Below are 288,358 nucleotides of genomic sequence, written 5' to 3' on the forward strand. Positions count from 1 at the left end.
TAGAAAAGAGAGAGTCCATAGCTTCTGTTACACCAAGTTTTCTGAGTTTATGGAAATGCTGAGAAATTGAGATTATTTGCAATGCAGTCTTTTGTGTTAGAAGTAATGGTTCTACCATATGTGTAACAAGGAGTTAAATTTGCAGCTTTAGCTATATGGAGTATACACGAGACTAGATAATGATCTGAGATATCTTCACTCAGCTGCAGAATTTCAACACTGTTAACATCAATTCCATGTGACAGTAATAAATCTAAAGCATTATTATGATAATGAGTAGGTCCTGACACATGCAACACTATTTAAATTGCTTGAAAATACTATATTCATAGTTTCTATCCTAACACAAAGTTAATTAGTACTCTTGGATACACAGACCAATTACTAAAGATCTGGAATAATATTTTTTCTTTAGTGTTTGAACTGATAGTTCTAGTCTGGTATCAGACCAGTTTTGCTTTGGGGCTGAGTGACCTTGGCTAAACAATGATGTCACTGGGGATGACCATCCAAGTGCAATGGATGATTTCCAAGGTAGTAAATTCCGGAAATTGCTCTCTGATGACATTACATGTAAATCATGGAAATGTGTTAAACAGCAGACATGCCTATTTGATTCCCTTTAAATGTGTAAATACTTTGATTCCAACAAAACATTTCTTGTAAAATTACACATGGCTTTCAGGTATTATTGCTTTATTTGCTCTTACAGAAATTAGCAGGAAGAATCTGGTTTCATATATTTGTAGCCTATACTATTAATTTAACCAATAAATTACTTTTGTAATCTGTTTACACACAATATCATACTCAGATTATGTTGTGAAAAAAACTGTTTATAAAAAATCTCGAAACATCAAATGCTTGAAAAATAAATCAGTGCATTTAAAAAACAAACACAGGCTTAAAAGACAAACATTTTCATTCAGACTGTTTTGATACTTTTTGAACAAACGAGTTTTAAGGAATATTTGTTGAAATAGTCTACATGCAACTAAACTGGTTTGGACTTCAACAAAAACACAAACAAATGCTTTGTTTTGTCAAAAACAATTTTCACCATATTAAAGGGCTTATATGATGGAATCTAAATTTTTACTTTCTCTTTGGAGTGTTACAAGCTCTTGGTGCATAAAGAAGTCACAAAGACTAAAGTCTCAAATCCAAAGAGATATTCTTTATCAAAATTAAGACTCGGCCACGCCCCCCTAAAACAGCTCATGCTAACACGCCCCACATGTCTATGTCACTATGTGGAAATATTTATGTAATGCCGCCCAAATGTTCACGTGAAGAAAGAAGGCGTGCTTTCAGCAACACAGAAAGTGTTGAAGCAGTCATGTCAGGGAGATATGTGTGTGTATCTAGGAGAAAGAAAGCACTTTATTTGGTCTTCTGAGAGTAGATGCGTTTAGGAATCTTTAAGATTACTTACAACAGAACAGCAACACATTTTATGGACGACAGTTTCGTGAACCTAGAAGAGGGGGTAATTCTGACTTTGCTACAACAATCTGGTGCTTCTGAATCAGCCACTGTAAGTATGTTTTGTTATTAGTTTAAGTATTTGCTATTGAATGTTCAAATGCGGAGTTTTGTGCATCACGTTTGTGTGTGTGTGTGTGTGTGTGTGTGAGAGAGAGAGAGAGAGAGAGCACATCACAGTGGAGTCAGCAGTTTTAACCGTACGTGGCTTGTGTTTTGCAAACACATACGAGCTTCATCACTGTGTCTGTCACACCACTCTGGTAAAACTAAGGACATTAGTGTTTGCATTCATTTTTTTATACATTTCAGATGAGCACTCAAGGTGTTCAGCCAATCACAATGCACTGGGTCAGTTGGCCAATCAGAGCAGACTGCACTTGTCAGAAGGAGGGACTTTGTAGAAAACGACACGTCTGAGAGAGGCGGGGCATAGAGGACCTACATTAATGTGCAGTATTTGAAAAATAATGTGTTTTTTGAACACTAAAGCATGTAAACATATCCTGTTACACCAAATACACAAAATAATGATCTTTAAAAAAGCATCAAATGACCCCTTTAATTCCTGTTTGTGATGCTGACCAGCAAAACAAAGCTGGTTTGACTAACATTGTCTTTCCACTGCAGCTAGTTGACTTTTTGTGAAGCTAATGAAGCAGCAATTCATGAGTTTTTACTTGATTTAATGAAAATGATTCACTCGCTCTCACATCATTACTAACGGCTGGAGCATGGCAGGTAGGTTGTGAGCTCTAAAATAGTTTCTTTGTGATTTCGTTTGCCTCACATAACTAACGGTAACAATTAGGTTTCTACTGAAAATGACACTTAATCAGGAAATAACATAACATTCAAAAAACTGTTTTCAAAATGATTAAGGAACAATCAAATAAATACTGACACAAAGTAGTATTTAGATGGCATGCATAACACTGTGTAGATCGTGTTTGTTTTGCTGGTGTTTTCAGCAGGGTGGTGTATCCATATTATGCATTATATTTTTTGAGCAGATCACTCTGCCAGTGTCTCTTGCGGTCTGGGAAAAGTTTTGGGATGCGTATTTTCCTGAAATCATCAATGCATTTCTTTAGCTCTTCCTCCATCAGCTTCCTCTCCTCTTCTTCTGGGTCTTTGCTCAGCGGTCCACCGTTCTCCCTGGTGATGATGGAGGTGGTGATGGAGGCGGTGGTGTTGCTGGGCATGGGTCGGGGCAGTGTCTTCAAAGGCAAAGTGGTGGGTCGTGCTGGACTACATGCGGGCAGTGGAGGGGGGCTTGGTTCGCGGGGCAAAGGCAGTTCAGGGCTGTCCAGGGGTGAAAGGGGTGGAGGGAGAGGCGGAAGGGGGTCTGAAAGAGATTCATCGTCCAGGTCAAGGGCAATGTTTGTGTCATCCTGGCTACAGACGTTAGAAGTATGTGGGTTGTATATGGTCTCCTCTGCTGCTCTGTCGATATCTGGATCACTGAAGCAGGGGGACATGGGTGCTTTGCCTCCTGTCATTAGAAAAAAAAAAGGCAAAATATATTAGCGACACCACAGATTGCTGGGAGAGTGTGTGCTGCAAAATATTCTATTGCAGAGCAGTTGAGTTTATTACTTTCATTCATAATTATATTAAACAGAATTCAACCAATTAAAAGAAGTTTAAGAAATAATAATAAATACTCATCATCCCAATATGAGTGTGTATCATTAGCTTTAAAATATATTAAAATAATTGGAATATTTGTAATCATGCAATAGGAAAATAATGCAAATCTAGAGCGTTTAGTGTACAGAAAGCAGGCTACAAATAATATTGATAGTTCACTTTAGATATTCTGTTGACTGCAAGTACCTTTGCAACTATAAACCAACTAACTCTCATTAGAGTATTAGTTGACCGTTAGATTAAGGCTGGGGTTAGGGCTATAGGGGTAGAAACTAAGGTGCACTCCCTAGAAGTGCACAACCCCCTTCATCTGATTTCAGTTTGGAGTCAATGGCACCAGTTCTTTCAGTTCATCTGGGTTCTGTCGCAGTAGCCCAACTGTGTGGTGATGTTTTATGTGTTTATTTGTATGGGTTTTGCTTGGTTTTGGTCCTACAGAGGTTAGTGAGCATTAGATTTAGAGTTTGGGTGGGGTTGGGTGGTTGTTTTTGAGTTTTGTTAGGATTAGACAGTAGGGGTGTAACGATACATGTATTTGTCCTGAACTGTCACATTATGGTTGTCATGATTCAGCTCATGCAGTCATTCGATGCATACAGTCAGTCATTGGCGATCGATCCAAAATTAAGCGCTTGCTAACCGCTTATGTTAGGAAAGAGTAGAAGAAGAGGCAATCTACACACAAACTTTTTTAGTTTAATTTGATCTCTATTCCAGAATGGCACACAAACTGCAGAAAATGCTGTATAACTACTGTTCCATAAGCGCCACCTGCTGTCAGTTTCATTCAGTCCGTCTGACGTTTTTGTTTTGTGCAGGTGTCATATGTAGCAGTTCTGTTTTTGCTTTAAATCCTGAAATGATAACAATCAAAAACAACAGTTTTTGATTGTTACTTATAGTAACAAAGTATAAGTGCAAAGTTACTTATAGTTAGCACAATGTATAAAGTGTACTATCAAAATAAAGTGTTACCAAAAAGCATGTTAAAAGCAGACCACATCACAGACTTAAAGCAAACTTTACTCAAATCCTTCCCTGACAAATTCACTGTAGTGTATCAAACCACATAAACCAGCCAATACATCTATTGTGGCTGGTGTTTGGGACAGGGTAAACAGGTCCTACTCTTCCTGTGGAGGCCACAGGGACTTCACACAGAATAACCAATCACATCCCTATTTCTGTTTGTATTTTCAAAGCAATGTCTTTGCTTTGAAAATGGATTTGGACACTAAAGTCACTCTCAAAAATGTCTGGAGGTTATTGTATTAGATAAAATATGAAAGCAAATGTCATCTGGGCTTTTCTCAGAACTGACATCACTTTTCTGAATCATTTACTTGTAATCATCTGTTGTTTTGATGAGTTTAAGTGGATGTTTGAAGACAGTTTTCCTCAACTTCACACAGACATTCATCACATTAACATCACCAACACAAAGTGATGAAACTCTTTGTCTTGATTATAATATTATACCTTTTGTTTTTATCATTTAATTTTATATCATGTATTCACTTGTTGCTTGTGCTACTTCCTTTAAAATGAATGATACTTGCTTCAGTATTTTTTTATTTCCCTAAAGTTAAGTGCCCCACCGACACATACAATTCAAATTCTTCACTGCTCATGTCATTCACAGTAGCTGCGTTTCCATTACAGATTTGCTGATGTTATGTTATGTTGTTGTTATGTTATGTTATGTTTTTGTTATGTTATGTTATGATATGTTATGTTGTTGTTATGCTATGCTATGTTATGTATGTTATGTTATGTATGTTATATGTTATGATATGTTGTTGTTATGTTATGTTATGTTATGTAATGTTATGTATGTTATGTTATGTTGTTATGTTATGTTATGTTATGATATGTTATGTTGTTGTTATGATATGTTGTTGTTATGTTGTTATGTTACATTATGTTGTTGTTATGCTTTGTTGTTGTTATGATATGTTATGTATGTTATGTTATCATATGTTATGTTATGTATGTTATGTTATGATATGTTGTTGTTATGTTATGTTGTTATGTTATGTTATGATATGTTATGATATGATATATGTTATGTTATGTTGTTGTTATGTTATGTTGTTATGATATGTTATGTTGTTATGTTATGATATATGTTATGTTATGATATGTTATGTTGATGTTATGTTATCATATGTTATGATATGTCATGTTGTTATGTTATGTTGTTATGTTATGTTATGATATGATATATGTTATGTTATGTAATGATATGTTATGTTGTTGTTATGTTGTTGTTATGTTATGTTATCATATGTTATGATATGTTATGTTATGATATGTTATGTTGTTGTTATGTTATGTTATCATATGTTATGATATGTCATGTTATGTTGTTATGTTATGATGTTACGCTCCTGAAACGTGTCGTTGCTGTAAACATGAGCATTGACTAGATTGTGCAAAATCTATGCAAAATTGACATTTCCAATCGGCGTATTTTCAATTCACAATTTCAGTTTGAAGGGCAATGATGATTGTTTTCACAAGTCTGAAACAAATAACCCAAAACCTAAACCTTAGCCTCAGTGTAGTATTGTTTTTTGTTGTTGTTGTTTTTTTCATATTTTAAATGTTATAAATATATGTTGTTAATATAAATATATGTTGTAAACAGTGAAGCTCAATGAAATATATTTTTTAAATTAACAATATATTTAGTTTTATACTGCACATTTACTCTCATATAACAAAATATATTTCACGAGTTCACACTTACCGTACATATGATCAAATTGCACAAATAGTGTCACAGAGAAAAATTAATTACATTTAAAAAAAAAGTGATCTGGTATTTATAAGTTTGTCTGGTATTGTTTGTGTATCACACACTGTTTTGTTTTGTTGGCTTCTTCTATTTTGTGCTATTTAAAAAATCTGTACAGTTTCCTCGGGACCTAAAGTTTACAATATATTTATATTCATATATTTGAACATACAGCACTGTGCAAAAGTCTTAGGCCCCTAGTATTTTCACCAACAGTAAACGGTTTTAAGTCAGTTATTTCTAAGTTTTGCTGTAGTATGTCAGTAGGAAATATGAGTTTACATTTCCAAACATCATTTTTGACATTAAATGTAATAATCCAGTGATATTTTAGTATGCACAAGGAGTCTGACAGCAGCCAGTGCTCCACACAGAGATCTGATCATCATTCAGTCTGTCTGGAATAAGACAGACTCAATCCAGAAGAACTGTGGCAATGACTCCAAGATGCTTCAAGAAACCTGCAAGAAGCTCTGCAAATTTCTTGAAGCATTTTGGAGACATTTCCACAGTTCTTCTGGATTGAGTCTGTCTCAGTTTGTTCTGTTTCTTCATGTTATCTCAGATATATATACACCCCCCCCCCCCCCACACACACACACACACACACACTATAGTATGGTACATCCTGATTGATAGCATTACTGTGTGTCTTAATGTAATCCATCCTGAATTTCATGCATCCATGCTGGGTGGTGTTTATATGGGAGTGAGGATACGGGATTTGCCTGGAAGACTTCCCGGATTACAAGCGGCCAAATCTGTTTTGTGTCCCCTGATGTCTGTTTATATCAGTGTTGCAAACTGTGAGAAAATGATCAGCTGTGTACAGCGTTGAGAAAATGCTCCTGGCTTTCACTTGTGTTCGAGCTCTGGCATCATTTCATCTGCTTCAAATCACACACAATATCTCCCTCTTTCAGCCACGGGCTCATCGGCTCCGAAACCTGCTTACATAACTGAGAACAAGAACCTGCACATTCCAGTGCTATCTGTCCGCTGTCCAGTGTGTGTGTGTGTGTGTGTGTGCAAAACATAGTGTCCATATAACGTGGGATGGTGTGTTTTTGTGAGATTTCAAAGTGTGGGAGAGAAAATCTGCAAGCAGCTCTCATGACTTTCTCTGAATCTCCTTAATGGAGGAATAAACATAGTGAACGTTTCTTCACTCAATGTAAAGACATGTTCTTAAACATACAATTTTTCAGTCACATGACAGACACATTTGGGGAGGGGGGGTTCATTGTGGCTGTGTTTGCACAGTACAAACTTCAATTATAGAGGTAAACTAGCTGTGTACTCAAAGTTTGCTACTGTTACACTGAAGCTGGCATTATTGCACCTAGCATGACCAAATAATGATTAGATCCAAAAATTACCATTGTTACGCAAAAGCTGACACACAGTTGCATCAGCCAATCATCAGCAGGAAAGGGAACTCTGTACAGAAGGATCTATAAGTGGGTTTAGACATCTCTTCCTCAGTTCATTCACATGCAGTCCATCTGTTGTCAGTTGCACATTTTTACAGCACCATAATCAGCTTCAATGTGTTATGAGAACAAGTGTGTGTGTGTGTGTGTGTGTGCGCGCGCAGCCATGAATGTGAAAAATCATCAATCACAATCATGTTCATCAAACAACAGCTCAGTTCAAGATGTTATTTAACATTCAAAGAAAGGTTCATTTCTAGACAGAGTTAACACAGAATCATTTACCCTTCAGTTGTCTCAAAACGCACCATTTACAGAAAAATCCACCCACAGACATTTCTGTACACACAGTTTAAAATGACTTAAATTAATTACTTTAAATAGGAATAAGGAGTAGCTTGGACTCTTCTCCTGTAATGGTTTAACTTTCTACACAGAGGGCATTTTCAGGAAAGAAAGATCTTGTTGAAAATCATCAAACTCCAATTTTAATTGTGTATTATAGTTCTTCATAGATTAATATAAATAAAAACTTGTTTTTTTATGCAAAATAAATATCTCCAATATCTTTTTATTTCCACAGGAGGCAGTATGAATGCAGTGAACATGCTTTTATGAAAATGTTAAAACATTTACAAATTTTTATAATGTTTTAACATTTTATAAAAGCAATAATGATGTCGATGCTGTGCCTTACAGTGAATATAGTCACCCTGAAGGGATGTTGTATAATTTGCCTTAAAATGCATTATATTTTGCAATTTTGCACGACTCTCACAGAGTATAAATGGAAATGTCTAAGATTGAACTGCATTACTGCATTATTTATTTATAAATATTTTTTACAAATTGTGGAATGAGCCAACATTATTTTCTGTATCTATAAACAGAGTCAGTAGAACATTTTAAACAGACATGCATTAAAATATCAATATTTTTTATTGAATTTTACAAATGATTACAGACCGCCTGTTCAAGTTGGTTGTATGCTAGTGATCTCGTATATGACAGAAGGGCAAACGGTAAGTGACTGTCAGTGCTGGCGCAGAGCCTGTGATCTGGCCTTGAGTGGGCTGTGAGATGCTTCTCAAAGAGATAAAAGCATAGCGTCTCTATGGTTACGGCTCATAATGGCTTTATGATGTAGTCACATCTCCTCCAGAGGCCACTTTAATGGCTGTGGATCTCAAATGGACTAATCTCAATATTTGTTCACCTTACGTAAATAGAGTTGATCTATCCTAAATTAACATTTCATAACCCCTAGATATTCATGATGTATTTTTGGTGCAACCAAAAAGTGAAAGAAAGCCAAAAAATTGCAATCTTGGGGTTTCAAGGTTGCAAGATGTCATCACTTCAAATAGATATTTTTAGATAATTAAGATAATACATTGAGAGGGTCATGTCCTCATGGGTACACCATGTTGACACCTCATGATTGGACATGTAAACTACAAAGCAGCATGGAAGTAACAAGATGGAAGAAACCAGAACATATAGTAATTTAAAAGCAAAAAAATCACAATCACAAAATGAACAGCTCTTGTCAAAGCTAATAGCCTCTTGGGCAGCGCTTCGACACATGGCATGCTTGACCTCTGGGTGACCCAAGATTGAGCCTCGGGGTCCTTTCCAATCCCATCCCTCTACACGTCACTACAGATGATTTATTGGTTAAACATATCACTGTACTTCTCCATCCGTGCGATTCTCATCTCCATTCCTTCGAGTGTTTCTGAACAATGCAGACGCGAGCTGTAATTAATCCCACTGTGTCAATATTTGTCTTTAGACTCTCTTTGAACTTTCTCCCAGAGTCTCTTGTTTATCTGCAGTGACAGCTGCCTGTACCATGACGGATTCTGAACGCATTACACACACGCCAGTCCCAATCCCAAAGTGCACGTCTCCTCAAGTCACACCGCATCTCAGTCAGAGGTATGCGCCCATCCTTGTAAATCTCTTTGGGTCAGGTTGCTGAGGATAGAGTCTTTTAGAGATTATTGACTGTTAAAGGGGGGATTAAACACTCAAGGCTCCAGATGGTGGAGGTGATTCCCAGCACATTTGCTTCTAGTTGGCTCAGCGGTGATGCTGTCCTCACTTCAGCCTCTTTAATAGGTTCACTCAACTCAGAGAACACCAGTTCATTGGCCGATGATGCAAGCCCCGCCCACCAAGGTACTGCCTCGCCAGCTCCACAGAAGGACCTTCCCACACCGTCACTACTCAGATTTCTGTTCTTTGGGAAGATGGTTTATCTGCCCATACTTCAGAGGAGCCTTGGGTTATTATGGGATATCATGTTTCAACTACACATGTTGACTCGAGTTTTATTTTTCTTCAGAAAGCACTTCTCCTTTGGCTTACATGCCAAGAGTAAACTGAAGGTGGACTGAGAGGAACCATGCAGCTCAGATAGAAGCACAGCTGACCAAAGCTTCTTGGCCAGCCCCATTTGCCTTAAATGACAGGCTTTCTCCAATATGCACTGGTCTCTGTTGTACTTGACTCACAGTGACAGACTCCTCCCAATGAAGTGCCAAGAAATGGGGTTGTTTCCATTGTAACAGGGTTTGGTTCTGGGATCTTGTGTCTCTCCTCAAGAGTCACTGGGAGATCCCATGCAAAGCTTTCCCAGGATCGGGGCATTTAGTGGTGTCCCCAGCCAGAAATGTGGAAACTGTTGGTTCAGTCTTTAAAAAATAATTTTAAATAGATCTGGTCCCCAGCTGCTCTTGAGATATACAATATCTTAAGATATTGTTCCCTCTTGGGCTTTATCTATAACCACAGAAGTTTCTCCAATCCAACTAGACTCGAGTCAGACTTGGATTTATTTCTGATTTACAAGATGGTCATGTTTATGGCCTTCACATCCCTTAAGAGGGTTGATGATTTACAGGTCTTTTTGTGCCCATCCTATGTGGATTTTGCTCTCAGGTTGTGGAGTTTCTCCTTAATACTTAGTTTTTTCCAGTAAGGATATTATGAATTTATGTTGTCTGAACAAGCCCGTAGCATATGATCAGCTGTTAGTTTGTTGTTTTGATGGCCGCCACAGGGGTGCATTGAGTAAAGGATGCAGTTTCTCTTGCTTATGAAACATGTTTGTTAATTAGCTCACTCTACCAGAAGTGTTGCTTCTTCACAGGCTTTATCTAAGGATGCATCCTTTGGAGGAAATGTGTGTGGAGGCAGGCAGGCTTCTTCAAACATTTTTGTCTGATTTTATAATCTGGGCATGAACTACTGGTTCCCAGGTTTCATCTGTCTAATCAGGTGTCAGTGCATATCATATAGCATCAGTAGTGTTGAGTGAACCAAAGAAAGGGAACGGTTCCCGTAGGATGAAACAAGCCACTTTATAGCTCTGCCATATGTCTCATTCTCTACTCCGTGACCCTAGGTTGAGTATATAATCAAGACGTTTCAGTCTTGTGCATGTTTCACCTAAAATTGTTTAAAATGCTATTTTCAGCTACTTTAGTGTTTGTTTTTTCTTTTCTTTTTAATGCTTCAGTCTGAAGCAGAGTTCAAATCCACCTACGTCCTTCTGCCTCCACAGCTCTTCTTTCATTGTATGCTATTTGGCTGTAAACTGTGGTATTTTTGCTTCATCATTCGGAGTATGTACTATCTGCTAAATTGTACGACTGTGTCTCAGCAGGCAAAGACACCAGCCTCACTGTATTATTTAAGTATATGTCAAATACTTTGCATAGATCAATGGATGCAAGAGATCCAAAGAATGTGAGGTGCTTTAAAAGCAATTTATTTAGACACAAGCAACAGGAGGAATGCATCATATTATGATATTATAGAGTTTGTTATAATATAATAATAATAATGACTGGGAACATGCAAATATTGCAAAATGCAAACTATAAATTGTTAGGATTGCTTTGTGAGACTCCACATGAAGTGTAACCCAGGACTTCCTTGTTCCTAGTTTGGAAAAACCCTTTCACACCAAATATACTATGAAATAAATGGATAACAAAAGAGATTTTTTTGACACGCAGTAACAGAGACGGGAACGAACAGGAATGCCAATGCAATTTTTATCATATTGTGAAGTCAAAAGTTTGTAATGACATCAAATAAGAATCTTCTTAGCATCAGCTACAAACCAAAAACGATTCAGTTGCACTGAGAAAAGAAAGAACATCTCAGTTTGAGTATGATGTTATTAGATTCTTATTTGAATCCATTAGGTTCCCAATGGATTGTTGGTTGCAAGTTATGACAGATGCTGTAATAGCAATCTTTGCATTCCTTCAGGATATTTGGAACAGAAGCTCAAAATAATTTTGAAAGAAGTGTCCATAATGAATTAATACAAACTGAATGCAGCATTTCTGGTACTTTTTTCTCTAGAGAAGCACATTTTTATTTTTTATAAACTGAACTTCATTTAAACCAGAAATAATACCATGAAATAAAAAGCAGTTCAGGGGCAAGAGAGGTCTCGTCTGCCTCTCGTTCTCAGCAGACATGTTTTAAGCCCCTCGCTGCCTCTTTAAATTAGCAAAGCTGATCAATAGAGACACCATCACCACGTCCACACATCAAGAGCTGTGTGCCTTCAATCAAAGGTATAAATGATTTCAGTGAATCAACTGGAAAAATCCAAGAACCGCTCACTGAAAAATCGTATTATGTTTACTGGGGGGATATATGAGAGCCTGTGATGAGCCTGAGTTTGACTCCCTGGAGTTCACAGACTGCAGTGCTGCTTAACACTGAGCCTGGACCCTATAAATAACATTGGCACACGATGCAACAATTATACTGCAGGCCAGGGTGAAGGATCGACACGTACACGGTCACAAATCACAGCAACATTTAGCTATAACACAGAGCTTAGATGCGCTTTAGAGATACAAGTCAACATGAAATGGCATTTGCAACCAATTTTGGATGGGAACATTACGGGTCGCCGTGATTTTGCCAAGTAAGACTTGGATCAATCCTGGTTGAACATTTTTGTCCAAAAAAATAGACTACCTATAATTTATTACTAAAATTAGTGGGAAATGATAGCTGAATAACAAGGCTGTAGAAGCACCTAACCCTGTTTTTAAGCCTAAAACAGATATTTCCATAAAGTTATATCTCAATTCTGATTGGCTGATTGAAATGTTGATCCAGGAACATGTTGTACTTGGTGAATTCAATACTCGCCGAACATTATGGAGCGCTGAAACACTCACATGTGCATGTTTCATTCACACTGACCCCAATAGACACTAGCTAAAGTCAATAAAAAGAAGAAACATCGTGACTGATGTTGTTATTTGCTGAGCTGAATAGATATTTCAATGTTTTTCCCTGGTTCCTCACAGGAGCTGCTCAGTGTGCCAGCACAATCTTAATTAAACAGATTAGACACGGCGACACAAAGGCTGTTGGGTAATCTGCTTCGACTGAGCTGGTTACAGGTTTGTCCTGGTTTTCATTCTGGTCTTGCCTATGTTCACGCTTTGAAGTCTTCGTGGAGCGAAATGAAAGAGAGAGATCGGGAAGCAGCGTGAAAACAGAGGATTCAGGGGAGAAGAGACAACATGTGACAGTTTTAATAATCTGATCCCATTTTCTCTTTAACTTTCTCTGAGCAACGCAGATCTACCAAATATCAGTATAACAAATAAATGCAGCTAGAAACAGAACAAACATAGATCTATTTTATTAAACCTTAAGCTGTTTCTGACTTTTATTACTCTTAATCTTTAAACTGGTCTTCAGTAGAGAGATTTCTGTGATGAATGAGGCACTGCTTACTGCATTAACAGCATTATCTGTTGCCTTCATTTAATCATTGATTTTACAGGAAATGTGTTCGTATGACATTTGGGTCTGTTTGGATAATATGCAAATGGAGTACAACCATTCGTTTTATATTTAGGACAGAATACATGTTGGATAATTATGTTTTTATTCATGCTTTCATAAAGACACTTTGAGGCTAGCATTTCACGTTAAACAACGCCCGCAAGTAACCTTTAAAAGACTATCGGGAAATTAAGATTTTTAATTTCTTAAGGGATTAAGTTAATTTCTGATTGACATCAAATAAATCACTGGCTGATATGCATTATCCCACATCACATCTCATAACTAAACTCTATTGGGAGATACTCTATTCTGCCTGTGTTTCAGTTCATACAGATGCGTTTGTAGGATACACCTGCTCTAAAATCACTAACTCGGTGTGGAAAAAACAAAGGCATTACATTTAATTCAGAAGGAAATATCGACTTAATCACAAAATAACTAATAATCAAAAACATATGGTGTTCCATAACTTGCTTAAACATCACTGAATGCATTTAAATAATCACTTTAAATATCATTTAAATGTATAATTAAATGAGAAAAAATTAAACAACTCAAAAAACATCAATACAATCTACACTAATGGTAAGCAACTGAAATATCGGATTCATAATAAACAACGAGATGCATGTGGACGTGCAAATAAAACTTGTGTATTCTCACACACACACGTGGGAAAAACACTGAACGCTTAATAATAATAAAACAGCATACTTTCAAGTCTTACACCGTTCTGTGGCTAATTAATCCAAATCCTGCCTTGACACTATTCATTAGACGTCTAATGCTAAGGATTCAATGTAAAACAGCTTTTCCAGTGGAAATATTCTGCATTATTTCATCTTCTGCTCTCACAGTGACTGTTGTGTGGTGATCTGTATAGTTTATAACCTTTGAAAGCCTCAAAGTGTTACACACCATAAACACGACCAGGGGTGCATCTCCCAAAAGCATAGTAGCTAGCTAAGTTAGCAACTTTGTTGGTTGCAATACAATTTCCCATTGCCAACAGGTTAGCATCTATGGTTTTGGGACACGCACCCCAGCTCACAATCTTTCTAATATGTCCAATCTGAGTGACAGAAGAGAAGCCCTTTCGAATGGCTCAAGCCTAGTTTAGCAGTTCGTCTCCAGCTTCTAGCTGGACAACACACGTCCACAATCACTCAGGAGCTGAGAGAAGGGGGAGATCAGGGCTCGTCTGAAGGGAGGGAAGGTCTGGAGCGAGGCATGAAGGGCTCTGATGAGGGAAGGACGTGATCTAGAAGCGTCTACATGATCTCTGGCTCGGGAGGCAGGGGTTAAGATCACTCACGGTAGAATACGTATTCGGTGTAGTTGGCCCAGATCTTGTCGTCAGTCTGCTCGTGAGCGAAGGCGCAGGTCCCTGTGGAGTTACAGGCCACCATGTGGAAGCCGGCGTCCGCCAACCGGTCGAAAGCCTGCTCCAGGAAAGTAAACTTTAGGTAATAGCGCGCCGTGTAGCGCTCTGGAGGGCGATCGGGGTCGCGGCTCTCGTTCAGCGTTTCCCCGAAAACCTCCTTAGCGAGAGAGGTCTTCCCACACACCATGATCCGAGCCACGCGTCTGAACTTGGCGTCTGTTTGGCTGTCCCGGCCGAGCGTGTAGGAGCCCCGGTAGCCGATGGTGATGAAGCCGGAGCACTTCCCGTCGCTGGAGCAGGGAGCGGCCCCGAGGCTGCGGGCGACGTCGGCCCCGGGCGAGGGGTCCTCGGGGTCGCTCTGACAGCCCTCGTCCCCTAGAGAGCTCTGTTTGGTGAGCTTGGGGGCCAGCAGCTTCACCAGCTCGGGGAGGTGGAAGAACTCGGCCTCTCGCTGCAGACGGCCTCGCTCGGGGAAGTGCTCCGGGAGCACCAGCTGACCGTCTCGCATGTAGTCCAGAATATACCGGAACAGGAATCCGTCTCGGTCCACGAAGAAACGACCTTTGGTGTCGCGTGCCAGGCTGCTGGTGCTCTTCTGACTGAACATCTCCCACAGGAGCGAGTCCGGCACGCTGGTCAGAGTCGAGACGCGCGTGATGTACACCTGACCCCCCACGTTCAGCTCAATGATTTCAGGGAAGGACACGTCTTCGACTGGAAGGCTAACAGCATTGGCATTTAAAGCCATGTTTCAGATACAAGACAAATACTTGATGAAAGAACCGAAACTTTAAAAAGTAGGAAAAAAACTCACACTTTGTACGCTAATGTAAGTGTTGTTTAGATATCAATAATGTAATGTCAGATATATTCCAATGAACTCACAACACGTCTCCATTTCAACATCACAGTCAAAACACAATTTATGCATAATAATAATCCGTCAGCAAAGGGTTTTAAATCACGTGTGTTTGCGCACGCGGCTCAGAAACGCTCACCGATGTCAAACGCTGCGTGGAGTTATCAGATGATGTCCCTTTCATTTGTCCATGTCCATACTCGAAGCTCTTAAACATGCAGACAAGGTCTGATTCACAGACAGCTATTATGAAGCACACAGAACAAGCACGGAGGGAAATGCATCTAAAGAGCCGCCTGTTGAGAAAACGTCAGTAAAATGTCCTCTGAAGAGACAGATGTAAATAACAAAGCGTCGTGAAGCTGAGCCTCTTGCGCGTTCTCTCGCTGCGCGCACCGCGACCGGACCATAATATTCCCTCGAGCCGGCCACGCCCCTACACCGCGACGTCACCAGTGCTGACTCCGCCCCCCCCCCCCCCCCCCCCCCCCGCTGTCTTGGCGTCATCCGCAAATATGATGAAAACAGTTGATTAATAACCAAAAAGTCTTACACTTTATTGTCTCTCAAACGAATCATAATACATAATAACACATTTTGAGGGATTTCATAAAACTTTATTAACTGGGTGATTTATGCATGAAGGATAACTACATATGTAGGCCTTCTTATTATTTTTATTACTAAAACAGTTTTTTTTTTAAATTGTCAATCGCATTGTTTATTCATTGTTATTAATATTATTATTGCTGTCACAAATATGACTCAGTTTGGGGGTGTTTGTTCACATTATTTAACGTTTCTATCATTAATGATCTAAACAACATTCAGATTGTTAAATCTAGAAGGTATCAATAAAACACACACGACGGAATTAAATTGAATGTCACACTGACATCTAGTGGATAAGAAGCTCTGACCAGATGTTTCTTTGGTAACTAATACTTCGAAATGAATCAGATGGATGCATAGAATTATGACTCTTCACTGGTAACTGGATATTTTTTTTGTATTAAATTAATTTAACAATGCAAACACGAAATGCAATCAAACTGAAGAAGATGAAGCGTTGCTTCTCCGTGCAGAAGTTAGGAACTCTGGCTTTAATCCATTGCACTCTTCAGAGTTCAGCGTCAGCATTTTTCCATTTTTTGTTCAGTCTCTATACTGGAAAGGGTTCTTGGTAAAAGCCATTGAAGCTTGAATCTAACCTTGAAGACTCTTTTGTTCCACTGAATGAAAGCAAGTTACAGTACAAGGACATTTGAGATTTATTTCCCATTTCATCAGAAATGCTGAGTTGACATTGCACTCAAGAGTTTTTCCCTACGATGAAAATTAGACATGTTGAAGCAGTTGTGCATATTTTTAAAAACATTTGTTTGTGATAAACAGTGTTGGGTTGGTAGTAAGTATTACACATCATCTGGAGTATGTGATCAAAGCCCAAAAATAAGTGCTTGTAATTGGATCTGATTACATTTTCAAATGCTCATAATCAGATTACAGTTACTGTTTCATTGGTTACATGATTAACATATATTATTCACACAATAATAGAAAATGTATTGTTTCACCCTATTTCTACTTTTTTTCTTTCTTAAATTACCTTAAAACTTCTACTGCTTATATATAGTACATTATGGAACTGTGTGCACACACTCACACAAACACACACACACACACACACACACACACAGAGAGAGAGAGAGACAGACTTGAATTACATAGAAACGATTCATTTAATTTTTTATGTCATATACTGTATATGTAAGCCTATAAACGTATGCACACAATGAACAATGAATGATAAGGATTACACGTCAAATCAAAAAAAAAAAAAAAAAGAATTGGAGTTCCGCAACCTTGCATATCTAATCAACTACTGACAAAAACACATTTTCATTGAAACATTCAACATATCTGATTGAATTTCACCTGAGCTTTGACAATTTTAAGTAATATCTCAATAATTAAACCATAATTACATGATTACAGTTCTGGGATGTGGGTAAAAACAAGTATTTCTACTTTTACTGTTTAAGTGCTTTATTTTGACTGTTTGTATTTTAAAATGAGTTAATTAATTAAATATGTTAAATTTATGAAATTTATGATTAATTATCATTTTTTTGTATCAACCCTCTGCAGGTTATTCATGAACCCCAGATAGGAAACCTTGTGAAATCTAATGTTTAATACACTTCATGATGTTGATAAGAACATTTTTTTTTTTAATTATGTTTTCTCATCAGTTAGGTCAAAAGTAATCCAATAATCTGAGAGATGATGTTATAAAAACTAATTTGTAAGCAGTATGAGGTAATCTAGTACATCATAAGAAGATCTGGGGTTTGTTGTGTGCAGCTTATGTGCTACAACAAAATATCAAAATATCTTCAGACACCAATGACATTAGTCTTTAGGTAGATAGATAGAGAGAGAGAGAGAGAGAGAGAGAGAGAGAGAGTTTGTTAACCACCAATCAATCGCAGAGGAAGAAGTGACGTCAGTCCGCAGCTTGGCGCGGGTGTGTGACGTCACACGCGTCACGTTCAGAATCACTATGGCGGAAAGGTAGTGGCGGCTCACACTTTACCGGTAATATCATCATCGGATATCAGATCTCTGAACGATTCACCATTCTCCGGTTCCGGCTCTCGCGCACACATCCCACTTCCTCGTGCACTCTCTCTGATCTTCGCGGAAACATGCCTAATATCAAGATTTTCAGCGGCAGCTCCCACCAGGATCTGTCTCAGAAGATCGCGGACCGTCTCGGACTTGAGTTAGGAAAAGTGGTGACGAAAAAGTTCAGCAATCAAGAGACGTGGTGAGTTTCTGGAAATTGCCTCAACGTTTTTTTTTTTTTTTTTATGTGGCTGCTTTAACTTGTCGAAGCGCCTTTTTCTCGAGGGCCGCTAGGAGTTGTAGTTCAGATGGCGCCTACCAGCGCTCCACGTGCGTTTGTGTAAACTACAACTCCCAGAAATCTGTGCGTCCGCACGCCAGGCGATGCGATGTCTATTTGCTTTAGTGTGAACCTTCATTTTTGTCTAATATTGCCATTTAATGTAATTTAAGCACTAATGTAGGAATGGGCATACATTAAAGAGTGCAGTGACCCCGAATCATTCACTATCGGTTGGCGGTGTGATCCCTGAAGAAAGAGTTTTTTTTATGTCATGGCTTACTGTCGGTCTCTTACAAAAGCAAATGCAGTGGTTTTGTTTCAGTAACGCTTTCATATGGCAAAAGTACAGACTAAAGATGCCACTCAGTGGTTACAATATTCAGTTCGAGTTTTATTTACACTTTACTCCAAGATTACATGATTGTATTACAGTGTGACGTCATGATGCACTGTGTTTGTGTTTGTCTTCTGCAGCGTGGAGATCGGAGAGAGTGTGCGTGGAGAGGATGTGTACATAGTCCAGAGCGGCTGTGGAGAAATCAATGATAACCTGATGGAGCTTCTGATTATGATAAATGCCTGCAAGATTGCATCGGCCTGCCGAGTCACAGCGGTCATCCCCTGCTTCCCTTACGCCCGGCAGGACAAGAAGGACAAGGTGGGACGAAGGCTATAATACAATGAAATCTGTGCCATTGCCTGCCAGTGAAAGTTACATGAGGAATTGTTAGAATGCTGTTGATGGGAAGTCGGTTGTGTGTGTCACTGTAATAAATCTTTGTTCTTTCACTCAATGTGTTTGGTCTTCTGCTTTGTTTTCTGCAGAGTCGTGCACCTATTTCTGCCAAATTGGTGGCAAATATGCTGTCGGTGTCTGGAGCTGACCACATCATAACCATGGATCTGCATGCATCTCAGATACAGGTGGGCTTTATAGCACTCAGGAGGATTTAGTGACCGAACACACACTCACAAATGTGTTTAAGAAATAGAAACATGATGCCCATGTTGTTTCTGTTGACTTCGGTGTAGAGTGAGAATAATGGAAAATAAAGCAGTCATATTAGGGATGCACTGATATAAAAAACTTTGGCGAATACAGATAACCGATAATTATTTATATTTGAAAGCCGATAACGGATATTTTGGCCAATAAATCTAAATCCAAATTACAACCCAGTCATGTGTAAAGAATCAAAATGCATTGATATAAAAAAAAAAAAAACATAGATAACAAAAAAACCCCTACATTTCTAAGCTAATACCGATATGGTTGCCGATATATCATGCATACATATTATTATTATTATTATTATTATTATTATTATTATTATTCAGCAATCATAAATGCCTACATTAACATTTGCATGCATGCATTTGCTGGACACTCTTCATCCAAGGCAGCTTGCATTGCACTGAGAGGATATGTTTGATCAGTCAGCTGGGAATCAAACCCATGACCGTGGTGGTGCTGGTGCCACGTTCTGCTCTTTCAGCTGCAGGAAAACCATTCTTGGAAATGCATCAAAGGTCAAAATTACAGATCAGTGATTTTGCTTTCCTTCTTTTAGGGATTCTTTGACATTCCAGTGGACAACTTATATGCAGAGCCTGCCGTTCTGAAGTGGATCAAGGAGAACATCCCCGAGTGGAAGACCTGCACCATCGTGTCTCCTGACGCTGGAGGAGCCAAGAGGTGTGTGTGTCTGTGTGTGTGTGTGTCTGTCTGTGTGTGTGTGTAGAGGCTGATCCCTGACCTGTGTTTCTCCATCGACAGGGTCACCTCCATTGCAGACCGGCTCAATGTTGACTTCGCCCTCATTCACAAAGAAAGGAAGAAGGCCAACGAGGTGGACCGCATGGTTCTGGTGGGAGACGTGAAGGACCGCGTGGCCATATTAGTGGATGATATGGCAGACACCTGCGGCACCGTCTGCCACGCTGTTGATAAGTGAGGAGCTGATGACCTTGATAACACACACACACACACACACACACACTGAGTGCTTCACCAACTGTAACACTGCATGTGTGTGTTCAGGTTAATCTCCGCAGGAGCGGTTAAAGTGTATGCCATCCTCACCCATGGCATCTTCTCCGGTCCAGCCATTTCACGCATCAACAACGCCTGCTTCGAGGCTGTAGTGGTGACCAACACCATCCCTCAGGAGGAGAAGATGAAGCACTGTCCCAAAATACAGGTGTGTCTGGAAATACTGAATCAGCACGGTGCTCTTTCTTTCATCAAAACATAGATTATAGGTCAATAATTGTTATCAGGGCTTATTTGCTACATCAATCTATAACACTAGAGATCGACCGATATTTTCCCTGATATTTAAGCATTTTATTATAATCTGATATCGGTTTTGTAATATCGGATTCACCGATAATCGGTGTCATCTTGTGGGGGTTTTGAGAATTGTGTGCAGGATCGCCATTGCAGTACATCTGAGAGGAGACGAGACAACAACAGTGATTTACTGTAGTTAGTAAACTTTATTTAACATAACAGCCAGTCAGTTATTTACTTTATAAGTGTTAATAAATATCGGTTCAGAAAATCGGTTATCGGCACATAAACATGCAAATAATTGTTATCGGTTATTTAAAAAATATAAATATCGGTCGATCATTATATAACATTTGCAAATGCATGAAATATTAGATCAAATTAGCGCAGAATCTCCTTTGCTTTGGTGTCTGTGTTCACGTCAAGAATTAGCCCAAAACACAATAAGAAGTAAATCAGATGTACCCTGTGACACAGACAGTCCTGTAACGAAGAGGTGTTCTGGCTGTGTCTTGTGTTTTGGGCTTGTGTCATGCAGGTTTTCTCTGTGCTTCACTGATCTCCGCAGGTCATCGATATTTCCATGATCCTGGCCGAGGCCATCCGCAGGACGCACAACGGCGAGTCCGTGTCGTATCTGTTCAGCCACGTTCCTCTGTGAGGTCTTCTCCCGAACGAGGCTCATACACTCATACATCTCTGTTACACTCGTGACTGTGGAAGAGCCAGTCACAACCTCATCTATTTATTCGCATCCATCTGTATCAGTTCCTGTGCTTTGAGAAAAGTAAAGTCACGTGATGAATGAAGCGGTGGAGAAATGACTTGGAAATCATTTTTGAAGAAAACAGGTGGACACGCTTTCTCCTGAATTGTAAGACGTAGATTTAAGCGGTTTTTAGCTCGTGTCCTTCGCAGGCTGCAGCTCAACGGTAGATTCTTAACAAAACATTGGTTTTATTTCATTTTCCTGGTTTTGCTTTTCAATTATGTTTTTAATAACTCTTTGTAAATGAACATTTCTTTGAATAAAAAAAAATCATTTTGGTGACATTACGCCATTCATATCTCTCTCCTGTGTACCGATTTCATTGATCTCTTTAAACCACACGTGTCCCTGGAGCACAAAAGCAGTCTCTGGGGTATATCTGTAGAAATGGACAACAATACACTGTATGGGTCAAAAATATAAAAATATTATTTTTGATTAGTAATATGAACTTAATCTGATCAACTTTAAAGATGATTTTCTCAATATTTAGATTGTTTTGCTCCCTCAGATTCCAGATTTCCAAATAGTTGTATCTCACAAACCACACATTAACCCGTTTCGGATTAATTATACATATCGATTTAAAAAAAATGACACTTATGACTGGTTTTGTGCTCCATATTTATATTTCAGAGTACTAGTCTACATTTATTGTTCATATGTTCCGATTTTAAATGCATTCTCCCCTGAAGAGAATTGAATAATTGGAAAACAACGTTGATTTTGTTAATCTGGTGAGGAAGTGATCTGTGGAAGTGAATCCACACAAACCATAAATAGATCCAGAAGTGAGTAACTAAGAATGGCTGGTGTGCAAGGTTATCAAGAACATTGTAAAGAGATTTAACTGAAAAAATAAATAAAAATGTATATATGTGTGTCATATACATATGTAGATGTATATATATAATTAAAACCATTCCGCTAATTATGTTATATACTTATGTTATAATTATGTTATATATGTCTATAAATATAAAACAATAGAATTATCCGAATGCCGGAAGCAGCGCGTCGCGTCGCGTCACAGGAGCGTCGCGTCAGGAGCCGGTGGGGCGTCAAGAGCGCTACAGCGAATAACGGAATAATCTTTAGTCTGATAATAGAGACTAATATCTATTATATTTCAGATTCTATATTCGTTTTTCATCAGCTCGGGTCTGTGGTAATAACGCATGTTTGTCAGTCAGAAGACGCTCAGGTACATGGCTTTTTTGTTTGTCCTTTCGAGTCACTTTGGGTTTTCAGTCGATGCAAGACAGTTAATCTGTTTTTTTCTTGTTACAGGGAAAAATATAACAGCGACATTTCCAAAGGTAAGCCTGTATGATGAGGGCTGGCTGTTGTTTACTCTGATCGATCGATAATAACATTATCAGGGCGGGTGCGATTGTTAAAACCTCATAATTTTACTTTAAATGAAAAACAGCCTCTGAACATAAAGATATATTTCTTACGATCACTACTACTACAGTTGGGAAGATCATATATCGGTAAAAACAGACAAACATGGTCGGACTCGATGTCTCTTTTTGTAAACAGTGCGTCTTTATAAACAGTTATTATTCTGTGTTTTATGTTAAAAGCCGCAAATCTTATTGTCTCTCTGTTTTATCTGTGACCGGAATCTGTTTTCAACATCATAAAGATTTATATATATATATATATATATATTAAAAAAATAAATTAAGATAACATTTAATGAGCTTTTGGAGATCACAGATTTCTTTGCAAACTGATTATGTTAAACTAAACTTTATTTAATAAACTAGAATGACCTTATATGCATTTTAGTGCTACTTGCATCTATTAAATCATTTCGTCTGGTGACATTATCGTGCAGCTTGCGAGCATCAGCAGGATGTGGTGTGTATTGATTGTGATGAGCTGCTGGAGAAAAATACATGGGTTTCATAGTTAGGATTCAGAATGCCTTCTTATAGCGCCACCTAGTGTCGGATGGATGCATGTTTGTGCGCTGAGATGATGATGAGCAGTTTGGGGACCATCCTGCTAAATGTGGGGTCCCTTCATTTAATGTTGAGTGAAGGAATAAGCTACAGATGTAGGAAAATGACTTAGTCCTCTCTTAGACTCTCACAGACATTACAGCCACTGAACACCTGCCTTCTTCCATCTCTATTTACAATTATTATGGGCCATTTGACGGCTTTCAGAAATAATTAATAAGTTACAAATTAACATGCAAAAAAACGGTTTATCCAACAGACAATGCAAAACAAAGATTTTCTTATAAAACCACTGCTCTGCTGATTTGGCGAGGCATGAGTACGCTGTTTTCTGTGAAAGCACTTATGCTCTTATGTTATAATGAGCATTAATGTATGTTGACTCTCAGCTCCTCACAGGATCAGAGATGGGAAGCGGTTCGCGTCAGGAGCCTGCAGACTCTGTGGTCTGGTTTCACAGCTACTTGCACGGAGGGACGTCGAGCCTCATCTCCACGCTGACCACCCTCGTCACCTTCCCTCTGTACAAGACCGTGTTTCGCCAGCAGCTGCACAGCACTTTGGTGCGAGAAGCGGTGTCCCAGCTGCGCAGGGAGGGTCCGCTCAAACTGTACCGCGGTGTGGCACCTCCTTTACTGATGAGGTCGCTGAACGGCACGCTCCTGTTCGGCCTCCAGGACACCCTCCTGCAGCAGCTGTCTCTCCGGGACACCAGTGCTGTTCCCAGGACGGCCCTCCCTGCTCTGGCAGGTTTGGGGGCAGGTGTGCTGGAGGCCGTGCTCTTTACTCCATTCGAGCGCGTGCAGAACGTCCTGCAGAACAGCAGGAACGACGCTAGCCTTCCCACATTAAGAAGCATACTGCACAGACTTGCCTCAAAGCCGCCGGCATCCGGCTACTACACCGCCTTCCTGCCTGTGCTCGTGCGTAATGCCTTAGGGAGCAGCCTGTACTTTGGGCTGAAGGACCCCATGTGTGAGACTCTCCGGGCTTGTGGCTGTTCCTCTGTCGCGTCCTCCTTCATCACTGGTGTGCTGAACTCAATGGTGATCAGTCTGCCGCTGTACCCTCTCTCTGTGCTGGTGGCTAACATGCAGGCCCAGGTGGACGGAGGCGGAGGGGTCAGGAGCAGCTGGAAGAGGCTTTGGGCGGCCCGGCAGCGCAGGCTGGTGCTTCTCTACCGTGGAGGATCGCTGGTCATCTTCCGCTCCTGCATCACCTGGGGAATCACCACTGCCATCTACGACCAGCTCAAGAAGCGCTCCAGAAGCTCAGGTTAACACGCGATGCTGTTTATAACGGGGATGTGATTCACTGCTGGTGTATTCACTGGTGCGATGATGATGCATGAGTTGACAAGAATACTGTAGATGTCAAGGAATGAAACTGTACAGTTGCTCAGTTCTATTAAAATGCCAAACGATCCACATGCAATTAAGGGAAATGCCTGTTTTGCTTCTTAGTCCACTACAAACACCGTCTGTCTGCAGGAGAGCCTGTGCAAGCTTAACTACAATTAGTTTGAAGCTGTTATTGTCTTTAATAAATAAATAACTATAAAATGTCATCAGCCTCAGGCCATCATCCGAGATCTCCTGTTTGGAGAAATGCAGCATTGCATCAGTGTCTCATCATTGGATGCTCTGCAGTGAATGGGTGCCGTCAGCTGATAAAAACAACACAATGATCCACAGCACTCCAGTCCATCAGTGAACATCTGGAGAAGACAACAGATGAAACACACCCATAATCGAGATGTTTTCATCAGCTGTTTGGACTCTCATTCTGACGGCACCCATTCACTGCAGAGCATCCACTGATGAGACACTGATGCAGTGCTACATTTCTACAAACCTGATGAAGAAACACACTCACCCTGATCTTGGATGACCTGAGAGGGAGCACATTCTCAGCAAATGTTCATTTAAACTTAATCGGTATCCTTTTGAAAATCTGTGAGTTTTTCCACTTTTTATGTAGATGAAATTAAGTTTTGATCTATTATAATTCAAACTAAATTTAAAGCAGGTCTTGTAAAAGTCCTGTTGTAGCAGTAATTATCTGTGGCTGATGGGCTCTTAAGTGATTTAAAGTTAAAGGCTTCTCTGTCTTTGAATCAGCAGTCATTTAGGATTGTGCATCAGCGTCTGAAGAGGTTCATAGCCACACGATGGCGCTGCTGATAGATTCACATTCTCTCTCTCTCAGTAAGTAGAAAATCAGCATCAGATGCATTATCATGAGTCGAGGTGTCTAGAAACACACATTCACTGTTTTAACTATAGCAGTCGTTTTCATTTATAAGAGTTTTCTCTCTTAACGTTATTTCACTGCGCTGCAGGTTTGTCCAATCACAATGCAGAATCGCTGCGCGTTTATCCAATCAGAATACAGTGGTGAGGGTCTGAGCCAATCAGAGCGCGCGCGGTTGTGCAGTGATGTGCAGTATTTAAAGCGGCCGCGCAGCTTCAGCGCACAGAGCTCGAGTCTATCAGATCCAGTGTACTACAGTCCCGAGCAGCGCCAGGTGAGGCACAATTATCTGCTTTTAATCTGATTAAAAAAATAGATTCTACTACACCATTTCATATAAATATATATAATTTCGATACTATTCACGCAATCTAAATAAAGACGAACGTGTTTCTATGAAAGTGTGCAGGCACATTATACAATGGCAAACATGAGACATATATGTTTATATTTTCATATAGATTTAATGGGTATAGTAATAAGGAGGGAAAACGTCAAGGCAGGACAGCATATGCATACCTGTCAATGCAGTATGCGTAGTGTGTGTGTGTGTGTGTGTGTGTGTGTGTGTGCGTCTGGGGTTGCGCAATCTTTTATTAATTCTTATGGCGCATTGAAACGCTATGCACAGTCAGAAAAACAACGCAACTGTATTTTTCTCTCTGTATAACTCTTTTGGAACGTTTGGAATCTTTGAAGTATCCGTCAGTGTTACATAATCCCAGAGATTTGGCGCGAGTCACTTTGGGTGTGGTGAAGATCTAAAACCATGAGCACAGAGCACTTCTGCTTTATTTACTCGTGTGTGTCCTTGTGAGATTGATCTGATATTCTTTACCACTTACACTGATACTGATGTGATGTGTCATCTGTGAGCCAACATACTGAGATTTGCTGAACTGATATGTTTTCAGAGTCCCATTGTGTTCACTGAATATCACATATCTCTCTTTTTACAGAGATCTATTACGTTTTAAGTAAAAAGTGAATATGATTTGGCCCTTAAAACTAGCTAAGTAATGAATGACCTGAATAAAACTGTTAATTTAGATATTTTTTAATTGCCTAAAACCAAAGACAATGTGGCAACACGTAGTAGGCGTACTTTGATAATAAATATTATGATAGGAGCTGCACAGAGTGATTTTGTAAAATGACTCTTCCTGCTGTTGTATCTGTGAAGCTCCAGCGCACTCATAGTTTCTGCAAATATGTAAAAAGATAAAGAAAACAGCCCATTTCAGGAGAGTGTAATGTGATTTGATTGTAACACACACCTGAGGACGGCAGACGTGTCCAAACACACTCTCCAAACTTCATCTCACACCTCTGAGGAAACGGCTGTTGGTTTGTTAAACGCCCTTCTGCTTTTCAAGTGTGGTAAGACCACGACTGAGATGCTGTTGCTCTGCCAGCGCAGTTTGAGACAGATTCAAGCAGCAGACAGATACTGTCCACAGACATGTTTAGTTTGACCACAGCATTACATATCAATAGTTTCAATGATTCAATGAAGAAGGCTTCGATTCAGGAACCGTCGGTTGTAAAGGATTAATTAGGAAGATATAAAGCAGTCACTGACACTCTTCACACTTTCTCACAGACTCTCCAACATGAGCGATAACCCTGTGAAAGAAGAAGTGCAGACGTTTGACAAGAGATGTCTGAAGAAGACCAACACTGCGGAGAAGAACTCTCTGCCCACTAAAGAAGGTGAGCGGGTTTGACAACCTCTCCCTCATCACTGAGTGATCTTGAGCTGATCTCACAGCAGAGCAAACATGACACACACACACACACACACACACACACACACACACACACACACACACACACACACACTCTTACACACTCACACACACACACACACACTCACTCTTACACACTCACACACACACACATTCACTCACTCACTCATTCACTCACTCACACACACACACACACGTTTGTTTTTGTGTAAAGTGTGTTCATCCCATAGGTGTAATGGTTTTTATTCTGTAGAAACTGTATATTCTATGTCCCTTCACCAACCCTACACCTAACCCTAACCCTCACAGGAAACTTTCTGCATTTTTACTTTCTCAAAAAAACTCATTCTGTATGATTTATAAGTGTTTTGAAAAATGGGGACATGGGTTATGTCCTCATAAGTCACCCTCTCCTTGTAATACCTGTGTCATACACATGTCATTACACACACACACACACACACACACACACACACTCACACAAACACACACTCACACACACACACACACTCACTAACACACACACACACACTCACTAGCACACACACACAAACACACTCTCACACACACACACATGCACACATACTCACTCACTTTTACACACTCACTCACTCTCTCACACACACAAACACACACACACACACTCTAACACACACACACACACTCACTCACTCACTCTTACACACTCACACAAACACACACACACACTCACTAACACACACACTCACTAGCACACACACACTCTCACACACACACACACACACTCACTAACACACACACTCACTAGCACACACACACTCTCACACACACACACACACTCACTCACTTTTACACACTCACACACTCTCTCACACACACACACACACACACACACACTCACTCACTAACACACACACACACACACACACACACGCTCTCTCACACACACACACACACACACACACGTTTGCTTTCTTCAAACATTTTCTTTAATGTTTATATATTTAGCTGGGTTATTATAGTTAACTTAAATTATACCATATAAAAATATATGTTGCTACTTGAAATATTAAACATTAAATGAAATAGAATTACATATAAAAAAAGGTATTTTTCATTTTAACTTTATGCACTAAAATAACTAAAACTGAAATATAAAAACTATATTAAACATATATAAAAAACTACTAAAATGACTAAAAAGCAACATAATTACTAAAACTTAAATTAAACATAAAATACAAAAATAAAAGCAGCTTCATATTATGAATAAAAACTGTAACACAACTGCCTTCTGGACCCTGACAGTAAAGAGACTCCAGACTAGCTCAGATCCGACTCTCAGCTACAACACATCAGAATAACTGTTAAAGATGTATTTTTCATGTGAACCCGTTTCTGTGTTTTGTTGCCGCAGACTCTTGAGTTTTTGTTTTTAATGTTGTCTGTAATTATTCTATTGTTTTATAATATCGTGCAGCTCTGTGGTCAACACTGTTGCATTAATATGTGCTCTATAAATAGAGTTGAATTGGAAACATTCAAATTGTTCCCCCAGTTTTTGTGTGTGTGTTTGAGTAAGTTGTCGTTTGTTTCTCTCGTTCAGTGGAAGTGATTCTGTAGGCTGTATTTACATCTCCATTTGCATCTACAGTTTCCTCAAAGCACATAATAAAGAAAGGAAACAAACAGGAAGAGATCAGGATGCGCTGGGGCTGTAATGATAATGTAATTCTCTCGTCCTGCTTGCACAGATATCGAGGAGGAGAAGAAGGCTGGAGACGGGGCCAAATGAACAGAAGCGGTGCCAGCTCTCCTCCGGGACGTCTGCTCCACTGCTGCATTAATCAAATCATTCTTCTGGCATTTTTAAAACGGTGTGAACTGCAGAATCATGTGTGTGATGGGGACTGTGGATATTCTCCATCTCTTCATCGTGTGGGGTTTGGAGAGGAGATGGATGATGATGATGATGATGATGATGAGCACAGTTCATGATTAGCTCACGGCTGCCCACATCAATCTGGTGCCATCTGCGCTCGTTATTCTCTAATTAACATGTCAGAGGATATTTTTGTTTAATAAATGATAATAAAAACTTTTCAAGTGTGTCCAAATGTTTTAACACTTTAGCTTTATGAAATGAATGGTTTCCACAGAAGTATTGTGCAGCACAACTGTTTTCAACATTGATAATAATCAGAAAAGACACTGAAGACATAGTAGTCCACTCTAAACCTTCGAGAAAAGTTACTTTGCAACTGCACGTCAACTAACTGTGATTAGCAGAATGAGATGACATGAACTTGCACAATTACTTATAGTCGGCAGATTGTCTAAAGCAAACAGTCAAGTATTGTTCCCACTTTATCTCTTTATAAAGCACCACACCTTCACGACTGAACTCCTGAGAGTCGGTCCTCAGACGCGGTTGTAAAAACCAATCTTGCTCAAGATCTAGAGGTCGTTACCTAACTCAGTTTATAATGAGTTCATGTTATTTGTAGGTCTAGAAAGACAGGAATGCATGCTCTGGTTGATTATAAGGTGGCAACATATTGCAGCCCGCAGGCGAAAGATAACACAACACTAATCTGCATATTCAAATGTTGTATACAAATACTCCCTCTACAAGAATGCAAGAAACCACACGTGTGTCTGTGAAGCAGAGCAAACAAACTAAAAACAAAACCCATGGAGAATGAGTGAAAGGTAACTTTGATAAACCAGCGGACAGGAATGTGTTGGACAGACATGTGTGTTCACGTCTGAAGAGAGCTGTCTTATTAGAGACCGATAAAAGAGGAGACTGAGCAGATGTTTGTGCGAGAGAGCATTTGATTGTAAATATATATTAAATCCATTATAAATAACCAAAACGTTTTTTACTGAATTCTTATGTGCACAGAAGCTGCTGTGAAATGATACTGGTTGCCATGCAGTAGATATGCTGGTCTCTATTTGACTTTGGTCTTTTCTGTAACCTGTAATTCCTGCATTCACTTAAAATGGTGTAAAACAGGTTTGTTTACAGCAATAGTTCGCCTGATATTCAGGTAATACTACAGGGACACAAGAAGTGGTTGAACGTTAACACTGAGAGGTGTGTTTAAAACATTAGCCAAGCTTCGAACAATAGCAGTGATGCTTGATTTAGCAAACACAAATATCTGAAACAAGAATCTAGTGGGGGGAATAAAAAACTATCCCATGGGGACATTTTGTGGCCACACACAAAGACACACACACACACATATACACACACACCCCTGATTGCATCAGAGAACAATAGGTTACTTGAGTAACCCCGGTTCTCTGATAGCATTAAAGGTACAATTTGTAAGATATTTGCAGTAAAATATCCAAGCACCACTAGGGTAGTGTTATATATATTTTTTTCCAGCTAATTACTAACAATCTCTCTTATGTTTTCAACTACTTGTAAATCATGAGAAAATTCCCATTCTAAATAGTGACACAGGCAGTTTAGTCGCATGTCAATGAGGTTAGTTACCCTTCGTTAAAACATTTACTGACTTAGAAACCACATGTGTGAAACAACAGTGTGGAGGACAAATGCAGAAGTACATTTACATTTATTCATTTAGCTGACGCTTTTATCCCAAGCGACTTACAATTGCTATATATGTCAGAGGTCACACGCCTCTGGGGCAACTAGAGGTTAAGTGTCTTGCTCAGGGACACATTGGTGACTCACAGTGGATTCGAACCCGGGTCTCTCACACCACAGATGTGTGTCTTATCCACTGCGCTAACACTACATACTGACTGTACATCTACATACTGAGTTTCACGCCCAGCATCCTGAGGAAACCCTCTCCACGACCTCGAGGTAGACACCCATGACGCCGGAGAGTAAGGCCCGCTGGCGTGTACCCTGGAGGAGGGGTAGTGTCAGGAATCAGGCAGAACCGTTCCCAGCCAATCATCAGCTCTCACACTCCCCTGAATTCTAATCACCAGCTCCTGATCTCCATTACCCCGGCACTACAAGACCCTCACAATCGACCTTATCTTGTCTCCAACTCACCGCCTCTTCTCGAAAGAGCACCAGCCTAACGTATACTCACATTTGGCACTTAACCTGTGTGTCTTTGTTCCCTTGTCTCCAGAACTCTCGAGGCACTTCCCATGATTTGAATGCTCCTACGTACCTCGTTACCTCCTGAGTGCTCACGTAATTCTCTGACATTGTTCTCCCACTGCAAAAGGAAAGAGACAAGTGTTGATATTCACGTATTGTGTGGCTTTGACGTTCCGACACAGATCGAACTCACCGGGTTTCCACGAACACAAACTCCACAGCTCCCGCACCAAGATTTCCCTGACTCACCTTTCACGAACATTGTAAATAAAGCACTGTGTTGAATTCACTAACCTGAGCCTCTGTGTGATATCCTGACAACATATGGACTAAATAAGATTATGTATTTTGTACCCTTTCACTGTTTTGCTTTGACATTATGATGTTTTAATTATTGAAAATAATCTGTTCTGTTACACCTTAAATCATTCTACCTGCTCAGTTAAGAGTTATATTCATGTTGAATTATCAAATAAATATTGTTAATTATTTAAATCTAAGGCAGTGTTCTTGTGCTCTGAAGAAAGATCAACACTGATAAGAGATGATGGATTAACTCCACGAGGGTGAAATGTTGAACTCTGAGTTAACACATCCTTGTACACACTACATAAAACATAAAAGTAACTAAATTAACACAATTTAATTATGTTATTTAAAAAGAAAAATAATACTGTAGACTTTAGTTAATAAGGGTTTGATTGATCTTTGTGGATACCGTAGCTGCTCACTTGGCGGAGCAATGGAACACAGAAGACAGACGAAAGCATGAAGCACATTGAGGAAGAGAAGATGGTGACTTTGTCAGGTATGTTTTAACACCAGAGTGCATAAATCAGACTTGTTTTTCATAAGACATGGATATCTCAATATCTCTTAATCATATAGCAAACTGTTAATCACTTCTATTTACACACTATTTCACTCCAACCATGGGCAAGACCTGCTAGAATATTCAATTTCATTTCTTCATGCATAAAACTTCCTCATCTGAAAAGCTGTATATCAGATCATGTGAACATATTAGCTTCTCTAACTACAATAAAGCCTCACCCATCACATTTCCTAGAAAAAATCTTATAGATTTTAACTCTACATAGTCTGTAATCTATTTATATCTTATCGATATAGCCCTCACTAAACCAAATCCAGCCCAGATTTAAAGTAATAAATGAGTCAAGCTCTAACTTGTCAATGAACATCTTTTCCCTTCATTAAGATGTACAATAGGCTGGACTGATACCTATTAAAGCAGATTCAGAATCTAATTTTAACAGAAGAAGAAGAAGAAGAAAAAAACCTACTGTGAGACCAGTACTAAATAAAAATGAGTGGTTTCAGAAGTGATCATTAAAAGTGCAGCACCTGTGCTCCAGAAGGAGGGATGTAAGTCCTTCTGTGTGGATCGTCAGTCAGTTGATCTCCTCATGCTGTTGTGTTGGACTGTGAGCCACTGGTGGCACTCAAAGGCCTGGAGTTGTTGTCTGTGGCTTCTGTTGTTTCTCTGCCACTTTTGATGAATCTTTCCACAATTCTGCATGATAGAGTGCTCTCTTAGTCTTTAGGAAAAGTCTTAAGTGAAAAGTTTTCCTTCAGTCATTCTGTCTCCATGATTACTCAGAAGGGTCCACTTTCTCGTTCATGAGCAGAGAAGGCCCACTGGTCACTTCCTCTCCTCTCTGCTCATGTCTCTGCTCTCTCACACCCTTGAGCAGACTACAGTCAGTTTGCTCCCATTAGTCAAGGTGGCTGCTGGGTAACATCTAAAACTTGAACACTCCGAAAACAGCAGTCTTCCTAACTGAACAGGAGGTTATTGTACCAATTACCTCTTTCCAGATGCTCCTTCTGAGAATCCAATAAAAAGAAAATATTTTTTGAAATGTATGAAGAGTATGAAGATGAAAAGTATTATCATGTACAGCACTCAAAACTTAGTTGTGTCTCCTTTTGTCTGAATGACTGCAGCAATGCGGCGTGGGATGGAGTGGATCAGTCTGTGGCACTGCTCAGGTGTTATGAGAGACCAGGTGTCTCTGATAGTGGCCTTCAGCTCTTCTGCATTCTTGGGTCTGGCATATCACATCTTCCTCTTCACAATACCCCATAGATTTTCTTTGAGGTTAAGGTCAGAGGAGTTTGCTGGCCATTTAAGAACAGGGGTACCATGGTCCTTCGACCAGGTACTAGAAGCTTTGGCACTGTGTGCATGTGCCAAGTCCTGATGGAAAATGAAATCTGCATCTCCATAAAGTTGGTCAGCAGCAGGAAGCATGAAGTGCTCTAAAACTTCCTGGTACACGGCTGTGCTGACCTTGGACCTCAGAAAACACAGTGGACCAACACCAGCAGATGACATGGCACCGCAAACCATCACTGTCTGTGGAAACTACAATGTACTTCAAGCAACGTGGATTGTGTTCCTCTCCTCTCTTCCTCCAGACTCTGGGACCCTCATATCCAAAGGAAATGCAAAATTTTATTTCCTCAGAGAACATAACTTTGGACCAATCAGCAGCAGTTCAGTCCTTTTTGAAGCGAGACGCTTCTGACGCTGACTGTTGTTCAAGAGTGGCTTGACACTAGGGCTGGGTGATTTTATCGATTCTGCGATATAAATCGATATTTTTTTTCCAAAGAAAGTATCGATTTTTTAGCCGCGAGTATCGATACATATGTCCCATTCAAATTCCCCGTGTTTACCCCCGTTGGCGTTGCAGGAAGAGTGATTTTGGTCAGCCAGCCGCTAGTGTTGCTGTAGAGCAAGTTACCCGTACTAAGTTTACACAGACTACCTCTTCCTGTTTACGAAGTCAGAGCGAGGATATTCAGAGAATGGCGGCGAATATAAATCCGGCACCCGCCTGCTTCAAAGCAGATGTGTGGGAGCACTTTGGTTTTAAAAAAAAGAAGGAAAGCAACGACTTGGATAAAAGCGTCGCGGTTTGTAAGCTATGTGGCACTAATGTAAAATATTCCGGCAATGCCACAAATTTACGATCGCACTTAAAACGTCACCACCTGGAAAAGTTTAAGCTTACGGGGGACCCAAAGCAGCATCGGCCGCGTGACCCAAAACAGACTACGCTGGACATTGATGGCGGTTGTTCCCACAAGTTTCCATCTGCTTCACCACGGTCGCAGAAAATTACAGAGTCCATTGCCTACTTTATTTGTCAGGATTTGAGACCGTATTCAGTGGTGGAAAACCCAGATGGAGCCCCGCTATCCTATTCCAACCCGCGAACACCTCACCAAGGTTTGCATTCCCGGGCTGTACTCTCAGACAAGGGCACACGTTAAAGCTTCCCTGGCCAGTGCGGAGAGAGTTGCCCTGACGTGCGACGGCTGGACCTCGCGCACAACTGAAGCATATGTCACCATCACGGCCCACTTTATCAACGAGGAATGGGAGCTCGTTACGTATGTTTTACAAACCAGGGACATGCCCGAGAGCCACACCGGACACAACCTGGCAGAACATCTGACAAAGGCCGTCGCGGAGTGGGGAATCAAAGAAAAGGATCCAGTAATCGTCACTGACAATGCGTCAAATATGACAATCGCAGCTGAGGAGGCAGCATTCACCCTTCATGTCAAATGTTATGCACATACACTAAATCTAGCTGCACAACGTGCCCTCAAAATCACAGCAGTTGCACGCCTGCTGGGAAGGGTGCGACGCATTGTGAGTTTCTTCAGACGGAGCACCACAGCCAGCCACATGCTGAAAGAGAAACAGAGGCTTCTATGACTACCAGAGCACAAGTTGATGACGGATGTAGTTACCAGGTTAGTGTGTGGATAGTTTTCTATTTATTTATTACTTATTAATTTATTAATTACATTATTATTTAATTTGTTTAGTCTTTTATGTAAAGCATCCATGCTGTCTGTAAATAAAATATAAATAAAGTATATTTCTTTTATTTAACTACAGATGGAATAGTGCGCATGATATGCTGGAAAGATTCCTGGAGCAACAACCGGCAATCTGCGCAACCCTGCTCTCGAGTTAAGTCAGGAAGACCGAGAGGACGAGGCCAAGGAGCAGATGACCCGCTACAAGGAGGCAGATCTCTTGGAAGTGAAAGAAGATCCACTGGTCTGGTGGAAGGAGCACCAGTATCAGTATCCACTCTTGTCACAACATGCTAAAAGGTACCTCTGTATCCCTGGCACTAGTGTTTCCTCTGAGAGGGTCTTTTCCACTGCCGGAGATATCATCACTGCTCAGAGAAGTGCACTTCTTCCAGAGCATGTGGATCAACTTATTTTCCTGAACAAAAATCTGAAGACAATGTAGATCACTTGGACTGCAGTTATGTGGAGAAAGGAGTTTGTTTAGTGTTCACTTAAGGCCTTAAGCTACTTTGCTAAGATGGGTAAAACATTTTTCAACTTGAATTATTGTCTGGCTGCCATGGTTTATTTTTTTCTGCTGGCTAGACTGGCTACCTCACATACGTGTAGGCTTACAGGCCTTAAAATACTCAGCTTAAGTTTTAAGTTAAATGTTCTTACTAGTGACATTTAGTAGCCATGGTCCTACTATGTTTACTTACCTGACGGCTAGACTGTTCAGAACAGGCGACTTGCACTTTAACTCCATTGTTAATTGCTAATTGCAATCTTGCACTTTATTTACTTTTCAAAGGCTTGTAAGCTACAGTTTGCACTGTTTCAATAAATACTTTTCTCAACACATCTTTGATTAATTTTGTCCAGCATTTATTTTGCAAGCTGTCTGATGTTTTTTGAGTTTTCATTTCAATTAATTAAATCCAAGTAAATGAAACGCTCACAAGATGTCAACAAAATCACTCTGTGCCCTTTAAATCTATCAGAAAATTATGTAAAAGTATCAAATTATATAGAATCGTATCGAATCGCATCGTCTGAATATCGTGATATATATTGTATTGTGAGCTGAATATCGGATATCGCATCGTATCGTGAGATTAGTGTATCACTACAGCCCTACTTGACACAAGGAATGCGAAGCTGAAACCCGTGTCTTGCAGACGTCTGTGTGTAGTGGTTCTTGAAGCACTGACTCCAGCTGCAGTCCACTCTTTGTGAATCTCCCCCACATTTTTGAATAGGTTTTGTTTCACAATCCTCTCCAGGGTGCGGTTATCCCTATTGCTTGTACACTTTTATCTACCCCATCTTTTCCTTCCCTTCTCCTCTCTATTAATGTGCTTGGACACAGAGCTCTGTGAACAGCCAGCCTCTTTTGCAATGATCTTTCGTGTCTTGCTCTCCTTGTGCAAGGTGTCAATGGTCATCTTTTGGACAACTGTCAAGTCAGCAGTCTTCCCCATGATTGTGTATTCTACAGAACTAGACTGAGAGACAATTTAAAGGCTTTGCAGGTGTTTTGAGTTAATTAGCTGATTACAGTGTGACACCAGGTGTCTTCAATATTCAACCTTTTCACAATATTCTAATTTTCTGAGATACTGAATTGGTTATTTTCCTTAGTTGACAGTTATAATCATCAAAATTTAAAGAAATAAACATTTGAAATATATCAGTATGTGTGTAATGAATGAATATAGTATACAAGTTTCCCTTTTTAAATGGAATTAGTGAAATAAATCAACTTTTTGATGATATTGTAATTATATGACCAGCACCTGTAATTGATCTCAATTGTGTTCTTAAAAATACTCTTAATCAACTAGGAGCAAACACAGAATCCGTCGACTTAAATGAGTTCACCCCGGAACAAACATCCCAAATTTCAAAAAAGCTAATGTCTCCAAAACATTTTTTCCTTGATTGCCACAGAGTTCTTTTTAAAATGATGCCATTGGTGTTCCTCTGGGCCTTGGCGGTCAGCACCCTCTTCCCTAAAACTTTTCCACAGGGTAGGGCTGGAACTTCTAAATTACCCGGAACAATTGTACCAGGAAACCCGCCACAGACCAGTTTATTTCTGAGTATCCACCGATCTAAATAGTGTGAAGATGACGCAAATAGTCTAGTTACTTAGGTCTGCGTGCATTTCCCAATACAAGGTATGCAAATTTTGGCATCCTCGGGAGTTAGGACTTTGCGCGTTCGTCTCAGGAGTGTGATCTCCCGCGGACGGGAAGTCCGGTAATTCTGCATACAGCAGCATGCTTGAAAACATCAGTCAACTCGCCTTGGCTATTGCCATTTTCCTCTCTGTATATTTACAATAAAACGAAATAGGATATCAAATACCACTGCCTCTTTTCGTTTTCATTTAAACATATTAATACCCGCAGAAATTTAGTTCAGGGAAGGGTGTATATAGCCTACATTACAATGAAATTAAATATTATATCAAACAGTTTTAAAATATCAATAGATTAATTGAATAAAGACCAAGGATTACCTGTTAGATTTACCCAAAACAAATTATATTTTATGTTCAAACACTAATTAGACATGAGTGCTGTAACATGAGCACTGAGCTCCTGCTGATCGTGTGGAGCTGACTGTCTCCGAAATCGGTGAAAAACATTTTTAAATACACGCTATCTTTATAAATAGACTACAGATTTGAGTTTTGAACAACTACATTGTCATCTGAAATACTTTTAAACAACATTTCATGACACAATAATAACAGTTATATTTTGAAAATTATCAGAATTAATGTTGGTTGAAATCACAATGCTGTGTGATACTCAACCAATCAGCATGTTTACCGCCCAATCCTGCCCTTTTCTGTACCTTTCAAAAAGTAATACCTCGCCAAAAAATTTAAATTATGTCATTAATAACTCACCCTCATGTCGTTCCAAACCAGTTTAAGATATTTTAGATTTAGTCCGAGAGCTCTCAGTCCCTCCATTGAAGCTGTGTGTACAGTATACTGTCCATGTCCAGAAAGGTAAGAAAAACATCATCAAAGTAGTCCATGTGACATCAGAGGGTCAGTTAGAATATTTTGAAGCAGTGAAAATACATTTTGGTCCAAAAATAGCAAAAACTACGACTTTATTCAGCATTGTCTTCTCTTCCGTCTGTTGTGAGAGAGAGTTCAAAACAAATCAGTTTTTGATATCCGGTTCACGAACGAATCATTCAATGTGACCGGATCTTTTTGAAACAGTTCACCAAATCAAACTGAATCATTTTAAACGGTTCGCATCTCTAATACGCATTAATCCACAAATGACTTAAGCTGTTAACTTGTTTAATGTGGCTGACACTCCCTCTGAGTTCAAACAAACCAACATCCCGGAGTAATTCATGTACTCAAACAGTACACTGACTGAACTGCTGTGAAGATGAACACGGAGCTGAGCCAGATAACGAACAAAACCATTGACTAATTCTCAAGGTTTTTTCTGTCATTCAATGTTTCTGACAAAAACTTTTTTTATTAAAAAAAAAAAAAAAAATACAGATTTTTAATATAACAATAATGATATGAATTCTAATAATAAGAACTAAAAAACACACCAAGCATTATTAAGGATTAATGAGCTGCTGGATTCATGAATATTCATCAGGTTTTGTGCGTTCGCTTGAACCGATTTGCTGAAATTAAAACAGGGACGGTAATAGGTGAGCGGCAGCCAATGAGATTGCCGTTAGCGCAATAACTCCACCCACTACCGGAAAACCCGGCTGTTCCTAAAAGCTGAAGACTTCCATAGAAACCCTGTTATTTTGACAGGAAAATATAACAAAAGATATTGTTTAAATGTTTAAGTGTCAATTCACTCACTCTAACACTCAGTCTCTGCGTGTGTGTGAGAGAAAGCGACGGCGATTTGTGCCGGTACATCAAATACAGGTGCACTGCGGAGATGAACTGAGAAATAACACAGATCGCTTGACGGAGAGTGAAACTCTGAAGCCCTCAGTCAAAGTCAGAGAGTTGCGAGTGAAAATATATCTGTGCTAAACTTATACTTAGCCTCCATCTCACACACTGGCAAGCCCGAAGCCCAAAGTGGCCAGTTGGAGTCACTGTGTTACCTGTTTTTTTTTATTTTTTTAATGGTTTTAATGTCAAGCCCTGGTTATAGAGTAGCTATGTACAATAGCATTTTCATGAATGTGTTTTTGTTTGTATCCTTGTACTTTGACAGCCAAATGAAGTACAGAAACCAGATGGTCAGGTTTAGTGGTAGAGACTCACATGTACTGTTATCAGAATATCACTCAGAATGAACTGTTGTATATAAATAAACATGAGACATTAAAAATGTTGGTGTTGTTCTTGTTATGCACATAATATGAGGGGTGATTATGTAATGTTTAGTGGAAATGTTTTTGGTTTCATATGAGTATATGTATTCAACTAACAATACACACTTGAAGACTCAAGACAAGCCCATTTTTTCCCCCTTGTGTGTGTGTGTGTATGTGTGTGTGTGTGTGTAATGAATAGCCAGAAGTGTAATTAGGAAGCTGCAGGGTGCAGCAAGGAAGTTCCTTCAATTTTTGGTTTGATGTTGTTGTTGTTGTTTTGCTGGATGTCCTGACCTGTTATAGATTTATGATGGTGTTTTACCCTATAAACCTGCTGTGACATATTTCATACACAAATTTCAAAGGTCTCTTAATAATCGTTACAATCAATACCTTTGCTAAAAATCCAGTTGTTCACAATCTACTGCGTGCCTTCTGCCATCTGTTAGTTTGTACATTTTTATCAAGTAAAAGGCCTTTCAGTGTAATTCAGCTGCTGCTTCTCGTGTCAGATCTTGTCTGATTGTGATCAAGTAAAGGTCAGAATAAGGTCAGTAATATCTCCAGATGAACTCTTACTGGTCTGAAGCAGCTCAGCTTTACTTGATTCTCCATCAATCATGTTTTAGAGTCTCCGATCTGATCCTCAGGATCTTTTGAGAGGCGTTTGTTTCCAGAAGCGTTACTTTCACTGTTCCTCAGCGGAGGAATGATCTTCACAAGCCTCCAGAACATCTCACATCTTCTGAGGAGCCTTGATTTCTTCAGCTCTCCATCTCTGTGTTATATGTGTGGATCATTTACATCTCATCTCACTGAGACACATCACTGAACATATAGAGCAAACAAGCATAAACATCTCACTGATTTACATTCCAAGCTGCAGAATTTCATCTCAATTTATGACCATATAAATATCAGCATCTGCATATTTTGCTAATTCTCAAAACTTGTGTCGAATATGAGCTCCATGTTATCCTACTATATGCACAATTAAAGCCTGTTGTGTCTATTGTTTCATATGTCAGGCTTCACAGTTTTAATAAATAAAAGTCTCCATTAAGGCTGATAATAACATGAATATGACGTGGATTCATTGTAATTTTTGTTTAATGTCTTTTAAACTAAAACCATGTTTTACTCAGTGTGAATGAATGCCTGCATTTAGCCATTCCACTGACCGTGGCAATACATTTGATACAGTTCACAAACTCACATTTATGTTAGACCTGTGTATGCAATACATTAAATATTCTGCATGCATAGAATACAAAAATCCGAAAGTGCCCTCTATTTTCAAATTGCAAGACAACCGAGTAAGGTCACGTGAGAAAACGTCTTAGTTTATTGTTGCGTAACAATGCTGCCTGTTTCACATTCTATTAAAGACGCAACCACTAGAATGCATTGTACTCTATGCAGTACTGACTACACTAGGTTTTTATTGTGAACAAAAACATTTATTTCGGTCTACAGTACATCAACTGAACACAACACAGTTTGTGTCCTGCCTCCGTCTACTGGACAGAGCGCGTTACTGCAGTCATGCGAGGAAGCAGGCGGAGCTACATTTCTATATATGGTCCTTGGCATCACTTCCGAGGGCGGGGCCTCGCTTTCGATTGGCTCAACTGGTGTCCATCACCTCGGGTCGATAGCAAACGAGCTAACTAGCTCCACACAGCCAAAACACAGTGCGGAGGCAGACCCGCGGTTTATTTATTTTAATATATTTATTTATTTATTTTATTATTTTTAAATATTAAAACATTAAATCGGTTGTTTGCAGAGACTGGGACGAAAGAGGAGGTATGTTGGTTATTGTGTGAGTACTAAGTTAATTGGAAACAGTGCAGTTTAACGTTACACGCTACCGGAGAGATAGAAACATTAGCTTAATGTAGATGCAAATATATACAGCAGCCCTTCTGTGTTATTTAACATGAATTGGATTACAATTTTAGTATTGTTTAAGGTTTACAGTGTAATTAACTTTATGAAAAGTTTATTTTTTATTTTTTTTTACTATAAGGAGGTACTTGCTAGTTTAATCAGTCCGCGTTTGTTTGCTGCTTTATTTCTTCGGCTAACTTGTGTGCCATTGCTGTTATGAACATTTTGCTAGCAGATAACATTAACCTTATATAAACTAGTTTATCAGATTTAGCTCTCTGTGTAACGTAAACAGAGCTACTTTTAACCTTTATTGAGCATCTCTACAGTAACTTGAGTTAATAAAACAATAGTTATATGTCATTCCATTCCGCAGTAACGATTACAAATAATGATTACAAATAATAATGTTTGAACTAGAGCAAAACCTTTCATTATTTATCTTTTTTTAAATGTAATAATTATTTGTAGTTTATTAACTAGATTACATTTCTGTTGTAGATTACTCATGAATTCAAATCCATTAACTGGAGGCCTATAAATAAAAGCATAAAAATAATAAACAAAATGAACTGTAAAAAGGAAATCAGGTGTAGTGCTTTGAGAGATGCATAGAGATATGTTGATGAATGTTGTTGTTTGTTGTAGTTTGATTCCTGACACTCACACTGTGTTATTGTAGGAGAATGGTGGTCCCTGATGGAGTGAGTGCCCTTCAGCCGGCGGACAGAGGTGATGCAGACGAGGTGATGTCCAGCTCAGAGCCAGAGTTCGGACCCCATCTGACCGCGGTGGAGCTGGAGGAGGTGCGTAAGCTTCAGGAGCTGGTGCGCCGTCTGGAGGTCCAGAATCAAGCGCTTCGCTCCAGGGGCAGCAGACTCGTGCTGGGGGCCGCCAGCAACAGCAACCTGTCCACCGGAGCCAACATCAGTAACCTGCACGACGGCATGGACACTTCTCCCGGAGCAGAGGATGCTGGGAAGCGGGCGCTGTCGCCTCCAGCGGGCTGCAGTAGCAGCGAGGACATGTCTCCAGTGCCTGAGACCTCCAGGCCGGAGGATGAGGATGAGGAGGAGAGGACCAGATTCCTGAGCTCGCCGGGTGCTTCAGCCTCCGAACACACGCTGGACCGCTTCGAGCCCAGTCTGTCTCCTGAGATGTGTGATTCTGAGACGCTGGGAGCGAGGGATGCGGGTATGGACCAGTCCGCCCTGGACGAGGTGGATGAGCTTGATTTAGAGACGTGTGCTCAGGCCGAGGACGAAGACCGCTGGTGGGTGTATTCTTCTTTTTATTATAATCTCACATTGCACTAAAAAAGTAGAACAGACATATTTACAGAATCCATTATATTTTAACTCATTCTTCAAATAAAAACAGCACAATGGGTTTTGTGCATGTTGTGAGTCGATGGCTAGGTGTCGTTATGGGATTGTGCTCTTATATTTAAGGCTGGAAATCCTGATTGCAGCAGTTCACTCCGGATCGCCCAGGAAAAGCACACGAATTTGTGAGAAATCCAGGTTAATAAAAACACAACGTCCCTTACAATTGGCCCAAATCAAAAGAGCCCCTTCTCTAGGATATTCTGTCCTCTAGGTTGTTTTAGATGCCCATTTCATCATTTACCCAATGCAAATCATGTCTCAGATGTCAGGAAAACCTCAGCTGATTTGCATGATTTGTTCAGTTCATCCTGTGTTTTATGAGCTGGCGGTACATCAGAGATAATGAGACTGTGTTGTCATTCTGGTTGAAAATCAGCATTTCAGGGGGATCTTAATATTAATAAACTAATAAATTGGATTATTTGGCTACACGCTTTTATTTTTAGTCCATTCAGCATTGATTTAATTAATAAAGCATTCCCAAAAGCAGTCAATAATAAGGAACGGCTAATCTCTGTAATTTCCAGTAGAGTAATGGGGCAGCGGTTTGGCGTCGCAGCAGTTAGCCGCTATGTATGTCCATGTCTGTAGCGTGTTTGCTAGCAGTGCTGGGGACGTATGTCTGGTGCTAAGCAGCTTTATGCTTCATGTGATCCGTGCTGAAACAGATGATCGTTATGAACCGGATGGTGAGCAGAGCAGCTTTTAATAGGATCTGTTATATAAAGCCTCGGTGTTTTGTTTCGGTTGGGATATTTGTACATTGTCTCTCATTTCTCAGGTAAATGTGAAGTAAAGGAAATATAAATACAGCTTTTAAGATGCTTTATGGGGTTTAGGCCTGGTCAGTCTCTCACCTTCGGTTGAGGCGGCATAAACTCTGTAGTGCTGTTATTAGGATTACTCTGTGTTTGGGAAACCTGTTAAAACACAGTCATTATTTCTGTACTTCCATTCGGGTTTTCTAGTGGTCCAGAAGTGGAAGTAGCTACCATCTTGTGTTCTCGAGCTTTCTGACTTCACAACCGTGAAAGAGACGTGCGAGCGGTCCAGTCTCAGTTATTTTGTTCTGCTCTGAAGGAACTGAAAGCTTGTTGTGTCTGTGTCGGAGAGAATGGACTGTATTGACACAGCTGCTCATGATGCATGGATGCTTCACAAATAAACATCAAGCATCTGTTCCAGTCGACACCGTCTGCCCCACACACAAGACCGTTTGATTTCACTTCTGTCTACATTCGAGCAGCAATCATGTAGAGGAACGGGACGTTTCTTCAGGCGTCTGTATTTGTGGAAAAGTGATCTTATATTGATGTAGTCCCATTTCTCCTCCAGAACTGTTCATCTGATTGGTTTCAATTCCAGGTCGTTCTGTGAATGTGTCCTGGTTTTCTCTCTGTAGGTTGTACGTTTCACCGAAGAAGCAGGTTGTGGCTGAGCAGGGGCCCGAATCTCCTCTGAAATGGTGTCGGAAGTTCCTCGATCATCCCAGTCCAGAGACCGAAGTCGCCTGTCGGACGCTCATCCACCGGCTAGACCAAAGTACGGACACATGAACACATTCATGTGTAATAGCAACAGTATTTTATGGTGATGTTCTTTGTATACACTTGAATACAGAATGACCATATTATTTAGGTTACAGCGCTTTGACTCACCACTAAACAAAAGAAAGATGATCTTTCACTGCCACTATTGTGCCACTCTTTTCCAGGGAAATATTGTCCTGTGACAGGTTCTGCTTTTCCTGTTTTTCTGTAGCGTCTGTCACACCGTCAATCTGCACTTCAAGTGATGAAACTGGAATAGTGATATCTTTTCCGTATGGTGACATAATCTCAAACTAATTATTAAAAAAGAAAAAAAAACATATATATACATTGATTCTGTGCTTCAAGAGTTGATTGGATGTTGAGATATGGGCTCTGGAGAGAGATGAACATGAGCTTTAGTTAATTTATTTAATTTCATAAAAAAGGGACAGTGTACGTTAATCAACATTCGTGAATGTAAATGTACCCAAATTAGCCCAAAGGCTAGTTTTCATTGGAAACATTGTTATTAGGAGGAAAACAAGATCACCCCTCGGCTCTTAATGCATCGTGTTTCCTTCTGGAGCATCAGTGAATGTTTGAATCTTGTGTAATAGTTGTGTTTGAGTGCCTCAAATGTCCTCAGTGTGAAAAGATGAATCTCAAAATCATAAAGTCACTGCTGGAAAGGGTTCAAATATGCAAAAGATGCTGGAAAAGTGAAGAGTTCCCAAACTTTCACATGCCACTGTAGCCACCCAAAAATGACAATTCACTCATCATTTACTCACTCTCATGTTGCTAAAATGCCTCTCGCTGATTCTTTCTTCTGTGGGACATGTAAGAAGATATTTTGAAGAAATGTTTTTGCCCTCATAATAAAAGTCGGAGTTTGAAACAATGCTGGAAGCGACTGACTCTCACTGTGAGGGTGAAAAACAAACCGAATACTGAGACATTTTTCACAGGATCTTGTTTTGAGGTTTCAGACTGCAGGAGGGAGAGCACAGTGTGATCTGGGTGGTTGACTTGCACTGATTTTGTGTGTGTTTTGTAGCGTCCAGATGGAAGAACGTGTACAGCAGCTCGTCTCAGTCCAGTGAGGCTGGCGTCTCCACGTCCTCGTCTGCTGGGTACCTCAAATCAACTAACAAAACACTACTAACCTCTGGCAGCTCAGGTATGGCATGACCCCGGTCACTGCGCTTCACACACACACACACACACACACACACACACACACACTGCTGTGGACGGAGCTGGTGTGTACAGTACACATCGAGCAGGTGACAGGATCAGGTTTCATGCATGAGGTGTCTCTGGCTGGCACACTCTTCATCTGTGTGTGTTGTGTGTGTAAAAACCTGTTTGGTCATGAGTAACACCTCTGCATGAGTTTCTGCTGTATAACGATCCTCGATAGCAGCTAGAAGTGATGTTTAATTGCTTCGCTGCATAAGTGGAACTCACTTGATGTACTTTGGGAAGAGATTTGAAGAACATCCACTTTTGGATGCCAACTGTTTATAATAATCTGACCTTTTAAATCGGAATAATTTTCAAATAAATGAACTATTTTGATAACTGATTCATCTGTATATTTATTCATTTCTATATATGGTGTTTTCCCGATGTATTTGTCTGTGGGAATGTGCTGTTCACAGTTTGAGAGTGAAGTGACCGGTTAATGTGTTCTGCAGCTAACTGGTGATCAGATTTGTTGAAGATCCTGTGTTCTCCTCAGGTTTACTGAGTGTGTTTTGGGTCGTTCCCAGGTCTCACGGGCGTTCCCCCTGCGCTCAGCTCTCAGTCGTCTGTGGACAGTGAGGTAAGCACCTCGGATGACTCCATCTCTATGGGCTACAAGCTGCAGGACCTGACGGATGTCCAGATAATGGCTCGTCTGCAGGAGGAGAGTGAGTGTCCTTCAGCTGGGGAAATGCAAATAGACGCGGGATATGGAAATGCTGTCTGTTCTTGAATGTCCTTTGTTCGTTTCAAACTCTCTGACAAAGGTTCGGACAAACTGTGCACTTTTGGAGATTAACCGAGTCTGTTGTGTAACTATTACACAGCAGCTGAGAGTGAAAGCACAAAGGTTTTATTATTCGACCAACCATAGGAATTTAAAAAGACTTATGTGGTTTGACCCTCTTTACTTTCTAAATACCTGTTCCTCAGCTTAGTTTAGTTTTTGTTATGGAAGACATTAGTGTTGAGTACAGCTTTCTGTGTGCGCTGCTGTTTCTGTGAAGAGAACTTGTGCTAAACTACACCTGTCTGGGTGTTGTTCAGGTCTCCGTCAGGACTACGCCTCGACCTCGGCCTCGCGCCGCAGCTCCTCGTCCTCCCTGCAGTCTCTGCGTCGAGGCACCTACAGCGATCAGGAGCTGGACTCCTACAGTCTGGAGGACGAGGAGGACGAGTGCTGCTCTCTGACACACAGCTCGTCCAGCCGCCTGGCCTCTCCACGCACACGTGTGTCCCGCCGCTCCCTGCAGGGCCCGGGGCCCAAGAGCGAGGGTAGGACTCGCTGCCTCACTCACTCAGTGTCCATCAGACATCAAACCAGGGATCTGTGCTAGACGTGATCTGACTGCGATGAACTAAATACATGAACAAAGGATCCTTTAAAGGGGTCACGAAATACATTTTCAGATCTTTGCGTTATGTTTCTGGAAGTTAGCTAATCACATTTTGCCTTCAAGACGTTCCATTATTAGTAAACTATATTTTACTAGAAAATAAAGTGCATTAAAACACAACAAACAAACCTTAAAAAATTTTTAACGCACTTTGGTTTCAGTTATTTATTAGTTATTCATGTATATATTTATAATGCATTTTACAGGAGCACTTTATTTTACAGTTCTGTTCCTCACTTACATACTATGTACTTATTATAGTAATTACAATAACTATGTAATAACTAGGTACTAACCCTGAACCTACCCCTAAACCTAACCCTACCCCATGTAGTTACCATGTATTACCAGAACTGTCTTAGATAAATACACTGTAAGTACACTATAAGTACATGTTACTACACGCACTGTAAAATAAAGTGCAACCCATTTTACATAAAGGTTTGAAGTGTTAAAACACAACACAAGAGATTTCTGTCCCTCCATTGGAAGTCCAGGTAATTAAATTTTATCCGGGTAATTTTTCACATCTAAACAATTTGTAAGGTTGGATCTGTAAGGTTTTTTTTAATGAATCTTTGCAAATTGGATTTCCTGATAATATTATCAAGTTTCACGATGAATGTGTCTAAAGTAAGCAAGCCTGAAGAGAGGGGGCGGAGTCAGCAGAGCTCATTAACATTTAAAGGAGCATGCTACAAAACGGCTTGCTCTGAAAAGAGCTGTTTTTGACAGGGTAAAAATTTGTTTTTTACACTACCATTGAGAAATCTACCCAAACTATGTTACAGACTTTTCTAAGACCCTAAAGAATCATATTGACTTGTGGAAAAGTTGATATTTACCAAGATGTTGGATCTGGCAGCAGAGCACTGTTACTAATGTCACACATGAAAAGATGTTCATAAAGAGTCAGGATGAAGTGCACCTCAGGGAAATCCCTGCATGCAATCCTTCTGTGTTGCTGTGTGTGTGTTAAGAGGCCGTGTGTGTGTGGTTTCAGAGGAGCTCAGGCACAGCATGCCTAACCTGACCCCGCGCAGCAGCCTGCGGTCTCTGGAGGCCCTCAGAAACAGCCGTAGCATGGAGGCTAACTTACAGAGCTCAGGCCAACGCACGTCCCGTCTGCCCCAGACCCCCACAGGTGTGTACCCCGCTCCTCCACCCTCAGTGTGTGTGTGTGTGTGTGTGTGTGTGTGATCACTCCCTCAGTCTACACCATTGTTGAACTGACAATACGCTGCTGGCTCAGTTTCTCCTCCCGTCCCATCCATTGTCTCTCACAGCGTTAGTCTCTCCTTTAAACCTGTTCTTCCTGTAGTGGGAGCTGGAGCCACTCTCGCATCTCTTCTGTAGAGCCCCGAGGTGAAGATGTGTTTTTGTTGGCTCACACACATCATGGATATCATAGAGGCAGGAGAATGTAATGTCAGTGTCCTTCAAGGACATCATCTTCAGTCGTCAAGTGACTGGACATACTTCTGAAAATCCAGAGTTGTGAACATGACGCTTTCTTCTTCTGTCAGGTGGTTTGGCTTTGTTTCAAGTCAGACTGTTGAAATATTTTATTGAAATATAGAGAATTATGTTATGAATTATGAGCATCAAATGAACTGCTTTGTCATGATTAGGTCATTATGTTGATGGATTCCTGGGATATCTCTCACACATGTTCTTCTGAACTGATTTTGTGGTCGTTCTGCGCTTGGATTTAAGATAAACTGCAAAACAGGGATGCATTTAGGAATATTTTGTATGCATAAGTACATTTCAGAAACCATCGTCGTTCTCTTTATAAACGAGGCTCTAGGTTTCTGCTCGTCTGGGCAGAATAATGGCTTCTGGTTCTCTGTCACTTACAGTTATGGAGCTAAACTCCCGCTACTTTAGGGGTTTCCTGAAAGCTTCTAGGTTTTTTTGGTGTGAACAAAAATGGTAAAATCTAGACTGTGGAGTAAAATGGCTCCTCCTGTGTATTTTCAGTATTGATGGGTGTTTGTTGCTCGTGTAGGTGTATCATCTGCGAGGATGAGGGCCGAGGGCCAGTCCCCTCTCTATCTGCGGGCTCCTATGAAAGCGCTGAGTCCCGTGAGCTCTATGTCTGCGGTGCGACAGCAGGCCAAAGGGCCAGCGAGTGCCCAGCGAGGCATGAGGAGGGTGCAGTCGCCAGGTCCCACCAATGGGGCGTCCAGCTCTGCTGCTGTCGCCCGTCAGACTTCAGGAAGAGGCCTGACACCCGCTTCACCTTCCTCCAGAGGCAGACTTCCACAGACGCCCAGGAGGTGAGTCACAATCAGCCAAATACACCGCTGTCGTAGCCTCAGTGAAAGCTCTTTGGTATTGAGGTTACCGTTTCTCCACAGCAGATCTCTGGGAACGACCAAACCGTGTGCTCCCATCACCGATGAATCCTGGAAAGATGGATGTTACTGAAGCGGTTTCCCTCGCGGTGCTGATAAAGACATGGCAGAGAAAAATACTAAAACAGGAATCAGTGCTGAGAGGAACGATGTTTGCATTCAAAGACTACAGCAAATCGATTTTCAAATATCAATATACTTTTATTTTCTTGAGAATGGGGATGTATGAAAAAAGTACGAGAACTTGAATAGTGAAAAAGGTTTGATGTCTCGTAGTACATGTAGTTTTTGTGAAACAATGTGTGGAATTTAATTCCTAAATGCTGTGGTGTAACCTGCTGTTGGTTTTGCATGTTCATCTATTTTAGAAATGAAGGATATATATGATTTTTATTTGTGGAAATAATTGAGAATTTTTAATTTGATGAAGGAATCTGATTCTGTAAAGCAAGACGTTTGTCCGTTTTGTACGGTCAAGAGAAAACAGCAATATTGAAAGACCGTTTTCACAAAAAATTGACCTCAGAGAAGAAGAAAACACTTGTCATTATTATTATTATTTTTTTTAACTGAGATCACATCATTGTGCCAAGGTGCATTACTACTGCAACACTGTTCCTCCTTAATTCAGAGTGTTACTTCACTTTCAGGAAGTTTCAATATGCATTTTGATGCCTGTTTAGTCTAGGTGTACTGAGCCAGTGAAATTTGAAATATCTGAGTATGCAATGACAATGGGGTGCCTCAGAAAATCAATAAATCAATTTCAGCAATAAACCAGGCGTTTTATTCATTGCAGGGTTCTTTCTTTGCTTTGCAAGTTACAGTAACACCTTACAAAACTACCCGAAATACATTTGCAGTACATGTGTTTTGTTTGAACGTGCAACTTTCATTCAGAGCACAATGTTATCGTATGAGATGACGTAAAGCACGTTCACTCTGCCTCTCCCACCGCTGTTGTCAACGAACATTCTGATTGGCTGAGCCTTAGGAACGAGTAGTCTGATTGGCTGACGCAGCGAATCGAGCAGCGTGATTGGCTCAGGCCTGGAAAAGTACGTTTGGGATCCTCAATGTACAGGCCGCAGTAGCGCTACCGTTGGAAAATTAACAATAATAAACTACGACAGATTCGAGGGGATTCGAAACTCTTCAACGCTCCGAAGGCAGTCGCGGAGTAGGTAAAGCGTTTTGGTTTTGTGCGGCGTGTCTGTAAAATGCTCGCCGTCGGCCCAGTCGGCCTTGTGTTGCGCTCAAGCGCGGGGAAGCGCCCAGTGCGCGCTCCTGCTAGCGGGAACATGCGTAAAACGAGTCCATACAGCGATTGTTAGGCGCGTTTGTCTCTCAAACCAGTCATGTACGAAGTAAATGCACAACATGCGTCTGGGCTTTGCCCTTTTGTTGTATTCCGGGTTGTGTTGTATTAATTTTCGTGCTGGCACATTCGCTAGCTAATGCTATTAGCCATTTAGCATGTAGTGTAATGGCGGAGGATACGATGGTGCAGCAACGCGCAAGCCTTTAACTGCGTGTGAACTGATTTCTTCGGCTATATTAAAGTGGAGTTTACAACGTAATATTGTATTTTGTATATGTTGTGAAATTATATTGAATCTATGCAACGATAGTAACTTTGTTTTTATAAACTCTGTTACTCACAGACCAGTTAAATGCTCAGTTACGAAGCCTACTATGGTGAAGGCTGGCGTCATGAATATAAATAAGGTCGTGCTAGCGTTGCGTGGGTTGTTAAGGCACGTAACGTAATTAATATTCATGAGTCGAACCTTTGTCGTAGTAGGATTCGTAAGTGCGTCCTTCGACTAGTTTACGTCATCAGTCATAACTGACTCTGACATCGATTTCTCAGACACTGCAACCATTAAAAAAATAAAAATACGTCACAGTTCGTCTTTTCGGGGACTCCAAACTTATTTTTAAATAGGTATATGACGTCACGTTGGAAACCCTCTCATAATATTGTTATATTTCTCAAGTTGTTATTACTCAAGTATTAACCGTATATAATTATGACCAACCACCTTACTCTTATTAACGTATTTGTTTATTTTACTGCATTTATACATAACGTTTATTAAAAATGCATTATTGTAATGGTAAGATTTCATGTTGACACAAACTTTCTAAATGTCAATCTGCCTCACTTTTATGCATGCATTTATAAACTACAGAGTTCACTGTTGCAGCTTGCTTGTATGCATTGATCTGTGTTTTAGGATTAAATTTTTCTCCACTTTTTATACTCATCATATACTCATATAAATCTCACTAAGGTAGTCTCTTCATTAAAATATTATAAACACCATATCTCTGTTTCTTCCAGACACTTTCCTCCCAGATGCCAGGTTCACAGATTAGCTTAATGTTTGCGACGCTTCTACATGAAGGGATCTACTGTCAGATGTGAAGGTTTGTTCAATTACAATACAAGCGTTTGCTCTGTAGCCACATAACTAACATGAACAGAAGAGAAATAAATATGATGGATTATCAACAGATTGATTCAGTCTGTTGGGTTTTTCCCCTCCATATCATGTGTTTAATATCTACATCAGACGGTTTCCCACCGCAGTGCTTGATTTGTGTTAATTCTCTTGTACAGTGTTGTGGACCGCTCACAGATAATGGATCAAGGTGGAGGGATCCTGGAGCTTCACAAGGATTTAACAATGCCCCATACAATGATAATGCCAGATTTTGGTAAGGAATGGAGTCAATTAAATAGTCGATATTCGTTCAGTTTTAGGTAATCACATTAAATATGAGTTTTTATTTATTTACTTAAACAATGAAAGTTTTTAACTTCAAATGGCTGCCAATGGACAATGCACAGTTTGTATTTCAAAACATTCAAAACATGTGAAAAGAATTAAATTAGCGAGTGGAAATGTCTGAGACGATGAGACCCTCTGCTGCCATCTACTGGTCATCGTGGGAATGTCAGGTCAAAGTGTTTGTTTTCCAGCAGGTGACAGAAATCTTCCACTTAAGCGTGGCACGTTTTGAAAATGAGAAATGATCTTCATTAAAGTGATTTTAATGTAGAGTTATAATAATAAAGTGTTTGTCACCTTTTTCATCCCTGACAAGTTTGCATCTCGTGCTTGTACCGTGATGAACACATTCAGAGTTGCAGGACTAGTTTTGAGTTGATAAAATCACTCCGATCCAGCTCTGTTGGTACCATGATGCTGATCATCAGCTCTCTCTGTTTGATCCTGAGTCTGAGCACGTGCTCATTAATGTGTGACATCATCGGCGAACAGCCAATCACAGGCCTCAGAACAGAGCCAGTGAGAGTCACCTCTCACGAGAGACAAAGTGAGATTCAGAACTATTTGCTGAAGGTCAAGAGATTTGAAGAATATGATGAATATAAGTGCATTTACTCTGAAGAATGAAAGAGCACAAATAAAAGATATGATCTTGTTGTATCAGTGCAGTCACAATTGAAACTTGTGAAGCCGTATATAGAGTTGATAATATATAGTGTTTTCTTAAAACATTTTTAAAGTTTATTCTATTCATTCTACTGCTTATGTGCATTACATACGACCTGCATATAAATATTCCTTTAAAATAAATGCTTAATAATAATTGTTAAACTAAAATTGAATGTGTGTAATGGAGTAATAACAACAATATAAATCATATAAAATAATTCTAAGTGATTAGCATTAAAGCCAGTTGGACATTATTTATTTATTATTATTATTATTATTAGAAAGTGCAGAAGAACAGCATTTATCTGAAATATAAATCTTTTTTAAGATTAAAAGTCTTTATCATCACTTTCGATCAATTTAAAGCATCCTTGCTAAATCATTTCTATTATTTAATTTAATTAATTTCTATAATTATTTCCAAAAATAAAAAATGCAGAATGCACATATTTGTTTTTCTAAAACACACCTCTACAGTCAGTTATTCTGCTCTGAAATGTGTGTTCTGTGTCGGAATGTCTGGTTTTGTTTTGTTCTGTGTGACTCCGCCCACTGACAGTTCACCCCACAGTGAGTCTGGTTTACAGATCGCAGAAAAAAGCCTCTGTGTCCATCTAAAGATCACTGATCAAAGGCATATTAAAATGTGAATAAATCAACTCATAAACATACAAAGTAAATCTCGTTCATGTTGCATATCTTCAGTCTGGCAACCCGAGGAAGAGTCGAGTCTGAGGAGGATAGGTGTGAGCTCAGGGGCACCTGCACCAGAAAAATAAATTAATAAATAAACTGAATGTTCGATCAGATTTGAACCGCTCATTTGCATGGCACATCAATATCACGTCACCATGTGTGTCAATAACTGCTCGGCACTCAACAACACTTATTATAGAATCAGACAGGAAAATCTGATATTGTTACAAAATGTTCTTTTATTTTTATTTTTTTATTAGCCTGAAATCGTAATAATCTAAATATATACATTTATATAAAACAGCCGCATTTATTAAAAAAAGTATTTTATTTAGAAGTAGAAGACAAAATTTTCAGAATTTGGACTGCAGTACCCATTTCAACCACTAGCTCTCAATATTACACACTGCACCTTTAAAGTTCTGGCTACCTTTACTGTAAGGTTGTATTATTCACACCAGGTAAGTCCACTAGTTCACTTACTTTGGTTCGGAACAAATACAATGTTGATTTTTTATTTTTTGTTTTGTTTGGTGTGATTCAATTTCACACTGCCTTTTTTGCAAGTGAACCAGAAACTAAACAAAACCACACGTGTGCTTAAGGTCCTCCATTCATTGTTTTATCCATTCAAGCGCACCAAGAGTTTGATGGGATACCCCAATCTTTATTTTGATGCAGCCCTTTGTGTAGTTGCAGGGATGGGAGGCCTGGCCCACATCGACGGCGAGCACATCGTGGTGTCTGTGCCGGAGGCCGTGATGGTGACGGACGAGGGCATCATGCTGGAGACGGAGGTGGTGGAGGGACCGGACATCTGTCACGAGGACGTCATCACCACCGAGGGCGTGATCATGGCCGAGTCCATCCAAGAGGCTGACCTGATGGAGGAGACGGTGCCGGATCAGGTGTTTGTGGCTGAGCTCATGTCTCCTCACGACCAGAGCCCGCTGGACCACGAGCTGGTGACCGCAGACGAGGATGTGAAGAGCCCTTCGGAGGACTACCTCATGATCTCCCGTGAGTGTGCAGTGTGTGACGGAGGCATTGATCGCATCCACAGCAGTTTAATGTGTGGCTTGTTTGCAGTGGATGAGGTCGGGGAAAAGCTGGACATCGGAGACGCGCCTTTAAAGATCAGCACAGACGTGGTCCAGGACGACGACGACGGCTCCAAAGAGGACGAGTTCGGCTCCGAGGTCATTAAAGTCTACATCTTTAAGGCAGACGGAGATGAAGATGTGGAGATAGGTAAGAAACACATTTCATATCTTTACTCGTGCGATCACAGTTACTGATGCTCGTGAGGGATGCTTGAGTCACGATCTCACACGATTACGTGTCTCTGTGTGGTGTGTGTTGTAGGCAGCACCGAGGTGGTGGAGGAGAGTGATTTCCCCAACGGACACGCAGCACTGGAGCCGGCCGCCTCAGGAAGACCGACCAGAGAGAAGATGCTCTACATGGCTGTGAAGGACACCAGCCAAGGACACGAGGACATCAGTGAGATCTCCGGCTATCTTTAAGAAGAGTTAGATGTGTTTGAGCGAGTCAGAGGTGTGTGTAATGTTTGTTCTCTGTCCTGAATGTAGACTGCTCAGAGATGACTGACCAGGTGTATATGGAGGTCATCGTTGGGGAGGAAGAAGCTCCTGTCATCACTGAAGCACAGCTGGAGGACGCACCGCTCAACAAGACCTTCGTTCCCGCCGCCTGGGCCACTGCTTATGGTCTTTCACTTTATTAACAGATTGAAATAGCTTTATGTGAATACATACTAGCATCATACTGTAGTGTGGGTCTGTACGTATGACTATATTCAAGCCATATGATAGCTCTGAGGACAGAATTCAGGTTAAGTTTAAGATCAAATTTATAGCGTGCACATGTCCAGTCCAAACACCTTTCCCTGTCATGCTTCCCCACAGGAAGCAGTGTAGAGAGTAAGAACAGTGCGGTCACTCCGTTCCTCCAGATCACCGACAGCATCAGCACAAGCAGAGCACTCAAACAGAAGATCAAGAAGAAGAGGAGAGGGGAGACGCGCCAGTCTCACACAGGTATGATCCGCTGCTAACATGTTCACAGGAACTCAACCGGAGCACATGTTTTCCTGAGTTCATCAGTGTGTGCGATTTCAAAAAAGAGAACAATATTTTGTCTTCCGAATATTTCATCCTTCACAGTGTCAGCTGCACTATATATATTTTTTTTCACCTGACAAAACACTTTTTTAGCATTGCAAGTCATGCAAACTTTATAAAAAGTTGACAGACGTTAAAGCGACCCAAGTTATGCTGTACATCGCTGTTAATCGTCTTTAGCACAGTTCTCCTTTTCATGCATTTTTAAGCTTTGCCAGTTTAAAATGTAAAGTGATCTTAAACTGTTCAATCACAATAAGATGCATCAGCACAGTCATGATCACCTTGCTTTCATCTCGTTATCAGCTAGAAGACTCTAACCTTGTTTTCATGCTGTGAGAAACTGCACTTTCAAACTTTGTCTTATGATGCATTTCAGAATCCTAGGTTATGTTAAATAAAATTCCTAAATAAAATAAAAAAGATGTAATTTTGCATGTAATAGAGCAATAATAGCAAATGATAACGAGGGATTGAGAAAAAATAGTCACTCACTCTGAAAGTACGCTACAGGAGCAAACTGGTGTCTGTTTCCTGCATGTTCTCTTTCTCTGTTTCAGCTGTGATCATCGGTCCAGACGGCCAGCCCCTGACCGTCTACCCCTGTCACATCTGCGGCAAGAAGTTCAAATCACGCGGCTTCCTGAAGCGCCACATGAAGAATCACCCGGACCACATGTTCAAGAAGAAGTACCAGTGCACCGACTGCGACTTCACCACCAACAAGAAGGTGAGTTTCCACAACCACCTGGAGAGCCACAAGCTGATCATCAAGAGCGAGAAGATCCCGGAGTACACCGAGTACACGCGGCGCTACCACGAGGCCAGCCCGCTCAGCTCCAACAAGCTCATCCTGCGAGACAAGGAGCCCAAGCTGCACAAGTGCAAGTACTGCGAGTACGAGACGGCGGAGCAGGGGCTCCTCAACCGACACCTGCTGGCTGTGCACAGCAAGAACTTCGCTCACGTCTGCGTCGAGTGCGCCAAGGGCTTCCGGCACCCGTCGGAGCTCAAGAAGCACATGCGGACGCACACGGGCGAGAAGCCCTACCACTGCGAGCACTGCGACTTCCAGTGTGCAGACCAGTCCAATCTAAAGACTCACATAAAGAGCAAACACGGCACTGACCTGCCCTTCAAGTGCGGCCACTGCCCGCAGGCCTTCGCCGACGACCAGGAGCTCCAGAGGCACACGGACATCTTCCAGGGCCATAAGACTCACCAGTGTCCACACTGCGAACACAAGAGCACCAACTCCAGCGACCTGAAGCGGCACGTCATCTCGGTGCACACCAAAGACTTCCCGCACAAGTGCGACGTCTGCGAGAAGGGCTTCCACAGACCCTCCGAACTGAAGAAGCACGCAGAAACGCACAAGGGGAATAAGGTGCACCAGTGCAGGCACTGCGAGTTTAAGACGTCAGACCCGTTCGCGCTCAGCCGCCACATTCTGTCCGTTCACACCAAGGACTTGCCGTTTAAGTGCAAGCGGTGCAAGCGCGGATTCAGGCATCAGAACGAACTGAAGAAGCACATGAAGACGCACAGCGGCCGCAAGGTGTATCAGTGCCAATACTGCGAGTACAACACTACGGACGCTTCGGGATTCAAACGGCACGTCATATCCATCCACACTAAAGACTATCCGCACCGGTGTGACTACTGCAAGAAGGGTTTCAGACGGCCGTCGGAAAAGAACCAACACATACTGCGCCATCACAAAGAAACCCTGCTCTAACGCTCTTTCTTTCATCCCCAATCGTGTCATTCTCAGCCCTCTTATTTAATATTCTGCTTAAGCGTAAAGAAACATCAATCCCAGCTGAGGTGGGTAGAAGCGGCTAACAGTACGGTCTCGGTCACAAAACATTCACTTAGGGTCTCAGATGCCTTTATTTTTATACCCACTTTACAGAAATGCTCAAAGGAGTAGTTCACCCAAAAATTTACTTTCCAGACATCTTCTCTAGAGATACGATAGCAGAAATTTGGCAGAAAGTGACCAGTGGCTGTCAGGCTTCAAAAAGGATGAAAGGTGTCAGAAAAGTAGACCCTTTTGTGCACTTTACGGTTCATACGGAGAGTTCTGTATGTGTGCTTGCAGCAGTGTTTTTGTGCCCCAAAATGAGTAAATAATGAGTTTTGTTGTATGGGTCAGAGCATCAGTACCGCAGGATAGACGCCACACTGTATTTCACAAAGCAAGGTTAAGCGTGGAGTCTTTATAATGGCGTGTGCTGTGTAAATCTAACTCGCGTGTCATGTCTGAACTGCTCAGTGATGTTTCTGCTCTACTCATCAGCTTTAGCTGAAGTCTATCAGGACAAACATGTTCCAGTTTCCCTCTGCAGTCATTAAATCAGAGATTACCAGCTAGTATGTCCAGGTTTTACTCTACCTTTTACCGTTTTGTACCCATCATGATCAGATCTGTTTTTCCAGGATTTCAGCCCTCCTCAGCTTTGTGAATACCACTACAAAATGAAATGTTTGTGTAAATGAAACGGTAACAACACGGCGACACGTGCACATACTGCCAATTATCTCTCGAGTCATGCCTTACGTCTCTTGTTTTTGCACTGAATTCAGTAAGTATGAATCATTTGTGGATATTTTTAACAAGTCTCAGTTATTCTATGATAGATGTATACATTAACAAATGCAAATCACGTTATAATGTTTATAATGTCACTTTAGAGTTATTTATTTCATCCTAAAGCAGAAGCCATGCTTCATCTCTTGATATCTGTCTCTGTTGACTTCTGATGAGAGTTTGGGGGGGGCGCTACTTCCTGTCAATCATGTTTTTGTCAGTAATGCTCACTCTAACGTCGTCATGTGTAAAAACCTTCGTCTTAAGCTCCGACTCAGAAGAAAACCTGTTTTAAAACATCGTAATGAAATAGAAAGAGTGGCTGATTTGCAGCTGCTTTAAAAGGTTTAGTTCACAATAATTGAGTTTCTCTAAATCCATCAGGCGTTCGCTTGGCAGCCGTCTAGACAGCGCTGTGTTTGTTACAGTTGTGTCATGCTACATGGAAAATTTAACTCATGCATTTCACTTATTTTCTGATGGATGGACTACTGGTAAGAAGGAAACAAAATATTTTCTTTTAAGAAATGGTTTCACACTCAGGTATTCTTCCCTTGACGTTTAGCAGATCTTAGCACTTTTCAGATGTAAGAAATTAACAGTCTAAATAAATAATTCAAGGAAAATCATTTTAATCTGCTTATAAATGTTGTATTATGCCATTAAAGTGGATAGTTACATGTGCTGTATGCTGTTGTTCTGACTGTGTGACGCTTTCTCAATCCCAGAATGCTTCTAGTGCACTGTAATGTTCCCACCACAGATGTTCACTGTGTGAACGGCATGACATCCAGTAGATTTAAGAAGGAACCCGTTTAACTACACGGTTTCTGTGGGTCTTAAAAGAGTCTTAAAATGTCTCCATTCACCTTTCCTTCAAATGAATTAAAAATTGTAGTTGAAAACCTTTATTTAAATGTTATTAAACGCATTAAATGTCACATGCACTGCACAAGAATATCTTCCTCAGTATTTTTATCTTGTTTTCCAATACAAATATCTAAACATACTTAAACTAAGATCGATTTACTTGAGATGCCAATTGAACATGAGAGATCTAGTTAACAGAAAGTGTTTAAAACAAGAACAGACGAGGTATGACAGTGAATTGAGCTCATATTTCTGAGCCCATTACTAGATCTTTGTTCTTGTTTTAATCACTTTCTCATGAAACAAGACTTGTCCTCTGTATTTAGCTTCTCAAGTACATGCATCTTAAGATATTTGCACTGGAAAACAGAAAAAGATCTTTCTATATTCTAGTGGTTTGGAGCAGAGCTATTCATGCCTTTTTCTATTTTTCTACTATTATTATATTTTTAATAGAATTTTTCAAACTTGCATTGCTGCAAGACATTAATTAATTAACTTTGAGTGCTATTGTTTCATACAATTCAAAGCAATTTACTTGAAAGCATTTTAGGTAACACTTTATTTTAAGGTGTCCTTGTTACACATTACATGTACTTATTAATAACAATTCATTATGCATAATTACATGCAAGTACCCTAATCCTAATTAAAATAAAGTGTAACCACATTTTATATAGTGGACTTAAGTACATGTGGTTACATTGTATCTACATTTAAAGAACATTCATGGAATTAACAGCAAACGTCAATCTCACAAGAGTTTCTTTAAAGCGATGTATCAATATTTATTTATTTGATTCTAAGCAGAAAGTACCTGACAAGAAGTGATTCCCTCTGAAGTGTGCCGGCAGAATAATAAAGAAATTAAGCAAATATCAAAACATTCCCTGTCACTAATGCTTCTAACTACACTCTAATTTGATGTCTATTTAATGTTTATCGACTAAAAGTTACAAAATCCAGGTCTTGAACTGTGCATTGTACTGATAAAAGAAGTCAAAGTCTCCAAACCCTATTTTAGATGAATCAGACAGCTCATAAGATTTCATTTGACCTCCAGAGGTGGCTAAACAGTGTTTTCTGAATAGTAAGCACCTTTCAGAAAAAGAAAATAATACGTAAAATACGTTTAAAGTATGTGCCTTCCCGGAGCTCGACAATGAAAAAAGTTATGCATCAAAATAAACGACTGTATTTAGGTGTGGTGCACCTGCCGCTCTTATATATATTGCTGTGCATGTTCTTGAAGTGTCATCAGCTCCAGAATCGATAGGCTTTTTTAAAAACTACATTGAAATCCTAATTCACCTTTACACTTTTGGGGGATCCTGTACCAGTCACAAAACTGCTACTGAGATCAAACAAGGCAAACAAATCACTTTCAGATGCATTTTCCAGATTGTAAATTGATTAACTAACTAACATAGTTGAGAAATATAAATTATTATATTATTAATAACCCATTCAATTAAAAAACATTTTATTTCTTGAATCAGATAACTTGAATGTAAAGAGTTAGATAAAGCTTTTATCCTTTGTCCACTAACCTAACTGATGTATTTTAACAGGGAATGTATTTCATGTAAAATGTGGTTCTACATTTTAGTACATATGAATGTTTGCAGACACAAAAACATACAATAATTACGTATTGACAGCATCTAAATCATAATTAATTTACATACAGTCATGCATGTTTATGAATCCTTTGAATACTTAAAATAATTTATTATAAATTCAGTAGAATCAATTGATTAATTTCTTGAAAATAAAAATATTAATTGTTTTATGTGCTGTCAGTACATTCATATTTCAGCATCTATAAAAAAAACAAAGTAGTACCTTTTTGTACCTGTAAATATTACATACAAATGTCTACATATAAACAGTGTTAATGTTAATGGTTCATGCAAACATTAAAATGTTATTAATAGTAAAGAAATGTTTGTGAATGAAGTGAATTGATACACTTTTATGTTTAATGTATATGTAAACATTGAAGGACACTTGTTATTATTAGTTAATTAGTAAAAAAAACACTTATTTACTCCTATAACCATTAACAACTCTACGAATGCTTTATAATACTTATATGAATAACAAATGATTAAAAACACAATCTAACTCTTTACATATGAGCTGATTAAAAATAACATTTTGTTAATTGTTGTAAATGAAGAACTCACTATATGTATTTAGCCTGTTAATTAATTAGCAATGTAGCGATACATCTATGAATTAACGATGATGGTTTGCAAGTTATATAATGCTTTGTTACTGTATATTTTTAATGAAGTGTCACTCATTATGAATTCGATTAGTTGGTCTCATAGCCAAAACTAAGATGAAAATGTTACTTTTAATATTCTTTATTGCTTTAAACATGACCTTACACACAAAAAGACCACAGTGAAGCAAAAACACTGACAAGAACATAAAGAAGAAAGAAATATGAACATACACAACAAAAGAAGAACCACAGTAACAAATCTCATTTTGGCAATGCAACTAGTCTTTGACAGAAAGTATGTCTGAAAAAGAAAAAGTATAAACATGAGGATATAGTTTATTGTAACATATTTTATAAAAATAATCATGTTACATGCTATATTACACTCTAAAATATAGTTACTATTTGTCTCTGGCACATATTACTATAAATCATAAGATACATGTGATTTGTCTTTAAAAAAAGTTATTTTGATAAATATTTGCAATGTTAGTTATTCTCAAAATGATTTGAAGCTTCACAAATATCACATGTTCTTTACAATAATCATAATTTATTTTTATATGGAAATATTGCAAAACACTAGATTGTATCTGTATTTTCACTGATCTTTTAATGATATAAATGCATCCAAATCTGGAATTAAACAGTCTTTGAGTTGCTGGCTTTACAGAGCCCACTTTATCCAATTCTATTTTAAAATAGAGGTAACATGCAAGACACCAAAACAGTGAGAAGTTAACTATTTAAATGTCACAGTAGTAGAGCCTTACATGGATTATTAAACCATCATTTACCCATTTATTTCCTAGATTGGAAGTGGAGACAGAAAAGTTTTCAGACAGAAGACAGCAGTTGGTTTTATTAAAATACATATAAAACTATTCTGTGTGTGTGTACTGGGATGGGGTTATGTTCTCAAGAGTGCACAACGGATGACATCACATGAAAAAAAAATATAATAAAGTTTTCTACATTTAAGACGTTTCAAATTATAGAATAGAAGAAAAACAATGCAATATTCAAAAAATACTGTGAAACATTGGTTATTTGTGCACTTATATAGGCTTTACATGGAAACAGAATGGTTATGTACACAAGCATTAGCTTAGTGATTGCACTAAATTATGCAGATAGCATGAGTTTAGCCCACTCCTCCAATACAGAAAATTATGCCACTACATGTATGAGGTATGGGTCTGGATGCGTTTGTAGGGGTGAGAGCAAGAAACTATTTATTGTGCGTTAGCAAACAGAAGCGTTTTTTATTTTTATTTTTATTTTTTATCTTGGTCTCAGCTCAACCGTTGTTTCCTTTCAATTAATATTTCAGTGAATTTAAGTCTGCTACATTGTCTGCCCTGGGCAGGTGTTTCCTTCCACTATCTTGTTAGTGGGCTCTTGTGTTCATAAATATTCATTAAAGTTCCAGTTCAGACGCTTTCAGAGGTACAAATCCAGACATGGTGAATGCGATATTGTGAAAAAGGAGTATTTCATGTCACAACAAACAAAATGTAAAAACAAACACAATACCAAATAACCAGTTCTCTCTCTACCTAATGTACAAAATCTGTTACCATGTTATTCTCTGCGATATACATATATATATATATCCACCCTCAGGTCATGTGTTTTAGATCTATGATTTATAATCTATTTTTAGTTCTACAATGTCTCAACAGTAATTGCAATAATGATAATATGTATATTTTTTCGTAATACTTTAAATAAACCATTTTTAGGACACATAAAAACCCCACCAGCCCTTCCCAAGACAGTCACTTTGCTGTTTAAATATAGGAACAACTAAATATACAAAACTAAGTCCATTTCACAGTACCCTTTCTCTAAGAACATGAGAGTGAACAGCCCTATTGATCATCTAGAATGCACAGGATCAGCTGTATGTTTTCTCACTTCTGTGCACATATAATGTTAAAGATCCTTGGTAGGTACTTTCATAAACAAAAAACAGTATATAGTTATGCGGTTATGGAATTTAACAGGTGGCCAACAGAAATGCAAGTCAAAATGTAAACCGATGTATGATCTAAAGAGATTCCTGCCAGAGTGTCCACTAGCTGTCTTTCCTTCCTTCCCCACAATCTCATGCATGAATGAGTCATTACTTGCTGGGCAAGGTTTTGATGGAGCGATTAAGAGAGCCCATGTTGATGGATGTGTGGAGTTGAGGACTTGCACTCTTATTGGGGAGGCTACTAGAATGTCCCATTGCCTCTTCAGCAGCACGAAGAAGAAGGGTGTAGTTGACAGCTACCTCCTCAACCTTAAGTAAAAGCTGAAGTTTTTGAGTTTCAGATCGCACCCCCCTGACCAGCCGAATGAATGTTTGAGTAAGGTTGCACAGCACCTGGAAGCTAGCTGTGACAGCACTTAACATTCGTGAGGGACTTTTCTCAACACTTGCCACACGTCTACATGATGCCCTGAACTCTTTAAAATGAACTGCAAGTTCTTGCTTGTACTCTGCCAGTTTTGCAGGAGGGATACGAGGTTCACCCTCGATTTGGGGACTGTTGGCACACTGCCTTAAAATTGAGAGCAGCTCATTGGCATCAAGTTGTGCATTTAGGAATCCATCAGGTAGTGAGAATGTTTTGTCCTGCAAGGATTGTACCCTTTCCAGGCTAATTTCCAGATTCCCACAGGCCCGCAGATCAATCCTCTGTGTTTGTGGCTCCTCTTCTTCTTCCTCCTCCTCCCCACTGCAATCCTCTGCATTGAGTACCTGAAGTGTTTTGCTGACTACTGGCATTGCCCTTGAGTCTAGGTGCATTCCGGGCAAAACCTGCAGGGGTATGGAATAAGACAGTTCATCTTTTTCACTACTCTCATCAGCAGCTTCACATTTGCGGTAACAGAAGCAGAAGGAACAGCATTTTTCTCTGTCCTCAGTATCCTCACTTGGCAATCCTAAAACCTCAGCGGTACCCTCACGACTTTCCTGAAGCAGCTCCTCTCCCTGAATAAAAAATATCCCCTTCTTCTTTGCATCCCCATCTTTAGTATGTACAGGCTCCACCGGAGTTGGAAGTCTAAGTCCAGTGGCCCTGACTCTTTCCATTTCTTTCTCAAGGCTCTTTGCTTTTGTAGTTTTAACCTCAGCATACAGGGGGGTGCTGTCATTATTGTCTATCTCCCCTATGCTATATCTCCTTTGTAGCTTTTTGTACTGTGGTGCACCCATGCATTCTGAATGGGTAGCGCAAGTAGGCAAACACAATGTAGGTGTATCTCTGGGTTCCTTTGACTCTAGGCTTGTGGAGCGGATTCGAGTGGTTTTGATTTCCAGAGTCTGAGGTTTACGTAATTCTCCTTGAGCATGTGGAGACTTTGGAATTGCTGGGGGTGTTTTGGAGACTGCCCTCTCTCTTCCTCTCTGGTCCGCTGCAGAACCAACAGCTGTATCCGGGAGGCGCATTCCACGGCACATTCTCTTGCAATCACAGCTGCGACGCTGTTCTCGTGAGATCCCAGGAACTTTCTGTACAGGACTTGTGCGCAACTGGCAGGCACATGGGGTAAATGAGGGAACAGGTGAGGATCCCTGTGGTATGAATTCTCCTTGGGATGTTTTAGGTTTTAGAAGCTCCTCCAGGAACTCTAGCTCATACTGCCTGACCTTTTGAAGTTGAGCACGCCGCTCATCTGTCTCTCTGCGCAAACGTGCTGGAAAAGTGGCTGAAATTAAGTTCCTAAAACTCAGGAAGGGAGTACTACGTTGATATTTGACTTTGTTATTTGCCTGGTTCTTGTACTCAGCTCCTGGGATAGTTGCACCCTTTTCCGCACAACTTAGGACAAGTGTTGTGTCTACCAGAACAGGCAAACTTTTAGCAGATTTCTGTGGTTCCACAGGGGCTTTACTCTGGGAGTTCTCTGCTTTTGCCTCTGACATCTCTTTCCGTTCTACTTTAACAGGCATAACTGGTGAGTACTTGGTAGGAGGCAGGGTGCTAGGCTTAGCCAAGCTTGCATCAGATGTCTTTGCTGTGTTCTCTTTGTTGTTAGCTAACTGAAGTCCTTTGGCACGGAGACGCTCATCATCTGTGGGCGATGATGTGTGAAATACAACAACTTTTTGGGCCTGTGGATCTTTCAGACGCACCTGTGGGCCAGGCTCTGGTCGTACCGGACAGGTGCAGAACAAGTCAGCAGCTGGCAGAAGGCCCTTGGAACTTGAAGGCTTAGTGGTCTCACTTGAGGCATTCTCGGCATCTTGGCACATATTTGTTGGACAAATCTTAGCAGATGCAGTTCTATCCACAGGTAAGAGAACAGGTAAGGCTATACTGGTAGTTTCTAGGTTGACTGTACCAGAATCTTTTTCCTGGACACCTTCTGAGGTAATGGAGCTTGTTTTCTCTTCATTAGCTTGAGGCAACTGATCCGTATCGATTTTGGGAGCAGTCTCTTGCTCTGATGCTTTCAGTTCCTCAGATGTCTGCGGTTCAGACTTTTCCAAGCACTCTTTGACAGGGCCTTTTTCATTTTTTCCTATATCCTTCTCACTTTTTGTTTCATGGATCTTCCCCTGCACCACAGAGTTATCAGAGGGGCTGATTCCTTGATTGGAGCATACTTTCAAGGGCACAGTCTTACTTAAGATCACAGGCTTTGGTGGACACCCGCCACGGATCTGACTCATTGAAAAAGCCCCCCTACCAATTGCTTGTGTGGTACAGCCAGGGATTGTCAAAGGGAAGTCTCGCCGACTGAAAAGTCGCTCTTTGTTGATGTGGTGGGCCAGTAGATAGGCCTGGTTCTGATGCTGCTTCATGGCGGACACCATCTCAGACACATCAGTTAGCTCTGATGAATTTGTCTCATGTCCGGAGTCTAGGGACGATTCGGGGGTTATGGCAGCAAGCACAATCAACCCTGTAAGGGAACAGAAAGAAAACAACCATGCTCTTAAGAAATAACATAAGATCACTTCAGGCAAGCAAAATTATAAGGACAAAATGCATGTTCTAATCTAATTTTAACAATTCCTAAAGTGTTAAGATCCTGTTTGTTATTGTGTTGGTATGCAGTAGGTAACACTGCATTGATACTTGTTTTGGGACCTTGATATAATATTAAGTGTACACACAAATAATTTTTAGTGAGTATCTCTGATTTTACAGTTTCTTTTGACTTTCTAAAGATTAATTTACTTATAGACATGTAAAGAACCAGCACTTTTAATAGTACATATGTCCACCTGCTGTCTGTGGTGTCTGCTGGTGATGGTGTGGGTAGTCCTCCGATGCAGCTAGTGCTTCCAGCGCCTGGAGGGTGGACACTAATGCATCGTCTAACTCCTGAGCATGGTCTTGAACCGTCCTAGTGGTCACATTATCAATCAGTGTAACAGGAACGTCCTCTCGACCCCCTGCCACAGCAGCAGAGGCTCTGATTCCTTTCCGACTCTTTTTCGGGTCGTCTTCATCAGAACTGTTATCGCGAAACCCCGGAGGTGGTGCTGCTATGGCAGGAGGGGGAGGCTGCAGTTTTCCTCCTCTGTCATCCATCTCCTCATCTTCCTCATTCCCAGGTAGCGGTAAGGCAATGAGATCAACAACCCCTCCTTCACGGGTAGCACATGCATTTGTGCACTGCTGCAAAACGAGCCTTCCCGTCTCCCCAGTGTCTGTTAAACCTTTAGCTTGGAGTTTTGCTTTGCAGGAGTCACAGAAAATCTTCTGTGAAGGCTCCATTGTTTTCGCTCTGTTCCTGAAGCTTGAGCTGTCATCAACGGGACGGTCACTTTCAGCCACAGACTCACTGCTCTTTAGAGTCGGGTCAGACTTTGTGCGTGAACGACACTGTACCTGCGAGATAAGGTTCTCATTAATGTCAAGCTCCTGTTCAGCTTGTATCTGAAGCTCTTGCAGCTGTTGTTGCTCTTTTAAATGGATGTGACACAGGCCAAGGTGCTGAGATATGGGTGATGCCGATGTCTTCTGTGTTGGCTCTCTACACGACCCCTCTCTCTCTTCTCGCCGACTCCCACTTGGCACTGTAGCACCGGAGCGGTATTGGGCATGGGAGCTTCTGGAATCTAAATGACAGAACTGTCTGAGTGGTTGAACGAGTAGAAAAGATGATGGATGGGAATGAGTCCAGATGGCAAAGGTGAGTCTGTTGAATTGAGTTCTCAGAGATGGAAAAGAGCCTTGTGGGATGTGATGACATGCTGTGATCTTTCTCTTTGGCAGACCACAGGCGATGCAAACATCCAATACATGCTTTAGTAACATGACGCAAAATATACTCAACTTCCAGAAATATGAATATAGCTTGATTAACATTTCAGTTACACCTGCATAAGCTGATTCAAGATGAGGATGGAGAGCTCAAGAAGATGGAGGGATCACTCATTTCACTCACATTTTTACATACATTTTATTTTTAAATGTCCCAAATTGCATATTCAATGCAACATATTTTAGTTCAGCTAGTCAGTGAAAGATGGAAAGCAAAGCAAATGCACTGTCAGAAAATTACATGCAGTAGCTTTGTTTTATTTTGAATGAAATTGCAACAATAACAATAAGATTTCTAACATACCTGCCTTGATCGTATAAGGCTGACCAGGTATCCTGCTGTAGATTGTCCTTTTAGGGTCCACAAATAGCTTGTAATACCCAGAGATCAAACAGGCAAAGTTTGATGCATCTGGCCACTCCATTAATAAGACCAAGGGCTACATTAATTAGTATGGAAACAGATATTAGTATAGTATTGCATTTTAGAACATTATATATTGCAATGCTGTTTTAGAGTATTTTCCACACCTTTGCCTCCACAATAACAACCTCCACCCGGGCTACTCCATGATGCTCCCTGAAGAGCTGGACCTTGGCCACGCGGCTGAACTCTGCTAAGACAGTTGTTAGGTTGTTCTTCAGGTCAATCACATGACTGATACCGTGTCTCGGCCCAACCAACAATGTAGTGGCTGACTGCTTCTCATCCTTTCAATAGAAAAAGATATTAATGAGAAACCGAATAATCTGAAGTTTGAAAGGTAAGTTTGTAATTTTGTAAAACTATGAAAATCAATGCAAAAGTGTCTTGATTATTGTTTGAGAAGATTCTCAGATTCATGTTACCAAGCCAACTGTGTGGAACAAGAAGCCTCCAAATGGTGGAAGGTCATTTAAGACACGCATGTACTGTAGTTTCCCTTGAAGAGGAGAAACCTGCATAAAAACATGGGTAAAGAGAAAATAAAACTGTGCAAGTGCACAGAGTGTGGCATTCAGGCCAGCAGAGGGCAATGCTTTGCTGCTAAAAGGTTTGCTATGTATATCAATGAGAAGTATGAGCAATTAAATGCACTCTTTTTTGCATACCTCTATTTCAACAATACACATATAAACTATGCTCTTAGGGCATAAAATTAACACATCAATACAAAAATCGTTCTGACTTAGACTGAAGAGATAAATGGTTTATTTGCTGCACGTTTCTGCACGTTAACTCTAAAACACAACACAATGCACTGTGAAAGTCAGGTAAAACATCAGTCCTTGTGTTTTTAGTGTATATTTGCTACAAAATATTCATGGTAACCCAGATGTACCTTGTTGCCTGCTGGTGGAGGATGCTGATATGTCTTCAACAGCTGTGAGAGAGTCTTGCAGATGTTTTTCTCCTTGACGGTTGGCAACAGCGTCAAAGGTAGGAAAGGTTCCAAACCCCATTCTTTCCTAAAGATAATGGTACAAAATGTGTCTTCAAAGCATGCAACTAGCTACAAGACCTTATAGTGCTTTTTGATCAGAATCAGAAATACATTATTAATCCCCTGTTAATAATAATAATAATAATGTCTCTTTTGAAAAAGGTTATGCTGAAGGCATGTTCAGCAAAAAAAACACAAGGGCAGCACTGGGCAACTTAACATTTTTAAAACACTCATTAACATCCATTGTTGCATTTAAAATCAGTTTAGTGCACTGAATTTTCAAAGATCCACCTTGTGAATGGATCTTAAGTTATAATGTAATATTTAAATAATGGTGATGATGAGGTTCAATAAAATTTCCACTCTTCAGACAAAGACTTACTCAACGTGCTTCAGAGAAATCTTCTGATTGGGTCTCGCGATCGACACAGTGATGTAGATGTGAAGGGCTGCCAACCTAAGCGTGACATCAGACTTCCAGTCCATCCCAAATCTCTCTTTAATGACGTCATTGCGGCACTGTGGGAATTTGCAACAAATAACACATCAAGAGGCTACATATTAATATAGACCACTCCTGGGAGCATTCGTTTCTTATGTGAATATTCCTGACTGAATCCACCTGTATGTAGAGGTACTCAAATGCAGCGGGGTCTCTCCTCAATAAGTCAGCAGGGTCTTTTGGGAAGAAGCAAATACGGAAAAGACACTTCATTCCCTGGAAGTAGGTCCTGTGAACTACCTGAAAATACAGAATAAAATACACCTTTGAAATAAAACACTAATAAACATTCCAGTACTAAATTGGCACATTGCATTAAGTGGTGAACTGCTAGCATTCATTCCAAATTAAATCTATTATCCTGTAATTCAGGTTCTTATTGAAAGAACAGTCACACCGTTCCATTACAGTATATTCATATACAATGACGTCCATTAGTCTGAGACCACACTGAAAAGAAAATCTGTGATTGAAAATCTAATTTAAACTAGTGAACATTTATGATTTGGAATAACTGAATTTAATTCAAAATGTCATTTCTGTTGCTAATCAAATAACTGAATTAGTGACTGAGCATTTCAAATGCCTTGGACAGATGGTCAGATGTACCTGCTTCCATTGAGGCACGATGCTTTTGGAATATTTTCCAATCATGATGGATAACATTGGCATCAGGCATAAATACTATCACCCAAACGTGAAAATTCTGTTATTAATTACTAACCCTTATGCCCTTCCAAACCCGTAAATCCTTCATGACATTGTTTAAATAGAACTTGTGACATCAGTGGTTCAACCGTAATGTTATGAAGCTACAATAATACTTTTTGTGCACAAAGAAAACAAAATTATTTTATTCATCAGTTTCTTCTCTTCCATGTCACTCTCTGTAGCCATATATCCATATTGCATTTCTGGGCCTTGTTTGTGGTAGTTGTGTTGCTGCCTGTGCAAAAAGCTCTCGAATTTCATCAAAAATATCTTAATTTGTGTTCTTAAGATGAACAAAGGTCTTACAGGTTTTCATTTTGGGGTGAACTATCCCTTTAATGTTGTTTGTAGCAACTCGTCATAGAAAGCTGGTGTGAAGTACGTTGTGCTCCACATTGAAGGCTGCTTTTAAACCGTTTGAACTGTAGAGAGGAGGAAAAGCATCAGATGGTGTTTTTTGGGTGGCGTTTACTCACATGAGACAGTGGCTGGCTTTCCTGGAGCAGATGCAGCCTCTGATTCTGGGCCAGTCCACCAGACTCCAGCACCAAAGCGAAATGCTCGATGTAGCGTAGAGAGAGGCGATCCTGCAGCGATGATATCACATCCTGTGGCAAATGGGAAAATAATTCTTGAAATCTGTAGTAACTAATGGTTGTGGTTTTTAGTTCCTAAAGCATGAATTATGCTGTATTACAAGCAGTTATAATTATCTCAGATATTACAGTGCAAAGCAACAGCATTGGCAGAGTGTAAACTACAGGAGGACAGTAAAACACTGAAATCAACACTCTTAGTCACCCGACCCTGAAGTCGTAGCCTAATGGTTAGAAAGTTGGACTCGTAATCCAAAGGTTGTGAGTTTGAGACTTGGGCCGGCAGGAATTGTAGGTGGGGGCAGTGAATGTACAGCTCTCTCCAGCTTCTGCACCATGACTGAGGTGCCCTTGAGCAAGACACTGACCCTGTATGTGTTTTCCTATATGGCACCTAAACTCTGGAATAACCTACCTAACATTGTTTGGGAGGCAGACAGATTACAGAACCATCTCTTTAACCTGGTTTACACGTAACATACTAATATGCTTTTAATATCCAAATCCGTTAAAGGATTTTTAGGCTGCATTAATTAGGTAAACCGGAACCGGAAACACTTCCCTTAACACCCGATGTACTTGCTACATCATTAGAAGAATGGCATCTACGTTAATATTTGTCTGTTTCTCTCTTATTCCGAGGTCACTGCAGTCACCCGGATCCAGTACGTATCCAGACCAGATGGTGGATCAGCACCTAGAAAGGACCTCTACTGCCCTGAAAGACAGCGGAGACCAGGACAACTAGAGCCCCAGATACAGATCCCCTGTAAAGACCTTGTCTCAGAGGAGCACCAGGACAAGACCACAGGAAACAGATGATTCTTCTGCACAATCTGACTTTGCTGCAGTCTGGAATTGAACTACTGGTTTCGTCTGGTCAGAGGAGAACTGGCCCCCAACTGAGCCTGGTTTCTCCCAAGGTTTTTTTCTCCATTCTGTCATCGATGGAGTTTCGGTTCCTTGCCGCTGTCGCCTCTGGCTTGCTTAGTTGGGGTCACTTCATCTACAGCGATATCATTGACTTGATTGCAAATAAATGCACAGACACTATTTAACTGAACAGAGATGATATCACTGAATTCACTGATGAACTGCTTTTAACTGTCATTTTGCATTATTGAGACACTGTTTTCCAAATGAATGTTGTTCAGTTGCTTTGACGCAATGTATTTTGTTTAAAGTGCTATATAAATAAAGGTGACTTGACTTCACAGTGTGTGTGTGTGTGTGTGCACTTTGGATGGGTTAAATAAAGAGCACAAATTCTGAGTATGGGTCACCAAACATGGCTGTGTGTCATGTCAATTTGACTTTTTTTTTTTTTTACTTCAGAAATGGATGACAAATATTTATTGAGGTTTCCATGTGACCAAAGGAAATACTGTGTTCAAACACTCTGTATTGAAGCACCAATGCGTGCTTGTGTGGAGCCTTATTGGGTTTGATGACAGTAACTCTAGCTATAGGTGATAGATAGATTACTACGCTGTGTTCTATCAGCGGGATTGAGATAATCTGCTTGATGATACTGACCAATGGCTGAAGATATCATTTTAGGACAGATTGTGAGAAAAGTTAACCACGCCGTGATCCGACAGATGCAGGAGAGGTAAAAGCTCACTAGTTTTTTTTGGCCTGAAACCAACAAACCTCAACTACACATCTACACCTCCAAAAAAGTATAGAGCCTTTGAAAGCTATAATTGAATAAAAACTGTATTGCATTTCTTACAGTTGATCATAGTTCTTGGAATTATTATTTTATTTTTTTAAAATCTGGTGTAACGTAAGATTAGCTGTACAAAAGAAAGTTCTTACCCTTTTTACCTTTAGCTTTCAGAAAGAAAAATAGAATGTTGGCTCATGAAGCTACATTACTATATTCTGTAACACTTTAGAACGATGGTCTGAGTGCAGGAAATACTACAGGACAAATGAACAGTAATACAATAACACTTGAGCTACTAATATTAATACTGAAACAGGATTATCTAATCAGGAAGTAGTGGCAAATTTAGGACTATTAATAGTTAATCAATAATTTTTGAATGAGAGAAGCATCATTAAGAACTACTAATTAACTATGAAATAATGGTCCAGATCACTAGTAGCTCCTGCACAGTGACTAGGTAACACTTGAATCGTAAGGTTGTAAAGTGAGAATAATCTCATTTAAAAATGAGGATTTATTGTCCATAAATTGTTTTGAAAGAATCTTTTACTTAAGAAAGCATTCAAAACAAAAGCTTTAATATTCTTAGAATTTCTCACAAGCAGTTCTTTGGATGAAATCACATCTTTGCAATAGAAAGTGATGTGTGTGCAAGCACCAAATGTCCTCATTTTGACTGCTTTACAGAGGTCCCAAAGGATCTATTCTAGATCCAATCTTATTTAAACTTCATATGAATGATTTGCCTAATGCATATCCAAATGTCAATATTCAAATGTATGCAGATGTATTTGTACCTCATGCAAATTACATTCAAGAAGCATCCTTCAGTCTCACATCTGCATTCATACATGTTGAGAATGACTTACTAAATCTGCTTTATTATAGAATATTGAAAAAAAGAAGTGTGTATGAGAGTTACAAAACAACCAGTTGTGTAGACAAATTCTATTGTGTTTCTAAAAGGGGAGGAGCTTGATATTGTAAATGTAAATATATATTAAATATATAATAAATGAATTAATTGTGTTGTATACGCAGTAAGGGAGTTTTTTACATTTTACACTTTTTAGAGCCATCTTAAACAGTGACTCAAAAGTAAACCAGATCTGTGATCTTTGCCCCCCCCCCCCCCCTTTTTATTTGCGTATAGTGTAATGTTAATGTTACGTTTTTTTTTATTTGTCATTGTGTTTCTCTTTCCTGTGTAGGGACTACATATGTAAATTAGAAATGTTTCTATAATATAGCATGTTCATTTAAATACTTTGTCCCTATTTAACAAAAAGGTCCAGTTCTCTATAACTATTAAGTAAGATTAATGCTGCAATAAACTCCTAATTTGCTGCTTGTAAATAGTTAATAAGGTAGTTGTTAAGTTTAGCTATGGGTTAGATTAAGGGATCTAAAATATGGTCATGCAGAATAAGGCTATAAGAACACGTGCTCATAAAAAGCCAGTATACTATTAATATGCATGCTAAATAATAGTGAGAACTGATCATTAATTAGTATTACTGGGAAGAGTTTTCCCAATACACTCACCCTAACAGTGGTGCGGCTGTCAAATGTAAAGGATTTGATCTGTCCATTTTCAAGAAACACCTTCAACACATTTGGTATTAGAAGCAACGAGTCGTCCTTAAGCATGGTCTGAAAGAAACAGGAGAGAAAATAGTAAGTGAACCTTGAATGAGATATTAGAAAAGACTCAATAGGATAATACAGAGAACCAATAAGAAAATCTAATATCTTCAAAGTGACAAAGAAAGAATGTAAAACACATGAGAGGACTTTAACTGTATGGAAAACCTGAAAGGAAAAACATTAACTACAAAACAATGGTTAAAGGGAAGATCTTTCTTTCTAACTTAAGAGCAATAGTATAAATGAATTGGAAATATTACCAAAACTATTTTCTAGTCATAAAGAGTACAAAATTAAGCAGAAGTCATATCACATTCATTACATATCAGCATATATACATGCAGATCAGCTGGACACAAACATTGGATTCAATTGCAGCATATATTTGGAGCTAAGAGAGGAACTCTTCAAGGCATCTACATTATTTCCAATAAGAAAAATTAAAGGTGCACTAAGTAATTTTTTGTGTGTTGAACTAGCTCGTGCATTTTCCTGGTTCAATGCCTATGGTGTCATTGTTGAAACCCTGTTGCTGGCCAGATCCAATCCAAAACCATCGATCCTCATTAAACTGAAACAGTCTGCTGTCTTTGAAACAATCTGTCTCTCCTTCTCTCTAAACTGGACATTACTAGAAGTACACTGTACTATTTTGAGCCTAATCTAATGGCAGATCCTTCAAAGTGGAGTGCCTCAAGTTTCAGTGCTTGGCCCCTTCCTCTTCAGAGAATTAGGAAAATCAGACCCTACATGCACAGTTCTTGCACAGACTCTAGTAATCTCAAGACCGGACTACTGCAATGCTCTATTGGCCAATAATACAGTGCACAGCAGTTTGTCTGGTTTTCAACCAAAATGGTCCATGTTACGTACTGCCACCTCTTTTGGGCTTTCGACTCTTGAAATAGTTAACCATGGGTCATGCTAAACCCCAGGTAAACTGAATCCTAGGTTATCTTGCATCACGTTTCACACTGCTTATACTTTACCCAGGGTTAAAACTTAATCATGGATATTCATAAGCTATATTTATATTCCTATATACCCCGGGTTAACGTCTGCAACACTATGCTGTGGATGTTTTATGAGTCTGTGGTGTCTAGTGTCATTTTCTATGCGGTAGTCTGTTGGGGAATTAGTATGAAGGTGGCGGACAGAAATAAACTGGACAAATTAATTAGGAGGGCTGGGTTTATACTTGACGTGGAGCTGGACCCTGTTCATGTTGTGGCTGAGAGAGGGATGTTGTCAAAACTTAAGTCAATCATGGACAATACTTCTCACCCACTACATAGTGTGCTGGCCTATCAGAGTAGCACATTCAGCAAGAGACTGATCACTTTCAAGTGTTCCACTGAGCGCCTCAGAAGATCCTTTATACCTGTGACCATTAGGCAGTATAACTCCTCTCTATAAGACATTTATGAGTAATGCATGTTCAATTTCTCTTGTGCAATGCAAATTTCAATTCATGTGCAATAAGGGATTTTAATATGCAGTACAATTTATTATTATTATTATTGCTTATTTATTAATACTAGTGTGGAATATATACTATATAACTATTGTACTTAATTATTATTATCACACTGGACTTATTGTACACAACATTTATTATGTTATTGCACCTAATCAATTTTATATTTGATCTAAACTACCATTTTTATTGGAATAGTCATACATTATTATTTGTGTCTTATTAATTTTTAATTTATCTATGTGTATAAATTTATCAAATTTTTTTCTTGTTTTCTTTTTCTTCTTTCTTTATTTTTGAGAGCAATTGTAACATTTAAAGCAATTTCCCCCTGGGATTAATAAAGTTATTTGACTTGACTTGACTTGACTTAAAGTCCTTATTTGCATATTTGTGGTGTCAGTGTCACTGATTGGACGAACACAGCACAGATCCTGTTTGCATGGCTCTTCTCACAGCAGTTATCCTGTCATTTAAAAAATGTCGCCATGTACGCCCTCCTTGGCTGTTTTAAGCCTCCTGAGACTAACAAAGGCAAGAAAAAGACAAAAGGACAAAGGAAAGACAACACGGAGCAAGTTATATAAATATTTCTTTGAATTTATTTTAAGTGTGGAGAGATTAGTGTTTGTTTATAGCCCCATCTTGGAAATTAAGGGTCGCTTCCAAAAGTCATCACTAGTAGTGTTTCTTTGCTAACAGCACATTTACTGACAGTGACTGGATATGCCACTTTTGAATGGCACAAACAACTTTCATGTACTTAGAAAATGCTTTTGAGAGACCACATTGTGGAAATCAACACTTCTCTGAAAGATGCTATTGATGCTTACAGAATGAAGAGTACGGGACCATCGCTCAACTCATTAGAGTCAGGATTCCACCATTTGCTCTGTGGTTCATCAGGTATACTACTTCTATCATCTGCTAAACTTATCGTTGTTTGACATTTCTTACTTCTTCCCTCAATTGTTGAACTATTAACATAACTCGTGAATCCTCTTACTGACGTGACATGAGCCATGCTGCCATATTTCTGATTGGTTCTCTGTCACTAAGTATCAAAAGGAGTGCTAGCCTAAATCTTCTAAATCACATGTGTGAAATGTTCCTGAACGTTCTGGGGTTAAAAGCAGTGTTTAGAAGGGTGATAACCTGGGGTCAAGCACAGTGTGAAAGCCCTTAGCTGTCTATACGACACTCAAGGCTCTGATGCCTATATTCAGAACCGTCCAGGTGTAAATGTGAATAAATGTTACTATACATCTTTCTGAAACAACCAATGACAATGACTTTGGATGTTCTCCTTACACCCGGTACAGAAGATACTGCACAGTAAAAGATTAATGGCATTTAGATGCCTGTAAGTTATATAAATTATTTTATTTTGTCATGGAAAAAAAGTGTTCAAAAATGACTTAGTGCACCTTGAAGTGGATGAAAACCTTGAACATAATTTTGTATCAAGAATGAGAGGTCATTACTTTTAGATAACATCCTTATCTCCGAATCATATTGATTTGTGGCCGGTTCCACATTATATTTGGAGTAAGTGTCATAACTTTCTATCACCTGATCGATTGATCTTCCACCGAGTGTCATCAATAAAATTATTTATTGTAATCAAATGCTGAGAATAAATGAGTTCTGATGCATCCATTAACTTTCTATATGAATGTTTTGGTACATTTGGCAAGTGTTTTACCCAAAGTCCCTTTAGGCTTGCTTTGTGGAGACATGTGCAAAGTGCTATTACACTTTATACACAAATACAGAATGGGAACAAATAAGCAAACGTCAATTTGGCATGTCAGTTGGGATCATGTTATGACAGGCGGAGAAGTGAGCAGGTTGCCTAACTCTATTTCGTACATTCAGCACAATCCCAATCAACTGCACGTTTGCAACGGCGTGAGATGATGTGATATGAATAATAAGTCCCACGTTGGCATTTGTCTTTTAGCCTAACGCCTTTAATAAATCGTAGCAGCTTATTTACTCTGTGCTGACAGGCAGGTTTTAATGAAGAAAGCCCCGCTGGCCCCTGCTGTTCACACAAGATGGATTGACATGATTAGAGCAGGCTCAGGTGAGGGTGGTTTGATCTTTACCGATTTTGGCCCTCTAGGCCTGATCAGCAAGTTTCTTCTTCCAGGAGAGCTGCACACCCCTCCCATCGGTCCGCTTTATTAAATTGGTGCGACCAGCACCCAAGGGTGTAGTGTTGACTCTTCCTTGCTCATAAGGCAGATATCAAACTGTATGGGACATAATCCATGGACATTGACATTAACATGGGTGCCATCGACCCATGTTCACCAAGAGGAGATGGCAGCTGTAGAGCTAATGAAAAGCTACGAATGAATGAATGTCTAGGAACAACATTTAAGGTCATGGGGAGGCTGTGCCTTTCTCTAGATGGGATGCTACCTTATTCAATTTGCACTAAGTGAATTCTGAAACGCTTCAAAGGAAGCTGACGCTGAGTTCCTCCATGTAGCTCTGTTTCCTAAACACCTCAAACAGAAGCAGAGGGAATTACTCAAAGCGCCTGCTCTAAGAATTTCCCTTTTCAATAGCCATATGCAGAAATAAAAGTCAGTCTATAGTAAATCCAAATAAATCTCAGCAAACAAACTAGGACTCATATTCTATTCAGAGAAAGAACATCTGTCAATATCTGCCCGGCTGACTTCAATGCAAATCTACTCTACGCACATGAAACAGAGAAACTCTAGAGCTCTTTCATTCCAACCAAATCAAGCCAAGTCAATTCAAAGCCATGTGTTTTCATGTATGTGCTTTAATACAGTCTGAGTTCAAAGATGGTGAAGGAAGACGAAACCACATCAGAAGCGCACATATTTTGGATTAATCCTTTTAGCTTTTCGAAACGTTGGACCACATCTAGAAAGCACCATCAGAGAGGGATTTACGTGTGGGCCCTCTGGGTAACATCTGATGAAATGAGATGAGCCGGAGATGTTGAGACTTCAATATTGAAAGTCTGAAATGACAGCCATGTAGCACTCCTAGTAGCAGACACTAATGATTGACACTTTGTAAATACTAACGAATATTAGCATGAACAGACTGTGAACAGTCACGTCACAAAATACCTTGAGTCCATTCAACAAACTCAAATCTTACAGTCCACACAAGTCAAATCAGGAGCTATTGAGTCTATCCGGAGTCTCATTACAGCACTTAAAGACAGCTGTGTTAGCACACATATGACTGGGGTGTGATGTGAGCAAGAGACAGCAGCACATACTGAGTCTGGGTCGCTGATGGACACTTGCTCAGAAAAGCGCACTTTGGGGGGATTGGTTCGCAGACGAGCTTTCTTGGCTGCACTTATGAAGGCAGACTTAGGTGACTAAGGAAGCAAAAAGAAAGACAAAGGGAGGGTATGAAGAAAGAAAGAAAGAAAGAAAGAAAGAGAAACAGACAGGAAAAAGGTTAAGACTTGTTTCATTTAGAGTAATACCTTTCTCCTGTTCCTAAAACTATTCTAAATATTATCTGCAAATAATTCATAATATCTTATGCAGTTTTGCTTCTCAAGTAAAATGATCTTCTTTTATGCACACTTATATATTTTTACTTGAAGACAAGACAGTGCAGTGCACTTCAATGCAGCAGAAACATTTTGTGTTGTTTCGACAAAAAGTGTTAGAAATAGCATGCAAATGGTAATTTTACCTTTGATTAATTTGCATAAAATATTGAATGTGTTTACTGTATATGCTAAATATTCTCTGACAGAACTGGTAGCAACTGATTTTAAGAATTCTGGATTATGTAATGAGATTCCAAAAATTAAGTACTCTTAATTACAGTATATTACATTTTATAATGCTCAATCAGATTACAGCTACTTTTTTATGATTACATAATTACATATTATTCATGTAATAGCAGTAAATTATATATTGAAACATGAAATTGGTTGAAAAATGCAGCTCTCAAGCAATTAGGCCATGTATGAAACTAATGATTATTCAAGTTACTAAAGATTGTTGATGTATAGCTGTGAAATACTATATCTTCATCACATCCAGTGATTTTTAGTTACTGTTGATTCTGGAAGTCTGGACAAAGTTTTTCACACCTGGAATACCTAAGGTGTGTAATTTACATGTTTGTTAATTTAGTTATTATTATTTTATTTTCATGTTTACAGATCAGTGGCAGTTAATGTTCACATTGACATACAAGTAAACAAATAACACATTTCTATTTTTAGTGTTCAAGTGTCTAAATAATGTATATTATTTTAAATATTTATGATTTAATTAATTATTAGCTTTTTATTAACTCAGAAACTCACTGGAATTCTTACATTAAGCCCAGTTTGGGAAACCCTGCTTAATGTAATGTTTAATGCATGATATTTATATAAATGAATTAAATGTACTTAGAATGGAAGTACAGCTGGAGTTGTATATACAGAGGATCACTTTCTTCTATTAACAGCTATAGGTTGTACACTGCAAGCTCAGTAGCAACCAAGGTCAAAGTTGAAATTGTTTAGCACTGTTACAGATTGACCTGCTTGAAATGTGAGAAGTGTTAATGTTCAACTGAGCTCAGTGCATTGGGGAACGTTGACACAAATCATGCATGACATTTTCACTCCTGAGCTTTAGTCTCAATATACTACATTAAGTTATGATGTATGTGTAGTATTTATGTAACATTGGCACAATGCAAATGTGTATTTTTGTACATGAAGCTGAACCTGAATTTCAAATTCCAGTAAAAATGTACACACCGAATTGAAATTGGCATAGTAGTTTGACTTTAACACTGAAATTTAATGTAATTTCGATGGGATGAAGCATAATGTCCTTAACTACCTGTTGTGGTTGCAGCACAGTGAGAACAATCGAGTCCTTGCACCGCCTGCAGAAGAAAAATACATTTTGGCAAAGGAGCTGCAGAATTCAAAAAGTGTGTCTTATCTGAAATGAATTCTCTTATCTGATGGAGACACATGGAATAGAAATACATAAAGCACAGTCATGCGTCCAGACAAGGCCCTTCCCTCTGGTGACAGTAAAGGGTGTTACCTTACAAGGTCTATGACTTTCTCCCGGGGCGCGTCGCTCACAAGTTCCTGGTGGATAGCAAGGATCTGATCTCCGGGGTAAAGCTTGCCGTTTGAGGGTCCGTCTGTAAGGGAGGAGTCTGTAAACTTGTGTTGTTCTTGATTAGTTAAATCCCACTGACATTGTTTTCTTGTCCTACAGTGGATCTTGAAAAGTACGTGAATTCCCATTTGATTATAGAGTCATCTCAAATCTGAAGGCTCAAAAGTTCTTAAAAAAAGATGAAGCTGACTGGCTGGCACACCAGAGACAGGGGACAAGAGACATCTGCCCTATAGCTCCAGACAGAGACACATGTCTTACCTTCAGAGACAGAGCGTACAACGACAGGCCGTTCGCTGCCGGCAATGAACCCAAAGCCGTGGCTTGGATGGCGTTGGATGCAGACCTGTCGAGCTGAGCCAGGAGTCAGGCTACCACTGTCCATACCATCCTGACTGTCCTCTAACACCACAGAGCTACCAGATAAGACAACAAAGGTCTTAAGTATCCATAAAATGAAACCTCATTTCTATGTAGACACAAATGACAAATATATATTCCAACTAAACTGGCTTTGTATTGTGCATGATTTGTACACCTATCCCTACATTAGGTTTGCAATATCTAACAAGAACTGGCAATTACATTCACACAGACAGTCTGTATCTCGTATAACAGCAGGCCATTAAAAAAACATCAATGCTTTGTGCCATTTTTTGATTCAGTGTTGTATAGATGAGGTGCTTTCCTTGTGGGAAGATAAGGTAATGGCTCTTTTATGTTTCCCATTGTTATCATTTGACATGAATTGATTATTAATGACTGCACCTGTCATATTCCTCTGTGTGCCCATCCTGGACCCAGGCCATCCCCTGAAAGGACAGAACTGGACCTTGTGAACCACTTCTGAGGGTTGGCTCTGTTTTGTACACATTCACCTGGGTAGACAAAGATGATGAGAAGGTGAGCTGTAATTTATAGGAGGTAACACCTTTTTTAATCGTTTCTTTCTTTCTTTCTTTCTATGATTCACACTTTTTATTTTCCTTCAATTCATGAGTTCACGCTTACATATAATTAGCTGAGGTATGGTATGCGTATTTGGCGTGCTGTCTGGGGAAGGGCTCCGAGCTCGGGAATGGCCCGAACCGAGAGTAACCCCCCCACTTCCACGTCTATTATAAAGTGAACTTGAAGTGAGGAGATGGGGTGGAGGAGGGATGCTGATTGACCGTCAATGGATAGTGGTGATTCATCGATGTTTATACTGTGGGATCGATTACTTGATTGCGGTCCACCTGTGTTGATTAGGCTGACGTGCTCCTCCCGAATCTTGTTACGATAACATCATTAGGCAACACAGTACACTCCTTTTTAAAATAGAGGGTATTGTGAAAGCCCCTCCCACTAGACTACAAATACCACATATGTCAGTCACAGTTATGCAGATTGCTAGAACAAATCTAAGAAAAAAGAAAAAATACAGGTTTTTATATAAAAAAAGGAAAGATAATGAAAAAATACAATATAAATGTTTATGTTGCATCTTACCACCTGGTTATTACCCTGTATGCTCAGTCAATCATGTTTCCATGTTTACTAGTTAGCTATAAAACATTATTATTATTTTTTCTACCACCTTCACCATTTCTATAAACCGTTCTTGAAAAGACAGCATTCTGTTGAACACCAAACTCTCATAATAATTTGTCTCCCTTCCCTACTAATCTCAACATTAGTGAGTGAAAAAGATGGATCGCCTAGGATATAAATACTTGGGCAAAATGAAAAGCAGCATATTGATACTTGAATTTGAATATAATCACGAGCCACAGACCAAAAATCCTGTATTTTCTGCACCATCAATTTTCAGATCTCTCATCCTCAAGAAGTGGTTTATCTAGCCTGCTATCGTGTTTCAATGACGATCATCTAGTATATATTTTATTTCCTCAGGGGGGAAGATGATGGTGTTCAGGAAGTGAGGAAGAAGATTCACATGAGATTTGCTTTAAGTGTTTGGGTGTGCAGGATTCAAGAGCCACACTTGATGGCACCTCCAACTGCATGCACTGTGATGATTTAAAGATGAAAGGTTTAGTCTTGCTTATTTTCAAGGACGTAAATTGCCACATGGAGTAGGTTCCTGGGGATCCGATGTAGAGCTGGAAGCTAAGAAGAGTGTGCGGACAACCCCAACATCCAGCCCCCATCCTCCGCTGGACCATAGCCTTCCGTGGCTAATGTTAACGGGTTGATTGCTGTTTCACATGCTGTTGAGAAGCTGAAGCTGAACTGGACCAGTGTATAGACTTCACAGGCCATTGTCATTCTTTCAAATCCTCCATTTGGAGATCTTGAGGTTCTGGAAGCAGCCATTCTCAGCCTGATTACTTTTGCCATGCTACTTTCAATCATGCTACATGTGACTTCACCACCATTCTGGGTCTAATGAAGCAGGGTTATTCAGAGATGGCAGCTCTGAAAGAGATTGGTGCCATAAGTGAATATGAAACTGGGGCATACATTGATGGATTCCAAACTGCAAAGCAGCATGTTTCCGGCAACTTATTCCTCACAGAAAGGTTGAGGTCTGCTGCCTTACTGATAGCACATGAGCAACCTCATAGGGTCATCAATAAAACCTGTAATTAAGACCTCCTCAGGAAGACCATCCCTGATTTGCCTTTCTCCTCACTTAAAGTTAAACTTTCGCACCTGACATATCTCTTTGTCTTTTTGGCAGATTAATGTCAAACTTATTGCCTCCTGCCAAATTCGTCTGTCAAGTCACCTTTATTTATATATCGCTTTAAACAAAACAGATTGTGTTTTGATTGTGGGGCCAGTTCTCCTCTGACCAGACGAAACCAGCAGTTCAATTCCAGGCTGCAGCAAAGTCAGATTGTGCAGAAGAATCATCTGTTTCCTGTGGTCTTGTCCTGGTCTTAAGTCAAGTCTTAGACAGTGTTCTAGGTTATTACATGATGAGTTTTTAGGTCCTATAATTAGCACCTCTGTTTTTTCAGAATTTAGCAGTAAGAAATTATAATTACTGTTTTTTATGTCGACTGTGCATTCCGTTAGTTTTTCAAATTGGTATGTTTTGCCGGGCCTCAAAGAAATATAGAGTTTTGTATCATCAGCATAACAGTGAAAGCTAACACTGTGTTTTATGATGATATCTCCCAAGGGAAACATACTGTGTAGTGAGTACTGAGCCTTGAGGTACTCCTTACTGCACTTGTGATTGATATGATACTTCTCAATCACTGCTACAAACTGATGCCGGTCATATAAGTATGATTTATGCCAACAAAGTTTTCTAGTCTATGCAAAAGAATGCAGTGCTAAGATTAAATAGCACTGATAAAAAGATACAACTACGATCAGATGATAAGAGAAGGTCATTTGTTACTCTAAGGAGAGCAGTCTCAATACTAGGGCTGAACGATTAATTGTTGTTTCAAGTCGAACACATCTAAGCACAGTCTTTAGAGAAAGTATCAAGTCCGCATGCTACAGTGTTGCCAAGTTTACGGTTTGGGGAACCCCTTCATAAAATGTGTATTTTACCCCCTGGAATACCGGTGGACAACCCTCGAAATGTGATTGGGCTGGTTTTGAGCAGCAATTGGGCAGATTTTGTTGTAAGAAACCTGGCAACCTTTTGAAAGCGTGTATATAATATGAATGATCGTACTTCAAAACAGTACACTGAAATTCTGAAATTACTCAAGCAGTGTTACAGTGCATTTCATTACTGAAGACTTTGACTTTAAAATAATAAATATAATAAGGCAATATATATATTCTTATTTATTTAAAGTCTTTCTAAAGCAGTGGTTCTCAAAGGGCCAACGGGCCATCAGCAGAAAAAGATAATAATAACAATATATATAATATATAAAATATATAAAACAGTAAACAGCCAAAGGATCTAACTTAGAATGGGAGATGGATCGGTTTGTGAAAGGGAAGATAAAAGCCTTAAATGATGTCGCACAGACCCAGGCAGATGCTGGTCAGTCAAAAGCTAAATGCAGAATATATAATGAAGCATATCTTGCCCTCGGCTTCACTCACTGTGTCTATAGTCTACCAGATGATACAGTGCCGCAACAGCTCTACTGTACACTGGACACAACAAAGCAACCATTGCAAATCATTTAACTTTTTGGCAGTAGGCCATGAATAGAACAAGGCATCAGTTTGATGTCAGGTTTTGTTGCCCACGCCGCATCCAGTGTAGACAGCATCACTGGGTGCCACTGTATTTTGCCATGGCTCGCGTATGGTGTAGATAAGGTGTTTAATGTCGTTGGTGAGGAGGAAAGCCTGTGTGTGTCCTATGACTTAGCAGACAGCATGAAACCCACAATAAACAACAACAAAGATAATAATAATAATAATAATAATAACAGTTATTTTCTCAATGCTATTTTTTAAAGTAATGCAGGTGTTTTTCCCTGTAGGTTTTTTAAATTAAAAAAACATAAATTTTTCCTAATATTTAGACCAAAAAAAGTTTGAGAACCACTGGTCTAAAGTTAACAGACAGTGTTAATAAAGTCCAGTCCACATGTTTACATATGTTTATTACAGTGAATTTGAATTACCTAAAGTGGTAAAGCAACAGATGTGTTTTTATATTTCTACAATATTTTACAGTTTGTGTGATTTGTATGTTAATGTTTACACCAGGCTTATTTGTCAGAGCTTTATGTTGTCATAATTATTACATGCTTATAAGGTTGGAAGTTCAACTACTGTGATTGTAGTTTAATACAAATGTCATGCATATCAATTCATGCATCAGCTAATTTCATCGTATCATAGGCCTGGCCTACAGAAAATAACATTTCGGTTTAATCTGTCTAATATTGTGTTGGTCACACTATACAATGATTTTTAGCTTGTCTTTGGTGAATAATACAGAACATAAAGGCAGTTGTAATATTGGAAAAAAAACTAGATTATTTTCCAAAATCATTCAGCCCTACTCAGTACTATGATACAGTCAAAATCCTGACTGGAAATCCTCACAAATACAGTACCATTTTTCTCTAAGAAGGAATATAATTGTGAGGATACCACCTTTTCTAGTATCTTGGACAGAAAAGGGACATTTGAGATTGGTCTATAATTAACTAGTTCTTTGGGGTCAAGTTGTGGTTTTCTGAGGAGAGGCTATGTCTATAGTGCACTCTCTGATGCGATACTGTAGCTGACGGCTGAATGGTTGCAATTTTATCTCTAATCTTAGAAGTAAAATAGTTCATAAAGTCATTACTGCTGTGCTGTTGAGTAATGTTAACACTTGTTGATGCTTTATTTTTCATTAATTTAGCCACAGTATTGAATAAATACCTGGGGTTATGTTTATTTTCTACTAAAAGAGACTAAAAGTAATCAAATCTAGGAGTTTTTAATGCTTTTCTGTAGGATATGCTACTTTCCCACCAGGCAATACGAAATACCTCTAGTTTTGTTTTCCTCCAGCTGCGCGCCATTTTTCGGGCTGCTCTCTTTAGGGTGCGAGTATGCTCATTATACCATGGTGTCAGACCAAGGTTAGAGTCCATAGCTTCTGTTACATCATCAAGTTGTTCTGAGGTTTTGGATATGCTAAGGAATTGGGATACATCAGGAAGATTGCTTACAATCCAGTCTTTTGAGGAAGAAGTGATGGATCTACCATACTTTAGTTTTAGCTATATGTTTGCTCAAAACTAAATAATGATCTGAGATATCATCGCTTTGCATAATTTCAACACCATCAACTTCAATTTCATGTGACAATATTGAATCTAGAGTGTGATTTCAACAAAAAGTAGGTCCAGAGATGTGTTGTCTAACCCTAATATAGTTCAGAATGTCTATAAATGCTGATCCCAATGCATCTTTTTCATTATCAACCTCAATATTAAAATCACTATCATTATCATTAACACTTGTTTCTCTGGATAATGTTATATGAAGCACCATTACTTTAACCTCTTCGAGTTATACTTGAAGCCTGCCCTCTGAGAAATACTAAAAACATTTTTATAAATTGAAGCAACACCTCCCCCTTTACCTTTTGGACGTGGTTCATGTTTATAACAGTAATATTGCGGGGGTCTGCAATATTCTTTCATTAACGCTATGACTTCATTAAAATCTGATGATTGATTGCATGCCATGCCTTTTGAAGTGCAAATAATGTGGTGTCTCAGAGGGCAGCATAAGTGAGTGAAGTGGGGCCAAGTACAGTGACCCATACTCAGAATTTATGCTTTGCACTTAACCCATCCAAGTGCACACACACACACAATTGGGAATTTGGTGCCTCGTTTAAGGTTCTCACCTCAGTTGTGGTAATAAGGGGTTTATAGAGAGCACTGGTTATCCACTCCCCCACCGACAATTCCAGCCAGACTTAATCCTGCAACCTTCGGGGTTAAAAGTCCAACTCTCTAACTATTAGGCCACGACTGCCATCATCCCCTGAATTGGTTTGTTTCTAGATAGACTGGCTTCAGACAATCATCACACTTGGTCATCTGCTACTGACACACCATCTCGTTATCTACTCATAGTACCAGGGTTACATACATAACCAGTGTTTTATAGTACACTTGAAATTCTTTAATTTCAAAGGATCAAGGATTTCTTAAAACATAAGAAAAGAAGCTGTTCTGTATTTGTACTCTTTCTAAATTTTAAAATTCTGTTTTAAATTAAATTAAATAAATAAATCAACCAACCAGCCAACCAACATGAACTAGTTATTTCAGATAATAATTTATTCACTCTTTAGCATAGATTCCATATGCCATTGACTTGTATGTAGATTTCTGAAGCTCACACCAATTCATACTGCAAATTTAATTAACTTCTTTAATAACTTATTTAATAACTTATTTGTTTCATCCTGCTCAGTCTTTAATCTTAGCTGTTATTGTACATTAAAAGTAATGCATACATTTCTTTATTAAAGTAATGCTGTATATAAAAGACTTGGATTGTGAACAGAGCCATTGTGGAATATTCTAAGATGCATTATGCAAAAAAAAAAAAAAAACACTTAAACTCTTAGAACCAGTGTGCACTTGTATCAGAGTGAATCACCCATGGCCACGCTGATGGACGGTGAAATAACAGATTTCAGCCAAGACTCTTTTTATTCTGTGCAGTGGATTTACCAAGTGTAAGAAAGAAAAAGACAAACCGGGACAAAGAAAATAAATAAAAATGGATAGGTCTTCTAAGGAATGCTAATATTGCAGAGCAGAGACTGCTGACGGCTGGCTGTGAATGTGACACAACAAAGTGACAATCTTCAGTCATCAAGTTCCTCCCGGCAGTTTCTGAAGGTCATGGCTATATCAGCTTGTTTATTCACCCCAGACTCTTTCTAGCACTTTCTTTCTTCTGTATGTTTAAAACACTTTAGGCTGCTGTGGAAATCTATTTTTGAGGCAGCAGTAACCTTAAAATCACCCAGCATGCGTTTTAGGAAAGATGCACTCTGGACGGGTCTTGATGCGTCACAAAGGTTTACTTTCCATCAGGTGACTGCCATGATGCATGTGAATGACTGTGAAAACCTTTGGCTTCTAATATGGATGTAGGAGAGATGTTGAGCTTCACCAAGAGGCATCCTATGGCATCCTGCAGACATCAGCACCACAACCACAAAGTTCACAAAGGTTTAGTCTGTTTAGTATGAACAATAGTGATAATAATGCATGTCTTACTACTAATTATGTTTGGTATGCGTATCAATTTACATAAAAATTTTATTTGGTCTAGAAACTTTAGTTTTTGCTTAAAGGGGTGGTTTATTGTTGTGTTTTATGTTTTTTTAGGGTTGATTGTGTTTATGGGGTGCAAAAAAAAAAATCATTATTTTCACATAATTTAGCTTCCACACCAATCTGTCCCTTCTCTGACAAATGCCTCGATTTATTTCCTGTTATTATAAAGACCCTCCCTCAGAAATATGCGATGGGCTGAGATTGGTCAGCTGGCTCAGTGTGTTGTGATTGGCTAAAGTGATAGGCTCCGGTTGTATTGTAAACAATGACGTCCTCTGTATTGCTTATCAGTTTGAGCCCGACTGAGATGCAGAGAATATTAATGAAAGGAACGCGCAGTACCTTTACAAGCATGGCTCTTAATGGTATGTTTGTTTGTTGTTGTCTCATACTTTTAGATATGCTGTTGTTTGTAAATGCTACTGCTTCTGTTAGCTTTTAATATACGGTTTTATTCTGATTAAAGGTTTAATACAGTAATACTGTATGCGTGTCCATGTATAACGCTTCTCATTGCTTTGTGAAACTAAGTGTATAAATGGAACAGTTTGTTGGAGCTGATCTGATGATCTGAACGAGGGAAGGAGAGAGAGAGAGAGATGCAGAGCAGGACTCGAGGAACAGGATTTGACAAACGCCGCTTTAGAATATTGGTTTTGAAATTTGTGAATCCATTAGAATCGCTAGAAGACAGAATTCATATATGCACAGATTTTTATGTGCACCCCTAGCTTTCTCTTCCTCTTCTCTAAAGCAGCAGAACATGGCCTTGCCAACTTTTTTGCATGTTCCTGGGGGCGGGGTTTATCTGGGTTCCTGACGTAACAGACCTGGGAAGAAGCTTGATGTAGTCCATTTTTGTAGGCATTAAACTGCCAGAAGTTTAGATGATATCACCGTTTGCATTGAACTTTCAGCGCTGCAACTTTGCAGATATTGTTCACGCTCAAACAGCAACATTACACATTAACTAAAGTTAAAAAAGTGAAATTGCAATCAATCACCAGTTTAAAGGTTTAATGTTTATTTTTTCAGTTTCAGTTATGTTTAACTGAAATATATGTATTATCTTTGCTTCTGGTGTTTCTCATAAAATAATAAGTCATTGTTCAGATTTCTGATTTACATGCAATAAGTTGCCAAATATATTACAATTACTACAGCGTACAGACACTTGATTTCTGACAGATTCATCAGTTATAATTAAGGTGTACAACACTATGATGATATTAGTGAGACGACCATTATATTGCCATTATCAGTTAGATTTAAATCAAATAAATCTGCATCAGAGGAGGATACACAAAACAAGAGAAAAGGACCTAGAAGAGAGGACACATGCAAACAAAACAATGCTTCAGCGTTGGGCCAACCTTTTCAGCAATGGAGACAGAGTGATACTGTCAAGAAATGCATCCCAAGGGCATGACTAGCTGAAGTGTTGCCATGGATACAGCAGAAGCCAGCTGATGAAAAGTGAGGTATATGAAGGCTTCACTCAAGCTGTCATCACAGAGACCACACGCATCGTCTTCACCGTCTTCCTCCCAGAGTCTAACTCCACTGCTGGGCTAAAATGATTTAGCATACAGACGGCAAAAAAGTATGAAGGATTCTGGCATTTGAAAGCAGTACATGTCTTCCTGTGTCTGCATCTGACAGGATTTCTTTTTTTTTTTTTTTCATTAAAATTCTCAGCAAGGATAGAACTCTGATCTACTTTTACTCTTTTCTACCATCTCTTTTCTTGTTAACCCACCTTGGTTTGTTTTTATTTTAAAGGGGTCATATGTTGCTTTTTTAAAGATCATTATTTTGTATATTTGGTGTAATAGAATATGCTGTCATGCTTTAATGTTCAAAAACACATTCTTTTTCAAATACTGTACATTACTGTAGGTCCTGTATGCCCCGCCTCCCTCAAACGTGTAGTTTTCTACAAAGTCAGAATTACCCCCTCTTCTAGGTTCACGAAAAGGTCGTCCATAAAATGTATTGCTGTTCTGTTGTAAGTAATCTTAAAGATTCCTAAACGCATCTACTATCAGAAGACCAAATAAAGTGCTTTCTTTCTCCTAGATACACACATATCTCCCTGAGATGACTGCTTCAACAATGTGTTACTGAAACCAGTCCTTCTTTATTTGCGTGAACATTTGGCTGTATGTCACATCACTTTCATTATTATTTACTCTTTAAGAACAATCATATTGACTGTATGTAATGTAACCTTGTACTATAATATTCAAATTAAAGCAATTATTGCAGCATTTGGTCCCATGCATTTTGAATGTAACATGCTTAGTGCAAAACGTTTTTCCAGAGAATGTCATGCGTTCTGAATCAATTTTTGAATAATGTACCACATTAGGGTTAAGAGTCCTGTGTGTACGTCTCCGTTTACTGGGCATTTGCAGTAATTTCTCTTCAATGTGCTATATAATTTACCCATGCTGATGCAGTTTTAACCCAATAGAGAGCTGTCTACTCACAATGTGCTATATAATTTACCCATGCTGATGCAGTTTTAACCCAATAGAGAGCTGTCTACTCAATAGGAACGGCGGAAGAGGCCATTCTTACCACAAAAGGTCATGATTCAGCTGTCTAAAAGCAACATTTGAAGCCCATCTGCTGCTTTGAAATTAATAGTCCCACTTCAAGTTGTATAACTGAAGTAATTTTACTATCTAGTATTTGTCCTTTCTGAATAGATTTTCAACTGGAGCTCAAGCAGAGCCCTACTGGCATGTACCCATTTCTCTTTCAGTTTGTGAGTTTCAAAATAGTGTTGCAATGGCCGACAAAATGGCTTCAAAAGAATATGAAGCAATACCTTGAGTCAATATTTACAGTTCATGGAGCCATGCCCAGATGTGCCTCTGTAAGCAATCCATAAATTCTACAATGCATTATGAGTGTGTTATTGACATATCATTTTTTTTATTAAGCTTTCTTGTCCCCTCATCATAAGGATCATGTGGCCTGTTAAGGGCATGTACGAAATCACTTTTCTTAAACATAACACATTTTCTGGATGTTGCTATCGCATGCCATCGTCTTCATGTACACTTTCAAAATAGGCTAAGAACTGTGTTTCTGATTCACATTATTTTTTAATACATCAGTAAATAAAGACATTGAATAAACACTTATCTCACATTGGTCTTCAAAACATGAACAATCTAAACTGTTACTTTAATATATTACTGTAAATAATATATTTCATCAATATGGACATGACATCCATAAAATTATTTACTAGGGCTGTGAATCTTTAGCAAGGCAGCGATTCGATTACGATTCATAGGTTTTCGATTCGATTCAAGAACGATTTTTGCAAATTTAAAACGATTCGATTCGATTCAAAATTAAATTAGATTAGATTCGATTATAACGATTCGATTCTGCATTCTTTAAGTGCATTCACGAGATTATTTAAATGCTTCTACTAAATTCTTTAAAGGCTTAGTCAGGGGGCAAATTACAGTAACATTTATGGTTAGAGAACCATAGGTTAGAAAAAAAACAAAAAACTTTTGTCCATTGTTAAATTCTAGTTTAATACATGGCATACGTAAAAATATATGTAAGCCATGTTTTTAAAAAAGAGCTTAAAGAGTATTATGTATAAGATAACATTTTGTCACACCGGGGGCGTAGCCATAATTTCAGAAGTGACAGAAATGTCAAATACAAGAATTTTGTGTATGTAGCCTATATAATAATAATAATAATAATAATAATAATAATAGTAATAATAATAATAATAATTATTATTATTATTAGTTTGCTACAAGGAATTATCTTCTTTTTTAATTACTTTTAATTAGCTGTAATAAATCAAATACACTGCTGGACAATAATCAATCATTTGTAATCGATATTTTTTTCCTAATGGCAATTTTATGATTGTTTTATATACTAGGCTACATTTAATTAGCAATTATTTAAATTTTCTGCACAGAATAAGGTAGAAAATATACTTTATAGTTTCTGTACTGTATGTGAGCAAGATCGCTTCTCTTTCAGTGTGAAAACGTCTTCATCTCTATTTAACTCTCCATCAGCGAATGATTCTGAGAGAAAACGCGCCAGATGTCTGTTTGCTAATGAAACAAACGCTACTTTCATGCATTTGATTATCAGATAAATCTTGCGCTCTTATTTCAAGGTCGTTGTTAATGCTGTGGTTAATTTTAAAAGTTTCCTTCGTATATTTGGTTCATCTGCATTGTTTAAACACATTCATCATTCAATGGATCTGTGCGTATGATTTAGACACTTACATTTCTGCTCCTTCCATGCAATAAATACAGCTGTCGACGGCTCCGGTAACTCCGTCGGTAAGATGCAGAGAGCCATTGACAAACTACAGAAAAGTAAAACTACTTCACGTTAGCATGGCCACGAGTCCTATAGATCACACGTGAGCTGCGTCAGAGACGAACGGAGTGCGAGCGCAATCCTGTGACAGTCTCATCAGGCGGTAAACAGTGGAGCGCGTGAAGGACAGATAAGAGGCACGATTCACGAACATTCTTCAATGTCTCCATTAATTCGTGCATGTAGTAATTTAATGTGTATACATTTTGAAAGCATTGAATGCTATAGAAATCGCAATTCATTCGATTCTTAGCATTTTGAATCGATTACTGTCCAAGATCGGCGATTCACGATTCAAAAATCATGTTTCAAGATCGATGCATATGAATCGACAGGGTTTGTAATCGATGCATCGAGAAAACGAGTAAATCGTTACACCCCTATTATATACATAGCTATACTTTTGGCTTGTGTTTTGAAAATAGAAAACATAGACCTCTGCATGAATATTTACAAAATACCTGCATTTAATTACATCTGCAATTCATTTTCTCTTTGCAATTTACATCTATAACTCCACTGTTGACCCTGACCTTTAATTCCTGCTGTGTTTTGCAATACAACACAAAAAAAGTACATGTACTAAACAATTTTCGTAAACATAGCAGTGAATGTATTCCTGTAGTTTAAACAGCCGAGCATGGCGCTAGCAACTCAAAGCTCATGGGTTCAATACTCAGCGAAAAGCCTGAACTGATCAAAAGTGTCTGCCAAATGCATGAATGTAAATGTGTTAAATTGCATCTTTTATGTAGAATTCACTTTTGTATTCCTTCTGAGCATAATTATGTGTCCGCAGTGTGTGTACACATCCACCCTATTGTGGTAAAAATTCATACACTCTGTTATTTCCCCCATAATTCAGAATTGGTGTCTCAAAATGAGCCATTCGGGAATGTACTCCAAAGTGATGTCACTTTGAATAGGCCCCGCCCATGACTGGTAACTAGGTTTGTAATGGTACATGTATTCGTCCCGAACTGTCTCTGTATGGATGTCATGTTTCGGTTCAGGCAGTCAGACAAAGTCATAGGGGACTGATCCAGAAAGGGTTGCTAACCGCTAACCTTCAAAACAGGAAAAAGCAAAAGAAAAGATGATCTATTCACCAACCCAAAACAAGAATGGCAAGTCTGGATGCCATGCAAGAGCTCGAAGAATCGCCTGCTTGTTTTAAATTAGCAGTGTTGGAAAGTTTGGGGTTTTAGAGATGCACTGGTTGAGAGGCTATAAATCCTAACCAGTTTTTAGTTTTATTTTGACCAATCTCTATTCCAGAATTGCCCACAAACTACATAGCCATCATTTCCCAAAGTTAGATTTTGCTTTATTTTTATTTTATTTTCCTATTTGGTGCCTAAACTCTGGAAGAACCTACCTAACATTGTTCGGGAGGCAGACACACTCTTGCAGTTTAAATCTAGATTAAAGACCCATCTCTTTAACCTGGCTTACACATAACATACTAATATGCTTTTAATATCCAAATCCATTAAAGGATTTTTAGGCTGCATTAATTAGGTAAACCTGAACCGGGAACACTTCCCATAACACCCTATGTACTTGCTACATCATTAGAAGAATGGCATCTACGCTAATATTTGTCTGTTTCTCTCTTATTCCGAGGTCACCGTGGCCACCAGATCCAGTCTGTGTCCAGATCAGAGGGTCACTGCAGTCGCCCGGATCCAGTCTGTATCCAGACCAGATGGTGGATCAGCACCTAGAAAGGACCTCTACTGCCCAGAAAGACAGCGGAGACCAGGACAACTAGAGCCCAGATACAGATCCCCTGTAAAGACCTTGTCTCAGAGGAGCACCAGGACAAGACCACAGGAAACAGATGATTCTTCTGCACAATCTGACTTTGCTGCAGCCTGGAATTGAACTACCGGTTTCGTCTGGTCAGAGGAGAACTGACCCCCAACTGAGCCTGGTTTCTCCCAAGGTTTTTTTCTCCATTCTGTCACCGATGAAGTTTTGATTCCTTGCTGCTGTCGCCTCTGGCGTTGGCGTTGACTTGATTGCAAATAAATGCACAGACACTATTTAACTGAACAGAGATGACATCACTGAATTCAATGATGAACTGCCTTTATCTATCATTTTGCATTATTGACACACTGTTTTCCTAATGAATGTTGTTCAGTTGCTTTGACGCAATGTATTTTGTTTAAAAGCGCTATATAAATAAAGGTGACATGACATGACTTGAATTTAAATCTAGAAATTATACAATCTAATTAAAATCACAAACAACTGCTCATGCTACATGCAAGCACTACTGTCTATTCAAAATAAATGAAAAAATTAATTTCCTGTTGTACCAAACTCGTATCGAACTGTGACCACAAAACCAAGGTATGTACAGAATCATGACTTCTGTGTACCATTACATCCCGACTGGTAACAATCGATGCCTTACTAGCTTGGCAGTGAGTGATTTTCTGTTTTGCACAGGCAGCAGTAGGTATATTGTAGGTACAGGTCCTCCTCAAAAAATGTGCATATTGTGATAAAAGTTCATTATTTTTCATAATGTAATGATAAAAATTTAACTTTCATATATTTTAGATTCATTGCACACCAACTGACATATTTCAGGTCTTTTATTGTTTTAATACTGATGATTTTGGCATACAGCTCATGAAAACCCAAAATTCCTATCTCAAAAACTTAGCATATTTCATCCGACCAATAAAAGAAAAGTGTTTTTAATACAAAAAAAAGTCAACCTTCAAATAATAATGATCAGTAATGCACTCAATACTTGGTGGGGAATCCTTTTGCAGAAATGACTGCTTCAGTGCAGCGTGGCATGGAGGCAATCAGCCTGTGGCACTGCTGAGGTGTTATGGAGGCCCAGGATGCTTCGATAGCGGCCTTAAGCTCATCCAGAGTGTTGGGTCTTGCGTCTCTCAACTTTCTCTTCACAATATCCCACAGATTCTCTATGGGGTTCAGGTCAGGAGAGTTGGTAGCCAATTGAGCACAGTAATACCATGGTCAGTAAACCATTTACCAGTGGTTTTGGCACTGTGAGCAGGTGCCAGGTCGTGCTGAAAAATGAAATCTTCATCTCCATAAAGCTTTTCAGCAGATGGAAGCATGAAGTGCTCCAAAATCTCCTGATAACTAGCTGCATTGACCCTGCCCTTGATAAAACACAGTGGACCAACACCAGCAGCTGACATGGCACCCCAGACCATCACTGACTGTGGGTACTTGACACTGGACTTCAGGCATTTTGGCATTTCCTTCTCCCCAGTCTTCCTCCAGACTCTAGCACCTTGATTTCCGAATGACATGCAAAATTGGCTTTCATCCGAAAAAAGTACTTTGGAGCACTGAGCAACAGTCCAGTGCTGCTTCTCTGTAGCCCATTTCCTGCACACACCTGTGCACGGTGGCTCTGGATGTTTCTACTCCAGACTCAGTCCACTGCTTCTGCAGGTCCCCCAAGGTCTGGAATCGGTCCTTCTCCACAATCTTCCTCAGGGTCCGTTCACCTCTTCTCGTTGTGCAGCATTTTTTGCCACACTTTTTTCTTCCCACAGACTTCCCACTGAGGTGCCTTGATACAGCACTCTGGGAACAGCCTATTCGTTCAGAAATTTCTTTCTGTGTTTTACCGTCTCGCTTGAGGGTGTCAATGATGGCCTTCTGGACAGCAGTCAGGTCAGCAGTCTTACCCATGATTGCGGTTTTGAGTAATGTACCAGGCTGGGAGTTTTTAAAAGCCTCAGGAATCTTTTGCAGGTGTTTAAAGTTAATTAGTTGATTCAGATGATTAGGTTAATAGCTCGTTTAGAGAACCTTTTCATGATATGCTAATTTTTTGAGATAGGAATTTTGGGTTTTCATGAGCTGTATGCCAAAATCATCAGTATTAAAACAATAAAAGACCTGAAATATTTCAGTTGGTGTGCAATGAATCTAAAATATATGAAAGTTAAATTTTTAGCATTACATTATGGAAAATAATGAACTTTTATCACAATATGCAAATTTTTTGAGAAGGACGTGTATATTACACTGCTGCCGCACAGATCTAATACACACATGCAATTTCTTTCCCAGCTGTTTTCGCACACAGACATAACCGACTGTTTTTGTGTTATTAGCATAAACTTGTGTGTATTTGACAGCGCATAAAAGTTATTGTTATTCCATAAGAAACTTTAGGTGTACTACCTCCACCAACTGGACTGGAGCGTGGAACACTAATAAGAAGTGAAAAAAAGAAGACATTCTCCCTTCTAATCTTATTTTTTTTTATACATTTTTTGTTCTGAATTTTCTTTCAAAAGGCTTTGCATACTTAACGTTTCTATGCCCATTCTGCTGAATATTGTACAGATGTCTGCCTTTGCCTTCACAGTTCCATGCCTTCATGATTTTAATCCACTTGCAAGGTTTGTTGGTGCTGCATAAGAGTCAAATTACTACTAATCTTGGTTTTACATCCTCTACCCACTGAAGTGCTACCATCATGGCACTTAATTCTACTGCATACACTGATGTGATCAGTTATACTTTTCTTAACACTGTTTTGAAACTTAGGGACATTTACTGCAGCAGCTGTTCTACCAGAGACAGGATCTATATTATCACTAGAGTATACGGTAAAACAGTAATATTGACGCTAGAGGGTGCCATGTGCGTAGGATGTTGACGAAATGTCAAAAGTGTCAGTATATGACGCCTTGGCATGAGAATGGCCTGGGTATGGCTCGGCGTGGTACGGCTCAGTCCGGCACAGCACGACTTGGCTCAGTTTGTGTTTCCACTGTAGTTTAGTACTGCTTTAGAGTAGGCGGGATTATTCACATGTGGTTATAGTTGCGCCGACTCATGAAAAACGTTTTCATTCAGTGTCATCCCATCAAGCTCTCGTGGGATCGGCTCCTCTGATATCAACGGAGGAACATCTGTACTTCCTCAACAGACAACAAAATAACCTTTTTTGGTTGTTAAAAAAGGTGCGCTCATTCAAAACTGTTGCATTCGATCCTTCGCTGGCTGTGCTGATTTAAATCTAGCGGTTCGTGTTTCAAGTTCATTGATGCAGGTAGTGACGATTCTCTCTGTCCAATCCCTGATCAGCAGAGTTTACACGTCAGGTTTTGGTAACAGTGCAGTTCACTTGGAACCTCAACCGAAGTGGTGCTAAAAAAAGTACCAGCTACTGTACCCAGTGGAAAACCCCCCAAAGGTGAACCGTACCGAGCCATGCAATGCAGTGGAAAAGCACCATGTGTAAAAAGGGGCATGATACGTTCTCTTTAAAGACACTTAAAATAAAGAGAAACCAAAGTTGCTTGCTATAAATAGACTTAGACTTGTTTAAAAAAACCAAAAAACCTTAATTTTGATCTTGCCTCTATACTCTAGTGTACTTTAGTGTAATACATGGCTTTTGATCTTCCTCATGAGTGTAAGATAAAAGCTTCTGCTAAATGACTAGATGCATTTTTCATAGATGTAGACAAAAACTTTTGACACAACTGTAGACCTCACTGGAATGATGTACACAATTAAAATTTTTCTTGATTATTTAATTGTAATCTTGATTTTTGTCTAATCAGTTCTGCAGTCCTAGCTCATCTCCTAGTTGATATGGTGTCAGGTTATATAATTTGTGATTTAAGAGCACCAATCATGTTCTGCAGTCATCTCAATCTAGATTATATTACAGCAATGAAAGGCTACTATTTAATCAACCTTGTGTACATATGCATTATTCGTTCATTATTCATGTCATACTGCAAACTTATTCAGCTGAGAGTCTTACAGCTGTATTGTGACATTGAGAGACAAAAGATTGAAGAGGCAACAAAAACAGGGATATTTATCCTTCCACATGTTTTGAATGTATTACTTTCAGTTCTTATAATCTCTGTTAATAAAACAATGAGTTGAATCAGGTGTTCTTGATAAAGCAGACATGAAGAAATGTGCCAAACTCAACCTCGGTTGGTCACCAAAACAACAATGGACCTGTCCAGATGGACAGTGTCTTTCTTGCTCAGAGATGAAGTGATCCATCTGTTAGTAAGACTGCAATGGGTCCAAAAGAGTAAAGCACTCCCTGTCCACGGGGAAGATTATTATGTCTGCAGAGGTACTGGGTGATACACAGCAATTTTATTTCATAAAGCAGTGAAAAGCAATCGTGAAATGTTTATCTCAGGGTCAAATGGATTTTAGCCTTTAAAATAAATTGCTGGCAGCAGCTGGGAACAGCACTGTCTCCTTTAACCAGCATCCATGATGTATAAGAATATTCACCAACTCCTGACAGAGCATCTTTCCATGCGGAATAGAGAGATTAGAGGTTATGCAGCCTCTTCTTATGAATATAACAGGACTTTAGGATTTTTCCAGCACTATAAGGAAAAAGTGTCAGGCTGTCTTGTGTCTGCAAACCATACAGGTCTTTATTAATGCTCAATACAATATTTATTTGAATAGGTAAATTCTGGACATTCATTTTGAGGTCAAAGTAAAAAGAAAAGGACAGTTCAAAAGTTTGGGATCAGTATTTTTAAAGGCTGCATTTATTTGATCAAAAGTACTGAAAAAAAAAACTGTAAAATTGTGTAATATTATAGCATTTTCTATTGTAAAATACATTAAAAAATATTTGATAAAACAATGTGATCAAAGCTGAATTTTCAGCATCATTAGTACAGTCTTCAGTTTCACATGATACTTCAGAAATCGTTCAAAACAAAAACAACAACAACAAAAAACAAAACAACATTTATTCAAAATAGATATCTTTTGTAAGTTTCACTTTTCTAGAATTTTTTAAAATATATTATATCAGTCCATATCCTTGCTGAATAAAAGTATAAATTTATCTCTCTCTATCTCTCGCTCAAAAAAAACAAACAAAAAATCTTTCGAATGGTTGTATACGCTCACCTAAAGGATTATTAGGAACACCTGTTCAATTTCTCATTAATGCAATTATCTAATCAGCCAATCACAAGGCAGTTGCTTCAATGCATTTATGGGTGTGATCCTGGTCAAGACAATCTCCTGAACTCCAAACTGAATGACAGAATGGGAAAGAAAGGTGCTTTAAGCAATTTTGAGCGTGGCATGGTTGTTGGTGCAAGACGGGCCGGTCTGAGTATTTCACAATCTGCTCAGTTACTGGGATTTTCACGCTCAACCATTTCTAGGGTTTACAAAGAATAGTGTGAAAAGGGAAAAACATCCAGTATGCGGCCGTCCTGTGGTCAGAGGAGAATGGGCCGACTGATTCAAGCTGATAGAAGAGCAACTTTGACTGAAATAACCACTCGTTACAACCGAGGTATGCAGCAAAGCATTGGTGAAGCCACAACACACACAACCTTGAGACAAATGGGCTACAACAGCAGAAGACCCCACCGGGTACCACTCATCTCCACTACAAATAGGAAAAAGAGGCTACAATTTGCATGAGCTCACCAAAATTGGACAGTTGAAGACTGGAACAATGTTTCCTGGTCTGATCAGTCTTGATTTCTGTTGAGACATTCAGATGGTAGAGTCAGAGTTTGGCATAAACAGAATGAGAACATGGATCCATCATGCCTTGTTACCACTGTGCAGGCTGCTGGTGGTGGTGTAATGGGGGATGTGTTCTTGGCACACTTTAGGCCCCTTAGTGCCAATTGGGCCAACCTGAGCATTGTTTCTGACCATGTCCATCCCTTTATGACCACCATGTCCCCATCCTCTGATGGCTACTTCCAGCAGGATAATGCAGCGTGTCACAAAGCTTGAATCATTTCAAATTGGTTTCTTGAACATGACAATGAGTTCACTGTACTAAAATAGCCCCCACAGTCACCAGATCTCAACCCAATAGAGCATATTTGGGATGTGGTGGAACGGGGGCTTCGTGCCCTGGATGTGCATCCAACAAATCTCCATCAACTGCAAGATGCGATCCTATCAATATGGGGCCAACATTTCTAAAGAATGCTTTCAGCACCTTGTTGAATCAATGCCATGTAGAATTAAGGCAGTTCTGAAGATGAACGGGGGTCAAACACAGTATTAGTATGGTGTTCCTAATAATCCTTTAGGTGAGTGTATGTTGTTACATGAATATGTCAATCTTGAGTCTAAAAGCATTCACAGCATGATCAATCCTATCAGCTCCTGAGCATGATCACAAATGTGATATTAATTTTATACAGTACAACTGTTTAACAAACAATACATTAATAGTAAGTTATGTTGTATGGATATTTTTGTTTTGCAAATAAAATTGTTTCAAACAAAGCCAAAGCATCTGTGCTTCTCAGAGCGACACTGTGTGTTTAATTTCCGAATGAATCATTATTTGAATGAATAGTTCAATGATCAATTCATAAAGACAGCCACTTGCTTCTTTTCTACATGAATCAACTATTGTTTGAATATATTATGCAACGAATCACTCATTAAGACAGACTTTCTTTGCTCTATTGGTGGTTTTAGGTATTTATCCATGACAGGCCTAAACCAGCCATAAATATGAAGCAAAATACAATGAAAAAGGATAACCTAAAACGTGTTACATATAAAATAATATATTTATATTTATGCATTTGACAGACAGTTTTATCCAAGCTACTTACAGTGCATTCAGGCTATACATTTACATTTTACGAGTATGTGTGTTCCCTGGGAATTGAATTGCCACAGGAACTCAGCAAATAATAGGTTTTATTCAAGTATTTATTTATTTATGCCTGCACAGCTACTTTTAAGGATTCAGTCAGGTGGAAATAACTCTTTAAGGTAGTAATTTCATTTATTAATGCAGTTCCATGCTGACTTAGAAAAGCAGTGTAGATTTGATGGTCTACACAAAGTGGGCAGACAAGATCATTAGAGATCCTTGTTGAGCTTGATCAACATTTCTTCAGAACATAGCCCTGAAATAAGAGATTTGAACCATTATAACAAAACCAAGCCGACATGTGTGCAGTTTCTTGCTTTAGGCATTGTTTTTCATCAATAACTGCCCAATTACAGACGCACACACACACTGGACATGCAACCAGCACCACTGATCCAAGAATGTAGTTCTGTAACATATTTATCTCTGTAGGTTGTGTTCCAAAGGCCTAGTCAGGATGACTAAAACAAAAAAAAATAGTGCAAAATCCAAACTAACTAATGAAACTGCCATTAAGAGTTGATTGGCAATGACTTTCCAGACGACAAATGCTTCCAGAAACACATTAGCATGATGGACTATGCATTTGTCAAAGAGAATGAAGGTTTCATCTGGAACAAACAGAAGAGGAGGGTTATTTGCCTGGATGTAGGCGGCAGGGGAAAATGAAGAATGAGACACAGTAAAGTGCTGAGGGTGGATGGAGATGTGAGCGATGGAAATTTGCACAGATTCAGCAGCACTGGCAGATGTGAGTGGAAAATTTCCTTGAGCAAAAGCTCTCAGACCAGGAGCCATACTGATGCTCTCAGCCCTCATAATAGCGTGTACTGCAGCCAGAGACGTTCTGTGGTTTGAGAGTGATTTTGAAGTGTCATTTCTCCGTCAGTGTTCATGATGTAGGGAGGATTCTCCTGTCAGCGGCTCTGGCTGATGACTGGCAGCAGGCCATGCTTTGACAATCAACAGGAGAACACGGTTTACACCCTGATTGAGCTATAAGTGACAGAGTGAGTCAAAGTTGAAGTCATTAGTATAAAAGAGTCCAGTGAGGCTTCAGTCTGTCAGGAAACAGTGTGTGTGGATTGTGAAAACACAGCTCATCTCTTGCTCACTTCTGGTGTGACATGACTCGGCTCGGCACGGCATGGTTGGCATTTCCACTGCAGTTTAGTATCTCTTTAGAAAATGGGTGGAATGATTCACATTTCTTTATAGTTGCGCTTCCTCTACTACCACAACTCAAAAAAAAAAAAGACAGGAACGTCTGTACTTTTGCAACAGACAACAAAAAGTTTTGGTTGATAAAAAAAAACTGTTATGTTCGATCCTTCGCTGGTTGTGCTGTTTTAAATAGCGGTTCTTTTGTGTTTGTGTTGCAAGTTCATTGATGCAGATAGTGACGATTCTCTCTGTCCAATCCGTGCTCAGCACTGAACACATCACATTTTCGTAACAGTACGGTTCACTTGGAACCTCGACCGAAGTGGTACTAAAAAAGTAACAGGTACTGTACCCAGTGCACTGTAAAACCTGACAAGTCACAGTAACTCAAACCGTTTGAGTAAACAGATTGCCTTTACTTAAACCATGTAAGTTTTAAAACTTTGCAATTATGTAATCAAGTGATTAATTAAGTGCTGATCTGTCTTAGATTATTATTTTTTGGGACGTTGCAAGCGCAAGGTTGGAGGTTCGATTCCCCGGGAACACATGATGTGTAAAAATGTATAGCCTGAATGCACTGTAAGTCACTTTGGATAAAAGCGCCTGCTAAATGCATAAATTTAATTTTAATTTTTTAAAATTTTTTAAGAAAATGCTTTCTGCTTGATGCTCAGGTTTTGCCTTCTGAACTTTTCGGTATTTCCGTTGAGACGGCGATTTGAGAATTTCAGGGAGACGAAGCACGCTCTGCTGCTTTCAGATCCTTCGTTCCACAAAGGTCCAGGTCTGAGCCCAAACAACATAGGGGTCCTGGCCTGTCTCGATCTGAGGATCCAAGACGAGCACAGAAGGCTAGTGTTGCAACTCGCGCTTCTCCCCCACCTGCGGGCAGGGGTTAGAGGAATCGTGGGTCACGAGGATGTAAGCAGAACCTAAGGGGTGTGAACTAGATGAGGCAGCGTTCTCGTCTGAATCGGAGTGATACTGAGGTATCTACTCGTTCCCTTTGGGGATTTTTAACCCTCTGGAGTCTAAGAGGTTATCAGGAGAAAATAGTCTCATAACGTGTAATGCGTTAATCGACTTCAGAGGGTTAACTTCTGCTCTTATCCTCCCCTTCCTAATTCCCCTGTAACCACCAGTTCTCCACCTGATCGAGGTTAGGTGGAAACTTCTCGCATAACAGTCTCCTATACTGGACCTATAATGTTTTTATGGCTCTATGTCCATAGCAACCACCTGACTGATGGTCCAGACTAAAAGGAGGCATCCCTTGAGCGGGGCTCCGACGTCGGAGGGTGGGTGAGTAAATGTAACCCTCTCTGTATATACTTAGTGTATTTAATTGCAGGTGGTTACGTGTCTACTAATAAACTCTGTGAGTTTCCTTTGTAGTGCTCAGTTACAGTGTTTACTAAACACTCGCCAGCACCAGCCATCCGGCTTCATGTTCCGGTATTAGGGGTCTGAGATCACAGGTTTCTGAGGGAGCCTCCTTGATCATCAGGCCTGGCACAGCACTGCAGGGAATTTCATGGATGTCCAGCCAGGTCACCCTGAGGGGTCTCCTGGCCGCTTAGTGGTGCTGTCGCATCTAGTGGGAAGTGGAGGTGGCAGTTACAGAAGTCTTCCCCAGTCAGATGTTCCCCTCGCCCCAGGGTTTGTTAAATTGAGCTTGCCTCTCCCGTGAGATTCAACACCTCTGCAATGCTAAGGAAACTTTAAGTACACACTCTAAGCTTTGTGTACTTTCTCAAAACCACATGGTGGTCAGTGTGCATGAGAACATTTTGCGCACTTTCTAAAAATCTACAAGTGGTAAGTTTGCACGCAAGACTCTGCAAACTTTCTGAAATCTTGTACGATAAGGGTTACGCGCTCCGCTTCATTCCATTTCTTGAGATGATTAGACCTTGGTTCCTTGGGCTCCATCCAGCCAGTGTGTATTTGTTAATACACCTCAAGCATCACTTCCCTCAACATGAGGGGCTATTTGGGTGATTCTCGTGGTAGTTAAGCAGTGCTCCCCTTTTTCCAAAAAAGGGTCACCTATGAGCGCACTACTCTGAGCCCGGAGTTCTCCTCTCGCATGAGTTGGAGTTCTCTGTTTTTTCCCCAGAGTGCTCCAGTATTGTTTCCATAGATTGAGTTCATGACTCTCAATCATACTGTTTTGAAATACACTATTCCATCTATGGCCTGCTCTATCAGAGTGCCACGAGAGCCCCTCCTTATCCATGCTATGGTAAGTGTGCACGTGAAGTCTTTGCACACTTTCTGAAATCCACACTGTGGTAAGTTCACACACTAGTACTCTGCGTTCTTTCTAAAATCCTATATGGTGAGGGCTTTGCGCGGTTGCTTCATGCCCTTTCTTGAGTTGGTAAAAGCCCTGTTCATCTTGGGCGCCACTCCACCTATGTATCCTCGGATACCTATCTAAACAGGGTGTTGCTACTAGAGAACTGTCGAGACGGCTCTTTCAGCAAGCTTATGCATAAGCTAGCGGTAGCCCCTGTGTGACAGGCAAGACTTGGTACGAATGCTAGGTTCTTAGCCGTATCCCTTTAAAGGAATCTTTCCTGATTCCAAGTCTTCAGCTTTACCCTGGGCCAAGGCCCTAACAATAAAGTTGGGTATGTAGCTTAGTCCTTTTGGGCGTAAGGGGCACTGTCACACACAGCCGTCTAAACGTCCCAGGGGCAACTCCGTTGGAAATGATAGAGTTGGTACTTAGTGCTCGCTATGATTCTGGCCTGCACTCCCCTCAGCATGGCGGCGTGGGTATACTGTTCCCCAAAGCGCCCCCTAAAGGACGCAATTCGAAGTTCCCTCGAAAGGGAACTGTCTCAGGTTACGTATGTAACTATAGTTCCCTGAGTAGGTAACGAGACACTGCATCCTCTAGCGCTCTGCCATGCTTCGGATGCAAGCTTCAGATGAAGAAGATAATGAAGTGCTCTCCTGGTGCTGATTTATAATCACACCGGTAGTGACGTCAGAGGCTGTCGCCGGCCAACAAGTTGGTGTTTTTTCATTGTATGCTTCAGACACGGGTCACGACGAGGTGTTCCCCAAAGCGCCCCCTACAGGACGCAGTGTCTCGTTCCCTACTCAGGGAACTATGGTTACATACGTAACCTGAGACAGTTTATAGATAATCATACTAATAAAAGTTATAACCAGAAATAAGTTTTGTAATGCACAGTATTACAATTGTTGTTATGATTATTTATGAGATGAAACAACACATTATACGTTGAATATAAGCATTTGCATTCATTATAATGCCTTAAGAATACGCTTATAATGTGTTAGAAATATGGGCTTCATAGAAAGTGTTACCATTTGTTTATTTATTTTTTAATATCAATTTGTGTTCATTTGAAGAAAGAAAATCTATAAATATCTGGGACCGCATGAGGGTAAGTACAGTGAGAGAGTTTTAATTAATAGATGTTAATAAATGATCATCTTGACGAGAGCGTATTTCTGAAAGTCTGATTACACAAACTTAAACAAAAGCTAAACAAACATATTCATTTTTAAAGGAGTTTCGTGGTTTAATTGGCTTGGTTGCTATTGAGTGAAGAAGGGAGTGTGTGAACCCTGATGGTCTGCGAGACATTTCTGGGAGCTGTGATCTTATACACCTTCAGGTGGGCGGCAAACACTCACTGCGTTGCATAAGGTGCTCAACACACAATACACTTCTAATATTCAACATAAATCAGAATTCTCTCCATTTACTGTCAGCACACAGTTACACACTCCTGATCTAGATGTGCATGATTCATTAGTGCATCTCATTCCTATATATATAAAAAGGGTGGCAGCTTTTCTTCAAAATATAATAATGCGTAATAATAGGGTGAATTCAGGTTAATTGGAACAGATGACTGTGAAGAAATATCCCAGTTATCCTGAAGTCAGCTCTAGCTCACTCCACCTCCGCTGGCTTTCTCACATAGGGACACTTTCACAATAAAATCAGCTGTGCAATTGATAAAAGTAATGCTTTTGCCTTTGATTAATTGATTAATTGATTGATTGTTCATTAACAATCTGGGTTTTGTAACAGAAAATATCTGAAAGAGTCCATTTTAATTAGAATTTGAACTATTTGTATCAGTACTTGTCAGTATTGAAACACATAAACAAATTTGTCTGCCATATTGGTTTAACATTTTCAGCCAGATTTATTGCAGTTTCTTACTGGGACTGAAGGATGCATATAATGTGCAATTCATTGTAACACTGTATTATTTATATGTGCATCTAATAAGAAATAGCGCAACACAATGGTTTCCTTTGGGCTGGAGTCTTGCCACCGACTGTCTGACTTAATGTTGCACCAAGGGTGATGGATGCTCTTTTCAGCTGCCTTATCTGGCCGTGTGTTTTCTGGCCGTGTGTTGAGAATATCAAGTGCCTGGGCCACCAGTGTGCAATTATCTGGCAGGCTGAGCAGGCTGGCTTGCAGGGGTTTCAGCCTCTTTCTGTGCACACACACACACACACACACACACACACTAATGAGTGTGCAGCACAAGGCACTCTAACCCCGCCTTCTGAAAGAAGCTCTGTCCCTGCATTTCATTAGCGCTTTTATCTCAGTAAACAGCGAAGTGTGGGGAAATCAAAACTACTTGATCTTTTGAAAAACACAGTGGAGGAACCAAGATCCCCGAGGTGAAGTTTGAGAGCATCTATCAATGCTGACCACGCAGGGTATTGGTTTCATGCTGCACTGCTAATCATATTTGCAGAAAAGAAAAATGTATCTATGTATATCCTGTTGAATGTTTAAGTGTTTCACATTCACAGTTTAACCCCCGGCTGTGAGAATGAATTACATCTCTTTAAAAGAGCTTTTAAAAATCTCCTAACAGAAGGCTGTTGTATAGTCTGGATTAGACTCATTAAAATAAAATAATACATCTACACTACACAACATGAATACAGATGGAGATGTGCATCTCTTCACAAGATCTGTTCAGTAGTAATTACTCCTCTCTCATAGTTTAGACATCTTTACAAAGCTCCCCAGTGATTATTACATAAAGGTTTTCTGTAGCAGCAGAAGCTCTGTACGTTTCTCCAGGGCTTATACTACAGAAACACAGCAAGTTAACAAGACAATCAGTGACACATCAGCAATAGTCTGAAAGATAAAGAGAAAACTTCACCTAGTTAGGGCAGTGGGGATGGAGTTTTGTGTGGGAGGCCACGTGAGTAATTTGTCAGAGCTACTTATTATCAGCTCCCCCTGCCATGTTCAATCCCAGAGTATATATACACTGTTTATAGAACGCTATTTCTAACACTTAATGATCTCGGATCAATACTGTAGGTGGTCTCGCCTATGGGTCTCACAGACACGAAAGAGAAATACACTGGAGTGAACAGAGTGAGAATGTGAAGAGACCTGGTGCAAAATACAGGCCAAAGTCACGTGAGATATATTCATGTGCAGTGGAAATGGATGGAGTAAATAAAACCTATTTTACTTTTGGGCACATCTGAACTGAAACAAGCTTGGGAAGACATTATAAGTGATTTATAAGTGTGTCCATGTTTGGGAACACTTTAGAATACTGTTCCATCATTAATGAATAGCTACACATATGATCATTCTAGTAACTAATATTAACTAACAAGAAAGTTATAGTGTTGTAATAGGTTCACTATTAGATAATCAGTCACTACTATTTTTATTGTTAAATAAATTCAGATCTCTATACCTAAATCCCTATATCTAGGTTTCTAAATCCTACCACATTCCTAAACCTAACAACTACCTAACTAACTAATAATAAGCAGAAAATTAGAAGTGTATTGGGGGAAAACTCTTTCTCTATTCTAAAGTGTTAATGAGTTGAGTGCAGGGAGGGCTTTATTGTCCCAAAGCAGCATGCATTTAATAATTTTAATGAAAAATGATAATTTACACTCATGCTATTATTGCATGCTGTTTTATAATGCACTGCAATAGCGAGGTGAAGATATATACAGCTATTTGCAACAAGTAGTATAATCAGCATCTAACTACTATTATTGCAAATAAATTACTCCAATTTTTACATAGTGTAACTAGAATCTATCACTATTTGCCCTTAGTGTAAATAGCATATCGCAAAAAAAAAAAAAAAAAAAAAAAGGAAAAGAAAATACTGCTATTTTTACTTGGTGTAAATAGTATCTATTGCTAAGAAAATATTCTATTTTCAGTGCAAATAGCCACTGCATATGTTTTGGATAGTAACAACTCAAGTGTTAGTGCACTCTTCTAAAATAATTATTTGGATGGGTATTCCACTGGAAGAAATTAGTATTCAGAAACTTACAAAAACCTCACAAGTTTACAATGAATTGAGTCATTCCTGGGGAGTTATCATGTTATTCACTTTAGAATACTGATTCTTAGATCAAAAACACTTTGTTTGTTTGTCTTAAATACATGTTATGCACTATATTTCTCAATATATCCTTGTTTTTTTATTTTAAAATCAATACCTGAAGTGAAGCATGATGGGAAAAGTGCAACAAAAGCTTGAGAAAGAGCATGCAGTAGACTTGGGTTTCTTTAGTAATTCTGTCTCAAGCAGATTGATGTAAATAGCCTTCACCATCAGGAAGGGCTGTTTGTACTTGGTGTGAACAAAAACTCTTATTATTATAAGCATTGTAAAGAAATATTTAAAAACATGAAATTGATGAAAATTCAATGGAATATTGTCAAATGGAACATGGATTTACATTATACTCAAAAAATCATCTTCATCTCACTCGGTTTACTTTCTGTTTCTGTAATTTTCCATCTCACTCTGTTTCCTTATTACATGTTTTATGCTAAACACTTTGATTAACTTTTAATTTAGTTTCTAGCACAAGATATGTTCTGATTATACTGGATACATGCACTTCTTCTAAATGTGAAGAATCTGTGGAATTGTTTCTCCTCTGTGATTCATACTTCATGGATCTATCTTTATCTTGGTGATTCACATTTCACATTAATTTCTCAAAACCCCTTCTACTCAGAAACAACAGACTCTTCATTCATCAAGCAACTGTGGATCTCCTGCTATTGCCACGTGCACGTCACACCATATGTTCAGCATAGCTTCATCCGTCAGCAGTGAGGGATCATTCACATGTGATGAATGCAGGCTGATGGAGAAGATCACGGAGCTGGAGACACACATCACAACGCTAGCTGCAGTTAGTGAGGATAAAAAGCAGTCAGTTATTGTCTCGAATGCGATTATGAGTGACTAGTCATGCACCGACTGGAAAGCCTTTCACTTTTGTTTCACTTTCAAAAGCGCTTTGGTTATTATTACATTTCACAAATATTATATAGAACCATTTTTCACTTAGAAATTGCTAGTAATGTCTATAAATAACTACAAAGAAACAGATTTAAATAAACATTAAATTCTTTAAAAAAAATTTTTTATTGTTAATGTATAATAAACCACAATAATTATTTTATTTACTGCCTTAAAAAAATGACATGACACAATGGAGATTATATTATATGGAGCATTAAAATATATAGTGGCTCAAGTGGTAGAGCATTGCGTTAGCATCACAAGGTTGTGGGTTCGATTCCCAGGGAACACATGTTAGGTAAAAAATGTTGCATAACAGTGCCTGCTAAATGCATAAATTATTATATAATTGTACCTTCTTATCTCACAATTCTGACTTTTTTTCCTCATAATTGTGAGATATAAATGCACAATTGCAAGTTATAAAGTCAAAATGGCTAGATATAACCTTGCAAGACAAAAAGTAACAATTACCGTCTTTTTTGTTTTGTATTTTAATTCTGTGGCAGAAACTGTGCTCAAATTTAGTGTCTCAGGGATGTTGATGGAATAATAAAGTTGTAACGTGTGTATATGAAATAACTGAACAATGCTATGTAAATTTTTTTTTATGAAATTGATAAGACAAGGCAATTAATTAATTAATGCAATTTGAAAGGTAACCTATTCAAATTTATCTTGACTAAGCAACTGTAAAGTGAAAGTGATGTGACATACAGCCAAGTATGGTGACCCATACTCAGAATTCATGCTCTGCATTTAACACACACACACACACTCACACACACACACTTCATTTATGCTGCAGTACCCGTGGAGCAGTTGGGGGTTCGGTGTCTTGCTCAAGGGCACCTCACCCACAACCCTAAACGACTTTCCCCACAATAAGCATTAGTAGCTTTCATGAAAGATTTGCATGCTGAGACTAAGATTGTCTTTTCAGGCATGATGGTCTTGGTGGGAGCCTTAACATCTCTTTTAATTAAGAAACCTAGATTTACTGTAATTCATGGCAACTAGACAAAACATGCCCTCGAAATTCACATTCCTGCAGAGTTTAGCTCCAACCCGGATCAAACTCACTTTACTGTTGCTTCCTATTAATCCTGAAGAGCTCGATTAGCTTGTTCAGGTGTGTTTGAGTGTCCTGATGGAGCTGAAGTCTGTAGGTAAGAGGATCTCGAGGGCCAGAGTTCTCCACCTCTGCTGTAAAGACTACACTATAAATGTAGTCAGCATAGATGCAGAGAACTGTGTTCCCCAACCCTGTACCTGGACACTATTTGGATGTATTCCTTGTGTGACCCATCTGTTGCAGAGTCTCCACTAATAAGCGATGAGTTGAGTCAGGTGTGTTTGATTAGGAAGAGATGGAAATATGTAGAGTTGGCGTACCTCCAGGAACAGGGTTGGGAAACAGTGGGAAACAGTGGGAAACAGTGGGCTAAAGCGCACAACACTGGTAGCAATGTTCAGTAAATCGACAAGTCATCATATATATTCGAATGAAAATATTTCTTGATGTCCATAAAGTGTTCAGTAATTCTCATGTTTCTATGGGAAGTGGAGCCGGCATGTTTCTGGGTTCATGGATCACACAACTGGGTTAAATCTCCCTCCGAATTCATGAGGTTTATCACTGAGGTGCCATGCCAATTTATTTTTACAGACGTTCACATGAAAAACAATTACTGAATAGGTTCAAGTCAAATATGTTTGCACAGTGCTTCACATTACACATCATTTCAAAGCGGTTTACTGAAAGTTATCATGATATTTCTAAAATGCCTTAGTGCTTTAACCAATGTTAGGGCTGGATGATATAACAGTGACATAAGTGATCCTCTGGATTTATATCTAGCTATAATTTATCTGGCTGTCTAATATAAAGCATCAAGGTTTTGCTTGATATATTTCCTTGACATAGAAATCGGGTACAAATGCATGTAAATAAACCTGATTCCTGGAAACATCTCAATGTTCTTAGACCAGTGGTTCTTTGGTAAGTTATACTGATCACTGTCGAGTCACACTGTTTGTTTTACTCCTGTTTTCGCAGTTTCTGTACCTACAGTCTTTTCTTCATGTAATTTGTGAGCTTATCTCTATTTATGACAATAACATATTTAATCTAAATCTATAAATGTAAAGCATTCTGCTTAATTCTAGAGTATGTGCTGCTGCCTGCATGCTTAGATGTGCATTTTTAACTACAGATAAGTGTGTGGCAAGGTTCATACATCAGGCACTGTCTAATTGAAGATAACCTCATTTATTTTACATGTATGTGTTGCAGATGTTTTTGTTTTTCCTGCGTTGAATGCCTTCCTCCAGGGTTTCAAAGTAGTGGGGATATGTTACACCCTCAAATCTGTGTCAGGATTGCTCTGCCTGATCATTATTATTGCTTGCAAAATTAAAGATACAAGCAGTGCCATGTATGAGCAGTAAAGACATCTCTGTCAGAATTACAGCGCATATAATGGTTTGGCATGCATACCAAATTGTAGTGTGTCCGTTTTATGGTTTCGTGTGGATGCAGATACTTGAGATGAGGAAAAAAAAATCTCTAAGATCCAATTCTCGCTATCAACAAACCATCAACTACGACTTTTGCCTCAATAAACTACTAATTTTCTGCTTATTAACCTTTCCCCACCATTGACGAGTTATCTCGTCTTTTAGAAGACAACGCTTCCCCACCAAAGACAAGTTTTTATGGCTTTTTGTGTTTTCACTGTTATACAGTCGGGGGCGATATTACACATTTTCCGAATGAGACCAAAACCTCCCGAACAAAAAAAATTATAAAGTAGAGGCTCTGATCTTTATTTTGGTGTATTGCATATTTCAAATATTCATACAGCAAAATATACTTGAAGCCATCAACATTTTGTGAAAATCATCAAAATCGCTTGATGTGGCTGGCAACTGTTTTCAAAAGTGCTGGCGGGAAAGGAGTTTTGTAAGGTAGTTGTTAAGTTTAGGTATGGGGTCAGATTAATTTTTATTTATTTTGTTGCCCTTTAGAAGCTACATAAGATTCCCAGAAGACAAAATACATATGATTTACCCTAATCATTAGAAAGACTGTAGAAAGTGTAGAGCAGATCCAATATGACCACATTCAAGTGTCACAGTCCCTTTTCTTTACACACATATGAGGGAACTCTACAATACAGAACATACTGCAGGTTTCATACCTCAAAGCAATTCCTCAGTTTAAAATATGAGACTTTGTACAGTATTTTGTCCTTCTTATAAGCTCAGGTTTGAAATCGCCCTATTCATGAATGTTACAATCTTCCTATTCATGGTCCTTAATATGCAAACGTGAAAATAAAGGAGCCATGCTACTAACAACTAATTTCTGTCTTTCAGTCACCAGAGTGATGTTGTTGTTGAGGAATATCATCCAACATGGTTCTGTCCCTGGATGTAGACAAACCACACCTCCAAAAACTGTGAATGTCATCCCAAAAGATAATTATAATTGCACGGCTAGAACCACTGTATTAGAAATGCATTAGAACTATTAGAAATGGATGGCTAAAGTTAATTTTTAATGATGTGTCTGAGAGATTTAACAAGAATGTTTTTGTTTGTTCTGCTCATTTCACAAAATAAACTTTTCTTAATTATTCTCTTGCTGCTGGCTTTATTTAAATATCTTCATTATTATGAAAGCGGAGTCATTGAAAGCTACGGCAGTGTCCTTGGAGGCAATTGTTGTGGCTGAACTGATTCAATTTAATCTTTCAGCACTAGAGATCGGGGCTTCCTTGGCTCTTCATTTAAAAGAAGTCTAGAGTTTAAGGACAATTTGCAAGTTCTTGAACCCATTAAATATATTTTGGATTCAGTTATCACTATCTATCTATTCATTCCAGTAATTATGCTTGAAAAGGTCTCAGCAATGTTCAAGTGTCCTATCTCCATCCAAGTGTTGACCATTTCATCTTTAAGTATTTTGGACTCAATGAAGAATTGCAGAAGTTTGATAATGGCCCAGTTCTTATGCATCAATGGACAAACCTTTTAGACACCATAACAATGGGTCAATGAAGGATTAACCCTTCACTGTCTGAACATGGATGCATAAGCCTCCTTTGTTCTTGGCGGAAAAGCACCTGATCGTTGAACTGGTCATATCACCTGCAGAAGGAATTGGTTATCCTGACTCTAAGATTTCACAACACTGCCATCGATTTCTTGACCTTTTCCAGCAGAGAAAAACTGCTTGTGGCCTTATCCTCATTCGATAGAGGTTTCTGGGCCAGTTGTTGGTCTTTGGACAATTTGCTTTGAATCCAAGCATAACTTTTTCAGGACATGCTCTCAAGTCAAAAATGTGTTGCTGTCCATTGCAACAAGGCATCAGCTAATGATGACTCATCACTTACAAGCCAGTCCTGGGAAGACCTCCTTGTTATGCGAGTAAAGTTTGCAATATGCTGCTAAAACTTCTGAAAGCAGGAATGCAACAGGCCATAAGAAAAGTGTCAAATCAATCAAGTGTTTCATTAAACAAGTGTTTTACTGTGGAACAACACAAAGTGGGAAGATTCTGCCTTAAAGTCGCACTGGAGGTTCTTCAGACATTCCCGAGAATGTCAGTTTGGACAGAAATGATTCACTGTCAATAATGTCAATGCTTGGTATAATAAACATGAGATTTTATTGTCTTCAGTCAGGTTGGGATGTGCATCAGGCACTTGGTGACTGGTATTGTCACGGTTTTACGCTGCCTGAAGGAATACGGAGTCGAGGATAAACAGAATAAGGCTTTTAATATATCCAACACAGGGGATATCCAACATGGAGCACAGAGGTAGACACACGTAAGTAGCAAGTGGCAAATGAAGACCCGACCAAACAGAACTGAAAGGACAAGGCTTAAGTACAAAGGATAATGGGGAAACACAGGTGGATGGAATAACTAAATTAACAGGGACATGGAACACATGAGGAATAGAATTGACACACCTGGGAACTAATCAAACTAAACACGGAAGACAGAAACTGGGTCACTGGGGCAAAAACACTAAATGAGTCCAGGTGTGTGACAGTACTCCCCCCTCCCGGTAGGTGCGTCCTCGCACCGTAGAAACAACAGAGGGAGGCGTGGGTGGGAACTTGGGAGGTGGAGAGGGGAGGGGGCCAGCAGACAGGGACCACAGAAGGAGGAGCCAGGGAGGAGACGACGGAGGGAGGAGCCAGGGAGGAGACAGGAGCAGGAGGAGCCAGATGGTCCACCAGAGACCAGCCAGGACGGAGATCCAAGGTGGAGTCGACGGCGGGAGGAGCCATGGTGAAGGAAGGGTCGACGACACCAGGGGGCCGACAGGCGGAGACTGCACCGGTGGGTGAGGAGCCCAAGATGGAGCAGCACAGCCGCAGAGCCAGGGGGACGTCGAGGTTCCGGAGGGCCTAGGTGGAGCAGAAGGCTCAGGCGACCAAGGCGGAGGCAGGGTCCTGGCAGACCGATGTGGAGCCGGAGCGACCGAGGATGGAGGTGGAACCGGAGGGAAGGAGGAGCCTGACAGAGCCGGAGGGATGGAGTGACGAGGTGGAACCAGAGGAGTGGAGTCCCGAGGCTGCGGATGGTCGACGACTGACCAAGGTGGAGCCGGAGGGACGAGGGAGCCCGGTGGAGCAGGTGGGATGACAGGCCACGGTGGAGACGAGGGAGCTAAGAGCCAAGGCGGAGCCGCTGGGTCGAAGGACCGAGGAGGAGTCCAGGGCTCGGAGGCTGGAGGCGGAGACAGGGCCTTAACACGCCAAGGCGGAGCTGGAGACTGGCAGTCCAGCGGCGAACCACCGCGCCCCGATGGCGCAGACTGAGGTTGAGCTGCGGGACTGGCTGGCACCAGCAGGGATGACGAGGAACTGGCTGGTCTAGGAGGAGGAGAGAGGAGAAGGATGGGAGGAAGGACAGGAGGATCAGGACTGGACGGAACCAGCGAAAGAGGAGTAGAGGGACCAGCAGGTTTGGGAGGAGGCGGGAGAGGGAGGCTGGGAGGGAATACAGGAAACACAGAAGATTCAGAGCTGGGCGGAACCAGCGGAGACACAGAAAATTCAGAGCTGGGCGGAACCAGCGGAGACACAGAAGATTTAGAGCTGGGCGGAACCAGCGGAGACACAGAAGATTCAGAGCTGGGCGGAACCAGCGGAGACACAGGAAACTCAGGGCTGGGCGGAACCAGCGGAGAAACAGGAAACTCAGGGCTGGGCGGAACCAGCGGAGACACAGGAAACTCAGGGCTGGGCAGAACCAGCGGAGAAACAGAAAATTCAGGGCTGGGCGGAACCAGCGGAGAAACAGAAAACTCAGGGCTGGGCGGAACCAGCGGAGAAACAGAAGATTCAGAGCTGGGCAGAACCAGCGGAGATACAGGAAACTCAGGGCTGGGCGGAACCAGCGGAGAAACAGAAAACTCAGGGCTGGGCGGAACCAGCGGAGAAACAGAAAACTCAGGGCTGGGCGGAACCAGCGGAGAAACAGAAAACTCAGGGCTGGGCGGAACCAGCGGAAATGGAGCAGAGGAAATGACTGGAGGAGGTAGGAGTGGGAGACTGAGAGGGTATACAGGGGAATCAGGGCTGGACGGAACCAGCGGGGAAACAGGAATATTAGGGATTACCTCCGTAGACCAGTCCATCAGATCCAGAACTTGCTCCATATGACTTTCAGAGACTGCATATAGCTCACCCTCAGTTGCAGGAGTGTGGGCAGGGCTTTCCTCCACGCCCTCGATCTCCACGAGGACTCCCACGATGCACAGTGTTGCCGGCTCACACACCTGGTCAGTCGCGCTCTCGAGATCCGGCTCCCTGTCAGTGGATGGCTCGGACTCTGCGGCTGCGGTGGGCTCTGGCTCCGTGCGGCGTGATGGTGGCTGGCTGGTCTCTGGGTCGGGAGTGGGGCTGGCGAGGTCCTCTATGGGGCAGACGGTGAGAGGTGACCCATTTCTCGCCAGAGTCCACTCCACGAATGCGGCGAAATCCTCTCGAGGACCATCTTCGGACGACAACGCTCTGCATTTGGAGTTCAGGCTGGTGTTGTAGAAGGTGCAGAGCGCGTTGTCCGGGTAGCTGGTGGCATTAGCTAATAGAATAAACTGTCTGGTATGGTCCTCGAGAGAACGTCCTTCCTGCTTCAGCAGAAGGATGAGGAATTCGGGACGATAGAGGGGATCCATAGAAACACTACAAAACAAAAAGACTTTGAAAACACAAAAACAAAACAGAGGGAAAAAACACGCAGTTTTCTATTTTCTTTTTCTGGTCGGGTCTTCTGTGACGGTTTTACGCTGCCTGAAGGAATACGGAGTCGAGGATAAACAGAATAAGGCTTTTAATATATCCAACACAGGGGATATCCAACATGGAGCACAGAGGTAGACACACGTAAGTAGCAAGTGGCAAATGAAGACCCGACCAAACAGAACTGAAAGGACAAGGCTTAAGTACAAAGGATAATGGGGAAACACAGGTGGATGGAATAACTAAATTAACAGGGACATGGAACACATGAGGAATAGAATTGACACACCTGGGAACTAATCAAACTAAACACGGAAGACAGAAACTGGGTCACTGGGGCAAAAACACTAAATGAGTCCAGGTGTGTGACAGGTATCCTCTGGCAGCTTATTGTCTAGATTACAATATTGAACATATTTTGAATGTAAATGATGTATTTTGGGGTGAACTAAAGATTTTCAGAAATTTTGGGCCCTTTTTTATCTAAGCACATGGTCTAAAGAGGTGCACTTAGTCTGTGTTCGAATACACTTTTGCTAGTTAAATATTGGGACAAATGGTTGGCCCAACTGGCGCAATGTCTAAATAGGTTTTCCCTATTCTCTTAGTGAGTAATGGGTGTGTTCTGGGCATAACGTGCAATAAACCAATCAGAGTCTCATCTCCTATTCCCTTTAAAAGCCACCTGTGCTAGTGCCATGGCAGATTCGCTATTTACATGGAAGAATTTCCAAGCGGAAAAACTGAACGCTTCTCTAGTGAGGGATCGGATCTGATACATGCAATGACTATCCATTATGACATGTAGGCATTTTTATATGTACACAATAATTATCTTTTACATTTTACTACTTAATTTTTCATTTTAAAAAATGTTCCCTTTGTGTGTAATAAGTTTGGGCACCCCTTGCAGAATCTGTGAAAACATGAGTAATTTTCAAAAAATAAGAGAGATCATACTAAATGCATGTTATATATTTAGTACTGTCCTGAGTAAGATACTAACATTTAGTCCACAAGAAATGTTAAAAGATATTAACATTTAGTCCACAAGACAAAAAAATGCTGAAATTATTAAAATAACCCCCTCAAAAGTTTGGGCTTAGTACTGTGTTCTGTTACCTGATGATCCTCGACTGTCTTTCTGTTTTGTGATGGTTGTGCATGAGTCCCTTGTTTGTTCTGAACAGTTAAACTGAGCATTGTTCTTCAGAAAAATCTTTAAGCTCCTGCAGATTCTTCAGTTTTCCAGCATCTTTGCATATTTGAACCCTTTCCAGCAGTGACTTTATGATTTTGAGATACATCTTTTCAGACTGAGGATATTTGAGGGACTCAAACACAACTATTTAAAAAGATTCAAACATTCACTGATGCTCCAGAAGGAAACAAGATGCATTAAGAGCTGGGGGTGAAAACTTTTGAACACAATGAAGATGGCCAAATTTGTCTTATTTTGTTGAAATATATATATTTTTCCATTTAGTTCTGCCCTTCGTAAGCAACAGAAGATACTTGTATGTTTCCCGGTACACAAATTAAGTACAATTTACATTGATCTTCAAATTCCAAAAGTTTTCACCCCCCAGCTCTTAATGCATCTTGTTTCCTTCTGGAGCATCAGTGAATGTTTGAATCTTTTTAAATAGTTGTGTTTGAGTCCCTCAAATGTCCTCAGTCTTAAAAGATGCATCTCAAAATCATAAAGTCACTGCTGGAAAGGGTTCAAATATGCAAAGATGCTGGAAAACTGAAGAATCTGCAGGACCTTAAAGATGTTTCTGAAGAACGCTGCTCAGTTTAACTGTTCAGAACAAACAAGGGACTCATGCACAACCATCACAAAACAGAAAGACAGTCGAGGATCTTCAGGTAACAGAACACAGTATTAAGAACCAAGGGTTCCCAAACTTTTGAGTGGGGTTATTTTAATAATTTCAGCATTTTTTTATAGTCTAGCACATATATATATATAGTGCTAGACTTCAGATCAGGCTTTAGCTGGTCAATGGCACAGTCTATTTCAGCATGCCCATGGGTGCACAAATGGGCACAAATGCATTTGCTATTTAAACAACGTGGCACAGGACACAAAACTGATAACAGTTTCGGGCTGAAACCAGCAAAAACCGAGACTCAAACCGGCGACCTTCTGTTAACTAGTCCGGCTCTCTAACCATTAGGTCACAGCTGCCCCTATTCTGCCCCTATGTATGTTTCCTAAAAGCATCCTTAGCCAACTATGGTCACAAGTTCCAGTACAAACATAGTTCAACAGTTCAGAGTTTCCCGTAACCATATCAAATCAGCATTCACAAACATCAACACAGACTTAGGTGGTTGGAACTTCAGCCCTCGATCAGGGGTTAGAAACAGTTTACTGACGGTAAGTATAATGAATATCTTTTAAAAAACAAATTATAACCCTTCTTTTAATTCACCACCTCAGCTTAGGCATGCACACAAATTTTACTACTATTACTATTGTCACTTTATCATAATTATTATAATTACTGTTATTTTTTTATTGATATTACTGTTGCCGTCATCGCAAAATATTGTCATCATCACCATCTTTAGCATTACTATTGTTATTATTATTATTATTATTATTAATGTTATTATATTATTATTGATATTACTATTGCTGTCAATACAAAATATTATCATCATAACCATATTCAGTATTACTATTGTTATTATTATTATTACTACTGTTATTACTGTTACTATTATTATTGATATAAATGTTATTATTATTATTATTATTATTATTATTATTATTATTATTATTATTATTATTATTGATATTACTATTTACGTCAACACAAAATATTATCATCACCATCTTTTAGCATTAGTATCACTATTTTTATTACAATTATTATCAATATTATCTATTATTATTATTGATATTACTATTACCGTCAACACAACTCATTATCAGCACCATCTTTAGTATCACTATTGTTATTATTATTACCGTTGCCGTCATCACAAAATATTATTATCATTATTATTATACATGCTATTACTATTTAAATACTTCAACTATTACCCATCTGTCATTTCTGCTTATTTTTCATTGCAGTTACTATCATTGCTGTTTTAATGTTGATGTTGTGTTTTGTGTTCACCCTATGCTTTATGTTTTTGCACTCTTAACAAACAAAAAGAAATGGACTTCAGTAAATTATACTCTTGGGCACAGTAAGCGAGCTAACATGCAATACAAACTCTATCGTCCCACATCCCTGTTTAGCTCTAACTTCCTTAGGTACTAATTAAGTCCTTGTTTGTTTCTATAGTTATTAATAATCTCTGTTTGTCTCTCTTACTGTGTATAAGTACTTCTCGTTTTGTTCTTTTCCCAGCCCGTTATCGTCTTTCAATAATAATTGATTGCGCTACAATTACTCCTACAATCTATTGTGTTTCTTCTTCTCTTATTAAAATGAACTTCTCAGTTGTTCACTTGGATACTCAATACCTCGGTCACACTTTATTTTAGGGTCCAATTCTCACTATTAACTAACCATTAACTATGACTTTTGCCTCAATGAACTTCTTATTTGCTGCTTATTAATAGTTTATAAGGTAGTTGTTAAGTTTAGGGTATTGGGTAGGATTATGGATGTCATGCATTATATGTACTTTATAAGCACTATACTTATTGTTCTTATTAGTGTGGACCGTATACTAAAGTGTTACCAATACTTCCAAGCTGTACGGTCAAATCAACTCCAGTTCTGACACTCCAGACTCCAGACTGTCTTTTCTATTGTAAGTTCATGCCTCTTAAGTAAAAAACTCCTGTCAACGCAAGGCATATCAGAACCACTGCTGCTGAATGTGTTCTGTTTCTCTCAGTACTGTGTCAGATCAAGGTATTCGGTTTATATTTCAGCTAAGTCTGTTAACTGCAGAACCTGACCGATCACGAGCATTTACCTTCTATCTGTCCTGGACAGGAAGACAAACTCTTGTGAGCCATTTTTCTCTCCATACATCAAGTCCATGACAGTGTCTCCTTGATAAAATGAACTCTTTATAAAAGGCATAGAGGGCTTCCTGGAGGGCCACCGTTTTGCAGATTTGAGTTCTGGTCTGTTCTGACTGTTCAGTCTGTTCTGGTCTGGTCATAAGTCAGCCAGGGTAATATTTTTGTCTACTGCCTTACTGACTCCTTGAACGCACTCAGGATGATGAACTTTGACAGTTTCATGTACCACTGACTACATTACTGCCATGTGGGACTGTGTCAGAGCTTGTTGTTGTCATCTCTGTCATGGGTTCCTTTTTTCCTCCGTTCCCAGGACTTCTAGTAACACTAGCTTATGTTACCTGCAGCTGAATGAACACTCATGCATTGTGAGCAGTGGACTTCTGAAACCAGTAACAGGGTGGAAGCACAGTGATGGTGTGGTTTGACTGGATCCTGTAGTTAGGTGTGGGTTCTGTTTGCTGGGGTAGACAGGTGTGGATGGGGCTTACGGAACTAAGATGTAATGCTTTCTACAGACTGTGTGTAACGACAGATAAGAGAGGAGGAAGCAATTGCAGGCAATCAGATGTAGTTTATTGATAAAGGGTGTCCAGAGTGTTGGCAATGGCAAGGAAGGTCTACGGTGGCGTGAGAAGAGCGGGATGGTGAAGTCAGCGGTGCAGGTGAAGGTGGTCAATGGTTGGAACCAGGAACAGACCGGAACACTGACACGCGGACGACAACACGAATCCAAACCAGCACACAAACACGGAAGACGATAATCCAGCTAGTGCATGGAGACATAAGAGAGGATCTGACAACAGAGAGAGAGCGAGGTGAGTATAAGTAGCAGAGGTATGATGACGATCAGCTGGAGCGAGACAATCAACACCCAGGTGATGACAATCAACTAAACGAGCACATGGAAACAACGTAAGTACAAAAACAATAACAAAACATGACACGGAGGAAACACTGGATTTCCTACCGTGACACTGTGTGATTTCAGCAATCTTATAAGATCATTACAAATCACATTTGTGCAACACCGATCAAATAAACTTGGGTAGAACATGTACATAGACGAGCCTGTCCTCCAACAAAAAACGACCATATAGGTCGTTTGTGCAAGCATTCATTACGACCTATATTTACGTTTTAAAGTTAAGCGCCCTCTAGCGGGCGTAAAAATAATGACAGTATCGCGTTGCGTCTATCGTCATGAATTGACGTATAATGTCATTACCAATCAAAAAGCATGTTTATTTAAATGCAATGTGTGGGCTTTTTACACCGATCTCACAGTATTTCCTACATATTTTACTACTGTAGGTGGCTTATTTGTTCGAATGACCAAACCTAACCCCAACCCTAAACCTAACCCTCACAGAAATCATGCTAAATTATGATTTATTGAGCATATACATTTCCGTCCACGTCCGTTCCCTGGGATTGCATGATTACATATCAAGGTGTAACGCAATAATCTACTAACTGAGCTACATGAAATGCAAACCAGAGGGCAAATAAAAGAGTACAAAACATTAATATGAAAATGACCTTTTGCCGATAGAGGCGCAATTGTAGTATACGCTCTGATGGGTCGTATTTCAGGGATATGGACAAACGACCTATATGAGCGTATTGGTTGGAGGACAGGTTGACGTAGACGTGTGATAATGAAATAGAGCAAGAAAATTATCGTGGGGTGTCTTTGATTTTGATTGTATCTCATTGGTTCTCTTTCATCTGGGACAGCCCAAAATTGTGCAATGTATATAGGGCATTAAAGTATTCATCAATGTTTACAGCCAAAAGTCAGGACTTCAGTTCATGACTTCAAGAAGGACTCGGTGATACAACAAGAAAATGACCTAATGCATCACCAATGATCAACCAAATAAAAAAATCAACCAAAGAATGACTGAAAACTGTCTTTTCCGGAGACTTAACCTTAAGCCAATTCAGAAGCTGTGGCATTCCTTAAGCTAGCTGTACCATCAAGACAACCCTCAAATATTGATTCCCTGAAACAGATTTGGAGGGGTGGACCAAAATTGATAAGCAGCTACAGAAAACATTTAGTGGAGGTTTTGCTGCTAAATGAGTTTCTAAATATAGAATCATTTTGAAGGGTATAGTTCGTATCTCATAGAAAATTGGAAATCAAACAGCTTTTCTAATCAATATTTCAAAGGTAAATTGTTGTTTAAATCTATAGCTGTGAAATATTCAGTGCATCGGTGCTATGTGAAAGATCCCAGCCGTGTGTACAGCAAATACTGCCGTGTGAATGACTCATGCTGCTTGGTGCACCATAAATCATTCCTGTTCATTCTTGAAGGTACACTGCACATTATAGCATTGATGATGTGTCAGTTTAAAGCAAGTGGCATAAAATCAATTCAGCTATTCAACATGCATGAAATGTTCCCAGGTCTATACGAATATGTGCTGGAGTGTGTTATGGCATGATATAAAATGGAAACATTTCCTTACAATGACCCATAGCCTATGTATAAGATCAATTAAAACATGAATTTATTTATTATGTATGGTTATGTTTAAAGGGATAGTGTACCCAGAATGAAAAATCATTTACTCAACCTCATTCTAAAACATATGACTCTTTCATTTATTTATTTCTTTTTTTTTTTTTTTTTGGATGACGATGTGTTGATTATGTATTTTTTGGATGATTTTGTTAACCTATAGGGGGATCTTGATTGTTACTAGAATAATTTGTAACTGTTTATGATGTGATGCTAATTACGTATTCCCAATGAGCTTAATTATTTGCAGATGGAGCTCTGTTAATTGGTCATGTGTTTATCTTAAAAGAGATGAATTTGAACATTTGTATACTCCTGATGAAAGTCTTGTGACCGAAACGTTGTTTTTTTTTTAAAGAAGATTGTCATATGTCACGAGGGTAAGTAAATTAAGTCAGACTTGTCATTTTTGGGAGAACTGTCTCTTTCAGGATTTGGATATGATATATTTCTCCAGACAGGAGGAAGGTTATAGTACTGTCTGTGATTCTGTTGTCTCCATGAGTTGTTCATTAGTCTGTGACTGTGAGGATAATTAATGACTCTGGTTGTGGAGAGTGTAAATGATGTTTATCAGCTCGACTTCTCCTCCCCTTCATTTGTATACGCATTTCCTCGCTAGAACTAGAGCTCCGCTGGAGCAGGATGTTTAAATCACATAAGATGAGTTAAGTGAACATGATCTGAATTCCCAGAGGACATTATCAAGCCTCCATTCAACTATTTGCTGAAGTCATTCTCAAAATGTGCATTCATCCATCATACCTTTCTTTGGATTCATTTATTTTATCAGTCGTCTGGTTAAGTATAGATTTGTGATATTATTCTGTTTGCATGATATCATTCAGATTGACAGGGTCTAGCCACATATGCTTTCATTACTTTAGATAGGCAACTGATGCATACAATATCAACATAAACTCTTGAGAGGAACACATTTTTACAAGTCCTTTTAAGCTCATTATATATAAGCTGATTTTATTGCACGCATAATAAATGAGATTAATTAACGCCATCACATTTATTGAACACAGTTAATGCACTGACCTCTTTGTTTCAGACAGCACACAAAAACACGAGTCAATAAAACACATTAATGTTACACTATTAAACTGTCATGCAATTAATATAATTCATACTTATTACGCTTTAATGATAACTATATGCCACTATGCAGAGTGCAGATTTATTATCAGCTGTTTGGACTCTCATTATGACGGCACCCATTCACTGCAGAGCATCCACTGATGAGACACTGATGCAGTGCTGCATTTCTACAAACCTGATGAAGAAACACACTCACCCTAATCAGGGGTAGCCTGAGAATGAGGACATTTTCAAAAAATTATAATTTTTGGGTGAACTATTCCTTTAAGGGCCCCAATGCCCCTGAAACTTTGGAGGAGAAATCAATAACACTCTCTAGGAGAACAATTATACCGGACAGGATTGTCTGGGTTTGGACAAAAACTGATTCTCGCTGCATCACCGCATTGTCACACACTAGTAAATTCGTCTTCAATATGAGAGAGTAGGGTTATGAAAAGCCTGTATTTAAATCAATTTTAACTGCATACACAATGTTGAGACAGTCATTTATATTTTTAAAGCTTCTTTTCCAGACGCTCAGCATTTCTGATGGAAAGTGATATCTGCAGAAATTAGCAGCAGACTGGCCAGAAAGGATGAACAGAACACATTTTACGAGCTTGGCTTAAGAACAGCTAGTTGTTAATTAAGAAATAACATGAGCGATCACCCCCATCCTCTCAACCCTGCACTGTTCTCCTGAAAAGCTTATTTCATGCCTCACTGAACACCTCCATCTCAGTGTCACTCCTTCTCATAGACAGAGCCCATTACAATTGGCATTTGTGTTTATGCACTGCTTTCTCAGGAAGACGCTGACATTAGAATGGTAATTCTGAGGAACTATAAGGACCTCGGTTTGACCTTCGCATCCCTGGAGTATTTGGGAATCTTTCTTTTGTGAACTCGTTTTCTTATTTCTACCAGGAAACTCCCATCATTATGGATTATATGAATAATGACATCAATATATTATTCCAAGTTTGTCCGGTTGCCATATCTTGTATGAAACGCATCTCACACAATCAACAGATCATAAAAGCTGGACGTAGGAATTTAACAACTTATCACAAAACAGCATCGACAATTCCCACGTTTCATGAAAAGTGTGTCACACTGATTTTATTATCGGACATAGTGGGAAAAATGACATAATGCAGCACAATAAATATCAATCAGGCTAAAGTTAGCATTTTGGAATGGAATGTTTAATTTATGCGGCTAACTAAATTAAAGAAATAATCAGATGAAAAACTCAGTATGGTTTCAATATCATGTTGTTCAAAGTTTTTGAAACTCAAAAGAAGAAACACTTCACAAAAGAATTCTACACCAGACGTGTCAAACATACGGCCCACAAAAGGTTCTTTTGAAAATTAAATAAAGTGTATTCGCTACAATATCTTATTTTTAATTTAAAGGACAGTTACACGCTGTAGTTGTTTTTTATCTACTATAATATGGCAATTGCTGTTTTAACGATGTTATGTAACTCACCATGTAAAAAACTAACAGAAACAAGTACAGTATGTCATGATATAAGCAATATCACATGATCAAAAGTGTTGTTTTGCTGAATATCAGCACAATGGGAGTGATTTTATACAAGAGTTCAGCAAACAAGCTGTCAGCATTGAGTTACATTTTAGACACAGTGCTGTCTGGTTTTGCTCTGTTTAGCCAACAAAAACAGGTTTGAACAAAGCAGGGGTAGAACATAAGAGCTCTCCGAGCAGCACAATGTCTGAGATTTGTTGCCTCGCTGCATTATCAGCAATGACTTTCCAGGCAGTGTTTGCACACAAAAGCACCTCATGAAACTGATTTCGGACAAGATTCTGAGGACGAGTAATGGTTTAACAATCTACAGCAAAATAAAACAAGCTTTGGTAATAACGAAACAGTTATTGTATTACTATAGTACTGATTTATCACTAGAAATAACATAAAAAGTGCAAAAACTGATGACCCAACTCAACTTTCAGATGCTTTTCTTTTTTTTAATTTTTTTATTTTTTTATTTTTTAATTTTTTTAGCTCAACCACCATGGAATGCTATGCACTGGATTATGGGATATCTAAGGTAGTGAAGGATACATCAATGCTGCCTTCAGAAATGGATCAGATGTAGGTATCTCAGGAGACAGGAAGTGATAGTCACTTGCTTCATTTCTACATTAATCAGGCATTTTGAACAAATGTTTTGAATGAATGAGCAGTTTAAGTTTCATATTATTTATCCACGACAAGCTTAAACCAACCAAGATACTATCTCACTTGGAAAAATATGGTTTAATTATTGTAAAAAAATAAATAAAAAAAGTTTTCCTAGTTTTCTTGTAAATTATAGTGTAGTATATATGGTTAATATTAATGCAATTGTGAGCAAACTAAGGTTTAACAGAAGGTAATTAGGCCTGAAGGAGGTGACATTTTATCCAATTTGGCCCTCAACCAATAATGAATTTGACCTATGACCTACACAGTGCTTTTTCCATTCACTGACAGTTCCAGCATGTCTCTAAAGCACCGAAATAAACTCACCTTTTATTTATTATTTCCCGGACGGTTTTCCGGCAGGTGAGATATTCATGTGCAGACAGGCAGCTGGAGAAGGGGTTTGAGGTGGGCATATAGCATAGGAAACTGCTTGGAAAAAGTTATTTGCTAAAATACAAATCCTTTTCAGTGAGATGAACGTGCAGAAGTTTAAACTGCGGTGAAAGAGTGATAAGTAATAAGGGAGAAAATGACAGCACCGCAGGCTACTCAGAGCTGCCTGTATCTCTCGTCTACAGCAGGACCTGTGGCTTACCTGAGACAGCCTGACACATTTATGTGCATTTAAATCTTCAGCGCTTTTTTGACTTCATCAAAATCACAAGATTATATACATTTTTACTTCGAGTGAAAATATAATAAAAACAGCCCAGGTGTCATTGTTTAACAAATAATAATAATAATAATAATTATCTGGAAAATAATAATTTACTTTCTTCATCTATAGTCGATATAATTTTGTCATAAGTCTCCTGCCATATATCATTGAATTCTGATATGTCATGTTCCTGATATCTGAGCTTATTTGACGCTGAATCCTCCCCTTACCAGTTAAAATGCTTGTGTAGCTGCTGCCCTTCACACTCTGTCCTTATTTCTCATCCTAACACTCTCCAAATCACAAACTAAAATGCAACCAGACCTGCCACTATCACTGATATACATCTACTGAGTCTGACAAACAGCAGCTGTACTGACATGCAACTTCAATATATATATATATAAACAACTACAGCAAAACAAAGATTTAGCAAATGCCCCTGTATGTATTTGTGTTCACGCTGAGTGGAGCATCAAAGGTTTCTTTTTACAATGTGTTTTGGAGCGTTGAGCAATGCAACATATCGGCTGATTTTATGATTGGTTTTATGTTTGTTTTATCTCTCTTGTCTTACCATGCATTTCCCTCTAGGTGTGATAATGATTTGACCCTTCCTCTCTCACGCTGCAGTTTTCCACAAGTTCATCAAACAACCGCAGTAAGAATATTTCATCAAGCACGGTGAGTAATGGCTTCTCCTACAATTGTTATTTGCACCTCTTGCCACATGTACAGTTTATCTATCTCTGTCGCTGATGAGGGATTCACATGTGATAAATGCAGGGAAACAGTTAGGCTGACAGAGAAGATTTCAGAATTAGAGACACGCATCCAAACTTTAATTGAGGACAGTAAGAATGTTAGGGCTCTAGATATGGCTTTGGATGCGTCTAGCTCAGGGACTCCTGTACATTGTCCGGTTCCAGCAGAGCCCCTGCAGCAGGGCAACCGGGTGACGGTGAGGCAGCGTAGTCGTGGGTCAAAACACCGCTCTTCTGTTCCGATCAAAACATTAAACAGGTTCTCCCCACTCAGTGATGCACCCACTGAGAAACCTGATGAAAGTGCTCTAGTTATTGGCGATTCTATTGTACGGAACGTGAATATAGAGACACCAGCCACCATAGTCAAATGTTTACCGGGAGCCAGAGCGCCTGACATCTTGGCAAATTTAAAAGTGCTGGCTAATGCTAAACGTAAATACAGTAAGATTGTTATTCATGCCGGCGCTAATGATGTTCGACTTCGCCAGTCGGAGATCACTAAAAATAACTTTAAAGAGGTGTGTGAACTTGCAAGCACGATGTCAGACACTGTAATATGCTCTGGTCCCCTCCCTGCTTACCGTGGTGATGAGATGCATAGCAGATTGTCATCACTCAATGGCTGGATGTCTAAGTGGTGCCCACAGAATAACATAGGTTATATAGACAATTGGACGAGCTTTTGGGGCAGACCTGACCTGTTTAAAAGAGATGGTCTTCATCCCTCCTGGGGTGGCGCCACTCTTCTCTCTAGAAATATGGCAAATAGTCTTAGTGTTTATACTTGACTAACTGGGGCCCAGGTCAGGAAGCAGACAGACTGGCTAAACCGACCGTCTGCTAGCTGCCTCCCGTCACAGAGGTCAGTTAATTCTCAGCACATAGAGACTCTTTCACCTAGATATCACACTATAGAGACTGTGTCTGTTCCACGAACTAGAAAATACAAAAAACGTCCAAACCAAGTTAAGGTTAACAATTTAATTGAGGTTCAACAAATAAAAAACAAATGCAATATGGATAAACAAATGATAAAGATTGGCTTATTGAATATCAGATCCATTTCTACGAAAACACTTTTTGTAAATAATATGATAACTGATCATAATATAGATGTGCTCTGCTTGACAGAAACCTGGCTAAAACCTGATGATTACATTATTTTAAATGAGTCCACCCCCCAAGATTATTGTTATAAACACGAGCCGCGTCTAAAAGGCAAAGGGGGAGGTGTTGCTTCAATTTATAATAACGTTTTCAGGATTTCTCAGAGGGCAGGCTTCAAGTATAACTCGTTTGAAGTAATGGTGCTTCATATAACATTATCCAGAGAAACCAATGTTAATGATAAATCCCCTGTTATGTTTGTACTGGCTACTGTATACAGGCCACCAGGGCACCATACAGACTTTATTAAAGAGTTTGGTGATTTTACATCCGAGTTAGTTCTGGCTGCAGATAAAGTCTTAATAGTTGGTGATTTTAATATCCATGTCGATAATGAAAAAGATGTATTGGGATCAGCATTTATAGACATTCTGAACTCTATTGGTGTTAGACAACACGTTTCAGGACCTACTCATTGTCGAAATCATACTCTAGATTTAATACTGTCACATGGAATTGATGTTGATAGTGTTGAAATTATTCAGCCAAGTGATGATATCTCAGATCATTATTTAGTTCTGTGTAAACTTCATATAGCCAAAATTGTAAATTCTACTTCTTGTTACAAGTATCGAAGAACCATCACTTCTACCACAAAAGACAGCTTTTTAAGTTATCTTCCTGATGTATCCGAATTCCTTAGCATATCCAAAACCTCAGAACAACTTGATGATGTAACAGAAACTATGGACTCTCTCTTTTCTAGCACTTTAAATACAGTTGCTCCTTTACGCTTAAGAAAGGTTAAGGAAAACAGTTTGACACCATGGTATAATGAGCATACTCGCACCCTAAAGAGAGCAGCCCGAAAAATGGAGCGCAGCTGGAGGAAAACAAAACTAGAGGTATTTCGTATTGCTTGGCGGGAAAGTAGCATATCCTACCGAAAAGCATTAAAAACTGCTAGATCTGATTACTTTTCTTCTCTTTTAGAAGAAAACAAACATAACCCCAGGTAGTTATTCAATACAGTGGCTAAATTAACGAAAAATAAAGCCTCAACAAGTGTTGACATTTCCCAACACCACAGCAGTAATGACTTTATGAACTACTTTACTTCTAAAATCGATACTATTAGAGATAAAATTGCAACCATTCAGCCGTCAGCTACAGTTTCACATCAGACAGTGCACTATAGACCCCCTGAGGAACAGTTCCACTCATTCTCTACTATAGGAGAGGAAGAATTGTATAAACTTGTTAAATCATCTAAACTTACAACATGTATGTTAGACCCTATACCATCTAAGCTCTTAAAAGAGGTGCTTCCAGAAGTCATAGGTCCTCTTCTGACTATTATTAATTCCTCATTGTTATTAGGACATGTCCCCAAAACCTTCAAACTGGCTGTTATTAAGCCTCTCATAAAAAAGCCACAACTTGACCCCAGAGAACTAGTTAATTATAGACCAATCTCGAATCTCCCTTTTCTGTCCAAGATACTAGAAAAGGTGGTATCCTCACAATTATATTCCTTCTTAGAGAAAAATGGTATATGTGAGGATTTCCAGTCAGGATTTAGACCGTATCATATTACTGAAACTGCTCTCCTTAGAGTTACAAATGATCTGCTCTTATCATCTGATCGTGGGTGTATCTCTCTATTAGTTTTATTGGATCTTAGTGCTGCGTTTGACACAATTGACCACAACATTCTTTTGCATAGACTTGAACACTTTGTTGGCATCAGTGGAAGTGCATTAGCATGGTTTAAATCGTACTTATATGACCGCCATCAGTTCGTAGCAGTGAATGAAGATGTATCATATCGATCACAAGTGCAGTATGGAGTACCTCAAGGCTCAGTTCTAGGGCCGCTACTCTTCACGCTTTATATGTTACCCTTGGGAGATATCATCAGGAAACATGGTGTTAGCTTTCACTGTTATGCTGATGATACGCAGCTCTATATTTCCTCGCAGCCCGGTGAAACACACCAATTTGAAAAACTAATGGAATGCATAGTCGATATAAAAAATTGGATGACGAGTAATTTCTTACTGCTAAATTCAGAAAAAACAGAGGTGTTAATCATAGGGCCTAAAAACTCTACTTGTAATAACCTAGAACACTGTCTAAGACTTGATGGTTGCTCTGTCAATTCTTCGTCATCAGTTAGGAACCTAGGTGTGCTACTTGATCGCAATCTTTCCTTAGAAAGCCACGTTTCTAGCATTTGTAAAACTGCATTTTTCCATCTCAAAAATATATCTAAATTACGGCCTATGCTCTCAATGTCAAATGCAGAAATGTTAATCCATGCATTTATGACTTCAAGGTTAGACTACTGTAATGCTTTATTGGGTGGTTGTTCTGCACGCTTGGTAAACAAACTACAGCTAGTCCAAAATGCAGCAGCAAGAGTTCTTACTAGAACCAGGAAGTATGACCATATTAGCCCGGTCCTGTCCACACTGCACTGGCTCCCTATCAAACATCGTATAGATTTTAAAATATTGCTTATTACTTATAAAGCCCTGAATGGTTTAGCACCTCAGTATTTGAATGAGCTCCTTTTACATTATACTCCTCTACGTCCGCTACGTTCTCAAAACTCAGGCAATTTGATAATACCTAGAATATCAAAATCAACTGCGGGCGGCAGATCCTTTTCCTATTTGGCGCCTAAACTCTGGAATAACCTACCTAACATTGTTCGGGAGGCAGACACACTCTTGCAGTTTAAATCTAGATTAAAGACCCATCTCTTTAACCTGGCATACACATAACATACTAATATGCTTTTAATATCCAAATCCGTTAAAGGATTTTTAGGCTGCATTAATTAGGTAAACTGGAACCGGAACACTTCACATAACACCGTACTTTCTACATCATTAGAAGAATGGCATCTACGCTAATATTTGTCTGTTTCTCTCTTGTTCCGAGGTCACCGTGGCCACCAGATCCAGTCTGTGTCCAGATCAGAGGGTCACTGCAGTCACCCGGATCCAGTACGTATCCAGACCAGATGGTGGATCAGCACCTAGAAAGGACCTCTACTGACCTGAAAGACAGCGGAGACCAGGACAACTAGAGCCCCAGATACAGATCCCCTGTAAAGACCTTGTCTCAGAGGACCACCAGGACAAGACCACAGGAAACAGATGATTCTTCTGCACAATCTGACTTTGCTGCAGTCTGGAATTGAACTACTGGTTTCGTCTGGTCAGAGGAGAACTGGCCCCCCAACTGAGCCTGGTTTCTCCCAAGGTTTTTTTCTCCATTCTGTCACCGATGGAGTTTCGGTTCCTTGCCGCTGTCGCCTCTGGCTTGCTTAGTTGGGGTCACTTCATCTACAGCGATATCGTTGACTTGATTGCAAATTAAAACAGACACTATTTCAACTGAACAGAGATGACATCAATGAATTCAATGATGAACTGCCTTTAACTATCATTTTGCATTATTGAGACACTGTTTTCCAAATGAATGTTGTTCAGTGCTTTGGCGCAATGTATGTTGTTTAAAGCACTATATAAATAAAGGTGATTGATTGATTGATTGATTGACCCTTCACTTCTGTTGTCTGTTTTTGAATATAATTGTTTAAATAACATCAATGCCAGCCTGTCAGTGTCTATTTCTGAGGCCACAGTAATAGACTTTAGAAAGCGGGCCGTGTTTTCTCATGTCAGTCTTCTGTCAGCCAGACAGTGAGACGGATCAGAATCACAGCAGACAGCTTGGACTCCCCAGGCAAGAGATCGAGAGACAGAGAGAGAGAGAGAGAGAGAGAGAGAGCAAACTCAAGAGTGTGTTCTTAAAACCATTCACTCATACTTATGCAGCCTGCCCATTATAAGCCTGCTCTAAGTCAGCATCTTTACTAGATTGGATCAGATGATTGAAAATACAGCCACAACATAAATAATGAATTCATTATCATCTATGGGTGAAACACAGTAATTAGTCTCATCTAGCAAATGATCCACTGTGACGGATATGTCTCATTAGTGGCTCGGGTGTGAGTGTGTGTTCTGTCTAAGCCGATCACACCTCAGACAATGTTTGTGAAGACAGGCATTTGAAGAAACCCAAATGAGTTAGTGCCAGCGTGTGAGGGTATGTCAGAAGGGATTTAAACACTGTCAGCGGTGGTTTTCAAAGTACGACATCACTCAGACCATAAAACTAACACTTCGTTTCCAAAGACATGGCATTTTTTTATAGCATTTTTTATGACATTTTTAGAGATCAATCAAAGATGACAACTTATTAGCATTTAGCTTTTATATAAGTAGCAACTTATCATTTTGGGTTAATTACACATATTAGCATAGCCTGAGTCAGATCTAATGTTATTGCATTAGGAAATAAAATATGAAACCAAGTGCCATTTACTTGAAAAATAACAAGCACACTTTGGTAAGCTTCAAATGATAAAGCTAGATATAGATAGGCCTATGGTTAGAGTATCGTGACATGTTGTTGTTCTGAAAAGTTAATGAAACATAAGTTATTATGAGTTGATCCAGGAACACCATCTACTTGGCAAAACACAATCATTGCCTCCTACAAGATGTTCGCCAACATCTCCAGCAAAAGCCTAATATTGCCTAGCAATGTATTTTTTGCCAGCCTCTTTGTGTTGAGAAGAACCAAGCCATTTCACTTGGTGGGCATCTCAGTAACACCCCTGCACAGATATTTCCTTAGTCTTGAAAGGTGAAAGAGCAAAATATCCAACACACAGTTTGTCATGATGACATTTCAACATAACCCAAAAATCTTACAAGCTTCAATTCCTGAAATCACATTAAAAGCTATTTTTAAAGGCTGGTCTAGGTAAAAAGCATGCACTTAATAAAGTGAAACTATAGCCTGAATTAAAATATAAGACTGGACGTCCATTTCTACAGCTATGATATTGAGCAGAGAGACTTTCCTTGTCACTGTCTCTGAAAGGAACAAAGGGTCTCTGTTGTGCAAATACGATACCCAGCATTTGTTTTTGAGGTAAGATGCAGTCTCTGAGAGTCGTACCATTCATCTAAAACCTCTTTGAAAAGGTATGCTAGTGGGACTGTAGTCTTCAGGGAATAGAAAGCACATGGAGGAGTTGTTTCACACCAAATATTTTGTTCTCCAAGCTGATGATAAAAAATTGGTTGGAATTTAAAAGGTGAATTGCATCTTTGAGACATAAACGTCCGATAGCTTTTTTGACAGTCATGACATAGTATTTATGTTCCTGATCAAATGAAATAAAAATTTAATTATTAAATACAGATCATCTTATTGGGACCCACTTTATATTAAGTGGCCTTAACTACTATGTACTTACATTTTAATTAATAATTTAGTACAATGTACTTGTTGTGTACATACTTGTTTTTACATTGTACTTATATTTTTTAAAAAAAAACCTACATGTAATTACATCTGTATTTAATTTCTGTAATTACATTTATAATTACACTGTTGACCCATACTTTACACCTTATCCCACCCTTAAACTTACCCATACCTCCAACCCTTTCCCTTACCTTACCCCATCCCACCTCAATAGCAGCAAAAGTGTTTTACAATACAATATGAACACAATAAGTACATTGTACTTAATTTTTTATGTAAGTACATAGTAGTTAAGGCCACCTAATATAAAGTGGGACCTGTTATTGTATCCTAAGCATGAACCTTTACTCTCTCAGTTCTACATTTTTAGCAAAATGAACTCCCAGCAGTGAAGTAACGCTGCATGACATCATAGCCCAAGCCATCACTGTTCCATGTGGTGCTTTGACCTGAGCTATAAATAGAGTTCATGAGTATCACTCAGTAAAGTTCAGATTAAATAGTCTTGCTTCTGCGTGGCAAAGCATGCTAAATTCATGAGCTCTAATGCACTGGTTTCGATCACACGCGTGACTCATTTTTAATGCACTCAGAGAATGAGAAGAGGAGGAGGAGGAGGAGGAGTGGGCAGCTCAGTGTAGTTTTAGGAGACTTTTAGCTGAAGAATTTAGTTTAAGGCATGAGGGGACACTACCTAAAGGCAGCAGAAGAGGACGTTGGCAAAAGGAAGTCACTTTACATGCCATGTTTTTTTTTTTTTATGTTCTACTGGGGAATTTCTCTGCCTGTTATCAGACAGTCCTTCTCTTGTTACTCCTGATACAACAGGACAGAAATTAAACTTCTAAAGCTGGTTTCAGAAAACATTTTGGAGACTGGATTTCATTTCTATTGATGCTTTGTTGTGGACTAAAGCTATTTTGTGGGCTAATGCATCTGTACTGTCACAGTTTTGCAGAATAATATGCTGTTGTCTAAAATGTTTGGTTTTCAAGAACTGTTATGATGTATTGTATTGTCACTTGTTAATTTTACTAATGCGGTTGTATTTGTGCCATTGCTCCAGTGTTTCTTTATGGTAATCCTGGCAGTGACAATTTATTTCTTTACTTAATGTAAGCAACTGGAAGTGTCAGCTAAGTAACTCTGTCTCACTAGGTAATATCTACCGATCTCACTCAGTACCACCAGTAGGCGCCATCTTTAACCCAAGGTTTATGTGACATCTGCTTTTTTTTTTTTTTTTTTTTGGATGTGCATGCAATGTCTATGACTTACAATGATTCTAGACGAGGTGCTGTGGATAGCTGGTCTGTTTCAGAGTCCGAGATCCTCAATAACTCTGCATAGGTAGAGAGCCACTGCAAAAATAAAACATAAAATCAGTTAAAATCATGCCTAGGCCATGTATATGCAATAATCTTAATTATTTTTTTTCTAACTGGGTATTTGACACTCTCAGTTCAGTTCATGAGGCTGAATCAGGCGAGCCAAACAAGGGAGAAAACATGCAGAGCATTGGGTCTGGGACTGGAGTTGAGAACCACTGCTTTGAGAGATGTCATGTGAAAATGATGGATGTAAATACAGACTTACTTTAACAAGTTACATCAATCAGACCACAGAAATTGAATTTGTCCTAATCACATAAGCTTGTGTGCTGAAGAACACCTATGAGCCTCTTATTGACACTGATGGAAACTGACCTGATGAACACTGGCATGTGTATTTCAGGAATAAAGTATGAGAAGCTGTGCTGTATTGTGAATACGGACATGGCTAAAGGACATTGTTACGCACACACACACACACACACACACACACACACACACACACACACACACACACACACACACACACACACACAGATCACAGCACAGCACAGCATGAGGCTTCTTTAGAAACATAATTAAATGTTTAACTCAATGAACACACAATAAACAGAAAACTTTGAAATATTATTTGCACAAACACACACTCACTCTCTCTCTCTCTCTCTCTCTCTCTCTCTCTCTCACACACACACACACACACTTAGTAGGCGAAAAATATATATATTATACAAATCAGTTGAAATACATTTCTTTTAAATTTCTTCTTGTCCAGTACCTCAAATGTAGAAACCATCTAGAAAAGCTAAGGAAGCTGCTGAAAAAGGTATTACCTCACACACTTTTAAATTAATAACTCTCTACAGTTTAAATTTCATTGATAATTCCTGTGCAATGTTCACAAAAACATCCAACAGTCACGTTATTTTACAGCAGTGAATGACACATTTCCAGAGGTGGGTAGTACTTTAGCATTTACATGAGAAACTTTTTTAGAAATGTTCATGCAATACGTTAAGAAACATGTAGTTTATTCTAAGTGTGATGTCTCTTCGTTTTCTCGGGGTATGAGCAATGCCACATTCGCTAATGAATCATGCTGCATCCTTGTTTGTCTACCTATTCTACACCCTAAACCCATGTACTCTTTTGGTGAAGAGTGTGTAGTAGAAGAGTAGGCAAGCTTTGGGACAAACTATCAAGTCATATAATTGCGTCTTTAACGGACCGCTCTGACAAGTAGTTACACGCACCGTGTCACTGTAAACTGGCCTGTCAGTCATTTTGTCACAGTTAACATCCTCCATATTTCATTTAATTTAACTTCCTACCATATTGGAGAGAAAAGAAGTTGCATGTCGATCTCTGTTGATCTCTGATCATATTTTTTTACATAATGATGCATTTAAAAATTAATGGCCAAACCAGGGAAGGCCCAAGCCTTTTTTGGGGTCCTAAGCAGAATTTTACATGGGGGCACTCAGTCTCCCCCAATAAAAGTCAATGCTTGATTGTTTGCACATTATAAATCTAATACACCCATTATCAATTTCATTTGTTGTAGCTGTGTTGCTTACATTATACCAATGTCTGCCTGGAATGTTTTTGCCCTTCTATGATTTTTCATTTTATCTAGGAAACCCACAAGAGTGGCCCGGTGTTAATTTGCACTTTAACATTCAAAGTCTTAGAGTACAAAGTGGCATACTTTATGGTGTACTGAAAATCAGCTAAATAAACCAGTGAGCGGGCACTATAACTAACGGATGGAGTCGGTGTCAATATTCATGTCATTTCAATCTTATTTTCCTTGATCCTACTGAAAAATAAGCCATAGAACACAGAGGAAAACTGTCACTCTGTAACTGTCACAAACATGTCCATTGTCCACATAATGTAAAATCATTCCCAAGAGCCCCAATCCCTAAATACTGCTGCTAGTACTTTTTTAAAGTTCCAGAAGTTTCGGAGGCGGGACTTGGGCGCTAAACATGCTGATTGGTTCAGATCATTTTCAAAATATTACTGTTATTATGTCATGAAATCTAATTTTAAAAGTATTTCAGGTGAGAACGTAGTTGTTTAAAACTCAAATCTGATGTCTATTTATAAATACAGTGCCTATTTAAAAGTGTGTTTCACTGATTTCGGAGACGGTGAGCTCCACACGATCAGTTCTCATGCAGTCTCACCTCGGCTAGACCTTCTGATGTCCAACCAAGGATGCAAGTCCAAAATCTGCATACTATTTTTTTTGTATTGATAAATGTGCACAGACCTCCGTCACCAGTCTATTTGTCTAACCTTCCAGATACTTTAGACCGTGGTGGAAACGCAGAAAGCAACGGGTCTGGGGGGGAAAAGTTCCTGGTACAAATGTTCTGGGTAATTTCGGTGGAAACGTGGCACTATTTCACCTCCTCAGTGGTGGGGTTCCATTTTGGGCCTGCTGGGAGTTTTAGTCTCCTGGACCTGAGGAGACTGTGGCTCCACGTCCGGGCTCAGATGTCTCCGCTTCACCTCATCCTGCAGTCCAGAGCACTGAGGCTGCACTCCTCCCACCCCAAATTCCGTCATGGATCATCACCCATTCATCATTGCAGTGCTCCCTTGGTCAGTTGGCTCCACCTGAGTTGGACTTCGACACACCTCTGCTGTGGACTTGCGGGCTGTATAGCCCTCCAACCCTTTTTCTACGGACCACCTCGCCTCCTTCCTCGTTTGTGGCCGCCTGGATCCTCTGCATCGCTTCACCTCCTTGACTCTCTGTCTGTGTCATGGGCTCCACCTTCATCGTCGTTGCCTCCGGTAGTCCACATGGCTGGTGTGTGTTCCCATTATGCCTTGGCTCCTCCCTCCAGCACCACCACTATGAAGTGCAGTCTTGGCTGGGGCCTGGGTCTCCACCTATCCTCTCCTGCTCAAGGCTCTTTCCTGGTCATCTGCTTCACCTGCACCTCCCTGGATTTTGTTTGGCGTCCTCCTCTCAGTTGTCCGCCCTCCTCCCGAACATCCTCCTGCATCTTTTCTTTGTCATACCTTCACCATCCATTTGCCATATCCTCATCTTCCTCGCTGCCTGATCTTTCTCCTGGGGCGATATGTCACATGTCATTCAGCTGGACTTTGTTTTCCTCACGCAGCGTCCCCCTGCATTGAGTTAATTGTCTCATTTTGTTCAGGTGTGTGTAGTTAATTATTCCTGTTTGGTCTGTGTATTTAAGTTCCTGTGTATTCAGTTCTAGTTTGTTCATAATGTCTACGTTAATGCTACCTGTGTGTTGGATTAAAGACTTAAATCAATTTAATTGTCGTGGATTTATTGTTAGCACTATAGCAGTGACACACACAGCAACATGCATGGCATAAAAACTAATTATTAGTGATGTTGGAGATGGGATAGAAACAAAAGCCAGACAAATTATGAGACACACATTAGTTAAATTATCCTAATGAAGAAATCTATGTGCAAGTCAAACTATTATGCAAATGCACACCATGCAGACATGACAAGGTCTGGAAAAAAAGAAAATAAATAACACACTTAACAGTGACAATAAATAAGTAAGAAAAACATAAGACAATAGAAGTCAGACGCGAGGAAAATACACGGTATTATTTGCACACAGTAAAGTTTGTTCTTCTGGTTTCAGTTTTCTGTTCCAGACACTGAAGGTTGTTTGTACTCTCCTGTCTCATTCTCTAAGAAGGCTTTAAGTGTGACCTTAATGTGGACGTTTGGTCTTTTAAGTTTATTCTGCCACAGCATCTTTGTAAACCTAATTCCCTAGTTTTCCCTATTTCTGAACCATCACCACACATGCATAAGCCAGCTGCCTCAGCAATACTTCATTGAAATCTTATAATGAGAAAACATCACATATGCTGAGAGTGTACTGTATATTTGCACATCATTAAAGTGTAGAATCTCTGGAACTACTCAATTCATTCATTAAGACATATCTTACTGATAGGAGTGACACAACATGCCGGGTACTCACGCTCTAATAAGAGACGCTTCTTTCACATCTTTCCTCTAATGTGACATTGCAAACTTCAAAGATGTGGGTTTTTTTTATGCTTGAAATCAGACAGAGATGAAGTACCGCACTGATGCCATAGCCATACTAATTAATACGACAGCATCAACAGTCCTGCTACCCGAAAAATGAAGCAGATATTTAAGGGATTTCGAGGGCACTGTGATCACAGTGTGGTCATGTTAAGTGTTTGGATTGAGATGGAGGACTAGTTTAGTGTTCCCAGGGCAAAACTGGAGACATTGATTGTTTGGACCTTTATGCTCATGGGCACAAAAACTGAAACCTGAACAACAAGAAGGAAGAATATAGTCATATTTATTTTCTATGAACAGTTTGTCTCTGAACCAGTGAAATGTGGCAGAAACATCTCCTCCTGTAAATGGCAGCCAACGGGATTGCTTGCTTCACATTTCAATAGACTGGTTCAGTGTTCAGTGTGAGCTAGTCCTGCAGTTTACTTGTCTGATATATGAGTTATGCCTATTTGTACAGCAGCAGCATCATGTCTTACATGATTACAGCAGCAATCTGTGTATCGATTATAAAAACATTTATTGAAACTCTTGAAATCTGCCAACCGCTACCACAAAAGCTTGTAGCGACCTGTTAGCAATGCAAGCTAACGCAACTGCCAAATTCAAATGAAATATTTTCAGAATAAATAACCAGTGGGCAAATATTGCAAACCATTATGCTTAATAAATCGAGTGAAGCAGAAATTGTGATAACAATTAAACAAATTTGAGTCATTTCAATAACACTATTGTCTTTCAGAGATTCCTGTTATTTTCCTGTTTTTCACTGTGAAGCTGCTTTGACTCAATATTGTGACTTGACCTGACTTGACTAACAGCAGCATGCCATCAGATCTAGTCTGTTAACACCAAATACTGTACTTTAAAGACCATCATATCTGTTAACATGCTGAATGGTTGCCAGGTATTTCCTAAACTACAAGAAGGACAAAATTCAGGGCAGTTGTCAGGAAAGCCATTAGGTGGCAGTGTCCTCTTAAACGACATACTGATATATACTGAAATATCCAAATTTTCATGTTGATGAACAGTGAACATGAAAATAAACAATAAGAGCAATTTATTTCCTCATGTTCGACTGACACGCATACCAACAAACCAATGAGAACATGCAACAATGATGACCATTCATAGCAATAGACAGCAGGCATCTGCTCACCCGAACCCCTCCAAAACAGGTACAGATTTGCAGAAAATTATAACAATATCTAAAATAATAAATGATTTACAGGCAGTGGCATGCAGTATATATTCCCAACATTTTATTAAGTAAGGCTTATGTTACACCTTAGATGACAAGGAAATTTAAGTAATGTTAATATTAATAAGCCAGTCCTTAGACAGAGATAGATAGATAGATGCCGATGTACTTGCAAACATGCATTCTTCCATTACTGTGTTCAAGAGAGGTTATTACAGTTACTGTCTGTGCCATTAAATTGAATGTGATATTTTTCAGGTAGCTAGCTACTGTATACACTATAGATAACTTGCTCAGCAGATTCTCCTCAAACTGTTGCTGTTCGATAACAGTAGATGACCAGACATATACACTATACTATTATCTATGATACACCTACACGGAGATCACATCTGCCCTCTGACACATTTTGGGACACAACCAATGTACAAATGAGCTTGGGCAGCTGGAAGCATCTGTACACTATGTTTTGGCCTGACAATACAGCAGACAGATGAAAACACTGACACATTATGTAATGCAAAGAGAAAGCATGTCATTAAAGTAACGACTACTATGTATTGTTGATCTGCACTTAAAGGGTTAGTTCACCCAAAAATCAAAATTATGTCATTAATAACTCACCCTTATGTCATTCCAAACCCTTGAGACCTCCTTTTATCTTCTGAACACAGTTTAAGATATTTTAGATTTAGTCCGAGAGCTCTCAGTCCCTCCATTGAAGCTGTGTGTACGGTCTACTGTCCATGTCCAGAAAGGTAAGAAAAACATCATCAAAGTAGTCCATGTGACATCGAAAATACATTTTGGTCCAAAAATAGCAAAAATGATGACTTTATTCAGCATTGTCTTCTCTACCGTGTCTTTTGTGGGAGAGAGTTCAAATCAAAGCAGTTCGTGATATCCGGTTCTATATCTTCTTGAACCAGTTCACCAAATCGAACTGAATCATTTGAAACGGTTCTCATCTCCAATAAGCATTAATCCACAAATGACTTAAGCTGTTAACTTTTTTAATGTGGCTAATATCCCAGAGTAATTCATTTACTCAAACAGTACACTTGACTGAACTGCTGTGATGAACACCGAGCCGAGCCAGATAACGAACAATAGACTGATTCGTTCACGAGTGAAGAACCGGTTGCTTCGGTTTTCGGATCACCAGTAGTTCTTTCGGACAGTTCGATTCAATAAACCGGTTGAAGAAAATGGTTCACCGGTTCTTTTGTGCTCGACGTAATGACATCATTGGCGATGATTGCCCTTGATTCAAGCCTTAGGTTTACCTGGGCTCACAACACTAGCACAGAATCAGTTCAGAATCAATCACCAAAAGAATCAGTTCAGTTCAGACGCTCTGTGTGTCGGTTTGCGTAACACTGAATCACACATGCGCAGTATCATCAGCTCCTGGGTTCTCGAATTGGATACATCTGACAGAAACGGTTCTTGACTCGAGAACGAGTCAATCTTTTGTTCATTATCTGGCTCGACTCATATGAGTGTTCATCTTCAGTTCTCTCTTGGACATGGACAGTAGACCGTACACACAGCTTCAATGGAGGAACAAAAAGCTCTCAGACTAAATCTAAAATATCTTAAACTGTTCCAAAGATGAATGGAGGTGATACGGTTTGGAACGACATGAGGGTGAGTTATTAATGACATTTTAATATATAGGTGAACTAACCCTTTAAACATAGGGGTATGCAAATCAGCTAACAGGTTTGATAAGCAGTCAACGTGCAAGATAACAGAAATCTGTTGTTACATTTGTACTTCTGTGACTCGGTCTCTAGATGCGTAGATGCATAATCGCATAATCACACAAACATAAAGGGGGATCAAAGCCATAATCAGGTCTTTGTTTCAGGAAATGCAATATTCAGTATTTTAAAAACAATTTTTGGATTTCATGCAGTCAAAAGTGTCTTGAATGAATAACTTCCCATTTTTCTGTAACATACTGTAACTGTAACATATCTATATATTCTAAGGACAATCTCTCTTTGTTTCAGACAATATGTATTGTTAAGGTTCTAAGAAAACAATCATAAAATCAGGCCGTATCTCATTTTCTAAGTATTTTCTTATCTTTGACATCTATTGATATTTCGAGTTGTGACTGAACTAATTAAACCAGAAGGCTGCGTGTCCCATCAAGTCTGCAGGCATTGTCTGTTCTTTGACGTTTCTGTTTAAAGATGCATTGGTCAGATGAAGCATTGCTGATAAAAGCACTTCAGAAAAGAGCTGCCGCACACATAAAATCTGAACAAGAGCATCTGTCAGATCTCTGCAGCACTGGCCTGTCACACAGCCCAAGCCTTTACACCAGGAATCCTGGAATATGTCAATGTCTGAGCCCTCTTCTAGCAAGCAGCAAGTGCAAATAATTTTAAATTCACTTTATTCTTTCTTTCTTTTTCCTCAACAGCCTTACCAAGTGTGACTAAGGATATTTGTAAACCACTCAGTAATTGTACCTTGTTTCTGAATGTAAATGTTATGTTCTGGGAATGTGTAGTTTACTTAAGTACTATTGAAATTAAATACTTGCATTCTTACTAAATGTTCAACAGAGGAAAACCAAAACAAACATGTGTGAACAGCATGTAAAGAAACTATATTTGAAGGACTCACCTCACATGAAACACATCAGTGTTCAAGTTAATGCTGAAAGAGTTCTGTTCTGTAATGTCAGTGTGTCATGCAAAGAAAAGGGATTCATTAAAACTGTAGTCATTCATAGGCAGATCGATATATTCAAATATACTTTACAATCAATTTATCATAACAGTATGCTTTCCTAACTGCTGTTTTCTCAGCGCTGTAATTTTTGTTGTGTGTTTATTTTGTTATTGAGAAGTGTGCAGCACATATTTAAGTAATCATAAGTGACGTCACTCTCATCAGTGTCAGGATATATCCTTAAACGGTATATATCTGATAAAGTGTTTCCAACATTTTGGTTCACTGCCATTTCAGTAAATAATAATAATAATGATTTCATTAACCACTTAATTGATTTATGAGATAAACCATCAGGCGTTATTGTTATTATTGTTATTATTGACTTTTACTATTTTATTATATTTTAAATATTCAGTAGGGCAGTGAGATATTATTTATGAATCAGATTTGCTTAGAAAGGGGATGGTTTATTGTACTTTTAATTAGGCACTTATCTTAAAGTCAACATGAAATGGCATTCAAACACCATTTTCCTTGTTTAATGTGACATATTTCCACATCAGGATCAGGCTAGCATGCTAGCAACAAGTGTCATGGAGTCTATTCCCAGGGAAACACATACTGTTTAATGTACACCTTAAATGCACTTTAAAGCATCTGTCAAATGCATAAATATGAATTTACTCATTTAGAAAAAAAATCTATAGGTTGACTGAATCCAATGTGTAACGATTGGATCATAAAAAAATCCCATTCTATAAAAGAACAAAGCCAGAGCTAAATGCATTTACAGTGAACCACGGCTGCTATCACCCACTTGTAAGGAAGCATCCAATATTAATCACAGAATTCAGATATTAAATCAATGTGTCTGACAGCTGGTTAACAATTTAACAATAGCCTGTGTGGTGTAGGAGACATCTGACAAAAAAGAAAGCTGTTTCACAGGCGGAACAAGTTATATTGTCATCACACCCTACAGTATATGTAGAGTAGGGCACCAATTACAGTCCAAGAGGGGCATCTGTAAATGTGTGAAGATTGTGTGAAAACATTTAGTTTTTCTTTGAAATAATATGAACTGATTAACTGTGCACACTGCACCAGTGTTGGAAAGAGTAGATCAAAAATTTATTGTGCAAAAAATAAAATAAAAAAAATAATCCTTAACCTTACCTTATTCTCAGTGCAATCATCACCATTTAAAACATAATGTCTGCTATTTCATTTTTTTTTTTTGAAAATATTTAAAATCAGGTGTGAGGCCACTGAGCCAGAACATGTTATTGTTGCACATAAAATATTATTGTTCAGAACAGTGCAAAGAATTCAAAAACCATTAGAGATTCATACGAGAGGTCAGCATCACACACCATGTAAGTAAGTAAGTAAGTAAGTAAGTAAAGTTTATTTATATAGCACATTTATCACAACAAAGCTGACCAAAGAGCTGAACATAGTCAAAGATAAACAGAAAATAAAAAGAAAAAAACAGATTATACAGTAAAACAATGGAACATAGATAAAATTCAATTTAAAATGCCTGGGAATAAAGATATGTTTTCAACTTCATTTTAAAAGTTGTGATAGATGGTGCAAGGCGAATGTCCAGTGGAACTTGGTTCCAGAGACGAGGGGCTGCAATAGAAAAAGCCCCATCACCCTTCGTTTTTAAGCGTGAACGAGGGACAACTAAAAGAGCTCTATCAGAAGATATTAGAGATCTGGAGGATGAAACAGGAATAAGATGATCTGAGAGATAAGATGGGGCTTGACCATTAAGAACTTTAAAAACAAACAACACAATTTTAAAATGAATTCTAAAATAGACAGGAAGCCAATGAAGACAGGCTAAAACTGGTGTAATATAATCTGTTTTCTTTGCCCCGGTCAACAGCCTTGCAGCAGCACTGTGTACCATCTGCAAGCGTGCAATGGATGACTGAGGAAGACCCAAATATAATGAATGACAGTAGTCAAGGCGGGAGGTAATAAAAGCATGAATGGCTTTCTCCAGGTCATTAAAAGTTAAAAATGATTTCAGTCTCGAGATGATCTGTAACTGATAAAAACAGTGTTTTTGACAACTGTATTAATTTGTTTAGTTAATGGAGTCCAGAATGACACCAAGATTTCTGACCTGGGAGGAGACTGAGGGGAAATGCTTGCCAAGCTCATTGATGAGACCATTTCTCAACTTAGGGGGGGCAAAGACAATTACTTCCGTTTTATTTTCATTAAGTCTAAGAAAGCTATTGGAAAGCCATTTCTTGATATCTCCTAGGCAGGCCAATAAGAGTTGAATGGTATCACCAGCTTTCAATGGTACGTACAGCTGGGTATCATCAGCATACAAATGAAATGAAACATTGTTTCTCCTAATAATGTCTCCCAAAGGTCGCATATATAAATTAAAAAGGAGTGGCCCTAAAATGGATCCTTGAGGCACTCCACAGATAATAGGAGCAACAGATGAAGAAAACTTACCTAACTCAACAGAAAAAGACCTGTCTCTAAGATATAAATTAAACCACTGCAAAGCAATACCCCAAATACCAAACAAATTTTCTAACCGGCAGAGAAGAATATCATGAGATGAGATGGGTTAAAAAGAGTGATTAAAGAAAACCAATATCTACCTTTTACACAGCTACATTTCTCAAACTGTTATGCTGATAATTTAATCTGTAAGGAAAAAATTGCATTGAACAGGGAAATATTTCCAGGGAAACTTTTTCAAAAGAAGACACACACACACACACACACACGTCTCTTTGCAGGGCCATGGCGTTCTCGGTAATAAGCTGCTCTATAAGCAGCATCTACAACTGAATGGAATAAAAAATATATATTTTTTTTTTTGCATGAGTGCACTTGCTAAATGAAGGCCGAGACCGATTACTCACTCTATCCAATCACATTAATGGATAAAAATACAATTATATATAAAACAAAAATCAAATGACCACAAATGGAGGGAAAATAGTGGAGTAAAAGTATACATCACTTAAAATGTACTTGAGTAAAAGTACATAATATTTAAACTACTCAAAGTAAAGATTCTGATAAAAAAAAACGTCTTAATTACAGTAAATTTACACCTCATGTTGACTTTAACCCATGATAAATCCTACAGAGCGGCGATCTTGAAGTGAATGCACAACGACTCTCAGAATATGACGCCTAATAATCACCTGAGGTGTCCAAGTTGAAACCCGCTGAGGTTGCCCAGTGCACTTATGTTTTGCATCAGTAAGCTAACCTTATTTTAATGAGCACTTTCAATGAGCTCAAGGAGTTCCGGAAAGGTTCTCTAAGGAGGTGAAGACACTGAGATTAACTGTTTCAAGTCCTTTTACAACAGAGCGTAAAAGAGAAAATCAAATGCACATAGCTGTTAACTCACTTCTACTCTGATCTCCACCATGAACCCAGTAATGCTATTCTTAGAGCCATACAACCAGCCTGTGGCTTTCAGAGCTGCTCTGTAGAAAGAGAATGAAACTTTAATGTCAAACAGAGGATGTAGAAGAAAATCAAATCTGCTCAAGTCCTTAGGCTGTTCCATGGCTTTCAGTTTGAGTTTTCTTCTGAAGGATCAGCCAAGGCATAAAATTTCCATTCCAAACCACCTGCTGAGAGCTTGAGAAGAATCATCTTCACATAAAACTAACATTCATCAAATTCACACAAAACTGATGACAATCCTGAAAAATCTAATCCAAGAACGAAGCAGTAAATTCTTAAATACTTAAACATCAAATAGTCCCTTCAAGTCTACTACCTGGTCTAGTATATACTTTAAAATCTTTTTTAAAGAGCAGGTCATATGGGTTTTCAAATATATATATATTGCTACGTGGCAAACAAGTTACCAGTAGGTTCAGTAGATTCTCAGAAAACAAATGAGACCCAGCATTCATGATATGCACGCTCTTAAGGCTGTGCAATTGGGCAATTAGTTGAATTAGTTGAAAGGGGTGTGTTCAAAAAAATAGCAGTGTGGCATTCAATCACTGAGGTCATCAATTTTGTGAAGAAACAGGTGTGAATCAGGTGGCCCCTATTTAAGGATGAAGCCAACACTTGTTGAACATGCATTTGAAAGCTGAGGAAAATGGGTCGTTCAAGACATTGTTCAGAAGAACAGCGTACTTTGATTAAAAAGTTGATTAGAGAGGGGAAAACCTATAAAGAGGTGCAAAAAATGATAGGCTGTTCAGCTAAAATGATCTCCAATGCCTTAAAATGGAGAGCAAAACCAGAGAGACGTGGAAGAAAACGGAAGACAACCATCAAAATGGATAGAAGAATAACCAGAATGGCAAAGGCTCAGCCAATGATCACCTCCAGGATGATCAAAGACAGTCTGGAGTTACCTGTAAGTACTGTGACAGTTAGAAGATGTCTCTGTGAAGCTAATCTATTTTCAAGAATCCCCCGCAAAGTCCCTCTGTTAAAAAAAAAGGCATGTGCAGAAGAGGTTACAATTTGCCAAAGAACACATCAACTGGCCTAAAGAGAAATGGAGGAACATTTTGTGGACTGATGAGAGTAAAATTGTTCTTTTTGGGTCCAAGGGCCACAGGCAGTTTGTGAGACGACCCCCAAACTCTGAATTCAAGCCACAGTACACAGTGAAGACAGTGAAGCATGGAGGTGCAAGCATCATGATATGGGCATGTTTCTCCTACTATGGTGTTGGGCCTATTTATCGCATACCAGGGATCATGGATCAGTTTGCATATGTTAAAATACTTGAAGAGGTCATGTTGCCCAATGCTGAAGAGGACATGCCCTTGAAATGGTTGTTTCAACAAGACAATGACCCAAAACACACTAGTAAACGGGCAAAGTCTTGGTTCCAAACCAACAAAATTAATGTTATGGAGTGGCCAGCCCAATCTCCAGACCTTAATCCAACTGAGAACTTGTGGGGTGATATCAAAAATGCTGTTTCTGAAGCAAAACCAAGAAATGTGAATGAATTGTGGAATGTTGTTAAAGAATCATGGAGTGGAATAACAGCTGAGAGGTGCCACAAGTTGGTTGACTCCATGCCACACAGATGTCAAGCAGTTTTAAAAAACTGTGGTCATACAACTAAATATTAGTTTAGTGATTCACAGGATTGCTAAATCCCAGAAAAAAAAAATGTTTGTACAAAATAGTTTTGAGTTTGTACAGTCAAAGGTAGACACTGCTATTTTTTTGAACACACCCCTTTCAACTAATTGCCCAATTGCACAGCCTTAAGAGCGTGCATATCATGAATGCTGGGTCTTGTTTGTTTTCTGACAATCTACTGAACCTACTGGTAACTTGTTTGCCACGTAGCAATAAAAAATATACTAAAAACCTTGATTATTCTGGTTAGTCACATTGTACTGCTATTATTTTGAACAATACTGTAGCTGTCCTTCAGTGTAAACAGTCTGCAAAGTTATTAATCAAAAAAAAAGTGCATGATACATAAAGATTCTCTCAAAAGAACGAGTCGACTCTGAACTGTCTTAACAAGCCGTCTTATTTTATAATCTTCTGCCTGTTACCTACTGTTTTTTCACAAGGTAAGACATTTACACAATCCCTGCCTGCCTGCAATATATGAACTCTCTAACCTGCCCACAAACACTCTACTATTTATTGTGTTTGCATCATGTTGAGAAGACGTTGTGTTTTCAGCCTCACTGGGCATTCTAGCACTGCTCCCACGTGCATGTCAATTAAGTAAATAATAATGATAATGAATGCTTTGAAACTGCTGTCACATCACGTAAAGTACCACATACATATTAAACCTAACACTGAGAATCATCCTGATCAAGTCGTGCTTGTGATGTGTTTCAGGTTGAGCGACTGCATCGGTATCATCCTCGGACTCTGGCTCAAATTGATAAGATAATATTGATGCCAGTTTTTTAACCTTATTATAGCATTTTTGTTTAAAAGGAACCCCCCGGAGCAAAACATTTTTATGGTAATGGGAGTTTGTTTACAACCAGGCGGCAGGGAAGTCGACCGGAAGTTGAAGTCGGCCGGGTGCCGCCATCTTGTAGCAGAACTTCACTTGCGTTAGCATTCCCATTGACTCCAATTCATTTTGGCGTCACTTTGACAGCGAATAACTTTACATCTGAGGCGTTTAAAGACTCCATTTGTCCATTATTTATTTCTAAAGATACACGACAATGTATAAAGGGCTCCATTACCTTCTATGCTACATTATGGCCCCGTAGAAACAGTTTTTGTAAAAATAGGCTAAGGATTGCATCATAACCTCTCGACGCTCTGTCGCATTACCGTACAGACAGGAAGAGAAGCTCGCAGGCAATTAACTTAATATGGCGTACTGGCGTTACATTTTAAAATACTATACAAAATAATTAATCAGAATACTTACTCCTGCTCAATCACGCCAAAGAACTCCCCGCTCAAGCTCGCCGTCTCTGCAAGATTAACGATGGCAGTTTGCACGCACAGCTACTAGAAGATTTACATCTGTCAGACAGGTTGCTGACGTCTTCAAGTTTAGTTTGAGTCTGCGCGTCAGAAACGGAAGTGCTAAAAAAACGCTAAAAATGGGCTTCACTTGTCTCAATTGAGTTCCAATGGGGTCGCTCTGTCCATTTCTTTTACTGTCTATGTTTCCAACACGCACTGTATGCGGCAAGACCAATCACAACAGACTTCACCAGCTGACCAATCAATACAGAGTAAGCTTAGGGAAGGGAGGGGTTTACAGACTTTAAGCTCAGAACGGCTTTAAAGGGGGGGGGGGGGGTGAAATGCTATTTCATGCATACTGAGTTTTTTACACTGTTAAAGAGTTGGATTCCCATGCTAAACATGGACAAAGTTTCAAAAATTATGTTGTACGTTTGAAGGAGTATTTTTGTTCCAAAAAAACCTCTTCCGGTTTGTCACAAGTTTCGGAAAGTTTTTTTCGAGTATGGCTCTGTGTGACGTTAGATGGAGCGGAATTTCCTTATATGGGTCCTACGGGCACGTCTGCCGGAAGAGCGCGCGCTCCCGTATAGCAGAGCACTGAGAGCACAACAGACTTCACTGATCAGAGCGAGAGCGTCGTGAAATGTCACAAAAGAAGTGTGTTTTTGGTTGCCAGGGCAAGACAACCCTGCACAGATTACCAAAAGAGAAACAGCATTAAGGGACCAGTGGATTGGAGTTTATTTTTACAGAGCATCAACGGAGTTGTGCAAGTGTTTGTGTTTGTTCCCTGCATTTCGAAGATGCTTGTTTTACAAACAAGGCCCAGTTTGACGCTGGATTTGCACATCGTTTATTTCTTAAGGATAATGCAGTCCCAACGGAAAAGGGTCACGATCGTGTGTTGGAACCGCAGGCGGTGAGTAAAACTGCTTCAAATATCTCTGTGTTGTTAACTTAGCTATCGGCGCGTAAGCACATCAAGTAAACAACATGCGATGTTGTCATCAAACTGCACTTTTCACATGTACAGCTTAAAAAAAAAAAAAAAAAAGACGACATAAAGTGGAACTTAGTCATTTTCCAAAACCGCTAAGCAAATATATACAGTTTCAGGATCTAATTCTGGATCATAAATACGCTGAATCTGACTGTTAGCCATGGTTTGTTTTGGATGTTTTTTTCTTCATGGTAATGTCACTCACAGCTTCCAGACGCTCTCAACGCAAAAGTTTACTCGCACTCGTGATTCTTTAGCTCCGCCCACACGTCACGCCTCCAGGTGCTCGTGTTTTTCCGGGGAAAAAATGGTACAGACTATCTTTCTCTTATAAATATAATAAAACTAAAGATTTTTGGAGTTATAAAGGATGCAGTACTACTCTATAGGTACTCAAGATTAACAGGATATTGAGTGAAAATGAGCATTTCACCCCCCCTTTAAACTAATTGTTTTGAAATCATTGGAAGATGATTCTAATATTAAATGTATATTCTGAGAAAATTACAACAAAAATATTAGGACACTTTAAAATACCATATGACCTGCTCTTTAAAAAATAAGACACATCACGATGCATGCACAAGCTTTCCCTGAATGTAAACATGCATACTGTACGTTGCACCTTGTTTATGTTCAGGGCACATTGTGTCATGGTACTCTCCAAAATGGTGGAAGACGGTAAACCAAATCAAAATGATTGAATAAAGTAGTTTTTTTTTCTTGCGCACAAATAGTAGTCTCGTAGCTTTGCAAAATTGAAGTTTAGCCGCTGATTTCACATGAACTATTCTACCGATGTCTCTACTACATTTCTGGGTCTGGGAACTCTTTACTTGCACTGCTGTCTATGCAGGGTCAGTAAGCACTTTTTTAAAGTGACATTTCTTTTTAATTTACAAGAAAATATCAGTTATTTTTTCAAGTAAGTAATGCAAGTTACATTGTTTTCTGTTTACTGACTGACAGCTCTCCTGTCCCCATGTTAAGCAAAATCAGGAGTGAGTGCAGAGGCATTGTGTGTGCTGTTGGAAACATGATGTTACTGTAGACTAAGACTAAATGTGAACATGCATTTACTCATCTCACTTGCACAAAAACAGATTCAGTACTCCTCAAAATTAATAAAATGGTGAAATGCAAACTCAGAATATGACGCAAACCTGCATTAATTAAAAATGAACAAAAACACACAAATATCCTTTGTATTTAATCCCATTGCTTTAACCAGTGTCTTTTCTGCGGATTTTCCATGATCCAATTCAACCATACCAATAAGCAAAAATTACTTCACATAAACATGACATTTGTATTTCTTTTCTTTATTGCTGAAGAGTGTTGAACTACTTTTTGTGTGTTACGCAAAGGTTATGTCAAGTCACCTTTATTTGTATAGCCCTTTATACAATACTGGTTGTGTCAAAGCAGCTTTGGAGTCAAACATGAAAATAATTAGTCAGTGATGCAAGAATACAATAACATTGTTCAGCTAAAGTCAGTCCATTGATGATTCAGAGATGTCATCATCCAGTTCAGTTCTCTTCCAATAGTGGCTGTGCAATGTAACATTACTGTCCATTAAATCTAAGTAAGTAATGTGATTGGTTACTTGTTTTAGCGGGTGAGTCAATGTTATTGTAACACTGTGGAGCAAGGGCTGGTTGGCAGTGAAGTGGATCCAGTTGCAGGATGTTTATTGAAAACAAAGCAACAAACAAATGAAGAAAACACAGGGATAAATGACTAAAAATGAGGGTCTGTCTTAGTCACTATCAGAGAAAGAGTAACGTTAACTTGGATCACATGTGCCTTGATAACCAATCACGTTACAGTGATGTCATTGAAGCTGAATCCCTCCTGTTGTAAAAATGCTGTGACTTCTCTTATAAAAATATTTTTTTTTGTGTAAACTCTATAATAGTTCAAAATCATTGTTTAGCATAAAACATGTTGAAGATTAACCGATTCAATTCATTAAATGATAAGTTGCTTCGAAACCTTTGAAATATATTTTTCAAAACAGTGGTTCTGAGTGCGTATCAATATGCCAAAGTCACGTGATTTCAATAAAAGAGCCTTTGTTTCTTTTCAAAATTTCAATAGTAAGCTTTAGAGGGGCGATCTCTGTGAGCCCATGAATCACGGAAATTCACTGAAATCGCCCTCCAGCAGCAAAATAATAAATAAACGTCTCTGATCTCGGATCAGTTTTATGAATTTGTAGACATTGTAACGAGACATTGGTGTAATTAAAACTAAGTAGTAGTCTCTTACTGGCCTGTCTCAACAAGCTCTACATAAAACACACAAAACAAGCGTTTGCAGATTAATAATAATTATTTTAAAGACATATTATACAGGCACTTTATTTTTAATGGTATTTTATTACTTTGATTGCATTTAACTGATTATACCTTCGAGAAAGCGCTTGCATTGGGTTTGTAAAAGCAGTTTTTTGCATGGTTTGACATTTGTTTTGTTGCATTTACACTATTTTGACCAGTAAGCTTAACCAAAATGTGGTGTTTCGAGTGCTTCGAAACAGTGAATCATTTTGCGAAGCAATTGGTTCAGTTGATTCCACTCTTCGAAATGTTTTGTTTTCTCCATCACTAAGAATCAGCCATTACGCTTTTTTTGACTAAAGGTTGCAAGCTTGCCTTCCAGTGCCTTTGACAAAGTACTACACAGGAAGTGAACACAGGGAACTATAAAGACTAATAACACACTTCATAATAAAAGTCCAAAGACAAATGCAAGGAATCTACACACATTAAAACGGTAATACATTACTTTTATAAATAACCTTGCCCAACACTGTCATGTGTGCAGTGTGAACAGGAAATGTGGTCATGTCAATGTCTTTAAGACCATTCACCACAATTTAATTCATGTGAAAAAACAAACAAATAAACAAACAAAAAACCTGGTTCAAGCACTTCAAAATAGATGGGTGAAGTTTAAGCAGCCAATCACTGAAATAATCAAGAAAAAATGTTTTAATGAATGTTTAAATTAGTAACTGTATAAAAATAATCTACATATCAGCTGGCAACTTCATTTGTCTTTATCGAGGGATTCAACTGGCCTGATAATAGGTATGTTACAGTACAGGGACATTTCACTGGTGAGCCCTGAGGGCCCTTCACCAAAATATATGCAATAGCAAATAATTTGATCTTTTGAATAGGAGACCCGTTGCTTGATAGTTTAGCTTTCCGCTCTGAGGTGGAAGCCTGATCGCATGACTCATTGAACAGAAGCAGACATCGCCGGTCCTTCTGCAACCCAGCAGTTAATTAGCTTTTGGTTATCAGCTATCAGACTGGCTTTCATGGATGCCAGAGGTGTAAATCAGAGAGATTGCGTTAAATTTACCACAAATGATTCACAGCAGAAGCACCCTGGGGAAATCTCATCTGACAGAGTAATTACCCTCATCACTGACGTCCTGTATGGTGCAGGTGTGTGAAGGACTGAGATATGACCTTCCGCTTTCCCCTTCCAGATGTTCAAAACTCATGGTGACACTCAGAGGCTTTTAAGACTTCAATCCATTAAACCAGGGGCATTTCTAAGGGTACAAAGCCCCCATATGTTGATACTCCTTTGTTGATACTATTATGGATAAATGGACATTATATGTCTAATTTACCAGTTGCACACATAATACATAGCTATTGTTTCTTTCCTACAATTGATCGTAGGTACATATCCACCTCATCCAGGATTCTACTTTGTTTCCCAAGTTGCCCATCACTATCTCACTGCAAACAGTGGGCCTCACTCATGAAACGGTCACATATTCAAATAAATTAGACCTTCCCGGACTTCCCGGACTAACATCAGTTGTTTTTATCACTGCTCTTGTGTGTCCTTTGGTTTGAGTTCTCATGGTAACCATCGGATGTGTAATGCTGCACAAAGACCCACTGACAGTAGAAGAACTTTCCACAAAACATACATCTATTTTGTTTATTTATTTCTTTTTATGCATCATTTTATTGACAGACAGGTGGATAATGTTAAGTCAGATTTCTCAGAAAGGTAATATCATACCCCTCATCTACAAGCTGAATGACTTGATGAAACAATGTCTGTAGCATGAATGCACTGGGTGAGTTACAACCCGGAGTGTCAAAACATTATTGAGTAAATTGCCATTGGGCGGAGTCACACAGACCAAAACAAAAACAGACATTCCGACATGGCTGAGGAGTCGTTATCTTTGACGAGTTATCTTTGTTATTGGGCGCACCAGAAAACACGTCAGCAGCATCTTGAACTCTCTCACAACAGACCCGGAAGAGAAGACGATGCTGAATAAAGTCGTAGTTTTTGCTATTTTTGGACCAAAATGTATTTTCGATCCTTAAAATGCTTTCAATGCTCAGTGTTTTTGATTTGAATGGTCATTGTTTAACTAATACTGCATTTATTTGTTAGTTCTACTGACAGTTATTTGTAATGTAATGTTTAAATATTGTGTGCACATGCCTGGGACTGCAGATAGAAATTAGCATTTGCTAACTCTGGTACGAAACATCTCTTCGTAAGTTTAATGTATTTTGTACATTGTCCCTGACAAATAAACTGAATACAACGGACCCTCTGATGTCACATGGAATACTTTGATGATGTTTTTCTTACCTTTCTGGACATGGACAGTAGACCGTACACACAGCTTCAACCAGGGATGGACTGGGACTAAAAAACGGCCCTGTACTTTGACTAGGCCCGGCCCAAAGCAATCGGCGCGTGTAAACTCGACAACAACAACGCCTGGCATGAGTGTCACAAGACTTTACTTGTGGCTCATGATACCATACCATCCAAATTATAGCAATAGCACTGACGGTGACTAGATGTTGAGCTGGAGTGGGTGTCTTTCTCTGCTCTTGGTCTAAGCTCAACCTGAATAAACAACGATGGAATTGATTTTTTTTTTCAACAGGTTTTATTCCAAGATGGCAAGGAATAGATTATATAATATGCTGTTATAACATTATATTTTACAATATATACCATGCTGTCTTAAAATGAAATCTTAATTTATGCAGTTATTAATTAATTAATCTTACTGCACAGATAATAACACCATATCTAAATGAAAATACACCATTACAAATTTAACTTCTGTATTCAAAATAATCAGAGTTTGTAAGCACTGTAACTGTAATGTTACCAACATTTTTAAAAGTAAAAGCACAACATATTTCTTAATATTAGCTACTGCATGTGACATTTTACAGCTAAAATGTTGAAGTTTAGCTGTTTTAACTACTGTGATCATTAAAAATGTAGCAACCTGAATATCACTTCTTAACATCATCATCATCGCAAGTACCTCTCTTTCTCCTCTCATGTTCCATGCATGGATCTGGATCTGCCTGTGGAACCAGCTCATCTTTCTGTCCCTCATTATCATCACTGGTGGCATGTTGCTGCATAGCTGTCTGGCTCACTTCACTGCTGCTAATATTTAACTTCGAGGTGCTGCTGCTGGAAAATATTGCTATATATTTCAGTTAGTTTGGGAAATTTAGCGGCTTCAGTATCTAAAATCCACTTTTTTTTCTCTCGCCTTCTCAGCCCCACCCTTTTTTTTCCATTTTTTTTTACCCCCGGCCGCGTTATGCATATTGTTTGTTTGTTTCTATGCTTCTTCTATCTAACGTTAAAGGTCCTATGACATGAAAATTTCACTTTCTGAGGTTTTTTAAGATTAATATGAGTTCCCCTAGCCTGTATATGGTCCCCAAGTTTCTAGAAATTTGAATTGGTGTAAATCGAGATTTTTCTATCTTTCTCTGCCTTTGAGAAAATGGAAGCTCAAACGGGCTGATCTTGAATCTCCTCATTGTGACGTTGCAACGAGAATTGTTACCTCCCCTTTCTCTGGTTTGCCCGCCCAAATATTTACATATAATTCAGCACAGGCGTTACAAACAGACTTTTATGATATGGATTCGACGGCACTGGCACAAACAGTGAGTAACAGTGTTCATTAATGCCTGATCTGTGATCAGTGATTTCTGATGGGTAGCTGATCATTCAAGTTCACACAGACTTTATTTCTAAATCGTTTAATACTGTTTATGCATCAGTGAATCAAGACAGTGACTAAACGATCAACTTCGCGTTGTTTCTCTTAGTAGCATGAAACAAATCTGTTATTTAAATTGTGATTTAACTACAGAGAGCGATCAAAGAAAGCTCGCTTTTTTCCGGAGCTGTTACACATCGCGAGTATATCTGCACACTTGCCCAAACTGCCGTTACAATGAATGACGCTGCTATGCTGCACAACGGAGCTCTTACTGTATTCATGTGTTTGCTGTTAGCTGTGGTGAAAGCATTTTGTGAGATAACGTGTTGCAATAATCACTGCAGATCACTGCATCCACGCGATAAACAGACTCTGTCTACTCAATGCTCATCACTGCAGCCTTTCATGTGATGGGGAAAAGATCTAACATTTTTTTATATAATCCACACTTCCACGATTCGTTAATCTCGACAGCTGTAATAGTAAAAAAAAAAAAAAAAAAAAAAAAAAAAATAATAATAATAATAAAAAGAAATATATATATATATATATATATATATATATATATATATAACGTTATATTTGAGAGGGGTTCCACATGAACGCATTTCGAATGCAAAGATGTCAGCCAATCACAACAGTTGTGGTTTACTCGAGTCTCACAGCAGACACGCCCATTCAAACCAGAGGGCTAATATCAGGATCTAAAAATGTTTTTTATTTCTAAATTTTAAATGTAAAAATCATACTAACAATATAAGTACACCTAAGAGAACTTTAAAAAGCATTTAAAGATAAGGAAATGATCCATGTCATGGGACCTTTAACGTAATTTCTTCCTACTCTTCCACTTCTTATTCTTACTTGGCGGCCACGGCCAGTGCAGCAGGCCTACAACTTAAAGGTGTATTACTGCCACCTACAGTACTGGAGTGTAAAACAGATTAGCGGGGGTAGAAAAAACAGGTGATGATGACTGCGTGCGTGGCTGGTGGTGGGCCGGCCCGCCAGCCATCCTGGAGTACCGGCCGTTCTGTGATTCTCCAGATCACACAGATGGCCAGTCCGCCCCTGGCTTCAACGGAGGGACTGAGAGCTCTCGGACTAAATCTAAAATATCTTAAATTGCGTTCTGAAGATGAACGAGGTCTCACAGGCTTGGAACGACATGAGGGCAAGTTATTAATTACATAATTTTGATTTTTGGCTGAACTAACCCTTTAAGTACATAAAAAATTACATACATTACATTGTGATGCTTGCCTTAGCAAACTAATGGAAAAACAACACATAAAATAAATAAATAAATAACGGCACCTTGATCTGAGATAATGGCATATTGTATTTCTTTTAGTTTTTTTTTTTTTTTAACTTTTACTTGTATTTAGATGCCTGTCTTCCAGAGTGACTCTCAGGATGCAAAGTGCAGAAATTCTCTCAGGACTTAATCTGCAGTTTTCGCCTTGAATTTTATTATATTAATGTTAATCTTAAATATAATGATCCGGTGAATATATATTTTATTCTATTTTTTGACTTGTGTTTCATTTCTGGTGGCTTATAAGGGGAAATAAATACTTCAATATAAAATTACAATTGTGAGGGGGGTAACAATCAGTTTAGCTCTATCACTTAAGTGGAATCAGATAGCATTTTCACTCAAAGCTCATTATCCTCATCTCCTAGAGCAAGCTGCCTGCTATGAATGTTTTGATTACCTAAGGGCCAAGAGTTATTATTGCACATCCTTAACCACTAGACTATTACAACCTCTAACATTAACACCAAGGCCTGTTTATTAATATATTTACTTCCAATTGTGTTGGAAAAATGCAGCTTCCTGAATTTATTTAAGAATTTATTTAAATTCGCTTAGAAAAAAAGCTGTTTTGTCTCAACACATTCAGATATTTTCTTTGACTTATTTTTATGATTTTTTATCAGTGCACTTGAAGTGCATTTGTAACCATTAGTGTCACGACAAAATATCATAATTTCAAATCATCCATTTATTAAATAATTTGGTCACCTAAACATAGGGTTTCTATAAAACTGAAAGATAATCCTGAACCAGTGACAAAAATGTATTTATCAAAAGAAAAACAAATTGAAATTCGAAAAACCAGACAAATGAACAAGATCCATTTTTTCACTGTAGAAGTGGAAAAGAAGCTGTTTACGCATACTGTTTAATGCATCTCATACACATACTGTTTATATGCCATGAATCCATTTGCTTTGCTTTTTACATAAATAGTGTTATGAGAATAAAAGTTTTAAATATAAAATTAATATAGAACTTTGAATGATACTTTAAATATGTAATATGTCTTTAGCTGGGGCAACACTTGGGGTGGTCTAAAGGGGCTGAAGCCCCGAATATTTTCATTCAAGCCCCGAATGTTTTTCCTGTGTACTTAACGAATCATCACATCAGTTTTCATGCAGATTAAAATAATTTCTATTAGTAACGAAGATTTGCTTTCTACACATCCAACACTTGCATGGACATTAACTCTTGGCAAGAGCCGTCCACTGAGGCTCATGCTTCTTAAGCCCCTTTCACACTGCACGTCGGACCCGTGTGTGAAAGCAACCACGTCCTGGGATTGATTCCCGCATTGAACCCGGATCGGGGACCTAGTAACATTGCCAGATTCAACCCGGGAGGAGCGCTGTGTGAACAAAGACCAGATCTAGTTCCGTGTCGAAGTGATGTGAAGTGACGCGCGTTACCGGCTGTTTTGAAGTAAGATCAACGTTCGCGAAAAAATATGTGCAAACTGTAATGAAGCAGAGATCAGTTAGTTCCTTACTTTCCACGCTGACGCAGAGATCGTTTGCTTGCTTCAGTGAAAGTATAACGTGCCAAATGTTTTCGACTCGTACATTACACGTCACGCGCTGATGTCACGTGTCGTTACGGGATCTTCAAGGGTTGTGTGTGAAAGCACGCACATATACCGGGTCATCACTGGCAGTGTGAAAGTGCCAAATCTAGCGACCCGGGAACAATTGCCGGAACACTTTACCCCTGTATTTGCCGGAATGGCAGTGTGAAAGGGGCTTTATTGACATGTAAACTGGCCATCCGGACATTAAAGGTTACAGCAGCTGCTTCAGGTTTCTGTAACTTGGTATATAACTTATTGCGGTAATACAGATTTTGTTATTTTTTAATTTAGGTTATTTGTTACTGAACACTGTCATATGTAGTTATTTAATCATATAATTATATACTGTTGTGCCTACCTAGGACACGAGCATTTAGAGCAGGGTTCCTCAAATCTTGTCCTGGAGGGCCAGTGCACTGCAGAGTTCAGCTCCAACCCTGATCACACTCACCTACCTGTGATTTTCTAATGATCCCAAAGACCCTGATTAGCTTGCTCAGGTGTGTTTGATTAGGTTTAGAGCTAACCTCTGCAGAAAACACAAAAAACATAAAAAAAAAGTAGTCTGCTAAAACTACTCTTTGTGAAGCGGTGAAGGATCTGTTGATGTTCGGCGAGGCAGTGCAGGGAGGATAACTTTTACACTCTCTGAAATCTCAATACATCCATGAAGGTCAAAGCTCTCATTCAGTGATACTATCTCTTTTTTTGTTAATCAATAAAGCTATCAATAAACAGTAATTATCAGTTCAACAAGTTTTAGTTACTTCTTTTGTTAGGGAGCCTGAGCAGGTATTGTTTTCATGCAGCTGTAGGCTGTCCCTTTTATTATCTGACAAGTTATCTGTGATTACTGAGGTGAGGCACCATTTCTTAAAGTGCTTTGACAGAACTAGCAGCTATTCCTGATAGCAAGCCAGTCAACTGCAAAAGCCCTTTCCTCCCCAGGAAAGTTGATCATTAGAATGATCAACAAAGTTACTAGCATGTCTCTAGCATGATTCTATCATGATTAACAAGTGACTGCTAGTGTTGTTGCTAGTGTTTTTCCAGTATGATTAGAAAGTGACTACCATGTTGCTAGCATGACTAGCAAGTGACTGGCATGTTGCTATAGCATTACTAAAAAGTGACTAGCATGTCATTATCATGGTTATTAAGTAACTAGCATGTCATTATCATGTTTCTAGAATGATAAGCAAATGTTGCTAGAATGACTAGCAAGTGACTAGAATGTTACTGGCCTGTCGCTAAGATGTTCTCAGCATGATCAACAACAAGTGACTTTCATGTTGCTAGCATGATTAGCAAGTGAAAAGTACTTTGTTTACATGTTTCTAATATGTTGCTAACATGATTAATAAGTTACTAGAATGTTGTTAGCATGATTAACATGTAACCGATATGCTGTTATCATTATTAGCAAGTGAGTAGCATGTTGCTAGCATGACTACCAAGTGACTAGCTTGTCATTAACATGATTAGCAAATGCCTAGCATTTCACTAGCGTGTTTCCAGCATGATTAGCAAAATACTAGCATGTTGCTATCATAATTAGCATGTTACTAGCATGTTGCTAGCACGATTAACAAGTTACTAGCATGTCGTTAGTATGTTTCTAACCTGATTAACAAGTTCCTAGAATGTTGTTTATATGTTTCTATGCTAATGCTACTAAAATCTGTTGATTCAGTTAAAAAAAAAAAAAAAAAAACTGCTAAAACCAGTTGAAAGTGAAAGGGAAAGTGACGTGACATACTCAAAATTCGTGCTCTGCATTTAACCCATCCAAAGTGCACACACACAGCAGTGAACACACACACACACACACACACACACACACACACACACACACACACACACACACACACACACACACACATACACACACACACAGTTACTTGTTTCACTAAAAAAAAACACAGCTAAAACCCAGCTAAGACCAGAGTGACAGTGGCCAAAACCACTTTGAAACCAGCTTGAGAGACCAGCCAGAACAACCAATCAGCTTAGGCTGGTTTTAGCTGTATTCTCAGTAGAGGGTTTTTAAGCTTTACTATGGCAGTAGACCGCTTAAATGCACCATAAGTTTTATTGTGTAAAAGTTTTGTGATTTGTTTTCTCCACATTTTATGATGTTTCTGCCATGCGATAAAATTCTTTAAATTATTTTTTTCCCCACATCAATGGGGAAATCCTTCTAAGCAAAAACAGAATTGTCACAACTTTGTAAATTCATAAAAAAAAAAAAATAATAATAAGCACATTGCATAAGTATTCATCCCCTTAACTAAATATTTAGCTGAAGCACCTTTACATTCTCAAGTCTTTTTTGTTTGATGCGACAAGCTTTGCTCACCAGGGTTTGGCTATTATCTGCCATTCTTCTCCTCATCTCTTCACCTCTCAAGCTCTGTCAGGTTGGATGGGGGCAGATGCACATTTTCAGGTTTCTCCAGAAATATTTGATTGGGTTAAAGCTCAGGCAGTGGCTGGGCCACTCAAGGACATTCACAGAGTTGTCTATAAGCTACTCTTGCTGTGTGCTTAGGGTCACTGTCCTGTTAGAAGGTGAACCTTCTGCCTAATCTGAGCTTCTGAATGCTCTGGACTGAGTTTTCATCAAGGCTATCTCTATATTTTGGTGCATTAAGCATTCCTTCTACTGAGTCTCTCAGTCACTGCTGTTAAAAAATAGCCCCACAGCATGAGGCCACTACCAGCCCACTTTGCTTTTGGGACGCTACTCTGCAGGTGATGAGCAGAGCTGGTTTGCTTCAAACATGATGCTTAGAATTGAGGTTCACCAGACCAGATAATCTTGTTTCTCAGAGTCTGGGGGTACATTGGGTGCAATTTATCGTAAATTCCTAGCATGTGTCATGTGTCTTCACCGAGGAGAGGATTGAGTTTGGCCACACTGCCACAATGACCAGAATGGTGTTGCAGTGATGTTTGTCCTTCTGTAGATTTCTCCTATATCCACATATGATCATGGAGCTCATGTAGAGTGACTTTCGGGTTCTTGTTCACCACACTAAACAAAACCCTTCTCCATCAGTTGCTCAGTTTGGCCAGGAGGCAAGCTCTAGGAAGAGTCCTGGTTGTTTCAAACTTCTTCCATCAATGGTAACAGAGACTACATGCTTCTGTGACCCTTCAATGAAGCAGATTTTTTTTAACTATTCCACAGATGTATCTGAGCTCCACAGGCAGTTATTTTGACCTCAGTGCTAGGTTTTTACTCCGAAATGCATTATCAGCTATTAGACCTTTTATTAAGATGTGTTTGCCATCGCAAACCATACCCATTCAATTGAATTTGGTTAACTTCACTCGAAGTGTAGTAACATCTAAAAGCAATATGAATGCTCCTGAGCTAAATTTCAACTGTCCCAGATAAGGTTATGAATACATATACATTGGAATCATTTCATTTTTTTTTTTTTTTTTTTTTTTATAAATTTGCTAAGATGTTTCTTTGCAAATATTCTTTTCTTTTTTTCTTCACAATTATGGTGTATGCAGTGTAGAATGTTGGGGAAAAAATTAACTTATTTAAAGCACTTTAATGTAAGGCAGCAACACAACAAAACTAAAAAAATGAAGGGGTATGAATACACTCGCAAGAAACTGTAATAACCCTGAATGCAGCACAGTGTCACCTCACAGCACAATCTAATAATCATGAAACACTGATTACTGTTCATTTCAATGAGAAACAAGTGCTGTAGAACACTGCATTCTCGGTTTCCCATTCAGCTTTTTCTCCTGAATGTGCCTCTCCATTTGTAAACTGCAGCACATCTTCATCTATCACTGTGATTAAAGCGCAGTAACACTATGCAAAATGGCGTCTTCTGCGACTTGAGTAGCTGTAAATTAAAGGAGGCTGTAGGTCAGCTGTAGTGAGGAGGAGGGAGGTTTTCGCCTCCTCAGCATTTCTCTTTAACGTCACACTTCACATTCTGTGCCTCTCCTGCTTGAGGCTGTAAATGCTGTAAAGGTTATTGGCTGTAGTCAACACGACCCAATGGCTTCAAAATAAATGCCAAAGTCAGCAAAAAATCACAAATCCAATGAGAGACTATCAACCGCACAGCTGCATTTTTATAAATATTTTATACTAAAAATTGGTGTATATATATATATATATATATATATATATATATATATATATATATATATATATATATATATAAAGAAGACCTGCAGGTACAATTGTCACAAACTAAATTTATTCAATGACAAATAATCCATAGTAATGCCATTTCATTATCACAATAGATGCTCATTGCAGTAAATATAACCTTAGATTATTGTTTAAAGGTAAAGCCACACCTTGTCAAATCATAAACTGATATGATTTGCTGACAACCATTAAAGATCATCGTACCATAATGAAAAGCTTAAAAGCTTTCCCTGGGCCCTTCATAAGCAGTGCTGTTATGGCTTGCAAGTCTGGAACAACATCCACAGAACAGACAGGGATCACATGACAGCTAACAGGAGTTCAGCAGCAGAAAATACCAGAAAACAGAAGAATACTCAATAAGATTGGTAACAGTAAGACATTATTATCTACAACAAACAGATGAACAAATAGAGTGTAAAGAACAACTGGGTACAGGTGAACATAATAATTGAACATAATTCTAAGGTGAGTAGCGGAGCGGTACAGGCAGGTGAGGAAACATGACAAACACATGAAAATGGAAAACATAGAACAGAGATCCTTCTTATTGTTATTTTTATTATTATTATTATGCAGTTAAATTTTATTAAAATATCTTGCTAAATGAAAAGTATTTGTGTATGGTTAAGTATTTCTTTCTTAATTTTTATGCATTTTATTATACTGTATTATACTCTAATAAAATTATATCTTGTTTTATGTAATATATCACTCAAGAACAGCCTTTAACATCATATCTTAATATGTATACATAATTTAAAGAGTAAATATTTTATCTCAACTACAACTACAATTTTGCACTAATAGTATGGTAGTTTCTCGTGACAATGTTCATGTTAACTTTAAACCGAACACATTAGTTTAAACCGGTGTTATCAAAACTTCAGACCAGAAGGAAATACAGTTACTGATCATATGACAGTTTATAGTTCGAGAAGCATATTAGGAACAGACTTTCTGTCACACTACTCTGTTAACAAATGCATGAAGATAATTTAATCCAACACACAGGGTAACACTGACGAAACTGAACAAAGGAAACACAAACAGAACTGAATTTCCAAATTGTGACACTTATGTTGTAATAAAATGGTAATTAAATAAAGCAATAAGCTCCACTAAGCTGTGGTTTACAGTGACTGAAGAACAGCTAAGGGGCTGTTCTGAAAAATCACTGTAAACTACAGCTTCACTGAGCTGTTTACACAGTGGTTACCACACACACCAGACAAAGTTTCATAAAATAAACACACAGAAACAAAAGTTTAATAATTTATTAATAAAAAATATATTTCTACCACCAAGCAATATGTCGTCAATAGTGTTTAGCAGAATGAATCCCTTGAATCAGCAAAACATAGGCTATATATTAATTCTAAGAATGGGTTTGCATTCTCTTGGAGACTGGTCTTACCATGCTACCTTGAAAGAACAAACTCAGATGGACGTAAAGACATGGAATTCATCTTTATGAGAATGTGCTGTGACCATGTTGCTCTGTTCCAGCACATTATAAGTAGCGGAATAGCACCAATGCACAATAAACACATAACTTTGCAAACACAAGTCATGAAAATTTTAACTTACATTATTATTAGGGCTGCTCCGATCACGATCGGCCGATCGTTAATGCGGATCTCGTCAGTAAAGCTGGTTCTCTAATCAGCGGTAAATTCTCTCAGGTGCGTGATTTCACATAGAGCAGCTGTTACTACACAGAGCCGTTGTTAACTGAGAAGATGCGCAAATAAACACATATAAAAATAAAATTTCTTTCTTTCTTTCTTTATTTTTATGTATAATTGTCAGACTTTGTAATGTGTTTTGTGTGTTTTGTTCCCCACGTGCTCCATGTCCTGGTTTTCCCCTGTGTTCCTCTTTGGCCATATTTGGTCTTTCCTGTTCCTGTTCCTGTTCCTATTTAGTTCTGTTTGTTTCACCTGTGTCCCATTTATCCCCTCGTCTGCTCCTTGATTAGTCCCTTGATTTAAACCTGGTGTGTTTCCATGTCTAGCGTGCGGTCTTAAATGTTGATCCCTGTTCCTACCTGTGTTCCAAGTTCCTATGTAGTAAATAAAGACTGTTCATGGTGAAGTCTCCTAGGTCTTCTTCGCTCCTCACTCCAAAACAGTAGGCAACACTGTGACAGAAGACAGCACCAAAACAGAAAACAGTGCCCCTTCTCCCCATTTTGTTTTTGTTTTCCTGTTTTTTTTCTCCCAGTGGCCATGGAAATAGCCATGGTTGCTTCACCGCCTTAGCCAGCTGAGATCTCCCCTTTTTCTAGTATGCCTGGGAATTCTGCAGGCTCCCCGCCCGATGGCATTGGATGACACTATCATCTTTTCTCTGTTCTGGCTCGGGGCCAACTACCAACACCACGTAGACCTGGTCCCGAGCCAGAACCAGCCCACCGACAGTTCCCCAGGCCATTCCCCAGTCAAGCCCACCGGCCAACACAACAAGTCTGCCAGCCATTTCCGAGCCCAGAATGGTTTAGTACCTCAGTATTTGAACGAGCTCTTGTTACATTATAGTCCTCCTTGTCCGCTGCATTCTTAAAACTCAAGCAATTTGATAATACTGCAAATATCAAAATCAACTGCGGGCAAAGATCCTTTTCTAATTAAGGGCTTAAACTCTGGAATAACCTACCTTACATTGTTCGAGAGTCAGACACACTCTTGCAGTTTAAACCTAGATTAAAGACCTAAATCTTTAATCTGGCTGACAAGTAACACACTAACACACTTCTAATATACAAATCTTTTTAAGTATTTTTAGGCTGCATTAATTAGGTAAACCGCAACCGGGATCACTTCCCAAAACCCATGATGTACTTGCTATCAATATAAGAATGGCATCTACGCTAATATTAGTTTGTTTCTTTCTTATTCCGAGGTCATTGTATCCACCAGATCCAGTACGTATCCAGACCAGATGGTGGATCAGCACCTAGAAAGGACCTCTACATCCCTGAAAGACAGTGGAGACCAGGACAACTAGAGCCCCAGATACAGATCCCCTGTAAAGACCTTGTCTCAGAGGACCACCAGGACAAGACCACAGGAAACAGATGATTCTTGCAGCCTGGAATTAAACTACTGGTTTCGTCTGGTCAGAGGAGAACTGACCCCCAAACTGAGCCTGGTTTCTCTCAAGGTTTTTTCTCCATTCTGTCACCGATGGAGTTTTGGTTCCTTGACGCTGTCGCCTCTGGCTTGCTTAGTTGGGGACACTTCATTTACAGCAATATCGTTGACTTGATTGTAAATGATTGCACAGATACTATTTAAACTGAGCTGAATGATGACATCACTGAATTCAACGATGAACTGCCTTTAACTGTCATTTTGCATTATTGACACATTTTCCTAATGAATGTTGTTCAGTTGTTTTGACACAATCTTTTTTGTTTAAAGCGCTATATTAATAAAGCAGACTTGACTTGACTCCTGTTACCGAGTTTAGCCCATGGAGGGCCCCTTTTTCCTTGTTTAGCCTATGGAGGGCTTCTGTTCCTTAGTTTAGACCAGGGAGGGCTCCTGTTCCCGAGTTTAGCCCAAGAAGGGCTCCAGTTCCTAAATTAAGCCCGGAGAGGGTCACAGTCCCTATGTCTGGCCCATGGAAGGCCTCGGAGGGGTGTGGGTGTAGCATGGCTCTAGCCGAAGAGGCTGGGGCTGTGGCCTCGGAGGCTGCTCCACCATGGCTCCCGAGCCGCCTGCCCTGCCATGGCCTACTTGTCTGCCTGCTCCACTATGGCCTCCTGGACTGTCTACTCGGTCATGGCCTCCTGAGTTCCCTGCTCGCCATGGTGCCCCGAATTTCCTGATCCACCATGGGTCCCGTAATAAGTACTGCCCTGGAGGCCTGCCATCCCGAGTAGGCCTGTCCTGAAGGGCCTTCTATACGCATTCCCGACCTCGCCATTGGATGTTGTCTGGCATTGCATGTGCCTTCGGGGAGGGGGGAATAATGTCTGTTCCCCATGTGCTCCATGTCCTGGTTTTCCCCTTGTTCCTCTATGCCCATATTTGGTCCTTCATGATTCTGTCCCCATTTAGTTCTATATGTTCCAGCTGTGTCCCATTCATCCCCTCGTCTGTTCCTTGATTAGTCCCATGATTTAAGCCCAGTGTGTTTCCATGTCTAGCATGCTGTCTTAAACATCAATCACCATTCTTACGTGTGTTCCTAGTTCCTATTTGGTAAATAAAGTTCATGGTGAGATCTCATACGTCTCCTTCACTCCTCGCTTCGACACAGTAGGCAAGTCCATGGCTCTTGTCCACTCTTGTTTTTGGGAGGTGTTCATTTGCTCTGCCACAATTCTTTAGGATCGATATTTTCACATTCTGAAGGCTTCAAGTGCCAGTAAAACCAAGTAAAAATGCATATGCTTTTCCAAACAGCTGTAATTTTTGCTGCATTGCATGTAGGCGTTCTGCACATGCGCAGTGTGTAACACAGGACACTATAACAGGAAGAAGCTCCAGCGTATCAACCACCAAAGTCATCTCTGTTTATCGAGCTTGGCATGAATGTATTTGAGAATAACTAGGGTAAAACCTTAAGCATCTTCGGTGTTTTCGTTGCGGCGCTCGCCGCTGTTTTTTACTATCTTGAGAATTCAGAGATCGACGAGACTTTCCTAACCTGAATAATTTGTCACACTTCGCATGCGTGAAATGCGCAAAAAAATTTGACGTAATTAATAACAAACAACTAATTAACATCGTTAACGCGCTATTTTTGACAGCCCTAATTTTTATCTTACTGTATATTTGTGTACATGTGAGTATGTATATCTAATGTTATCTGCAGTGTAAGATAAAGTTACTTTTCAAAAGTAATACATTACAATACTGCATTACTCCATAAAAAAGTAACTACTGTATTTGCATTAATTATATTTTTATGAAAGTAATGCATTAAATTACTTTTGTGTTTAGTTTTCTTACCTGGGCTGGGCTTGCTTGTTTATTTTTCATATATATTTATTTATTTATTTATTTTGTGTAAATTCAGTCATTATTTTATCTTGTGGACTACAGTATGTATCTATGATCCCTACTATTTTGCTATAATGGTTAACATCTTGCACATTCTGCAAGGGGAATGTAAACTTTGATAGAAATGCATTTTCCTGTTCATTATTGTGAAGCTGCTATGGAACATTCTGTATTGTATGAAATGCTGTGTACATAGATGTGACGACTGGAATGAATGACCTTCATATTCATTGCTCTCCATTTCTCATCGCTGATGACGAACATTTGGTAGCTGGCAATGTTTCATCACAAGCACATGGCGCCTAGCAGACTGATGCTGTATCGAGGGATGGTAGCCCGCATCAGGAGGGAGACACCAGCAGCTTGTAGGGGTGATAGGTGTTAGAAGAAAGATTAAACCTGCCTCTGAAGTTTCAGCCACACAAAGACAACTTCATTACCAGATGCTGGCAGTCGCGCTGGGCTTTGAAGTGAAGGGGACCATTAGAGATTCAAAAAAAAAAAAAAAAAAAACAGACATCAGGAGCTCAGGAATTCTGATGCACGTCAAACGGTAACAGGCAAAACTAAAAATAGCACCTAGATTGATGTTATAGACAGCCTTTGTTTATTTAGGAAGAGCAGATATGGTTTTTGAATTGAAATATTGTCAATTAATGACTTTGGTCTTGACAGAGAGAGATAAATACTAAACAGATTTTATGATATCTTCTAAAAATACTGTGATAGTTTTTGACTGAAATAATCGTCTGTGTCCCATGGGGCCACACGTCTCCCTGGCTGAGATATAATTTAATGATTAAGGTTAAAAGCATGTGGCATTGGGATAGTAACTGCTCAGCTTCTGATTAATTACACCTAAATCTGCACAGCAATGCCGTTACTACATTTCAGTCTGTGCTGCCAGTGAACTCTTTCATAAATTACAATCAGTTTACAGATTTCGATGGATTGTTTGGTCCAAGTTGTAGGTTTAGAAGGGTAACAGCAAAGGCATCCCACTTCCCTGTAATATTGAAATATTTGTCCCTAGAGGATCTGCTTCCAAAACTTAAGATGCATGCATGCGCTCTTGCATCTGTCTGCTGTGGATCCATTGCAATTGATGCAAAGATTGTTAGCTGGTCTCTGAAGGCAATATATGTGATGATAAGCAGCTATGAGAAACGTTCTGTACTGTAGTAGTGTGTAGGGAATTAAACATCATTATTAGTGGTTAGGATGGATAGGTTAGATACAGAGCTGGGTAGATTTCTAACAAATTGTAGTCTGTTATTGATTACATATTACATGATGAAAACTGTGGTTAGTAACAAACGTGGTTACTCATTTTAGGTATTGTATTCTGACTACTTTTTAGATTACTTTTGGGTTCCTTTTCCTATCAATCTTGTTTTAATCTTACCATTTAATGTATAAAATTGATACAAATTGTAGTGTAGTGACAGATGCAAATTTATGCAAATTATTTTTTTTTTTATATCTTTTTTGCACTCTATCAACAGACAGAAATACCCTGATGTTATAAGTGATGAGTGCAGTCATACAGTCGGAAAATCCTGAAAATCATGCATTTGAGACATGTTAGCAGATGTAAATGTCAATTTCTCAGCTGGTCACATGAAACAGAATTACCCTAGAGAGGAAACATTAGCAGCTAAAAACCGGGCCAAGGCTCAGTCAGAGTAATACTTAAATTCTGCTCTTGACTCTATCTGTTGGAGAAGAAATGCACCTTTAATGCTGTTGACACAAGGTGTGACCCTGCAGCACTTGGATTAATTACACAGTGAGGGACTAGAGTTGTGCTCTCATTTTTCAGAAATCCCTGCATTAATTATGGCCTATACGTTTTCTTAGGCATTGATCACTGGAGCTACTTTGTGGACTTGCTAATGAAAGCATGGAGTTGGTGTTCTGAAATGGCTCACTGAGCACCTCACACCACCAATTCATTCCCAACAGCAGCCCAGCATTACCAAATGTACTGCCTCTGTCTGTGCTGCAGTTAGAGGCGACACATTGAGACAGAAGGTCTTTATAGCAGCATGAAATCTATGAAAAGACTCTCAGCTAAGAATCTGAGCTCAAAGCTCAAATGCAACTGAGAGCGGTTTGGACACCTAATTGTATCAAAATTTTTGATCCAATGAATAAATCATTCAGTACTTACTGAATGCAGCAAGAAAGCAAATGTCAGCGGTATGTGTTAATTTAGCATATGGAATATGGTGAACACATGCTTCTGATGGCTCAGATGGTAATGTTTGCATTGTGTGATGGAGCTAATCTTCGCAGATATTTGCAAATATATCTGCTAGGCCTTGTGATGTCTTTGGTGTAATGCAGGGAATAACTCTGTGAGCTCCAAATTCCTCAAAAGAGAGCAGTGCAAAAACCCATGATAATCTAGTAACACAGAGCTTTAAAAAGCAAAAAGAAGGGATACAGTATAGCTGTCACCTATTGGTTTCACAACCCCGACCAGGGTTCATCAAAACTCTCAACAATCAATTAATGGATTTCATGTTTGACTGAAAGAAATATGCTTTTTACTTCATGAGAACGGTACGAAAATTTGGTAAACGTTTACCACTTACAATGCACACACACACACACACACACACACAATTTATTTACAATTTATGATTTGAAAAAGGTTAAAAAAAAGAAAAAAAAAGAAGTCACGTTTGTACTGTTCACAATCCAATATAACCACAGGGAATGAATTCAATTCAATTCAAGTAAATTTGAATAGCGCTTTTTACGATACAAATCACTGCCAAGCAACTTAACAGAAAATTAAGTTTCTACGATATTTAGTAGTTGCTTATCAGTGGTGACTGTCAGTTTATGTGCATATGGCAGAAAGGTCGGAACAAATCTAAAAGACATAATGAAACAGACGATGATGCGCCACACCGTGTTCCCCCACTGATGGAAACAGAGAAGCACCAAATTTCAATCTCCTCCTCAATGAAAAGTGATAACGGTACCCTTTCAACAGACACTTCTAATTCTTTGGCCTGTGAAGGTGAGTTTGTAACAGATACACTCAGGTTCTGAGTCTCTGGTCCGTGAGGAAATAGTTCAGAGTCTTAGTGCAGTAAGATGCAGCACGTCTTGAGTCTCCATCCTAGAGAGACAAAGTGGATTGACCAAGGTCTGAGTCTCTTTTCCAGAGAGGCAGAAGACATACAGACATTAACAACAAGGTTAAGCTCCTGGTGAGCAAAACTTCACTTCAAGCAGGGGCATTGCCTCCTCAAAATATTGGATGAGAAGAAAAAAAAAAAAACACAAATAAAAAAATACCAATATAAAAAAAATATAGCATTATAAAATGTATACTAATAGCAATTACATTTCTATCCATCTCAAAACATATTAAGTGCATAGTAACGATGAGGAAAAGACAAACAATAACAGCATTACAGAAATGTTGTTATTGTTTGTCTAGTATTAACGAACTAATATTAACATCTAATATTAATATCTAATATTAACGAACATGAAACTCACAACAATAACATTTCTGACACATTTGGCTACGTCCACACAAAGCCAGAGCATTCCCTATCCTACTCCCTCCCTCTAATCACAAGTACTTGAGTTTTGGAATCTGATTACGTAATCCAGATTATGTACATGTAATCTGTTACTACCCAGCTCTGGGGACACCTGTAGTTGTCCATGTGAGGTCCGTCACGCTCTCGTGATGGAACAAAATGCAGCGGTAAATTAGCAGAATACAACGTTCTCGAAAATCCTCGTTTATACGACTTTGCGCCCTTTCTAGATACTTGTTTGATGTTTAAATTTGGTCTTGGTTCTCCTAATTCTTTATTTCTACAACAAATGAATGGTATTTCTTTCAATGACACGATATAATTAATCTGCGCTGAGGTAACATTCACCGTGATGTCGATCAAGTTCAGTTTACAAAAGGCATAGCTGTCCCCATTTCTCTTTTTTTTCACATTTGATAAAGTTATTAAAGTAGGTTTTCATTTTTTCTTGTTGTTCAAATTCAAAATAGTTTTTAAGTATTATTGGATGTCACTGTTCCCACCAGTCGTTGCTCAAGTTAAGGTTACGCACGATGATGAAAGCACGTTAGGGCGAGCCCTCCCGGAACTCATTGAGATTGCATTGCAGTGCCTGCTGTTCGCAAAAAAAGATCTTTAAATGGAAGTCTATGAGAGCACTCGGAGTGATTCTCATGGTGCGTTCAAGTCCTCCTGGGAAGTTCGTACGCACGAGGTGGGAAGTCGTGCTTATGACGGCATGTGCGTTCAAGTCACTTTAGTCGGAGCATGATGGCGGAGTACTTTCTCTTAATTAAAAACACAAAAATACAGCAATGTTCTTATACTCTTGTTGTAGAAAATAAAGAACAAAGAAATGTGCATTAGGTATACTTCATTTTTTTATGTTTTAAATTAATTTATGAAGCCGCTGCCAACTTTATTGTTACAATTTGCATTGTTATATTATAATGCCATCATATTATGCATCATCGATTAACTTACTGCGCTGTAAATAGATAAGCCTGACAATATCACAGCTAAATACCTTTAAGTATTGTATATTCCGCCATGTTAATCACTGACACGCCCCCAACTCGTACAGATCGGGGCTTAAAGAAAATCCCGAGCTCCCCACTGGTATCTACAATATTCTGGTGGTGTTCATGTGCATTCAAATCTTAAATACTATCTATACGAGATGACTTGAGATGACCATATCAGTTTGACAGAAATTGCCCAAAAAGGGGTGGTACTACACAAAACGCGATTCGACGCTGATTGAACTATTTAGAGGCAGGACAAACAGTCTACAATTGGTAAAGCTAGCGTAACACTGTGGTTGAATGTAAAAAACAAAAAACAAATCCCTCCCTCTCCTTTGGTGGGGAGTCGCCCAATCGCCCTAATGAAAAAAAAACGCCACTGCACAAATCTGTCAAAGATCACCTCTGATCTACATGGGACGGAAATGCATTGGCAGCACGCATGCATTTACTTATGCAGCAGTTATTCATATACCACTCACAGTGCAACACAACCAGGCTCTACATGCACAGCATCATTTTCTTTCAGGACAAATTTCTTTCTATGCAAATGAAGTGTATTATATAATGCAGCAGATTCACAAAGGTCAGTGCAATTTTACTAGCTTGTGGAAAGTGGTATATTGAAGAATTCTTCTTATGTACATTTTATAGCGACTGCAGCAGTAACTTTAGACTTTTTTTTTCATGCACAAACTGCAATCAACAATTTTGTGAGCATGTTTGCAGCATTACCTGATATGTATAATTAATTTAGCAAATCATGAGCAAATAGGCAGTGGTATCATGGCACAAGCCATTTGAACCCTACCTATTACATACATACTGTATCAGACATGCACAATTCAGTGCACAAAACACATGTTCAGTGTAGCCCATGGGGTGCAGACATTCAAAGGAAGATTAATCTCAATCACTTTTACAAAGCTTGCATCACTCATACATTTTCAAATAAACTCCACATTTGTGTGTCTGCCCACCACTGTCACACAATCACTCCCAGCTGCGGCACTGGATTTAGACTCTGAGTGCTTTGAAGGGACAAAGATGAGATGACTACAGAGCTCTACCTGAACCACCGTGCTCAGTGCTATTGTTGCAGGCACAATTAGATTAAGAGAAGCCATGGGAGGCGCCGCTGAATTCATAGGGTAATGGTTTTGTATAGCGCCACTCTCTATACGCTGTAGCTATCTATCACAGATAGCAGAGGTCTCTGGATGTACACAGGTCTGGGATGGGACCAGCCTTTCAGTCAGCATGTCTTTGACTCATCGACCTGCAATTTATCTCCAAAAGCAAGCATGCTTAATATATATGACACTTAATGACATTCACAGCTGATTGCCAATTAATCTATGCCCCTAGGTTCAACACACGAGCCATTTCACAGATGAAAATCATTTGCAATTATTGTATTCTTGTGCATTTCTTGGAGTGTTTCAACTATACTATTTGTCTCTGAATTGCTTTCTCTGAGATTTTCTGGCAATTTGCATAGCTATACAGAGTAAATTGTAACATTGTTTTTTAAGAACATAGAGTTGTGAGTCTCAGCCATATTAAACTTACAGAAAGCTCAGAAATATATGTAATTACGTAACTGTAAATGAAAACATAGCAAACACCTCCTGATATTAACCTCTTATGTGTCTAGCTTTTGTTTGTACAAGTATGTGGCTCTAATCCTCCAGAATATGGAAACTTTGATATAAAACATATTTCAATCTCCAATTAAACATTTCCAAACATTGTGCACTTATAAAATAAAGATAACAAACAAGGTGTGCTGTCTGCAGAATTTGTCTGCGCTGGTCATTAAAATGAACTGTAACTCAGTGAATACTCAAGTTTTATCATAATTCACCCCAGAAGGATGACGTGGATTATCTCAGGATTTGAGATTTGGATTTCCTCAGACAAAAAGAATGAAGCACTTTATTTAGCAGAGATCATAAACATGAGTAAGTCTCTTTTTATTTATTTATACACTTGTACTAGTTTTCACATAACGTGTGAACATTTTACTAGTTAGACTTTTTCCAAAACTTTATTCCTGACTAAGTGTATAATCAAGTTAAACATTATGAAGTTTCAATAACAATATACAATACAAAATATACACTACTATACCATTCAAAAAAATTTGATGTCAATAATATAAATGTAACAAAATACAGATAACTGTAACAAATGTAACAAACAATGCTGTTTTTTCAATTTATTCCCCCTAAAAAAACTTAAAAATATTCTCAGCTCTTTTCAACATTAATAATAATAATAATAATAATAATAATAATAATAATAATAAAAATACATTTATTATATATATATATATATATATATATATTATATATATATATATATATTTTTTTTTTTTTGTAGAAAATCTGATTGTTAAAAGGATTTCTGAAGGAATGTGTGACTGGAGTATTGATGCAAAAATTTCAGTTTGAAAGTCAGCTTTGATTGTTCCTGATAAACTTTTTAACTGCACTCGCAAGTGGATATTAAATTATGTTTATGCAGTGGTGCTCTGTTTCTAAGGGCCGGATTTACTAAACAGGGAAAATGATTTATTATGGCACAAGATGTTAGTAAATCTGGCACTAAATGATTCTGCTAAACTTAATCAGGCGAGTCACTGATTTGATTAATAAAGACAGGGGATGAATCTGAAATTGCACACTTCCTTACTATATACAGTAGTAGGCAAAAAATACTATTTGACAAGACCAGTACTGTATGTCCAAATTCACAGCTGTATATATATATATATTTATGTATTCATAAAACTGTAGGTGAAAAGCAGCCAGATGACTCACTTCTTCCGGTGAATACTTTACGATGGCTTGAGGTCAAATATTTTTATATTTGTGAATAGCAGTGAATTCGGTAGATTCAGTATACTGTATTTTATATGTAAAACAAAAATGTGTAATCTCATAACATAATGCATGCATGCCACCTCTGAGAGGCATGAAGCGATCTGTGTAAATAGGCTACATCTAAACATCAAATATACGGTAGCTTCTGTGCAACTTCTGCAGTGCAAAGGTTTATTTTGTACATTATTCTAATTTAATTTACTTTTCAAATACATCAAAACAAAAAACTATTAAAGTGATGAATTCTCAGTGCAAGCATCTGTCACGTGGAGGGTATGGATGAACTCAAGCGCAGACAGGAATCACTACACACAGGGTTTATTATAGGGAAAAAGGGGAAAACAAAACCCACGAGGGGGAAAACCACGACTAGGGCAAAGACAGACAATTTAACAAGACTAGGAACACACAATAAACAAAAGACTCTTAACACAGGAACTCTAACTACAAGTAAACAATCACAGGTAATACAACGTCTCTACAATGTGTAACAAGGACAGGAAAGTGAACACAAGGGGATAGAAATAGGGAGACTAATCATAACATAACAGGTGACACAGGTAAAGCAATAATGACAAAACTAGGATAATAGGGGGCGGGGCAAGGAAACGAGACAACACAAACACAAGGCCCAACGACCAAGCCATGTGCTTGCACACTAAACACGGGTCTGTCATGATCCTGCCTCAAGACTAGAGAAAAATCAAGGACACGAGGGCAGAATCATGACATCATAATGTCTGAAAAAAAAAAAAAAAAAAAACAGTGCCAGTTTTAGTGTTTAGTGATAAAGAAATGAGAATCACTAACCATGATAATTTATGTATCAATGCAATCATAAATGCACATTGTTCTAGAAGGAAGCATCATCCCCTACCTTTTAAACAGCTACATTTTCTCAAATTATTATGCTGATTAATTGCATTAAACAGGGGAAAATTTCCAGGGAAAGTTCTCCAAAATCTGGACTTTAACCTTAACATATTAGGGGAAGATTCTGATAACCATGTAACAACCACAAATGTAGCAAAAATAGTATAGTAAAAGTACAGATATATTACTTAAAATTTACTCGAGTAAAAGTACACAAATTTAAACTACTCAAAAAAGAAAAAAATCTGATTAAAAAACTACTTAATAACAGTAACGTGAGTATTTGAAAATTAGTTTCTTCACACTCCTGTTATGAGCATGCATATTACTAGCATGTTGGCTGTTTATTAGTAGTTATAAAGCACATATTAATGTCTTATTCTGTTTGACCATATTTTAGATCCCTAACCCTAACCCTTACTTATACTTAACATCTACCATACTAAATATTAATTAGCATCAAATTAGGAGTTTGTTCAGAGAAATCTTAGTTGATAGTGAATATGTGTTCCTTATTATAAGCTGTTACTGATGCATTTTATAAGGTTTTATGCATATTCTCATATAGCAATGATGCCAAATTAATTTTTTTATGTATTTATTTTCACACCGTGGAAGTCTGTGGCTTCAGTTATACATATCTTGTTTTGTGTTCAGCACAAAGAAGAAAGAATGACAGAATTTTCAATTTTGGGTGAACTGTCCCTTTAAATGTCAATGTTCAAATGAATGAACTTAAAAACGATCAACTTGCAAAGTGTACAATTTTAACAAAAGATTTCGTAACATTTTTAAACATGCTCTGGACTCATTAAACCCACTGACTTTACACTTAATTAGTACTATGTTAATTAGTGGCTAAGTAAATAATTAGCTATGTAAGACAGTTGTGTTTTGAGAGTTGAATCAACTTCTTCATATAGAGTGCAGCTGCTATGGAAGTAAAAATCCCATTGTGTATATATATATATATTGTAACTATAACGTATAAACCTTTCACAGTGAATACTGGAGATTGACCAATCAGAGAAGTCGCTGTTACCATGGAAATGAGAGCTGTAGCATTAGAGCTGAGCAGTGACCAATCGGACAGAATGCAGTCCGTCTCTGACCCTCTCAAACAGCTCATATATCTGCATTTATGTGCCTGTTTTGTAATAAACTAATGTCAAATATATTGACATTTAATTTACTGCAGTTTTTGATTCAATTACATCATTTGCATGGCTGGAGTTTTTTTATTTCATAATTAACTAAGACCATTTCAGAATGCATTTTTTTTCTATTCATGTCATTACAATGATCTATTTATTAACTGATACAGCTGCTCAAACGGATACCTGTTTCATTACCCTTAATGCTTAGTTTTATGGAAACTTATCAACATTATATTCTATTTGTAGTTCATGAAAGTTTGAGGATTTAAAACTTTCTATTGACATCAATTACTGTGGAACTGTAAACTAATGGATTTCATTATTAACTGGATGCGATATTTCTTTATCAGACATGGTTTCTATGCTCCTAAATCCAGAAGACAGAGTTGATAGAAATACAGAAATGCAGTTATCAATCAATCATTTATTTATGTATGTATTTATTTATTGATTGTCAGATAGCCAGGCAAGGAATACAGTTGACGTTTTACTGAATTGTAGTTTTTTTTTTTTTTTTTTTTTTTTTTTTTATAATTACAGTATGTTTTGTTTTTATTCCAATAAACCTATTTTTGGGAACAATTTATTTGATATAGTATCATTTTTACACATATTAATTATTATAGTATTAATAACCACAAATTATGCATAGTTGCATGCAATAACCCTAAAATAAGCATGAATCCTAACCCTTAGGTACAATTTGTGTATTATTTTGTTCTAATAATAATATTTAATGATTGTAGTTGTAATAAAAAGCTATTGGTATTGTGCATGTGTGTGTGTGTGTGTGTGTGGTTGTGTGTGTGTGATAAAGTAAAGTTTTTGGTATTTAAAGATCAATGAGTTAGTTAAAACCATAATTCTGCAAGATCAAGGTTTCTTTAAAGATATGGATCAATGTTGTGATTGTGAACACATAACCGCCTCTGTCAGTTTTCTGAAATTAGTGGCAAAGTGATTCTAAGTAACTGCGCTTTATAAAAGACATTATGAGCAGGTTTGTATTAATGTTTGTTGCTTTTTGTTTTTGTGATTTCCAGACACATTTATCAGAGCTGGTTTGTGGCTTTTTTTTGTTTTTACCCATAGAGAGAGAATGAATGGGAATGATAGTTGTGTAGATGTGTGCGCTCACTCTGTTTCACTTGCATCTGCACAACAGCAGTGTTGCCAGAACGCTAATCTTATTAATGGTATGGTTTCCCTCTGTTCATCATTGTGAGAAATGTGCACTGCTCTGATAAATGTGTTAGCAGAAGCTGATTCTGATGGGTGAAGCAGTCCTCTTGCTACTATAGCTAATCTTGACTGACGTGTGTGTGTCAGGTTGTGATTTAGTGTTTTAGGTGGGCATGCAGGTTATTTTTGACTAAAATCAGCCGTGTATGTTTGGTGTGAAGTGATGGTTTAATAGCAACCAATCTACACTTTATCTTTTCCTGAAATCTCAACAAGTGTAAAATTGTTTTGTTGACAAGTGGAAAATATGCTTACTCTGAGGTAATGTCTCTGGACTTTTTGTTTGGATCGTTTGAAGCAGGGCCGAATTATCTATACCAAACGAGGCCGATGTACTGTTGCTGTTAGTAGGTAATTCTTACATTCAACATTAACAGCAAGTCAAAAGGGACAAGCTGTCAACTGTGTAGGCTAGCATATGCACTTTAGATGTGTATATATGCTTGTGCCCCATCCATGCAATCTACGCATGTCATTGAATGAAGTTTTTTATTATTATTATATATTTTTTTTTAATACAGAACATTGAAACTGCTCAAGTAATTTCAGTGGTAGGCTATGATGCACCTTTGTGTAATAACTCCTCATAACTCGCAAACTCGCTTTTCTGCAACAGACTTCAGATGCTTATTGTCAAGGGCTTGACATTAACTTTTTTGCTCACTATCCAATGTGGCTAGTGGTTTTCCAAAGTTACTAGCCACACAGCATTTTTACTAGCCACATTTTTGTTGTTGTGAAATTACCTGATAAAAGTTGACTGTTTACTTCAAATAAAACTATGTATTAAGATAAAGACATAAAAAGTACCTATATTATTGCATAATAAAAGTGGTGCATGGATGTAGAACACTTATACAAAAAAAAAAAAAACTAAACTGAAAAAAAAAAAACCTTTAGCATTAGAAACACTGTCTATTTAAATAACAGAATCAGACTCAGTTCAGTTCGGCATATGAAAATATATCTGTGCTAAATTTATACTTAGCCTCCAACTCACAAAAGTGGAAAACGTTGATCAGAAACATACATTTACACACAAACTGAACACCGACTGCAACTTTCAGACGCCATCTTTATTTATTTACTTAACTCTCACAGAATGTAACGCACAGGATTGTGGGATATCAAAGGCAGTGAAGGATACATCTATGCCACCTTCAAAAATCGTAAAGATGAAGGCATCTCAGGATACAGGAAGTGAAGCTTACACTGAATTCGGATGTGCCTTGTGCCTTGTGTCCTCTGAAGGCAGCATTTCTCGGATGCAGTCACTGTGTTACCCGCCACGAGCAAAATCCACCCGCATTTGGCGTGTTGGCAGGTGTTAATGTCAAGCCCTGCCCCCAACACTGATTGTTATTGATTTGATTTCAGGTGTCAGGTTATCCTGATTTTATTGTTTGCTTGAGTTACTCCTGTTCTTTCCAGGTCTCGTCTAGGTCTAGAGATCTTGTAGCTGTTTTCTCTATGTGGATTACCTGACTGTGGATTTATTAACGCTTGCCTTTCACCTTCACCATCTTGTCTGTATGTTACAACACAAGGGACGGCCTCTTACACTGTGCTGCATCATTGCTATTCTGTGTAATAATCAAAAAGACTGACTGCTGTATTGTATGCAGTGGTGCCCCCGGAAAATTTGAACAGGGGTGGTCAGATGAGGCCACAGTAAATTTTGGGGTGGCACATTAAAATAAAGAAAATATATATATATATATACATTTGCAATATGAACAAAAAGTTATATCTCTGTGATTTCTGGGATTTTATTGATAACGATAATTAGACTATTTTGCTGACTGTTATTGTGCTGATGTCTTATTTCTAATTGTGCTGACAGCTTTTTTTTTTTTTTTACCTTTACACCATTGTTTCTAAATGTGTGCACCATCTTTTAGGTCAAATACTTGCATTTGGGCTGTCACCAAGCAAATGCAATCAGTATCAACAAAATTGTTCTTTGCAATGCAGAGAAAACAGAAGCTGCACCTGAAGTGTCCTTTAGATGTTTTAACACACTGTTTAATGCAGCTCTGTGGAACATGGAATACTTTAACCTGCAGTTACAAATGGATAAATAAATAATGTTTTGATATTTTAAAGATAGAACATTGAAAACTGATGTTTGAAATTATTTAAAAAGTAAAACTGTGGCTGCACGTTTTTTTTCACTTCTTAAATTATTGTGAATTTACATACTGCATTTAGATTAATAGTACCCACTGCAAATCATCCTAGTGGTGGCTGTGGGGGCGCCCTGATTGTATGTATGTATGTTTGTATGTAGCAGTTTATGTGGAAAAGTTTGGACTTTTACAAGTTGTCATTATTGGTCATTTTCATTTCATTATGTAATTGGATGACATTTGAAAACACTTTGCACAGACCTTTGGTGAACCTAATCCTGATGTGTCCAATTCTTTCCTGCTTTGAAAGCTTTTCTATGTGGGTTGTAAAGACACAAATAGGTGTTTTTTTCATTTCCAGCTAATGTCAGCTCTAGCACAGAATTTGAGTCATGCTTCAAAGTAGTAATTTAAAGCTGTAATGTAGCTAACAGTCTGTAAGGTTTGTTCTCCGAGGGGGCCGGCTGGCATGGATTTTTTAAAAACCTTATTTTCCAAGGTTTCTCTTCTCATATTAAACTAAGACTCTAATGCTCTAAAGTTCTCAAGCTAAAAAAAAGTCTAAATAGTCTAAAATACAAATTTTATCACAAGATCACCAGTGAATATTGCTTTAAAATACTTCATTTATGAAGATTTGATCATATGGACAACTTCTGTTGTCATATTTAAAAGAGCTTTTCAAAAAAGTGTCCCTTTGTTTTCCACAACAAATTATCACCATATGGGTTTGAAACAGCATGAATATGGAAATTCATTTGAATGGCTGAACTAATTGATAAATCATTCACTATTTGAATCAGATTAAATAACCCAGATTACGTGTAATCAGTTACTGCCCAGCACTGAGAGTGTTTGAGAGAGTGGTAAAACTAACCATCGATTGAGTTCATTAAACCGGTTTATTCATTTCAATAAGCCAGCCTTGATGATTTGTCTCTTGATGACTCAGTAATCCAGATGCAGATGCAGAAAAGAACAGATTGGAAGAACATGCACTCTGGTCCTAAGGAGTACTTCATTATATTTCAGTGGTCTTTTCATTTGTGATGCATTCCTTTTATGATGACTGTTCATTGTAATTGTACGGAAACCATCTGTAATGCATATTTCTGCTGTGTTTCATAGAAGTATCTTTAGGCTGAACTATTCAGAAAACAGACTGTGCTGTAGAAATGATGCAAACAGTAAAGCAGCAAATAAATGGAAATGCATGCAGCCGGCTAGCATGAGCTCCCATACATCATTATGCATGCTTTATGCAATGTCATGCAATGCTTTCCCCAGTGGTCCGGGGAGTTTTGTGGCTCCCAATACAAACACGAAATGGCATCGGTGGAAAAGGTTGGTGCAATCAATCAAGTCGGTCCTCGAGTCAGCCTCACCGCACGCCGCACACATCTGATTGTCCGTCTCCAAGATGGAGGCGCTGCAGAAATCTTGAGTATTTACGAGCAGATGTCAAGTTTTGATGGCAAGCATCATGTATACGACATTATTAAAGCATGCGCTTCATCTTATTCATGCAAACCTATCATTTATTTTCATGCTGCCTCCAGTATGAACTCGACGTATAGCTAACATGTATATATACGTCACGTGTCTGCTGTAATCTGCTTAATGTCATTACTCTAACTGGTGTACTCAGTCAAATGAAGGACCAGCAGAAAATGCTGCTTGCATGCTTTGAGCTGAACATTTGCCCGCTGGAATACATGAACTTTATCAGCACTTCTGTTTTTAGACCCAGAGCTCACAGTGATACGGTTTTCACACATAAAAAAAACAGGTATTTTTAAACATGTATCTATTGAGCAGATTCAAAACAGAAAACACTGAAATGTTGCTTTTTCAACAGATTTTTCTCATTAGTATTCGTATTTTATTTCTAACAAACATCTACTCACGTTTGCACAAACAATAAAACATACACTATCGACGTAAAGACAGCATCTAAATAAGCAATAAAGTGTGCTGTATTGTGAATAAATCATGGCTGAAGGCTATTGCTAGGCACTACGTGGCTTATTGCTTTTATAAAACAGTTATTCCATATACCTAGTAAGGTTTCACAGAATAAAACCGAGCAAATAAAGTGCAATGATCTTAATAAAAACAGTATTCTTCCACCAAACAATGTAGTTCCTCATAAACAGTTGTGGTTCCAACAAAGTGGTTGCCGAGTAACACACAGAAGTAAACAAAGAAGTATGTTTGTATGTTTGAGTCATTCACAACAGCTTTGAACGCGGCTCAGCCAATCAGAATCAAGGACCGGAACTATCTGCTTTAATAAAAGAGTTTCTTTGACAGCAAAATTAATGACTTATCATGTAATATTTATTTTGTTTGCTGTTGGATATAAATATAATATCAGTGTACTGTGACAAAACAACAAAAAGTAACATAAAATGATCATAAATGTAATCCATTTCATTAATTTGCTGTACTTCAAATTTCCTGAATCCACATGATTGCTTCTTGTGAGGAACAGATTAAAGAAGTCTTTATTAACAGTCTCCATCCTCAGTAATCATCAAATCTTACACTTGACAGTTTCTTTAGACCGAAGAACGAAGCACAAATGTTTAAACCAGTAAGGTTTCCATCATGCACCAGGAACAATTTGTTCAGCACGCGGAGCACAGGCTGTTCAGAGTGATCGCCAAAGATTCACTGGGTACTGAACTCTGTCAAAAACACCTCTTTAGATTCTGTCGGGTTGGAATAAATATCTTTATAAAGCTCTTCTTGAGCTTTAATTTAAGTGTGCAGCCCTTCATTGTCTGAACTGTTGGACTACTCTATCCAGTAAACATTATGATTTACACACTCGACATTAAATGGCAGATGGCAGGGATACTGCTTAATTGGCTTCAGTTGTCACATAGATTGAAGACACAGCCTAAAATGCTCCCATACACACTCTATGCACACACACACACACACACACACACACACACAATTCAGACACAATCACTATAAAATCAGATATATACACATATGGCTGGCTGTGGCAGTAAAACATGCAAATGTCTCGAGCCGAGACTGACACTGATTGAAAAGGGCTCATGCAGTGTCAATTAATTGTCTAATCAGCTTTATAGCTCTTGCTGTTATTTTTACACATCTTCAAGGAATGCAATTTGCAATCTATTTCCTTCTAAAATGCTGTATTTCTGCATTGGAGTGCACTCTTGGCTCTGATGAGATGTCTGTGATGTGGAGCTGATCTATTTACAGATTTATTGAAACAGAAGAGTCTTCAGTAACAAATGCGAGCATATATAAAATCAGACTCAAAATAAATACAAATTCCATGAACTACCAAAGAAAAAAAAATGGAGTATGCAACTTATGCACTGCAACTCAAAGGGGCACAAAACTCCTCTGGTACCATGCTCAGTGAAATAAAGCTGCCCTTTCCTGCCCTGACATGCCCCTGGCATTCTGTTTGGAGATGACTACTCACAGGTTTCCAAAGAACAGAGCTCAGTCAGAGTCAACCGCATATTCATTTTGATAGGAACAAAACTGTGGGCTGTGAGGGATGAAGTACAGTTCATTTAAGAATTTGCAGTACTGAGTGTCAAACATTCACTTGACAAAACAATGAAAACCTATGTTTCAACAAATCTCGAGTGGACGAGTTGTGAACATTAAAAATGATATAAGACAGGCCAACATATCATATATACCTATAGACCTTATTTTCATGTGTGTTGAATAAAAATGGCATCTCAGAGTCTGTACTATTGGATGGTCTACAGTAGTGTCTCATTTGGAGGCCTCGTTACTGCCTTGAAGAGTGGACTAAATCGAAGTATTTTTGACTGAAAACACAGATTTTAACTTAATCATTTCAGGGTTATTCTGAAAAAAAAAAAAAAAAATATGCATATAATATACTGCATATATGACCAATAATTTGTGTACAAAGAGTTGTTCACTCACATGCAGCAGTGGCCAAAAGTGATATATGAAGGGGCATTTGCACAATATTTGCAACTCTTTCCCAGAAATTGGCTTTTTTTATGGCTTTCTGTGATTTCACTGTTATACAGTAGGAGACACTATTACACATCTTTTGAAAGAGCACAGAATACCCAAGAATCAATAAGCATACCACAAATGAGACCACTGAAATGTGGCGCACATGCAAAGACTTTACCCTCTTCAAACACACCTACACTACACAATATGCTTAGAAAATCTCTATCAGCATGATTTCAGATACAAGATATTCAAAGTCAATTTTACGCCAGACATCACTTTTGCCCACTACTCTATGGAACAGTAACAATTTGTTGCATTACATTTGTTAGATTCTCATCAAAGGATTTAAGCTTTAATTTGTATCTAGTTGGGTAAATGTAATATTTGTTCCACCACAGATATTTAATAAATAATATGAGGTGTACCAACCAACCCACACTGTAAAAATGATATGATCAATAAGTAAACAAACAGTTTTTACATTACTATAACTTTATGTTATATTCTTCAACTTGATTTATAAGTTGGTTTAAGGAAGGGATAATGTACATCCAGCAAAAATAACCCCAAGAGGGCGATGTATCACCCTGAAGGGGGTTATTCTGCGATAACAACCGGCGGGATGTACATTATCCCGCTTATTACACGACTTCTTGTCACATAAGTAACTATTTAGACACAAAATGTTGATTTGAGTTTAAATATTCAAACTAGACGGACATTAAAGGGAAACCACATAAACAATTATAGCGATAAAAGATACTGATTTAAGACAAAGCTTTTTTTAAATCTTACTAGTTTGTTAGTTATTTCATAATCCATTACAGTGAACAAAACAAGTGTGGCTGTGTTTGTATGAAACAAGCGAGTCAACGATACCAGAATGATATAATGAAATGTACACCATTTTGAATATTGGCTAAAAAAACTTAAAAGCTTCCACCAAAAGAAAACGGTATCTAGAAAGCATATAGCGCCAAATTCAGTTACCCGGATGAACCTGTGTTATCAGCTTTTACCGGTTGTTATTGAGCGATGTGATGGCTGACCAATCAGAAACAAGTATTCCACAGGGCCGTGTTATAATGCAATTAAAATTTAAATGGCAAGTTGATTAAACGTAAATGTTTAAGGCAGCAACTGAATTTAATTTATTAAGTTGAAACAGGTAGACACTTTTACACTGCAGCCATCCCTGTGAAATGTATATTCAGCAGAATACAGTGTAGGGTGAGACTGGATCATATGCATACACACATTATTTTCATTAGAACAACATGCACTGATGATTCATGGCCAGTGAGATTAGGCACATTTGTAAAAAAAAAACAACAACAAAAAAAAAACCTGTAAATACAATCAAGTTTGCGTGAATTGGCTGATCCAGAGTGAGCTCTTGCGGTGCTGTATTTATAGCATGAGGAGCGTGAGAGCGGTAGTGTTGATGTAGCAGTGCACTTTGACCATGCTAAGAGCTATTCTGTTCCAGCTCCATGAGTAGGTGGACTCTCATCCACAGCTCCCTCTCTTTCTCTCCGTCTGCACACAGGATCTTTGTTTTCATTTATTCTGCCATGAGTTACAAAAGGTTTCCATGGGAACTAAATGGAGATCACAAAAAAAGCTATGGTTAAGGCCGTGCATGGACTGTGATGTGGTGATAGCCGAGGGCTTGACTGCATCATTATTAGCGGTGGTAGATGATTGATGCACATATAATGAACCAACCACAAGACACCTGCTTCAGATAATTCCCTGTCCTGCTGATTATAAATTCATACAAATTTGGACACAAACTGCTTCCCCCCACCAAAATTTTCATTTTACAAAAACATGTATGAATTACATTTAATCAAAATGTCCCATTACTGTAATGATAATAATAATAATAACAACAACAACAACAACTATACTACTACTACTACTACTACTACTAATGCTAGATCATTTGATCTTTAAAATTTTGTATACATTAAAGTTTGTATCACTTACAACTTTACATTTTTGATATACAGTATGAAAATATTTTGGGTGTCCACATCAAATAAAATTTACAAAAGGGGAACAAAACTGTATTTTAAGGACCAATTCTCACTACAGTGTTTAAACATTTTAGTTTTTCACTAACCATGCATTAACGCTGTTTTCTTAAAAACACAAACATGTACTGTACACTCATGTAGCACAGTTTGTATTCAGACATTCACTATTAATATGTTTTTAAGATAGGGCATGTCAAGACTTCTCCAGGGCCCTAAAACCCCCTCAGAGGGTTAACTAATGGTTTATTAGCATGCATATCACTAGCATATTAGTACATATAAAGCACATATTAATGCCATAATCTCCATGACAATATTTCCGCCCCATACCTTAACTTAACTACCTTACTAACTAATAATCAGTAGCAAATTAAGAGTTTACTGATGGAAAAATCATAACTACTAGTGAGAACTGTTCCCAAAACTTTTGCATTTTGGTTACGCTCTGGAATAGGGAATGCATATTCTCTAATTAATTAATTACTTGATTGGTTGATTGATTGATTAAGTGTTTTCCCTCATTAACTGCTAAATTGCTACTTACTAAAAGTTATGTAGTTGTTAAATATGGCCATGCAGAACTAATTAATGTGCTAACTAATATGTGCTTTATAAGTTTTAATAAACAGCAAGTATGCTAGTAGCATGCATGCTAATAAACGGTAAGTTAATAGTAATAATTGGTCCTTAAAATAAAGTGTTACCTAGATTTGGTTAAATATAAATAGAAAGCATATGAAATGCAAGTAAAGTGTTTACTTTAAACAGACTGTTCCATCATCATTATAAAAAAGTGTTCATAACAAATTTGACTATATCTTAAATGATTAAACACTTGTTGATGAGTAAAGCCTATTGTTTTGAAGGATAGTGGCAGAGACCGGTAAATATTTAAAATTAATTCATTAGTATGTGGTACTGCATTGTGATCATTAAATAATGTCTTTTAATGTCATAGAATGAGTATTTTTCTAAATAGGACAGGATTCTTCGATATATAAAATATTGTTACACACTGAATGGCATTTTAGATGAAACAGGGCACATTCAAATGTACAAGAAAATAAAAATAAAAGCTGTTTAAAACTTGTTTTTCCTTTTCATTCAAACATTTGCATTTAATATATGTAAACCAACAAAACAATAAAATGGTCCTGATACACAAATAAATGAATGAATGAATGATAGTGGTCTCTAAATTGACTTTTTGATGGCTAATCGCAGATGCCACGGTGGTTAATTGGTGAAATGTTCACAGTTTTTATAATAGCCTTTTGTGTCACTGCACTTGAGCTCTCAGCTCGGTCTACTGCATTCACATCAACTCTAGCAATCAACATATGACTATTGATATAATATTCTGTTTATATACACATGCTACGCTAAAAAGAGAGGGGTTTTGGTACAACGTCTTGCTAAAATGTTAGTTTTGACCTTCCAAGGAGGATCAAGTTTTCAAATTATAAGCTAGTTCTTTTTGCCAGAATATCATCAGAATTGTTTTAAATTAAAAATGTACTTCACGGTGTTGTACTCAAGATCTGACTCATTCTCTAGAACATTTTGAGTCCAGGTCCAAATCAAATGTTCATTTCCTTGGTCTTGTCATGGACTGGATCCGGGTTGACTCATACTGACTTATATTGGTTCTGGAGTATACAACACTGTGGATATGTTTTAAAGTCTGTGATGGCTCACGCATGTTGACTGCTCTGTGTTATTGTGTCTCTAGACCAGAGCACACTGCAAAGATTTGCTAGACACTGACACTAAACCAAGATCCATTCACTCCAAAGGAAAGTATATTTACACTGTCTGAATCATACAGACCTGCCTCTGATCTCGGTCTTGAATCTGACTCAACCTACTCAGGTCTCGGCCCGAACTCAGACTTACAATGAGCTGGTCTCCACTACCACTAACACTGGTACTTTATGTTATACGATCTAACTGAAACATTGGTTTACAATAATACATTTTATAGGGAAAAGTAAATAAAACATATGCACGATGAGTTTTACAAAATAGATTGTTTAGTTATCCATGTAAAATTAGATCATTCAGTTCTGTGTTCAGAAAGAGGACTCCAAGTCTCCAGAAGCCTGTTTGTCTAACACCCTTTATTAATAAATAACATCAGTCCTTTGACTCCTTTAGCACCTACAGCTGAAAGGCTTGAGTCATGTTTCTAATTTTAACCCAGCCTTTGACCTCCTTTGTGTCATGTAGGACCCAATAAAGACTCAGAACGTGCCCAGATTGCCAAACCAGCAAGACCCTTCTGAAGAAGAAGTTACATACAAAGTCTTACTGTCATCCTATCATCTTGTAAGTTGTGTTAGTGCTAATGCACATCGTTTTGTATGATCAGGAAAAAACAACAACAAAGAAAAGAAAAAAACGGATCCAACCTGCATTAAGTGGCAAGAATAAGTGTGAATTATTTCATGGCTGATAATGAAGAGATCATTATGAAAAATTAAAACACATTTACACAGCAAAAGGAAATAGCACTGGTGTCACAAAAGCTTGAGGAAAATAGTGACATACAATATTTAAAATATCTGTCAATGTAAGTGAATTTATCTAGATTTATAACAAGAAAATATAGGCCTATTAAACCAAACATTGATTTAAAATATTAAAGAGTAAATTATAGAGTTTTAAAGTTTTCAAGTCAATAAAATATTAAAATAAAATATTAAAGTTTTTATTTCAATCAAAAAAGATGAAAATAATCTAATTACTATTATTAGGTGTTAAACTAGCTAGCAGCATTTAAAGGCTAAGTACAAAAATATAATTCAAAGAGGAGAATGTTTATAATTGCAGAACACTTACAAAAAAAGAAAAGAAAATAGAAAGGAAGGAAGGAAGAAAATGCACACACACACACACACACACACACACAGTACATACACACCAACAACACAAATTAATAATACATTTTAATGTACCCCAATCCAAACCTACACTACAGGGTTGAGGGGATGCTGGAGACTGGAAAAATGGCCAGTTCATATTTTTTTTATATGTAGCTTAAAATTAAGAAGAAGAAAAAAAAAACAAAGACGACACTCCATCAGATGAAAGTCTGAAATGATTTCTCTGTGCAGTGTGTTTTAATCTGAAGCATCTGAGAAACGTCAAGTGACGTTGATTGATTTAATATGGTTCTGGAGAGTTTCTATGGGATAAAGACTGGTAAAAGCAGACATACTTTTGTTCCATTACAAAATTATCAAAACTAATGTAAAAACTTCCTTGGAGTAGCCAGCTAAACTGAATTAGTAGAACAGACCCCAGATCTTTATTTCACCCAGAATGTATTTATTTTGCAATAATGACTGTAAATTTGTTTACTTAGTTCACAGTTTTTCACAAATAAATAAGTGGACGTGGAATATTGACGTGAGCTGAAATTATGTGAAAATACTTTTTATTATCATTAGAGAGTACCAAGTAAAACAAGAGACATTGTTCCTATGTCAAGGATCAAACTGGACAGTGATAAAGTTGTTTGGTATTGTATGAAGTATTATAAAGTACTATGTTAATAACATACTACATGATGATCTTTTAATATAACGGTAAACATCAAAGTACCATGCTACTATAATTAAATCCCAATACTGTCCCTTTGTACACTTCCCACCTGCTGTTTGTCCCTTTAAAGCAGGTGACATGGCCATTGTACAGTTTGCTGTTCAGCAGTGTGATGTATGTTGCGCAGTTCAAGTCACCTCTAAATGAAACATATCTATGCAGGTTCAATCTCGGAAATGCAGTGTGGTGCTTCCTTGTGCTGTCATAAACTTTTATCGGGTTGTGTCGAACTGAAAATTGCACTGGTTTGGAGTATGCATTTGCATGCATATGAGCTGCTGTGTCTGACTCTGGATGCAAGCCAACCATTGTGTTAAAGAGACACTGAATATCATATAACTGTTAATTCCTCAGGAGACCACATGACCGCTTTAATCTTTTCAAATTAGATTGCACTGGACATGTGAGTAAACGTGGAGCAGAACAGTGGGCTTGACAGCAAATCAGGCACTGAATATAAAGGACATGATGATGCAGTTTTCAAAGCTGTTGGGTCCTCTAGCAAATCATGCATTTAATGGTTAAAGAAAATTAAAAAGAAAACTAAAATCACTTAGTCATACCTTCCTATCCATTCTCAACATTCGCAAAACAAGATTTCTACTCTTCACTAAACATGTCAATAATCAATGCCAGGGATCAACATTTCCCCTACAGTAAAATACTGCAACTCACCCAGTTACAAATAGCATCAAAAATCAAGCATCATTATTATTAATAATTATGTAAAAAGGCATGCAAATGTAAGCACAGCTGATTTTGTGTACTGAATGTGGTTATTTTCCTCATTTGCACAGATTGGGTGCATGTAAATTGTGAGCTGAAGTACTATACATTATAGACATGTGTGAATCAATCACCGTCACTAAACATATAGCTGAGAGACCTCTCACCCCCACCCACAAAGGCTTTCACAGATCCCCAGCCCACTGCAAATTAAACATCACTTCTGCCAATAGTGCATTTAATGCGTGCTAACTCAATATTCCAGTTTTATTGATGCAAGACATGCTCAAGTGAAAGGTGAAATCCACTTGTCAAAGCCGCCAGATGATGTTGTTTACAGCCTTTGGTCGGCATATTCAGAGTTCATTGACAGATTTGTGAGTTTTAATTATGATTATGCAAGAGGAAGACTATGGCTCGCATTACTGTTCATTTGAGAATAAAGTAGATGTGATTGCTTGAGGCATCGTTCCTTTTTTTTACTGTCTGCTTTGCCACACACACTGAATTTTAATGAGGATCTTTCCAAGCATCCCCAAGGCATGAGTTTGTTTCATATCTCTTTCATATTTTCAAACTTCGTTGGAACCACACTTTCCCTCAAACATCCCAATCTGACAACAATGTATACAGTTTCCCCTAGAAAGAAAAGCAAAAAAAAAAGAAAAAAAAAAAAAAAAAGAATGACAGCTCGCATTATTCCCAGTGGAGGATTACATTGATCCCTTCAGAGGGTAAATCTGTTGAATTAGATTAGGCACCTTACCTATGTTTGAAGCATGCAGCAGCCGCTTGCAGCCCAACCAATCATGCCCTCCTATTTGGGCAGCTCAAGCACTTGCTGGCAGTTGCACAAGTGGAGGTTCACAGAAAGCTCTTTCCCGTTCACCCAGGTCATTGTAGCTGGCCCTGGTGTCTTCTTGAGCAGACGGGGGGATGGGCGGCTGCTCGGACCTCTTACATCTCTGGTGGATCCCTGTGGTGTGCGTTCGCTCTCAGCGACTGCTGGGTGCAACTTTCCCTCGTATTCTCCACCTCGCTGGGTTTGCATGCATTTCTCTTCCTTTTGTGAGATCCAACGAGTGTGACTGAGATGCAGGGAGGGATAGAGTGTGAATGCAGGAGAGGAGGAGAGAAAGGGTGGGAGAGAGAAAGAGAGAGGGAGGCGCAGGAGAGAGATGCTTCATTTATTGGCATAAATCAGGAGGGGAGAGAAGAGGAGGGTCTGTGGTGAGACTACAGTACATGTCAGTCACGTCCACATTAGAGTGTTAGTGCACATCCCAAGAGAGGCTCTCTGGACATGTGCGATTATGGGTAATGTTGCTTTGATATTACTGCATGCTGGGTTTCCCTGTCTGTCTTTGTGCCATGACACTGATTATACAAAAAAATTCATATATACGTGCCAAGACCAGACGATCAATCACATATACGAGCATGCAGGGAATGCACTGAGGCAAAGAGGCTGCATGCGTTGCCCCAGGAGGAAATTTACATTAAAGACTTCCGCAGGGAATATGGGACGGATGTGAGCTATCCTGCGGGCTGCTCTTTGAAAACCTTCTGGGAGATGGCAGAAGGAACACTGGATTGCTAATCAAATAACCAAGCAAAGTATCATTTGCTAAATACTCAAACCAGTGTAAGATTACGGAGTGAAGATGCTCTCTCAGTGAGGCTATCTGGAATTTCCCATTTGCCCGGGACCTTGAAGCCAACGTTAAATGGCATTCTCATGCCATTTTACTTACGGAATGTGACGTTTTTATGAGTTTAATGTGTATTGAATGAGACAGGGATTGATTTTATCCATTGACAATTGATTGGATTGTTAATAACACTGAGCTACGGAGGTTTACTACTCTCCAGAAAAACACCACCAGCATCTTTTGAGGAAGCCTTTTGATCGGGACATGGAAGCTGGAGGTCAAGTTCACCCATCAGTGTTGATTTCTCTTTCTAAAGCATTTTCTTGTGTCATAGAGTTATTTGCAGCCCAGTCTCATGGTCGGATAGCTTCAGATACTACACAAATTAAAGTTGCTTCGACATGGCACTCATGTTTCGTGTACAAGACCTATCTGCATTAGAAGTACAGTGCTGTACCTGGTGATGTACAGAGAATGTTTTTACTACAGCGTCTACACAACCTAGGTGATGCCAGCTGAAATAGAAAATCATCAATAAATGTACTTTCTTTGGAATAAGATACAAAAAGGAAACACAAACAAAAAGATAAGGAATGTGCTTTTCAAAAAAAAAAAAGTTCTGTTTTGATTTCATGTGATTGTAAGGGTGTGACACTCAAGGAATACATAAACGTGTATGCAGGAGAAATAAGAAAGTGTGAAAATACAAGACAGGATACATTTACAGAGAGCATGTGTCAGGATACAAAGCAGCTTGCCCAACTTTGTGAACAAATAGGTTCCCTTGTCAATCAGCCTCTCAGGTTGGGCCAAGCTAATACTTCTAGAGCAGTGTTGATTTAAACAGTGAGCTCATTGTCATGTTCAAGAAACCAGTTTGAGATGATTTGAGCTTTGTGACATTGTGCGGTATCTTGTTGTAAGTAGCCATCACAAGATGGGTTCACTGTGGTCATAAAGACATGGACATGGTTTGCAACAATACTCATGAAGGCTGTGATGTGTAAGTCATGCTCAATTAAAGCTAAGCGGCCCAAATTATGTCAACAAAATCCCCCCCCCCCCCCCCCCCCACACACACACACCAAGAGCATTTATTGACATGTTACATTTGAAATCAACAGCTGGGTTTCTTCTTTTTAGAATGTATGAAGCTCAAGTAAAAACATATAGTACATCTGCTTATCTCTTAGCACGAGAAAACAACAGTTTTTTGACAGCGCAAGGGGCCGTGACCTCAAAATTAAAGGTAAATACTGCAACATGACACCAACAGGGGTAACTCATAATTCAATTGTTAAGGGAGTTGTGCAGTGATGCACAGAACCGTTGGGTGAAGTGGTCACAGCAGTTTATCGTGAGTAAAACTCAGCTGTTGACCAGTCAAAATCAAGGACAGGAACTAACCATTTTATATTAATATTTACAGCTCCTAAGTTGATAGAACAGGCTGTGGGAATGATTATGTGAAAATGTACACTAGTATGCAGTGCGACAGACATTAAATTAAATGTTTACACCTCTTTTGCTATTGTAGCTGTAGGCTGCAGACCCCTGTGTCTTACCGTATCACAAAGTGTTTATTTCTTTGACCATCTACTTACCCAGTACCTTTTCATTTCCCTGTAGGTGGCACCTGAACTAAGACAGCACCCCTGTCCTCAGCACGACTCCTTTTCCCAGTCTTCGGTGGAAAATACCTTAATGTTCAGTGGTGTGATTTAGCACATCTGATGAAGGTGTCAAACATCTTGCAGTGTTCCAGTGTTAAAGATGGGGTAGCAAGCCAATTGCTCACTCTGACAACATCATTTATTTTATTTTATTTTTTTCCACCCCCTGGTCACCAACCATCTGGATTCAACTGCAGTTTGCACTTCAGGTGTGCATGACACCCTGATCTGAATGCTTCGCAGGGCATCCTCCCATCTGAACACGACTGTCAGGAAAGTGTATTTTTTTATGGCTTTTCCAGCACCTTCCAATACTTGTAACTATGGAAACAAATGGACAATCGCCTGATACCTGGGACCTCTGGTGGGGGAATTGTGAATCTCTGTTATTATCTTATTTTTATTTTCCTCCCTCTGCAAGTGACTGATTGAATGATTGATTGGTTTAGTCATTTTGGAGCACATCACAAGTAAATATGGGCTGGATCAGAGCATTATGTCAAGGACTTCCTTTCTATTGTCATGGGAATAATGCTAAAAATAGCCTGCTGATTCCAGCCAGTCAAAGCTCAGAGAGCAGATAGCCATGCAACAGAAACAAGGACTGGAGGTCTTGAGATCATAAACAGAAGAATATTACAATATGTAAAAATGTTAATGAAGAATTATAGAGCACATTTTAAACATTCATGGCTTGAACAAATCACTTTAATATTCTTATTTTCCAGATAATATTTTAATAATTAGTTTTGCTAATATAAAGGACATCAATAATAATAATAATAATAACATATATATTCTGTATGTGCTATATACATATAGCATTGTTTCTGGCATGTCATCTGCAGCCCTAGTATCACTGAAAGTCATTTGCTTTGTATAAATGCTTTTATAGGGAAGTTGTGGCCTAGTGGTTAGAGAGTTTGACTCCTAACCCTAGGGTTGTGGGTTTTACTCTTGGGCTGGCAATACCAGGACTGAGGTGCCCTTGAGCAAGGCACTGAACCACCAACTGCTCCCCGGGCGCCGCAGCATAAATGATGCCCACTGCTCCGTGTGTGTGTGTGTGTGTGCGCGTACTTTGGATGGGTAGAATGCATAGCACAAATTCTGAGTATGGGTCACTACACTTGGCTGTATGTCACTTTCACTTAAAAAAGAAAAACATATACTGCTACAACTGGATTTGTTTTGATTGACATTTTCACTCTCGAATGCATCTAAAGGGAACAACTGACACTGAGAAGAAAGATGGGAAATTATGTATTTCTTTACATGTATTGCATTAAAATAAAGTAACAAGAGTAATGTCACCCAGTGTAATGCAGTAAAAGGTTTTTATTTTTTTCATTAGAAATGTAGTCAAATTAAAGTAAAAGTACCAGTCTCACAAATTGAATCAAGTAGCGGAGTAAATGTCATTCGTTTCTCACCTCTGAAATAAGAAAAAAGCTAAAGTCAATGCATATCCATACATATTTAGCTTTTAAAGTTATTATTATTATTATTTTATAAAGGTATAGTGTTTTTTTGTTGTTGTTGTTGGACATGATTGGTTGTTTTACAATTTTACGTTTAAACGGTTGTAAAAGGCTGCAAAACATTCATCAGGCTTTGGGACACAAAATATTAAGAATGAATCCCAAAAATCCATAATTTCCAGCATAACAAACAATCTTCAAATCAGCATTCGATCAAGGTCCTGGTATTTTACATTACATCTCCCAATTTGCTGCAGGCTAATCTTCATACCTAATGCATAACAAAAGCTCCTCAAACAGATTCTCTCAGATGTTCCGGAGCTTTCTATGCCTCATGAAACATCTCTCCTTGGGGAAGTCGAAAGGGAACTACTCCAAAACATCAAAAATCAGCTTTGCTTTTACGCTGCTCATGTGATGTTGATGTTTTTCTAGGATTTAATCCCAGTGGCTATTTTATTTTATTTTTTTGCATCGTCAGATTTTTGACTGTTGTTATTATGCTTTTCTGAACAGCAGCAGCCCAAACGATGTATCAGGAGCTGGCAATCTCCCTTTGTTTATATTTCTAATGAAATGGCTGTCCTTGCAGGATGCCTGTGCATGGAAACTTTATTAGTGATCTGCATGCTGACTGGGACCAGCGGTGTTTGTGTTATCAGGACAGGCATCTGGATAAAGCATTCAGCCAATCTCTTCAGAAAACATGTGGAGATAACTGTCCTAACTGATGAAAGTTTGGAAAATGAAGATATATTTGGTTCAAAAGTTCATTGTTGATTTTTGTGCCTAGATGCAAACTGACTGACAACGTTTTGCACTGCTGTGATCTTTCTAAGCTGCATTAACGTCTTGGGTGAAATGGCATATTTTAATACAATTTGTGAACTTATTATTATACAGGATTCAATGTTTGCACAGAATTTGCACAATATAAAATATATTTATCTCAGAAAAAAATAACAAAACAGTTGTCACTGTGACAAAACCGTTATCTTAAGTCACTTATTAATCATTAATGTCACTTATTTAGATTTTTTTATACTTATTATTTATATTATTAATCAATATATCAGGTTGCATTTTACTGATTGCTCTCTTAATTAAAATTCACATCAATATTAGTTTCATAGTTTTATCACCAGATTCTGACAGACAGTAGCAAATTGATTTCGGATAACTCAGTAACTATTAATTAACAATAGATAAAGTGGCAGCAACAAATATCTCATTGTTTCAGTTTCTCCAGAGTTTTTTTTCTTTTGTCATTTCAAACCTGATGATTACATTATTTATAAATTAATCTATCCCCCAAGATTACTGTTATAAACATGAGCCACGTCCAAAAGGTAAAGGGGGAGGTGTTGCTTCAATTTATAACAATGTTTTCAGGATTTCTCAGAGGGCAGGCTTCAAGTATAACTCGTCTGAAGTAATGGTGCTTCATATAACATTATCCAGAGAAACAAATGTTAATGATAAATTGTGATGTTTGTACTGGCTACTGTATTTAGGCCACCAGGGAATCATACATACTTTTTTATAGAGTTTTAAAAACTGATTTTACATCCGAGTTAGTGCTGGCTGCAGATAAAGTTTAAATTGTTGGTGATTTTAATATTCATGTTGATATTGAAAAAGATGCATTGGGATCAGCATTTATAGACATTCTGAACTCTATTGGGGTTAGACTACTCATGTCGAAATAATACTCTAGATTTAATACTGTCACATGGAATTGATGTTGATGGTGATGAAATTATGCAGCCAAGCGATGATATCTCAGATCATTGTTTAGATTTGTGCAAACTTCATATACCTAAAACTGTAAATTCTATGTCTTGTTACAAGTATGGTAGAACCATCAATTCTACCACAAAAGACTGCTTTGTAAGTAATCTTCCTGATGTATCCCAATTCCTTAGCATATCCAAAACCTCAAGAACAACTTGATGATGTAACAGAAACTATGGACTCCCTTTATTCTAGCATTTTAAATACAGTTGCTCCTTTATGCTTAATTAAGGAAGGTTAAGGAAAACAGTCTGACACGATGGTATAATGAGCATACTCGCACCCTAAAGAGAGCAACCTGGAAAATGGAGTGCAGCTGGAGGAAAACAAAACTAGAGGTATTTTGTATTGCTTGTTGCGAATTACCTATCCTACAGAAAAGCATTAAAAACTGCTAGATCTGATTACTTTTCATCTCTTTTAGAAGAAAACAAACATTACCCAAGGTATTTATTCAATACTGTGGATAAATTAACAAAAAATAAAGCATCAACAAGTGTTGACATTTCCCAACATTAGATTCGATTAGATTAGATTCAACGTTATTCTCATTATGCAGAGAACAAGTACAGAGCTAATGAAATGCAGTTAGCATCTAACCAGAAGTGCAAGTATATAGTGTTTTATATACATACAAGTGCAGAGTAAGTGAAGCTATGATATACAGAATGTACAGTGGAGTTGCTATATACAGTATTGATCAGAGTATATACAGAATATAAATAGGAATGCAAATGTACGGATAGTTCTTCAGACATTTGCCGCTGGCTCTGATGTCTCTTAAATGGTTCAACATAATGTTTTGGGTAAATCTAACAGGTAATCTTTGGTCTTTATTCAATTACTCTATTTTTTCCGAGCAAGATCCTTTTTATTCCTGTTTCTGCAAAAGTATGAAGAAGTATCATAAAGCGACAATGACTTTGTCCTCCATTGTTGTTTCGGATTTTCTCTCTGCTTACTACGTTGTCAATCATATTGAAAGATGTCTTTTTTTTTGTCTTCCCATCTGGTTCCACCACCTTACTTTTGTGCTGAAGACCCAAGTACAACTCCAGATCTTGGCATTCTCTGTATTATTTTCTGCCTGTGGAATAAATTTAGTACCAGAGATTTGTATCATAGAGAGGGCAAGGATTTAGCATCAATCCAACCCTACAGTCCAACCTCAACAATAATAATAATAATAATAAAAGTGTTATTTTTTATTATTAGAAGATGCTTTGACATTTGTTTTTCATTCATTTCTGTTAGACCAAATAAAAAAAGGATATAATCATTATTTGGAAGTAGAGTTAGCTGTGCTGTGCCCTCATGGCCATTAATCTTGTCAAACAGTAGACTTGCGTTCTGAATTTTAATACATACATTATTTTAGGACTTTATATTCAGCAAAGCTCAAGTCTATGTCACATTTCTCACAAATAAATTGATTTTATGTCCACTTTGTCCATAAATTCCACTACAGTTGTCTAATATAATGATATGTTGTCAAAGGCAATAGGAGAAAATGTCTGAAGGCATGTTTTTATTTTCTTTTCTTTTTTCTAAAATTAATTACAGAAGTGTTTTATCTTAAAGGATATAATTTTTGTTTCAATTCGATTCACAATTAAATTTGATTTGATTTGATTATAACGATTCGATTCTGCATTCTTCAATTGCATTCACAGGATTATTTAAATGCTTCCCCTATATTCTTTAAATGCTTATTCCGGGGGCAAATTACACAGCAGCCTTTATGGTTAGAGAACCATAGGTTAGAGAAAAAAACAAGAAAAAAAAAACGTATCCATTGTTAGATGATAGTTTAATGAAGCTATGGCATGACATGGCATACGTAAAAATATATGTGTAATGATAAAAAACCTTCATAGTCACGTGAAGAAGGAGGCGGGAACCAGCGAACATTCAAATGAGACTTCAATAAACAAATAAACACAACACAGTGCGACAGCCCCTCACGGACGACTGCCGCGCATAAACAAAACCAAAACCCAAAATAAAATCCAGGCCTGGTCCTCTCTTGTCCTTCACTGTTGTAACTCCTCTTTTGTATCCTTCTGGAGCTCCTCTGTGGGACTCCAGACCGGTGAGTGGCGCAGGTTTCTATCATTTCCAATTACTCCACCGACCTCTACCGGTTCCCACGGCTCTCGGCCCCGCCGCACTCATCACAATATGTAAGACAATATTTATTTTTATTTTATTTTTTTATTGGTTTTAATTTGCTGTAATAAATCAAATACACTGCTGGACTATAATCAATCATTTTTAATCTATATATTTTTATCCTAATGGCAATTTTATGATTATTTTATATACTACATTTAAATAGCAATTATTTCAATTTTCTGCACAGAATAAGTTAGAAATATACTTTAGTTTCTGTACTGTAAAAAATGATATGTCAGTTAGCACTGCATTCATAAATTGTATTTATTTATTGTTTTTTTTCTTAACGTTTCTTCAGTTCATTCTGCTTTTTATTCAGTTTAGCTGCAGAAAAAGCTTGTCACGTCTATGAGAGCAAGATCTTCTCTTTCATTGTGAAAATGTCATTATCTCATTTTCGCAAAATAAAATGCTATAGAAGCTATTTAACTTTTCCTCTCCATCAGTGAATGATGTTTCTGAGAGAAAACTCACCCGTAACTTTCATGGATCTGATTATAAAATAAACCTCACACTATTATTTTAAGGATGTTGTTAAAGCTGTGGCTATTTTAAGTTTCCTTTGTACATTTGGTTAATTGTTAAAACACATTTATCATTCAATGGAACTGTGCATATGATTTATACACTTACATTTCTGCTCTGTCCATTGCCATTGAAAAACTACAAAAAAATAAAACTACTTCACTTTAGTATTACTGGCCATGAGTCCTTAGGAGAAATCACACATCAGTTGCGTCAGAGATGCAGAGTAATAGTGGAGTGCGTGAAGGAGAGATAAGAGGCACGAAAACTGTTCAAGGTTTCCATTAATCCGTGCTTGTAGTAATTTAATGTGTATATATTTTGAAAGCATTGAATCGCTATAGAAATTGCTATTCATTCGATTCTTAGTGTTTTATATTGATTACTGTCAGAGACGACAATTCACAATTCAAATATCATGTTTCAAGATCGATGCATATGCATCGACTGGGTTTGTAATTGATGCATCGATAACACGAGTGAATCGTTACACCCCTACTTGTTTGCAGTCCTGGAATTTTATCTTCTCGGGTTGCTTGACTGTAACCCTGTTCCCTAAAAAAGCAGGAACGAGATGCTGCATTTCATTAATGCTGATAAAAATTCTTCGTTTGACTGGGTCTGAAGCATGTGCGGCAAACTCGCCAAGAATTCGGATTAAATAACTTCAGTCTGTGATGTCATCAGCATGCATGCACCTGAAAGGTTATAAACGGCAACGAAATGGACACATCTTCAGGTTATACCTTTATCTGAAGAGACACCCAGGCATGCCTACAGTGAGGTAATTACATTTACATTTACATTTAATCATTTAGAAGACGCTTTTATCCAAAGTGACTTACAAATGAGAACAATAGAAGCAATCAGACCAACAAGAGAACAACAACAGTATACAAGTGACATGACAAGTCTTAGTTAGTCAAGCACAGAACATATAGCCAGGTTGGTGTTTTTTTTTTTTTTTTTCAAGAATGTGATAGACAAGAAAAAGAAAAGGTAGGTACTAGTATTAGTTGGTTAAGTGCTGGCAAAAAAGATGAGTCTTTAGATGTTTTTTGAAAATAAGTAAAGACTCTGTAAGCTGTTTGAATTGAGATTGGGAGGTCATTCCACCAGCTGGGCACAGTCCAGGAAAAGGTCAGAGAGAGTGATTTTGAACCTCTATGGGATGGCACCACAAGGCGTTGTTCACTTGGAGGGCACATAAGATTGAACTAGTGAGTTTAGGTATGTTGGTGTCATGCCAGTGGTCATCTTGTAGGCAAGCATCAGTACCTTGAATTTGATGCAAGTGGATACTGGTAGCCAGTGTAACCGGATGAGGAGAGAAGTAAAGTGAGCTTTTTTTGGCTCATTGAAGACATCCCTCACATCTGCATTCTGGATCAGTTGCAGAGGCTTGATAGTACATGCATGAAGGCCCGTCAGGAGAGCATTACAAAAGTCCAATCTGGAGAGAACAAGAGCTTGGACAAGAAGTTGGGTGGCTTGCTCTGACGGGAAGGGTCTAATCTTTCTAATGTTGTTGTTAAGGCAAATCTGCAGGACTGGGTCATTGTAGCAATATGGTCTGTGAAGTTTAACTGATGATCCATCACAACTCATGATGAAACAATGGGTTAGCTGGAACCACCAGCAGTTCTGTCTTAGTAAGGTTGAGCTGAAGGTGATGGTCATTCACCCAGATAGAAATGTCACTCAGACAGGCTGAAATGCGAGCAACTACTGTTGGGTCATCTGGTTGGAATGAGAAGTAGAGTTGAGTGTCATCAGCTTAGCAGTGATAGGCAAAACCTTGCTTCTGAATAACAGATCCTAATGATGTCATGTAGATGGAGAAGAGAAGTGGTCCAAGTACTAAGCCTTGAGGAACCCCAGTAGCAAGTTGTTGTGACTTAGTAACTTCACCCCTCCAAGACACCCTGAAGGATCTATCAAAGTGGTAGGACTTAAACCACAGGAGTGCGGTTCCAGAGATGCCCATTTTTCTGAGGGTGGACAGGAGAATCTGGTGATTAACAGTGTTAAAAGGAGCAGACAGATCCAGCAAGATGAGTACTGAGGATTTGAAGCTGCTCTTGCCAGTCGCAGGGCTCCAGTAACCAAGAGCAGGGCAGTCTCAGTTGAGTGGTTGTCCAGGAGGCTGTTCTGTACAAGAAACACAGAAAGCTGGTTGATCACAGCTCACTCAAGTGTCTTTGCAATGAATGGAAGAATTGTCTTTAGTTTTCTAGAAGTGCTGGATTTAGCAGTGGGCTTACCCGAGCCGGCTTAAATGCTGAGGGAAATGTTCCAAAGTGAAGAGAGGAGTTGATAATGTGAGTAAGTGAACGTATGACTGAAGAGGAAATCACTTGAAGGAGGTGACTGTAGGATGTTGATTCAAGGAATTTTGAGCTTGGAGTAGCATGGACATACAAATTATAGAATCTGATAAAAGTGTGTGGGGAGGACCAGCCTGTTGCATCACACACCTGCTGCAAGGGGACGCCTCTTGCTAGAGCCTTAGAGCAGTGGTTCTCAAACCTGTCCTGGAGTACCCCCAACCCTGTCTCCCTCAACTCATCTGCTCATTAGTGGAAACTGCAAGACCTGAAGTGGGAGTGTCAGCTATTGGGAGAGATACAAAATGTGCAGTGCTGGGGGTACTTTATGGGCCCTAACTCTTAGAGGCGAAGCTTGGCTGTACACCTCACAGGTTAGGGCAATTACACCCCTTGTAAAGGTACAAAGCCCCTGGCATGTAACTCATATCTGCCTCTGGGGATTGGCCCTTGGATGAAATCCACTGGTTCTGAGCCACAACTGAAACAGTCTCACCATGGATGCAGCTGCCAGCCTTCTGAAAGTAATGGACAGTAACCTAGCCTAGTCCGACAGCTGCGCCCACATCGTGATCTAATCTCATACAACCCTCCAATACATTGTCCACTGGGCAGGAAAGAGAACGCTTTTCTTGACATTGAGTGTCAACCCCAGAGATGAATGAGGACAACATCCCAATCTCAAAGTGAAAGCTCTTGAGACTGGGCCAAAATCAGCCAGTCGTCTATGTAATTTAACCCTCTGGAGTCGATCCACGCATATACGTGTGTTGAGGCATCTTCTCCTGATAATCCCCGAAAATATGATATGAGCAATACATCAATCAAATCTTTAAAGGCTCTACTTTTATGTGTAACCACACAAAATAACAACAAAACTTTGTGCATTTATAAAATAAAGAAAACAAACAAGGTGCGCTGTCTGCAGCCTTGATCTGCAGTGATGTTCATTTAGAAAGGTGTCATTAAAATGAACTGTATCTCAGTAAGACATAATTCACCCTGAGAAGGTGCACTGAGGATTACCTCAGGATTTGAGTTTTGGATTTCCTCAGAAAAAAAAATGAAACGCTTAATCCAGCAGAGATCATAAACATGGGTAAGTCTCTTTTTTATTATTTATATACTTGTATTAGGTTTCACATAACGTGTACACATTTACCTAGTTAGACTTTTTCCAACCGATAATTCCTGACTAAAGGTGTAATCAAGTGAAACATTATGAAGTTTCATTTACATCTTATAAATGTTCTACTGTACTACTAGTATCAGTTACCATCAAAATAATGTTAATAATGTAGTTTATCATTTAGTTTATTTAAGAACACATAAACAATATACCCTTTGGAAATGCTAGTTGTGTGATGTTCATATATATATATTTCAACATGTCACAATACCAGTCAATACCAGTTTGCTAAAGCAGTAATATTATTCAATATTTGTACTATTTAAGATAACTGCTTTCTATTTTAATATATATAACAATGTAATTTATTCCTGTGATCAAAGCTAAATTTCATATTAGAAGGATTTCTGTAGGATCGTGTGACTGGAGTAATGATGCTAAAAATTCAGCTTTGAAAGTCAGCTTTGATTGTTCCTAATAAACTGTTTAACTGCACTTGCAAGTGAATCTCAAATTATTTTGTGGGATAATTAAATATATTCAAAATAAACTACAAACATAAAAACATATACATTTATATTGTCCTCGCATTCTTTCTTGTAACTCTTCCCTCTTAGTCACACACTTGACTGAAAGGCTCATTATGGAGCTCATTAGGCAGGTCTTCTCAGGTGTAATCATAATAATATTCATTATAGTTGATGCCTACTCGCATATGCCCTATACAAACAAAAAGTGTCTTCGAAAATTTAAATCAATATATTGTTTTCTGTGATTAAGTAAACAAGATGATTTTCACATCATTTTGAAGCAAAAATTGTAGGCTACAAGCTCCAGGTTTGACAATCTTGTAAACAAATATTCTATATGTGTTTTATGATTTAATTTCAGTGACTTAAAAATTTTAGTTTTTCACTAACCACGCATGAACATTGTTTTCTCAAAAACAAAATCATGTACATACATGCTATTTACATATTACTGTAGCCCAGTTGTTCTGAATAGACTGTTTTCATATTTAGCCATATATAAGTTTAGAAGCTGAAAAAAGCACAAAAGTCAGGGTATGTCAGAACTTCTCCAGGCTCCCAACACCCCCTAGCCATCAGAAAGTTAAGATGCAGATTTCCTGGAGTCACAACGGAGCCAGTGCTGTATCCATACATTTGGTGTATGTACGGATGACAAGGCTAAGCTGAATGGAAGAATGCGATACTAGTAAGCTCCGTCCTCTAAAGTGAGTATCAGGAACTTCCTGTCATGTGGCAAAATTTCTTTATGAAAGTATGCATCCTTGAGATTGATTGTCACTAACCAATCCCTGGACTGGATCTGAGAAACAATAATTTTGACTGTCAGCATTTTGAACCTGTATGTTCTGAGGTAACGGTTTGACCCACAAAAATCCAAAATTAGCCACAGCTCCCCATCTTTTTTGGGAACCCAAAAATACCGGCTGTAGTAGCCTGATACTCTGTCTGGGAGGAAACATGTTACAGTATTGAGAGTGAGGAGTTGTCGTCATAGTACAGAGCACCTCCCCTCGATATCACAGTCTCCGCCATGTTGGCAGGATCCCGGCGACAAATCATGATTGTTTACATGTGTTTTTAACTCTGTAGTAGTGGAGGTTTTCGCGATTCCGCACTGTTTTACCATCCCTGGAAGTCACTGCTGCGTTAAAAAAACTGCTCCAATACCTCACACGATACATATGGAAAACATAGGAACAATGAAATACAGGTATTTTGGATGCCTGAGAGCTTCTCCAAATACCGCTGTTTTTGCGCTTGGTGTGAGCTTGTTCCTTTCTTTCGCCTCATCTTTTTGCATTGCATTGTTTTACTTTCTTCCTTTTCTTTTTCATATTCATAGATCCGTCTCTGTTCCGCCGATATAATAAATGCGGATAAAGAGCTCTGGAATGTTTAGTCGGACCACTGTGAAGTTCTGAAGGCATCGTCCCTGGCAACCGATAGCCTATCTTCCCATCATGGCCGACCGGCCCAGACCCCGCTCAAATCAACCCAAATTGGCACATGACTCCTCACTCTCAATATGGCACCATTTTCCCCATTGAGCTTGCAATTCCTGCAAGAACAAATGTGCTTGTTCCAGTTTTGGAGACCACACCATTGAAACACAGAAGACAATACACAAACTGTATCCTGTAGCCTTTAACTCCAGTTCTTTTGAGCCTAGGAGAGATATTTAGAATTAACTTCCACACTACCAGTTTTCTGAAAGGGTCACTAGTTTTGACACTACACTTTGCTAAGGGGATGTTAGATGTTTGGTATCCTGAAACGTGGCAGGACATGAAAGAACATGTCAAATTCTGTTGGAGACCGCTGCCCTGGAAGATTGTACAGCAATCCCCTGAGGGTCCTGGGAAGGAGCCCCTACTCTTTGTTGGAAATTTTTGCTCCAATCCCAGAGGGTAACACCCCCACAGTCCTGAGGCTCACCACCACTCTCAGAACTTCTTCTTAGATGAGGTGATGTCTTATGTCCAGCCTTTTACTGCTGAGAATGGTGAGCCTCTCTAACCCTAACCCTAACCCTATGAAGGTGCTCATGACTCACCACGCTAGATGTGTACGGTGGGGGAGAAACTTATCAGAAGCTTCTGCATGTGTCTTGGCCTCCTTGAACCTAATGACAACCATACTGATGAATTCACCAAATTGGCTGGAAGGTGACATGGAGGCATAAAAAAAAAAAAAAAAAAAAAAAAAAAACACTAGACAATAGCTGGGTTTTACCTTGCTTTTATGCACATTTAAAAAGTATCACATCAGAATTGAGTGATGGAAATGCAGAATTTTGAACAAAAATGCCTTAATTCACAAAAACATTTTTACGCTTGCTTAAGGTTGTTTTTTACTTTTGCAGAAAAGGGTTAATGTGTATAATAGGAGATGGAAATGCATTTTGCGAATATATTCCTATATTCCTCTGACTTAACATAATTTTACTACTTTTCATAATGTCCACCTGCTGGTTGTTTTGGCCTGCTGGGTAATTCCTTCTAATATCGATGGCATAGTTACAATAGATATACCAATGTTTACAGCTGCTCACAAAGCCGACACATGCTCTAAACAGCTGACCAATAAGAGCAGACTAGTTTTTTGAAAGGTTAGGCTTTAAAAAAAATGATTGAGTTGGGCAGGTCATTCCACCAGGAGGGAACATTTAATTAAAAAGTCTGTAAAAGTAAATGTGCTTCATTGGGATGGCACATTCAAGTGACATTAACTTGCAGAACGCAAGCTTTTAGAGGTCACATAAGTCTGAAGTAATGAATTTAGGTAAAGGAGTGAAGAACCAGTGGTCGTTGTGTAGGAAAACATAAATGCCTTGAATTTTATGCGAGCAGCTATTGGTAGCCAGGACAAATTCATAAAAGGTGTGACGTGTATTCTTTTCGGCTCATTAAAAAAATGAATCTTGCTGCCATGTTCTGGATTAATTGTAAAGTTTTGATAGAATTGGCTGGAAGAAATGCCAAGAGGGCATTGCAATAGTCCAGCCTGGACAGAACAAAAGCTTGAACAAGGAGTTGTGCAGCATGTTCCGAAACAAAGGTTCTGACCTTCTTGATGTTGAATAAAGCAAATCTGCATGAGTTTTAGCAATATGGTCTGAGAAAGTTAGCTAATCATCAATCATAACTCCAATGTTTTTGGCTGTTTTTGAAGGAGTTATGGTTGATGTTCCTAACTGGATGGTGAAATTGTGATGAAACGAATGGTTTGCTGGAACAATATATATATATATATATTAGTCGTGGGCCATTATCAGCGTTAATGTGCTGCGTAAAACGTGAGACTCTTATCATCCTCTTGTTCATCTTCAGTTCTCTCTTCACAGCAGTTCAGTCAGTGTACTGTTTGAGGATTACTCCGGGATATTGGTTTGTTTGAAGAGCAGAGCCGCAGCTCCCTTCGGATGCAGTGGGAGTCCCTCCATCAGTCGCGTCTCTTTGCATTCTCAGCATCGGACTAGGGCTCCTCTTCCGGTGCAGCAGACCTACGGCTCCCTTCGGTTGTAGTGTGAAGTTATGTTGCATGCTCAACGGGGGCTAGGGATATCCCTCCCGATGAGGTACAGCCACTGGCTCCCTTCGGTTGCATTAGGAGCCCTTGATCCGACGTGCCAAACCGCGGCTCGAATCTCATTGCCTATTCAGCATCTGACGGGGCTCTCCCTTCCGGTGCAGCAGACCCATGGCTCCCTTTGGTCGCAGTTTGAACCCCCCATCCGAGTTATGTCACATGTTCATTCTTGGCCAGGGATCTCCCTCCCAATGGGGTACAGCCGCTGGCTCCCTTTGGTAGCAAGTGAGAGCCCTCCATCAGATGCATCAAACTGCCTCGTACTCAGCAGCAAGAGAGACTCTCCCTTCCGGTTATTTGGGTTCGGGCTATGCTCCAGGCCTGGACCCCTCCCCCAGGACAGCATGCCAAAATATGCCTACTATTTGCTTTCAGATTAGATGTAAGGGTGAACTCGTGAAATGGTTTTTTTTTTAACATAGTTCGGGAGGAGAGCAGTCAGATAATCATCCAATTTGCCACAGGTGCACCTTGTTTAGGTAATCATCTTAACTAGCACACAAGAGTATATATATCCAGTCTTCCTACCACCTGTCCCACAACAGTTTTTCGGCATCCCTCCTCCACCCCAACTCCTCACTTCCAACGTATTTATCCCAAATTAGGGATAGGGGGAGTTATTTGGGGCCGGAGCATAGACCGAACCCCTCCCCCAGGACAGCACACTAAAATATGCCTAATATTTGCTTTCAGATTAGATGTAAGGGTGAACTTGTGAAACCCTGTTTCTAAACTCATATCCTACATCAAAATTCTGAAAGCACTAAATGGCACAGAGAGTGAAACATTATGTGTAGTTATTTTTTTTTCTTTTTTATTAAATATTATCTTGTATTGAGTAATAATAAATCATTAGTGTATCATGAGACATATATTAGAGTAAGAGTAGAGTAAAGGGATTTGTGATTTTTTTTTTGTAATTGATTTATAGAAGTGGCAAATGGATAATTCATGTTATTTTTAATAAATAGAAATAAATATAGAACAGATTAAACAGATTGCCAATAGATAATTATATTAATACATGTTTTGTCTATATTCTAAATTGTCTAAAATATATATATTAATATATATTTTGTCTATAATTTATTTACATTTAAATTTATTTTTAATTAATATTAGTTGGTTAGTTAAATAATTTGAAATTAAATAAATTTGAGGGGGTGACTTGATGTATAATCAATAGCAATAATAATACATACATATATATATATATATATATATATTTGTTTCTTTTCGTCTGGTTCCTCAAATTTTTTTAAGGATATGAGTGTGAGCATGTCTCCTGTCTTGTTTTAGATGTAAGATTATAGTGGTTTTGGGTACTGATATAGCTGAGATAGGTGGATTATGATTGATTGGGTAATTACAGTAGCTGAGATAATGTAGTCACACTGTGAAAATCTTAATAGGAGAATGAAGCATTATACTGTAAAGAGAAGCCCATGGAGATTCATCAGTGCAGTAACTCAGGCCTGATCTGTCTGTTCGGAGCAACCTGTTCTCTTTTTGACAGGTACATTCAGAATCATAATAATTACTCTTGGAGCCATGAACTCAGTAAGTAACATGTAAATGGAACTTAAAGGCTTTCACTGAGTAAGAGCTTGTCAGAGCAGGTTTTGAAATTCAATAAACATAGTGTGTTCAAAAGGGATAATGGCTCTGTCTTTCATGGATAACCTTTAATGGAAGAGCATCCTCTGAAAAAGGGCCCCGTTTGTGTTTGAGAGAATGCTCATCTGTCCCCTTTCCTGTGGTAAACTGAAATATGATCGCTAAAATGTCACGCAAGAACAAGATGAGCTTGAACTAACTGATATTTATAAGTGCCTGTTCTGCAGTTACATGACAGACAAGGTCCAAAATTAAATAGAAAATGTTTTGTGGAACACTTGCTAAAGCACACAAAAAACAACCTTTTACACTGTTTTGATTAAAACCCCTTTTTTTCCAATGATAACAGTATTATTAGGCTGATATATGACTAACACCGTTGCCATTGGTCATTGTGTCTCCTGCAGTGTCATACACAAGTTCAACTCCATCTCTCAGTAAACACTGCCTCTCATAAAGACTTCATGCCTTCTTTTTTCTTACATAATACATTAGTTTCAACTCAATGTCATATCAGTTTATTTTTTAAGCAGGGTCATCAGTAGTGCATGCCATGGGATGGTGACTGATTTCATCTATATTTCATTATATTCATGTGGGAACTGTCCTGTCGGACAACCGGAGCAAAACACACACACACACGCGCACACACACACACACAAACATTCATAACAAGCCCCCACCCACCCCATTTTAAGTTCTTATTTTCCAGTTAAAGGTTAGATTTTTGTACATATTTAAAATGAAAGATCATAAAGATTAACAATGCAGATTTATCTTCACTTTGATCATATTTACCAAGGGTATGAATAATTTTGAGCACAACTGTACACTGAAAGCCTTCGGTCTTGTGTTTATTGACATTCTTTCATTTATTATTTTTGTGTGATCTTTCCTGGAGACAGTCACAGAAAAAATAACTGGTAAAGGGGTAAATATAGCCATTGTTTGCTGATGATTGTGATTAATTGTTAATAAATAAATAATACATAATTATGTTTTTAACCATTGACTTCATGTGACCAATTTCTGAGATTTCCACTGTTTTCTTCCATATCACTGAAAAAAAAATAAGAAGAACGTCTAAGGTTACGTATGTAACCCTGGTTCTTCGAAGGAACGAGACGCTGCGTTGAGAACGATTGGGGAACGCGTCCAGCGTGACGTCTCTGAATAATATGTATAATCAGTCCAAAGGAAGGGCGAGACGTCATAGGCGGGTGACGTCAGAGACCAGGAAGCATAAAAGCAGGAGAGGCACAGCCGGCCCCAGCCTCAAAGGATGAAGCAAGCGCCAGCCAGAGATGCCGGAAGTGTGGCTCTGCGACGCAGCGTTTTGTTCCTTCGAGGAACCAGGGTTACATACGTAACCTTAGACGTTCCTCTTCAGGAACTCGAGCTGCGTCGAGAACGATTGGGGAACGAGAATGCCCACGCCGCCAGACTTACAAATCTCTGCCAGTGTGGGAAACTGCACAGCTAGGACGAGAGAACAGAGGGGCCTGGAGCGGCTCGTAAATCTAGACCGTAAAATCTTACGAAGGTCAAGGGCGTGGACCACCCCGCAGCCTCGCAGATGTCACGCATAGAGACACCTGCTAGGAAGGCCTTGGAGGCCGCCACACTTCTAGTGGAGTGAGCCTTGACCCCCAGGAGAGGGGAGATCAGAGGACTCGAGGCTTAGGACAGCATCCTGATCACCGCTTAGCATAAGCTTCTTCTGGCCGGAGGCCTCGGCCTCAGCGCACCATGGAGGAAACATGTAACCAGAGGGTTTCTGCTCACTGACTGGCCACCGAGAGGGGCGTGGTAGGCCACCATGGCCGCCACGTAGACTTTCAAGGTGGAGTGGGTCAACCCTGCGGAGAGCATGCCGGAACTCCAGCACTGTACCATCCGGGCAGTTAACTGGGTCGAGCTGGCGGTCTCCGCACCAAGAAGTGAAAAGCTTCCACTTCAAGGCATACAGTTTCCTCATTGAGGGAGCTCTGGATTGGAGAACGGTCTTACAACCTCGGTTGAGAGACCGGAAGCTAAGAGTTGTGCCTCCTCAGAGACAACACCTACAGCCTCTAAGCTCCATGCGGGGGCGCACCCTCCGCCTGCGAGAGGAGATCTCTCCTGATGGGAACCTCCCATGGAGTGCCATCAAAAAGAGAAATCAGGCCCAGGAACCATAACCGGCCTGTCCAGAACGGGGCTACTAACAGCAGCCAGACTCCGTCCCGGCACACTCTCTCCAGAACTCCCGAGAGCAGAGCAATCGGGGGAAAATGTACAGATGAAGCCTCGGCTATGTCGTGTACCATGGCGTCCAGCCCCAGTGGAACTGGATGAGTAGGAGGAAGCCAGAGGGGACAGTGCGATGTCTCTCGAGTCGCAAACAGATCCACCCGAGTCTGGCCAACATTTCCGACTCTGCTTCATCACCTCAGTGTGAAGCCGCCATTCCCCGGGCCTCGGCCCCTGCTCAACAGGATGTCTGCTCCCATATTAAGATGCCCAGGAATGTGAACTGCTCTGAGCAAGAGGAATTTGTCCTGGGCCCACACAAGGATCTGGTACGCCAGTCGTAAAAACGGGGGGGGGTGCAGACCTCCTTGGTGGTTGATGTAAGAGACCACCGCTGTGTTGTCGGTGCGCACCACCACATGGTGACCTCTTAGGTCTGGGAGAAATTAACGAAGTGCACGAAGCATGGCCGGCATCTCCAGGCAGTTGATGTGCCATGTCAAATGGCGACCACTCCACAGACCACGGGCAGGGTGGCCACTCATGACCACACCTCAGAGGGTGAGGGACGCATCCGTCGCTAGCATCACGCGGCGACAAGGAGCTCCCAGCACCAGGCCCTGGGACAAGAACCAAGGATTCCTCCACATTTCCAAGGCACGTAGGCAGCGCCGCGTGACCTTTAGCATGCGAAGTTGGTTTCCCCTCAGGGAGAACCCCTTGGACTTGAGCCACCACTGTAGGGGTCTCATGTACAGCAGGCCAATAGTATTCACGTTAGACGCAGCTGCAATCAGACCCAGCAATCTCCGTGACTGCTTGACAGTGAGTGACCGGCCTTCTCACACTCTCGCGACTGCAGTGAGGATCGACTCGATCCGAGCAGGTGACATACGTGCCTGCATCGTGGTCGAATCCCACACCATGCCCAGATAAGTGGTTCTCTGAACTGGAGAAAGCACACCTTCCTTGGCGTTAAGTCTTAACCCCAGCTCTTTCATGTGAGCGAGAACGACACCTCGGTGCCGAACCGTCATCTGCTCAAATTGAGCTGATATCAACCAATCGTCAATGTGGTTGAGTCGTGAAAGTGTGGGGTGAGAGTGCAAGGCCAGTGGAAGATCCTTATTGGTAGGCTTTTGCCCCCAAAAGCAAACCTCAAGAACTTCCGATGAAGAAGGATGGAGATAAGTGCATCTTTTGATAGATCGTGACACACGAGTCCTAGGACTTGGCCTGTGCAGGCGTGATAAACTTCAGTCCCCTGACTGAGAGGTTCAAAGCACAGATCTAGAAAAGGACACAACACCTCATCCTTCCTCGGAACAGTGAAGTAACTGCTGTAGGACCCGGACTCTGCAACCCAAGGAGGGACCACCTCGATGGTCTCCATCCTCAGAGAGAGTCTACTTCTGTTCCATTACCAGAGCCTGCTTGGGGCCCACCAGAACTGGATTCTGTGGCCTCTCACTACAGTGTGCAGGACCCACTGAGACACATTTGGCAGTAGTTTTCACACTGCAATATAGTCTACTAAGGGAATCAGCCTCTCAAGACTGATCTCTGGTTGCATCAGAGCAATTAGCTCGGTGCCCTGAAGCGGCGCACCGGCAGGAGACGGCCGAACTAGCTGCTCTGGAAACCTCCCAGGAGGTCGCGAGCCTCTTAGCACCGCTACGTTTCTGGGCGGTAACTGAGAGAAGCGCTCGCTGGAGACCGCTGCGCCCTGGAACACCGGCAGGGTTGGCAGAGGAGAGACGGGCACCGTGTAATGCGGTGTACACCGCTCTTCCCCAGAGGGGCCTGCCCTCCGAGGTCCTGAGCCGCAGCATCAGGACTATCATAGCTGAAGTCTCCTAAAAACGACGGTCCTCAGACCCATATCGTCTGTCAGGAAGACTAGACCAGAGCCTGCTCGGGGCAGGACCCTGTGAAGTACACTTGGCAGGGATTCCCACACCGCCATGTGACCTCCTAAGGGAACCAGTCTCACGAGACTGGCCTCTGGTGCGCCTAGAGCCACTAGCTCGGTGCCTTGAAGTGGTGGACCGGCAGGGGATGACCGTACTAGCTGCTCTAGAGACCTCCGTAGAGGTAGCGAGCCTCTCAGCACCGCTACGTTTCCGGGCGGTAACTGAGAGAAGCGCTCGCCGGAGATCGCTGCGCCCTGGAACAACGGCAGGGTTGGCAGAATGATCTCCTGAGGGCACTGAGGAGAGACGGGCACCGTGTAATGCGGTGTACACCACTCTTCCCCAGAGGGAGCTGGCCCTCAAAACGTCCTAGGCGTCAGGACGTTATGATGAAGGCTATCCAGCGAAAACAACAGTCCGTAGAACTGCTTTCCACTAGAAGCCTTCGGCCTGGGAGCGCCACTTTGACTCTAGCGTCTGCGGAGTACAAAAGTGACACCCCCGGAACGTGGGGCTGGAACACTTTGGGACTGCTCCGCCCAGCAGCCCCTGACCGCCTCAACCTCCTCAGAGGAAGAGCGGTACACACGTGTTCTCACAAAAGAAATCACATCCCTAGAGCCCCTGTACATCTAACTTCACATAGTCAGATAAATATGTCATTTTATTCCTTAGAATTAAATGTAGTCAGCAACCAAACTAGTCAACACGATCTGGTGTAGAAAAACTCACATAAAAATGAAACCATGTAATACACGCGTTGCCTCGGCAGCGCTCATGTCTTTTTTTTTATTTATATATATATATATTATTTTATGCTACTCAGTCACACAAATAACATAAATCTCCTCAGAGAAATATGGATGCTGCAGCGAGCTGTCTCAGAGGGTGGAGAAACTGCAGCGCTGGTTTCCAAGCCTCGAGAATGAGCTCTAGATCTAGTGAACACGGGTGGAGATAGGACGAGCCGTCTCCAACCCGTTCGCCAGATCATGTGCGATTCCTGCTATCGCGGTCGCCGCCGTGCCTCAGCAACAGCGAGACTGCGACCGCAAGATCGCATGCACAGACACACTCCTCAGAGCGTGCCCGGCGAGAGAGCATGCAGCAGCAGCAGCGAGCTGTCTCAGAGGGCGAAAGAACCGCAGCGCTGGTTTCCAGGCCTCGAGCACGAGCTCTAGATCTAGTGAACACGGGCGGAGATAGGACGAACCGTCTCCAACCCGTTCGCCAGATCATGTGCGATTCCTGCTATTGCGGTCGCCACCGTGCCTCAGCAATGACCGCAGGATCGCATGCACGGACACACTCCTCAGAGCGTGCCCGGCGAGAGCGGAGCGCTTAACAGTGAGAAAAAGCACAGTCAGCCCCCCGAGAGCTGACTGCGAGAGCTCCACTCTTCATTAATGCTGCTTATGTTAATATTAGGTATAACATGCTTGTGTAACTGGTGCTTGTGTGACTGGTGCTTGTGTGACTGGCGAGCTCATCGACGCCTATCCACATCAATCTCCTCAGAGAAAGACAGGCAGCGCCGTCGCGCCCTCTCATCGGGAAAGTACCGCAAACGCGGGCTTCCAACCACAGAGAGCGGGCGCCGGATCTGGTGGCTAAGAAAGAAGATAGGGACTTGCCCCATCTTACATTCCTTCCAGCAGATCCGAAAGCGAGTCCCGCGAGCACAACCACCGTTTTGCCTCGGCGAAAACGGGACTGGCACCGCGAGAAACGCCAGTGAAAGCTCTCTCCTCTAAGAGAGCCTTCTCAGAGTGAAGCAAAGGCTCGCATCGCAGCCGTCAACTCCCTCGAGAGCTGACACTGCGCGCTTCACTCTCAGGCCGGTGACACACTGGATGCGTGGCGTGAGCGCCGCGTGTCTGAAGCGTCCCAGAAGCGTCCCAGAAGCGTGGCGGATTCTGTGTCTTTACACACCAGAAGCGTGCCTGACGCGGCGCTGGCGCGCTGCTGCTGTAGAGGGAGACCGTTGACAGACCAGGCTCTTGTCTTCATTACAACAATATATACTTTTTTCTACACACCTACGCCTACTGATAAAGGACACCATCAAAAGTATTGAAGAAATAGTTTATGTTTGACAGGTGCAATATTTGAAAATCGATATATATATATTTTTTTTATTATTACATTTATATCTGAATTTATGTCAACCTACAGACTTTCAAATATCAAAATATCAGGAATTCATATGTATTTGTGTACAAAATGACATTTCAACACATTTTCCTATTATATTTTGCCTGGAAAAGCTTCCAACACGCGCGCGTGTCGCGGTAAAAATAGGCGTCGGTTCTATTTCTAGCAAGCAAGCGTTTGCCGCGCGGCTCGAGCCGCGCCTGAGACGCGCGTCTCACGCAGGCGGTCTGTATGCTCTAAACTGTTAACATGGGAGCCGAATTAAAAACCGACACGCCACGCGGCTGAGACGCTTGCGCCACACATCCAGTGTGTCACCGGCCTCAAGCAGACAACACACGAGCTGCGTGTGTCCCTACCCTTTTTTTTTTTTTTTTTTTGGCAGGGAAAAACACACAGCCTGAGCGCTGCCTGCTCTCGCCCAAAACTTCTCTTGATTGAAGCTTTGACAATGGAGTTTATCAGTGGACAAACGACACTAAATAAGACTCACAAACAAATAGCGGCTGACACACACACAGAGCGCTTGCTGAAGACACAAGACTGGGGCCGGCTGTGCCTCTCCTGCTTTTATGCTTCCTGGTCTCTGACGTCACCCGCCTATGACGTCTCGCCTTTCCTTTGGACTGATTATACATATTATTCAGAGACGTCACGCTGGACGCGTTCCCCAATCGTTCTCGACGCAGCTCGTGTTCCTGAAGAGGAAATTCTCGTTTCTGAGAATTTGACAGTACATCCAACCAGCCTCACAACCACAGACCATGTGTAACCACACCAGCCCAGGACCTCCACATCCAGCATCTTCACCTCCAAGATCATCTAAAATTGTGTTAAAAATGTTTAACACAAGGTTGGAAACACAGCATAGAGCTCTCTAGGCAATAGACATTGCATAATCTGTATAAAAATTACATAATCTGTTCATTTGTTTATTGTAATTTGTATTTTCATATTTAAAGTTAAATAAGTTAAATATGGCCCTAAATCTTCAATACATTAAATGTTATATAAGTGTATATATTATTTGATTATATGCTATTTTTTATTGATAATTTGATGTTTGATTTTTCACAAAGGAATTGTGGGCATTAACCTAGAAACTGGATCAAAAGTTTTGGTGTTTTTTTCAAGACTAAAGCCTTTCAGTTATTATATCTCCATTTTTGTTTTTCCAAATATGTTTTGGAAACTGGTGCTTATGTAAAATGGACATTATTGTACAAACTATTGAGTCAAATTTCAATATTTTATTCAGAATACAACATAAATGACATATCAAATGTTTAAACTGAGAAAATTTATAATTTTAAGGGGAAAAAAGTTGATTTTAAATTCCATGGCATCAACACATCTCAAAAAAGTTGGGACAAGGCCATGTTTACCACTGTGTGGCATCCCCTCTTCTTTTAATAACAGTCTGCAAATGCCTGGGGACTGAGGAGACAAGTTGATCAAGTTTAGGAATAGGAATGTTGTCCCATTCTTGTCTAATACAGGCTTCTATTTGCTCAACTGTCTTGGCTTCCTCTTTATGATGCACCAAATGTTTTCTATGGGTGAAAGATCTGGACTGCAGGCTGGCCATTTCAGTACCCGGATCCTTCTTCTACGCAGCCATGGTGTTGTAATTGATACAGTATCATTCCTATATGCGATGCAGTGCTGTCTAAGTGCCCGAAGATCACGGGCATCCAGTATGGTTTTTTCCAGCCTTGACCCTTACACACAGAGATTAGTCCAGATTCTGTGAATCTTTGTATGATATTATGCAATGTAGATGATGACAACTTCAAACTCTTTGCAATTTTTCTCTGATAAACTCCTTTCTGATATTGCTCCACTATTTTTCGCTGCAGCATTGGGGGAATTGGTGATCCTCTGCCCATCTTGACTTCTGAGAGACACTGTCACTCTGAGAGGCTCTTTTTATACCCAATTCATTGATTTACATTACTCTTTTAAATTTAAAGTATTGCTGGCCAGTAAGTTACTGTACATTTTACAGTAAAAATTTGATAGTATCAGAGCTGTATAGGTTATTTCTCTCTTTTGTCAATGTCTCGTGACGTTGTTAGATTGATATGAACTTACCATACCTTGACTTTTAGGCTGCATCCGAAACATTATCCCTCAAATTAAAAATTATAAAAGTAAATGTTTATTTCCTCTGTTCGGTGAGTTTTCATGACTGAACAGGCATAGGAACATCCAGCAGCACATTATAATACTAGATGAGAGACTTGGGCTGGATCTGCTGTTGTGATTGAGATGGGGGCTAATTTTAGTCGCTGAGACGTGAGTAGAGCAGCTCCTTTCAATTTGCTCTCTGGCACATTAACATTAAGAATACACAGAGCCTCACAGTTATGCATTTCAACTGTCCTGAAGGAATGGAATCGAGCAAGTAAATCAATCTGAACTCATTCGTAAAAATAGACCCATTGAAACACGATGGCCGCGGGAGCTCCTCTTTCATGGTCTAATGCATTTCAGTGAGCATGCTGGAGTTTCGATGTAAACCACATCGTGGAACAACTTGTGGAAATCGAGTTGTGAAGCCTGTTAGAACTAGATTGCTAAATCTGCAGTGCTGGGATGTGGTTTAGTGTCATTGTTTTCTTTGGGAGAGTCTTGTAATATGTCAGTTTATTGGACATTTTGGGGATGCTGAATGTAAAATTAAGTACACTTTGTTTTTTGAGTTTGAATATTAAAAGCAGCATTTCCCTCTGTGGTAAAAGAGTGAAGATTTTTAGTGGCAAATTTAGGTGACATATCAGCCAGCTGATTGTGAGAGCAGGGAGTGATTCAGTCAAACTCAGTTCGGACAGACAGCTGCAAATCATCTAGCAGTCTCTTAGACAGACAGCTGTCAGTGTGCAAAAAGCCCTAAATGCTAAATGGATGGATACTTCTGACGCTAAAACCTGACTGGGTGAGTCTGTGTGGTAATGCTTTAGATTAAAGCCCACAATATACCACGTAATTAAACTGTATTAACAACGTACCTACTTGTAGGTATAGCGTACCTCCACAGTACCTACTTGTAATACTGTATTTTATAAATAGATGATACCTATTCTGAAATTGCGTGTATGTGGAGTCTGCCATTTTCTATGTCAGCATAACTTAAAGCTGAACGTACATGTAGGTAAACGGAAACAATTGGGGAATAAGGGTGTAATTACTTGGAAATTAGTATTTAAAAAGTATTTACACTCTTAGGGTTTCATAAGCAAGGTATAACTATTCTAAAATTACGTAGTTTCTAAAACCTACTGTGTTAGGCAACACTATTATGATTTGTAACAAATTGCCTTATTGTAACAACACAAAATTTATGATGCAACATATTTTTACATTATATGTACTGGGAAGCCTACTTATTGTATCGTTACAACATATATCTTAAATTACATTGATACAAATAATAAACTGCAGTATGCTATCGTATAATTTAGTAGTTATAGTAAAGTTATAGTCTTTATAAAAAAATTTCCACAGTTTACTAAAGAATATAAGCTATATTTTTACTAGTGTTATTTATTCATGGAGATTACTGAACTCAGCTGAAAGTATGGGATAATAATGTAATGAGGTTCTGATATGATTTGATTCAGAAATGATATGAAGCCATATGAAGATTTACCTAATGAAAGAGTATTGCTTATGGTCTTTTCAGCAGCGAGTCGGGTCACCAGCATTGTACTGTCGAGGTGCAATACAGTGGAAAAGTAGATTACCTGTTTCCAGATCCTCCCAGGATACATAACAGCATAATACACAACACATATAATTATTGTATAATTAATGTTTTTTGATATCAGTGTTGCTGTTGGTGCACTTTGGGCTTTCATATGTGGTTTGAGGCAAGTAGAATAAAATTTACTTCAACCTTTTTCTAAACTACTGTGCAAACATACACCCTTGTTACATCCACGGGCTGTAATCTGAAGGGATCCATTGTTACCCTCTTGTTATGTGTTGTTACTGTGTAAATGCAAAATCTGTGGGCAGTAACAAAGATTTTTTTTTTTGTTATTTACACTTTTAACACCAAGATACACTTTCATCAGGTAATTTTTCATATGGTAATTTCTAAACCAAATGTACTACAGTTTACTATTTGTATCAATGTCATGTAAGATATATGTTGTAATAATACAATAAGTAGGCTTCCCATTACATATAATGTAAAAATATGTTGCACCATATATTTTGTGTTGTTACAATAAGGCAACTTGTTACAAATCATAATATTGCTGCCTAACACAGTAGGTTATAAAAAGCGTGTAATCTTAGAATAGTTAAACCTTGCTTATGAAATCCTAACTGTAAATACTTTAAATTTTCCAAGTAATTACACCCTTATTCAACAATTGTTTCCACTTACCAACATGCACGTTCAGCTTTAAGTTATGCTGACACGGAAAATGGCAGACTCCAAATACACATAATTTCAGAATAAGTACCCTTTATTTATAAAATACTTACAGTATAAATGCTTCATAATTACGAGGGAAATTACCCTATTATTCCCCAAACATTGCATTTTGTTCCATTATACCTACGAGTAAGTTCTGTGGAGGTACTCTAAAGTTACAAATATGTATGCTGTGAATTCTGTTTAATTATGCGGTACATTGAGGGCTGTAATCTAAAGCGCTACCGTCTGGATTAAGTATAGAATAACAGTAGTTTCAAAATAGGTTTTGATCAAATTGTGAAGAAATGAGTTTCAGTGTGTGCCATTTTAGTGTTACAATGTACACATGCCTAGCAAGGCAGTGGTTTAGGATTGCTTAGGATTCAAACCCGGGACATCTTACACCCAAAGCAAGACTCATACTCCTGTTAAGGTAATACTGCACAGTGTTGCTGTACATCTTCCCTGCCCTTTTTGCAATGACATCTCTTCTCTAATGACATGTAAACCAGTGTGAGTACAGGACAATAACATCTCCCCTCCAGCAACCTGTCACTCACACGAGATTACAGCAATAGCAAACTACAACACTCAAACTATCCAATCAATTCCTGATGGCCAAATTAAATGACACCCTGCATTTTTTTCCTGCTCAAGAAGACTCGGATATATGTTACAATATGGAAGAAAACATAACCCCAACTTACATTTCATTCCAAATGTAACAGAGTTTAGTGTTGTTTGGAGCCAAAAGTCCAAGCATGATTTGCAAAAGTGGAGCATCTTCCAGTGAGGGAATATCCTACTGAGGCCATGCTGCCAGCCAAACATTGTACCCTTGGCCCACACACACATGGGCTGTGGGTTTCAGACTACTAAACACAGTCTTGAATGGTCAAGAACATTGTTTAAATTAAATGTAATAAAAAAAAATTTCTGTAAGTATAAACACACTTTAAACCAAAGTAAAATCATTCAAACTTACAATACTGTCACGCTGTCTGGTCTCTGTTTCCCTGAGTGTCCACTAGTGGTCTCACTTCCCCATAGGCACCTCACCGCAGGCACTACAATTCCCACAAAGCCTTGTCCCTTCATCACGGTAATTGCACACCTGTTAATTGCACTCAGGTGTCTTCACTTTCATAGTCATTATCCTGCCTATTTAAACCATTCTGTTTCTGTTCTTGTCATGGAGTCCTTACTTTCCATCACCTAGTTTCCTCACGTTTCCTAGTCCTTGAGTTCCTGTTCTTGTTCCTGTTTGTTTGTTTCTGTTTGGATATTGTTGGTTACGACCCCGGCTTGTTTTTGACCCTGACTTGGATTACCCTTAATAAAACCACACTGCACTTGGATCTTCCGTCTAATATGTCCCCGTACGTAACAGAAGGACTCCATCATGCCAAGATCCAGCGGTTTGGGATTTCATATACGTTCCCCAGCCACCATAGAGGAGCGAATGGGGAGACTTTCCAACCTAACCACTCTCCGTCAAAAGGGGAGTGAAGTGGGGTGCTTGGCACAAATGTTCTGGACAATGGCAGTGGGGATGGGGTATAATGATGAAACCCTGAAGGACCTATTCAATGACTGCCTTGATGACCCTTTGCCTGGGTGGGAGATGAAGGGGCTGGAGATACTGGACTTTTGGGGTTTCACCAGTTACCTACAGCATCGATCTCGGCGGGATGACTCAGCCACACCTGTCTTTCTCGGTGAGATGGCCAGCTCTAGACCGGGGTCTACAGACAGTAGGACCGCCAGCCTAGCACCACTGCGCAATATGGCCGCCAGCCCAGCGCCACAGCACAAGATGGTCGCCAGCCCAGCGCCACGGCGCCAGATGGCCACCAGCCTAGCGCCAGAGTGCAAGGTGGCCTCCAGTCCAGTGCCACTGCCCAGGATGGCTGCCGGTCCAGAGTCATGGCACAAGATGGCCGGTTGTCCAGTGCCTCTACACGGGATGACAGCCACAGTTGACCCTCCAGAGTCGAGTCAGGTTCCCGTTGACCCTCCAGAGTCGAGTCAGGTTCCCATTGACCCTCCAGAGTCGAGTCAGGTTCCCGTTGACCCTTCAGAGTCGAGTCAGGTTCCCGTTGACCCCTCAGAGTCTGATCCTGTCATGGCCACGGAGGCCACCCTTAACTTGTTTATGTTCTCTGTTTCAGACTTGCCTATCCAGACTTGCTCTCATGTATCATTGATCCCACTGTGGTGGTCTTCTGCACCGCCCTGGTGGGCTTCTGTCTCGACCGCATGGCTGTGGTGGTCTTCTGCACCGCCCTGGTGGGCTTCTGTTTCGACCGCACGGATGTGGTGGTCTTCTGTGCCGCCCTGGAGGGCCTCTGTTTCTACTGCACGGTTGTGGTGGCATTCTGCGCCACCCTGGTGGGATTCTGTCTCGACCGCACGGATGTCATGGTCTTCTGCGCCACCCTGGTGGGCTCCTGTCTCGACCACATGGCTGTGGTGGTCTTCTGCGCCCCCCTGGTGTGCTTCTGTCTCGACTGCACGGCTGTGGTGGTCTTCTGCGGCGCTCTGGTGGGCTTCTGTCTCGACCGCATGGATGTGGTGGTCTTCTATGCCACCCTGGTGGGCTTCTGACTCAACCGCATGGCTCCAGTTCCACCTTGCTCCACCCTGGATTAGTGCCCTGTCGGTTTGGCCCTGGGCCACTGAACTTTCTGCCCTTCCTGGACTTTTGTTTTGTTTTGTTTAGTTTTTTGCCCTTTTCTCTCTGTTTCCCTCTATGGACCTGGCCCTTCGTCCCTCTCCCTGATCCTCCGCAAGTCCACCTCCCTCCTGGGCTCCCTGTTTTTGTTTTCCACTTCTTGTCTCTGTTTCCCCATTTTTATCTGGCCCTCCGTCCTTCCCCCTGGTCCTCCGCTGCTCTACCTCCCTCCTGGTCTCTGTGTTCCTTGGTCTCTTCTTGGTTTCAGGTGGAGCATCTGGTAGCTGCTCCGTGGACTTCCCCATAGGCACCTCACCACAGGCACTACAATTCCCACAAAGCCTTGTCCCTTCATCACTGTAATTGCACACCTGTTAATTGCACTCAGGTGTCTTCACTTTCATAGTCATTATCCTGCCTATTTAAACCATTCTGTTTCTGTTCTTGTCATGGAGTCCTTACTTTCCGTCACCTAGTTTCCTCGCGTTTCCTAGTCCTTGAGTTCCTGTTCTTGTTACGGTTTGTTTGTTTGTTTGTTTGTTTCTGTCTGGATATTGTTGGTTACGACCCCGGCTTGTTTTTAAGGATTAAGGATTACCCTTATTAAAACCACACTGCACTTGGATCTTCCGTCTCCTGTGTTCCCGTACGTGACAAATACCTTGTGACGTTCACACATAGGGTTTGGACACCCCTGCTCTAGAGCAAGACACTGAAAAATAGATGTACATCATCACACAAAAGGCCCTGTCCACTGGAGATCAGTCACTTTAAATCTTAAACTTGCCACATTTCATAAGTTTGCTTAAGCGACAAAAGTGACTTCATCACGGCACACGCCAAACTGTTCATGGACTTTGTTAGACCCCATTTCAGGCAGTGGTGTGCATGCTATTTGCCATTGTTTTTTGGTAACTTAAATTAACAATTAACAACTCAGCAGTATTTGCTATTATTGAAATAACTTATAACATCAGATGCAAATATATTTATACTTTAGAATTTATAGAAGTATTTAAGTATTTCAAAGACAACTGTAGTAGGCATTCACGTGCCTTCACTTAACTATCTCAAACTGCATTGTACTGCATTGTTTTCATTTCAAGGTATTTTTTATTTCAATTGTGCTTTGTGTAATACATTTTGAGTGGACATACAGTATGTTAAATATACTGTGTACTGTTATACAAGTATATATGCAGGCAAGCCTATTAAAACAAACAAACAAACAAAAATGTTATGTGTAATGCATAAATATAATTGCTTGTCTGGTAGCTACATTTTTTTGTAGGCTGAATAAAATAAAACAATTGAAAAATTTATTTATTATTAATAAAAAAAATCTTATTTGTGTACATAGTCACATATTCAGAATCAGAAGAATCCGAAAGAGCTTGTGCATAAAAGGAATTTGTTTTAGTGTCAAGCGTCCAGTGCACAAAAACACAAAGAAAAAAAAATCCAAATAAATAAATTGTATAAACAAAAAGTTCAAAGATGGGGTAACTTGGATGAGAGGGATCCAGAGTGATTTTCTGAGCCCTTTTCCTCACTTTGGATATATACAGTACTTGAAGGGTGGAGAGGGGAGCACCAATAATCCTTTCAGCAGTCCAAACAGTTCCCTGTAGTCTTCCAATGTCTGATTTTGTTGCTGAACCAATCAAGTTATTGAAGTACACAGGACGGACTCAATGATGGCTGAGTAGAACTGTTTTAGCAGCTCCTGTGGCAGGTTTAACTTGCTGAAGTCCATGATCATCTCCACTGTTTTGAGTGTGTTCAGCTTCAGGTTGTTAAGACTGCACCAGCTGCTCAACCTCTTGTCTGTAAGCAGACTCGTCATCGTCTTGGATGAGACCGATGACCGTAGTGATGTCTGCAAACATCAGGAGCTTGACAGAGGGGTCTTTTGAGGTGCAGTTGTTGGTGTATAGCGATAAGAGCAGTGAGGAGAGAACACATCCCTGAGGGGCACCAGTGTTGGTGTAGCAGCTGTTTGACATGAATTTCCCCAGTCTCACTAACTGTTGCCTATCTGTCAGAAAGCTGGTGATCCATTGACAGATAGAGCTAGGAACAGAGAGCTGGGTAAGTTTGGTCTGGAGGGCTGTTGGGATGATGGTGTTGAAAGCCTAACTAAAGTCCCTGTTTTGTCCAGATGTGGCAGGATGAAATGCAGTCCCATGTTGATTGCACCATCCACAAACCTGTTTTCTTGGAAAGCAAACTGCATGGGGTCCAGGTCCAGTAATGTCTTTCAGATAAGCCAGAACCAGTTTTTCAAATGACTTCATGATGACAGATGTTAGAGCCACAGGTCTGTAGTCGTTAAGTCCTGTTATCTTGGATATTCTTTGGAAGGGGGATGATGGTGGAGCGTTTGAAGCAGGATGGCACTTCACAGAACTCCAGAGATCTGTTGAAGATCTTTGAAAAGATGGTGGGCAGCTGGTCAGTACAGGTTTTCAGACAGGCTGGTGTAACACCATCTGGGCCTGGTGTTTCTCTTCTTTTATATTAGGTAACAATATTAACATTGTGTTGATCAGGTTCGGAAACAGGGACACCAAATAAATAATCCAATTACGCCACCTGGGGGGCTTATTACCAGGGAATTGCCCTTGTCAAACTAGAAGAACACAAGGCTCACACGCTCGTACCGGTTGGAGTGAGGCATGAGACATGGGTGAGGTATACAAACAATAAAATCATCTTTCATGATTAATATGATCCAAACAAAAACACAGAAAAAGAGAACCACTATCAACAAAAAGGATGTTCAAAATTGGACACTCCTGGCGATGGAAATTGGGGACAGGAGCCAAATCACTCAACCCAAGGGATCTCCCTATTCTCCAAAAAAAGAAAAGTACAAGCATACATGCACTCACACCACACTCAGTCGAATACCTCCGTGTAGCACAGCATTCACTCCAAAATAAAGATGAGGAGGGCTGCCGCCCTTAGTTTCCATGCTGCCCAGGCCTACAATAAAGAACACACACGTAAGATGCATAAACCACAAATAAAAACAAAACAAAAAAGAAAAGAAAAGAAAAAAACACAGAACTACACGAAAACAATTTTTAGACCCAAATTCACAGTCTTCATTTCAAAACTTTATGATAACAAACATTCTCATCACATGTAGAAGGATACACTCCAGATGATCGCCTCACAACATGGTTTAATACTACACATTCACGACTTAAATTCAGGGTATTCCTATGAGAACAGTTGGATAACCGGATATCCTAGACAGCATCAGGAAAATACGGACCAAGTGTTTGTTTAAATCGTACCGGCCACGAAGACCGCACTTGAGCCAAAAAAAGGTAAAAAAGGGTGAAAACTTGAATCAAAACAAAAATGAACAGTGATGACTAAGAGTAATTAGCATCAAAAGCCACTTTAAATACAGCTCATTACATTCTTGGTAACCAATATCAAATCCCAGGCGGTGAAAACATCCCCACCAGTTCTCATGGAATGAAAAAAAAAAAAATTGACGTTAATGGTGTCGTTGAGGTTGGAGACGTCGTAGTGACGCTAGTCATTAAGACTACATAGCAGAGCAGCACACAGAATTGTACACTCGCAGTCATATATCCATGAAATCAAGTCAAACAGCAGCAGGTAGTAAGTTAGTGGTCCCTCAGCAACTTAAAGGGGGGGTGAAATGCTATTTCATGCATACTGAGTTTTTTACATTGTTAAAGAGTTGGATTCCCATGCTAAACATGGACAAAGTTTAAAAAATTAAGTTGTACGTTTGAAGGAGTAATTTCATTCCAAAAAAACCTCTTCCGGTTTGTCACAAGTTTCGGAAAGTTTTTTTCGAGTATGGCTCTGTGTGACGTTAGATGGAGCGGAATTTCCTTATATGGGTCCTGAGGCACTTCTGCCGGAAGAGCGCGCACTCCCGTATAGCAGAGCACTGAGAGGCTGAGCACAGCCTGATCAGAGCGAGAGCGTCGCGAAAAGTCACAAAAGAAGTGTGTTTTTGGTTGCCAGGGCAAGACAACCCTGCACAGATTACCAAAAGAGAAACAGCATTAAGGGACCAGTGGATGGAGTTTATTTTTTACAGAGCATCAACGGAGTTGTGCAAGTGTTTTTGTTTGTTCCCTGCATTTCGGATTGCACATCGTTTATTTCTTAAGGATAATGCAGTCCCAACGGAAAAGGGTCACGATTGTGTGTTGGAACCACATGCGGTGAGTAAAACTGCTTCAAATATCTCTGTGTTGTTAACTTAGCTATCATTGCGTAAGCACATCAAGTAAACAACGTGCGATGTTGTCACAAACAACATCGCAAACTGCACTTTCCACATGTACAGCTTAAAAAAAAAAAAAAAAAAGACGACATAAAGTGGAACTTTATTTTATTTTTGGAATTTTCCAAAACCGCTAAGCAAATATATACAGTTTCAGTACATACCACATAGCATACCGCCTTTGCTGATGCTGCTCTTGTTAAATTTCAGCCTCTGGATCTGTGTCACAGCTTCCACATGCTCTCAACTCAAAAGCCTACTGGCGCTCGTGATTCTTTAGCTCTGCCCACACGTCACGCCTCTAGGCGCTCGTGTTTTTCCGGGAAAAATCGGTACAGACTATCTTTCTATTATAAAGATAATAAAAATAAAGACTTTTTGGAGTTATGAAGGATGCAGTACTACTCTATAGGTACTCAAGATTAACAGGATATTGAGTGAAAACGAGCATTTCACCCCCCCTTTAAGTTAAACTGGACCTCTGATCCAAACGTCCAGTGAACGACAATGATGACAAAACAACCCACCATAACCATGAACAGGCATGTTGAAACAGCACGTCATTAAAGAACTGCGAAACTCATCCGCTTTACCGGAAGCTCATACAACAAAAAGCGCTGCCGAGTGTACGCCAATTAATTCCCCTGTCCAATCTCCAGCTCTTGCACACTGCGCTGTAACAACAACAATGACATGACGTTACACGTAATGCCCTCCCAGGTAACATGCACTATCCACCTTAATAGTCCTCATAACTAGAGCTAGTTGAGCAGATGATGTAATGCTACATTTCTACAAATCTTTTCCCATGAAGAAACCAACTCATCAACTGAGCTATTTCTGTAACAGTGTAAGTGAACTTTAAGGAACATTAAAGATAAAATAAAGCAATGTCATGACCCCTTAAAGACTGATCCCACAATGATTTGGATTAAATTTACTATTAAATCATGCAGTACAATAAGAGTGGCTAAGATTTCGGTAACACTTTAGAATACTGTTTCTTACTTACTACATAACTAATTAGGAATTATTGAAGAACTAACAGGTGATTATTCATTAACACTTAACTCACAACTGTTAACTACTAAGGAAGATGTGTTAATTAATCAGTATGTAATATAATTTTATGATTATGTTAAGTAACAGTTAGCTAATCAATAACTAATGTATTCTGTCATACCTCCTGAAGAACTACTATTGATTATCTACTAGTTAGGGTTCAAGAAAAATAACTATGAAGTAACTACTAATGAACAGTTTTACACAATTACATTGAATTGTGACCCTTTCATATGAATGCTATTAGCAATAATAGTAGTAGTATGAAAATGCAATATTAATAAATGCAATACATTTTATAGAGGTTTTGCCTATGTAGTAAATTGTTTTGTGAGTGTGTTTTGTAAGAAATCAGCTTCCAGTAGGAACCCCACTCCAGTGCCGTGTGATAACTTGCCTTAGTTTTTTATATTTTATATACAGTACTGTATGTGTGCCTCCTCAGCATATACCACATTTTATATATATATATATATATATATATATATATATATATATATATATATATATATACATATATATACATATATATATATATATATGTATTTTCACTTTTCCTGGTATATATATATATATATATATATATATATATATATATATATATATATATGTATATATATATGTATATATATATGTATATATATATATATATATATATGTATACATATATGTATATATATATATATATATATATATATATATATATATATATATATGTATATATATATATGTGTATATATATATGTATATATATATATATGTATATGTATATATATATATATATATATATATATATATATATATATATATATATATATATATATACCAGGAAAAGTGAAAATACAGGTACCCAATTTGTAATTAATAAAGAATTATAAAATAATTATGCTAATAAAAATAATTATAATAATAATTTGAACCTGAAACATTAGGCCTATTCTAAAGTGAAAATATTGGGAACCCATTAGTAATTAATAAAGAATTATCAGATAATTCCTGAATAATTACTTAGAATCTGAAACAGTATTCTAAAGTGAAAACATAGGCAACCCATTATTAATTAATAATCAATTATCAAATAATTATGCAGGACTTATTTTGAACCTGAAACATTAAACCTATTCTAAAGTGGAAATGTTGGGAACCCATTAGTAATTAATAAATAATTATTAGATAATTCCTCAAGAATTACTTAGAATCTGAAACAGTATTCTAAAGTGAAAACATAGGGAACCCATTAGTTATTAATAATTAATTATCAAATAATTCTGAATGACTTATTTTGAACCTGAAACATTTTGCAATATTTTGCTGTGCGATTTTCTCCTATCCAATGAGTGGCATTACAACCATAGATACACAAAAGCACAGCATAAAATTACAAATCACATCCATTTTGTTTGTTTTTTGTTTGTTTGCTGTACTCCATATCTTTAGAATCCAGATGTTTGCAAGGAACATATCCAAATTCAGCCCTTTATCAATCGATCTTCATCTTCATTCTCAGTAACAGCAACCGTCACATAGTCAAAGCCCGCGCTCGTTATGATCATAGACCGTAAAAGAAAGGTTATGATATGATTTGAATTTGAAAATAGCGCCAGTGCGCCACCCTCGAGAAACGTTACGACACGGTTTACGGCACTGATATCGAACTCTCATTGGTTCTCACCTAATTCGTCACAGATTGCGACATGTCGTGTTTCAGTTGATAGACATTTGAAATCAGTACTGCGCCAGTGCCCCTTCACAGAGAGAAGACAGATTCATAATTTCACGGATTAATAAATTAAATTCTGCTCTGTACCTTATAAAAACTATTACCTCCAGAGAGGACTGCGACTGGAACTCATTATCATTTGAACTACTTTTGGTACCACTTTTGATCTTTTCGCAAAAAAATAAATGATTAATGTTACGTTTGTTTGTCTGTTATTTGTTTATTTATAACAGTAACGTTATGTAGTTTTAAGAAGTGGTTATTGGTAGGTTTAGGAGTAGGTGTAGGATTAACGTTAGTGGCTCAAAATAACGTTTTAATGTTATATTTTTACTAAAATTGTGTTTTATTATGTTTTATTTTAACATTCTGTATAAAATGGGTAGGTTTAGGTTCGGGTGGGGTTACGCATTTTTCTATGGATAACTGACTGGTCAGAGAACACGTTCTATCTGTACGTATTTTAGGTTGTTTTTATGTAAATTTAGTTACGTATCGAACCTTTAATTACGTCCAGATAATACGTAAACAACACTGTAAATACGTAAAGGCACATACGTATTGGACAGTTTTAATTTACGTCTAAATATGTACATTTTGATTGTGAGATCAGGCTGAATTATTAGATAATTACTCAAGAATTACTTCAAATCTGAAACAGTATTCTAAAGTAAAAACACAGGGAACCGATTAGTAATTCATAAAGAATTATCAAATAATTCCTGAAGAATTACTTCAAATCTGAAACAGTATTCTAAAGTAAAAACACAGGGAACCGATTAGTAATTCATAAAGAATTATCAAATAATTCCTGAAGAATTACTTAGAATCTGAAACAGTATTCTAAAGTGAAAACATAGGGAACCCATTGGTGATTAATAAAGAATTATCAGATAATTTTGCAGGACTTACAGAATTCTAAAGTGAACCTAGTAAATAATAATAAACTACATCATTTTGACTAAGAACAACCTATAAAAGTAATCATAAACTTTGTAAAATACTCTCATCTGTTTATTTCAGATGAGAACATTTCTTAATACAGCATATTTTATTCCATTTTAACATGTATACTGCCCACATTTAACTAATTTAACAAGCATTTTATAATCAAAAGTTAAACATTTAGAAGCAAACAAAATCCATATTTCATTTCCATTATAGGCTAATAATTGGGCTGTAACAAAGTTGCTACTATAGTAGTACTTTGTACTTGTCCTTTTACTCAAGTAATTTTGAAAATTAACATGCCTACTTATAATTTTACTGAAGTAATATTTTATTGGTGTATCCGTACTTTTACTCAAGTACTTGATTTGTGGGACACAGCCTGATTATTATAGTGTTTTTTTTTTTGCGTATAACTGTTCAGAAGTAGTTATTTCATAGTTATTTTTCTTGAACCTTAACTAGTAGATAATCAATAGTAGTTATTCAGGAGGTATCACAGAATATATTAGTTACTGATTAGCTAACTGTTACTTAACACAATCATAAAATTATATTACATACTGATTAGTTAACACATCTTACTTAGTAGTTAACAGTTGTGACCTGTTAGTTCTTCAATAATTCCTAATTAGTTATGTAGTAAGTAAGAAACAGTATTCTAAAGTGTTACCAAGATTTCTTAACTGATTGTGATGTTGGACAATGTTTTGAAGTGACGTCAAACAGCACAGTGAAACCCATCATATAAATAGCGCTTGAAGTGTGATATTTATGGTTTAATCACATCACAGGCTAAACTTATTAACATCTGTTTCAGACACAAGAGGGCACACAGCTCGAGCTCAAACATTTCTGATAAATGTCAAATGGAGTGTGATGGATGACGTGACAACAGCACAACAGACATCTCATTTCCTAATTGATCACCATGGAAGCATTAACACAGCAGGACGGCCCATGACTCTTTACTGCAAACTACAGCAGCTCAAGCCTGAAAGAGTGCATAATAATTCACCTTTATAGATTCATTTTATATCCAGTGTTTCATTGCCCATTTTCTGAGTTGTGCACCGGCTGGCAGACAGTTGGAGAAGATTGCATCAAAGTGCCACTTTCCCATACCTTGGAAGAATTTTAATTTTGCTTTCTCAGTTTGAATTGATGCAGTCGTTTGCTTCTCTCTGCTGGATGCTACACTGTTAACGTCATTGTGCTCTTTGGCATATAACATTTCTTGCACAACATCTTTGTACATGCAATTCAAATATCCAAAAAAAAAAAATCATCTCATCTTCACAGATCGGTTAAGATTTATTCATGTATTTATTTTTTCACAGGGCCAATATGTGCTCAACAAGATTAACATTTTTTCTCAGCGGTGTGAGATGTTTTGTCAGCTAAACAGCATGTGCTGAATGCTGTTACAAAAAAATATAAATAAAAATAAAAACATGAACCTAGACTGAATCTGAGTGATACTTGACTGTGCAAAACACACTGTTACAATGCTAAAGGGTTTGTGGCTAGTTGCTGAAGTGTCTGGTTTCTGTTTTTTGTTGTTAGTCAGAATTTGTAGCAATGTTGAAATTATATATTTGTGTAAAATCGAATGAGGCATCTGTTCCCTTCAAAGTTAAGATATAGCAAATACCTTGTATAATTTATTAATTTGTTTATTCTTGTTTATTACAAAATGTATTTAACCATATTTTGATACATAAAACAATAATTAAAAACAATAATATTAAATAACACTAATACTTCTACACTAGATGTGAACAACTGACTACAGACTGGTCAAAACCTGAATACCTGCACAATAAGTCTTAAACAATAACATTTTGTTCATATTATTGTAAAAAAAAAAAAAAAAAAAAACTATAAAGTCATACTTGTGTAAACTACATCAAAACTTTAGTCAAGAATAAATAAACAAAACAAACAAACAAATAAATTCTAGCCAATTATAAAATGTGACCAACAGATTATTTTAATAAATGATATATGCCTGACTTACAGCCAATATGCCATTAAATACTGTCTTGAAACAGCTTGACAATATTTTCTGTGATTGGATACAGTAGGAAATGTGTTGATTGCTTCCTGCAGAGATCTGAATGTGTTAGGATCTCACTAGGTGTTTTTAAGCTTTTGTTGGGTCAAAGCTGGCTGAAAGGAAAGCTGACACTAATGGCATTCAAAGGGAACATTAAAACACATGGTGCCAAGAGTGGCCTTATTATTTCTGCAAGAAAGCATGTGATGGCTGCCCAAGGTTGCTGTATGGAGGGGGATCTCGTGTGGGCCGAAGACAGCATGCGTGGGTGTGTGTGTGTGTGTGTGTGTGTTCGTGTGTGTGGGTGTTCACTCTGTGGGAATGCATCACACAAGCATCAAGCAGTAGTTTGTGCTTTGCCTGTATTCCATTACCCTCATTTAAACACACAGCCTTGACTACAGCTTACACAAAGGTGTCTCAGGGCAAACATCTGACACTTGCTAAACCATGCTCCAATAAAACCTTAATTCAGTGAAGAGAGAATAATGAATTCAGATATTCTTAGTGTCATACCTCAAGTATATACTGAACAACAGAGCACTAATATATATGTAGTACTCTGGGGACTTATTTGTTTTATCTCAGTCGTTTGATTTGTGTGTTTTTTTTTTTGGTAACACTTTCTATGAAGCCCGTATTTGTAATACCTTATAAGGGTATTCTTAAGGCATTATAATGAATGCATAATAAACAAACAAAAAAATTAATAATAACTCATGAATAACTATAACAACAATTATAATACATCATAATACTTACATATTTGTGGTTATAAGTTTAAGAGTATTTAAACCCTAAGCTATGGAATGTATTTCCTCTGCAGGTCAGAAATGCACCAACGTTGGGTGATTTTAAAAAGTTGATTAATTCACATTTATTCAAGACTGTCTTTCTCTAATGAATTGTTGTATTGCTATTGGTCTTTTGTTTTATTTTATTTATTACTTTATTACTGTAGCACTTTGGGTTTAAGAAAAGCGCTTTACAAATACAATGTATTATTATTATTATTATTATTATTATTATTATTATTATTATTATTATTTAGACTTACAGTTTAGATTATTTATAACACACAATGAACACCATATTAAATCTACTTCATTTACAGTATAATGGACTGTATGATTGTAATGATTCATCACAATGACTGAGTTTCCATTTACAGCTTTATTAGAAACAATGGTCGCACAAGCAGTGGTCAATGCACTGGTAAGGAAGGGCAGACAGTAGATAAGGGCAGACAGAATCATAAACAGTTACCAGGCGTAAGGTTGGGGCAGGCGGCAAACAAACAACAGCGATAATCCAATATGAGGTACACTGTCCAAGGGGCAGGCAGCAAAAGATCGGTAACGAAGACAGGCAGGGTAATAAAAATAGGCAGTCCAAAAATACAAGAAGCAAATGCTTGGAAATGTTCACCAAGGCAAAACAAGAATTCATAAAGAGCCTGAGCGTGGGCCTGCTATGAATAGCTGAATTAATGAGCTTCAGGTGTCAGAGATAATCAGTGCCAGGTACAGAGCTTATGGGAAATGTAGTGCGGGGAGAATTGTCAAAACTATGGTGATGGAGCCCTCTAATGGCCCGAAAAGAGGGAGTTACGGAAATGCTCTCTCTGACAATCATATCTTGACATTGAATATTCAAGATCTTCACAGTATCTCACTACAGCTTGTGAGTGGTTAGATGTTGAGTGTTATTATTTAGAGTGTTTCCTGTGGAGCTAATGTTAAAGGGGGGGTGAAATGCTATTTCATGCATACTGAGTTTTTTACACTGTTAAAGAGTTGGATTCCCATGCTAAACATGGACAAAGTTTCAAAAATTAAGTTGTACGTTTGAAGGAGTATTTTTGTTCCAAAAAAACTTCTTCCGGTTTGTCACAAGTTTCGGAAAGTTTTTTTCGAGTATGGCTCTGTGTGACGTTAGATGGAGCTGAATTTCCTTATATGGGTTCTAAGGAACTTCTGCCGGAAGAGCGCGCGCTCCAGTATAGCAGAGCACTGAGAGGCTGAGCACAGCCTGATCAGAGCGAGAGCGTCGCGAAAAGTCACAAAAGTAGTGTGTTTTTGGTTGCCAGGGCAAGACAACCCTGCACAGATTACCAAAAGAGAAACAGCATTAAGGGACCAGTGGATGGAGTTTATTTTTACAGAGCATCAACAGAGTTGTGCAAGTGTTTTTGTTTGTTCCCTGCATTTCGGATTGCACATCGTTTATTTCTTAAGGATAATGCAGTCCCAATGAAAAAGGGTCACGATCGTGTGTTGGAACCGCATGCGGTGAGTAAAACTGCTTCAAATATCTCAGTGTTGTTATATCAACATGCGATGTTGTCATCAAACTGCACTTTCCACATGTACAGCTTAAAAAAAAAAAAAAAAAAGTGGAACATAAAGTGGAACTTAGTCATTTTCCAAAACCGCTAAGCAAATATATACAGTTTCAGTACATACCACATAGAGACGCCTTTGCTGATGCTGCTCTTGTTAAATTTCAGACTCTGGATCTGTGTCACAGCTTCCAAACGCTATCAAAGCAAAAGCCTACTGGCGCTCGTGATTCTTTAGCTCCGCCCACACGTCACGCCTCTAGGCGCTCGTGTTTTTCCGGGAAAAATCGGTACAGACTATCTTTCTCTTATAAATATAATAAAAATAAAGACTTTTTGGAGTTATGAAGGATGCAGTACTACTCTATAGGTACTCAAGATTAACAGGATATTGAGTGAAAACGAGCATTTCACCCCCCCTTTAATTAATTTATGCGAGCTTAATACTACAACTGAAAAAAATACAATACCGATAATTATAATTATATTATTATTTTTATTTTATTTTATTATTATTATTATATTATTATTACTAGTACTACTACTTATAAGTGGTCTTTGACTGCTTTAGGTAAAGTAGCATCAGACAAATGGCAAGATATGAGACTTATAAATCATTAAAGCTATGAGAAGCATAATCCATTGTAAAAATGTATGCAATGTGTTCATTGTGTTATAAATCATCATATTCTTAAAAGCTATAACTACAAATAAGTAAATATAAGAATATATTAAAACTTTCCTTATGAATATTCATCAGATGAAACATTCTATTTTTTTAAAATATATTTATATATACATATACAGTACTGACCAAAAGTTTGGACACACCTTCTCATTCAAAGAGTTTTCTTTATTTTCATGGCTATGAAAATTGTAGAGTCACACTGAAGGCATCAAGGGCTATTTGAGATAGAAGGAGAGTGATGGGGTGCTGTGCCAGATGACCATGCCTCCACAGTCACCGGACCTGAACCCAATCCAGATGGGGGGTGAGCTGGACCGCAGACAGAAGGCAAAAGGGCCAACAAGTGCTAAGCATCTCTCAGGGAACTCCTTGACTATGACTATAAAAATTGTAGATTCACACTGAAGGAAACAAAACTATGAATAAACACATGTGGAATTATATATGGAATTATATACATAAAAAAAATGTGAAACAACTGAAAATATGTCATATGAAAGTGACGTGACATTCAGCCAAGTATGTTGACCCATACTCAGAATTTGTCCTCTGCATTTAACCCATCCGAAGTGCACACATACAGAGCAGTGAACACACACACTATGAACACACACCCGGAGCAGTGGGCAGCCATTTATGCTGCGGTGCCCGGGGAGCAGTTGGGGGTTCGATGCCTTGCTCAAGGGCACCTAAGTCGTGGTATTGAAGGTGGAGAGAGAACTGTACATGCACTCCCCCCACCCACAATTCCTGCCGGCCCGGGACTCGAACTCACAACCCTTCAATTGGGAGTCTGACTCTCTAACCATTAGGCCACGACTTCCTTTTTTTTATATTGTAGGTTCTTCAAAGTAGCCACCTTTTGCTTTGATTACTGCTTTGCACACTCTTGGCGTTCTCTTGATGAGCTTCAAGAGGTAGTCTCCTGAAATGGTCTTCAACAGTCTTGAAGAGTTCCCCGAGAGATGCTTAGCACTTGTTGGCGCTTTTGCCTTCTGTCTGCGGTCCAGCTCACCCCTAAACCATCTCGATTGGGTTCAGGTCCGGTGACTGTGGAGGCATGGTCATCTGGCGCAGCACCCCATCACACTCCTTCTTGGTTAAATAGCCCTTGATGCCTTCAGTGTGACTCTACAATTTTCATAGTCATGAAAATAAAGAAAACTCTTTGAATGAGAAGATTTGTCCAAACTTTTGGTGTGTACTGTATATATTGTATATATATGATTCCTCTCGCTCCACCAGTTGGCTACTGGAACAAACTTAATGCACATGTTTCACTGTATATATGGGATGGGAAACGCCCTCATATTAAACTACCTTACAATGAAGAAGATTACATGGAGCTATTTCTTTCTCCAACTTTAGACTGTATGCTCAAGCCTTTTTCAAAATCAAGTAGACACTCTGGGACATATCTATGAAGATAGTGGTTTGCAATCCTTCCAGAATCTCAAATCTTAATTTAATCTGCTAGGCACATCCTTTTTTATGTATCTGTGCATTATATCGGCCCTATGGTCATATGGGGTGCCCTGGAACTCTCAACTGCCTGTTCACTGCCTTTGCGCAAACAAATCCTTCCCTCTGAGGAATCTCCCTCCTCTGCTTCAGTTATCTATCTCTTTTTTCTTGAGCATTCATACAAACCTTTGGTTTGGTGCATGTTTTATTTTCTGATTAGGTATGGGGAATGTTTAAATTGTCTTCTAAAAACACTAACCACCAACTGATTCATTGGAAATTGCTGCATAGCAACTTGACTCCAATGAAACGTTTTTTATATGAATTTGTCCTCTTCTCCTAAGTGCAATCTCTGTTTGCAAGGATCTTAAGGCACGTTTTTCTAGTGCCCCTCTTTCTCACCTTTTTGGACTCACAGGAGTCCATTTGTTATTTGTTGGGTACTGAGATATGTTTAAATCTACACCATTTTTTCATGAATGACTTTGGGACCTCACTTTGTTCATTAAACAAAGATGTTTACTGTTAGCTGCTCTTACAGCAGCAAAACAATTTCTAGTCAACCGTTGGAATCCTCCTCACACAATGGACAGAGGAACCTGGACTATGTATTTGTTGGACATTATCTCGACTTCTATTAAACATGGATCTAATGTAAAAACTGTAAATGTATGGTTTTCAGTTTTTAATGTGTAATCTTTTCTGAAATATTTGTCAAAATTATTTTATTTTTATTTATGTTTTAATATTACTTAATTTATTTTTATTTTTATTGATTATTATTATTATTATTATTATATAGTTTGTCTTTATTTTCAAGTCTACAAAGGGGTGAGACAGGTTGGGATGCATTCTAATTTTGCACAATTGTTGTTACAAAACAGTTGTTAAAATGTTATATATATATAAATAAACAGATTGAACCGTATAGTTTGAACATTATCTAATGTTTAATAAGTTTCTTAGCAAACATTAGCAACCATATTATCTCACATGTCTAATTCTTTGAATATATATTAACTAATGATCCATTAAGCATTATATAACGTTTATTAATGACAGTTTTTATAAAACATTACCATGATTTGAGAGCTTACAAAAAGTGGTTTTGAGGAAAGTTATTTCGTGCACAGTTGGGCAAATGTTATCATTTGTGTATCTGTACTGTATGAGTTTTTTTTTATTATTATTATTTGTTGAACATCAATTAAATTCTTAAATTAAATTGTTTAGGAGTTTTATTATTTAGGAGAGTTTAGGAGAATTATTATTATTATTATTTTTTTTTTTTTTTGCTGGTTCAGGGAACAGACACACTCTCTACAGCATGACGTGCCATTTAAAAATGTCTGGTTAACTACTGTGTTTGTTGTTGGATTAATATTTTATTAAGCATTATAATATTTTAAGGTACTTGGGAGAAACAGAAATCTTCTCTTTCCAATCCTTAATTACTTTGTGAGTGATGCATTTAGTTTCACATTTCTTTCCAGAAATTAAAGCTTGTTTAGAACATTTCACCTGGTGTTTGAAATCAATATTTTTTAATATAGTCTGTCTCTGATTGAGTGTAGTTGCCATGTTCTCTGAGGTTGAGAGAGAAATATATTAATCACAGAAAATGTGTGTTTTTTTTACTATATTTTTATTCTCTCCTCCTTCTTGTTCTTATCTAAGAGCCCACAGGAGATACACAGCTGACTGAAAAGCAGCACTGGGCTCCAACTGAGAGCCAGTGGAGCACTGAGCAGCTTTTCATAGGCTAGAGGCATGATTAGGATGTACACTAGAGTGTAAACTGCTGTACAACTTGCACATTTGTTTTTCTGCAAGTAGCATGCTCTGCGAGAGACTGATAAACATAAATAAAAAGCATTCCAAACATCATGTTATTTAGTCTAACTGCAGTCATGTAGGTGGCACTGAAGAACAACCCTTGCTGACACGTTAATGGTCTAAAAGCTTTTGCAATATGTCACACCAGCCTCTCTCTAAGCTTGTTGCTTTTATAAGTAATTGTGATTAGTTCCCCCATGAACTCTTGATTAAAGCACCTTGAGGTCTTTAATGTTGCATTTAAGATATATATATATATACACTGAGACACTGTGTCTTCTAGGGGTTGCCTTTTTTTTGGGGGGGGGGGGTGGACACCTCGTCCTGACCCGTGTCTGAAGCATACATTAAAAAAACACCAACTTGTTGGCCGGCGACAGCCTCTGACGTCACTACCGGTGCGACTATAAACAAGCATCGAGAGAACACGTCATTCACTTCTTCGTCTGAAGCTTGCATCCGAAGCATGGCAGGGAGCTAGAGGACGCAGTGTCTCATTCCCTACTCAGGGAACTATGGTTACATTTGTAACCTGAGACATTCCCTTTCAAGGAAACTTCGAATTGCGTCCTCTAGGGGCCATTTTGTGGAACAGTATACCCACGCCGATTTGCTGAGGGGACTGTAGGCCAGAATCATGGCGAACACTAAGTACCAACTCTACCATTTCCAACGGAGTCGCCCCTGGGACGTTTAGACGGCTGTCTGTGACAGTGCCCCTTACGCCCAAAAGGACTAAGCTACATACCCAACTTAATTGTTAGGGCCTTGGCCCAGGGTAAAGCTGAAGGCTTGGAATCAGGAAAGATTCCTTTAAAGCAGGGATAGGCAACTCCGGTCCTGGAGGGCCACTATCCTGCAGAGTTTAGTTTCAGTCCTCATAAAAACTCACCTGCCTGTATCTATCAAGTAATCCCGAAAACACTGATTGCCTTGTTCAGGTGTGTTTAATTGGGGTTGGCGCTAAACTCTGCAGGATAGTGGCCCTCCAGGACCGGAGTTGCCTATCCCTGTTTTAAAGGGATACGGCTAAGAACCTAGCATTTTCTACCAAGTCTTGCCTGTCACACAGGGGCTACCGCTAGCTTACGCATAAGCTTGTTGAAAGAGCTGTCTCAACAGTTCTCTAGTAGCAACACCCTGTTTAGATAGGTATCCGAGGATACATAGGTGGAGTGGCGCCCAAGATGAACGGGGCTTTTACCAACTCAAGAAAGTGCATGAAGCAACAGCGCAAAGCCCTCACCATATAGGATTTTAGAGGTACTAGTAAAATCCTACTAGTACTAGTGTGTGAACTTACCACAGTTTGGATTTCAGAAAGTGTGCAAAGACTTCACATGCACACTTACCATAGCAAGGATTTTCAAATACTGTTCTCCCTAAGGAAGGGTTCTCGTGGCACTCTGATAGAGCAGCTCATAGATTGAATGTTGCATCTCAAAACAGTATGATTGAGAGTCATCAACTCAATCTATGGAAACAATACTGGAGTGCTCTGGTAAAAAAACAGAGAATTCAGTCTCATATGAGAGGAGAACTCTGAGCTCAGAGTAGCGCACTCATAGGGAGTGCTGCTAAACTACCACGAGAATCACCCAAATAGCCCCTCATGTTGAGGGAAGTGATGCTTGAGGTGTATAACCAAATACACACTGGCTGAATGAAACCCAAGGAACCAAGGTCTAATCATCTCAAGAAAGGGAACGATGCGGAGCGCGTAACCTTTACCATACAGGATTTTAGACAGTGCGCAAAGTGTTCATGTGCACACTGACCACCATGTGGTTTTGAGAAACCATACAAAGCTTAGAGTGTGTACTTAAAGGTTCCTAAGCATTGCAGAGGTGTTGAATTGCACGGGAGAGGCAAGCTCAAATTTTACAAACCTCGGATGAGGGGAGCATCACCTGAGGCAGCATTTACAAGAAGACTTCTGTACCTGCCACCTCCACTTCCCACTAGATGCGACAGCACCACTAAGCGGCCAGGAGACCCCTCAGGGTGACCTGGCTGGACATCCATGAAATTCCCTGCAGTGTTGTGCCAGGCCTGATGATCAAGGAGGCTCCCTCAGAAACCTGTCATCTCAGCCACCTAATACCGGAACATGAAGCCGGATGGCTGGTGCTGGCGAGTGTTTAGTAAACACTGTAACTGAGCACTGCAAAGGAAACTCACAGAGTTTATAAGTAGACATGTAACAACCAGCAATTTAATACATATAAGTATATACAGACATGGTTACATTTACTCACCCACCCTCCTGCACTGGAGCCCCACTCAAGGGGTGCTTCCTTTTAGTCTGGACCATCAGTTGCTATGAACATAGAACCATAAAAAAACATTATAGGTCCAGCATAGGAGACTGATATGCGAGAGGTTTCCACCTAACCTCGATCAGGTGGAGAACTGGTGGTTACAGGGGAATTAGGAAGGGGAGGATAAGAGCAGAAGTTAACCCTCTGAAGTCGATTAACGCATATACGCGTTATGAGACTATTTTCTCCTGATAACCTCTTAGACTCAAGAGGGTTAAAAATCCCCAAAGGGAACGAGTAGATACCTCAGTATCACTCTGATTCAGACGAGAACGCTGCCTCATCTAGTTCACACCCCTTAAGTTCTGATAATTTTCTGAAGGGGCTTAGATGTCAAGGAGGCAGATTAAGAGAGAATGTTTCCCCTGCAGCAATTTTTTTTTTAGCTCTTTCTACAGGGGGCATCCCCTCATAGCTGTTTTCGCGCATCACCTCGATGTCGGCAGATTACTTTCATGCCGAAACCAATGGATGTGAGAAGAAAACAGCATCTTTCATTTCTTGCCCTAAAACACAGAGGGGGGGGAGTTATCAGCTTACTGACAGCTTGAGGATCGAATAAGATTTACACAAGCTCGTTTTAAGAACTTTCATTTGCTAAATATTTGTAAAACAGACATACAGACGTAAAGGGTGACCAATAGCATTAAAAAAAACACCAAAAAAAGGGCTCTTCGGAGTGTAAGGGCAAAAAGGGCATGTGCGGGGGCGCACCTGTTATGATATTCAGATTGTAAAAACAAATTATATGTTGTTGTATTACTTATCAATATCTAGTTTTTGACCAGCGAATGCGTGCAAATGTTTTTTTTTTTTTTGTCCGTCATTAAAACGGCTACGGCGCCTGCCGCTGCCGGCATCACATTACATTTTCATCTACAGGTTACAAACTAGTTTTTGTAGCTATATAGACGGAGCGCTCAGTTTTTCCTGTGGTAAAATGCATTTGGCCAAAATCGCATTTTATAAAAGATGAAATGCTACTGTATGCACAGGCTATTTAAGTGTTGGCTATGTATTGGATGGCAAATGCTAGCCCTCTCTCTCAGGCGACTTCCCACATGTCTCAGTCAGTGAGTCAGTCAGACATCAAATTAATAAAATATGAGCCTTTATAGACATATAGTTTAGTAGTACTTATTCAAACAACAAGATATTTATTTACCCTTCGCAAAACTGTTCAGCTCAGGGGCCTGTTCTTTGTACGTCGCTAACTCAGTTAGCTGGATTTGAATGTTGTCAATTTGGCGTGATCTTGGATCATTTGGTTCTTCGAAGCTCATTCCGGAACTGCTGTCATAGCAACAGATCCGTAAACTCAAACCTGCTCGGGAGCAGCTTGTTTCATGTAAACAGGATTAGATCGCTTCTTTTCAACCAGAACTGATACTCAAAATATGTCTGCTACCACCGCTACTTTATTACAAGAGTATCGTACTGATCCAGGGACAATAATTTAAAATAATAATCATTTAAAAATGTATTAAAAATAATATAAAAATGTTGTGTAGTCCTTAAGAAATATTTATTTGTCATAAAATTATTTCTTCATAATTGTATTAGAGTCTTACACACATGCTAAAAAGATAATAAAGCCGTACATTATTTTGAGTGATGACTGCTATTTTAAGAGTGGCTTGATGGAGCGCAGGAGATGCAGATAACATGATATTGACCCTTAAGAAACTTTCATTAATGCTGCCACGTAACAAATCTCTCCAAATATAAAATGAAATGAATAGATAATTTCTACATTGAAAAAAAAATGTAAAGACTGCACAACTATTATAAATTGCGAATCTAAATAATTGAGAATCATGAAAAAAATTTAATAAAATAAATACATGTATCTATTATCTGTTTCTTGTATCTATTATAACATTTATGTAGTTTTGTTTGCTTGGCTGTTTCCTTGTAAAAGTCCAGAAATTTGTCAAGTTTTTCGTCAGGTGTCGTTTTAAATTATATGATGTAATTACATTGCCGTCTTGCCACCAGCCAATCGCTGCACTGCTGATCATGGTTTCGAGTATCGATACATATCCCCTTTTAAGACAACACATGAACGCGCAATTATCTCAGATAACTCAATCCAGCGATACTAATCATACACAACAGGTGTGTTCGAAGAACCCAAATAGCCGGATCATGATTAGCACGATGATATCATCTTGGATGTGTCATTTGATCTCGGATGTAATAAGCGACGTACGAAGAACAGGCCCCAGCTAAGAACAGGCCCCAGCTGTTGTCTACTGTGTGGCTGCTATGGAACTTCAGTTGATTCAATGAATATAGAGGGGGGGGAGTTATCAGCTTACTGACAGCTTGAGGATCGAATAAGATTTACACAAGCTCGTTTTAAGAACTTTCATTTGCTAAATATTTGTAAAACAGACATACAGACGTAAAGGGTGACCAATAGCATTAAAAAAAACACCAAAAAAAGGGCTCTTCGGAGTGTAAGGGCAAAAAGGGCATGTGCTCTGCACAGGTTGAGCCCTACCTGTGCACGTGCCTGATTAGCGGAGATGCTTAACACACAGACTTCACCCACAAAGTGCAAAACCTTGAGATCACGGTTTACCAACCGTGACAGCATTTAAACGTTTGTCTTGTATAGCCTATTTTAGTATGCATGTAAATATATGCTTTACTCTGTAAAACTATTGTGCAATAAAACACTGTCTACACAACATAACTTCAGATATGACAATATATAATGCATGTATTGTGATTGAAATTGTGTTGATAAATGACATTGAAGATAACCAGAGGGGAGAACAAATAAAATAAAAAGAGATCTCTTTATCATCTCAAAAGTTAAATGTTTCTGCTAGACAAGCGGTTCTCAATTCACTGGACTGGAATTGAGAACTGCTGTGCTAGACAGGTGCGCCCCCGCACTGTTTCGTACTGGAACTTACACAAAGCGACGAGTGATCCTTGTCACCTAGATAACTATATTTCTAAGAAATTTCTTCTCTGATTTATGATTGCTGATACACTTAATTTATTAACATTTAGGCTAATCATGTTATGGTATACTCTCCATATACTCTCTCTATAAAATGTAGTGTAATCTTTTACAATTTTAAATAACTGTTTTCTATTTGAATATATTTTAAAATGTAATTTACTTTTGTGATCAAAGCTGAATTTTCAGCATCATTACTCCAGTTCAGTACTCTTAAAAAAAGAAACTATAGCCATACCGTTACTATAACATATCCAACATGTATCCGCCTACCTGGCAAAAATTTGATACTGTGGTGGACCAGGGATGTTGGTTTCTTGAAGGTCTCTTATTCACTACACTTTCCCTAAAATAAGCCAGTAATGAAAAAATAAATAAAAATAGTGTGAAAAGTACAGTTGCAGTGAAAAGCATTTCTAAAGGATCACATGACACTGAAGAGTACTGAACTGGAGTATTGATGCTGAAAATTCAGCTTTGATCACATAAATAAATTACATTTTAAAATACTAATACATTTAAAAATATTTACATTTGGATACTGTTACATCCAGCGACTATTTGAGAGCCAGTAGTAACAGATACCTGGACAAATTTCAATCTTGTTTCTGACCCCATCATAGCACAGAGACAGTGCTCATTTAGATAAAAAATTATAACCGCTTATATTCAGATTCTGGCAAAATATGGGTGCTGGTACTACTAGATCTTAGTGCTTGTATTTGACACTGTCAATCATTCTACTAGAGAGACTAGAAAAATAGTTCTGGCTTTCTGGGATGGTACTCAAATGGTTCAGGTCATACTTAGAAGGGAGAGGTTAGAATGTGAATACAGGAGAAAACAAGTCTAAGTGGATGTCCATGACATGTGCAGTCCCACAAGGGTCAATTCTTGCACCGCTCTTGTTTAGCCTGTATATGCTCCCACTAAGTCAAATAAGGAGAATGAACTAAATTGCCTAACACAGCTATGCTGATGATACCAAGATTTACCTATCCTTATCGCCAAATGACTACATCCCCATTCACTCTCTCTGCCAATGAGGGGAAGTCGTGACCTAATGGTTAGAGGGTTGGACTCCCAATCGAAGGGTTGTGGGTTCTAGTCTCGGGCCAGACGGAATTGTGGGTGGGGGGAGTGCATGTACAGTTCTCTCTCCACCTTCAATACCATGACTTAGGTGCCCAAGGCATCGAACCCCCAACTGCTCCCCGGGCACCGCAGAATAAATGGCTGCCCACTGCTCCGGGTGTGTGCTCACAGTGTGTGTGTGTGTTCACTGCTCTGTGTGTGTGCATTTCGGATGGGTTAAATGCAGAGCACAAATTCTGAGTATGGGTCACCATACTTGGCTGAATGTCACTTCACTTGCACTTTCACTTTCAATGCATTGGTGAAATTAACAGTTGGATGTGCCAGAACTTTCTTAAGTTAAACAAGGAAAAAACTGAAGTCATTGGATTAAATAAATAAATATAAAATTTTAGAGGTGAATGCATACCTTGACTCTAGGGGTCTAACAACTAAAAATCAAGTCAGGATTCTTGGTGTGATTCTGGAGACAGACCTTAGTTTCAGTAGTTATGTCAAAGCAGTAACTAAATCAACATACTATCAGCTAAAAAAATAAATAGATGTTTTGTTTCCAATCAAGACTTGGAGAAACCTGTTCATTCCTTTATCACCAGCAGGATTGACTATTGTAATCGTCTCCTCGCTGGCCTCCCCAAAAACAACATTAGACAACTGCAGCTCATCCAGAACACTGCTGCCAGGATTCTGACTAGAACAAGAAAATCTGAGCATATCAGTTACATTTAGGATTGGTTTTAAAGTACTTTTACTCATTTATAAATCACTTTTAAAGATTTTAAAAGTTTTTAAATTCTTTGTTCTATTGTTGTATTATTATTTTCTTTTATTTTATGTAAAGCACTTTGATTTATCATTGTGTATGAAATGTGCTACATAAATAAATTTGCCTTGCCTTCCCTTGCCTCTACTCCTACTGTCCAGACCATTAAAGGTGAAATCCCCAATGTAAGCACAGCCTGTCAAACATTTTAATAACTGGGTCTTGAAAGAGATTGCAGCAAAACAATAAAGATATATTCTATGTTTATTCCACCACATTCTCAGTTTTGACTCTTTTTTTTTTTCTCAGATATTTTTCAAGTCTCATTTGTGTCTACAGTACTTCTATTTCTCCCAAAGAATTTTAGGAGAAACATCTGAAATGCTGCTGATACTAAAACAAGAGATACATGATAATCTCATCTAAGTCTCCTGATCTTAGGAAGAGCAACCACTTAGCAATACATTTTTCTTATGGGACAGATTGTCAATTTTATTTTTTATGTGTGCTGAAAAAGTGGAAGCGTGAAAGAGGAAGGGGTGAGAGCTTGAGGTAAGCAATTTTATGATTAAGTGCCATGTCACGAAGATTTCAAAATTTTTTTTTTTTATCCTTTATTTAACCAGGTAAAACTCATTGAGATTAAAATCTCTTTTACAAGAGAGACCTGGCCAAGTTGCAGCGTAAAAAAAACCCAACTGTCTATAAGAAATAAAGGTAGTCATTTTCAAAGATTTCTGAAGAAGGTTCCAGGCAGAAGGTGCTGCAAACATAAAGGCTTTTTTCCCTAATTCTGTTTTGACATGGGGTACCAACAAGTGTAGTACATAATTTGAACGTAATCCATAATGGCCATGATTACTTGTTAAAAGGAAACTCAAATAAGTAGGACTAGTCCAAGAAGTGCCTTGTAAATTAAACATAGCCAGGGAGTGTACCTTTTTGCATAAAGAGAGGGCCATTTTGCTTTATAATAAAGGATACAATGATGTGTCCTATAACCACAACCAGTAAAAAAACGTAATGCACAATGATACACAACATCCAGTTTCTTCAAACATTAGGCATAAGGATTCATATATATATCAGATCACCATAATCTAATATGGGAAGAAAAGTGGCCATCACCAGGTATTCTCTAGCGCGAATGGATAAGCATGATTTTGATCTGTAGAGATAGCCAAGCTTTATCTTAAGCTTAGAAACCAGATTGCTAAGATGGGTTCTGAAACATAGTTTAAAATCAATGATTATACCCAAATATTTATAACTGTTAACTAATTCAATTTAATTTCCTTGAGATGCTTGAAGAAGAACTGGAAGTTGTCTTGAGTTTGTGAATACCATTATTTTTGACTTTTGTACATTTAAGACCAGCTTAAGCTGTTTTAAATGGTTCTGAACAGTATTAAATGCAGACTGCAAAAGCTCAAGGGCTTGTGCAGTAGATGATGCAGTACAGTAAATAACAGTGTCATCAGCATAAAAGTGATCTTTCGATAGATTTTCACAAAGTTTGTTTATATAAATTGAAAATAATATGGGCCCTAATACTGAGCCTTGAGGAACCCCCTTGGAAATAGGCAAAAATGAAGACACAGAACCAGCCATTCGAACACTTTGGGTTCTACCTGACAAATAATTTGCAAACCAATCTACCGAATGCTTAGACAAACCAATGCTCACTAGACTGTTCACAAGAATGCAGTGATCAACTGTATCAAAAGCCTTTGAAAGATCTATAAACAACACAGCACAAATATTCCTATTATCCAATGCCTCAGTAATATCATTTATCACCTTCAATGTTGTTTCCTAAACCCTGATTGAAAAGGTGAAAGGATATAATTTATATTTAAAAATTCCTTTAGTTGCTCACCAACCAGGCGCTCAAGGAGTTTAGCTAAAATACACAGCTTAGAAATAGGCCTATAGTTATTCAAAATAGATGGATCACCCCCTTTTAGTAATGGTGTTACATGGGCTGACTTCCATACTTTAGGGATGTCGTTTTCGACAATTGTTAAGTTAAAAATATAACATAAAGACTCCGCAAAGAAGTCAGCTGCTATCTTAAGGAAAAAGGGATCTAAATTATCAGGACCAGCAGACTTTTTTGTGTCTAATTCCTAAAGGGCTTTATGGACTTTGATAATTGATAAAGGAGAAATATAAAATTGTTTTCCTAAAGGTAAACATGGGTCAGAGGGGTTCTCCTGTACAAAGGAACCAGAAGACTCAGGACATAAGGATTCAAATAAGGATCCTGAAGAAATAAAGTGCTCATTAAAGCAAGCTAACATTGTTTGTTTATCAGTCACCTTGCCTGAATCAGCCATAACATGAGGGGGTAGTTCACTACAGCTAATATTTCCAAAATAGGCTTTAATAATTTTCCAGAACTTGCTTGGATTATTTAAGTTTTTTGTAGTTTCATTAACGAAATACTCTGATTTTGACTTTTTAATAAGAGATGTAAGTCTATTTCTCAATTGCCGAAAATAAACCCAGTCCGTTTCGCTCTTTGATTTCCTGGCCCTTGACCTGGCAGCATTCCTATCCTTGAGAAGGCATGAAATCTCAGGAGAAAACCAGGGATTATTTCGGCCTTTAACTCTGAATTTACGTACAGGGGCATGCTTATCTATGATCCTAAGAAAACCATCATTAAAATAGTTCCAGGCCAATTCTACTCTATCTATAAGGTAGATTTTGTTCCAATCAAAATGAAACAGATCATGTAGAAAGGCTTGTTCACAGAAATGCTTCATATCCCTTTTAAAAATAACCCGTGGTCTCTGTTTCATGATTTTAGCATTCCTAACTGCCGCAATTGTACAATGATCACTCAGGTCATTTGCAAACACACCTATATCTGAGAATTTTTGTGGAGCATTAGTTAAAAACAAGTCAAGTAAGGAGGACCTTTCAGGGCACTTGAGGTTTGGACGAGTTGGACTATCAATCAACTGTGTAAGATTAAAAGAGTCACAGACAGATTTAAAACTATCTGAAATAGAGGTCAACCAATCCAAGTTAAAATCCCCAGCTAAAAGGACCTCTCCAAATTCAAAGCTCGATAGATGATGATTTAGAGCCTCAGTACTTGCTGAGGGTGGTCTATAGAAACCTATGACCGTCAATGTTTGCCCCAATGTAAACTCAATCTTAAGCTGCTTACTATTGGATACTGAATACACAATGTTACAAGGAAAATGATTTTTTATATAAATGGCAATGCCACAACCCTTCCTAGGGCGGTCACAACGGTAGACGTTGTAGCCTTTGATTGCTATATCCCTATCTAAAATAGATTTACTAAGCCATGTTTCTGAGATTATAATAATGTCAGCATCTGTTGAGTGGGCCCAAGTTTTTATGAAATTTGAGTTTGGGGAGAAGACTTCGGGCATTAATGTGAATAAAACCTAGTCCAGCTCTAGTTTGGATTCTTCCGGAGTATTTAAATTATTTGGTACTGGACCAGGGTTTGGATGAACACTACCAGAGAGTATAAGAAGGAGAACAACTATACATTTTCTTTTTATATTGTAACTAGGCAGTGCTACGTTTCTATAAAAACAGTAATCTGGTCTAAAAGGAAGATAAAAATAAAAACATTTAAACCAATCATGTAGACCAAATAACTTAACTAAATCAGATAAATATAGAATTCTGTAGTCAACAATAGTCTGTGGATTCCAGCAGAGTTTGATGCCCATAGAGCCAAAGTCCCAGATAGTGCCCAGATATTTTTGGGACTGTGGAGAGAGCTCATCATATTCATAATTTCTATGAATCACCTCACTGGTAATAGCCAAAGATACAATTAGGACTAATGATAAAAGCATCATATTAATAGCACTCCAAATGTTACTTGAGTCTATTGACGGAATCAATCCTAGCCAGAGTCTTCCTTTCAAATCCAACCGTGGCGGTGAATGACGTCACGGTGTAAACAGGAAGAGTTCTCCAGGGTTTTACAAACTATCACAGCACAGAGACAGGACAACCTATCACAGGGAAGCCAACAATTCGGCCCCGATGAGCGACCTCTCAACTGGAAACCAGCGGGAAAAGCAGTCACAAGACGTTAGACTTGGTAATCCAATAGGAAGCCGACCAAGGATTTGCCCGCAGTTCCAGGAAAACTCCAACGACTTGGACTCCAACAGGGAGTCCCGCGTATGACTGTGCCATAGAGTTACTCCCATGTAAGTCCCCGTCTAAAGGCAAACTTTAGTCTCTTTCTATTCTTGAGAGGGAGGCCATGGAGAAATATATTTCTGATTCTCTAGCAACAGGGTTCATTCGCCCTTCCTCTTCTCCAGTGGGGGGTTCTCATTTGTTATTAAGAAGGATGGTTCTCTGCTAACTTTTTACAGAGAGCTAAACAACATCACGATGAAGAATACTTATCCGGTGCCATTGATGTATTCAGCCTTCGAGACGTTACAGGGAGAATCCATCTTCACGTAACACTTATCATTTGGTCTGCATCAGGAAGGGGGATGAATGGAAAACTGTTTTTATCAACCCCAGAGGGCACTTTGGATATTTGGTTATGCCGTTCGGGCTTTCCAACTCTACAAATGTTTTTTAAGCCTTCGTCAATGGTGTGTTGAGAGACTTGGTAGATCAGTTCATATATGTTTACCTGGATGAGATATTGACTTGTTCTTCATCTCTCCAGAAACACATGCAACACGTCAGGCGAGTACTCCAGAGGTTGCTAGAGAATGGACTTTTTGTCAATGCGGAGAAATCTGTTTTTCATGCACAGGCTGTTTCTTTCCTATGTTACATTGTCTCGTCTGAGGGAATACATAAGGTTAAGATAGGTTGATAGATTGGCCAAGTCAAGATACCAGTAAGGCTCTACAGCGGTTTCTGGCGTTCTCCAATTTCTATTTGTGTTTTATTCGCAACTTCAGCCAACTAGTCGCGCCTCTGACTGCCTTGACCTCCCCCAGAACGATGTTCAGGTGGTCCGATACAGCCGAAGCTCTATTTACCAACCTCAAAAGTCACTTTGTTTTGGCTCCCATCTTAGTCACCCCTGATCCCACACGTCAGTTCATGGTTGAGGTCGACGCGTCAGAGGTGGGAGTATGTGCAGTACTTTCCAAGTGCACTTCCTCAGATGACAAGATGCATCCATGCACGTTTTTGTCCCATCGATTATTTCCCGCCGAACATTTCTAAGACATTGGTAACCGAGAATTGTTGGCTGTCAATTTAACGTTGGAGTGGCATCATTGGTTGGAAGGCTCGGGGGTACCTTTTATTGTCCGGACCGACCATAAGAATCTAGAAAAGCAACGGTCAGTCCAAGCGTTAGGGTTAAGGTCAGGAGGCGTTCCTAGAGGGGAGGGTACTGTCACATTTGGTAAAACCGTTGTCTCTGTTGATCAATATGTGGGTGAAGTTTTGTGTGTCTCTCATCAGCACTAATCGTTTCATGTGGGTGTCTCTGTAATTGTTCATCATCCAGAGCTGCCACTCATTACCAGCTCCCTATATATTACCATGTATTTCGTCTTGTGTTTGTCAGATCGTTGTTTGAAGCTTCCTGTGATATGTCTGGTTTCTCGTTCCCATTTCTTCCTGTCTTATCTTGTGTAACTCTCATTAAATATACTATTATTACTTGCAATTGCTTCCCGATCCTCCTTACCATTACAGCAATAGGAGGGGGTAACCATCCAACTACTTGCAACAAGTTGTCATTGAAAAGAGAGTACATGAAGCAATATTTTAACCCTCAAAAAATTATATCAACTTTCAAAGTTGAAAATTAGAAGAGGCCGTATACAGTTGGTATAAAAGGTATGAAATTTAATATAAAAAAATTAAACGTTTAAGACAATTTAAGAACAGTCCGTATACAGTTGGTATACAAGGTATGAAATTAAATATTAACAATTAAACATTTAATTCAATTGGTATGCAATATATATGAAATCAAAATGTAATTCCAGTGATGAATAAACATCAAGAATCCACAATGCCTATGAACAAAAATGGAGGTATGTTAACAAATATACAGTAATGTCTCAGGTCATAAACAAAAATAGTTCACAAAAACAAAAAATAACAATCCACAAACAAGGTAGCCCCATGGTAGACAGCCCCATGAAAGTTATCAGTACAATAATTGTTTTTTATTTAAAGAACTCTTGTAAACATAAAATGACAATTTTTGACTTATTCCTATTAAGTACCTATTTCAAATTAATGGCATATCTGAAACAAGTATTTCTGTTAAAAAAATAACACAAGGCTTGAATTTGCCTGGCACAACTTACCCCAAACTACCCCCCTTTAGACACTCTACCCCACAATTAATTAATACATTTACATAAGCACATTAACTGAATAATTGTAAGCCAAAAGAACTGACATGGTTTTAAACAATGCCAATTTACCAACATGTATGTTATGTACTTTCAGATTAGATCCACAGGCACATAGCAGATCGGAAGGCATGGGGCCCTCATTTGCACCTACTGGCTCCAATTATTTGAAAGACACATACACACACACACACACACACACACACACACAGGGCCGAAGGTTAAACAAACCATCCCTATTTGTACTGCCAAGATCAAACTGGGATCTGCACTCAGTCATAAAGTGCATTGGGGCCAAGAACCCAGTGGTGATGACAGCTGCAATTACACACATCTTCCAGGAACAAACCAGCTCTCCCCAAGAGATAATGCCTATAAGTATCTGCAAAAAATAAACAGCTCATTAGTCCTTTACCCTTCATGGAGGTTAATGTTTACAGCTCATGTGCTCTGTGAAGGCTTCATAGCTGATGTCCATAACCCCATTCCAAACACCACACCAAAATGCATATGAAATGTGGCACATTAACAAGAAAACTCATGTGCTATTTATTCTAGGTCTTCTGCAGCTTAGATTTGTACTGTATTTCTCTGTGTTTAATGTCATTGGTCTGGAAAGCTGCAAGGGTTAGGCCCATTCTTGTGCCAGCACTAGATGTATATGGGCAAAAATTACTAATTTAGCATTGTGTACTTCTGGAGGTTCTGTGGCAGACATCCTGCTGTGCAATATGTGTCAAACAATGAATGGAGTATGCATGGTAGAACCACACACAGAATGTGAACAACCCCTTACTGAGAAATTCAGTTTGAGTGGGTGGAGAATGCTGTCTTCTGGTCAGAAAGGCTGACAAATGGATGTGTAGGAGATAATTTCCTGTGCCCTAACAGAAGATACTTCAAATTGAGCTATGTAACAGACAAACTAGTTCCTGTAATTCCAGTGTGGAAGCAGGATGTGCTGTATGTGACACATTACGCTGCAAGAAACACAGAGCCATGGATAATCAAAAGAGACTTTAATTGTATCCAACACAGAGGGTAAATCCAATGCAGGGAACAGGAGGTTGACACATGTACATTACTTGTAGACCCGACAGAGACAGACTACACAGACTGGGACTTATAAACACAGGGAAATCAGGGGAATATAGGTGCATGGAATCAAAATCAAACTAATTACCAAAACTGACAGGACAGGAACATGACCAAATAAGGCAACAGAAACATGGGCAAAACATGACACAGACAGTCCAAAATCCTGACAGTATGCAAGTAAAGATAACACTTTAGTTCAGGTACCAATTCTCATTATTAACTAGCATGCATACTAGTGGCAAATTGACTGCATATTAGTATTAATTAAGCACATATTAATGGCTTTTTCTGCATTAGCATATTTTGGATCCCATTATCCAACCTAAACTTAACAACTACCTTACTAACAAGTAATAAGCAATGAATTAGGAGTTTATTGAGGCAAAAATCAAGTTAATAGTTAGTTAATAGTTAAAAATGGTCTGTAAACTAAAGTGTGTCCCAAGTAACTTGTTTTGTGTATGGCAGAAATAGTCTTGTTGGAGTCCACATTATTTAGAACTATACTCTTTATCTTAATTGACTAGCTTCAAGTTGAAATAGACTTTAATGGGTAATATTCAAATTTTTAAAACCATTCAACAACTTTTGAATAGCCATTATTTAATTGGGAGTTATTGGGAAACTAGCAACACCTGCTCCACTCACCGGTCTCGAGTCCCGCGGAGGAGATCAGAAGGATACAAAAGAGGAGTGACGATAGTGAAGGACGACAGAGGACCAGGCCTAGGTTTTATTTTGTGTTTGGTTTTTGTTTGTCCGTGCAGTAGTTCCCGCTTTCTTCTTCCTGTGACTATGAAGGTTTATAGCATTACATTGGTGACGAAAGCCGAGAGGAAGGAGAGACACACTGCCGCTCGGCCCTCCATCAGCTGGGTGAACTCTTCCACGGTGCCTGGCGGCGGCACTGGATGACCCATCCTGTTTCAGGAAGACGGCAGGAGTATCCTGTTCCCTGCTCCTCATCTGTCATGGTGAATGGCGGTGACTCCTCTGCTCCACACATTTACACATTAAGGTTTATAAACTGTTTTCTAAATGCATGTAATAGATCTTAATGTGAACAGTACATCATTGCATGCAGATAGATCTATCTATTTATCTACAGACAGACAGACAGACAGATAGATAGATAGATAGATAGATATATAGACAGATAGATAGATAGATAGATAGATAGATAGATAGATAGATAGATAGATAGATAGATAGATAGAAATGCTGAAATACAGAGGGCAGTTTCTGCCTGTCTGCATGTGTTGCCATGGCAGATGATTTAAATGTATCCTTGAATATTAAACTGCGGAGAAATGCAGTAAAAGAATGCTTTAATGTTGATGAATTAATTGTCTTTATCACGGCTATGCCTCTGAAGAGAGAACTAATAAAGATGTGAAAGATCTACCAGTGTGTGTGTGTGTGTGGGCATGTTTTTGTGACATATCAAGACACAACTCTGTATAATGACATGGGTATGACACAGGTATTACAAGGAGAGGGTGACTTATGAGGACATAAGCCATGTCCCCATTTTTCAAAACACTTATAAATCATACAGAATGAGTTTTTTTGAGAAAGTAAAAATGCAGAAAGTTTCCTGTGAGGGTTAGGGTTAGGGGTAGGGTTGGTGAATGGCGATAGAATATACAGTTTCTACATTATAAAAACCATTACGCCAATGGAATGTCCCCACTTTTCACAAAAACAAACATGTGTGTGTGTGTTTTCTGCCAGTCTGTCAGACTTTGAATGTGTCAGGTGCAAGCTCATTTTTTGGTCTACTCTATATGATGGAACCATAGGAAACTATTAAATATTTAATAGCATTTATATAATAACATTTTACAGCATGATGCTGACTATAGAAATGTCTATTAGTTAGAAAAGTCAGTTCATTTATTTGGGGAGAAAAGCACTTACATCATTTTTCATTAAAGATTTGATAAAAATAATGCAATCTGTAGATATTTTTTGCTTTGAAAATATATTTAGAAAATATGGTTTGCAAACAAATTTTCTGGTTAAAAAAGTATGTCTTAAAATACTGTGCATTTTGCATCATGAACATTGTAGTTGTATTTAATAATATAATAATGTAATGTCGTTAAAAAGGTCTTACACACATTCATGAGGGTCTACAGGGGAAAACTATGATAAAAATGACTCCCCCTGTTACTTTATTTATTTATTTATTAAGCATTTTTATTTATTTAAAACATTGTTTTAATAATTTTATCTGTGTAAAGCTCATTTTTGGTTATAGTCCATTTACCAAGAATCCAATCTAAAAATGTATTTTAATTCATTAATATATTTTTTGAATTAATGAAGACACAAAATGCAGCATCACATCATTAACCTACTTGCATTACTGAGAAATTGTACCTACTTTGTATCATTAGAAGTCTCATTAATGAGTTATGAAGCCTAAGGATGCCTGCACTCATGTAGTCTGGAGTGTACTCATGGCTAGGGAAGCATTGTGAACTGAACATCATGGGAAAGCGCTGTGACCAGAGCTGATCCAAAAGCCCTGATGAGAGATGAGTTGAGTTTCATTTGCTGGAAGCATTGATTGCTCATTCCTCAGATATCAATCCTGCTCTCCCATCATCGCGTTCTCCACACAAATCAGACCTGTGGAGTGCAGCTTATTTTAGGGGACATTAACAACTGTTAATAGATGGCAAACCAACTCATCTTTTTCCAGTGTCACATCGTGCTGTATACAAATGAATGAGGATAAAGATGAAAGTTTCAAAAGCCTTTTACTCAAAACACAGGCAATTCAAACACAGGGTAGATAGAGCACAACACAGAATTAAAATCAACAAGTCTAGACTGAACTAGAACTAAAAAAACACAGGAACTTAAATACCCAGAGGAGACACAGCTGAACGTGGTAGCACATAAAATCAGTAACTGTAGTGACAAATAAAAGTTAAATTCAATTCAATTTAATTCAAGTTTATCTTTATAGCGCTGTTAACGATACAAATCATTGCAAAGCAACTTTACAGAAAATTAAGTTGCTACTATATATATATATATTTTTTTTTTTTTATTGAAACATCTTCAGATGCACCTGAACACATCATCAGTGATGTTACCTGAGGTCCTCAGGTGTTTCGGGTCTTTCAACATCAGACACCCTCGCCCAGGTGACCCTTGTTGTTCCTGTAATGCCCAGCACAGTAAAGGCTTTGTGAAGGGAGCACCCCACAAATCCTCTGCAGCCAACCTCGATAGGCATGCATCTCACCTTCCAGCCCTGTGCACAGCAGTCTGTGACCAGATGTTCATACAGTATCTGGTCATCTTTCTTTCGTGGGCTTCTCCCAAGCGGTCCTCCCATGGCACAGTCAGCTCCATGATGATTATGCTCTTGGTGCTCTCTGAGACTAGAATGATATCTGGCCTCATAGTTGTGCTGGGGGAATTTCAGCTGCTTCTCCAAATCCACAGAGAGTTTCCAGTCCTTGGCTGATGCCAGGATCCCTGCTGGTGCCTTCCTCCCTGCTTGTGGATGTTCTCCTGCCCTAACAAATGCGATTGAGCAATTGGTGTTGCTCCCTTGACCGCATTTGCGGATCTCTTTGCTGATGGTGTCTGCAATAGATTTCAGCACCTGGTTGTGACGCCAAGTGTACCGACCCTGGCTGAGCGCTGTTGGGCAGGAACTCAGAATGTGCTCCAGTGTTCCCCAAGCTGGGGAGAATTGGCAAGTTGGCGTGTCTGCTTTTCCCCACGTACAGAGGTTTGCTGGGCTAGGCAGGACGTCGTACACTGCCTGAATCAGGAAGGTTATGCGGTGTGGCTCGGTTTGCCAGAGCTCCATCCAGGTGCTTGAAAAGTAACTTACAGTTTAGTATAGAAGGTCTAAAGGGGACTAGCAAAAAAAAAAAAAATCAGATGTGTGTAATATGATTATTATCTGAATGTTTCTAGATGTATCTACTGTAAATACACACAGGATCTGTCTCTCTTCCATCTTGTTTAGATTTTCACACCAGAACTGAACATGTCATTGTACATTATTCAAGCTGTCCTGTAATTAGCACCCAATAGCATCAAAGCTAAATTAGTTTGAACTTTGAGCATTGTGTTACCTCACTTGACCACTGTAGCTAGACACTTCACTCCATAGTCTCCACTGTATTTGGGAATGTTGTGAAACAACCTTTACAGTCATATTGACAGAATTTTGAAATTAAATGATATTACACAATATTAAATTATATTATGTAATTTGTGGTTCAAACTTATATTTAAATTTGTTGAAAATTTGTGTGGAACCTATACGGGTGAATACGGGTTCACCAAACAAAAAGAAAAAAAATCTAAACTGGTGAGATCATCCAGCTGGTGAGCAGAGAATGTTTTCCTCTTTAATAATCATCTGAGAAAGGTAGATGTGAGTCAGCTTGATCCTTTTCTGTATATAGTTCACATGGTGGCACATGTTAACAAGGCCATGAGGTACATTTTTTAATGCTATGCGATGCACATGAGGTGTGGCCACACTTGAATGGTAAAAAATAATGGAGGCCATTTTTTATTCGAGAACAGAGGGAAGGCATTGGATAAGCATGACAAAGCTGAAAATCTTTTGACAGAATCTCAGCCAAGTTGGAATGAGTTTTAGAGGTCAGGGGATGAATCCAATTCAATTCAAGTTTATTTGTATAGCACTTTTTATGATACAAATCATTACAAAGCAACTTTACAGAAAATTACGTTTCTACAATAATTAGTAGTAGCTTATAAGTGGTGACTGTCAGTTTGTGTGCACATGACAGGATTTTTCTGAAAAATTAATACCAGACATTGTCAGCCAGACAAAGAACATTATCAACAACAATTTTTATATGATGCAATCACACTTGTAGCAATATTTGTTAGTTCTGTTTGTTGATTCAGGGTTAGCATCATCTGGGGTCCTCTGAGGGGTTGGCATCATCTCTTCTCAGATGTTCTGGATCCATAGATGCTGTTTCAACAAAGTAAAATTAATTAGTTTAACCCAAGCTAAAGAATAAGAATGTGCATTTGATCAGATGCAACTGCAGTCACAATTTAAGAGATGCATTATTCGAATGTGTTTTTTCTGCTTCGTGCTGGCCTTGCTGCTGCTTTGTGTAGCTGTTTTTTTCTCTAGAATCTTTATCTTCCTATCACTCTCTTTTGTTTAAAGTGGTAAAATATAACTTAATTCTCACCATATTTCTGATATTATCGATCAATCTTATCAGATTAATTTTGAACGTTCCCTTTTATTTTAAAATCATGAGTGCAGTGCACCTGCATTGCGTTAGCACTTGTTAGCCTGTCATTAGCGTTTTCGTTCGTACCTACCGCTTTTTTTTTTCTTCTCTCCTTTCTCTTGCTACTCTCCTCTTGCTCCAGTTTTTCAGAAATTCATCAAACAACTGTGGTAAGAATATTTCATCAAACACGGTGAGTAATGGCTTCTCCTGCTATTGTTATTCGCACCTCTTGCCACATGTACAGTTTATCTATCTCTGTCGCTGATGAGGGATTCACATGTGATAAATGCAGGGAAATAGTTGGGCTGACAGGGAAGATTTCAGAATTAGAGACACGCATCCAAACTTTAATTGAGGACAGTAAGAATGTTAGGGGTCTAGATACGGCTTTGAATGTGTCTAGCTCAGGGATTCCTGTACATTGTTCGGTTCCGGCAATAGAGCAGCTGGGCAACTGGGTGACAGTGACAAAGCATAGTCGTGGGTCAAAACACCGCTCTTATGTTCCGATCAAAACATTAAACAGTTTCTCCCCACTCAGTGATGCACCCACTGAGAAACCTGATGAAAGTGCTGTAGTTATTGGTGATTCTATTGTACAGAACATGAATATATAGACACCAGCCACCATAGTGAAATGTTTACCGGGAGCCAGAGCGCCTGACATCTTATGCTCTGGTCCCCTCCCTGCTTACCGCGGTGACGAGATGCATAGCAGATTGTCATCACTCAATGGCTGGATGTCTAAGTGGTGCCCGCATAATAACATAGGTTTCACAGACAATTGGACGAGCTTTTGGGGCAGACCTGACTTGTTGAAAAGAGATGGCCTTCATCCCTCCTGGGATGGCGCTGCTCTTCTCTCTAGAAATATAGCACATAGTCTTAGTGTTTATACTTGACTAAATTTGGCCCAGGTCAGGAAGCAGACAGACTGGCTAAATAGACTGTCTGCTAGCTGCCTCACGTGGTCAGTTAATTGATTTTAATATCCATGTTGATAATGAAAAAGATGCATTGGGATCAGCATTTCTAGACATTCTGAACTCTATTGGGGTTAGACAACACGTCTCAAGACCTACTCATTGTCGAAATCATACACTAGATTTAATACTGTCACATGGAATTGATGTTGATGGTGTTGAAATTATGCAGCCAAGTGATGTTTTCTCAGATCATTATTTAGTTTTGTGCAAACTTCATATAGCCAAAATTATAAATTCTACTTCTTCTTACAAGTATGGTAGAACCATCACTTCTACCACAAAAGACTGCTTTGTAAGTTATCTTCCTGATGTATCCGAATTCCTAAGCATATCCAAAACCTCAGAACAACTTTATGATGCAACAAAAACTATGGACTCTCTCTTTTATAGCATTTTAAATACAGTTGCTCCTTTACATTTAAGGAAGGTTAAGGAAAACAGTCTGACACCATGGTATAATGAGCATACTCGCACGCAAAAGAGAGCAGCCCGGAAAATGGAGCACAGCTGGAGAAAAACAAAACTAGAGGTATTACGTATTGCTTGGCGGGAAAGTAACCTATCCTACAGAAAAGCATTAAAAACTGCTAGATCTGATTACTTTTCATCTCTTTTAGAAGAAAACAAACATAACCCCAGGTAGTTATTCAATACTGTGGATGAATTAACAAAAAATAAAGCATCAACAAGTGTTGACATTTGCCAACATCACAGCAGTAATGACTTTATGAACTACTTTACTTCTAAAATCGATACTATTAGAGATAAAATTGTAACCATTCAGCCGTCAGCTACAGTACCGCATCAGACAGTGCACTATAGATCTCCTGAGGAACAGTTTCACTCATTATCTACTATAGGAGAGGAAGAATTGTATAAACTTGTTAAATCATCTAAACCAACAACATGTATGTTAGACCCTATTCCATCTAAGCTCCTAAAAGAGGTGCTTCCAGAAGTCATAGATCCTCTCCTGACTATTATTAATTCCTCATTGTCATTAGGATATGTCCACAAAACCTTCAAACTGGCTGTGATTAAGCCTCTCATCAAAAAAACACAATTTGACCACAAAGAGCTAGTTAATTATAGACCAATATCGAATCTCCCTTTTCTGTCCAAGATACTAGAAAAGGTGGTATTCTCACAATTATATTCATTCTTAAGAGAAATGGTATCTGTTAAGGTTTTCCAGTCAGGATTTAGACCATATCATAGTACTGAAACTGCTCTCCTTAGAGATACAAATGACCTCCTCTTATCATCTAATCGTGGTTGTATCTCTCTGTTAGTGCTATTGGATCGACACTATTGACCACAACATTCTTTTGCATAGACTAAAACACTTTGTTGGCATTAATGGAAGTTCATTAACATGGTTTAAATCGTACTTATATGACCGCCATCAATTCGTAGCAGTGAATGAAAAGATATCATATCGATCACAAGTGCAGTATGGAGCACCTCAAGGCTCAGTATTAGGGCCGCTACTCTTCACGCTTTACATGTTACCCTTGGGAGATATCATCAGGAAACATGGTGTTAGCTTTCACTGTTATGCTGATTATACTCAGCTCTATATTTATTTGCGGCCTGGTGAAACACACCAATTTGAAAAACTAATGGAATGCATAGTCGATAAAAAAAACTGGATGACGAATATTTGCTTACTGCTAAATTCTGCAAAAAAAAAAAAAAAAAAAAAAATTTTTTTTTTTACAATTTTTTAAATATTGCTTATTACTTATAAAGTCCTGAATGGTTTAGCAACTCAGTATTTGAATGAGCTCTTGTTACGTTATAATCATCCACGTCCGCTGCATTCTCAAAACTCAGGCAATTTGATAATACCTAGAATATCAAAATCAACTGCGGGTGGCAGATCCTTTTCCTATTTGGCACCTAAACTCTGGAGTAACTTACCTAACATTTAGCAGAACACCTTTCCTGGCTTGCACCCTCAGCCAGAAGACAATGTCTTTGGCTTCAGCTTATTTTTTAAATGTATTTACTTTCAATATCCATATTATTTATCGCAATATTTAGTGCCTTACAGTTCACGATATAGTTTTCATCACAATGAACAGATCTTCTTTAATGTCCCTATAGTTAAAAGAGAAATTGGGAAATATGATTTCTGTGTTAGAGCTCCTCATGACTGGAATAGCCTTCCTGCATCCATTCGCTCACTTACATCTTTTCCTCTGTTCCGAACTGCTTTGTTAACACATCTTCAGAATACTTGTCTATGTTGCTAGCATTTCGGATTTGGCATCGACATGTGTCATGTTATGTATATGTTTGCTTGTGTATATATATGTGCATATATAGTGATGTTAACTTTGTCAGTTATATTTGGGATTATTGTGTTAAATGCAATATGTTACATCAGTTGTTCTCAAACATCTCACACCAAATACCCCTAGATTAGAGTCCAAGATTAAAAAGGTTTTATTTAAAAGGGGTATAGAATAAAATAAAAAGTGTTTAGTGGTATATATACCACAGTTTGGGAACCACTGTTGCTTACTTTACTTAATCTGTGATGGGTGGGAATAGTGAGAGCTTGTGGGGGTGTGCGTGAGGGCATGCATGTGCCGCGTGTGTGAATGTATGTGAGTGCGTGGCTAATAATTTTTTTAGTTTTTTTGTTATTGTATTACTATTTAATTATTATGATTATTTTTTTTTAATATATGATTGTATCTACTCTGTTGTTCTGCTGTTCTATGTTGTTTGGACGTGATCTTGAGAAATGTTTGTAAATAAAATGTTTGTAAAATAAATATAAATAAATAAATTGTTCGGGAGGCAGACACACTCTTGCAGTTTAAATCTAGATTAAATACCCATCTCTTTAACCTGGTTTACACACTAATATGCTTCTAATATCCAAATCCGTTGAAGGATTTTTAGGCTGCATTCATTAGGTAAACCGGAACCGGGAACACTTCCAAAAACACCCGATGTACTAGCTACATCATTAGAAGAATGGCATCTATGCTAATATTAGTCGGTTTACTCTCTTATTTCGAAGTCACCGTAGCCACCAAATCCAGTGTGTATCCAGATCAGAGGGTCACTGCAGTCACCCGGATCCAGTACGTATCCAGACCAGATGGTGGATCAGCATCTAGAAAGGACCTCTACATCCCTGAAAGACAGCGGAGACCAGGACAACTAGAGCCCCAGATACAGATCCCCTGTAAAGACCTTGTCTCAGAGGACCACCAGGACAAGACCACAGGAAACAGATGATTCTTCTGCACAATCTGACTTTGCTGCAGCCTGGAATTGAACTACTGGTTTCGTCTGGTCAGAGGAGAACTGGCCCCCCAATTGAGCCTGGTTTCTCCCAAGGTTTTTTTCTCCATTCTGTCACCGATGGAGTTTCGTTTCCTTGCCGCTGTCGCCTCTGGCTTGCTTAGTTGGGGTCACTTCATCTACAGCAATATCGTTGACTTGATTGCAAATAAATGCACAGACACTATTTAAACTGAACAGAGATGACATCACTGAATTCAATGATGAACTGCCTTTAACTATCATTTTGCATTATTGACACACTGTTTTCCAAATGAATGTTGTTCAGTTGCTTTGACACAATGTATTTTGTTTAAAGCACTATATAAATAAAGGTGACTTGACTTAATGTTTTAATTCAAAATATTAAACCAAATGCAATAATAAAAAATGTAAAAAAGCAAATAAATCATAACCTATACTTTAAATGGAATTTGAAAATAGTATAAAATAGCACATTTAAAAAACACAAACTGTGGTAACGGAATTGGCATTATTACCCTGCCATGTATTATTTTGTCCCAGGCCCTGTCAATTTAAGTGATGGCAGTGGATGTGGAAGCAAGTAATTAGCAAATGCTGGTGATACAGAAGGTGAAAGGGATCATAGAGGATGTGTCTTTAGTAATAGTGCTACCTGAACTCCAGACTTTCCACATTAGACAACAATTCCTTAGCTTGGCAACCCTTGTACTCGTCCCTTGACAGTGAAGTCTCTTAATATCTGCAATGTCTTATCATGTAGTAATCCCCTTAATGCATTATAATAGATCAGGTTTACCTCTTCTCTGTACTCCAGTCAGAAGGAACCTAGATGGGGCACAATTAAGTTGGCTCGGGTCCAGCGTACCTTTCCCTTACAAGCCAATGCTGTCAGCAGCATACTGCAGCTATAAAAATGTAAATGTGCATGGGGCAGGATAACAGGCCCAGTTTTCTACTTCAGCGGCTTCATGCATGAACATTCAACAGAGCATCTGTTCTTGCTTACTGTGAGCTATCCTATGTGTGATTAAATCTGAGAATGGGAATCATTCACAAAACAAAAACACCATTTAGCACTGCGGAAGACGCTGAGTGCGTGAAGTGTTTAGGTGTTACCATAAACTGTAAAAGTCAAAGTTGTCAATAGCACTTCACGAGAATAGTTGTTAATTTTCTGGTGAACATAACAATATTTACACTGCTGACTTGCAGTACTATATATATTACAGAGATGGAACCATCTTCTCTCTGAAAATGGCATTCAGGGAACCCGAGCAAATGGATTATACTTCTAATTTTGCTGATCTAGATGAAGAATAACATAGCCCATGTGTGGTCTGAAACTAGGTAAAATACAATAAGCAAATAAATAACGAATGTAAAAATAAGTTAATTGCACAATACAACCAAAGGAATCAAGCCACAACACAAACATGTGTTTTTAGATAAACACTTCAGTACAGTAGTAGTCCAATAAACTCCTTATGATTTTTTAATTAACTGCAGACTTGTTTACTCATTCACTAATGACTATAGAGTTTTGTCAGATTATTGATTGATTGATTGATTGACTGATAGACTGACTGACTGACTGACTGAACGACTGATTGATTGATTGATTGATTGATTGATTGAATGTATTTGGACACTCAAGGCAATATTGCATGAGTTAAATGCAATATGCCATCAAAAAAAAAAATGAAAAGAACCTGAACACAGATTTGTGTCTGGTTGGCAAAACAACTTTTTCCTGCCTGTCTGTGCAGTCACTTTAGTTAAAATTTTCAAGCAATAGCTATAAACATTGTTTATGCACAGCATAAATGTAAACTTGAATCAAATCATCTGCAAAAGCTAAATGGAAAAGACCAGGTGTGGTCCTCTCTCTCTTTATACAGTTGTTGCTCGTGGCTTCCGGCGAACAGCAGCACCTCCTTAGTCTCCTTGTAAATGCAGCGAATTGATCCGTCTCCCTGGCAAGTCACTCCAGTGATGCCTCAACGATAGGGTGACCACCCGTCACGCACAGCGTTTCAAGCCCAATTCATGCATCCCACAAATTGAGACTGTGTGACGCATAATCAATGCTTGCTCAAAAAAGTTGGTCGCTCTATATCTTCAAGTCCCAGGCAGCCAAACGAACATTACTTGACAGTACAGCATGCTACTGTTGCCACACCCACCCCTCAGTTGAACTGATGACTAGGTTGTTGTCAACTTTTTCATTGTTGTCATGACAGCGCACGGACGTGCATACTAGACACACTGGGAAGGAACTTTTAGATGCTCACTTTACAATTCGAAAAATGGAGAAAGTGAGGCACCGCCATCATCAATTAAAAAAGAGAAGGTGTGTCCTGTTTCAAACTGTTTTTTTTTTCTCTTTCATGCGCCTATCTTTACTAACATGCAAGTTCACCATCCTTTCTCCCCCTTCTCGTTCCGTAAACCTCTGGAGTTGAGAGTTTAGACTTTTTTTTAACTGTTCCTGTGGTGTTGAGCAACTACAATTCATTTCAATCCTGTAATTTTATATTATAATTTATTTAAAGTGAATAAATTGTAATGAAAAATAAATAAAATAGCTAAAGTAAATCGTAAGTGGAAATGCATCTGTCAATTCTGTCATGAGGATACATCAGCAATTACACATGTTTAGGGGAATAGGTCATTATTAATATACCATATAAGGTGGTATGTGCTAGAAATGGGTAAACCACTATCAGTGAGTCTGTCCATGGGGTGGGGGCACCGCCGCGCATGGCAGTGTCGCATACTGTCCCTCAGAAACATACCTCTTGTCCCCCCTTGGGCTTATTAGCAGATGGTCACCCTACTCACCGAGCAGAAGCTGCTGCCCTGTCCTCCTTGCCATCCAGTACATCTCAAAAAGGCTCTGTGATAGCGTGTTCCTCCTGGGTTTTGGCACCAATTTATCACAGTTCATATGATAGGTAAGAAGAAGGTGGGAACTGGCTCAACATAACTAAATTTGAATCAAATTATGCACAAATAAAATGTCCTAAGCCTTGTCTTATTTCTTTTTTCTTTCTGTCCTCCTGATATCAGTTCAGAGCTGCTCTGTGGAACCCATGACTGGTGGGTCACGCAGGTGTCTGTCATTAGAATTCATTCAACTGACCTTGGCCATTCCATGGCAGAGCATTTATTCCACTGTCCTCACTCTGTTCCCACGGCTCTCGGCAAAACCTTCTTTGTGACAACAGGCAACACAGTCTTAACAAGCAGTTCTCACCAGATATTCTGAGATGATTCCTTCTACTGGCAGTGGCCAAGGTACAAAACTGTAAAGCATAGTCAGTGATGGATTGTTTAAAAAGTGAAAGTGAAAAAGTGACATGACATACAGCCAAGTATGGTGACCTATACTCAGAATTCGCGCTCTGCATTTAACCCATCCAAAGTACACACACACACACACTGTGAACATACACCTGGAGCATTGGGCAGCCATTTATGCAGTGGCGCCCGGGGAGCAGTTGGGGGTTCGATGCCTTGCTCAAGGGCATCTAAGTTGTGGTATTGAAAGTGGTTAGAGAACTTTACATGCACTCCCCCCACCCACAATTCCTGCTGGCCCGAGACTCGAACTCACAACCTTTCAATTGCAAGTCCGACTCTCTAACCATTAGGCCACAACTTCCCCTGGAGAAAGTGATAGTGCAGTCATGGCATTTCAGTAAACCATTAGGTATGGAATCCCGTTATTCAAATAAATACCCATTTGTACAACAAACAGTTGCATGTTCAGGCACTGGTCACTATCAAACACATTAAACAACAGCCATCTCTCAGTTTACTGTTTCTGGCCATGAGCCCAGAAATCCATTTGACTTACATATGAAGAATGTGCCTGGCACTGTTCTCCATATTCTGCAATTTTATACTCCAATTCAGGTAGAACTGAATTAAAAAGCACAGCTCACAGTAAAAGAGTGTGTTGTGTAAGATAAGGGCCAATGTGACCTCTCCTAAATGAGACAATTTCTACCCTGTCTGAAAATCGTTGTATGGTCGCTAACTTTACCCTCAGGTGAGCTGATAAGAAATAATAAAAAGAAATAATGCAATCTTTTTAAAGTCAAAGGATTTGCAATTGAAAAGGAAAGGTAAGCTGATCATTTTTTTTTAAATAAAACTAGGCAAAAGAGGTTTGAGCTTACCAGCATGCTGTGTGATTGACTGGACATTGAATATGCCAGACTAGCAGTGCTTCAGCTAGCCCTAACCATTGCTTCCAAAGATCTATTTCTCATGAAACTACATCAATACTTTAGAACCTTATATTCATACTATATGTATGCATGCCTGTGGCATTCATATTTCCCACAATTTAATAAATTAAAACTAGCAATTCTCAGTGCTTTCTTAGCCACTGGGAATGCAATTCATTTTCATGTTCTTGACTATTATTTTCTTGCCTAACATGATAAAGCAACAAGTTATGTTTTTTTACATTATTTATGTCTTAAGGGTATGTATTATTTATATATATATATATATATATATATATATATATATATATATATATATATATATATATATATATATATATATATATATATTAGAGCAACAAATATCAAAATATGGAAAATAATGGCTGTGGAAGCACAAAGATAGAGCTGGCATGTCAATGGCTATATACAGTGATTGGACTGGTTTTTGTGTCTATTGATATAGATTGTGGATTGGACATGAGGTATGGATGTAGGGTTTACTATATTCTTTTTTTTTTTGTAACACCAGAAGGTTAAATAATTTTAACTGCATGAATGAAGAAAATACTAAAAGAATGCTCAGCAACTGGTTTGCTACCAGGCTTTTCCCCATGCACTGATCGGCAGATCTGATTTTGCCATATTACTCCTTATTACGACATCTAAATAAAAACTTAAAGCCAACAAACACAGATCATTAACTGTTAAGTTGTGGTTGCTGGAGGCTGTTGATATGTTAAGGGAATGCTTTGACTGTATTGAAAGGAATATGTTTAAAAGTGTTTGAAATAAACAGACATTAAACATAAACTTCCGTTAGTAAAAAAAAAAAAAAAAATGGCTGACGGCATATATATATATATGTCACAGGTCGGAGCGGACCACAGATGTTGCAAGTCACGCCCCTTCCTAGTTTCCACCTCGAGGAGGTCCCAAAGCCACCCCAATGACCAGACACACCAAGCGTAAGTAATATTAAAGTAACTTTATTTAAATTAATTAAAATAATTCAGGGAGGGGGAGGTAAATCTTAAAATTATCGTCTCTGTTCAGCAGGAGGAGAAAGGGGCCGGAGAGGACTATGCGGCGAGGGTTAGTATGTCCACAGAGGGAAGAGGGGGACGGAGCTCCTTCGTCCCTTTCGAAAACCCTTAGTCTTCCTCTTTGGGCTTTTGTTGACTCGTGGCGCCCTTCTTTTCTCCTGAAGGCAGAGTGAAACACACAATGAATAATCGATCTGGTGAGAGTGGCTACCTGTTACTTGGGTCCATACGACTGGCTGATAAATGACTTGTTCCTCCGATCTCTTCGTACAGGGTGCTCGGGCGGCGCCTCCCCTTCTGCACACTCCGAGGTGAGCGCCAATCCGCGACATAGAACTCCAGTGAAGTGAAGTGAAGTGACATTCAGCCAAGTATGGTGACCCATACTCAGAATTTGTGCTCTGCATTTAACCCATCCGAAATGCACACACACAGAGCAGTGAACACACACACACACTGTGAGCACACACCCGGAGCAGTGGGCAGCCATTTATGCTGCGGCGCCCGGGGAGCAGTTGGGGGTTCGATGCCTTGCTCAAGGGCACCTAAGTCATGGTATTGAAGGTGGAGAGAGAGCTGTTCGTGCACTCCCCCCACCCACAATTCCGTCCGGCCCGAGACTAGAACTCACAACCCTTCGATTGGGAGTCCAACCCTCTAACCATTAGGCCACGACTTCCCCTCCAATGGCACTGCAAGAGAGAGGTCACTCAAACTGCGGGGGACAACACAGGTAGGTACTTCACAGGCAACTGGGGCTCGATTCTCACTTTAGTGATTCGTAGCAATGGACAAAGGTAGGTATTTCACAGGCAACTGGGGCTCTATTCTCCCTTTAGTGATTCGTAGCAATGGACAAAGGTAAGTATTCCACAGGCAACTGAGGCTCTATTCTCACTTTAGTGATTCGTAGCAATGGAAAAAGGTAGGTATTTCACAGGCAACTGGGGCTCTATTCTCCCTTTAGTGATTCGTAGCAATGGACAAAGGTAAGTATTCCACAGGCAACTGGGGCTCTATCCTCACTTTAGTGATTCGTAGCGATGGACAAAGGTAAGTATTTCACAACGGGGATTTTTCACCTAGAATACTTCTCCTGGGCGGTGGGCTTACGGTGAAATACTGCGATACAGTAAGTAGATGAACTGTCAGACCTGGAGTAGTAAATCGTCGTAGCGCAGGCCTCCACAGGGATTTCCTGTGCGTCGGGGAAAGTTAAACACTGTCGCACCGGGCCGAACGCTTCCCTCTCCTCTCTTCTATTTGCAGTTTAAGGGATCTGGACCGGGGCGAACCTTTGAAGAGGCTCCACAACAGGTAAAGTAAATCCACACAGCTAATTTGCAACAGCAAAACTTCCTCCTTGCATATAGGTATAATTTTGGCTTTTACTCACACCAGTCTTGCTTACGTGTATTCTTCATCACCGCTTCCACAGTGCCAGGGTATTCCGAAAGGGTCTAGACAGGACGTTACATTTGGGTCTCCATGCAGGGGTCGCAAAATGGCATATAGATGAAAATGGCGCTTCGCCAGCCTCAACGGTCACTGGTCTCCCCCACAACTCATCCAGTCCAGGGTGGCTATTGACAACACAACCACAGCATACCACTGCAAGATTTCAAGTGTACACACTCACAGCAAAGACAAGGACTCACCCACTGCACTCCACACACTCTACGTGAAATAGGGTCAGAACCACGGTTTACTAGGACTTATCCTGGGGTTTCGTTGGGCGTTGTTGATAGATGAAGTGCCGGACGAATAACGTTGCCGTCACGACTGCTTGCGGCTTCCTGTACTTGTACTTCCCGGCTCACCCAAAACTCTGCTCCGTAATGGGGCCGCTGGCCTATTTACCAGATGCTCACAACATACGCTGGATAATGCACTCTCCCCAATGATGTACAATGCACTGTCCAATAGTACTCACAAATGAACGATAACACTCTTCCTTTGTCTCCTTCTCCTTCTAGCTGTCCAATCCTCTTCATACCATCGGTTTTCCGTTGCTGGAGATCGCCCTTGACATTACTTCCGGTGAGTACTTCCTATGACTGTGACTCCAACATATCAGTAGTTTATAGTATATAGATGGTCTCATCAAACATCGATAAATGTTGTATACTCAGCCCAGTTACTAGTGTCCTTGTCTCCTTCTTCACCCCGTGAAGATCCTCTGCCTTCACCAATGCTGACTCTGCCCAAACCTCTACACTGCCCGCCGGATCGGCCTGAATCGATTCAACTCAAACTCCTGTTTGAATTTCTGAGACTCTTTTTATACCCTTCCTGTTCTCTCCATTGTCCAATCCACAATCGCCGCGTTTATTGTCCTCCCCTGTGCCTCGTACAGCCCAATTTGCCTCCCGGAGTTTCCCGGAAGTTCCGGTGTTTGTAATATACGGGCCGGGCGGAAACCATCTTCGGGCGGAACCAACCTTCGCCACTTTTGGTTCCGCCCCCAAAAAGTCACAGTGTGACATATATATATATTAGAATTATGGAGAATTACACTGGTGAGGCAACTGGTGAGGCAACTTTTTGCAGAACATTCCTTAACAAGTGCTCTATGCATTTTGCCCTGCAGCCCCGCACTTTCGCCACTGAAGAATTCAAGGTAGCGTTCACGCTCACCCTTTTATCGGGCAAGGCTGCCTTATGGGGAACGGCGGTGTGGGAAAATCAACATCCGTGTTGTGCCTCGTTCCACCTCCTATCTGACGAAATGAAGAGAGTCTTCGACCGGGCCGTGACCGGCAGGGAGGCCGCCCATCGCCTCTCGGAACTCCGGCAAGGACATTCATCTGTCACCGAGTATTCCATTGAGTTCCGTACCCTGGCGGCCACGTGCCAGTGGAACGAGGCGGCGCAGTGGGATAGATTCCTGCATGGGTTATCCGACCGTGTTCAGCAGGAGATCTACCTCCTCGAGCTGCCCCCTACTCTCAACACACTCATAGACCTGGCGTTGCGGGTGGAGGCCAGGTTTAATCGCCTGGGCCGCCAACACAGTCCTTCCAGACCTCCATTCTCTCCTGGTAGGGGGCGCTTGAGTCGAGAGAACACGGTCGGTTCTGTCGACAATCACGAGCCCATGCAGGTGGGTAGAGCTCGGCTGTCCCGGAGGGAGAGGGAATGGCGGAGGTCCCAAGGACTATGTTTATACTGTGGAGACGCTGACCATGACATCTACTCATGCCCGGTTAAAGGACCCAGCCCGGTAGTAAACCTGAGGCTACTATCGGGTGGGATCTCCGCTGAGAAGTCCTCACCTACATCATCGACCCTCCTTCCGGTGAAACTGCGGTGGAGAAATCAACATCACGAGTGTCACGCCCTTCTGGACTCCGGAGCCGAAGGTAACTTCATGGATTCTTCACTGGCACATCACTTGAACATTCCTGTCCTTCCTGTGTCTCTCCCCATCCATGTCACCGCACTTAACGGCCAGGAACTGCCTCACGTCACCAACCATACTGATAACATCACACTCATCACATCTGGCAACCATCAAGAAACCATATCCTTTTTCCTAATGGACTCCCCTGTTGCTCCCATTGTATTAGGTCACCCCTGGTTGTCCAAACATAATCCACGAGTGGAATGGGGTTCTAACGCTGTCATATTGTGGAGTGAAAGATGTCATGAGTCTTGTCTGGTTTCTGCTTGTCCTGTTGTTCCTGTTTCTGTCTTACAGAAGGAGACCATGGCTTTGCCAAACGTGCCCGTTGAGTATCTGGACCTGAAGGAAGTGTTCAGTAAGTCCCGGGCTGCTTCTCTTCCTCCGCATCGTCCCTACGACTGTGCCATAGACTTAGTGTCAGGTAAATCTCCGCCTAAAGGCAAGTTATACTCTCTTTCTATTCCTGAGAGGGAGGCCATGGAGAAATATATTTCTGATTCCCTAGACTCTGGGTTCATCCGTCCTTCCTCTTCTCCAGCGGGGGCGGGGTTCTTTTTTGTGGGTAAGAAGGATGGTTCTCTGCGACCTTGTATTGATTACCGAGAGCTGAACAACATTACTATTAAGAATACTTATCCATTAGCACTCATGTCTTCAGCTTTCGAGAGGTTGCAGGGAGCATCTGTATTCACAAAATTGGATTTACGTAACGCATATCATTTGGTCCGTATCAGGAAGGGGGATGAATGGATAACTGCCTTTAATACCCCTAGAGGGCACTTTGAATATTTAGTGATGCCGTTCGGGCTCTCCAACTCGCCCGGGGTTTTTCAAGCACTCGTGAATGACGTGTTGAGAGATATGGTAGATCAGTTTATATATGTTTACCTGGATGACATACTGATTTTTTCTTCATCTCTCCAGGAACATGTTCAACACGTCAGACGAGTTATTAGAGAATGGGCTTTTTGTCAAGGCGGAGAAGTGCGTATTCCATGCACAGTCGGTCCCCTTCCTAGGGTTTATAGTGTCCTCTGAGGGAATACGAATGGACCCTGACAAGGTAAAGGCTGTGATAGATTGGCCATCTCCAGATTCCCGTAAGGCCCTACAGCGGTTTCTGGGGTTCGCCAACTTCTATTGGCGTTTTATTAGCAATTACAGCCAACTAGCCTCACCTCAGACAGCCTTGACCTCCCCCAGTACTCCGTTCAGGTGGTCTGACGCAGCTGAGACTGCGTTCTCTAACCTGAAGAACCGCTTTGTTTCGGCTCCCATCCTTGTCGCCCCTGATCCCACACGGCAGTTCGTGGTGGAGGTTGATGCATCAGAGGTGGGGGAAGGAGCAGTGTTGTCCCAACGTGCTGCTTCAGATGATAAGGTCCACCCTTGCGTGTTTTTCTCTCATCGATTATCTCCTGCCGAACGTAATTATGACATTGGCAATAGAGAGTTGTTGGCGGTCAAACTAGCGTTGGAGGAGTGGCGCCACTGGTTAGAGGGTTCAGGGGTTCCCTTTATTGTTTGGACCGATCATAAGAATTTAGAGTACATTAGAACTGCTAAAAGACTCAATTCCAGGCAGGCTCGGTGGGCACTTTTTTTTCGGCCGTTTTGAATTTACCCTATCGTACCGTCCGGGTTCCAAAAATGTTAAACCCGATCCTTTGTCACGTCTTTTTGATCCCTCCGCCCGTCCCGTTACTCCCGAGTGTATTTTGCCTGAGAGATTAGTAGTCTCAGCACTCGTATGGGAGGTCGAGTCGAAGGTCAAGACGGCCTTAGAAGGGGTAATGGCTCCGTCCCGTTGCCCACGGAACCGCTTATTTGTGCCGGGGGAGTTAAGGTCGGAAGTTGTCCAGTGGGGTCATTGTTCCAACATGGCTTGTCATCCAGGGATAAGTAGAACTAATGGGTTGGTTAGACAACGATTCTGGTGGCCACGTATGGCTCGCGACGTCCGCGATTTTGTTTTGGCTTGTTCAGTTTGTGCCAGTCATTTTGACTGTAGTGGATCGGTTCTCGAAGGCGGCACATTTCATTCCCTTGCCCAAATTACCGACAGCTAAGGAGACAGCGGTTACTGTTTTAGATCACGTCTTTCGGCTCCATGGCCTCCCGGTAGACGTGGTTTCAGACAGGGGATCCCAGTTCATATCCAGATTTTGGAAAGAGTTTTGCAAGTTATTAGGAGCGTCAGTTAGCTTGTCATCGGGTTATCATCCCCAAAGCAACGGACAATCTGAGCGAGCCAACCAAGATTTAGAAAGGACGTTGAGATGTTTGGTCTCCAAGAATCCTTCTTCCTGGAGTCAACAACTCTCTATGGTGGAGTACGCCCACAATTCATTGCCAGTGTCAGCTACGGGCCTCTCTCCATTTCAGTGTAGTGTAGGGTACCAGCCACCAGCATTTCCCAGTCTGGAATCTTAAGTCGCGGTCCCCTCCGCTCACGCGTTTGTCCAGAGGTGCCACCGCACCTGGACCAGAGCCTGTGAGACTCTGCTCCGGGTGAGGGAGCGCACTAAGGCCAAGGCCGATCGCCACCGGTCAAAGCCTCCCGTCTACGTCGTGGGTCAAAAAGTGTGGCTTTCTACCAGTAACCTTCCATTGCGATCCGTTTCTAATAAACTAGCTCCCAAATTTATCGGCCCGTTCACTATCACCAAGATCATTAGTCCGGTGACAGTCCACCTCAAACTACCTCCTGCGTACAAGAGGATAGGCCCCGCCTTTCATGTGTCCAAAATTAAACCCGTGTTTTATGCACGTATTTATCTGCCTACTCTGGTTCCCCCGCCGCCGCGTCTCGTAGATGGGGAACCGACATATTCGGTTAATCGTATTCTGGACTCGAGACGGAGGGGACGAGGATTCCAGTATCTGGTGGACTGGGAAGGTTACGGTCCGGAGGAGAGGAGTTGGGTACCTGCTAGGGACATATTGGATCACTCCCTTATTGAGCAGGTAGGCCCTTCTGGGAGCTCCAGGAGTAGTTCTTAGAGGGGGGGGTACTGTCACGGTTGGTAAACCGTGATCTCGGGTTGTTTACACTTTGTGGTGAATTCTGTGTGTTCTTCGTCTACATTGATTAGTTGTGGGCGTCTCCGTTACTTGTATCAGCAACAGCTGCCACTCATTACCCATCTCCTATATAATGGCTTGTCTCACGTCTTGTGTTTGTGAGATTGTTGTTTCATGTCGTTGTGTTTACCCCCGTCTGGCTTCTGTGTAGTTTGCTTTTGGATGTCTGTGTTTCCCCAGAACCTCATCCACTCTCCGCACGATCACTCAGCCACGGACACTTACCTTCGGCTCTGTTCCCCGCAGTTCCTGTGCCACTCTCTCCTGCTGCCTCATGCCATCAAGACCCGGACTCCTCACCTGCACTCCACCACCGTCTGGACTTCTCACCTTCTATCGTCTCCCTGGAGTGTTACCGCCTCATCGTCCTTGTGTGTCTTTGTACTATATCTCATCATCTCATTAAACGTTGTTAACTCGCTATTGTTTCCGGACTGTCTTTTCACCAGCCGTCACAGGGAGTCACTTGCACCTCAGCCTGGTTGGTGCTCACGGAACAGGACACAATATTCAAGAGAGGAAAGCCTTGGTCTAGTTCAGACCAAGGAAACAGAACCGGAGAACACAACGTTTTTAATAATTTATGAATAAAAACCAACTAATATTTCGACGCTCATGCGTCTTCTTCAGAGTCAAACAATGAATGGCAACATACAGATTTTATAGCATTGAAGTTCAAATCATTGGCCACAAGCCTAAATGGGTGTGGGTGATGGGTTCCACTGTGTTGAGAGTGAAAATCCGGAACGCCTCTCTTTGTAGTAGGTACTCGACTATATCCCCGCCTCGTTGGGAAGGTAAAATTCTTTCAATCCTCCAAAATTTTAAGGACGCATTAGAGCCGTGATTAGCTTGTACATAATGTCTTGCAATTGCATAGTCCATATTACGGTTCCGAATTGCTGCTTTATGTTCTGCAATGCGTAGTTTAAGGGGGCGTTTAGTCTTACCTACATACACTAAACCACATGGACATTTCAACATATAAATCACTTGGGTGGTATTACAATTAATAAAGGAGTTAATCTTGTATTTTTTACCTGACTGAGGATGGAAAAATTGCTTAGTATCATTTGAGTTAGAGCAATGGGTACAATGTCCACATATATAAAAAGAGGAGCCGGCATGCACATATATTTTAGTGAAGGGCTCATGGTCGTGTGATTCAACCTATCTATCAGTGAGCACGGACGCTTAAAATTCACGAGTTTACACTTACATATAATTAACTGAAGTATTATAATGCATATTTGGCGTGCTGTCCGGGGAAGGGGCTCCGGGCTCGGGAATGGCCCAAACCTAGAGTACCCCCCAAAAAGTTAAAGAGCAGAGGACAGCCGCCGAACTAAAGACCCCCCAAATGAGTGCCGCGTTTGGCGGGCTGGCATCTCGAGAAAGGGTCTGAATGTGTGTCCAGTGGGCCTGTGATGGGGGCTCACTGTGCCTGGACTGACAGGCCCTGCTGGCCTGCAACGGGGAGCAATTGTAATTTGGAGCGACCGATATTGGCGAGTTTGTGCCCTCTGTGAGACCATTGCTCGCTAGACAGAAAGAGAAAACAGGAAAGAGGAAAATGAGAGCTTGACCCGGAGATTTTCCTCACACTGCGTCCGCTGTGAGACCCAATGCTCGCTGGAAGAAAGAGAAAACGAAAGTGCTCTACCGGGAAAGTTCTCACTGCGTCCGCTGTGAGACCAAATGCTCACTGGACAGAAAGAGAAAACAGGAAAGAGAGAAAATGGGAGCCTGACCGGGAGATTTTCTCACACTGCGTCCACTGTGAGACCCAATGCTCGCTGGACAAAAGAGAAAACAGGAAAAGGGAGAAAATGAGAGCTTGATTGGGAGATTTTCTCACACTGTGTCTGCTGTGAGACCCAATGCTCACTGGACAAAAGAGAAAACATAAGAGCTCTACTGGGAAAGTTCTCGCTGTGAGACCAAATGCGGGTTTATTTATATATATATATATATATATATATATATATATAAAATAAATAAAGGCACTGCTGTGGCAGTGGCGAGATACAGAAAAGGCTCCTGCGGGAGCAGACACTGCTGCGGCAGTGGGGAGATACGGAAAAGGCTCTTGCGGGAGCAGACACTGCTACAGCAGTGGGGAGATACAGAAAAGGCTCCTGCATAGGAAAGGCTCCTGCAGGAGCAGATACTGCTGCGGCAGTGATGAGGTACAGGAAAGGCTCCTGCATAGGAAAGACTCCTGCGGGAGCAGACACTGCTGCGGCAGTGAGGAGGTACAGGAAAGGCTACTTGCTTCGGCTGCTGTAGATGTTGGCTGCAGGAAGAGTAAAAAGGGTTAGTAACATTTGATGGGACAAGCTAAAAATGAATGGATAGCCTACTGTGTTACCAGCTTAGCAATTGGTTGCCTGATTTGACAATTCCTCAAGCCTTGTCAACATTATTATGTTACTGTTGGAAAAGCATCTTTCCTCTCATTTGGCCTCCGGGCTCTTAGGCGGTCTCCAGGGCGGATATGTTTGGAAGGCTGTTTTCACGTTGTAGTATGGACTGTGGAAACAGAGGCTTTTAGAAACGATGAAGCATGTTTAGTCTTTTAAGACATTGTACCGAAAGACATGATTATAGCAGTAACGTAATAGTCACCCCACATTTTTGGCATGGAGACAGAAATTACCCAAATTAAAAATGTTTCTGCTCATGATTCTTTCTGACTAGATACATGATCAACATTTGTCCACGAGCTGACACTTCGACGTTTACCGTTCAGGAATAGGAATCGTTTTCCTGACATAATTTACTAAATAACTGTCACTGAAAAAAATGTTTTATCGAAATATTGGTCAAATATCGAAGCCAGAGACTTTAGACTTTCAATTGATGCACAGTTTATCCAGATCAAGTAAGAGAGTGATGTTTAACGTGCTATGGAAGTGAAACAATAATAAACTGGGTCCGTTGGCGATGCTTGCAAGCAAATGGGTTAATAGCAGTTATGTGCTATTCACTTCCAAGTGGTTTCTAAAGATATTTACTTGCCTGTTTTTCGTATTATGGTCCTGAAAAGGTGACAGTAATTTTACTCCCACTTGCTATCCTGCGTCAAAACACGAGGGCAGATGCGTTTTAGATGAATTTTGAGTGATCACGCCTGTAAATGGAGAAATAGGTCCCTAAATAATTTGTTCCTGCCAGAAAACATGCATGGAAATATATATAAAAAAACATTTTATTAAGCATTTAACCGACGGTTTGTATCTGTAGTCCAAATCTATGCGCACGCCACACTCCAGATCAGCAGGTGGCGGTAATGCATCTTTACGCTGGTTTGCCAAAACACTAGTAGAAGACGGAACTGCATCATGACGTCATTTAACAAACTTTAGCCGCGAACCTGCTTTTAGATGCAATACTTTAGATGCCAAATGCCGTAAAAATCCAATGAAGAAGAAGAACCTGCTTTTAACGTCTTCGCCTGAAAATGTATTGGTTAACGTCGCGCGGTCTGTGCCGCTAGAGGAAGCGACCTCAAACTGCCACTCGGCCGGAAGGCCGGGGGGAAAGGCTGAGCCGCGGCGGGGAGTGAGAGAGGCTTGCTGCGGTGAGAACTTGGGTGCGGCCCAGGCTGGTTGGATTCCAGCTCGAGGAGAGCTCGGTCTCGGGCGGCACGATCATTGTGTCGAGCAAGGCGAGCTCGGAGCTTGCACGGTCTATTGGCCACGATGTGTGGCTTGGCGAGGAGAGCAGCTGTCGCGATGACACTTAATGCTGCTCAACGGCCGTGTTTGGCTGGGTAGGATTTATCGCGGGTCCGGCAAAAGCAGCAGGTCTTATAAATCCCCGGTGTAGCTTTCTTCGTTGGTACGAAAATTGGATCTGTGGTAAGGTGACAGACGAAGCGAACCAGCATGCTGATAAACTGTCACTGGAGACAGGTAGGCTGATTCAGCTGTATTTATACCCTAAGGTTGATTAGCTTAAGTGGTTCCACCTGTGCTAATTAGGCTAAGTATTTGACGTGCTTCTCCCGAACCTTGTTATGAAACTACATGTAATGCGTGACGATTCTGCACATATATCTTTAAGAGCTGGATCGCTCTGCAAGATGTGGCAATGTTTCTTAATCGCATGCTTTATTTCTCCGCCAATATGAGAGAACTCTGTGTAGAAGCAAAGTCTTTGTCTAGAGACGTGTTTGGTTTTAATCAAGAGATGTGATCGTTGCGTCGATCTAGCTTGTTCATAAGCTGCGGAGATGTCGTTTATTTAGTATAGCCCTTATTACGAAAGCATTCTATCATTTCTACTGCTCCACTCTCAAACTCGGCATCGTATTAGAGTTTCTTCTAAGCCGTAAAAATTGGCCAATAGGAATATTTTTAATAAGTTGTTTAGGATGATGGCTATCTGCTCTGAGGATAGTACTTCTGCTAAGAGGTTTACGATAGATCGATGTTCCTAAACTTCCTTGGGAATTTTTGTAAATAGTCAAATCAAAGTTAATAGTTAAATCAAAGTTAATATTATCTGTATTATCTGCCATGAAAATCTCCAATTCAGACAAGGTCCCTGTCCAGATGAAGAAAATATCATCGATGTATCTCTTCCACAAAGGGATTTTAGGAAGAAATAAGTTGTTAACAGGATTAACAATGAATTTAGCTTTCCAAAAACCCATTACTAGGCATGCATACGACGGTGCAAAGCAACTCCCTATACTGACCCCATGCTTTTGTACAGAGGTGGGTAGAGTACCCAAAAACTTTACTCAAGTAAAAGTAAAAGTAATTCTAGAAATATTTACTCAAGTAAAAGTAAAAGTACTAGTCTTGAATAGTTACTTGAGTAAGAGTAAAAGAGTATCGGATAAAAAATCTACTCAAGTAGTTAGTTACTAGTTACTTTGGGTCATATATACGGAGCCTTTTTTTATATAGATATATAGACAAAAAATGTATGTAATGTATGTATGTGTGTATAAATGTATATATTTCATCAGCCTTTAATCCAATTTATGTAATTTATTATAAAACCCTGTCTGTTTATTTAAGTAACAAATATAGGTGTCATACCATAACATATTTTTAATACGACTGACTTTATTTTAAATGTGAATTTAACATTGAAAGTTAATGTGATATAAATATTGCTACTAATCTTTCATTGTTCAGAAAGAGAGCAAATAACATTTACATTATTAAACATAATTTTCACTGACAGTCTAGATTTCATTCACTCTCAGAAACTACCATTAAAATCACTGAAACTGTTAACACTGTGAAATATCTTAATTATAGATTCGTACACACATCTGCACTGCACTTTGTTGTTTCTGACGAGAGTAGTGATGTGTCGTTCGTGAACGAATCGTTCTTTTTGAACGAATCTTTTAGGTGAACGAATCGTTCTCGTTCACGTAATCCACTGACTCATATTTCTCGTTCAGTGAAGTTCCTCCCTCCACAGCAGCGCGGCGCTATAAGCAGCGCATGCGCAGCTCAGTGAACCGGGTAACAACTGTTTCATCCTGTCAAAGAATTACTCAACCTCGAGCCAATAGCCTTCGAGTATGAGATGTGACAGAGTATTTGATTTGTTGAATGTAGTGAACGAATACGCCCTTCAATGAACGAGTTTCATATGAGTCTGAACTAGATCTAGAGATCTTATCGTTCGTGAACGAAATGACTGAACTGGCACACATGTCGTTCGTGCACGAGTTGAATGATACATCTCGTTCGTGAATGAAATGACTGACCTGATGGTCAGGGTATATTCTGGCAAACCGTTTACCAATCACGTTTCTCAATCGGCAAAGCACATGTCGTTCGTGCACGAGTTGAATGATTTAGTAAATCTCGTTCGTGAATGAAATGACTGAACTGGCACACATGTCATTCGTGAACGAGCTGAAAGAACGGATACATGTCGTTCGTGAATGAAATGAACTGGTACATAGCTTATCTCGTTCGTGAACGAAATGAATTAGAGTAAACCGGGTCAGTCTGCCATTTAGCATGTCAATCTCGCAAAAATGCAAAGCGCAGTTATAGGTACTGTACTGTGCACATACGCTTGTTTTGATATTTAGCGACTCCACGTTTAATCCACGATTGATGAATGTGAATATATAATATACAAACTGTCTGACCAAACAATTAAAATGCTATTTAGGCAAGAAAACCTTGTGCTTTGTTCATCTGAACAACTTAATTAGACTTTATATGTTGAATGCGATTATACACGCATTTTAATAAAGCCAGATCAGTTTTTGCAACAAGTGAATACGTTCGTTGACTTAAGACATAACAACATAATACACTTTTTTTGCCATCTGCTGGCTTATTTTGTGTAATACGAAGAAATGGTCACTGAACGAATCAGTGAACGATTCTGAACGAATCATTTTGGTGAACGAACTGAAAATGAACGAATCACTAGAAAGAATCATAATTTCCACCACTAGACGAGAGAATTCGGCAGAAAGAGGTATTCAGTAAGTGAGCGAGTGAAGGAAGCACCGGCATTTCAGCGATGACTCATCGGAACACCTCTGATTGGCCATTGCATTCAAAAGCTCAACAGAACCATGTGTGATTGGTTATAATGCGCAGCGCTGTAAAAACGCGTCTGTCTCTGGCTCAGCGCCAGCAAGCTATCACAGATCTGAATTTAACAGCTGATGATATGACTTGCTGAACGTACTCGCACTGGTGTGATTGTATTAAAATTAATAAAATCTTAATCGGCTATTCTTTGTCTTTTGGAAGCTGCATTCAACCTGTTATAAGCCACACACGTACAACAAACTAATGTCACAGTGGTATCGTGTACTGTAATCGAATGTAGCCCAAGTTATTACCTGTTAAACAGTAGACAGCACACGCGTTCATCTAATAAGGATCTCCATCGCAAGCAAATAATAGCCTTTGCAGATTAGCTTTCAATTCAGTGCAGTTCCATAGCCCCGTTTTCAACGCTGCTAATATTCTTAAACGTTACAACTCTGAGTGAACCGCTTCAGATGCTCAGCACGTGCGGCAGGGAACTGAACAACTCATTCAAACTGATTCATGAACCAATTCACTCGTTTGCCAATTGGTTTGATCAAGCCTTTGAACAGAGTTGACTCAAAAGAATGAATCATTCGCGAATGGGCATCGCTCATTGTCCAGAGAAAAGTAGACGGCGCGTTTGGAATAAACTGAAGCATTTATTGCATTAAGATAAAGTAACGAGAGGGGCGTCGCCCACAGTAACGAAGTAAAAGTAAAGATTTTTCCCAAAAAATGTACTCAAGTAAGAGTATAAAGTACCCATCTTTAAATATACTCCGAAAAGTATTCGTTACCCCGAAAAATTACTCAAGTAAATGTAACGAAGTAAATGTAACTCGTTACTACCCACCTCTGCTTTTGTAGATAATAATGGCCCGCATATTGCAAATAGTTCATTGTTTAATAGTTCAAAATGACCTCCGACAATGTCAGTAAGAATTTGTTTGGTAGGAACTATATCCGTGGCCCGTCTCTTAAAGAAGTGTAGTAACGCCTCAGTCCCTGATACGTGAGGAATGCATGTATACAAGCTTTGCATGTCACAAGTTACCAACATGAAATCATGATCACATTCAAACGAATCCAAAAGTCTCAATATGTCAGATGTATCCCCTAGAAAATATGGTAATTCACATACGTATTTTTTCAAAAAGTTGTCGAGATACTGTGACAACGGTTCAGTTAGACAGCCAATACTAGACACAATGGGCCTGAGTGGTGGATCAATAAGGGATTTATGTATTTTGGGAAGTCCATAAAACACGGGGCATGTTTTACAGGATGTTTTACAGTTAAAAAATATTTTTCTTTTTCAGTAATCCAACCCCTATGTAGTGCCTTCTCCAATAGCTGATCAATATCCACTTTATGATGTTTTAGGGGATTGTGAGTTTATGCAGTATAGCAATCTTTGTCATTAAGTTTGGACATGATACTCAAGTTATACTTATCAGTACTCATTACAACAATCGAACCCCCTTTGTCAGCAGGGCGGATAAGAATATCTAATCTCTTTTCTAGTTCATTCAATCTCTTTAATTCAGAATGTGACAAATTAATTCTCTTTTGGCGTGTTTTTTTTTTTTTACATATCTTGGTGAACTCGTTTTCTACTAGATTTTTGTATGTAGTAATAGAATGGTTCAGATTAGAATTAGGAACAAAAATAGATTTCTTTCTGAAAGGTGTAATCTCTCTAGTAGGTGCCATGTTATCAACGGTGGAGATTGACTGCACAGAAGTACCCATGATAGGCCTAGATAAACTAGATTTAAAGGGAAAAAAAATTCTTAAGTTGGAACTGGGCGTCTCATGTTTTTTTATAATTCACACTGGTGTACACCTGAGTGCCTAATTATGATTCATTAATTGACGTACCACACCCATCTAGGCTTGTGGCCAATGATTTGAACTTCAATGCTATAAAATCTGTATGTTGCCATTCATTGTTTGACTCTGAAGAAGACGCATGAGTGTCGAAACATTAGTCGTTTTTTATTAATAAATTATTAAAAACGTTGTGTCCTCCGGTTCTGTTTCCTTGGTCCGAGCTAGACCTTGGCTTTCCTCTCTTGAATATATATATATTCACACATGCTTTGTATACTTAGTAGGCTTCATGTGTGACTTATGTGCTTTGTATATATATATATATATGTGTACATGCACCACGCCACTAAGTCCAAGAAAAATTTCCCCTAAGGGGACAATAAAGTACAGCATATCATGTATGTATATATGTACAGTTTTTTTATTATTTTCTCTGAATTTGATTTTTGAGTGCCTAAACATGCTCAAAAATTCACAAAACTTTGCACACATGCCAGAAGTGGTGAAAATGTATATCTGATATGGGTTTCAGAATTGGGGCGTGGCAAAATGGTTGATAGCACCACCTATCAATAATCAGTTATAATCAAAGCACCACAAGAGGTAATGACTTGTTTTACGCTAATTTAAACATGCAAAATCCGATGTGCCCCAAACTTCACAGTTTTGGTAAGAGTCCAGGTCTAAAAATGTTTACATGCCAGTAATCAGTTATAATTTATAGCACCACCTGTTGACAACAGGAAATGTCTTTCAACACTGCTTCCAGCATAAATTATTATTATTTTAGGGCCCAAGGATCTATATATATATATAGATCTCAAATTTTGTGCTGACAGTCAGTGCTCTGCCTAACAGGAAGTCGGCTATTCAGGGTTTTGTGGAAAGCACTCTGTGGACTTTCATCCGATGGCCACCAGACTAGGTCAACATTACCTCAAGACATTGGTAATGCAAAATTGCCAAGGGATACTTCGAACAGTTTAGCTATGGCAAGGCGACACAACTATGGTGAGAAATGAGAAACAGGAAGTGTCTAATAACTTTTACACACATTGTCTGATTTTGATCTAACTTGTGCGGTTTATTTGTCATATGATACGTATTAGTCATATGTATCAAGTTATACTGCCACCAACTCGCATCAGGAAGTGTGTCATTTTCAAAAATGCTTAAAAAATATATTTTTATAAGGTCCTCTTATTTTTACTTGATTTTATTCAAACTTAATCAGAATAATGTCAAAACATGGTGTAGATGTAAAACTGCAAAGGAATAGCTTAAATACTGTTGCCATGGCAACGTGTTTTTAAGGCACTAAACATGCTAAGAATTTCATGAAACTCGACACACTTCAGTACTAATGATAGTAAACTGTGATTTTTTTAATTCATGCCTTCTCCAGATAATGACAGGAATAAGTGGTCTAGTCATTTGTTTACACAGCTCATTAATGAGTGAAATTGAATATGGAGTAGCCTACAGTTATTGCCACTATTTAAATAACACAACTCTCATCATTTCAAAGTAGCTTTACGGTTAGATCTACATCTGCAGCTAAAATCAATTTGACAAATCAGAGTCAAGATTTTCAAATCGGCTTTGCAGGTAAAAGTTCAATCAGGTAGTATGATTTTCAGATGGTAACGTGTTTTCAGCAGAAGTCATCCCATTTTTGCTTCATTTCATTTTCCTGACTAGAAAACCAGGTCAACTTAATAGGTGTTTAAAAGGTGCATTTGCCAAGTCAAAGCAAATATGGACAGATGAAGATGCTGCCTACAGAAACACTCTTCAGTAAGTTGCATATGCATAACTAACTTTGAGCTCACTTCATAGTTTTTCCTAGGTGGATAGTGCTGGTGTACATTCGTAAATGTTAGCTAACACATAGATTGCTAACGTCAACCGCTGTAACATGAAACTTACAACACTTACTAGCTAGTTATCCAGCAACTAGGCTATAGGCACTATATGGTTGCATGAAGTCTGTGATGTGACAAATATAAAAACATGGACCAATGTATTGGCAGAAAGAATAATTTGTCATTATAGCATGTTAACCACTGACATGCTTTTTTAAAATTAATTATAGTTAATTATATAATAAAGTTAATTGTTATGAACTTATTTTTAAATATAAATGAGTATTTAATTGTGAAATATTAGTTAAAGTGTGTTGCTTTCAGATCAGCTGCTGTTGCAATAGAAGATCAATTAAAATCAGATCAGCGAGACAAGCAAAGAAGAGAGTGGTAAGTATGTTTTAATCTCATATCATTGAATCTCAAAGGTTTAATTCTGCCTGGCATATTTCCTCATAAAGTGGGACTCTGCGTGTCATGCTAACTTTGGATTCAGCACTTCTGT

General features: G+C 39.2%; 8 protein-coding genes across 12 annotated transcripts; 5 read left to right on the plus strand and 3 right to left on the minus strand.

Moving 5' to 3' along the window:
• Positions 1-679: 679 nt before the first annotated feature.
• On the minus strand, positions 680-15,883 carry LOC128026898 (BTB/POZ domain-containing protein KCTD8-like). The gene is made up of 2 exons (XM_052614169.1): positions 15,595-15,883; positions 680-2,980 (listed from the first exon to the last, which is right to left on the minus strand). Exon 2 carries the CDS (start codon positions 2,964-2,966, stop codon positions 2,475-2,477), a length of 492 nt encoding a protein of 163 aa, XP_052470129.1. The 5' UTR covers positions 2,967-2,980; positions 15,595-15,883; the 3' UTR covers positions 680-2,474.
• On the minus strand, positions 13,296-15,598 carry LOC128026892 (BTB/POZ domain-containing protein KCTD12). Its single transcript, XM_052614158.1, has one exon. It carries the CDS (start codon positions 15,342-15,344, stop codon positions 14,520-14,522), a length of 825 nt encoding a protein of 274 aa, XP_052470118.1. The 5' UTR covers positions 15,345-15,598; the 3' UTR covers positions 13,296-14,519.
• A 2,079-nt stretch (positions 15,884-17,962) lies between the features above and the next one.
• Positions 17,963-21,727, plus strand: LOC128026889 (ribose-phosphate pyrophosphokinase 1). The gene is made up of 7 exons (XM_052614155.1): positions 17,963-18,288; positions 18,844-19,027; positions 19,195-19,293; positions 19,941-20,065; positions 20,147-20,320; positions 20,411-20,570; positions 21,231-21,727. Exons 1-7 carry the CDS (start codon positions 18,167-18,169, stop codon positions 21,321-21,323), a joined length of 957 nt encoding a protein of 318 aa, XP_052470115.1. The 5' UTR covers positions 17,963-18,166; the 3' UTR covers positions 21,324-21,727.
• A 747-nt stretch (positions 21,728-22,474) lies between these two features.
• Positions 22,475-24,838, plus strand: LOC128026890 (solute carrier family 25 member 53). Its single transcript, XM_052614156.1, has 3 exons — positions 22,475-22,635; positions 22,722-22,750; positions 23,794-24,838. The coding sequence occupies exon 3, from the start codon at positions 23,812-23,814 to the stop codon at positions 24,682-24,684; it is 873 nt and encodes a 290-aa protein (XP_052470116.1). The 5' UTR covers positions 22,475-22,635; positions 22,722-22,750; positions 23,794-23,811; the 3' UTR covers positions 24,685-24,838.
• A 947-nt stretch (positions 24,839-25,785) lies between these two features.
• On the plus strand, positions 25,786-29,485 carry LOC128026902 (thymosin beta-a). The gene is made up of 3 exons (XM_052614174.1): positions 25,786-25,931; positions 27,261-27,370; positions 29,139-29,485. Exons 2-3 carry the CDS (start codon positions 27,271-27,273, stop codon positions 29,177-29,179), a joined length of 141 nt encoding a protein of 46 aa, XP_052470134.1. The 5' UTR covers positions 25,786-25,931; positions 27,261-27,270; the 3' UTR covers positions 29,180-29,485.
• An 11,828-nt stretch (positions 29,486-41,313) lies between these two features.
• LOC128026875 (SLAIN motif-containing protein-like) lies at positions 41,314-50,268 on the plus strand. Of its 2 annotated transcripts, none has more exons than XM_052614129.1 (9): positions 41,314-41,482; positions 42,249-42,839; positions 44,357-44,496; positions 45,544-45,666; positions 46,262-46,402; positions 46,782-47,009; positions 48,135-48,275; positions 49,143-49,413; positions 49,495-50,268. In XM_052614129.1, exons 2-9 carry the CDS (start codon positions 42,253-42,255, stop codon positions 49,562-49,564), a joined length of 1,701 nt encoding a protein of 566 aa, XP_052470089.1. In that variant the 5' UTR covers positions 41,314-41,482; positions 42,249-42,252; the 3' UTR covers positions 49,565-50,268. The 2 variants fall into 2 exon arrangements, with proteins under 2 accessions (XP_052470089.1, XP_052470090.1); XM_052614130.1 differs by having other exon boundaries at positions 49,498-50,268.
• Positions 50,269-50,511: 243 nt separating this feature from the next.
• LOC128026868 (zinc finger protein 711) lies at positions 50,512-59,080 on the plus strand. 2 transcript variants are annotated; one of them, XM_052614116.1, is made up of 9 exons: positions 50,512-50,675; positions 51,839-51,924; positions 52,118-52,215; positions 54,348-54,674; positions 54,744-54,905; positions 55,020-55,157; positions 55,247-55,384; positions 55,583-55,714; positions 56,359-59,080. In XM_052614116.1, the coding sequence occupies exons 3-9, from the start codon at positions 52,140-52,142 to the stop codon at positions 57,534-57,536; spliced, it is 2,151 nt and encodes a 716-aa protein (XP_052470076.1). In that variant the 5' UTR covers positions 50,512-50,675; positions 51,839-51,924; positions 52,118-52,139; the 3' UTR covers positions 57,537-59,080. The 2 variants fall into 2 exon arrangements, with proteins under 2 accessions (XP_052470076.1, XP_052470077.1); XM_052614117.1 differs by having other exon boundaries at positions 50,517-50,671.
• Positions 59,081-61,604: 2,524 nt separating this feature from the next.
• Positions 61,605-194,475, minus strand: LOC128026857 (FERM and PDZ domain-containing protein 3-like). 3 transcript variants are annotated; one of them, XM_052614093.1, is made up of 17 exons: positions 194,168-194,475; positions 136,544-136,626; positions 81,729-81,838; positions 81,222-81,376; positions 80,880-80,982; positions 80,667-80,712; positions 79,079-79,183; positions 74,226-74,333; positions 70,886-71,017; positions 69,819-69,938; positions 69,579-69,715; positions 69,092-69,218; positions 68,619-68,708; positions 68,301-68,480; positions 68,074-68,209; positions 66,725-67,564; positions 61,605-66,399 (listed from the first exon to the last, which is right to left on the minus strand). In XM_052614093.1, the coding sequence occupies exons 3-17, from the start codon at positions 81,767-81,769 to the stop codon at positions 63,623-63,625; spliced, it is 5,097 nt and encodes a 1,698-aa protein (XP_052470053.1). In that variant the 5' UTR covers positions 81,770-81,838; positions 136,544-136,626; positions 194,168-194,475; the 3' UTR covers positions 61,605-63,622. The 3 variants fall into 3 exon arrangements, with proteins under 3 accessions (XP_052470053.1, XP_052470057.1, XP_052470056.1); XM_052614097.1 differs by lacking the exon at positions 66,725-67,564; XM_052614096.1 differs by lacking the exons at positions 81,222-81,376; positions 81,729-81,838; positions 136,544-136,626; positions 194,168-194,475 and having other exon boundaries at positions 80,885-80,982.
• Positions 194,476-288,358: the final 93,883 nt, after the last annotated feature.

The sequence above is a fragment of the Carassius gibelio genome, chromosome A14, assembly GCF_023724105.1.
Source record: "Carassius gibelio isolate Cgi1373 ecotype wild population from Czech Republic chromosome A14, carGib1.2-hapl.c, whole genome shotgun sequence".
Taxonomy (NCBI): Eukaryota; Metazoa; Chordata; class Actinopteri; order Cypriniformes; family Cyprinidae; genus Carassius; species Carassius gibelio.

Excerpts from the sequence above, each read along its gene's own strand:
- LOC128026898 (XM_052614169.1), bottom strand. The coding sequence starts at position 2,966 with ATGTCCCCCTGCTTCAGTGATCCAGATATCGACAGAGCAGCAGAGGAG.
- LOC128026892 (XM_052614158.1), bottom strand. The coding sequence starts at position 15,344 with ATGGCTTTAAATGCCAATGCTGTTAGCCTTCCAGTCGAAGACGTGTCC.
- LOC128026889 (XM_052614155.1), top strand. The coding sequence starts at position 18,167 with ATGCCTAATATCAAGATTTTCAGCGGCAGCTCCCACCAGGATCTGTCT. Across the intron at positions 19,294-19,940 it reads TGCATGCATCTCAGATACAG|GGATTCTTTGACATTCCAGT; the intron begins GTGGGCTTTATA and ends TCCTTCTTTTAG. Across the intron at positions 20,321-20,410 it reads GTCTGCCACGCTGTTGATAA|GTTAATCTCCGCAGGAGCGG; the intron begins GTGAGGAGCTGA and ends GTGTGTGTTCAG.
- LOC128026890 (XM_052614156.1), top strand. The coding sequence starts at position 23,812 with ATGGGAAGCGGTTCGCGTCAGGAGCCTGCAGACTCTGTGGTCTGGTTT.
- LOC128026902 (XM_052614174.1), top strand. The coding sequence starts at position 27,271 with ATGAGCGATAACCCTGTGAAAGAAGAAGTGCAGACGTTTGACAAGAGA. Across the intron at positions 27,371-29,138 it reads CTCTCTGCCCACTAAAGAAG|ATATCGAGGAGGAGAAGAAG; the intron begins GTGAGCGGGTTT and ends CTGCTTGCACAG.
- LOC128026875 (XM_052614129.1), top strand. The coding sequence starts at position 42,253 with ATGGTGGTCCCTGATGGAGTGAGTGCCCTTCAGCCGGCGGACAGAGGT. Across the intron at positions 42,840-44,356 it reads GCCGAGGACGAAGACCGCTG|GTTGTACGTTTCACCGAAGA; the intron begins GTGGGTGTATTC and ends TTCTCTCTGTAG. Across the intron at positions 47,010-48,134 it reads CCCGGGGCCCAAGAGCGAGG|AGGAGCTCAGGCACAGCATG; the intron begins GTAGGACTCGCT and ends GTGTGGTTTCAG.
- LOC128026868 (XM_052614116.1), top strand. The coding sequence starts at position 52,140 with ATGGATCAAGGTGGAGGGATCCTGGAGCTTCACAAGGATTTAACAATG. Across the intron at positions 54,675-54,743 it reads GGACTACCTCATGATCTCCC|TGGATGAGGTCGGGGAAAAG; the intron begins GTGAGTGTGCAG and ends GCTTGTTTGCAG. Across the intron at positions 54,906-55,019 it reads AGATGAAGATGTGGAGATAG|GCAGCACCGAGGTGGTGGAG; the intron begins GTAAGAAACACA and ends TGTGTGTTGTAG.
- LOC128026857 (XM_052614093.1), bottom strand. The coding sequence starts at position 81,769 with ATGGCCTGGGTCCAGGATGGGCACACAGAGGAATATGACAG. Across the intron at positions 69,939-70,885 it reads AAAGCCAGCCACTGTCTCAT|GTAGTTCACAGGACCTACTT; the intron begins GTGAGTAAACGC and ends CTGTATTTTCAG. Across the intron at positions 69,716-69,818 it reads TTGAGTACCTCTACATACAG|TGCCGCAATGACGTCATTAA; the intron begins GTGGATTCAGTC and ends AAATTCCCACAG.